Here is a 288,358-nt window from a genome sequence, read left to right on the forward strand (position 1 = left end):
ATTTAACGAGGGTTAGCGATGACACTTCTTTCATTCTTCTCCGACTCCACCAATCCCCTGGGTCCTGGGCAAGCGGGGCCATTGCTCCTAAACGGTGGTGTACGACTAGAAGACATGCCGACCGAAGCCAAAAGTCCATCACTCAAGCCAGCCCTCGGATGCACTGTTTACTTTGGCCAAACGATGAGCCGCGAGACCCGTGCTGGTCTGCTGCACGATGCACCTAAAATTAGACTAAACATTAGTTCGGTTTCTATAGCTTTTGCAAGTGCATCGATGGTCATCCCAGAGAATCGTCTCCATCCCCCAAACTCTATATGCAGTGTGTCACCGAAGATTAATATGATCCATCGGACGGTCAAGATTCGGTTGGCAAACGCACGCCGTCTGGCCCTGCACAATTTGGCTGCCGCGCGTACTTCCTTATCGTCGCGTCTAAACAGTACACGCAGCGGGACATGACGGCGCAAAGTGAATCCACTGTCTGCCGGCCGGCGGCTGAATCGAGCGCGGAAAGTGCCACCGAAGCGCAGCATTGAGACGGCCCGAGAACAGGTGGAAGACGACCCGTTCGGATGGAAGATTTATCTCTACACTTTGGGTGCACACCATGGGTTGCACATGCTCCTTTATTATTGCATTATTTGTGGCGCTTGTTAGATTTGCCAAAATAATGTGACATCTTGAAGTGCGCTATGGTTGAGATTTTGCACTTGCATAGACTAATGACGAGCGTTACACTGTAACGTAATGATAAAGGTGTTTCAAAATAGATCCACGATTTCTATGAAAATCTGTTCAACATAATTGTAATGAAGTAAACTGACCTTCAGTTATCAAATAAATATTCATCACGAACCAGCACGAACATAGATGATGAGATTTAGTTCGACGTGACGCTCCAACATCTGCTAATTTCTCATGAATTTTCCGCAGACATTTTCTTCGTAAGCCAAATGTGCCTATGCAAATTTAAGGACGTCAGTTTCGGTGTCAATGAAATCCAATACCTCACTCATAATCAGGCTGCTTTAAGAGCGTTGCAGGAAAGGTAGGTCTATTCCGAGTGAACAGCTGTTTCTCGCGAAAGCCTTCTCTGAATTATCGTTAGACCATTCCAACAGTTTACTCCCGTCACCTGATAGGTTTAAAACTGGGATCTTACAAAATTCATAGCCTGGTAATAATGACGCACCGCTGGCACCGCGTCCGTTAATTGAAACAAGGCCTTACGTCTTCCCGAGCCTGAGACCATTGGCTTTTCGACCACCTTCTCCAGCTGATACCCCGGAGCGGCTTAGTTTGATTTATACCAGCCTCCGGAGCGAGCGCCATTTAGGATAATCAGAGTAAAATCTGAGCCTCACCCATTTCAAGGCTCTTGTGCCAAAAGTGCACCACAAGTGTACCACAAACCTTGTTGCTTCAAAGTGTCAGACTCGGTGGAAAATACCACTCGGGAGATGGTTTACAGGTGCTTGCCGCCAGACCAGCTCGACAACACCCGGCACACACGAGCAGACATTGGGAGTTTTCCTTCTTATGGCGAACGCGGCTTACTTTCGCGTAATGAAACAGGTCGCATACCGTAGCAACTGGCGTGTACTTAGTGTTACACTAAGTACCGCCAAGAGGTCTCACCGCACACCCGACCGCCGTTGAGTACGCAAACTAGTCGACAACCGGGACGGATGAAGGTTGTCGGGAAAACTATCCACCTGGCCGCCTCGCTGGAAACCTCTTTGTGACAAAATTCTAAAAGCAACGGCAAGCGACGTAAGCGTCTTACAATTTCTTGAAAAAAGTATGTAATCTAATTAAAATTAATTGAAAAGTAATTAACATTTGCTTTGACAACGTCACATGTGGAAGGGTTCTCAAAACCCTTGCGACGAGATAAGTAAAATCTTTCCTTCGCGCAGAGTGGGAGAATGAAATAGGGTCGTATGCAAATATTAATTTTTTAGTTTAAATGTAAGCGAACATCGGGTGAATTAGGCCGAATGTCGCAAGGAGTGCAGAAATCGAATTTTACATTGCACAAAAACCTACCAACTCTTTAACCAAAAAAGAAAAACTTTGGAAGGGAAGTTATTTTGCAGGTTACACCGCATTCCGAAAACGCTTCGGCAACTTGCATACAGCGGGGTGAAAAAAAGACATTGTTAACAGTTTTTCCACTGCAATAAACTACTCCGCGATTTATGAACTACAGAACGCAAAGGATAAGCGAGCAGAAAGGGAATGGCATTTAAGGCGAAAAGGGAAACTGACCTGAAAAATAGCTTCCAAAACGGACTTCACCATGCCGGCAAGGCACGCCATTATGCCAGGGGACATCCAGCCGACCGTAAACGGAACAGACCGGCCGAGCCGCGCCGGTTTCACTTCATCAGCAACGGTCGATGGTTTTATGAGTAGCTTAGTTTTGCCTGCCTTTCTTTAGATCAGCCCGTTTTCCGCCCAGAGTGCCAGCAAAACATTCCTAAGCGGTTGTGTCGGTTCTTGTTTTCGTTTTTTTTTGCCGTCCCGTTTTCCCTTTGTAGTTTGATCCTAAGCGAAACAAAGAAAGGAAAAAAAAGGCAAGATCAACGACCACCAAACTCATCGGCCAACCGAACGATGGCCATTTATTTAAACAAAACCATTGCATCACCAGAAAACCGGTCGGAGCTGGCAAAGCGGTGTCCGGGGACGACGAAAAGGATACCCACCAGTGTACCCTTTTAGCCGGGTGTAATCCGCGGTCGGACGCTTGTTAGTTGGACATTTTGCAAAGGCAGGCAAGCCGTAGCCCAACGTCAGCATGTGGCAATAGGTTCCCCGGCACGGATATTCTCCCGTACGGAGCGCCAACGTCAGCTACTTGACTTTCGGTATAACGACCAGCTCCGGTAGTCCCTCCTCTGTCGATAGGGCAATGTCGGGGTAAAACGGTGGAATGTTAACACCCGCTTGTCCGGACGTGTGCTAGGGGTTCGCTGGTTCGCAGGAAACCGCTAACGTGACCTCAAGTTACTTAAACGTGCGGCCAGCGTGCTTACGGCAAACGCTGAAATCCCCTGTCGGGGGGAATTGTAACGGTCGATGTTGTCCAACCGACAACATACAACATGTGTAGGATGTGTTAGAAAGAAGCGGTTTGCTATTCGTCGTTAAATGCAAATAATATGATCCACAAACAATCGATCAAAGGCGAGTTTTTATTTCCACCACAATTCAATCGAACGTAAAAACGTGCAAAAGCACGTGACGTAAGTTCCGGTGATAATTTATTTCGAAATAGAATTTTACATTCAAATACACTCGACATGCATACGGACCGAAACGTTTTCCCCCAGGAACGGGGGGTTTGGTTTTCCCTGGACGTACGTACACAGTGTAAATCGTAAATGTTCACATCTTTACACTCCATATAGGACGTTCACCAACGGCCACAAAACTTCATTTAATGGCCCCGATTGCAACCGTTCCGTTGGACGAAAACGAGCTTAGTGAAAACTGCAGCGGCCCTTGACATTCACCAAAACGATCGTCCAAACGGTTCAGGCTTTCCCGCACTCCAGGGAGATCATTTTTGGTTTCATCGGCACTTTTCCTTCAACACGATAGAACCCACAGCAGTATGGTACGATACACACACACACAGGACGTCAATGGCGGCGAGTTGTTAAAACCCCCAGCAATATCACATGGGAGTGTGTGCACCTTGCTTTTGATGCAAACCTATTTACATAATTTCATTGCTCCGGTCTGGTGGACGGGCGGTCTCTGGATGCGATGCATTTTCCCGTCCCGATGATGATGACCGTTGGCGGAATACTAATCGGGGACCGACAACCCCGAGCTACGGGACGGAGGGTGTTCGTGAGCGAAATTCAAACCGGGTTTTTATGATACGCGAAATAAAACGCTAAATGATGTTTGATGGGGTAGGATTTTGGGGATGGTAGTGACCCAATAATTACACGAATTTTAACGTCTCGCACGAAACGCAACCAGCGATTGACTAAATTACAGGATAGCTTGATTGCAAAAACAGGGGAACAAGAAGAAATTTTATAACTTAACATTTATTATGGGTGCATTTGGGAGTTATTTTGTCTACTGTGTACTTTGAAATAGTTCCAAATTAAATTATTTTCATAAAGGAAGTACTTTAGGAACTCTTAAGGAAAAGAATATTATTGCAGGGAAATTTGTACCCAAGGCTGTTTAATTCCACATCACCGAGAAAAACCATTCACCCATCGGTGTGAGTCACCACAAGGTAAACCCATTTAACCAAATCCATTCCCAAGTCATTGCAATTTTCATTTCCTTTCCGCCTTACACCCACCGTGGTCGCCATCGTCTTGCCCTCGACGGGGTTCCAATATACCCAGAAGGAATGCGTCCAAGATCGGGCCGGAAAAATCGATTGAAAGTGAGTTCCAACGGCAACCATTTCCCTGTACCACCCCGTCGGTAGGAATGTGATCGGTGGAAACTGGAACTGCAACTATCCGAAGGCTTATCCGAATTGCTTTCCATTCCGTACCGGACCGCACGCCCCCCTCCGCTTTCCACATGCACTTGCACCGGACCACCGAGCCGTAAAGAATCGAATGTGTTTTTCCGGCGCAATCGGACGAACGGAGGGTTGTATGAGGTACGAAAAACAACAGAACCCGCTGAGGCCAAACGGGTTTTGGGAAAGTACTCGTGTCTGCCTGCCGTGCATTGCCGGTTTTGGGCCGACTTTGGTGTGTGCCTTATTTATAGCCTTCCCGTGCGCCCGTCAACGCCTTCGCACCGGCAGCCGGAGGGGGGAAGTTCGGGAGCGTTGGTTGGCCGGAACCAGGACGGAGGCTATCAGGATGTTGTTCCGGATGGGAGCAACATACCAGCACTCACACACAGCGAATAGCAAAAACGGCCCAAAAAAAAAGCAGGATCTATTTCCTCCACACGAAACACGCCGACGACCGGCCAGCCACCCCAAGGGAGCGCCAGGATTCGACATTCAATGGCGAGAAAACCGAGCCGATGTGCGCGTTTTTCGGTGAACACACTGCAACGCTGCAACGGCAGCGCCGCAAGGCCGGTGCCGTGGGAAATGAATTCATGACCAAGGAAACCCCCGGTCAGCTTGGAGCTATCTGCTAAGCACCCTCCAGGCAGGCAGGCAAACCGGCGACCACTGGAGTTGGCTTATGGTTGAGCGTATCCGAATGCAAAGAAGGAAGATTGAGAGGACGAATTTTGTGTCGTGTGTAAGAACAACGAAACCAAAAAAAAAAAAAAAACAAGACCCCGAGAGGACACAAGAAGCAACGCAACAAGGATCGATGGCCTTTGGCTTGCCGTTCATAACTCGCTGCAATGTGCGCGATTGAAAGTACAATGGTGGGCCGAATTGAAAATCGTGGAAAAAATATAGAACCAGAACTTTTGAAAATTAATAAAAACATGGGCTTGGAAGAAAAACAGTCCAAAACTATAACTTGACGAAGTAAAGCACTAGAAAAAAAGAAATTAAAAATTTGAATGAAAAAATAACGTCAAACAGTTAAAAAGAACACAATCCAAAAACCAATAGACAAACAAAATCTTCTTACACATAATCCAAATAAAATATTATGAAAAAAAAATTACAAAAACCCGAATAACATGTCATGAATACATTTGAAAGTAAACTTCATAGGTATAAAAAGGAAAATAAAAATAAAAATTTATGAAAAGAACGTTAAACAACATTCCAAATAACAATGGACAGCACTGTATCCGACGGATGCTACTTGCGGAAACGGATATATCCCCTGTACGCGCCCATGCGACGGACAAAAAAATTGCATTCTACTTCTGGTTTCCACCAGAGCACCGAGTTTACCACTGCCATCGATCACACTTCGAATGAATGGCGCAACTCGATACGACAGATGCGGAAGGCTGCAGGTTACCCTATCGAAACATATCTTCCGAGTCCATTGGTGGCCGGCGGGCGGTCGGATTTCCGTCGATTTTATGACTCCTGCCTACAAACACACACACAGATATACGGCGTCTGCAACCGTTTTGGCTTCTTCTGGTCGACTTTTGAGAACGCAAACGAACCGACTCGACACCACCGACTTCTACTTGAACTAAGCGTCCCAATCGGTTTCGCCGTGCACTTTGTAGTGTCTCCGGTGCCCGGTCTGCGCTCGCCGTCGGGAGTTGGCTCGGCGATGGCCAGTGCCGAACCCGGTATGCCATCGATACCGTACCGAAATCGATCCCGAAATTATCACCGACATGCCATTCTCATCGGCATTCATACCGGCGAGCGATCGAGAGCGTCTATTTTCGAGCCAATCATCGTAACTTCAACCCACCCACTCCCCATCCGATACCGGGGGGATGTGCCGCTCGAGCCGGAGTTCTTAAGCTTAAGCTTATGGGTGGATTTTCCTACCGCGTTTGATTTTCGAGATCCACTGGGAGAGTTTTGATTGCATGTTCACCATCTTTTCTGCCGCTTTTTGATCTATTCCTACGTAAGCCCCACGGCTAAAGCTGCTGGGAGCTAGAGGTTTTTTTTTCTGCGATGGACATTTCTTGGCATGATTGCTAACTTCTTACAGCAGTTTTCTGTGTTGTGTATGAAAACAATCTACTACCATTCCCTCTTCTCTACTTTATTGCCCTATTTTTATAGCCCCAACTACCTCCTATAAAAACCCATTAGTTAATGCACGCTTCGTACCAGATAAATCTTGGGGTTTTTTTGAGTTTACGATTCCGATTTTAATTTCGTTTCAATCATGCCAAATTCTTTTTTCAATTTTCAACGAAATTGTCTGATTAAAAGCCGCTGCTTACGTCACTGGAAAATGGATTGCCTTCAAACCTGTACCTCTCTAATTTCCTTTTAAAAATATTGCGATTGACGTCCTTTGGGAATCTAATATTAAATCATAAACCCTGCACTATCATGGAGGAGTAGATATGTACAATAATTGCCCATCACAATGAACAAAACATGCACATACTAATCATAAAATAACCCGGAAAATTAAAATAAAACTCCCTCCACATCAGTACCGTCTCCAAATAAGAAGTCGACAGTACAATAATTTTCCTAGCACATCTTGGCTAAACCCGTCCATTAGCCAACCTTAACGTTTAACAGGGCATTTCCGGAAAAATCACGTACCTCCCGAAACAATATACATTCGTTAGCCTACATTCATTTGCAAGACGCCATCGACGCCGGAGCCTTGCCGGCCGGCCGTGCTAACTGACGGAATGCCTATTTAAACATTATGGCACCGACCGGGACGCATTCGGCACGAAATGGATTCCGTTTAATTAGTCTCCATTTCTTAATTACACGTGCGGTTGACCCTCACGGAGCGCCACGGAAACGGAACCCCGGTCTGGTTTGTTTTTTATTTTTATTTACTTTCTTATGCTTCCACTTTTAAGGAGTTCAGGATAACACGTCGGAGAAAACTCCGGAAAAGTTACGCAGACGAACGCCCAAATTACAACCCCCACGCTCCCGGTGTTGTCCAACCGGGTGGGCAGCACCTACAAGCCCTGAACAATCTGAAATACCTGCAGCGTCACGCAATTCATCGAGGGTGCGCACGGTTTTTGTATCGGATCGGGATCGGATTTAAACGATCAATTAAATTAAGTTTCCCGACCGGTCGAAGGAGCCAGGACCAAGTCCCAAGAAGAAACGGGAAGAAGCAATCCATCCCGTCCAGTCCTAATGCAAAACCCCGTACCTACGATACCGAAGTCGTTTTGCAATCTTCCCACCTGGGGTCCGGTTGGACGGAGGGGGGGAAACCCCAGGCCGGAAGGTCGATGCCGATGTGAAATGTTTTCACTGAACCGTTCCTAATCAAATGCGGTTACCAGGAATCGACCCTCGGAGCACAGGACCACCTCTCTCCTAAGGAAATGAAACTTTCTTATTAAAACAATCTCAACGGCTTCGTATTCATTTCCCTTCTTCTTTCCTCCTCCGATGCAAACGACTTCAGAAACCACTTACATGCTTGGGCTACCGGTGAGTCTGGGAAGCATTAATCCACTTGAGAGACCACCCCCAACCCTCGGCAATGGAAAGATCCTTCCTCGTTTTGTTCGTCATCTAGCAATAGTTTTAGATAGACCAGGGAGATAGGTACACAATGTCTGGCAACTTCTACACCCAATACAATGTGATGTGACCTCTTCCACCTGGTATGTTGAATTCAGAAATCGTTCTCAAGATTCTTGCCTGCACAAGAATTTGTCTTGTGGTGGTAAACTTTTCGTCTGGTGTGTGGCCAGACATTTTAAGACGTGGCGTTGCCCGTTGCTATCCACCCGGAGGACCATACGTGCTGTGGACAATGAGCAATAAGACGGAGCAATATGGTGGCCCTTTCTGTAAAAACAAGCCTGGGAAGATGTAGATCAATTAAAAACTTTTCTTCACACACGAGACACGGGGATGGTTCATCCACTATTCCCAGTATTTATCAAGAAACTACGCACAGCAATGGTACCAGGGACCCCCTGTTGCCCTTGTCATTTATTTTTATTTCAATCTTCAACCGAATATTAGCCTCTCCCGCACCGACGTCGTCAACCAGCCGTACGGTTGAACTGTTTACGTCAATTTGGTTTTGTAATTAAAATCTTAATTATGCCACTTCACTCGATACCGGTAACCTCAACCATATTGCCCTAACTTTCAAGTGCCGCTCGACAATGTTACAGAAAACTGGTTCAACGAGCATATGTTGGGCCAGCACGCCTTATTTAACGGTTATCGTCTGCTTCTGCTGGTTGCATTGGGACGTAAATTGTTAAAGACATTCCGCTACCCATCGTTGCCTTTCTTACTATTTGTTCAAAATTTCGCACCGATCGAGATCTGAAACGGCCAAACTCGTGACATAAACCTAACCCTAATTTCAAGCAAACCCGATTGAGTTGAACTATTAAAATTAAAATGGACACGATCGACAAGAATTCCAGTACAATAATACCCTTCTTTCGTAAAAAACAATACATTTAAACAATTTCCAAAATATGTTTGTGTCCTTTACAATTGAATACTTTTTTACCCTTTCAATTCAAACTTCAGGTTTTATACAGATACTATTGTTTGTCTGTGAAATTATTTTATTTAATAACCCATGATTTGTTGATTGGGGTAAATTTATTGGGCAACATTAGCTTGTTAAACTCTTGCTCACAGCCAATAATATCTTATGTATAATGATGGTAAAAATTGGTATATTTGCAGTAAATCACCCCAAAAAAAAAATGATCGTATGAAACCAACGAAAATAGCCAGTCCTAATAGGGATCCTATCTATGATAGATCGCTTTTCTCCGAGGGCCACTAAGTGCGTGTATCAGCCGTTTTGATTTTCTTCGCTCTATCTAACCCCTTTTTACGGTAACAAGAAAGTTGGTTCATTAGATTAACCTTGGCTATTCTTCAAATGATAAAAGTATATCGGACTAGTTCACTCTTGCCCACACCGGTTTGTACGTAACAGAGAGCCTTTGAATCACAACTGGCCCGGATGACGGCTGGCGTCAACAACGATTCTAACGCCGAGCTTTTCAGCCAGCATCCATGTGGCACATACTTACGGGTTGGTTCACCGTTATCTGATGAAATGTGGGGTTCAAAGCTGTAAATTAATTGTAAACAATCCTGTCAGCAGATGCTGCTACAACCGGCAGACACCAACGTGCCGACAAGTCGGTATCCCGAAGTCTGCTCCGGATCAGCCGGACCGTGTTGCAAAACAATGGACCTGGTGGTAGACAGCACATCGACTGATGGTGCTAGACAGACTCGACCATAACTAGCCTCAACATAATGGTCTGTTCGGTAGTGTCCCGTTTGAATGGTGAGGCGAATGTTTGTACCGTCTGTGGTGTCAACGTTAAACCATCCGTTCCTCAACGGCTTAGAAAGGCAAACCATCATTAGAACTATGTATAATATCCATCCTTGCAAAGTGCCACGTTTTCATATCCTTGCCATGCCGATAACGAAATATTTTGTATTTTTTTTATACTGTGTTGCATACACAGCCAAATATTCCTCAATGAATCTGTCTAAAACGACGTATTTTAGGAAAAGATAAAATATGGAAAAAGTATTTTACAAAAACATAACAAAATTTTCAAATGCAACCTTCCCACTAACCTCTTCTTCCGTTAAAGGAACGAACTCTTCGAACCACACGACTTGCTCCTCCGCATTATCTTCCGGTGTGGGCTGCGGTGTGAAGCAGCGCTTCAGCACAACGATGTTTTCCTCGTCCACCGTCGTATAGTGGCCGTGTTGAGTTTGCACATTTCGTAAGCGCGGCTCCAAAACCTTCGGCCCGGCTTCCTCGCAAGGTACATCTTTCACTTCGATTTCCACTGCACTCATGTTGTCGTTTTGCACTACACTTTGCTTCACACTACACCAACGCGAACTCGTCGAACCGATAACCGAACGAAAAACCACAACGTATTTGCGAAAACCCTCAAACAGACGTAAGTAAACAGCTTATCGAATGGTTTGTTCACAGGTTTTTGCTAAACATTTGTGTTAAACGCGTTTTGGACACTGTTTTGGTAAACCGCACAACACATTGGTTTGTTTACAAACTTTGCGAGCCGGTTGCTTTGACGTTTGTAGAGAAGTGTTGCCAGTTCGTCCGGTAGCTATCCTTGAAACATTTCCGTGAAATGTTCAACCTGTAGAACCTTTCGCAAAAAAACTCGTCGGTGCAAGTACAAAAACCAATTACGAAAAAATTGTAATTCAGGAATACTTTCTCCTTCTACAGGTTCAGAAAACTAATTAACGAAGTAATATTCAGCATATGTACAAAATATATAGGTACTATGTTACTAACGAAGTGGAAAAATTTGTTCCAATAAGCATGGTCGAAGAAATTCATTGCATCAGTATAGTTTTACGTTCTACTTCCGTTTAACTAGAAGCAGAATCCTTTTCAGCGATAAATACCCTGCACTACTAGTAAATAAGGCTCCAGGAAAGTTTTTTCGTTCCCGATTTATCGTTCCACTCTAAGCCATAAATTCACCCGCTCAAACCGCCAAAACTCCATCAAGCACGTGTTTCCGTTGCATCAAACACGGCCTGTTTGTTTGGCCTGCCAGCCCTAGAGGTAGCCATCGCGTAACCGAAATGAGGAAATGTGCATCAATTTCATCCCGCTTTTCCACTTCCCGTTTTGTTTTGTTCGTTTGCACACCAATCACACGGATTTTATGGGGCACAAAGTAGCTTCCTGCATCAAATAAACACAAATCCCGAGAAGTTTGCCCAAAATACGGCTGTGTCATGGAGCCTTCCACAACAGAGCGGAAAGAATGATGGGGTTTGCGTATCAGGTGAAAAATTACCAACACGATAAGGTAAATTACACTAACAAGCTTCAGATTGGTTTAGTGTTCGATTTTTGGTAACCATAAATGAGACACAAACTCTTTTTTTAAGAGAAGAACAAAAGCAGACTTGTTTATAGTATAGAATTTACAGGAAAAGAAATTTTCTTTTTTTAAGCGCTTATATCTTTCAAAAGGCTCCACATGGGATTTCTTTATTGCAACATATTGATTCAGTTTATGGACACACAGATATCATAAATTAAACTATAGTAGATTATGGTGCAGGCCGTTTCGGGTTCGACCGCTAATAAGAGCAGCAACACTTGGTGCAAGATATCGGACCAATTGCCAGCCGGTTGTAAGTATCCCATACCATCCCCAAGGCATCGAATGGCAAAGTAGAAGATTTCTGGCCAACAACGACGACGACGACGACGAGACATCCGCTTTGGTCAGCGGGATCATCATCAATGCAGTTGGCCCTTCATGCATGCACGTGCTGATACTGCACCATGTGCATTATGTGCTTACTGGACGCTACATGCCAGAAAACAATTCGTCCTTTGTTTGCACTGTCCCGAGGGCTATCAAGCCGGATGCATCCGCTCTATGCGACCCGAACGCCATTCAGTAGCGGTCGGAAGCTAACCAACCATAGCGGCCCGGGATGGAGAGAGAAAAGGCACGTTCACTACTTTATGTAGATTAAGACAATTCATACGGGACGAGCGGGCTCGAGCGGTGAAGCGAAGATTCCTAAGACGCTGGCGTGGTGCATTTTCGTTGGTCTCGGCCTCCAAACGGCAAGCCATAGTGGAGTACCGACGAAATTTTCTATCCCCAGCGTCCCACTGCAACTTGGTATGCATTGGATCGAGCCGGCAACTAAAGCCGAAAGTGCACCGACGGGACACAAACGACTCCGGAAGATGGCAAACTGTTTGCCCTTCTGCACGCTGCCTTGTTTAATGAATATCTAAACACTGTTGACAATATGGTATGTGCGGTGCGAGCAGATAACATTAATTGATATGTGATTCAAATTAAATTATTTGTCCAACCATGGCAGTGCATTCTTCCCGGGAACAGTTTAAAAGGCGGTATGGTGAAATTGTGGTTTAGCTAGTTTCCACTACGACTGCCACAGTCCGAACCGTTGAACTATAATAAAATTTTAACTTTCAATTGCTGCAACTGAAACTGGAAGTATTCATACATTAACTATTTTCATTTCGGATGAAACATATTATATTTATTGTATTATACTTTTCATAGACGATCTTTCTTGTTTGTTCCCAGTGTAATTATGTTAAATTAATTATACAGCAATTCTTCACCATTTACTTTTACTTTCACTTTCACATTAAACATGCAAAAAGCACATGGATTCGGAAAACTAAAGGTTCAAAATAATCTTACTAAAATTGTGTTGGCTGTCATGGAATAATTGAATTTTCTTCTTGAAGTTCGGAATAAAGTGGACTTCTAATACTCATCGGCAAGACTTATCTATACTGAACACAACTTGAATTACAAAACAGTTATCAGTTGAAAAAATACACATATAGTAGCTTTACCCGCTGTAGGTTTCCTAATTCATATTTTTTTAAAGTCAGCCAAAATAGGTTATATAGCACTGTTAATTATTTATTAAACATATTTCAGAGATTAGATATTTCAAATGTAAAAATTATTTCAATAAAACCTAACACTCGCCTTCCTATTCATACAGAAGTGCTCTCTTCTGTCGATTTAAAAACGGCGTATTATCTAACCTCAAACGGTTCGGTTTGAAAAACAAACTTAAATTAGAACGATTATCAAGACACGTACACGCGCACCTGGATCGTGCACCTCAGCACAAAGCCGTCGCTTGGGTATCGGTTTACCCACGTACATCCATAAATCACGTAATACGCAATCCAAACTGACCACCGTCTTTCGATAATCACTGCGAAATCAGTTTCCATCGCCTTCCAATTGCTGCCGACCGAACGTCGCCGCACCAGGAAAACCCGGACCGACATCCGGGAAAGTCTGTGTGCCACGGTGCGGCTCACGAACAAAGAACGTACGCAACTGCGTCATCATTTGGTCCTTTCCCCTTGCTTAGCCAGTGGGCTCCTTCTGGTGCAATCGGTTCCGGGAGGATACGGAAGGCCTTAACCGCCCTGCTCGCCAGGTGTTTCCGGCCGAGTAGGCTGTGAGCACTAAAGCCATCGCAGGCAGTTCACGCATTAGAACGGCCGTGCACGCTTGGCCCGGAAGGTACATTTTATTGGATGTCATTGTAGCTAATTTTGCCCGAGCCTGCACACCGACCTACGAGCCTACGACCTGCAAAGACGCCAGAAGACGCCGCAGGACGTGCGTGGTGCTGTAGAACTGCAGAAGGATCTTATTATGTGCCCCAGCAGAGGATTGGCATCGTCTCATCGTGCTGCCGGGTTTCGAGCGGTTCCTTACTGCTAGATAGAAACACAGTGGTCCCCACTGGACGGACACTGCACACTGCCTTCCTACGAGCCTCCGCTTGTTCGAGGTGGAATACCCGTTTGGAATTCTGATTTATTGCACCGGTTGAGATAAATTAGCTCGGGGCAGATTAATGCACTTCCTGTTTGCAGATTTTCGCACGCATAAGCGTGCCCTGGCGCTAGTGCCAGGAAAAACTATGAACCGGAAAGAGTGTGGCCAGTGCGGCGTTGACCAACTGCTATCACCTTCCTACCCCGATCTTCAAACCCGTAAGAATAACAGATCGTTATCATGCCCGGCGTTGGTCGTCTGGAGCCGTGCACGACCGCCGTGCCGTGCTTCTAATTATCCTTTGCACGCGGTCCTGCAGGAGGCGAACGGCTTCCTGACGAATGCGGCATCGATCAGGGTTGCCGCCGGTGTTCCGCTTTTGCGGCATGACGTTGAGAGGCTCCGGACGCCGCAATGCACGGTGAAAATCGATGCCGCCTTCTCGGAGCACAAGAGGGTGGGATTTCCACGGCTCACACCACTGCCAATCTGCAAATGCGAGACTCCGCGTGGAAATAATTTTCCATTCTACGCACGCACACGCAGGTGGTAATACTTTCTGCGTACCGTGCCTTCAGGGTACGCCATCGTTAGCGGAGCACAATGCCTTAAGCTTTGCTTACGCTTCGGTACGGGGAAATACTTCGTCAAAGTTTTACATCCCACCACCATCGTTGGACCACTTCGACGGGTGTCAGAAGGTGTCAGACGTGAGGGTGAGTCCTTGCATGTGTGTGTGTGTCTCCGGCGCAAAGTTGTATAATATTTGGGTTAATGTTTCATCATCAGAATAAATTTGTACCAACTCTCAAGATCTCCACGCGCGATGTCCTTTCAAGCAGGCAGCCTTGAAGTGCTACCATTCCTGCACCGTCTCAGGTTTGCCTTACCCCGTTCTCAGTTTTCCATGCCATCGTACTTCCACATCCTTCCGCCTTATCACTCACCGTAAACGACCATGGGAAATTGTGGTGACGAAGTCGTGCACAATGAAGAGACGATCCGTGTCCTTGGCGGTAAGCGGGACCGCGAGGTAAACCGCCAAAAATCCGGCCCCACAACGAGGTGATTTTTCGGCAGACACAAACGGAATGCACAAATCGTCGCCTCGGAATGTTCCTCTTTATCTTCACGCAACTCGCGTGTAATCCCCGCGCTTCTCAATCCGTGTGGGAACTGGAGGGAAATATTAAACATTCAACTTTCGGCTCCATATACCTGCCGGCTCCCACGTGCTGCATACTACGCTACTTCGACCACTCTTGAAACCGGCTGTTGAAAAGTACGCGTGAGTTATGGGCACATGCTTAACCGTTAAACCGTTTCCGTTTGTCAGCGTTTTTGCGTTTAATGGAGCAATAAAAGTTGCTCTGGTGAGCAAATTAATTCATTAAAATAATGACTTCCTCCCAAATAATGTATATATTCACACACACACGTTTTGTTGCCAGAGGTTTTTGGCGGATTTCAGATGGCCGACACAAGACAAGGACAGGTAAAAGGTTACCTTTTTTATCGTCGGCGTTTTATGGTTTGTGAATGAGCAAAATTATAGTTATTTCTCTTTGTAACTCAAACAAATAAATAATTTCTTCATCATATTTGGATGACAAGCAAAAACGCTGAGCATTTCATTGAAGCTTTAACAATATTTTTCGTCTTCAGATTTGCTCACAATCCGATGCTTTTAGTGGTAGTAAACTGTGGTTATCAAACCCAACACACAATCTAAAATCTAGTTCTACTTTTGCTGGGAAAACAGATAAAAAAACGCTCCCCAAAATAAAAAAAGGCCCTATTTCCCAGAATCACTTCCCTGATCCATTACTTTATTTGCTTGGAAATTACTGGTGTTTAGAAAGCCTTCAAATTCATAATCAATGTCAGAACTTTTTGGTACAACTCTATCTTGACTTTGGCCGGGACATAAAAGTGACGCCCAATGTCAATTCAATAAATTACAAAGTTGTCCATTGCCGGTAGCCACGACTTGGCCCCACCAGACCAGTCATCTAGACAAATGTTTACCCTTGTCCTGGGAGTTGGTGAGAAAGTGAGTAAAACATTCCACTCCCTCACCCCCTCTCCCGGTGTACCAACGGGCCGCGACGCTAATCGACGTCTCCGGGGACCAACGGTTTCGTGACGGCGCTCGTCTCACGAACGACGGCGCCGGGATGGATGAGGTGATCGCCATAATATGTTGATTAAAAATACACCCTCCATCAGATAGCGGCGTCCATCCGCAGGGCGCTTAGGTGACATCGGCGAATTTGACGGAATTGTAAAAGACACAAAATGAACCAACAAAACAAGAGACAACCAGAAGGGGCAAACTTTTCCGGGAACTGCCGGTGAAAAAAGCAGTCCGAGTGTCGATTCGAACATTTGTTTGCCCTTGGGATCGGACCCGACACCGGACGTCATTGTTTGTCCGGGGGTGAGAAAAACTTTTTCGACGACCTTTGACGAATGGTGGTCCGAAAGTGAACGTAGTGATACCGAGTGTCCTTTCAGCTAGCTTTTATGTGACAGTATTTTTCTCAAGGTTCGTCTATCCGGCTTTATTTGATGATTATAGGCTCTCAGAAGGAGAGTATTAAATTTTCCATTACTTTAGATGATGTATAAGGCATGTACACGCCATTTCAACCGAACGAACAATTATCCAGGCCGGTCTAACGATGATCCAATTTATACTTAAAATATTTATTATGTTTTGAAAGAAAACTCTTCACTGTACTTTTGTAATTTTGTTTGTGTGGTTTTAAAGGTGAACAATATTTCGTTACATTTTTTTTTAAATAGTTAATCCGAATTTCTAACGTCTGTTCCCACAGTTTTCATCCATAATTATATTCATGAATCTGCAATCATCCCAAAATTGGATCGTATCGTTGGCCTTCACCATTGCGACCGGGCAACTGTCGCATCCTTTTACGATTGGAAACTTTTACTTCACCTCGAACTCTAATCTCGGATGCTACCGGAAGCCGCACGACAGATTAGCAAGCAATTTATAACCTTAATGATGATGATGATGCTTTCGTAGAAATTTGACATTATATCACACCGCCCACGACTGGCCATGGTGGATTTCGAGGGCTGCCAGTTAAGTGCTAAAGGATACGGTTTACGTGTGTATGCCGGGATCATTTCGGTCGCTTTCGGGTCAACCGCTTTGGGGCTAGATAAAAGATTAATAAATAACGTACAAAAAACCGAAAGGAGAGGAGAGGTGGAAAGTTTGCCCAACCCGAACCGGAACAAACTCAAACACCGGATGTCCGAAAGAGAGTGGGGAAGAAGGGGGGCCCAGAAACACCTCCAAGCAAGCCGTTTTCCACGCGCCACGATGTTTACGGAAGCGCAGCGGAACGAGCGAGGAATCCTTCGCAAACATCTCCTGATGAGAAAATGGGGAGGTTTTTTTTGCCACATGGTTTTATTTATTTATTTGGTTGTTTATTTGTTTCGTTGATGTTGGCTCCTTCCGAGCAGCGAATCCTTTTGGTTTATCTTCTTTCTTTAGCTATCGTAGGTCGCTTTTTGCGTCATCAAAAATCCCTGGACAGGCCTGATTGTTTCTTCGAAATCGGTGAGCCCCAACACCCCGGGAAAGCTGGGGAGAGGAAAAGTTTCGTGTCCTTTTTTGTGAGGGGGATTCGCTACGGTCCGTTAATTGTTGACACCGCACTTTCTTCGGGACAGTTTTGGTGGTTGGGCGTGCAATGATCAACTATTTATAGGAGCAAAAATTCTTTCGAAACCTGAGGCGCTATTTGAGTGTCCTCCATCTCGGTGGTGGTGAAGAGCAAATACTAGTTCGGAAAAGTTGCTAAAAGTTCTCGGTGGAAATCGAGATCAAAGTAAAGTGAAGCGTTTCGGAAGCGTAATGACCAGTTAATTAGTGCTTATTAATAATGCATAACACGAAATCAGTAAGAAGAGGCGCTTGTCGACATGCTAGATAACATGTTGTTAACACCGAGGAATGTACATAAATTTACCAAAAAATGCAACAAAACACATATTATCAACATTCTGCCTGTATCTCGCAAAATAAAAGCGTCTAGTATGAAAACGAAACTAGCCTTAGCTCTTTATTGTCCCAAAGTTTGCTGGAATTCCTCATCTCAAACAAACTGACAGCTAACACCTGGAAAACCTTTTTTCTGACTGTCAAAAAACTGGCGTTGCTGCCATTCGGAAAGGAAGTAACATATTTAGGTCAGGAACAATTCCCACTACACACCTAAACACACAATAGCGTGAGTTCATTGTGCTTATCCTGGGAAGCATTGCAGTATTTGGCGGATGATTGATACCACCCCTACCCCCCATGGCACAACCTTTCCCCCGCCGGTGATGATCCTTTGCGATTGTAATTCAAATTCCAAACACCCACCTTTTCCGCCCAAACATCTAGCCCGGGGGGGGGCAGAAAACCCAAACACCAAAGAAAACTATTGCTCCAACCTTTCCCATGATGACGCCCCGACACCGTGGCTAATGGCCCTTTCTTCCCGCGTTTCTTCCTAGGATCGTTAAAACGGTTTCCCCCCCACCCCGGGGTCCCTGAATGCTCCGGCATTGGACTGCTCAAATGTCAATTCGGCTATATATCCCTCGAGTATTTACACCCCGCACAGTGGAGCGTGTTTCATTTTCTGTGTCCTGTCGTGTATTCCTTTTCGTTTCTTTTGCTTCTTGCGAAAACGATATTCATTTCCAGCGTGACAGGATGTCTGCTGTGCCCGATCAGTCTTGCCAGACGTTTGTTGCATGCAGGACCCGGTGGAAAACCGTGCGGGCTTTTCCCACCGACCCGCACAGAGCACACACAAAGCTTTTGATGGAATCGAACGGTATGCCACCCCGACGGCTGAAGGGCTCGGTATTTATTTCTCCGGTGGCATTTGAGGCATCGAAATGACCCAGTTCCATTCACCTTTTCCAGCAGGTTTCCTTGTCGTATCCCCACGTAGCGTGTGAGTTCGGTCAGCGGTGATAAGTTTCCAGAACTATTGGAATGATAACAAAAGAGAAAAAAACTAAATTTAATTTAAATGTTCAGAATTTGAATAGAATATGTAGTAGCATGAAAGTTTAATGTAGTTGGAAAGAGGTTCGCCAATAAATACAATCCTTGAAGAACTGTTTCTTTTGTTCAGATAGTAATTTTCATGAAATAAATCTAGGTTCTCTCCCTTGAAACAATCGAGGGTTGTCTAACTTTTAACAAAGGTTATTTTTGTTTGTTTTGATGTTGAAAAATTAAAAAATATTGCTTAGTTCTCATAACATTTCAGCCAATAACACATGTTTGTCGCATCCTGTACCTTCGATGCAGAGGTGCCATATGATTGCGTGCCGACCAACGTCGACGTGTCAGCACGATCCGGGCGTTTGCATTGGACGAGCATTGGAGATCACGGCGGCGCCCTTGTATGCTTGTGTGTTGTGCGCCGTATTTTTACTCCTAACATGCTTTTGCAATATAAATCAAACATGCTCATAAATGGAGAACCATGCTGTTGACTGCGCCTGGTTTCGGTTTTGGCCAAGTGTTAGCCGGGGCGCTGTCTACTGTGGCAATCCCTCTCCCTGTTCGCCATCCACAGCGTTGAAAGCTCGATGGCCATCCCACCCCAGCATGACAACGGTCGGACGCGGAGGGCAAGGGTGATGATTACCAACAGGAGGACAGCCGGGGAAGTGGGCACCCCACCGTCCCCAACTGGAAGGGGAAACGTTACGCAGGATACGAGAAAATGCGTACACTAATCCGCAGCGCAGGAAATGTCGGTCGTTAGCGTCGAGCGAAAGTGAAAAATCATGAGTTCTGATATTTATTCGATATTATATTTCTTCCCACCGACCGCAAAACGCGGAAACAAACGCCAAGCGGCTAATGTTGCACGCCCCCGTTTTTGTGTGGTGAAATATTTTCCCGTGTGCTTTTGAATCATAACATCAATAAGAGATAGGGCGAAAAGATGGTTGTAAAACAATCCATGCTAATGTGTTTATTTTTATCAAAAACGATTAGTATTATAACAATCATAAATGCAATCAGTAGCTAGGATAATAAACGATGAGGCGATTGATGCATACGAAACCATTACGGCAAAAGCCATCAACGTTCAAATCAATTACTGCCGACCGTATTTCGATATCAACAAGCCTCAAGCACCCTTTCTATCCACTCGTCCGTACCCCGGTCCGTTAAAAGCCACTAAACACGACAGTAAATCCGTACAACTTAATTCCACTCGCCCGGTGTATTACATTACCAAGTGCCAACGAAGCCAGCGGGTCTCGAAGTTCGATGGGAAAAGTTGGGCGAGCAGTGCAAGTGGACATTCCAATTGATTCACCGGTCGGTGTCCATGACTAAGCTCCAGCAGTATAAAACCGAGAAAGCATAAAACCCCGGCACTGCTTCCGATGAGCCTCCGGGAGCTCGACAAGCCCGGCCACAGCTGCATCGGCAACCGTTCATGTTGTCCGTGTAGCTGCAGGTGGTTGATCTTAGTTCGGCCAGCTGCCGGCCGAACACTTCTGATCAATTGGTTTCCGTTGGAATTGATTTAAGTTGTAAAAGTCCTGCAGCATCCTGCCATGGTTGCGCTTTCGTCCCATCGACCAACCGACAGATGACGAGCGCTTGAGCCGATGACTTGAAGTGGTGTGTTCGCAAATTTCCACCGGCAGAAATGGCCATCGTACGCCTTGGTCAGTTGGACTGGAGTGGTGGAAATTGTCCATTAATTAGAACCTGCTCAAAAACACACGGAATTAACTTGGCAGGAAAATTCTTCCTTCGATCGTTTCAGAGGACGAGACCAGCACTACAGCGTTTAGTTCCAGTGCTTGAAACTCTACAGATCTCAAGTATTACTAAGCAGTAAATAAGGGAGGCATCTGATGAGTGGACACTGTGCTAGGAACGATGCCAGATACCAGCTTATGAAATGTTGAAGATAGAAAATTCAGGCATGAATATTCTGTGGAAGCATCTGCACTTGTTTAACCTCAAAGCTGAACATTTCTCGACTATCTTCCTAGAATTAACACAAGCCGTTCATTATTTGAATCAAATAACTTGAAATCAATCAGCGATGTCGTCCTATTGGCGATGTACTTATGCATTCTACTACAAAACCATAGGCAAACCATAATCAAGCCCATTGAAGCCATTTAAACATTATTTTACGTTAGCATTTTACATAGATAACATGTTTTGTTTTACAAAACTAAATGGATGGTTTGTTTGTTGTTTAAGTAAAAACTAAAGACAAAATGAATTTATATTAACCAACTTATTCACTCCACTTGAAAACTGTTATTTTTTATCAATTAATGTTGAAAAATTCTTCCGTACCATGTTGATTTTGCTTCTCTTCTTTTTGTTGTGGGACGTAAAATCCCTTTTGCAAGTTTCAGTTTTATCCTTTGCCCGGACGAAATGAACATCCGGTTCAAGAAATGAGGTCAAAGTGCGTGCGATTTACTCCCTGACCCGATTGGCGGGCTCCCCGCAAACGATCAACCATTATGGGGCCCATAGAGGCCGAGCCTGTTGAAGCGGGAGTCGATCGAAAATGGCCACATAACTGAACCCGATACGTGCGGTAAACCCTTTCCCCGTACGCTACCCCCCGGGTGGGCAGTTCACTTAATACCGATACGGTTCCGGTTGAATTATGACACCCAATAAAGTGCTGTTATCGAATGAAAAAAAGCATGCCAAAACCAAGAAAAATCGGCACCGGGGCTAAGCAATAAAACCAAATTATCCTCGTTTTTATCCATTTTTTTGTTCGGACATCACTACAAGCGAGCCTTGTTTCGGATGGAGATCGAAATGGGAGCACCGGAAAAGGTCAGGTTAAAGTGGGGTTTACCCCTTCATGGCTGGACAGGACAGGGAAAAGTGCAACGTTGTATGTGTGCATGTGTATGTGAGCCTGGCAGGATCGCAAACCCATCGTAGAACAATCTTTCAACCCAAATTGATTGGGATCATTTTATTTTTCTTTATATTTTGTATGAATCTTTCACATTCTGGACTAATAAAAACGAATAACCAAAGGTTCCGTAAAAGAGGCGTGAAGAGAAGGTCAGTGAAGAAGGATATGGTGAACGCTCAAGTAAATATGACTTGGAACAATCCAACCGTAATAGAAAATGGGTTTTTTACAAATCGGTATGAGCCATATTTTCAGTCATGAAGAACACAAGAAAAATATTTCTTTTTTAATAAAACGATGCATGCAGCATGTTTGAAAACCACTAACTTTCGTTGTCTTTTATGTGTGATGCTAAAGAACAAAAGATCTGCTGTTTAATATGAAAAATACACGGGAGTTAGGAATTTGTTGTTTTAAATACCATGTTAACGACTATTTCATTTTAAAACATTTTTAGATTACCATTTATTGCTCTTTTGGTATCTTTTTGAACCACTTTATTCTACTCCATCGTTCGTTCTCTTATATTGAAACGGCTTAAGAGAAAAAATATTATAACTTATGATCAACCTTTTAAACTCAAACGTTATTTTCGTAGCTAAACAACACTTATTTTAAGTGGCAATAAAGCTACATATTAACTTCTCCCGTACATAATACCACGCACTAATCAAAACAATTATGTTACGTATTCAAATGATCCCGTGTCACCAAACTTCGCTTCACGAAGCACTTATTTATAATTTCAATTAAACCATAATTTATACCATAACGGGTGTAGTTTAAACGTTCGCGTTTTAATGAGATGCACTCCGAGTTACCGTGGATCAGTTAGCTTTTTTTGCTGTCAATAGAAAAAAGGGTAACAATCTTGCAGTTATTACGATAGAAAAAAAATACTCCCGGGTGATGTTTGTGTTTGTTTTCATACGAGTAGCATCCATTTTGAAGCTCATAAATTCTACCATCCAGTGGTTGAATGTGTACATTGTCAATGCGGAATGTTTGCACAGGTCGTTCAAGTATGACTGCATTTAATTATTATAACATGTTACCTACCTGAATTGGGTTTCCTATAGAACAACACTCGAAAACTAAACAACGGTACATTAAAAAATGTAATAAGGGAAAAACTGACAGCAGACTAAAATGAAACAAATATTAACCTTGCCGAAAGCCTTATCAGTCCATAAATGGTACGAATGGTTGTGTAAAGCGGTTTTCACACCATTCGGTTTAAATACGTAATTGCACCCGCTAACTCGTCGGCACCCCTAAATTCTCTTTCACTGAACTGCAAGTGAACTTTCACTTACAGCGTGGTACAATCAAAACATTTAAATGTCGTACCCCTTCAACATTAAGCAAACCGCGCATAAAATGTAATAATTGATGAGGGCAAGATATGATCCTCTCTGCCATCGCCCGCGCCATTCTTGGGAAGACAAAAGCAGGGATAAAGCTGTGCAAGCAGGCAATTTCCACCCTTTCTAATGGCCCCATAAAATCCCAGCAAAAACGTGTGTTTATATTGCATTGCCACGGTGGCGAACCCTTTTCTTACTCGAAGTATCGTTTGCTTTTTGGCTTACAAATATTTTCCATGAAATAAGAGTAAAAAAGCCAACGTAATTGATCGTATTCATGTCAAACAAAAAACGAAATGCCAATTTACAAACAGCATCAGCCTTCGGATTGTCAAAATTATCAAAAGTATAAATTGCGCTAAATAAAACTTTTAATTAAACGTAACATGTTTTCTGGGAAGGGGAAAACATGGATGCTATCTGTAAGGTGGAACAATCTTTTCTTCGTACAAATGATTCGTTCAAGTTTATACTTCACTTTCAGAGAAAAATTTCTCCTATAGAGCCCCAATTAAAATGACGAGCAGAATGAATAATATCGAAATAAACAGTTGCAGTTCCCCGTGTTTCACTTTTTTGTTTTTCTTTGTTTTGAATCATTCCGAATTGTGTCACAATTCGTCCAAAGACACTCCTCGTTTTGCGATAGGCTTAGGGGTGATTCAATTAAAAATTTCCTTTTTTTGTCCATCCCCCAAAACAATCACAAACAGGAAAGAAAGAAATAAAACAAACGAAAACTAGGTTGGGAGGGAACAATTTAGGGTCGGTATAGGCTGCTAACAGGGGGTGAAGAAAAACGAATGGTTATCCATCTTCCGTTGGGCGCTAAAAATCCCGGAGGCCAATGTTTCGGACGTGAAGAATTTAAATCCATTTTTCTGCACTCAAGCGATGCAGCAGTTTTAATTGTTGCCTCCTGCCGCCGCGACCTTCTGCCGTCACTTTCCCCACGAGAGAGACCCATCAACGGCTGATGAAAACTGATGCCAAAGCACCATCCATTACATCATCACTCATTTTAATTCATTTTTCATTCATTCACCATCGGCGGGCGCCGGCCAGGGCTGAGCCGGAAGTTTGCATCTGTGCCGCCGGCATTCGGACAAGGCACCGAAAATGTGCTTCCTCGCAAAATCGCCAAACGGAACGCGGACATCCTCGCTTTGCATAACGAATGGGCGAACGAATTCCACGGATGGAATTGGGAAATGTATGAAGGCAAAACACACACACAAACACATACACATTTGTGGACTGACGGAATTCGTGTGCCAAATGTAGCACGGTTAAGTGGTGAAAAACAGGCGCATCAACAGTGGAGCAGATTGGAAAGCAGATTTATCTGGTGCATAAATTTTCACAACGGCTAGAAAATATTTCCCATTTCGAGAGTGCCTCGCAATGCAAGGCTTGGAATTTGGATTTTTTGTGCCTTCGGTGAAAAGGTAAAATCTGCTAGTTGGGTTTGATATTCCACAAGAAATAAAAAAGAATTTAATAAAATCATTGAAGAAGTAATTAAATATGCATCGACATGTTTTTTTTTTTAACTTCTGATTTAGTAAAATTAAGTTAGAATACACAAAGACTTGAGTCAACTACCGTTGAAAATTCAACTAATTTAACGGGGAAAGATGACATTTCGTAATTTATTGTTCCTCAATAGTATAGAACAGTATATTTACAGAACTCCATGACTAATATATTTCGTAGGAGATCATAAAAAAGTATGCTCTATTCAAATTCTTCATCGATAATACTTGTTCGTTTATAAACACTTTGGTGGTAGTGCAACAGTTTAATCAACACTATCCAAAAACATAATCAAACTCCACCGGAACACGGTTCCAAACGTGTCCCCAAGGAACTATTACCGGTTGGTGGAAATAACTTGTTAAGTGTGCACGGGAGGCTTTCATACAGCCCGTAGCTGCTGAATGGTCTGTTCCCCGAACCAAAGTATATTTGCGAACCTAACGAACGACTCGTAAAACATAATCTATCGGGATTTTGGAGGTGTTTCGTGTTTTTCCGTAGAACGAAAGACTAGTTCGTTCGATTCGCTCCCTAGCTCGGGTCGGTTTCATTCCCAGTATAGCGATTAGAATCTTCCTAATTGTGCGCGAAACGTGTGGTCCAAGTTTGGTGATCGGTACTCTCGGGAAAACGGGTAATTAAGGGCAATAAGAAACATGCTTAATGTACATCAAAGCGTTGGTGACATTACACTAAACCCCGATGGAAAATGTTACCCCGAACAGTTTACTGCAACTTGTTTCTTTGTTGTGTCCATTCTATTTATGTTGTCGTTTCACAAAGCCATAACACTATCCCAACAGGGCGGTTTGAGGATCCTGGATATCCCGTTCATGCACAATGGCTTGAAGTTTTATTGATTGAACACCTGTTTGAAACTGAACGCAGCTGGAACTGGCTTATATAGCACCTCCATTATTAATCGAGTCTGGAAAAACTCTCCTAAGTCCTAACGTATCCCTCGCACCGAAAGGATTTAGGCACGTAGGGAAGATTTTTAATCCCTTCCTTAGCATAGACTTTGCAGAAAGTCCACAGCACAGCTGGTACCATCACTCGCTTTACCCACGCCAGCTCCCCGGGCCCCGCTCCGTGCTCCCATCAACTCCATCAAATTTCATCATCTTTCCCGACGCAACTTTTCCCCATCAAAAAAGCCGCTCGCTCCATGGGGGCCAGCGTTCCATATGCACGTCCCGTTGCCGCCCGAAAGAAGGATTAAGTTTTCACACTTCCTGATGGACGGGTTGCAGTCAGCTGGCTGCAGTTTTATTCACGGTTCCGGGTTCTTCACTATGCTTTCACTGTCCACCCTCCCTCGCCTCTGTGGGCCCATTACTGCTGACCTTTCCCGTTTCCGTTCCATTTCCCTTTTCCCGCGGAGGAATCACCAAATCGAAAGCGGACGAAAAAAAGGCTCCACCATTTTTCCATCTGCTAGATTGCGCTTCAAAAATGAAGAGATTTTTATTGGAAGCGGAAAACGTGCGAATTTCACCAGCCGTTATCGGACGTCTGTTCCGCACCGTTTCCGCACTGGGTGGGCAAGTTTTTCCCTCGGTCTATTTTTGGCACGATCTCCCCCTCCTTCACTCCCTCGCTCTGCAACTCTAAGGATATATATTTTCACTGTTGAAATGAGTTTCTTTTATTCATTTCTCGCTGCAAACTGTTCTGAAGGTTTTCCCCCATTCACAAAATGTCCATCTTTTCCCGCATCAATTTCGTTGTTTCGTGCGTTTTCCGTTGCCCTACGGCGCAGCAACAACGTAGAATTTCTGTGTTCAGTCGAATGAAAGTTACTTCCGGTTTTCGTGCGATCATGCAACTGCGCTCTCGAGACAACATTTCACTTCATAAACTACGATCCCCCCCCCTCCGGCACGCTCGGGGGAAAAGGGCGACGCAAAACTTTGCACTAAATCTTTTTATTACACCCCGGATAATCCTTCGATCCTTTGTGTGCTGCTGTGTGCCGTCTCCTCCCTCGAACACGTAATATGCTAATCGTTTTCGTTTTCCCAGCTTGCCGTTACATCTTCCCAAGGCATGGACGTTGCTAGATGGTAGCGCATTCTAGGGAATGCACAAGTTCTCTGGTACTTCAACCCAACCACACTGACGGGCTTCGGTGTCGCTAATTCAATAGCTTCGGGAGTCTTACTGCATGTGCTATAGTTAAACGACCATGAACAATTTTATCGGCAGCTTATGCGAATGCTCGTTGTCGTGGTTGTCTCGCCCGACAGGCACACCAAGTAATAAAATTTCGATGAGGATTTATGGTAAACTTTCCATTCTGAACTCTTCCATGGGCATGTATGTTCACACCAATGAAATTTACTTTTTTGGTTCAGAACTTTTCAATCTGATTCGGCATGGTGAAATTCAACAAGTTATAAGCTTCAAGTATGCGTTACTTGCTAAACTTTAAAGTAATAGAAACCTATTCGAAAATAGGATAAAATAAGTTAAACATTCTCATTTGAAGAAATAATTATGCAATAAGTAAACTTCTCCTACTTTTCATTTGTATAGGAAACCTTTTATAAAACTGAAGGGATCTATATTTGAAATAACTTCAATAATTTTGTGTGGTTTGTAAAATATTCTTATCAAGAATAATAATTAATACATGTACCTGCCTTTCTTACCAAGTTTCTGTTTTTTAAGGTACAACTATTTATAAGTACGTACATTTATTGTTTCAGTGAATATTTGTAAACTCGATCTTTCGACATTATATAAAACATCATCCATCATTGTCACACGCTCATGAATTTTGCCACACTTCTGACCCGAACCGGATGAAAGATGAATTAAATCTGTGGCCAACAAAAACAACCCCCATTGGGAAAACTATGCTCCACCATCGTCATCATCAACTGCATCGCGATGACCAGCGCTCATGTGATATTGAACGCATAAAAGGGTGGCGTGAAGTAAGAGACGACCTTATTTCATTTAATATGTAAATATATCCGTTCGGACGATCCAACCCCCATTCCCAACCCGGTTGTTGCGAGGACCATACTCTAATGCACTTTTCGCACCAGTTGCAAAAGGCTCTCCCGGACGGGGAGCGATCGATGGTTGGCCGCTTTATGCGCGCGCTATACATAATCCTGCCAGCTTTTCCATTCGACCAGCATAAATCCACCGTCGGCTAAGCGCCGTGGGTTGGGTCGGTTTAGTGCGAACTCGTTGATGGTCAAATGCATTTTTCTTTTCAGCTTTACTTCTACAGCTTTCCACGTACATCCAGGAAAAATCAACATCAGCGATGGTTTGATGGGCGTTGTGCGATGGTTTCAATCCTCATTAATGATGCAAGTGCGTTGAAATTCAAATGACTAAACTTTTGATTGAATTTTTATAATTTTCCCTTTACGACGTCGCGGTAAAAGTCCTTTACGATCGAATTGCTTTGTGGTAATGGGTTAAATTCCCCGTAGTAGGTAGGCCATAGCTGATTGGAGTTGATAAAGCCATCACCTAAACAAAGGCAAGCTAACAAAACAATAAATCAATAAACCTTGCTTCATTCTCACATACAAAAGTGGCAGTTAATTGAAAGTAATAAATCCTCCACACACCGTGGAAATCCTTTTTTCACCACATTGAGAAATGTCTATCAGTAGTTTGTGACAAAACTTCATTCACGAGCGATTGAATAATTTATGACCGAACAAATCACACTGCATCACGTGCTCAATCACTTTGCTTACGGTTTCCAAACAATTACCTTCTTCGGGTCATCGTGCTCTTGTGGATCGTGGAAACAATTGCAATGCACACCTGACCCATTTTTCAAACAGTGGGTCTTTCAAGGATCCGATAATTGCATTAATTATGCACTTGGTGCGGCTCGGTTCATTAAGTGTACTTTCTTCCGAGGGGAATATTCCTTACGACATCCTATGTTACAGGTTCAAAGGTTACCAAATTGTCAACGATTATGAATAAGTTATGATTCAAGATGAATTCACATATTCTATTCACTTTCAAGTTGCACGTTATGAAGTTTAGGATAGGTATTTGTACATTTTAAAACTGCAAGAATACATTAAACAACGTGGATAATACATTAAACAAATAAAAATTTATACATATTTTCATGCATTGATTGCTTATAGCAAAAATACTAACTTTAGTCAACTTTATTGCTGGTTGTACAAGATCATGCAGTGTAACGCGCCTTTAAACATAATCGTGGTTGGGTACAAAACGTGATATCCTCAAAATAATTACCTAATAATCTGGATGAACAAGTGCAACCATTTTGCCCTCCTTTCGACATTAACTTGTCCGCATGCTCCAGGTACAACAAGCAATGCCCCATAACGCAATATTGTAATCTTTATCGTTCGCTCTCGATTACATAAAACAAAATCGTCTCAATTTCGCGCTCCCTTGACTTCAAGTATCCGGACAAGTATCCGGAGATGATCGTACAACTTCAACGGTGAAAAAAAAAACTACTCCACCGCGAAAATCCCACAAACACGCTGTTGATGCATTTGCAAATAGAGATCCAAACTTGGAAAAGTGCTAAGCTCGCTAGAAGTGGCAAGCGGGAAAATAAAAGGAAACCCCGAAACATAAAAGGACAACATTACAACGCCCAAGGCCACGGTGGGGAAAAACAAGGCAAAAGCATCGGGGAAGTTTTAAACCTCAGACGCGGTCGGGACACGAAACAAACAAAAAATCGGTCCACAGGCACATAAAATGGCCAGTAAAACTTTAATGCAAATTGAATTTTATGCCTCCCCTACTTCCCCAAGTTTTTTTTTTTTTTTGTAGTGGAGAAATTTATCTTCCGTCTACGGTTCGTTTGACGCGATCCAACGGAAGGATCTTTGGAACTTTGGCTGGTGTTTCTGTTTGCTTTCCCTCCGCAGTACTTCCGTCGGGGAATGTTGCACTTTTTCAGCATTCGTTTAAAATTCCTGCCCTTTTACACGGCTGTAAACATTTGTTACAGTTTTGCGAGCTGAAATGGCCGCAGGTAATGGAGGAAGAACTTTGTGTGTTTCGAAGAACGGATCACTTTCAAGGGTACCATATCCTAGTCTTACAAAGCAATAGTTTCACGATAGAAGTACTGAAAACATATAAAACCGTCCAATATACGTTAGAGAAGTAAAACTTTGTAGACTCTTCAATTTTGTTGAAAGGATCCATCATGATCGACGAAATGGTTCGAAACGTTCAGAAGGAAATTGACTATATTCGCTTTGAAAACTACTGAAATTCACTTCGTCATCATGTGCATCATATAAATATTTCAAAACAACACAATCAAAGGTGTACGATCATAAAGATACACCAGCGAAATTCAATTACATCGAATCAGCACAAATTGTGCAGTCATAAAACGCTTTCATTCTCATTCTCACTACATCGTTCGACTGTGTTCGACCGGTTACTCTACAATTTTCGCTGTGCCGCCCCAATGCAACCAAGGGAGTTTGAAGCCAAAATTTACGGTAAAGTAAATTTACATGTTTTACCCGATTTCAATTTGGTACTCCCTGAACCAGCATCGACGAGCAGCAATGCCGGACGCTGGATCTGCAGCAGATTGTGATAAATGGATCGGTAAAGGTTTGCGCTTTCTACATTTCCCGTAAAACCCGTAACCAAAACGAGAAAACCAAAGTAAGGCAATCCCGTCTGACGCACACGATGCTGACGGAGGCATCGTCCTTTATGTTGCATCGTATGTGGAAAAGGTGTGAGGCTAAGTCACGGGATTCGAAATCAATTCCATCCCAGCCCAAGCCGGCATAATCCACTGGGTTCGTTTTAAATATCCGAGCTAACAACGTCCGATCGTTAATGTCTCCAGTCGAACAATGGAGGTAAACGGTACCGAACGTTAGCGTGTATGGTTCTACACTTTTTAGTGAACACTTCCGTTCTGTACACCATAAAACTGTTGCTTACGTTGTTCTTTGTAACTGAACAACGGAGAATGGAGAAGAGTCTTTCCAACCTGCTTGATTGTGAGCACACAACCGATTTACAAACGCGAAAAGCTCAGCCTCCACTTCTATCATCGTTAAATCACAACGTTCTTCTACAAATACGAACCATTAAGAATAAGGGGTATGAGTTAAATAAATAAAAATAACATATTTTATTTATAGTGTGCTGCAAAACTAAAGTGATCTTGAATTTTTCAATAACTCGCAACACACCTATTCTTCTATTACTTACTGAAAAGCGATAAGTTGGTGGAATCAGAAATAGAGGTGAAATATATGTCTTTGCTTTTTGGAGCAATTGTTCATGCAAAACTGATACCAAGAATACGATACAGAAACATCCTGAACTATTCAAAAAACTTTTAATTATTTGTAACCTATTTCACTAGATTATGATTGGCTTAAGTTTATCTGTTAACATATTGTACGACGTGATCGATGAAAACCGCAAAGTTTTTAACAAAAAAAAAAACAGCTACCGAAAGGCAAAACCAGCATCATAAAAAATTAGCACCGTCCCAAAAATAGATTGCACAGAACGATGGGCTCTGGAATCAACGATGCGGCACACAAACGCCATGCGGATGTCCTTGAGGAAGAGTGTGCAAAGAGATAATGGAACAAATCACGGACGCGCATGGTAACCGGATCATTAGGAATCCCTCCTCCTCCAGCGGCCCGGATAGCTCAGTCGGTAGAGCGTTGGACTTTTAATCCAACGGTCTAGGGTTCAAGTCCCTATTCGGGCGGGTTGACATCATTTTTGTTTAGAATCGTATGATAGAGATGATAATTTGTTATGACAACAGCATTAGAATCTAGTTGTTGTTTGTGTATTGGTAGGTAGGAATGGACAAATTAACATCCAAGCTGTGTGGCTCACAGTCGTTTGTAAACGTTCTGCTGACGATTAGATGCTACGTACTTATCGCTGCAGTTTTTGGATTTATTACATTTTACTTACCTGTATTTTTACATTTTCATCCGTAGTTTACCCTAAGTTGGCTGTGATTTTTTTCGTGAGTCGATTGAAAGTCGTTATAAACATTTCATTTTATATTTCATTTATTTCACTTCCATAAAGTTTGACCACATTAGTTTATCCTAATTGTCTGACTTTGATTGGGCCCTAGAGTAACATTTTGCAATAAATAATGTGTTTAATCTTACGGTAGTAATATTTATGTGTACAACATTTCTTATCAATAGAAACGTTCTATGGTATCTTGTGTTCTGTTTATTTGTTATCCGACGGTATGTTTAACTAGCTGAGATAAATGTAGTCCATTGTTTTTTTATTGTGGATGGCAGAGTTGCTCGTCAAATTCATTTCTCTTTCATTCTTGCTCAATTTCCTCTTATTTTTACGTGCAAAGTTATGACCGGATGTTATAACGTTTGAAGTGCTATAGAAATGAAATGGTCGTTTTTTTTCGTTATTTGAGCAATCGTTATTAGTAATATTTATAACATTAATTTTGAGAAATCATCCGTATGATTGAAACTGGTCGAAAAGTGAAACCGGAAGCCCGGTTGTAATCCGGTCTGTGTCTTTTTTAAAGGTTTTCGCCAACAACATTAGTACAATGGAAAGCATTTTATGTTTGCTATGTACGTATGAGAGGAAGGCCAATTCATTCCGGTCCGAAGGCGGTGGTGTATGCTAACATGAAGTAATAAATTAATGTGTCAGAAAAGAAGCGTGAAGCGTCAAAGGAAAGGTTTCAAGGCAAGGGTGCGTTAGATGCAACATACAATGTTGCAATTTTTCTAAACGTACATGTTTAAGCTACTTTTATCAATCGTTAAGTAGTAGTAGAAACATTTCTGAAGGCAATAATTACAGCTGCTTGCTGCTGAAGAGAATACTGCTTAATAAGGCCATTTCTTTTTACCTGCCAATTTTAATTTTCCTGCTTTGTTATAATTTTTTAGAACGAAATATTCAATTGCACTTTAAGAATTTTAAAATTTTGTTTTACAATGTAATCGAAATCGATAGTGTTAAGGCTGTCATCTTATGCATAATTAGTAAATAACGGCACTTTTCCTCAGTTTGCGGTTGCTACTTAAAGACACTGATACATACAGCTGAACCTAAGGGTATTTCTTGCAAAGTTATTCCGCGTTTTACAGTATGTTTCAATTCCATGTACGCTCAAATTCAACGTCAACATCTTTGGTGTACAGTACGATCATTGTTTTTTTTTTATGAAAGAAACATATTGTATTAGAAGCCTCTCGATATAATTGCGAGTGTAAGAGTTCTACCGTTTAATATGTATCATCGACAAATGTGAACGTACACTCGTTTGAAACGAATTGCAAACGGGTTTCCTAACGCCCATGGGGTGAAACTTTTCTTTACATTAATTGTTGTAACATCAGTTCAGATTGTGAGTGTATGCATCGGTTTGAATATGATGGGTCTGATTTGCGGGTTGAAAATTGAGCCATGGATAGAATTCGACAGAAAATTTGTATAGCGTTAAGGTGTAAGAACATAAGAGAGGTATGTAGAGAAAGCATTTGCACTGCGCGTAAGAAAAGAACCTAAGTTTATACAATCTTCCACTTAAAAGTAAACTATCAACGCTAAACTAAACAAAAGAACGCCACCCAGCAATGCCGGGCAGTGCGCGGGGATAAACAAAAACAAATCATCACAGTCCGAAATTCGCTAACACATAGGTCTAAGCAATTTAATACACTAAAAACCCCCGTCTCCAACGGTGTGCGGGAAAGATGCATGATCGCGGTGGATCGCGGCCAAACAAAACAGAACAAATTATGCCAGTGCAACGGGGGGCAACGAAAACAACGCCCGATCATTGTTTTAGTGGGTCGCCAAACGTTTAGGACAATGGGAAAAAGGGACTTATTATATCACACCACTCAAACCACACCATGTCCACACATTGCCATCATTATTATCGTCTTATCAATTCTATAGGGTAGCAATCTTCTAGTAGCGTTGCCTTATGTCTTTCTCGAAAACCCAGTCGTTACCAATTCCCTAATCCCAAACACGGTTCAATCACAATTAAATGGCATCTGGCAAATGTGAACGTGCCGCTAATAAATCGTTTCAAACAACCGTCCGCAGTAGAGAACTTTTTTCGTTAACTTGCTTTTTGCAACCGTTTTAGAGAGATGTCCTTAACAAATGCACGGTAAACAGGTGAAAATTTGGAATTAATTTTAAAACGTGGAACCTGAATGTGTATCCTTGAAAAAATCTGGCCATCTAAATTGGGCATGGAAAATTTTATAATTAATCGGTTTTATCAGCAGCGCATTCCATCACTGTATTTTGTGGCACTTTCTTGTAATAAATTGCACTTTCAGCACAAACATAGGCACTTTACAAACATTAAGCGAGTAAAATCGAACTGTTCGTGAGCTGGTTCTGTGTTGTTTGGTGCTTTGTTAGAAAGAAAACGTATAAGCTTCCTGTACGTGATTGTGTGTTGCTGAGTATGGCTGTACCCCATAATGTGTGATCTATTTACAATCTCCTATGCGAAACATTAGAATAAAGGAACTTTTTTCATTCGGCTCCGTCTTGATAAGCAATAAAAGTAGAAAACAAACTGCACACCATTTTCTGAAAACACGGGCACACAACGTTCGCTTATCGGAACACCAAAACAGACACAGGCATAGGCGCTTATTGCGAGACTATTAGGGAAGGAACGTTTTTTGAAATAAATGTCTACACTCACGCGTTAAAACCTCAACACACTCTGTTGTGTTGCACACGCCTAAAATCTAACTACCAAACAAGCGTACGTAAACCCTACAGCTCCCTTCCACTGAAGGTCATATAAACATCAATCAACATGCCGTTCCGGAGAGGCATGCCTGTGGAATGATTGGATCGAAAGGTGGAAGAGAAGAGTTGCTATCGAAGAATGAGCTATTAGTAAGAGCGAACCGTCAGTGCGACAAAACCCTCCCCACTCAAAACCCATCGTCGCGATAATTGATCGTTTTGAGGGTAGCAGGCAAAGGGGTTGGCATTGGTTGAAGTCTACCAGTGTAGCCTATATTAGCGTAGATCTAAATAGTTTGTTTAGTAATCAGCAGAACCAGCTGCTGATAAAATCCGCCCCTTTGTGGGAACGAACAAAGCTGAATCTATTGGTGCTTGGTGACAAATCGCGTACCACGGTCTCGCTCTCGCTTCCTCTACCGGTTCACCTCCCGGCGGATGTCCGAGCCAATCGCTCGCGTCGCCGGTTTTACCCGGCCCCGACCGGACTCACCGTTCATCGTGCTACCATTACTGCTACTGCTGCCCGTATCGATGCCACTGCTACCGTCGGACGTTGCTACGCCGTCATCCGACTCACGGCACTGCTCCACCAGCGATTTGGTTCGGTATTTGGCCGGTTTTTCCACCAACCGGGGATTTTCCAGCAGCAGCTGATACAGCTGATTCACTTGTATCTGTTGCTGGTGCGGGACGGGAAGCTTCGGCGGGAGCACCGGATCGGCGGATGATTCCAGCGAGGAGGTGCGGTTCAGCGACGCGGATCCGGGTGGTCCCGATTGCGAGTGTGCGAAGGAGCTGGGGAAGGTTTGCGAATTTGGCATACGGGTGGCTACGAAGGCAGCCGGTGCGGGGATACGATCGTCTTTGCGGTGCGGGACGACCGGCGGGGAGGGTGGGATGGTTGACGAACCGACCATCAGCACGGCGGTCGTTGCGTTCACCGGTGGGATCGGTGGCGGTGGTTCGATCCGTGGATCCTCGTCCGGATCGTGCGGTTCCTGATGTGATCGCCGAGCCGGATGGTTGAACTGTGGCCGATCGTGCAGATCCAGATCGCTGGTGTGCTTGCGAGTGAGCGAGTGCAGCAGACACTTGAGATCCTCACGACTACCACGGTGAGCGGCATTGGTTGAACCGTTGGCCGACGCGCAGTCACCGCCGGTTCCGGAATCCTTCGACGAGAGATCATCATCCAGATCGTCCGAATCGAGCTCCGTCGAGCGGGTGGTGGGTTTGGTGTGTACCGCCGTGTAGTAGCAGGCGTCCCGTCCAATGGTCCGGCCATCGGCACTGTCGCCATCCTCGTCCACGTTCGTTGTGATCTCCCCATTGCGCACCATCGGAATCAGGTACTCAAAGTACCCAGCAGGAGTTGTCGAAGTTCCGACACCGCTTCGCACGATCAAATTAGGCTGATTAACCTCCATGCCGGTGGCCAGATCCAGTACCGTTTCTCCCCCACCCCGGCCAACACCTCCACGCATGCGCTTCTTAATGCGACTCATATAAACCCACCAACAGAGCGATGTCACCGCTACGCACATGAGCAGCACAAACATCACCGCCATCAGTGCGGTGTCGAATACCTGGGCCCGCTTTTCCTCCCCATCCACTGTGGGGACATCGCCCGGCACGGATTCATGCATATCCTCCACCTGCCCATCGATGACGGTCAGTCGCGTCGATCCACTGTCGCTTCCAAGATCGTTCTCGATCCGACACTCATACAACCCGGCATCGTCCAGCTCCGTGTCGACGATCACCAGCAGCTGCCCTTCGGCCGTAACAAAATGGCGCTCCGTTAGTCCCACCGGTTCGCCATCCTTCAACCAAAAGATGCTCGGTTTTGGCGTCCCGGTGATCTTGCACTCCAGCACGCTTGCCTTTCCGATCGGGATCTCCAGACTACTGACCGGCCGCAAGACCGAGGGACTTTCGAACACCACCACGGACGCATTCGCCCGGATGACGCCGGCAGCATTTTCCGCCGTGCAGCTGTACACTCCCATGTCGACCGGCTGCACGTTCAGTATCAGAAACGCATCCTCATTCGGCAGCACACGCATACGCCGCTCCTTCGCCGCCGGAAAATCGTTTCCACCGTCCTTTTCCCAGGAAATCTGCGGCATCGGGTCACCCATCGCGGCGCACTCCAGTCGGGCCACCTTGCCCGCCTGAACGCTTACATCCGAGGGCGTTTTGCTGAACTTCGGGTACGTGCCGACCGTCACCTTCACCTTCTGCGAGTACACCACGCCGTAGCTGTTCGTGATGATGCACTGGTACTTGCCGGCGCCCGGTTGCTGGATGTTCGGGATGGTAAGCTCCGTCGTGCCGATGGTTCCATTTTCGTTGTTCAACTGATCCACGGTGTACTGGGACGCTGGCAGCTCCAGATTGTCCTGCTTCCACTTGAACGTCATCGGATCGGCGGCGGTCGAGGTGGCCGTGCACACGAGCGTTAGGTCGGTCCCACGAATACCGAGCTGCGACTTTGGTTCATCAATCAGGTGAGGTTTCGGTGAGTCATCTAAAAGAACAACGGGCCATAACAGAGATTAGTTAGTATACGGAGATAGTTCCAAATGGAGAAACCCATATACTTACAGCAAGTAAAATTCGTGGGATGCAAGTTACGGATCAGCCGATTGCGCAACCACATTGGATAGATGCACTCGGCATCGATTTGGAATACTTCCTTCCGTTCCTTGATCCAGTGGTAGAACCAAACCAGGTTACAGTCGCATATCAGGTTGGTGGAGTTCATAATTAAACTCTGCAAAGGAAGCAAAGCGGTTAATTAAAATGGTTCTTGTTAGGTTATAGTGCGCTGCATTAACCTACCTTCAACCGGTTCGTATCCTTGAACGCATTGTTCTGTATCGACGAGATGTTGTTCTGACTCAGCTCGAGCACGGTCAACGATTTCAGCCCGAGGAACGCATTCCGGCTGACCGATTTGATTTCGTTCGCGTTCAGATACAGCCGCTCCAGCCGCCCGAGGCCCAGGAACGGCCCACGCATATCCTCGATCGTCCACGAGATGCGATTCTCGTTCAGATAGAGCGTTTCCAGCGATTTCGTCTCGTTGAACGTACCCTCGCCGATCGCCGAGATGCGGTTGCCCTGCAGGTTGAGGGTCTGCAGCGCCGACAGCTCCTCGAACGTGTAGCGATCGAGCGACTCGAGCCGGTTGTAGCCGAGGTCCAGGTTGATCAGCCGGGGCGTAAACTCCCACCCGGACTGCTCGATCTCGGCGATGCGGTTCCGCGCGAGGGCCAAGTTCGTCAGGCTGGTTAGATTGAAGAACCCACCCTTGCGTATGATGGTGATGCTGTTGTTGTTCAGCTCGAGCGTACCGATCGCGATCAGCCCGTGGAACACGCCGTCCATTAGGGCCGGAATGCGGTTGTTGTTCAGCTTGAGACTTTTCAGCTGGTTCAGATTTTGGAAGGTAAGACTTTGCACCTCCTCCAACGCGTTGCTGCTGATTTCTCTGCAAAAGCGAAACAAAGCGCATGTCAACACCTACACTAGACAAGTCCCTCTTATGACGCTCTTCCAAGTACTTACAATCGTTTCAGCGACTGCAAACGGTCAAACGTCCCCTTCGTCAGGAGCGTCAGCTTGTTGAAGTTCAGATTCACGTACTGCAGAATATTTTTCACCGGAAAGGATGTGTACTGCAACTCCCGGATCGCGTTTCGGGATAGATCGAGGAACTTGAGTCCCGGCAGTCCGGCCAACGCTTCCACGTCGATCGTTTCGATTTCATTGTTGTTCGCGAGCAGCTTCGTAAGATTTCGCAGACCACGCAGCACTGGCAACCGTTTAAGGCGGTTGTAATTCAAGCTCCTGCCGAGAAGAAGGGAATAAATAAATAGGTGGTTTAAATATAATCAAACAAAAATAAACCGAAGACAACAGACAGCAGGTCGCAACTCGCGGGAGATGCACCCCTTTTATCGCTGCCTTGCGTTAACAAAGTTTAATTTTTACTCACAACTCTTGTAGCTTGCGAAGGTCGGCTAATTGCGCAGAAATCGTGTCGTGGCTCAGACGATTGGACGCCAGGTCGCTAGTAAAAATAGAAACGAAAAAAAACACAGATTAGGATAGGGAAATAGAAAAAAAATGAGGAAAAAGATCGCACACAAGCATACCGAACATTAAAAAAAGAAACGCCCATACAATCGCACAAATCGTTCGCGATGATTATAAATCAATCAGGTTTCCCATTAAATTGCCCACGGCAAGGGCAGACACTGGGAAAATCGGCGGGTTATCGCCGCAACTCAACGGACCTGCGGACGTACCGTTTGTCGTCCCATCATGCGGCATGATCGTGCAAGCGTATTTTTAACCCGCGCAATTCATGTTGGACAATGATAAAGTAATTTCGTGCACTGGCGGGCTTGTCATTACTAGTTTAAAATGAAGTTGTAGGCAATCCTACTCTCTTCACCATATCACAACTAAACATTCGGGTCGACTCCCCAGGAGTCCATACATACACAAGCGTAGAGTGCAGAGTAAACAATCTTTAGTCTATTTAACCATCTGTAACAACGGGACAACCCTCACTCTTCACGAACAGATAAGATAAGGGCCCCCCAAAAAAAAAGGTGTGTACCTATTATTTTTTTATGATGGAACAAATCATACCTAGAGCTACATCGCAGAAAAAGCGTGCAAGCCCGGATTCGGGGGTATTTACTGGTTTGCAAAGGGCTTTCTGGTTGGTTCACAAGATAACCACCAAAGTCTGAGAAGCTTTAACGGTCGAGATAATTGAAAACAAAACAAAAAACAACCACCGCAAAGTAAGTACATAAAAAAGCACAATAAACCGGACTTGAACCTTGATGCGTTTTGTTTGTTTTTAATTGCATCGTAATCAACCACAAAACACGTGTTCATATGCGACCCATTTTGTGATAAAAAACTGTAGAAACCGGGCACAAAAAAAAAATGTGTCCACAATTACGTATGCTGTCGGGCGCATCATTATGTACTAGTTGCATCGCTATGATCACATTCTAATACCGCGCCATCATAATCTAATCATGATTGGTTGAGGCCGTTTTCCCCGAACGATTCCATTCCATGATTTATGGCCCTGGGAACGTGTCTCCCGGTCTGCCAGGGAAGACAGACAATTTTTTTACCAAAATAAAAACACTTGTCCAAGCAGACGCGCGTTTGAGGGGCACGAAACGTCGATGAAACCCCTTTTGTGCCCGTTGGAAGCAATCGAATGAAAATAAAAATGGAGGAAAGCAACATGCAACCCCAAAGGCGGTGACAACGGCGGGGTCTGCACTCGATGCGATAGTAAATTGAATTTAAAATCATCATCCATCGATCGGTTGGTCGCTTGCACAGAGTCGACAAGCGAGAAAAGGAGACAGAGTAGAATAGCGATAAATCAAATCAGCCCATTAATCATCATCTGCATCGTGCGGTGACGGGGGAGGAGGACCCGAGAACCCGGGTTCGTCTTTTTCCTGGGAAAATGCAAGTGTGCAACCGCACGTCCAAACAATCGGAGTGGCTCATTCGAATTAGTCTTATCACCCGAACGATACCGTCATCGTCGTCATCGTCATCGTCGTCATCGTCATCGTCATCATGATGCACTTTTTAATGCAATGGTTCGGGGTGACATTCAGTTTTTTTTTCGTATTGTCGCCCCCGACAAAAACTTGCCGCGCATTTGTCCTGTGCGACGGGGGGAAGGGAAATGGGAGATAAGTGTGCCATCAAGCGACTCGATGACTAGCGACGACGAACACACTTCGTGGCACCAAGCTGGCTGAGGTGTTCGCGGTTTCGCCATCGAAGGAAAACAAAAAGAAAACACGAGAATGTGTGTGCAACAAACTTGCATTTGCGGTGGATTAATTCACCCCCACCCAACACTCCCTCTCCCTGTTTCTCTCTTTCTCTCTCTCACACACACGTTCGCCCCGGAAACTATACAAGTTCCGTGTGGTGCGATTCATGAATGGGTCAGGTCCCCAGTGTAACCCGGCGGAACTAAAGCGCGCGCCAAACGGGTTTTAGCTGCAATCACGTCGTCGCGAAGGTGAGAAATGCACATGCGCGGGCGGACAATGCTCAATTTATGATGGGGACTCCCTACTCCATCATTAGATCGACCTAAAAAAAAAACAACCCAACGTCACCCACCGTTGTGCAATGTGTGCCATTTTTATTCTGCAAATTACATGTTACCGTGACCCAAGTGTACCATTGACGTGCGGTTGTCATGTTTGCTCTTCCCGTTTTACCCTGCGTCTGTTTTTCGAATCGATTGACTTTGGTTTATGTTTGTGTTATTCTTAGACAAATAAACCCGCGCAGCTAACACAAATGATAATGCTTATGCTACCAATAATTGCGCCCGCTAAAAATGCATGTCAATACCACGCCGAAGTTGCGAATTCATTTCAAGGGCACACAAACAACGTTTGACAAATGTTTTGCCTTTACATATTATCCAACGGGTATTCACGTCGAATGCAAAATATTTACTCAATGATTACTGCGCTGCACTTCCGATGAGTCATTGGTTCGTTGCTGGAACCGGTGCTGCACAAAATTCGCCAACGTTCGTACGTAAGTAAATTGGGAGTTGAAAGGGAAGAAGGAAAAAAAACACTCGTAAACAAATAAATATGCTGCTCGCTGCCCGGTTGATTTCCGCTGCGGCTTGCGTAAGAATAAATTTAAACATCCGCGACCCCCGCGTGACACATCCCCCCTACGGAACTCCGTGCTCCCGAAACAAGCCTGTTTTACCAGCAAAAAAAAAAAAAAAGAGCGTTACAATTTAAAAAGGGGAGACCTATGCATGCTCACGTTTGTTTGGGTGGCGAATTAAATAGGAGTTAAAGTGAGTGCGATCTGTCGCGTACAAAGATAACCGCGAAGATACTAGAAGGCAGACGATTTAACTGATAAAACAGACAGATATGGTTGGGTTTTGTGCAAACTTAAGAGTTGAAACTAAAGGGCAAACGTAATTGAATTCAGTGTAAATTGAACGATACTTTCGCTTAACTTCAAAATATTTCTATTGACCATTCCCTGCGTTCACTCCAACTCGAACACACCCACATTCCATTAGCATTTCCTCTACTTAATAGCGTTGCTGCAGTGTTGCTGCTGTTGTGCTGCCATTGTGGCTCGAATTACGAGCATTTACCGCTGACCACAATCGTTTGGGTGTGGTGTAAGATCAGTTCAAACGTCACAAACAACCACCCGACCAACCGGATTGGATTAGTCACCCACGGACCCCCGGCTCTACCTGAACGAGCGTTTCGATAGGCAGCACACACGGCTAAATGGTCAATTTGCTAGATCGCATCTTACGTGGGTCGATCGCGATTATTTTCTAACGTTTCTTTTTTTTTTTTTGAGCTCGATCGTTGCACAAAACTGCTGCAGCCCTTTTACCGCAGCTGCTGCTGCTGCTGTAGGGCCAGTTTGCCCGTGCGCCAACGACTTTACGTAATGTGTGTTAGTGCGTCTGGTGCGGCACATGGGGCGGATAAGCGTAAACCAGACCACCCGACGACGGTGAATGCAGCGATGCACTTTTTTGCATCGTTCAAAGTGCTGTTAGAAAAATCCAATAAAGCACTATGAAAGGGTAAAGAGAAATGATTAACAAACATATTTATAAAGTAATACAAGAGAAAAGAGAATGATGCGTTAATTTAACCATAAATATGAAAAATCAATGTTGAAATTAAATAACAACAGCACCAAGGATAGTTTTCACTATAGCTTTCCAGTTTCACACAGTATACGGACATGTTTTTATCCATTACAATATAACAACTATGTCTACCGTTATGCTTTGCAGTAAATATCCTGCCCCGCGCTGCTATCTGTGGTCGAATATGATGAATTGCTTGCGAAGTTGACATTGCGGTCGAAAGATAGATTATCTAAATCACCTCCAAGTTTCCGGAAATCGATCAAAACTAGCGTTCACAGAGTTTTAGAAGCCGAAGATAACGGAGCATGGTCGGGAGCTATATTTTGCAGAATGTGGAAAAACAAACAAACACAAAAAAAATACTGGTAATCCGCCGTGGCCATCACTTAATTTTGTGTGATGCATGTGTGTTTAGGGGATCTTTGTATGGGCAAAAACTAAACAAACTTTTCTGCTTCCATCATTGCGTTATGTTTATCTTTTACATTTTTCAACAAAGATTTGTTTACACGTTTACCAAAAGGAAAGAAGTTTGTTACCAGTGATTTCATAATGTGTAATTAACTTTCAATCACAGTTTAAACCAAAACAAAATATCCCAAAACTGCAGTGGTCACAAAAACCATAGAACGAAACGATCAAAACACCAGCGTTTAATGCTTAAAATAAATTTCACATAATTTTATGATACTATTTACTGTAACTTGTAAATGACTTTTGAAAAGTCGGAGGACCAAAATGTGCCATAAACAACCCCCCATAAGTGACACACAACTGATTGGCGGATGTTTCATGGCATTATCAACTTCGTTCTAGCGGATAACAGATAGCAAACGATCGTTCGGTAAAAAAAAGTCAAGCGAGCAATTTCTTGTTTACAAAAAGTGATGCATTTGCTTTTCGAACCTTTAGGAGAAACTCCAAACACGGCGTTCAAACACACGCCCGAGGGGAGGATCATTAGGAGACCATAATAAACTAGATTCTACCTTTGATGTTTTGCTTTCCGTTACTTAAAATTTACAACCAACACTGCGCCAATGGCCGTTATCGAACGAATATCGATAACTAACGAGGTGAGGGTTACCTCGGGAGTGGGGTAAAGGTGTTGCCTTGCGGTGTGGGGGGGTAGGTAGGTAGTAAAGTAAATAAATTGGATGCCGCCTATCTTATCGAACTTATCAAACCGACCGCCAATAGGGCGCGATAATGGACCGAGTCAATCGGATACTGTTCTTTCTTCTAGGAATCGTAAAAATATGTTACCCAACATAAAGATTGAGTGTTACAAATGGCATTATTATGCCAAAATGCTTACGGAAGAACAAAGTGAGTTTAAATAGCGTAAAGTTGTTCCTTAAGTTTGACGATCCTAAAGTTTGACGATCGAAGTATCAAAAATAGAATTAACCCTAACAACACTACACGTTTATCAGTAACCCTTCGCACCTAGGCAGCGTTTCAGCATTGTTTGTCCGTTGAATTGGACCTATTCAGTTGATTGTCATATATCTTTGGCAAACAATAGATAGGGAGACAGATAGTTAGCTGCTTCCAACATCGGTTCCATAGGTGGACAACTATCGCAGCACGCGTTTATCATGCACATGAGGATTCTTCTTATCACCGGCCGAAGAAAACTAAGCCCTTCGAGCCTTTTGAGGACGCACTATCGATCATCGCAACATAAACAGAGACGTTTCAAGAGCCATCCGAAGAGGGACAGTAAAAAAGCGTTCATAAGATATGTCAACAGAACCATCGATCGATTGGCAAGATTGTCCCCGAGGTTCTCCGGTGGATTCGGGTTTGGGGGTTAGGGGAGGAGGATGTAGGTCCTAGAAAACCGCCTGTTCAAACACGCTAGCGAAGCTGGTTGCTTCTTTAAGTGGTGCTTCATGTTTTGCCCTCGTCGATAGTGTTTTTCACATAAACGGTAACAATTGCAACCAAGAAAGTTGTGGAATAAGAGCAATTGCTAAGGTGTGAACACCTTTAGGGAACATTTAAGAGCATTTTGGTTGTGAAAAAACGTCCAAAATGTTAGTACATAACGTACTAAACGGCAATAATTGACATCCTAAGTATTTCATAATGTAACATCAAAGTAACGAAATAGGTTAGGTCAATAATATAGCACTCGAGGAAAAAAAGGCTGATATGAAAAGAACATGGATTCCACGTCCAAAATCGAACACACGTCCTCTGTCATCCAATCGTGGTGTTTAGAAGGAAAATCATGTCCAACCAATGACGGCAACAAACATCGGAACATGGCCTCAAAACCAAAACCGCCACAAATGGAAGCAAAAAGATCGCGTTCTGCCCTTATGCGATGCAATTGGCGCACATTGCGGATCGTACTTTTCTCGGAAATCAAGCACCGTTCCGTGGCCGCACGAGCACCGCCCGCCCGGACAACAACGGAACACAATTGCGCACTTCACGGCCGAGAGAAAACAAAAAGTGTTGGAAAATGTAATGTCAACAGGAAAGCCCCCCTCCGGTTGTTCCATCGATAGGAAATCGAAGCCGTACGAGTGGTTCTGGTCGCAACATTCAAACTTCGGTCGTTGGTGTTTCTTTTTCTCTTCACGCCTTCGCAGAAATCACTGGCGTGGCCTGTGTCACGTTTGCCGTATTATGGTGGGCGAGAACTCAATTGCAATTGGTAAGCAAAACAACTGCCGATAAGCTGCCCTACAATACTGTGGCAAGAGCAAACATGGTCTCTAATGGCTGGATGGTGTTTAAAAAAGTTGGACAATAACACTACGGTGCACATTTAGCAACTTATCGCAGCCCAGATCTACAACAAATTATCTTCACTGCAACAGTTGGGCCAAACACAAATGTACAAAAAGGGAAATTTCTTGGCCAATCTAAACCAACTCTGACTTCTTTCATTCATCGTGCCAGTTCGTTTGATTCAACAAAGAAACCATCTATAAAATAAACTGTTTTAGGAATGTATGAAGAAGGCCAAAACCAACATTCAAATCGCTCTCGAAACTAAATTCAATAAGATTAACATTCTTATTATAAACAACTCGCGATCAACAATTCGTGAATGTATCTAAAACAAACGTGTCCAAAAGTGGGATATAAAGTACGTCAAATTCAACAATGTGAAGGTGAACAGGAAGAAAATCTAAATACTAAATTGTTTACAATGAAACAAATGCAATACAAATTATTTACAACAATCTTGTATCTTACTGTATATGCAAAAGAACCAATCTTGTATCTTGTTTGATAGAACTTAATTAAACTTGTTTTGAAATAGCTCATCGAATATTGAAGCTCATTTAATTTTTAATATTTCAGACAAGAATGTATCAGGTTTTTGTAGAATTATTACTCACTTAATTTAAGTTCATGGTGATTTTTGTTCAAAAATGGGAATCTGTTTGAATTAGAATACTTTTTGTGAAATGAACCGTTCTTGTAAACCTCTATTGTATACCAAGAGTTTATTCTAGGATGTACATTCGTTTAGTTCGAACTGACGAAAGGGTTCGCCGGATGAAAACACTTCCCCTCTCCCCACCGAACGAAAAAAGGAAGAAACGGTGATCTTCCAGCGTCAATCAATCATCACCTTCGACTCTCACGAGACCTCCTCAGACGATCCGGAGCGGATCCGTTGGTGTCGATTGATCGCCTCTAACGATCACGACTGGGAACACGTGCCGGGATATCCCACGTAGGGAATGTGCCTGAGCTAGAATTTTATTTCTAGACCCTCCTATGGAGCCTTGCGGTCACGTATTTCACCACGACCGGACGTGAGAAAGTGTTAACGGGTAAGCGTAGGTGGTGATAGCATGCGGATATAGTGCTTTCTATCCTTGCTGGCTTAAAACAATGCCCGGTCTGAATTTTCCTCGCTCGATATGATTCATATAGTATCGATTATATCTTCGCATCGCAATGTGTGTACTTACACGCAAAGCCCTTAAGTCTGATGGGATTCTTTAGCACGTAAACTTCAAATCAGCACGTCTATCATATTTGATCAATTTCAGCTGTCAGAAGACTCTAATCATAGACCCATCCATCTATCCATCCTTCTATTGCCACCACGGGACGTTTTTGGCATCGCTCCAAATCATTGCCCTTTTCAGTATCAATTTACCACTTCCACTTCCCCCTCAGCCCTCACCACCATCGCATTTATTTTCCCATGCCGTGGCCGTTTGCAGTATCTCACCAAAAAGTTTCATCTAATACACACGAACACACACGCTTAGCATGAGAACCGTACCAATTTTGCAAGCGAACCGGAATCGATCAAACATTTCAAACGTCCATTTGCAGAAAGGGCGAAATTATTGCCAACCAGTGAATAAATTACGCGACCAGACTAGAAAACCGTGTCCGACCTCCGGGCCGTGTGTATGCAATTTCCTCACCATGTTCCTTCTCCTCGCTGTAGCTAGTTTTTCGTGACATTTTCCTTTCCATTTTTTCCGCCCTAATTTGGGAAAAGAACGTCCCAGAACAGGCCTGCCGTCAAGAGTGTTGGAAGTCAAAAATGGAAAACGAGCGGTCGAAGACCTTTAAATTAATGGGAAAGTGATCTTTTCCGTGGTCGATCGTGATTTTTCCGAAGCGAGGTTGGGATCCGCACCGGACGACCTTTGCATGCGCACGCCATAGAGCAAGTGCATTCGCGCCGTTCCCGGTATGATGGATTGCTGCCGTTGGCAAGATGGACAGCCGAGCCGGCAGTACCAGGATCTTCACGAACGATCCCCCCTTTCGCTGGTCAACGAGTATGACTTCTGCCGGAAATGTCACTACGCCCGGCTCGGGACCATTAATTTGCTCCCGTGTTCATGCGGTGTGGGGGAAATTATGCTACGCGTCTCGCTTTTTTGACGGTACGGCACACATCTTCCAAGTGCAAGCCCGCGCCGGGATGCTGCGTACCATCAGCGGCCATTTGGAGGAACGATCGGTAATGCGTGGCATAATGTGGCATGGCACGCAGATAGAGAGAAAGAGTGTATGGTGGTGTGTATTAATAAATCCAATCCTCCTCCGGACATCACCGTCAACGAGCGGCGTGTGGCGAGACGGTCCGCCTCGGCGAAGAATTCGCAACTAATGGAAGTTTAAAAAGGAACAACCGTTGGGTGGGAAAATGGGGAGGTCGTTGGTGGGGAAAAACATTTATGAAGGTGCCCGCACCCGGTAAATGGTACTTACAGATTATCCACCCAGTGCGGTATCGGGAACAGCGTCCGGAGGTTTTTCTTCGAGCAATCGATGGCATTTCCCAGGCAGGGACACTGCCGCTGGCAGAAGCTGCCACCGGATGCGTCCGGCACCGCGCCACCACCACCATTCTCGGCCCTCGCCCCCTCGGGCAAGCCGATCGCGACACCAGCGACAACGACGATGGTCGCAATTAATCGGAGCATTTTTATTTTTAATTCACCTCTCCTGCCCCGGTCGGCTCCTCTTCGATGGTCCACCGTCACTCGCGCCATCGAAATCGCGTGATCTTCCGCGGGTTCTTGCGCTTCGATCGATCGACACCCCTCGTTTAAATACCAACGGTTTTGTAATTTGTTTTTCCCTTTGTTTGCCAACCGATGCTATCTGCAACGCGAGCAATTTCTGGCGCAGACAAAACAATTGCAAGGCACGTCGTTTTCGCTTCGATCTTTCTCCCCTTCTTAGTTCAAGTCACACGGTAAACGAAACAATTTGACACTTTCCACACTCACACACACACACCGGGTGCCGCATTCTTTTCCCTCTTATGCTGCCGCCACACCGTTTCTTTTCTTTTCTGTCCGTTTTTACTCTCGCTTGCTCGTGTTTTCCTCCGCTTTTCAATTTGTCGCCACCGCCACAGCGTCGTTCGCCGTCATCGGTCCCCGAGCGGTGCTGGCGGCATGATGAGCATCATGGTTTTCACCGGTGTCTCGAGTTTCCCATCCATTTGCGGCCGATCGCAGTGTGCTGCGTACGCATCCCGCACCGTCCGACGGGTGCCGGGGAAAAGGAGGCTGGTACCGGCAAGCGGGGTTCATGATGTCTGCCCGAAACTGTCTCTAAACCGGCGCAAGAATCATAACTGTGACGCGAGGAGGGTAAACCTAATAATCTTTTAGCACGACGTTAAAATGGCGGCCTGCGGTTCATTTTCGCACTGGTCATTGAGATTTATTTTTAATGTTTACGCACGCACAGTCTATGTAACTGTGTACAGTGTGCGCTATTTAGAACCATTCGTTTGTTAGGTCAAACGAAGAACATCCAGTGGGTCGGATGGTAATCGGATACGTTCCTCGGTTTTCCCTACGTCGACCTCCACCGGACGTTAGATGCACTTTCGATCGTAAGCGCAACTGCAACCGCTGATTCCCGGAAAATGAGCCTCGGAAAAGCACCACCCGTTGGCACACGCTGAGTCTGGCAACGCAATCGTTACACCACGTTACCACGCACGGAAAATGGTGCGCGTATTTTCGACGTCTTTTAAACACACGCACTACGCGGTATTATTCCTTTCCCTTTTTTTATTATTTATCCACCCCGTTGGAACGACGGTGCAACCGAGAGGATTATCTCCGCTTTCGCTCTCCCCTTCTCGCCGCGGGACTTTAATTTTCTCGCATGAATTGTTTTTGTTTTGCTTCTGGCTGCACGCGGGGATGACGTTCTCGTGCGCCGCGACAGGAACCCAACTGTCTCGGCTGCTATTTTTCTAACCCCACGCTGCTGCCGGGGTTGGTGTTGTTGTTGCTGCTGCTGCTTTCTGCCTCACGTTCAACGACGAGGCCTACTTCGGTCGGGGAGGCACAGCTGCTTCCCAGCACCCACGCGCCCGCGTCTCCACGGGGGTAAAAGACGGAGTATGATTAAACTTTAAGATTTTGTTATTGTTGGCATATGGGCCAGGAGGCACAAACAACACTCTCAGCAGCAGTGTCCGGCAGTGGCGACCATCGTGCTGCGCGCCGTGTCTGTTTTCTTCGCTCTGAAGTGGACGATTATTTTCTACCGGTTATGGAAGCGCGAACACTAACTCCGGTTGTAACACCGTGGAAGGGTAAGGAAAGAAATCCCGCAACAACACCAAACGGTACAGATTTGTCCAGTTTTCCAACACTTCCCGGCGGCGCAGCGGGCTGCTGTCTGCACCGAAAGGGAATTTCCACCAGCACCAGTCGATCGTGACCCTTTGCCAGCCCGTGGGGCAACGATTTCGGGCCGAAAAATCAATCCAAAAAGTCACACTTTTCGCCCCAGCATCGCAGAGTTTAACACTTTTTCGCGGACCGAAAAACCAGTACAACACTCTCGTCGTCGCTCGCCTTTGCTGTCAATGTTGTTTGCCCGTGTATGTTTTTTTGTATGCTTCTCTTCTCGCGGTATCGTTGTCCCGCTCGCCCGCACGTGGATATCGCTACGTATCCTCACGTTTTCACACACAACACAAGTAGGCGAGCCGCGAAGCGCAAACGCGCCTGCGTCGTTTCCCGTCACTGTCTTATGAAATTCGAAAAAGGCACTGAACCACCAACACCACGACCACCACTACACCGGGAGCAGAGGGCAGCGCGTGCACATGGATATCCGCCCCGCGAGATGCGCGAGCTTTACGTGGAAAAACGCCGCCGAACCGTTCGACAGCAGCGCTCAGAACGTACTGAACGCTACATGCCCGACGCGGTCCGGGTGTTGTGTTGCCCGGCGACCATTCTCGGTGACGGTGTGTTTTCTTTTCTTCCGCACTTCGATATGCTCGAACGCGGGCGGGTGTGTGGTGGTGTTTGTGCGCGATTATCGGAAAAGAGATGTACAAGGGTGGAAGGAGGGGAGGGAAGCGAGCGGGCGGAGGCTGCGCGAGGTGACGAGAGAACAAGCGAATGCGCGTTTCTTTGGTTTCCTCCGCGTGCCTGCATCAGGGGTCGCCAATTGTGTTGCCTGTGAGGCCCAATTGGAGCATAGTTGTGAAATTATTTATGTTACGTTCTTCTATTTTGTTGTTTTGAAAGCCAACACATTTAATATAACGGGACGTTTTCAATTGACTTTATATAAGGTTTTGAAACTTAAGAAGTATGGACAGTAACTGCGAAAACATTTAACGTCAGTTATGTTAGTAATTTAGAAAGAATGCTATTTGGCATGGTCTTTACAACACTACTTCAAGTTAAGAGAAGACATAATCCTTGTTGTTGAGGACCCTTTGCTCCTTGAGATTAATGACTAAAGAATAAGCACCACGCAAATATTCCAAACAGTTAGCAATATGTAAAAATAAATTATGATCCCTCATTTTTCTAGATGCAGAAGAATTATGAAAAATAAATTGTTACTCATTTTTTACATTTCCACAACATTTATTTACATTTTTTGGTATCGTTCAATTTATTGTATCATCCAAAGATTGTGTAAAAGCGCCTACAGACTACGCCAATATTGGCGCCAAGTACTTACCGCCAATGCGCTACTCGCTAGCGATTCTACACTAGCGACTACTAGTGATGGCTAGCCCAACCAAAAGTTGCTCGTCGAGAAAATGTTGTCGCCAACACTTGACAACTTGTTCACGAAACAATCAAAGCAAACTGTTTTCTATGCGTGTGCATCAGAAATGGATGTGTCTACGAAAATAGTGCAGTGCTTTGTGTTGTGAAACGCTGTTTGTAGTGTAATTTTGTGTTATTTTGTGTCCTGGAACAGATTAGGCACTAAAGTCGTTCAACTATGAACGAATGAAAATGAATCAAATCGACTGTTCCGAAATCACCAACGGTTTCTCAGCAATTTCAAATCCAATGATTGCTGAGTATTACCGAGGGCTTTCACACACGGGCAAGACCAAGGCAAGATTTTTTGGCACTTGCTAGTAGCTTGTCAAGTGTTGCCTTGGTCTTGTCTTGGCAGGCCTTGGCGACAGTCTGTAGGTACTTTAAGAAATCTTTTTTAAATTCTATTCCACTTCTTTTGCCAACCCCTGCCTAACACCATGTGGATTTTTTTTCTTCTCTTCTTATGCTCACCCACTTCTACGCACACTACCGTACAACCGCCGAGTCTTCGCTTCTCTTCCGCTCGGCAGTCCCCTCCCGATCCTTCCGCTGCTTCTACGCCTGAGGAAGGCGTACCCCTTGTCTAGCTAACGACGAATTTCTAGACATCTTGGCACTGACTTTCTGGTCCGTCGTCGTCGTCGTCGTCGTTTCGAGGGGGAGAGGGTGTTCTGTACGGGTGGCAAGGGAGGGTACGGGAAGTCGATTGGATGCGTGTGGGAAGCGAGTACGTTGGTTGGGTTTTTTTTCCCTACTTCTATTCACAGACCAGTGGCACAGGGAAGGGGGTGGCCCGCAACAACACCAACGCATTAGGAAAACACCCCGCCTGTGCCTCCCCGTTCCGCTTCCATTTGGAAAGGAGGAAAAATTGACGTTTTCAAGCCGTGTCGTTCGAAGCGAAGACGTTTTGTCACCGACGTTCCCATCTTTCCGCTCGATGCCACGCTCAAAATGCTGTGTGGGAGGATGTGTTGCTTAATCTTCCTTTTTTTTTGTGTCTTTCTTCCGTTTCGCCCTCTCGATCGGTTTCTCTTTCTCACACCTACACACACGGTGTGTTCATTCTATCGGGTTACCTCGCGGCTTGATTTATTCGATAAAGCATAACTTCGCACCCGCGCTCTCTCTCTCTCTCTCTCTTTCCCACAGCCGCCGTTTGAATGGCTCGGATTCCCACTCACCCCCGGGATGCTGAATCTATCGCTCACCCCCAATGTCAACATGCCCGAGAGGAAGATGAGATTTCGGTTGCCCGGCGATATAGCACCATCAATTATGGGACTAACGGTGGACATTTGATATTACGATCACCGGCATATCGCGCGGTCAGCTTCGAATGGCGGATGATGTGATTCTATAAGATTCCCGTTTTGTAAAGAAAAAGAAACCCCACCGCCCATCCCCCTTGTGTCCGCTGGCTAGGGGTTGCTAGAGGTCGAGGGCGAGCCGGGTCATACGGGCAAAGGGGATTACGGGTTTTACGATGGGTAATACGATGTCTCCTTTCGGTCAATTCAATACTGAAATACTTTGCTTCGATACGAAAAGCCCCTCGAAATAAAACCACGCCACGGCCTTAAGGGAGTCGAAAGGGCTAATCCGATTTGGACGGAATGTGTGCGTATCATCTTCGGAATACATTTTCATAATTAAATCGATCATATTGCTGAGGGGAAGTATTTGGGAAACGAAATCTTATTAAATTGAAAGATTTAAATAAAAAGGTACTAAAACGACTGAGGCTGAGTTTAGGTCCATAAATATATAACGTATATATTTTAATCCATGATGATTGCAACCTTATGTATTTGAATTTATTCTACAAGATTCCACTGATTGTCTGTTATTGAATGAAAATAATCATTTCAACACCGAATGAGAAAAGAAAATCATCTTTTTTTTAAATCGATAAAAAACTGAAGAATTGAAATAGTGAAGGTAAAGTATGGATAGTGGAAGTAAAAAAAATATAATAGAAGAAAAATGCTATTGTTAAATGTTAAATCATGTGTCGATTAGACGCATCCTATTGATCAACAAATCCCACCAAATATTTTCAAGGAAATGCTCTCTTTAATAAACATATTGTAGTTTAAATCGATATCTCTTTTAAATTAAATGTTCTATGTGATATTTGAGAACCAATACTTCCACAGAGGAAACCCCGTCTTTCATGTTGTTATTTTTAAGAACCGTGAATTACCAAGAGAATCTTTCATTATAGAGTTTCAACAATAGTAACAAAACGTTTTCTGGAAAGCACATGTATCAAAAGACCCATCGAAAGATGATTTTCATTTCGAAATTTGTCCACAAAAGGACGTCCTGTTCAACGAATTTCACATTTAATTGTTGAGACAAAATCAATGAATCCCCACGAACCCGAAAAGCCAACAGCCACATGTGAACGTTGACATCCTTTTAACTTTTCGTCACATGTGACCACCATGTGTTCCGTGCACTCAAGGACATGAAAGGATTTTCCCGGCTGGAAAATAATTACGGCTCAAATCGTACGCAAACACCGAACCATAAATCACCGGACGCTCGACAAAGGAACTCGTCTTGGAAAAGACCTCGGATTCCCATTCCGGAGTCCAAGGGCAAAGGAAATTCCCTCGATCCGGACGATACAATTCTTTGCGAAGCTCTTTGAATCGCAAGATCGCAGCTCGTCCGGTGATTCCAAGGGATGCCAGGGTTAGGAGAATATGCTCACCAGCGCACACTTTTTGTCCGTTCTCTCTCCTTCCTCCGTTTCTTGGCGTGCTTTCTTCTTGCTAATCTTATCACGCGAACCGGCTACCGGAAGGCTGAGCAAGTGGGATGGCATATCACACCTTTTTCGGAATCTCTTTATTTTATCCTCCGCTTTTAACCGACCGTTTCTGACCGTCTTTCTTTTGGCCCTCTGTCCACCATCTTTCTTTCTTCACACTTTCGTGGTCCGTGAGCCGTTCTCAATCCGCTCCCTTCTGCTGGCCATATGTACGGCCATCTATCGATGGACAAGCGGGTGTCCACGTGTAAGTGTGTGTGTGTGTGTGTGCGAATGGTTTTTTTGCCTTCTGGAAGAGGCACAAAGGAAGCATAAATCTATGCCCTCGGGACGAAGGACAACCGGAGAAGAAGATGGAAAACGATCGTTTTACAACCAGCCTTGGGTGACGCTGAGAAACTGAGTCTTCCTCTTCGCCTTTTCAGTGGAATCGCTTCGCTTTTCTCCACACCCCGCACGTCATCCGGCCACCCGCATCCCTCACCTTCTTCGTAGCAATCCTTCCGCCGCGTTACGACTCATTTCGTTCCCGTTGTCCGCCGTTCTCGTGCTCTTTTCGTAATATTTTGTGTGGCTTCCTTTTTGACACTTGCTTCTACTTTTCCCTCGCCCGGTTTCGTCTTAGATGCTCGAGTGCATTGCGTGCGGAGTGTTTGAAGTTGGATGTTTTTCTTTAAGTTTTCTCTCCTCTTCGGTGCTGCATCGCCTCCCTTGCACGGGGATGCAGCCGTCCATGCAGCGCTCCATCTACATATCTACAATGTTTTGCTGCGACGGAGTGAAACCAATCGAGTGGAAAACGAAACGACTCGAACTGGCGAACGAATTGTGCAAACGGAACGGAAACGAGAGGATTTTTCAGCATCGTAACTGGAAGCGAAAACCATAAACAACGAAAAGCCATTCCGGGGACAATTTCCCGCTTGCTGCTGGAATACCATCGTGCAGGAATTGAGAATATTTCAAAGTGTGAGAATATATTGAACCGAACCTAAACGGAGCGGGATAACAAATTAAAGAAAAAATGTACATCTCGCCCGCCTGACAGTGCGAGAAGAATCGTTCGAAAAATGGATTGAACGATTTTTTCAAAACTTTGTTTCGGTTCAATAAAGCAAGGAAGAGGAAAGAAAAGCAAAGTCGTCTGGAAACTTGAAGCGGCGAAGGAACAGAAAAACCTTCCTCTTCAAACCAGTGACAGCAAAAGGGAAGGCAAATCTTCGAACACAACTGAATAGAGAATGAAATGCACACCCGTACCCGGGATTTGATGCAGTTTGGAGCGGAAAGCAAACAGCGTAGGAAAAGAACGACGAAGTGAAGCACGTTTCACTTTTCGAAAGTGACAAAAAGACAAATGTCTGCCAGGAATATGGACTGAAGGGAATTCCATCTTTTTCGGTTCCTCCGCTTGCTAGAGGATGGTTGAGTGTCGAGATGTTCTGGGAAGATGTTTTTCCGAGCGGTGTGCAAGTGTGCGTATTCCCCGCGTGGTTGTGTGGACACAGAAGGAACGGAAAAAGCGTGAGTAGGATTACAGTGAACTACGATTTTCCTCACGTCAGTTGCGTAAGAAGCCGTTCGAGTTTGAAGTCTCTATAATCCATAACCAACTTCAATAACTATCTCATTTATAATTAGTTTTAGTTATCATTAGTTTTTTTTTGGGTAATACAGAAAGTGTCATGACAAGATTGTAGATAAAAGGTAGAATTGTAAACGAATATAAATTGAAACATTAAATAGATTGAGCAAAATCAATTTAAAAAAAAGTTTTATCATTATCACTTCTTTTAGTATTATTGACTTTGTAAACAAGTTTGCAAAAACATCAATCTTAGCAAAATATAAAGACGTAAAACTGTTTAACAACGTGATTTAACATTTTTATATTGGTTCTTATTTTATTCATATTTGAAAAAACATTTTACTGAATTGAAAAATACCTTCAAATTGAATTAAATAAGAAATTTAGCTCTTCTTCAATCAGCAACGTCTAAATTGGTCGTGCAGTGTACTCTGAATACTTTGTGTTGGATGAATATGGGAGATGAGATAAGATGCGATGAGAATGATGCTGCCATCCCGCAGGGTTCAATCCATCACAAACCGAAACCGATCTTTCCCTCGTTCGTCGTAGGGCGAGAGGCACGGCGTTGGGGGAGCGGAGGCATAGACCGCGGGATCCGAACAGAAGGAAAGGAAATGGACGATCCGATGAACGTGCCATTGGGATTGGAAACTCAGATGGGTAATTATGTGATTACGGAGCGATAATTTCGGACGCGTTTTTGGAGAAACCCCTCTAATCAGCGCGTTTTGTTGTAGTAATTACGATTGCTGCGCACTGGCCTATGGCCGTCGTGAGTTCTCTGTGTGGGCCTGATTGGGCGTCGACCGTTTCTTGTTTCCGATTGTGAACGATCGATGGTGGCACGAGTTCTGACGATGGGTTGTTGGAAGCCTGCCCCAGAGGAAGCAATCATTTTGTAGCTTCCGAAAGAATCAGCCCACCGACGGCTAATGGTAGCCCATCGTTCGTTTGATGCTCTTAAAGGCTCGATTCGATTGTTTCCGGAACACATTACAATCAGACTGATCACTTACGCCTGCACAGGTGCGCGAGAGGCGAGCGGGAAACGGAAATATTAGAATTTTCCGCTACTAATTGATGGGTTTTGCGATACATTTACCAACACTTGGGTGCGGATCTATTCACGTGCAGATCTGTTCGAGGGATTGCATTACAAAATATACGTTAATGGTGGTACCAAAATAATGAGAATTCATTGCTCCCAATAAAAGTTTATTTATGAAAAAAGAAAATATTAGAAAAACGATAAATGTTTCCGGTACCTTGTTCTCTGTTTCTTAAACAATTCTCCGCAAATTGCACTGCTTTTTAATTTTGCACTTTGAAACTCCTTTTTTTTCGAGCATAGGAGATTTTTACTTATAATGAGCAACAAATGCAAAGTGCAAATGGAAGCGACTGTTGTTAAAAATGGCCCGGGCAGATGGTTTCTGCGAAAATGGACTTCATTTTAACACCACTAGCTGCCACAAAAATTATGCATGCATTGGACCGCTTCGAAAGCATAAAAACCGAAAGGCAATTTAGGGTTTCCGAGTGATGAATCTTTGAGTGAAGCACAGGAAGCTCATTTCCATCGCCGGCGAGAATGGGCATTCCCGCAGAATCCATCCATCGTGGAACGGGTGAGAGATTTTATTACCAGGCATGTTCGTTTTTCTGCTTCACCCATTTGCCCTTTTACTTGCGCGTTTGGCGTGTGGTGTAAAATAAGGAGCGAGCAAAAGCAGACGACGCGAAGGTGATACATCAACCGGATGACATCAGAATGGGCCGCCCTCCACCGGAACACCTTGGGCGTCGCGCAATGGTAATGCGCAACCACACCGACGCGGTTGGCGCATTTCTGAGTAAAAATGCGCCAATCGCTCCGGCGATCGATATTCATCGACTAGCAATTTTATGTGTTCGACCCGGCAGGATCGCGTCCCCTTTCGTGACCCCCCAAGGAAGGAGCAGGATGCCATCCCGTAAAAAGCAGCACCCGCCCGGAATGGACGAACGATGTTGTGTCCCCCCGTTCCAGAACGGCTCGGGACGGACGAGAGAATCCTTTTAAAGTGTGGCATGTATTGTGTGCCGTTGAAAAATGGTTCGCGTTCGCGTTCTTGGGAGAAATTGATCCGCATTCACGCCCAAACTGCACCACGAGGCCAGCAAAGGCCTTTTTCCATAAATTGGCACCGTTCGCCCCGCGAAAGGAATTGGCCCGACGCGGCCAAATACGGAATGCAGATGGCCGGAATCGGAATTGGTTTCGCAACAGCAACAAAAGTACGGCCTCCAAGAATCGAGACCGTAAAGAACACGCAAGGTCCATGGCTACTAGAGGCAGCAAATTAGCCCCCGTTGTCCCGGGCCACCATGAGCTCGTCCGAAGTCGGTGTGAAGTCGGCCATTTACGACCGTTTGGATGCCTTCCACCTTTCCACCTACCACCGCGCGATCGCAATCGAAATTGGACACGGCCCGGGCACGGTTTTTCGCTGGCATGATGATCGCGTTCCTTACCGCTACGGCGTGGCAAATATGGCGCGCCCGAGTTGAAGAAGCTGCGGAAAAGAGTTCAACGCGCGTTCGAGCGACGAACCTTTTGGGTAGTGGTAGTGGGGGGTTTTTCGCGCGCCACGAACGTCCCATGGCGCGGTACATGGGATATTTATGTAGAAGCAATGTTTTTTCCTCGTCCCTTCTTTCTAGCGTAACGTTCCCGGGATTGATCTCTGGTTGCACCTTTTCTTGGGGTTTGCTCATTCGCAGCTTCATTCCCCCGGGGAACTAATCAGATGTAAAAGCATTGGTTAAACGGAGAAACATAACATTGGATGCGTTTGCAGTAAAACATTGGACAAATATAATCACTTCAAACTAACATTCCTCTAATAATTTTTTAAATAATGGATTTTATTACGGGATTTACCAATTTTCATTTGTTTGTATAAGAGGATTATCAACTTCGGAAATCCTTTAACATAATATTTTTGTAACTAATTAAATTCATTTAATTTTGATTGCTTTTCACGCTTCATCTCATATCTTTCTCGACAAACAAAAACAATTATTGTAAGAATATTTAGTTTTTACTAATTTTTTTTTGAGGATTCACACGCCCATTGTGCAGTGGAGTCGCAAAGGTGTGATGGTCGCCAGCGAAAAACGATGTTAAAACGTGACCAACAACATCGGCTTTCGAACCGTCCGCTGGCCCGTGGGTCGCCGAGGCTGCATACCCTCCGACACACAATTGCAAACAATGGTACATACGTACATCGGTTCGAGCGTGTTGGCGTGGCCCTCGATCGGTTCCAGCGGGGTCCCGTCGAAGGGAGGTATCGACTTCAACGTTCGCACCGACGGGGAACGTGCGCCCGTGCTTCGAAAACGGGAAAACCGAAACTCCCCAAACACACACACATGCACGCGCGCGTGTTCAGAAAATCCCGCAGGAATGGACCATTCAACGGCGCGATCAATAAGATAAGACGCCCAAGATGGAGCGAGAACGAGGGTTAGCGCGCACGACGATGGACGACTCAGAAGGCAGGAGTCAGAATCCGAACGACGGAGCCCCAACGAGAACGGGGAGGACAACTGCAGGCGCGGAGAACCGTAGCGCGAAGAAAGAAAACCGGTTTCCTTTCATTTCACACCAGCTTTTATTCAATTTGGTTGAGGTGTCGTTTTTAACAGATTTCAAACGATTAATTCTCGCTCTCTTCCTCTTCACGCGATCGTGGGCTGGCGAGGATGCTGCTCCCACCCCAAGCAGTGTCGTTTTGCGAAAGTCCAAGTGGAAGCCCGTACGAGACGGTCCTGTCCCGACTCGGCGGCTCCAGCGATGTTCTGGACCTCTTTTCAAGATTCGTTCCGAGGCGATTGGTTTTGGGCCGGGATCCCGAGCTGCTCCAACGAGAACGCAAGCAATGCCTCTTTCCAATCGATGTTTTACCTTTTCATAAGTTAAGGTCTGCACAGGGTGATCTCGAGCTTCAGCTGATTTCCCATAACACCGATGGTTATATTTTTTATTCACTTAATTTATCAAAAAAAAAACGAACGTTTTAAACTTCCTCAAAAACAAAAAAAGTTGGATAAATCACTTAAATAATTAATGGTAATCATCTAAGTTTAAATATTGACTTCTAACTGGTTTAAAAAGTATTTCATACCTTTTTAAGTTCTAGAGTAGAATATAGTATCTTGAATTTTCTACAAGAAATGAATAATTTGACGCTTAAGAATTAAATTTTTCCGCATTGTAACGTTTCATTATCATCTTTAGTTTATTTTTGGGTTATAAATTTATCTGGAATCTATTATTTCTGTATTTTCTTAGTCCTTTTTATCTTTGCGATGGCAAAAGCTATCATGTTTTCAATATGTCTTTAGCTGAAAAAGATATTTAAAAAAAGTATTTTACTGAAAAACTAACTTCAAAACATTTTTAATCGTCGCCCTGTGCCGGTCGTGGTATCGTTTTAAAAAGAACGACTCAAACCGGGAATTCACCCCAAACCCGTGACCAACGCATGATTATTCACCTGGGCATCAGTTAAGCAGCATCATCGCGGGTCATTCCGGCTCGCCCGTCTTGCAAGACGATGGCCAACGGTCAACGCCAAGAACAACAAAACGCGCCCGCTCGGGAAAAATGAAGCAGGCGCGAAGAAGGCTCACGGGATAATTTATACAAAAAGAAATTAAATTTATCTTTGCGCTCACGCCACACCGCACGCACGCATGCACGCCCGCAAGTCGATCCCTCGGGCAGGCCCCTTTAACCGGGAGGATCGGAGGGCGGAGGACGGCTGTGTGGACGTTCTTTTCTCGACTCATTCTGCCGCCGTAGGACCCGGAGCTTCACGGGGCTGAGGTTCGTTCTTTTACAGTTCTTTTATATTTATGTGGTCTGTCGCTCAAACGGATTGGATTTTGAATTTGTAAAGGCAGACATTTATTTTTTTAACTACCCTCCCGGAGGACTTGAAGAAACCACGAAACTATTCAAATTTGTGGAGAATGGAGACAGGAAAAGCAGAATACGACGAAAAAAAAAAACACATCATCGTACGTTGGCCACGGACAGAGCGATCCCGGCTGAATGACAGGACAGCTCGTAAAAGGTGAGAAATGGTACGAATATGTGAAACCCAACGAATGCCGAATACCACGAATCACCATCATTTCTGTGGACAACTTTGGGCGGAACGTTGCATATCGGTGGACATCTAAGAGGGAATTGGGGTGGTTTAGTCACCCCGATTGCGGTCACCACGTACAATACGCTTGAAGACGATGATGGAGTCCCTAAAAAATCTTGTTAGAAAAAAGGTCAAATACCACCAAGCTGTGGTTGAGTGGTTTCGTTTTCATAACAATGTTCGGCACGGTAAGCTGTAGAATGGTTAATCCATCGCTTGGACTTCATCTGAAGGAGCAAGATCGGAGATGACGATGGGAGCCATCGCAAAGTGTCAGCTTTAATGATCGAGACGGATATCAGGGAACGGGCAGGATGACTTAATGCAGAATGTCGTCTCGGAATGATTCATCAAAAAGGGGGAGTTGATTAAAGAAAAGACCACAAATTATCTCACGATCAGTTTTTTCTGATATCCTTGTATTCAAATTGGATGTCGAATTTATCTAGCGGTTCAACCAGAGTCTGATATTCGAGAGACACGTCTATCATTTAAATATGAAGATATGCTCTATACAAGAGTATCACTAAAATTCTTGATGTTCTTGAGCTCCACGGGTGAATTTGACGTGCCGAGTGCTATTATGATCTCGATTAGGAATCATTGCTTCATAAACGATCGTTATATTTTTGGTTTTGAAATTCGAAAGTATCCAAAAAAAACTGCAACCACTTTTTTTCGTCCCTAATCTACATATTTATTCGAAATTGATCAGCGATCATCCGCTCAATCAACATCACGGCGGTAATTTATTGCCACCGGGGTGCCTATTTGTCTCATTTCACGCCCCAACTTGATGCTAATGAGCAAACCGTGCATCAAAGTGGCGAATAATGACACATTTAAATTTTCAAAACTGCCGCATTACCAACGCCGAAGCACGTCCATCAGCGCCGTTCACCGTTGAATTATGAATATGAATGTTTGCCAATTTCTATTTTCCTTTCCCAGCACAAACGCAACGCCCCGGGAGCGTCACAAGCGACGACAACCCGCTGTTCGGTGGAGACGTCACCAAATAAGGCGACACGCTGCCAGCAATTATGGAGACGATGGTGTTCTTTTTTTTTGTTTTATAAATATCTGGCATTTGTTTGATTTCATCCTCCCGTGCAGTTTTCATCCAGACGCGACCATAATTTTCGATCCGATCGATTCCGGAGGGTGCCTTTAATTTTTAACTCAACCCACACCAGACAAAACCATCCTTAGTAAATTACCAAAAATAATAGAAAACATCCGAGCGGTCGAGCCAAATTTCACGCTGTCAGCCATTCCATTTTTATTATTTCTTATTCTGAGCATTTCGATTCGGATTCCCCAATCCGGCACGGTTGCCTCCGCGATTGCCGCCGAAGGTGTTTCGGTTGTTGGCGTTCATATTATTTCGCCCACCACCGCCGCCGCCGCCTCCACCGGCACCACCGCCACCGCCACCACCGCCGCCACCACCACGACCCTGATTCTGGTTCCTTCCGCCTTTGTTCATTTCGGTCCGATTGCGTGACTTTGCCTGGACGTCCTCCTTCACCATGTCGATCACTTCGTCCGGTATGCGCAGATACTTGATCGTGCTGCCACGGATGTAGCATTCGGGCATACGCCAAAACTTATCACCATCCTGTGCGTGTGTGTGTTTGTGTGTGTTCGGGGAAAAATATATGGCTCCATTAGTAAACCACCCTGCACAATGCGGGACAGAACAACACCGGCACCGGTAAGCAACCGTGCTGAAAAGCTTACCTTAGAAGTGCAGATGACCTCCCGCAGATTAATATTCATCCAGGTGTCACAGCTCACCAGGTGTCCGTTGTATGTTTCGCCATTTTTCAGCTCCACCAACTGTGTGCCATGGCGGAGCGGAGAAAGAGGGAGTGGAGAAAAAGGAGCGTAATATAGTAAATTTATTGGCTATCGGTTGGTGGAATCGGGGTGTGAGTCAATCGGCGCATTAATGGAGATCTCTTCCAGGAAGGACCCCAGATTGCGAAATGATCGTCTTCAGGGAAACGGTCGAAAAATGGCTATTTTTCATTTCTTTATCGATCTCTGATTAAAGATAGATTCGAATTGATAAGATCCTACTTCGGAGAAATTTATGTTTATATTTAAAAATTACAATGACTGAGTTTAATCGAGTGTAGGACATTCTTTAGCCTGGTGTGACAAGACTGTAAAGAGTTGAATTTTAAATGAGAAACAAGATGACGACATGCTGCTTCGAATGCATTTGTTGAGGGAACCGTTTGTATCATTCAAAATATAAAGGTTTTGGGATGGAAGGAAGGGATGCTTTGGATTGGTGTTATGGAAAAAGGAAGATCCTTGGTGGAAAGGTGGGAACTAGTAAAACTAACTTTCTAACTGGAAGGTATAGATAACGGGTCACTTTTTCATTCAGCCGAGATTAACTGAAATCATTTGCTTTAACATTAAACAAAAGTTTTTAGAAACAGACCACGAACGTATTGGTCGTTCGAAGGAAGCCATTAGCACTTTGTAAACATTTCTTTGTTTTAATCAAAATCGCACTTCGAGGGTTAAGGATTAACAGAGTCTCAATGTTAAATACAACTATTTTGTACCGAAACACATTTTATAGTTTCCTTTCGGGCTCATATAGTGAAAGTTTCAATGTTTTGATTTACTTACCATCGGATGACTCTGGGCAGTCTTTAGTAGAGACAGCGGTAGCTAGAAATCAAAGAATGGTTTGTTACAAACTAATAGCTCTTTATGTTGATATGTTGGGTGATTTACAAATACGTACCATTTTAAATTATCTAGCTGAAGTAGATCGAATTGAGAAAAGATTGCAAAATCAACGCGGCAAACAAATCTTCATTTCCAATCAAAACAAATTGTACCTACTAGAGTTACACTTGCCGGAAATTTGACAGCACCAAATGGTTCCTGTTTTTGGATCGCAAAAGATGCCTAGGTTCAAATGTTGTCAGATATTCAATTTTATTGTTTGAACAATATCCTCAATAGTAGTTAATATAAATAAGCTTCAACATTGAGTAAAAAACTATGCAATCGTTGATCGGTTAAGTGACTTAATAAAGACAAAATTGCATCTTGCGGGACGGGTATGATCCGTTCCGTATAAAAAAAACTAGTTACAGTTCCTGGTTTATCCCACCACTACTTAGCTGTCATTTTGTCAAGGTGACTGAAGCTCTCGCAAGCAGAACTGCTTCGTTCTAGTTACCTTGCAGGGTTCAATGCTATCCTACTTGACGTGTCAGATACCGGTGCTATACAACCCTGCGTGTTGTTGATCTGAAAAGTTGCATTTTCGTGGTGCGTTATCAGTTGCATTACTTGACAAATCTTATCAGCGGTAAGTCGAAAGAGCGTGTGTAATCTGTTCCACAGCCATACAGATTTTGACCGGCACGATAGCAGTCCACAAGTTCTACTGCGACGTCCATTAAAAAGTGCAAATCTTTTTCACAGTCGTTTCGCCAGGTGAAAGCAGTGCAGGTTCTGGAAAAATGGCATGCTCGAAGGCACTCCAACGCAGCTCAGCTGTTCTGATGCGGAATGTTCTCCCCGTCCAAAGTCAGCTGGCGGTGCGCGCTAGGTAAGACAGTGTGGCTTTTATCCTGCCGTTAGTGAATTTGGTGCATCGGGATCGATTGCACACAGAGCCCTGAAAATGGTGACCTTCGGTACGCGTGCCAAGGTCGGATCGGTCAGTGAACGAAAACGTGACCGTTCCGTGATGACGTCGAAAGTATTTACGCTTGAACGATTATCTAACGGAGACTGGTCAAGATTCGTCCCGCGGTTGGGTGAAAAAGAGTGGTCTATAAATAACAGATGAAAGTGGCCGATCCACAGACAGATCCGTCCTGCTACTGCAACTTCCAAAGCGGATCAATAACCTTCACAAATGGTTAGCCTAACTTTAACATTGGTAATTATAGAATTACGGTGTATTTTTGTAACTTTTCAATATAAATGGGTAGATACTTATATGCTTAACTAATTTCCATTCAAATGTGTTAATTGATCTCAACCGCTTGTGGCTTCATGATCATGATCAGTAAAATCAAATAAGTAAACAGCCCTGTTCGATATAAGTTAGAGTGCAAATACGCCTTTCATGCAAACATGTTTTGATTCGCTAATAAATTATCCTTTTCTTCTTGTCTTCCGTTCAAGCTCCTGGTGGAGTGCCGTACAGATGGGACCCCCGGACGTCATTCTGGGCGTTACGGAGGCCTTCAAGCGCGACACCAATCCGAAAAAGATCAACCTCGGCGTAGGCGCCTACCGGGACGATAATGGCAAACCGTTCGTCCTGCCGAGCGTGAAAAAGGCCGAACAACGGCTAGCGAACAAGCAACTCGATCACGAATACTCGCCGATCGGCGGAACGGCCGAGTTCAGCAAGCAAAGCATTCTGTTGGCCCTCGGTGAGGATAGTCAGCACGTCGCCGATGGCCTGAATGCCACCGTACAGGGTATCAGTGGAACCGGTTCGCTGCGCATCGGTGGCGCGTTCCTGGCCAGCTTTTTCCCCGGCCCGAAAGATATCTACCTGCCGACGCCGTCCTGGGGTAACCATGGGCCCATCTTCCGGCACGCGGGACTGAACGTAAAGTCGTACCGCTACTACGATCCGTCGACGTGTGGATTCGACTTCAAGGGTGCCCTCGAGGATCTGTCGGTGAGTATGCCGGCGGCGCTTGTGACGATTATGTTTGTCCCACTTTTAAGAGGTGCCGAGTGACGCCACTCAGGCGTCGGGTCGAAGTAACCTACATCGATCATAAGAGACCGATGTCACGATTCTCTCCATTATCAGCTCGGTTGAATCTTAAGTAGGTAATGACCTCGCCGTAAAGTTGTTTGCTTGTGAGTTGTTTACAGATCCTCAAACAGTTGTTTTTGTGTCTGGGTTTACGGTTTACGCTCGAGTAAGAAAAACAATTGATGCTTCTTTGTGGTTGTTTATTATTTAATCCGTTGATGAATGATTCAACAGAATGAATTTCATATTATCCTATAGTCAAACTTTTTTATAAATTGCAATTCATTCTGAAGATAGCTGTACGCATAAAAAAGATATGGAAATTGTTTTTTTTATCATTTTAATATTGTAGTTTTTATTTAACTAATCGATTTTTTTTTACTATGATCGGTTTACAGAAAATCCCAGAAAAGTCGATAGTATTACTGCACGCCTGCGCACACAATCCGACCGGTGTCGATCCGAAGCCGGAACAGTGGGCCGAAATGTCGGCCGTCATCAAGAAGCGCAATCTGTTCCCGTTCTTCGACATGGCGTACCAGGGCTTCGCGAGCGGAGACGTCGCCAAGGATGCGTTCGCCGTGCGTTCCTTCCTCCGCGATGGCCACCAGATTGCGCTGGCCCAAAGCTTCGCCAAGAACATGGGCCTGTACGGTGAACGTGCCGGTGCGTTCTCGCTCGTCACCGGCAGCAAGGATGAGGCCGACCGGACGATGTCGCAGATCAAGATCATCATCCGACCGATGTACTCCAACCCACCGATCAACGGTGCCCGGCTGGTGGCCGAAATTCTGAGTGACAAGCAGCTGCGTCAGGAGTGGCTCGCCGACGTGAAGCTGATGGCTGACCGGATCATTTCCGTCCGCTCGAAGCTGCAGCAGAACCTGAAAGATTTGGGCTCGTCACGCAACTGGGCCCACATTACCGATCAGATTGGCATGTTCTGTTTCACCGGCATGAACCAGCAGCAGTGCGAGCGGCTGACGAAGGAGTTCAGCGTGTATCTGACGAAGGATGGGCGCATTTCGATGGCCGGCGTAACGTCAAAGAACGTCGGATACCTTGCGGAGGCCATTCATGCCGTTACGAAGTAAACACACACGTTCCTTCAACGCATTGGGACCCGGCCTGAAAGGCGCGCGTATGACTTTTGTTAGCCCAAATTGAATGCATTTAGAATGCATTTGACTCTACTGAACGATATACTGTGCTTTAAAGCGATCACAACCCAAAAGTTCACACCATGAGACACATTTAGGAGATGCATTTTTTTTTATTGCCTTACACAAAACCATCCCATTTTTGCCTTTACAACTTTGGACCGCATACGTATACCGGACCATCGGATCATATCAAACGGAAGCACTCGGAAGATGCACCGTCGAGCTTAGCTGTAGTCAATCTCTAATTGATAAAAAGTGACACAATTTTCATGCAAACAGCCGTTTTAAAGCAGGCGCTATTTTTTTATTTTTGTTAGGAAACTTAATCAAACAAACACGTGTGCAATTGGATTGCTCGTGTCCCATTGAGGCCCTTACATAATGATAACTTGTTTAGATAGTTGGTGAAGGATCGTTTGATATCTGCTGGCATTGATTGTGAAAGTGTTTTGCGAGAGATTAATATAGCATTATTTAAAGTGTAATAGATGGTAGTTTAAATTCCTGCATCACTGCCTTTTGGGAAAGGGACGTGTATGTGTTTTGTTACGCTAACAATATCACAATATAAATTGATTACTAAAAGGTTTAACAAGGTTGAAGGTTTGTTTTTTCTGCTATTGTAGAAAATTCTTATAATTAAATTAAACCATACCTACCGAATCAGATCCGCGTGCCGGTTCCGTAAATTACTGTCAACTTATTATTTTTCCACATGCTGATCTGTAGTGAATATGGAATTGGAAAGGAAACAAATCTGCCCCACGCACGGCCTGTTGCACGATGCACTGGAACGTGTTATGCAATTAAATAATAGATGCGATGATAATGAACGTCGGCGCGCTGCAATTACTATCTGCAGTTCATTTGTTAGATAATTTCTGACAATTGTTGATGATTCGAAATTGAATTAAATTGAGCTGCAGGTAATTGAATTCCAAGCCTGCATGCTTGCTACTCGTATTGTATGCCGCATAGTTTTCCTGATCGACGTCCGGAAGTGTTTCTGTCTGGAGATCGTACACAGATTTTTAGCTCGTGATAATCAGTGAAATGATTAATTGGAAATGCAACAACTTCCATAACGCTTTGTGTGGATTCTAAATTTTGTGCATGGCCTAAATCCGTGAAATTTGTCACGCTTCGCGACACGTTAATTGATCGATGATGCCGCTGGTAATGCGTTCGACTGATTAGCTCACATTTATTTTCTAACCGGTAATAAGCTTATCTGGCGGACGGTGATCGCTGGAGCATTAGCCCTGTGCGCTTTATCGATGACATTGATGAATGAAATTACAGTTTTTGAATGCATCAACATTGTGTCGCCATGGATGTTTCGGCCGTTGTCAGTAATTCAGGGCGAGAAAATCCATTTTGAAACTATTTTCCCGTTTGGAGATTTATCCTTTGAATTAGGTGAGTGGTTAAAGGACCATCACTTCGATTTTGAATTAAAGTGACAAAATAATGACTGAATGTTTTAAAAATGTATCATGAACATCATTGATTAACTAATTTAGGGAAGCGGAGTTTCAAGTATACAAATTAGGTTTAATTGTTTACTCATTGTTTGTTACTTGTTTACCATTAAAGGAAATGTTTTGGAGTCTCTCTCTAGCCGTGCAGCCGTGTTTGTGCTAATCCAGCTGTGGTTTCACTGTATACAGCCCACGTGGTAGGGCAAAACAATGCACACATCGATGCACGCACCACGGGAGCATATTTGCCGAAAAGCGCTTTCCATTCCCAGGCCAAACCGGGGCAACCGAAGGACACAAAGCTAACGGAACCGACTGTGGCGGTTAGAGATGGACAAGCTTTTCTCGTTCCAGTTTCCGGTTTCACCAACCAAGCCATTTTGACTACCGGGAAAAAGGTGAAGCGTAGCGTTTGGTGTGGCAAATGTGTGTGTGTGTGTGTGTGTGCGGGGTACAGTACACCCGACCGATCCCACATACCACAATCGAGCGTCACAAATAATGCATTTACACTGGCCACATGCACACGCACCGAGAATCCCGCCCAACCATCCGCTACGGCGCCGCATAGCATACCGTGGCCGTTGTGGGTTGCAATAATTAAATAGATGTGCATGAATGTAAACACAGTGTCCAAACTTCTGCGGCGGGATGGGGGGGGTTGCTTCCGGGCGGGATGGGATACTAGGGATACAGCAATTTGTACGGAAGCTGCGCCGGTAGGAAAAACTTTTGCGCCATGATGTTTGCGCTGGGTGTTTTGGGGAGGAGGAAATTGTTCACTCGGTATGCTCGGTTTCCCCTCGGTTGGGTTCTCCCATTACCCCGAGGTGGGCACGGGTGGCCCGCCCTAGGCAATCAAAATTCTCCGCTTGGCTCGTTTATGGTCATTTCCGAACGATTAGCGAAAAAGTCGCACCGTGCGTGGCAAGGAACTGGTTCGTATGGTGAAGCGTGAAAACATTCCGGGCGGTCAGTGGACAATGGAACGGAAATTTCGGAGCTGCATTTGTTTGATTTTACATTAAAACTTTCCCATGGTAACAATATGGTAATTAAAGGCATGAGAAGAAAAAACAGTAAAATATAGAACAAAACAATGGACAAAAGGAAGTCACAAATCATAACACCAGCACTGAAATGGTTGCTTTGTTTTGTTTTATTACTTCCAATCGTTTGTTTCTTTCATGTTTCCTTTTTTTCAAAGTTCATTGTTTTCCACAATTTTCGTTTACTTTAGTCACATAGTTTACGTGTGTCTTTTTTTTCCACCCCCTTCCCAACATTTCACTTGCTTGTTTTTTTTGTTGTTTTTTTTCCTTTCATTTGTTTTGTACAACAACATTACACTCGTTTGATTCATGTGTTTGTTTTTTTGCTAATGATTTATGCTTCCAACACCCAACGCGTGCGTCTGTCGTATCGCTCTTCTCGGGCTGTTCCACCAACGACTTCCTACAAATTGCAGTCCGCGGGAAAACATTTTTCAAACTTGGTTAATGTTAATGTCTCTGTTCGAATGCACTCTTCGCTTTTCGGTCGTTTCGGATTAAAACGTGTGAGTGTGTGATTTTTCCTTTTTTTCTTATGTACAAATACTTTCTACGACCGCTCACGTCGTGACTCAGGGGGGAAAACAGTTGGGAGGCGTTAATGGGGCCCTGGCGGAAAAGGTGATTATAAAATCTACCAACTCGGGTTTTCTTTATTCTGTAGGCAGTTGGGTCATATTCCTTCGCTTGCAAATTCTATTTTGTAAGAGGAGAATTTCCACCGACTGTAATGTTTCAAACAACCGCTCAAAGTTGTTTACTCGACCATGTGGTTCGTATATTTACATAAATCCTGCCTTGCAAGGGTGCATTTATTGATTTACTTCACGCTCGAAAAATTGAACTAGAATAATATGTACAATTATTAAATAAGAAACACCACCATAAAAACAGTCCCGCACTTGAAAATGATTATGTTCGATAAAACCGCCAACGGGTTTGGGGATATGCATGGGGTCGGGTTTCGTTCGTGGAGAAATAGAGGCAAAAGGGTAATTCAATACTGAACTGGTTTGCTGGATGTACCTAAAGTGTGGCGGGCGACTGTTCGAAACCAGACCGGATTATGTTGTGCGTCGGATGATATGTAGGAGATTGGGTTTTCACTCATATTGGCACAGAATAAAGATTCTAGGAAGTTTATATTTGGATCGGGCTGCGACCAAATCGGGCCCTTCGGCTTTGGCAGCCTGATTCAATTAATGTAGACTACCTAAAGAAAAGTGATTAAAAAAAGGAGTGTGAGTGACCATGCGCCTCCATCGAAAACCTAACAAACACGGATGTGGCGGGCACCCACACACATACACACACACACACATACACACACGGTGTTTCTGCAAATGACAAGGTTCATTCTAATTAAAAAGTTATTTCGCTATCCACGGCGTTCGATATACTCTATAACATTTACTTTAACATCAACTTTTCCACCCGCTAAAACTTATGTTTTTATCTGCTTTCAACAGACTTTATGGATGTTTTTTTTTTTTTTATACATCGTTCAAACGGATCTTTATTTAACTTTTCCTTCGCGTTTGCACGAAACGATGGCTTGTGCTTGTGGAACAAAAATGGGAAGATATAAAAACAGCACCGGAGCTGGTAGGGAATGTGTTTTATGAGACTCCAAAAAAACAAGCTCATTCCGTTGTGTACAACTTTAGATCGTTTCAAGGTTCTTTTTTCCTTAACTCTGAACAAAATAAAACAGATTCACCAGCGGTAATATTTTTTAAATGTTTCCTTCCCATTGGTTTGTTGTTCAACATTTATGTTGGATAATTGTTTGCACATTTCACAATGCTTCGTCGGCGTGTGAATGACTATTTTCTAACGCTTTGCACCGTTGCTCACTGAAGATAAAAATGTTGGCCAGTGCCAATTAGCGGAAGGTGTGCGCAAATGCACAAATGATTTCTTGGTAATGGTTTTTTATTCACCCATGAGACGTTGGTCACATCTGTACGCTGCGTTGGCTTGTATTTTCTTATTTTGTTTCCTATGATTTCTTGCCCGAGTTGAATGTTTTGTGTTTTGCCTTCACCATTCGTCCAATTATTTCCTAACAGTCATTAAATCTTCGCTTTTAACCTTCGATGGTCATTCGGCACTCTAAAATTAATAATTTTATTATTTGGATATGCATTTCGTTCAGTCAAAGAAATTATTGGTTTGTTTATGGTTTTTGATAGAAAAACCAAAATTGGTAACGTTCATAGATTACACTGCAGTAATCGTAAGTATAAAGTAAGTTGACGAAACCTTTTATAATTTTTGAAAGTTTTAGAAAAACTCGTTAACTTTGAAGTGGTTATAAGGATTGCCTAATGCACGGTTTAAAACAAGCATCTTTCCATAACCAACTGATGATCGGTTAAGCCTCGTGACAAGTTTTATAGATACCAACTTTTGGTGTTTTCTACAAAAAAAGGTATGATAAGATAAAGTATTTAACGAAGATAAACTAGAACACTCAAGAGTAGGAATCGGTTACTTTGCGTTGCTAAGTACATTTAGATGGAAGCAGTTTTTGGTTTTTAAATGATAACAATTTTAGAAATCAAAGAAAATGATAAAGAATAAAGCATGGTAGCCACCCCAATGAGAAATTAATAATAGAACTATGAAAAGATGGAGTTTTGAATGACCAATCATTTGAACTTGTAGGATTGGTGTGTGCCACAATATGATCTCATGGAAACCTATAAAAAAGTTATATTTTTCAGTCATAATTTTTGAGTAAAATTAATGTTACTGTACGGCATATAACAATCCAAGGCATTAACTTTAACCTCAAAATAATTCGTATCGGATGATGCGGGAAAACAAGCCACCTTTCAGCAGAATCGCAACGCCTCGAAGAAGTAAACAGTTATGCTTTGGATTTTGCAACGGAAGCGAAGGAAACCCGTTCGGCTGGAAGCTCCTTTCGGCATTCGGGAACAACCCCTCTCCCACCCAGTCTGCAAGAAGTTGGGGTAGGCTTTTCCTCGGACCATCGACCGCCATTCCCGGTGGACGCAACTAGACGCAGCTTTCGGGCACGCGGGTCGTCATTAGCATATTTTTGATGGTATGTACATTGATGTCATAATCGTTCGGATTAACTCCGGTGCCGGTGCCACCGTTTGGCAGCAGGGTTGATTGATGATGGCCAACTCCGCCACCACCACCACCACCACCACTGCCAGTGCTGCTGTACATCAGTGCGTTTCCTCCGATTCCGCCGTCCAAACCGCCACCGTCCAGTGGATGGGAGACCCCGGCAAGGTACGATCCACCCCCGAGCGGTGTCCCGGTCTGGCTGGCCGACACCGGCAGTCCTCCACCGCCCGGCCCTGTCAGCATACCGCCGGACGTGTAGTACGGACCTAATTTAATACTATCGCCCGGTTGATTAACATTCGGGTGTAATTGATTCGTGGCTCCCGCGGACGGTATCAGCAGCTCCGATGGTCGTATGTCATGGTTTGGGTATCTGTCATACTGCAAATAGAACGTCATACGAAGAGAGAGAGAGAGAGAGATAAAACGAGGAAGAAGCGGAGCGACATTTGCGTGCAGAGGGTTCGATTATTTAATTGATTTTAGATCTGGTAATTAATTTTCTGTAACGACAACAGCGACCCCGCCTCGACAAGCGCAGATGGTATGATGGCCTGGCCCGAGAGTGCGGTGCAATCTGTGCGCTCGAGGGAATTTTCATTAGCGGTTTCCAGCTTATTTATGTGTGCTCGGCAGCGTGGCCTTCGGCGGCGGGTTTTAAGTCACATCACTGGAGACTCGTACTTTAGTACTCCAAACGTTATGCTGGCAATGACATCGAGTGAAGTCACTCGCTTCGAACTGTTTGATAATTACTGTTCAAGATCAGCCTGGATAGTGCCGGGTTAGTTTGTTCAGCGAAAGCGAAAGATGCAGTTATTGATACCGTTCTGCGAATCTCCATATTGATTGATATTGCTGCTTTTGCTTGGAGGAGTTGAATCGGGCATTAAGTTTATATTAAACGGAAAGCAATAGGGAAGCGAAGTCGAAATATTTGATACACTGGTACCTTTCTGAACGAAAGGCTGTTCCAGTTACTGATTCATTCAATATTATTTTCAATTTATTCCTGCAATATTATTCCTGGTAAGCAAAATGTTGATACAGCTCAGAGGAAAGGAGCACTTAGAACATGACATGAAAAAGATTAAGTCTGTTTAAATCCAATCTCAAAACTGAATAATCTTTGTGAGAAAATGAAATAAAGATTACCGACTAATAAATTAGAATCTACAGTGAAACCCAATACATATTTAATGGTTTGTTATATTCTCAGGAGGAATGATCTTATATTGAAATCTGTTCTGCAATTTCATACAACAATGTGACCTATAATTTCTTGACACTTTTGGGCGAAAATAAAAAGAAACAAATGGCATAAAAATAACAACCATGCAGACCATGTGACAGCTAGGATAAACAACTATAACAACTTCTACCATTCCAACACCTGCCAAAGAAACATCCATCTATTCGTATCAATCTCATCTCATCTGCGATAAGGACGTGTCGAAATGACCTGATAACAAATGTCAAGCATATCAGGCATTGTATCCAACCGACAGCAGTTCGGAGAACAATGTACCCGATTCATAACGAACGCAGTAGAAAACCACTTCATCGGAGCACCGATCGGAAACTCCTTTTAATGGGAAATTGTTACGAAGACCAAAAAAAAAAAAAATGGTTGCGAGAAAGAATAAAAAAACACAGGACAATGCGTGAAGAAGTGGGCAGAATGGAACGATAATTGACACCGAGCGACATCACTTCACTTCTTGTGGCGCTCCCTCCCCTCCGGTTGACCGATGGGCGGCCGTCCTGGATGGGGCGTTTCCGGTCCGGAGCGTGCCAAACTAAATGAGCAAATGCTGCTGCTGCCGGGTTGGTGGAAAAATCGGACAGTGCAAGCGATTTCGGGGAAGGAAACTATTGTGGAGGCCCGGCCCCGGCAGCGGGGGGGTGGTGTTTACAGTTGTTTTTCCACAGATCTGCTAACAACTTGTTCTGGCACCTTGTTTTCCTGTTGCCGGTCCATTGTGTTGTGGTTCGGTTGTAGGCCGGGGGACGTGAAAAGTCGGTCGACTACAGCGACACGACGTTGTGTTATCGAGATCGTCACCCCCCCCCCCCCCCCCCCCCCCCCCCCGGCGGCTCCTCGGGCGCCGACAGACATTCTTAGCATGTAAAGCATCGATACGGTACATCGGGTGGTCGGGTGGTTTCTCTTCGCTCTTGGTTGGGGTGCGCTTTTCCCTACGCCATCGTACACGATATCTTTCAACAACGAGCGCCTTTCGACATCGAATGTTTTCGGATACACCGAACACGGCTGTCCATGGACTCTCCCGGACTGGGGCCCGTGTCCTGAGCGGAAATGCCGGGGGGAAGCGAATTTCAGCAATGTATTATTAATACATGAAATCGAGACGAACAGACCGTACCACACTCCGTACAGCCGTAAGGTACTTTTATCGGTTTTGTCTGCAAAACGAACGCCCTGGCCCGTTCGTCGCTTCGGAAAATGTGTGTACTCGCCACGGTTTGGAAAGCTGCTTGGGAAAATATGTATGTATGTTCTCCCTTCACCCGGGCGGAAGGCTTTAAAATTCTCTCCATGCAGTGTGGTAAACATTTTACCGAACGCCAAAAGGGCCTTGGTGTAGGCAAAACTGTTCCGCTCGCATCTCATGGCCACGGGGTTGAACGATTTATGCCGGAGAAGATTGCTTCCACGTAGCATACAAATATTGATGCATATTAAAATGGAACGTGTCGAACGCGGGGCACAGGGACGGACGCATGGATGGAAGGTCGAATGTGAGAACGCTATTAGGATAAGAGTTTTTGGTAGACGAATCTTGCCTAGAAGTTTGTGACAGCTTGAGTAGAAGACGAACCTTTTTCTTAAATAATGTCTTATCGATTCAACCATTCTAGAATGGTGATGGAGACTCCATATCGAGTTTCAATGGAAGCATACAACGATCCGGAACGTCGCATATGATGAGTATAGGCAAACATATTTAAAAATCAAACGGGAAGGAAGTATGACGTTATACTTGCCAATGCAATGATGATCGAAAATAACCAAGTTTTGCAAATTTAATGGTGCTAATTTCATACGAAAATTATATTATTTTTGATTATGCGACTAGTTAGACATCACATAATTATGAAATACACTTGATTCTTTCTCAGATTCTGATTTAAATCAAACAGTCAATCAAGCTTCAAAGACATAAAACAGCTTTCGAATTGGGGTTTATCCAAAAGAAACACGCTTAACTTATGGTAGCAATTTTCGAGTGCAAAAAAGGACACTAGAGTTTAATACTTACAAAGTTCCCGTTTGGCCACTTGGAGGAGTTGAAGCTCACACTTTCCGAATCATTGGAAACTGAAAAAAAAAACAGTAAGGAAAGGAAAGTTGTGGAATGATGAAGAAAGAAAAAAAGGAAAGTAAACCGAACCGTGGATTGATTTGGGGAAAACTTTTCAATGGCGTTGAATGGCGAACGGAACCCTGAATAGAAGGAAAATTTGTATTAATCGACTCTTACCGAACTGCGCCGGTATCACGTCCGGGTCCCGCTCGTCCTCCATCCCGTCCGGTGCGCCCAGCTTGTCGTCCCGCGTTCGCCCATCGACGATCAGTCCACATCCGGTTCCGGCACCGCCGTATCCACCGCCCGGCCCACTGTTGCCCTGCTGCCAGCGGGGGCTCTGCTTGGTGGCTTTCTGTAGCCGTCCGCGGTGGTTTGATAAATTGTGCAAATTTTCCGTCCAACGAACAGCGGCAGCGATCCGTTCGGCGTTTCGCGTGAAAATAGTGCAATAACAATAGAGTGAATGGTGGGCAAATTAAGAGTAAATAGTGGAAATCCGTCCGTCGGTAGACTTGATTGCAGCTGATTTTCCCGGTCGATTACCGCAGCCCTTGCAGAACACACAGGAAGCTAATTAAGCTTGAAAGAAAATTCCCGTCAATGGTTTTTTCCGAGATTTCTGTTCTTCGGGGAACAAAAACTAGTGATTTACAGGTATTGACTTTATTTAACTTTTCTTTTCTTCACGTGCTTTCTTTAAATCGTTGTATAACTGTCAAAGCTATGTAAACTAGTGTTGTGCTTAATGAATCTTTTGGCGAAATTCATTCATATGAATCTTTCACCTAAGATTCATTCAGATAGATTCATGAATCTTTGCGGATTCGAATCTTGAAAGCCTAATGAATCTTTCGAAACCTTACTGAACCTTCATGAATCTTTCATGGATCTGTCATGAATCTCCCCGATTCTTTCTCGATTTTGGCTGGTAACTTTTCGTCATTTGGTGTGTCTTTCGGATTCATTGTAAATCTTTAAGTGAAAATGAAAGTTTTGCGTGAGTCATAAATAAACTCTTATACTCAAGAAAAATCTTTCCTTCATTGAATACAACCTTATTTAATTTGCCAGACAAAGCTCAAAAAACTGCCAGCAAACGCTAGTTAAATTATTCATTTCCAACCTACAAACGGTTGGACATTTTCCAAACCTGTTTTTCGAACCAATTCGTAGAACTTTCCGTTGCCGCGTTTAAGTTTAACAAGCTCACGACAGGGCCGCTATTTTTAGGCAATTCATTGCTGTCAAGTCGTTCTAAAACTCTCATAAAACCCGACCCCGTAGTGACAGATTTACCATCTTTTTTTTCTCGCACCCGCAACCGGCAAGAGATTCTTCGGTGGATCAAGCCCGCCCGGAGAACATTCTAACTTTCATTTAAACATTAAGAAATTTGACATCGTTTCACGTCGGTCGTGCTCGGGTGAATACGGTAGACTTCTGCTCGAACGAGGAAAATAAATTTTCCTCGTGCGCGAAATGGCTTGTAGCGTTTGTCTTGTTGCTATTTTAATCGTCATTTCCGTTTTTTTTTGTCCTCGCCTCCATCTCTAAATCCGAACCATGTTTTACGCCTCCCAGAGTCGTAAAGTTTTTAACATGACTGCTCTCCACACCAGTGTCCGCTCTGTCCGTCGACATGGAATGTATGACGGACTGGCGGCGTGTCGTTTCCAACCACTCCACTTGCCTGGCAGTTGCACAACGGACCAGCTGTACTTCCATTGTTTAATGAACGGAACATCATTCAATTATAATGGGAAAAGCGTGAATTAACGCCTCGGACGGAAAATGAAAATGGGACCGCGGTTGCTTGGCCAGGGGGGTTTTTTGCTCCGAAAAGGCAACCAAAATGAACCCTCCGGCTGTGGACAGCGGAGCTTTCCTTTTTAGCACCTCACTTTTTCGCCTCGCCTTACAGAGTGTCACAACGGAGACGCGTTTTTTTTGTTGTTGTTCGGTTTTTGTTCTGCCTTAATTTTACGATCTAATCACCAAAACCGCGTGGCCAGTCACGGCCTCCTGGCGTAAATGTGTTTTAACAAAATCGAAAGCAAAAGGACGTTGGTTGACTTATTTTGTTATTTTACCAAGAGGAGATGAAATAAAACACCGAACTGCTGTTTCTGGACGTTCTTTCTTTTGGGGTTTTGGGATTATTCTCAGCAGACACACACACAGTTTTTTTTCATTCATTTATCGTATCGAAATCCAGTGGGTGGAGAGGGCCGGGGACGTGGTTCCGACAAGGCTAGATCCGTTGAGGTAGGTGACAGCGTGAAGTGAAAAACGAAGATTTAATTACGCCCAGAACACAATTGCGCGGGCTGGGGCAATTTTTCTTCACTCGCACATTTCAACGCCATTTCGTGGGGTGAATGTTTTCTTGCTTTTACCAATTTGTTTTTTTTTTGTTCACGGGGGTTTTTTTCCTGGTTTTGGTTTAGGGATGGTGCCCTGCCACAGACGGCCCGCGTTTCCGGGAAGGTTTGCTGGTTCTTTCCCGGTAGTTCTTTCCCGTTCTATTTCTCTATTTTCCTCCCCACGTTCCCGGCGTTGGTCTGTTGTTTTCCCGTTTACGAACACTGTCGGTAATGGATGCTGGAAAGTTGCCCCGCAAGGCAGGACCGGGCCCAAGCCAAGACAGTGCAGAGAAGTCAAGTTAAAATGTCAGTGCAGGGAAAACCCGGCGTGCGAAAACGCGGAAGGGCGTCGTTCCCCCTGTCCACAGGATGATGGTCGTGGGCGCTAATGGCGAGCGAAACAATGCCGAAATGGCTAAATTACGAGCACCAAGCGCGACGCGAGCGCTTTGACGGCGGATTTTAATTGCATTTAATCTAATTTTCACCCCGACGCCTCGAGGACACGGGCACGGTGGTGCCGCGCTTTTTTCCTCTACTCGGGGTATGCTACAAGGAAAACGAGCTTGCTTCCGCCATTCCTTGCGGGTGGAAATGGTACAGGTAACGGAAGGCGAGAAAAAGGAGAGTATGCTGAAGTCGGTTAGTAGTAAGCCCTCCGGTTAGGGAAAAGTTTATCCGGCGTGCAAACAGCGTCCGGTGGGGGAAAAGAGGGGCAAGAAGTGTAGATCATCACCGTCAGGATGCGACTTCGTATGCAACGGTGCAACCCGGGTAGGTGTGTGGTGCAATTGTGTGCGCGGGAGAAAGATGAAAAATTGTTTCTCATCCAATTAAGAACGAACCGTTAGCGTTCGTTACAAAGTTGCACCGGGAAAACCGTTGTGCAATTTAAAAAAAAAAGAAGGGTTGGAGAAAAACATGAAAACACCATCACTAATTCCTCGCCGTACGCGGATCCACTCTCCCTGCCTTCCATTCTATTCCGAGGCATGATGATTCTGTTCGTCCTTTCTGCTGGCAAACCAACATGGGATCTACTATTCCGGTCCCGCGGTGCACGAACGAACGCCCGGCGATCCGGAAAGGTGCAATAATGGAAACGATTGCCGTGCACTCGCCGATTGCCATTCAAAGAGTGTATTATCGGAGCTCACGCCCTCGCCTAACGAACCCGCCGAAGCGACTCCGCCGGTCGTCCGCCAGGACACTTTCCATCGACGGGAGAGAGAGGAGGGGGAATTTTATCGTTTGGACCGTTACTTTTGATCGAGTATTTAACTGCGGCAATTTGTTGGAGGTTTTGGTGCTGCTCAAATTTAGCATTAATTGAAATGATGATTGTTAATAGCCGCCGCTAAAGAGGCTAACGGGCACGACAACATTTGTTCGCATAGATAATGGACAAATGGGTTAAATGGGGCTTGTCGTGAGTGAGTTGTGTGTTTTTTGAAGAGCGCACAAGGGTTAATTCAATCAAACTAAATGTTATCAATGGAAATTTGAGTTGCATTAGCGTACCTGCCATGTGCCTAAAAAGCCCAAAAAAACAATCCAACCATCATCCAAACAAAACCAAAGTGAGTGTACTTGTGTTGTTATGTAGTGGTATTTTTTTTTTGCTAAATTGAAGCTGAAAGTGTTGATTTTTTTAACTCTGTACAACAGATTTAAACAGAGATATTTGGTTCGTACATGAACAGTTGAAAGCTGTAAATTTACATAAACTAAATCATTTGTTTTCTCAGAATTGAAGTATGGCTTTGAAAACATGACAAATAGAATTGAAAATATGACTCTGAAAACATAAGTCATCTCTTTTCTCGAATGGTTTTTTGTCCTTTATTACCTCATGGGAAGTTTGGAAGTTATTCATAAGCGTTTCACAATTACGAGTATGTGCTCGAACGATATTGTGAATGTTTCACAATGTGTTGAAAGAATTACAACATTGTTTGCAACATAATAAGCTCACACTCTTCAGGCAGTTTGTGCGAATCCAATCCACGAAGTTCTTTTTTATTTGACCAATATTTCATTCAAATTATGTAAAATATCAAATATTCGATTAGCTGAAGCACTTTTTGTATCATTGTGGTGATGAAATGAGAAGAATTTCGTGTACTTTAAAAAACATAGAACAATCAACGCATTGCATAAAATGACGGGCGTCATTGAAATAATTTAAAATGATGGTTTTAATCGATCCATGGATCATTTAAAATTATTTATAAAATACCTGTTTCACTCCACAAGCTATTTTTCCAACAATGTTACCCTTCGTGCCGTCACAAAAACTGGAAAATAACCAAAGAGCTGATAGAAGCTGATTTTTCGCGTCGTATCACGTTATTCAGTGATTTGTTGAAAAATCGCTTCAAATCGATACATCGCGTCAAACCGAATCAATGGCGTTTGTTTCGCCAGCTTCTATTGCGGCAGAGATTACACGTGACGTTGGACAAAGTGATACATACATCAATATGCTTTTGCACACCTATCGCACAAGTGGGAGGAGCGGGTGAGGTTTCTTTGTTCGCAGAACCGTGTCTGGAAATAAATAGGAAAAACAGGTCCGCAGGAAAGCGCAAGGTAGCAGCCATCTTTCCACCCTGGTACCGGTACCGGGAAACACAATCAGTCAGCTTTCGGTTCTTTGTCTACTGCCAGCAGTTTTCCCCGGGTTTTTCCTCCCGCAAGGCGTCTGTACTGGGAAGTGATTTGAAGATGTGCGAAACAAGATAGGAAATGACACAATCACATGAGTTTTGCAACTTGCCGGAAAGCTCGCACCATGCGAGCTGGTATCGTTTTTCCTTGCACGAGGTGGTGGTAATGGTGGTGTGATAAGAGAAATAGAGAGAGAGAGTCGTGAAATGATTGTTTGATGTTTTACATACGTTTGTTTTTTAACATCTTTTCAAAGCTGCTGTTGCATTGTGTGCCGATGACGACGTGTAAAAATATCTGTGTTTGATTGAAAAGTGTGTAAGAGGACTTTTTCGAACAAACAAAAATAAAGTTCTTGTTGAAAACATGGATAAATATTGGGAATTGAAAAATAAAAAAAATAAAAATTTAATGTAAAAAAATAAATTTGATGGAACAAATTGTTTATTTGAAATAAAATCGTCCGTATCAGGATGGAGTTTGTTCAGAACAAAATGAGTTTGCTATTAGATAAACACTATAATTTACGAAATAATTAACTTGAATGTTACCGAAAAGCAATAAGCATTGGTAAATGGTTTCTATTTCGAAGAACTTTTCAACCTCGTGCAGAGTAATAAAACATCCCGAGACGAAACAGCTTCGGAAACATTTGCAGGGGCGTACTCTAGTGTCTAGGAAAAAACAAAAATCACTGAAAACCAACCCGAATCGGTGTCACACCGGGCTGCGGTTGCCAGGTGCTGCAATCAGAGCCGAAAAATCCGACAACACCTCGAAGGTGGCATGCATCCCTTTCGGCGGGTGGAATGTCACATACACACCAGCACGCGGCGTACACCTACCTTGCCGAGGGTATCCTGTTTGCTGTTACCCTGCTTTGAATTACTAACTAAGTCATTACTGACGTTGGTGATGGTGGTCGTGGAGGTGGCGGTCGCTTTGATGTAGTACACCCGCACGAAGATGACGAAGCACAGGACCAGCAGCGTCAGCAGCACCCCGAACAGGATCGGCGAGACGCTGTCGAGCGAGCTGCTCGTTAGCACTGGAATCGTTGTTGTGGCACCAAAAACCGGAGGGAAAGAGCGGGAAAACACACCCAAACCAAACGGCCAAGTCAGTCAGGGGTGGAGGGAAAATCACTTTCCATCCGTCGGGGCTTCGACTTACCTGCGCGGTTTTCGACACTGCTCTCAAGATAGAAGTCCTTCACGACGACTCCTTGACTGCGGCCCTTCTGATTGACGGCGTAGATGATGGCTTTCAGTGGGTTGTCGTCGCCGACGTCGTCGTACGCGGCCCCGTAATGAATCAGGTTCTCGAGCGACTCCACCAGAAAGTACGGCTCGTCCGGATTGGTGAGGTTGTACCTGTTTGGAGGTTTTATTTTTGCGTGTTGTAGTTGGCGGTGGTTTAATGACACTGGGGACGATTATCGAATGCAATCAATGTGCGCCGTGCGGAACCGACACTGCATGTGCCTGCATGTGACGTGCGGCAAACACTTTGTCGCGGAATGCAATTGTGCACCGACGGGTCGGATGTTTATCGCACTCACGATGTCGACATTATCTCACATTATATCCAAGGATGCCGAGGAGTGGATGGGGGGATACGTAGACAAAGAACCCAAGAAAGGTAAAAGCCTCGGTCGGGGTTGTGGTGATTTGCTAAGAGTCGTTAGTGAGTGACAATCGGAAAGCGATTGGAAAGTACTCATCCGTTCTCATGAGATTTAACGTAGATAAATTAGGTAAATTTATTCCTGAATACGCTGTATGCTACCGATAAACGTGGTGTTATTTGGGCTATCAAATTCTTTTCAGTAGAAACACTTTTTTGTAAACTTTATAAAACAAACGATTTTTAACAATTAAAAAAAAATTATTATGAACAGTTTGTTCTCTAATTATGTAATCCACACCATTGGAAATAATGATGCTGTGATTGACATAAACGTTATCGATTGTTGTACAAATAAACGACATTTTGTAAAAACAAAACACAACAAATTAACGTACAACGAGACACTTTTCCTTACTGGCTTAATTTTTCTGGATTAGAATTCGCAAGTTAGTTAGAAAAGTTTTATGTCATGGAAGTGACATTGATTACCCACTTTATACAAACGAAATGTTTTAAAACAAATTTATTTTGGTTGATTTTTTCAGATTTTTTACTCAAGAGTATTTAAAATTTGGGCGATTTGGAAAATGAAAATTAATCCACCATATCCAGATCCATCCTGGATGAATGAATTGGAATTCTTTTTTTCGAATCAAGCTGTACACTAGTTGGTTTTGTTAGCGTAGTATTTTACCTACACAAGAAATTTCTCTTATGTCAATCAATTCAAGTACGTTGGAAAATTTATTAAAAAAACACCTAATTGTTAAATAATTCCCTGAGATAAAAGTAATCATGTTGTTTCTTGCAAATCTACATAACAATGAACCATTTGCTTCTGATGTTAGCAAAAGACCTTTTGATGTCATTTTGTAAGAAAAACCAACAAAACAAAAACATGGAGCAAACGGTGTCTTCACAGCGTATCAATTTTCCACAATCTCTGATCCTTTCGAGCTGCCACCTCGTAGGTGTCGTGAAAAATGACCGTGTGTGTGTGTGGGTGCTGCTCATGAAAATACGTTGCCGGGCGTCGGTGATTGGCATCGTGCAGGAACGGTTTGAACGCATTCTCCATGCACCTTACTTTCCCAGCGGTACGAAAACATCTTTTCGTTTGACATCGACAAAACACACACACACACATACATCGCTTGGAATCGAATGTGCTGTTGAGGTGCGGTTGTGTTTTCCACTTCGCTGGCAGCGCCGATGTTCCCCTCCATGGCCACGAACTCCGGCGGGGTTGCATTTCACCGCAGCGGTATTTGCAATTTCTCACTCAACTTTCGACCCACTGCTAGGGTGGGTGTAGGGTTACGTTCCCTTTGAACCTTCCAGCTTGTGGGTGGTGATTGGGGGGGGAGAAGGCCGGGTACCTGACGGGTGAGAGATAATGATGGAGTGTTTCCTATTGTTGGCAGGTGCGCACCGAAACGTTACACTGCAATTGATGGTGATTTGTTTGCCAAAGAGAGGGAGGGAGGGAAGGGTAGCTGAGGGGTGGATTTTTCCGAGGTGGATACGGATGTGTCACACGTCGAGTGGCACTTCAAACACTCTCCCGCACGCCAGGCGCACATCGATTGCACACATAAACACACAAACACGTTCAAGCTCCCGAGCACACAAAGTGTTGTGTTGTGCGTCCTGTGACTTACCGCACCCGGCCCGTCCGGCTGGAAATCACCTCGAGGATGAAGATTTGCGGTAAACCCCCGTCGTACCCGGGCAGACACTGCACCTCGACCGAGTGCTGCGTTTGATTGTTTATCGAGCAGTTTTTCACCGCCGACGGGAGCCCTGGAGGGACGGTTGAGTTGAGTTGTAATGAGAGCGCAATTTGCCACCCGGTCGAGCCAACTTACCCGCCAGGACGACCTGGAAGAAGCAGGGCCAGTCCTGCGTCCCGACCTCGTTCTGGCCCCAGCAGGTGAGCGTCCCGTAGTCCTGATCGCTCACCGGCATGTAGTTGAGCAGGCTGACCGAGCCGTTCTTCACGAAGCGCTCCTTGCCGATCTTGAGCGTTTCGCCCGAGTTGTTGAACTTCCAGTTGAACTGGCGAGGCGGCGGATCGGCCTGCACCTCGCACGGTATCTGCAACGACTCGCTCCGGAACGCACCGACGATGATGATCCGATCGGTCGCGCACACTGGCGCATCTGCGGGGAGGAAGGATGGTTAGCAGGCACTTGGTTGCATGTTAAGAGCGTTCCGAACATCACTTATTAGATGTTGCCAACACGAAAGCGAAACAGGTGACAATGGAAAGGGATTAAGAAGTTTGCTTCGACACATAATATATTTTATGAATGCTTTAAACATATGGTATGAATTCAGATTTTCTCATTTACCATCATTCAGTTTTGAATTTTTGTAGCAAATTTTGTAAGGTTCCCATTTAAACCCATGAAAGTTGTATCTAGATTACTGTAAGTAGAATTTAAGCATTGCCCTTTGTTTTCCAAAGTTCTGCAATCAATGTCATTGTGCTTAAATAATTATTAATAACCTTGTTTTAACAATTCTTTTCATATATCTGCTTTAACTGAAGGTGGTTAAGAATATTTTCAAACAGCTGTTTGTTTGGTTGTTTCTAGACCCTACAACTGTTTGGGGTTTTGTTTGTTTTTTTTTGCAAAGGAAAAACTTTCAACTTTTAACACGTCCACTGCAAAGTGTTTTTAGCACACTTGTTTGGTACAATTTTTTAAAATAAAATGTATTTATAAGATTTGTTAAATGGGCGGGTTTCGCAGACAAAACGAAGACTTAGCTTCCCAAAGAACTTGTTTTTAATAATACTATAGTTTTTATTTATAGGTCAAATACTATAGTTTATTTATAGGTCAAATACTTTTTAGAACTAGTTGCTGTTGTCACCCACTTTTGGCTGTTTTCAAACTTTGTGCCTTGTAATTTTAGTGTTTGAATGAAAATCAAAATTGAGAACTCATGTATACCTTTTTAAATGCGCTAGGTATTAATGTGGTTCAACTTTTCTTCTCCAATTCAATAGTATTTATCGCAAAGAAAAATACAGATGACGGATGATCGTTTTTAAATTTTAAATCTCTTTGTTAACCGATTTAAAAAGTGATACAGTCGATCGGAACCAATCGGTCAGCAGGAAATTGGGTTGTATAATTTCCTCCTCGCTTGGAGGGGAGGATCGGACTGGATTTGAATGAAGCAAAAAAAAAATGGGAACTTTACAACGGATGGGGTTAACCGCAGAAACCGGCAGCAAGGGGGAGTACACTTACACTTGACCCGCAGCGCGAGCTGATTGCTGACCGTTTCACCTTCGGCGTTGATTGCGCTGCACGAGTAATTTCCGGACGAGTTGCGGGTGACCTTCTGCAGCACCAGGCTCTGATTGGACCGTATCACCCGCGCGGACGCGTTGTGAGTTATCAGGACACCCTGCGGGAAGGCGGAAAGACGAAACGGTTCTGGGTGAGGGCTGAAAGCTTCGGAGCGCCCGGAGAGCGCTTATAAAAGTTTAATATCTCATTCGCCCATCGCTGATTATCCGTTCCGGTGCGGAGACTGGAAGCCATCCGCCGCGTGCCTCCGAATGCGGGTTGGAATTGAAAACATCTTTTACGATCATCGGTTCATGGTTTCCATTTCCACCCTGAGGGGGCGGGAAGAGTGCTGGGAAAAGGTGCTTGGCCGGGCGGACACAACAATACGACTCCCCCGAGGAAGCCGCAGGCCAAGTTCGACGGCGGATGTCTCGGGTCCGAAATCGCGCGCTGCGGATGTAAAAGAATTGACCATAAATAACACTTACGTCGTGCAGCCAGTGTAATTTTCTCCACGGAGGGTTCGCCTGCACGTGACACTCGAAGTAAACATCGTCGCCTTCCTTGATGTCGTCCGCCGATAGCGTGGAGCCGAGCCGCAGCGACACGATCGGAGGGTCTGTGCGAAAACCGGGGGAAGATCGGGTAAGTGAGATAGATGTGAACGGAAATGTGGTTAGTGTGACGCGGCGGGGGCGGCGCGAAAGGCGGAATCAAACCCGCAAGATGGCTGACAAATAGAAAATAAAAATCCTAAAGCCAATCCAAAGCGATCGGGCTCGTGTGTCAGGCGCCTTTTGGAACCGTTTTCTCCAACCATGCCGGAAAATCCTTGCCTCCGTGTGTATGTGTGTGTGTGTACGTGCCCTAGTTGCCAAGGGTTGGTATGCTTGGAAAGTTTCTCCGATGTGACATCTGCCACCCTATCACTCCCCCTTGCTCCCAGCCTCCGGTCCTACCCCAGACCTTTCATTCAGCTTAACAATAGCGAAACGCAAAAGAGATAAATCATTCGGACTAATCTTTTTTGTGCCTCCAAATCGATAAACCAGAATTCCACCGGTTTCGCCTGTTCGAACGGACAAAAAGGTCACACTTTCTGTGGACTTTCGCACTACACACACACACACATAGACGCAGACATTTATCCTTCCCTGCAGCACGGCATGGAAAGCGGTAGCTCCGGCGAACGTTCTTGAGATAATTTCTATCGGCAGCCTTTGGCCCTCGGGCTGCTTCGCTATTAACTGCTATCGGATCGAACCGGGCGGGGGGAGGTAAGTTCTAATAGAGAAAAAGGCATATTTATTGTAGCATTAACTCTGCCGAACCGTTCCTCGTTGGCGGGGCAAGGCGAAAAATTTGTAACTCCATTGTAATCAAGATATTAAGTAGCTTAAAAGGCGGGGCTTTCGCAGGGGAACCGGCCAACTTTGGGGCCATCGTTGGGGTGGCTAAGTCATTCTAGATGAGAAAAGTCTGTGCCGCTGTTGAGTGGCGTCAAACCCTGCCACATTGAAGCCTTCCTCCCGAGATTTCGTTGCATAATAATTTATTTTGAAGAAACTTTTCATTGAGAACCTACATTAAATTTTTGTCAAATAAATCCCAGCAAAACATAACTGAAAAAGGATCAACACAATAAAGACGTGTTATTTATTTTTATTTTTACATCCAGTGTACTTTAAACTGTAATTGCTTTACGTTAAAAATAGAATCCTTTTGCAGTTTGTGCATTTCTGCCAGCTTTAAATCGCTACAAGACCTATCGATTTCCATTTTCATCCGTTCCGTGGGCGAACGGAAAACTCCCATCGGTTGAGTGAACTTTCTCTACCATTCTCCGAACCGATCGATCTGACATTGTCAACCCAGCCCCGCGAACGTGTGGACAACCAGGAACATATTGGACCGAAGTATCTTCCGTAGGTTTTCATCCCATTTCCCATTTCCCAACCGACCGACCGAACCCGGGGTTGGCAGTGAAAAATGTATCCTTTTTAGCCCCGGCGAAAGACCGGCCGGGAACGAGACACCAGTTAGCGGTTAGTAATGCACTTTTCTCCGCACCGAGGGAGGGGACGGGGGTAAGCGGTCGTGTTCGTATCGAGAGTATAAGAACGTCACGTAAGGCCGGTTAGGTTTCGGTCTTTTCTTTTCTCCTCCGCACGAGCAAGATGGAAGGATTTCCACGAGGATGAAAAATTCAGCACTCTGCACTAATATCATAAATAAAATCTTGCATTTAGGTTAATCGATTGGATTTGGTGCTAAGATTCAGGGGAACCGGGGCCACCGAAGTGCAGTCTGGGTGGATTCGGAAACCAGCCGGCACGTTTCGGCATCTTCACGTGGATCGTACGGCTTTCGGGAAAGTATGCTCGAACACCGAAAAGCGGGAAGATAGCAGTTCGTTCTTCGGCTAGTTTACTGCCGTTACTCCCTCCTATCAGTGCCTCGTTCGGTGCCATTTCCGTACGTAAGCGCAATTGTTTCGTGCATCATCTGGTTCGCCCTGCGGTTCGAAGCATGTAATGGAACCCGGGTCTCGAGGCCCGGCTGAATGGAGCGGAAAATCGAATATTTAAAGTGCATCCCAGGGCGTTCTGTGGCTATCGATTCTTACCGGTGTGTGATGCACGGGTGACGATGAGATGCGAGATTAAGGACCGGGACCGGCTCGGTTTTGGTTCAGCACACGGAGTACCGTACACTTTGCCATTTGCAGCGGCTCGTGTGTGTGTGTGTGTGTTGACTAGTTGTTTACGGAGAGTTGCTTATCTGCATCAAAAAACTATTAGGGGGTTGTGCCAACCGACCGGTGAACAAATTTGAGCTCACCGAACCGGTTGGGTGGTGCGGTGCGGTGGGAGGATATACTTGAGAGCTAATACTATTACAAGATTAATGGTGAGGATGCTTTGCACGAGGCCTTGCAGTCGTTTATCGACGCGTGGTAGAGTTTTATGGTGAAACTGTTACATAAGGTGGATTATATGATTAAGAAACTGGTAAAATTATAACTGGTTACGTTAATCATAAGTAATGGTTTTTTCAAGCTCTTTGTTAAGGGTTCACATTATTGTAAGTTTTACTCACAGAAAAGTATCTAGGAAAAGTGTTGTATGGTTTAGAAAGGTGTTCGAAGAAGCTTGTTGTTTAAAGTAAATGAAGGTGGACTTATAAAAGAATACTTTTAATTATTATTTTTTACTAAAAAGAAATTAAATTCACGGAAAAAATCAATTTATTCAGTTTTCAAACTTTATTATCCTAGTTTGTTAAAACACCTAAGTTACGTCTAATCAGCATATGTTGTAGTCGATGAACTGCACTAGATTATACATTTTGCATTAACAAACATGACTCCAAATGAGTTCCAACTCGTTTAAAAATTTTAAAAGAAAAATATGGTTGTTTCAAGCCGATCGTTTAACCAGTAATTTTCTTAAAGCTGTTGTAAAACCGTTGCACATCAAACTGCCTTGCATTAAACATTCTAGTTCAAGTTCATAAGCGGAATGAAACCAAATGTAAGCATACTGAAATAAAGTTGGGAAAAATATGTTTAATCACTTTGAAACTAAACGACCACATAAAGGCCCACATAGTTTCCCAACTACCACCAATTGCTGCGCAGTCACACCGAACGGTACTTTCTCCCGACCAGTAATTGTTCGGAAGTGTCAGCCGTAACCGAAACTGCAACTCAGTTGGTCGATTTTAATCGAAAAAGCTTTGCGCACAAAATTTGAGCAGAAAACTTTTTAATTATCGCATCGAACAGACGGAACGGCCGGCCCCGACCCGCAGGACTCCTTTCCTCCACCGAGACCGAGGACGAAGGATGTTTGACGCCATATTACAACAAACCAGAAACGGAACGGCTTCGGTTTGGAATGCTTGCTCGTTGTGGAGGGATGGTGGTGGTGGTGTTTCAGATAAATTAGTTACCCTACCCCAAGGTCGGGCACGTTCACCAATTCCGGCCGCCTTGGAATCGTCCCCGGGAACCGTGACGCGCGAGGCCTAGGAACGCTCTCCGCGAAATTCTTCCACGAGGTTCACCGGGTTCGGCTGGCGTTTGTGGAACGTTTTGTCTTTTGCGCAATTTGGCGCAAACAGTTTCCGAAAATCTTGGCCACACCATCAACGCGTGGGTTTGGGGAGGGGGGGTGCGGGGGACTGCGGCCCACAATGATAAAGTTTTATCAAACATACCGAATCAAAAACCGCAATTAACTCGACAATAAAAAGCCGAATTGTATTTTCCTTACCCACCATTGGCCCAAGAATTCCGAACGTCCTTGTCTTGGGCGGAAAATTAAGGGACGCCGTCTTGGGCCACGGATGGGGCACCACCACCCGCGTCTCGGTGTTTGCGAGAACCTTCCTTTTCGACGATCGGCGGAAGGTTGGAGTTGATGGAAAACTTGAAAGCGCCCGAATTGCGCGCAGGCCGGCTCTTCTACCGCCAGCCAAAAACCGGAACTACGGCGCGCAAAAGTTCCCACAGGAAGCGCGAACCGCCTGCTACCCCCTCCGTCATTCGGCACGGCACTATAAACGCGAATACTTTTTTACGATTGTTGATTTGAATTTAATTTTAATTAATTTCTTCGCTTCCACGCTTCGATGCGCCGCGGCTACGGAGATCTTTTATGGGATCTCAGGCAATCCCGTCCCCTTCCGGGTATTCCCGCCCGGGCCAACCGGTCCCGCACGGTGGAACGCGACCGACTTCCGGTAAAGCGCAGTGAAGTTTTGAATTTATTCTTCCCGCAGAAATCCAAAGTTCTGTAAACTTGCCCTTGCCCGTGCCCAGCGTGCGCCACAAAGGCCTACCGTTTGTGGGCTGGTTCTGGGCCTTCGAGCTGAGCCCTTCCCGATGGTACATGGTAATGCTACTCACAGACAACTTCAATCTTCCAGGATGTTTCCAGAAACAGTCCGGTGACGTTCGGGTTCTCGGCACGGCACGTTATCAGCTTGCCATCGTCCTCCGTCGTCGGCACGAAGCTTAACTCCGACCGGGTCGTGTTGTTGAGTATTTCCTCCTGCGGGGTAAAGAGAAGCGAAGAAAAATGGCAGACAAATAATACCAAGGAAGGAAAACCATCACGAACGAGAAAGGACATAGACAGTGTGGAGGGTAATTTTATTGGAAGGAACCATTTTGCCACACACACACATTCATACTCATACACATACATAGCAGCGAGTGGAACGAGAATCGAGGGAACCACTCCGGATCGCAATCCCATCGTTTGACGGCAACTAAATGGAATGAAACACGAGGCACTTTTGAATATTAGAAATTGAAAATTGAGAGCCACTCGTGACCGGCGCTTGGGATAGTGCGGGGGGTTTGGGGCCAAGAAGTGGAGTCGTTTGATGTTAAACTTGATCCATAATGGCTGGTAAGTAGTCGGGCTCGTTATCGAAATGCAACGATTGAGACGCACGTAAACGGACAGTTTGTGGAGTTCCTCTTCCGTGGAGGTTAAAGTTCAAATAGGTTGCGTCGGCTTAAAGAATGAAAATAAAGTTAGTTAAATGTAAACAAAAATACTTCCAAGTCAATGGAGTTGTTAGTAAAGTTATTGAGTAATATATTTTAAATGATTTTGAAAAAACATATTGGCTTTCGTTGAATTATCTTAATCAAACACAATAAAGAAAAGTAAATGTGTACTTTCCGCATAATTGCACTCTACAAGGTAAGCACAACATTTCCATACATAGTTAATTCGATTTAATGATCGTAGGCGAAAAAAAAACACGGTTGGGAAAAGTTTCCCGATGTGTACCAAAGGGTGTGATAGGGGTGAAACAAATTATCACCTTTATCAAACGTCTCATTACATCGGGGCCTCATTATGATACGTGCACTGTTTCTTTTTTTTTTGCGGATGTATTCCGATGATCAAAAGCTTAAACTGCAATTTAAACGATAATCTTCTCGGTTCGTTGCCTTTTCACTCATTACAATTAAATGGTTAAAAACAGTGACACCGGAAAAGCAGGCTGAGATAACGTGATTACAGTTTTTTTTTATCAGATAAGAGGATAAAATCCGATTACGGCTTCGGGGCTGTTCGTTGTTGCAGAATGAGTCTGTTTTATTCATGTGACTTTTTCTTTCGTTTTTACTCAATTTGAATGGTCAATACATTACTACCACTACTATTTAGGTAGAAGGTTGATTTAGCTGTTTTGTAACTCTTGCTTCTAGTTGTTATTGTTTGTTAAGTTAGTATATCAGATGTAAAAAGCTACATTAGAACTATTTTGGATGCCTTGGATTTTTTTTTTCAATTTTACATATTTTGTTTGATTAAGGTCCTTGTTGTTTTATCATACCCAAAATTTCGTGGTGATGTTATATTTTCAGGACATTTAAATAATATTTAGAAAGTATCTAGAACATGTACCCACACATTGCAGAATTTGCTCGCCAATGTTGAGTTCTGCTTTGCCTTGAAACAAAACGTAAAAATCACACAAAACCTCTGAAATGCACTGCAAACGTTTGCACCGTAAATTGTGTCTTTGTCTACGCTGTGTCCCATTTCACGGTGATTATTTATTTACCATTCGACGAGCGATTATTTTCCCCCGCTTCGAAAAGAACAGTGAAGCAGCGGCTCCCGTCCGAATTGCAAATCAATTTGAATATTTAATTCGAAGCTTAAACTCTCGAGCTTTTCCGAGACTATCTGCGTTTTGCTGCGGTTCATTGCTCGGGCATTAGATCGGGCAGGAAAAGTGTTTGCATTCGTTTATCAAATCGTCTCGATAAGATTACTTTGTATTTATCCTCCGTTTTGCGCTGGTTTATTTTCAGTTCATCAATGGGGACTGAAATATTTTTTGTTTTCGTTTCTAGTTTTAAGAGTGCTTTCGTTCTAAATTGAAATTGGAAACACAATCGTTCAAGATGTGTCTAGTGTATTTTTTTACGCCGCTGCCATTCTCACACACTTTTGTTCTTCTCGCAAACTATGGTGGCCCTCGGAGTGAGCCTCGGAGAGGCAAGAACATTCGCGGGGAAAAAATCATTCCCGGCTGTGAATCACTTGAGGGCGAGCGACAAAAGGGGCGGAGGGGTGTGGGGGCTACGTTTGAAAAAAGGGCTTCACTAATTGAATGTCCGTTTAGTATTAATTGCTGCCCTGGGCCAGCTGGTGCGCTATTTCGCTAAGTGCAGTGTCGTGTTTGCGCTCGAGCTGCCCCTCGTGCGCCGATGTTAAATGTTTGAACACTTTTCCAAATTCTATTCCACGTCAAGAACGTACGCAAGCGAGCGATTGAGTGGCGCTCGGGCTTAGTTGTCCTACGCAAGCCGATGATAAAGTAATCAACCCGTAGTGCAGCCGAAGCGGCAGAGATATCGTATGCGCTTGGGTTGAATGATTGATGCTCGGTGGACAACGACGAACGCCGGGGGAAAATCGTGGGGATGAAGTTGGGAAAATTTCACACACTTCAAGCACATAAAAATGTAACTTTTAAGGTAGGTCATGCCGACGTAGCCTACCCCAAAAAAGACAAATATTTAAACAATTCGAGTAGCTTGCACTGTAAGTAGTGGCACACAGACATGTTAGGCTTTAAATAAATAAAACTGGAACGTTCCCGAGCGTTCCGTTGATTGACATTCTGAAACGTTTCAAAACATGCAACTGACATGCAACATAAACTGTACGTATCCCTTGCGCCGTGTCAATTAAAAAGCTTTTGCTTTCAACGGCTATGACTTTGGGCCAACACGAGCAAATCATGCCCAGAGTGTGTGACTTTGATGCAATAAACAAACAAAAGGGGGGGAAAACACAGCTTCTAGAGAATTTAAATTGCGTTTGCCGAATGGTTGTTTTGCCTTTCATCGCTCAGCCCACGATCGATGGGAATGACATCGAGAGTAATAAAACTGCCAATAAAACTTCAAATGAAAAACTAACACGATCAGTGTCTCCGGTGTTATCGCATTTTCTCGATCCCCCTTTCCTCATGCGCTCCGTTTTCCGCCGGGTTGCTTTCCGAACGGCAAAGCTAGCCCGAGCCAAACTCGGACCGATAAAGAATTGATGAAGTTTCGTCTTTTGTTTGCCTGGGAAAACTCTCGGACTGCCTGTGCGATGGTCTTGAATTTGATTTTGCCAAAGTGGTACTGTCCTGATAAGACGGTAGAATGTTCAGCCCAAAACGAAGTCAACACCAGCACATCGGTTGTGGTAGTTGTCATTCCCGGTGCCCGATGTTTGTGATACAATGTCGTACACTTTGATACGGGGAGCGTTAGAAAAACTGGCAGCATGGGGAGTGAAAATGACGAGCCTTTGCATAGTTTTGCGCATACCGAAAGGTGCATTTTTCCAATCGACCTTTAAACAGAAGGTGCATGCAGTTTACTTTCGGGATGCTTTAAAATGCCGCTCACGAAAGACAATCGATGCACTCACCGTGCATGTTGCATACCCATGTGCAGTATTCACAGACAAAGCAAAGTTTTGCCATAGTCAAACACCTCGTAGCGAAGCACCATAAAGTCCTGCTTTCCTCGAGGGAGTCGGGTGGGATCGTCCCCCCGAGGGAGGAGAAGAATGATTCCTTATTTATAGGTGCATATACTTGCTTCCCGCAAGCACACGCCAGACTCGTTCATTCCGAGTGCCCGTAGTGCCAGGAATTGGCAATGGTTTACGTCGTACATTCTGGGGCTTAGGCTCCGGTACGGAAATTCTATGCGGTGCTCTCTGGTCCATTTTCATAAATTCAATAAAACATTCCCCCTTCGCTCCGGTGCGGGTATTGTTTTTCTTTTCCTGCTGTCTTTGGCTTGCGTCTGGAACTCACATTTCACCGCATCCCGGGTGGACCGGCCAGGTTAGGGTAATGAATGGCGCTTGCGAAAGAAAAGGCTTGCTCAGGCTTGCACCACCGACTGTCCTGGTTTTCCTCCAGCGCTCCTGCTATTGACGGCGAATTGGACGAGTTTTCCCACCGTTGCCCCATAACTTACCCGTCCTCACCTGGTTTTCCACGGGGAAAATAAAGGGCATTTTTTTATGTCCACTCACCTTCGCACGGCGTAATTGTCGCTTTCCTTTGTACCAGGTTATAATCGCATTTGGCCTCGAACCGACGCTTTCGCAGGAGATTTCGTACCGCCGATCGGCTACTAATGGCGTCTGCGGGTTCATTATCTTCACACTCAATGGTTTCACTGCAGCGGCCGGACCCGGGGGGACGTTCGGTTGCGACGGCGGTGGGGTGGTGGGGTTGAAATATGAAATGAGAGAAAAAGATGGTTGGGCAATAGATGAAAGCAAAACGGAGACGGCAACCAAACGTCCAGTATTAACCTGTAAATGTGCCCGATTCCGAGAGCGACCGAGCGGGAAAAACGACTCCGGAGAAGGAAAATAACGAACCTGAAGGCGAACGGGGCCCGTGCCTTGAGGTTTCCAATCAAACCGTAATATTTGCTTGTCCTGTGTCCACTGGGACAATGGCCAAGGAAGCTGCGGAAGGATATACCATTTCCAGAAACCGTGACGAAGCAAAGTGATTGGTCGGGGAAAAGTATACAGCGGTAGGGAAGCAAGAGATATGGGCGGAAAATTTAGGTTCAATGAGACATGATATTTAGCGAAAAGGAATTGTATCTGTGACATGATTATTTTTATGCATCAAAGAAACAAGAGCGCGCGATCCGTGAATGAACGATATTGCTGAGGCATTCGAGATAATGGATATGTGTGTTTTCTAATACTGGGAAAAAAAGATTTGGTTTTCCTAAAGGTAAAATTTCTTTTAGTATATGGTTTTGCATTGGTCGAGGAAAGTTTCAATAGGAAAAACAACACCTGAAAAGAGGTGAAAACTGAGAAACACTCTTTCAAATGCAAAGGTAAAAGGAAAAGAAACCCGAAGCCTACAATTTCGGCGAACGACCAAACTCCGGAGGCAACCGTTCACTTTCCGGGGAAGAGGAAAAAAAAAAACTCCAGTGAATTATTATTTTCATCATTTTATCGATAACTCTTTCATCTTCCCTCCGCGGCCCCAGGGCGAGGACACTCGGTTACGCAAAACCGTTTTTCGCTTTCCGTTCGGAATCGGTCGATTTTCCGTTTTTTTGCCTCCATTTTCCACCCGGCCTTTCCACTCCCTAACGACTAACAACTCGAGAAGAGCTTCGCCGGATTGTCATTTGAGGATGTAAATTCGATGCTTTTCGTGCCCGGCTCGACGCTATCCGGTCTGGTCTGTTTTCTTTTATCTGCCGCAAATCCGTCATTTGGTGCGCCCTACATTCAAAGGAAGGTTCGGTTTTTCTTCGTAATTTTTTTTTTCTCGCTTTGGTTTGGTTTACCAGAATTGCCCATCCACCATGGGGCCTTATTGCGCAAGATGGATTGAAAAAGAACACCAGTCCCCGATGGAAGGGAGGGAATGGGATTTATTTCCCCGAACTCAAGCCCTCAAGAGTTCTGCTTTCAGTCCTTTCCGAATCAAATTGAACTCGACCGGTAGCACACTGTCCAGGTATTATCATTATTGTTTTTAGGTTTTCCTTGTGCAGTTGTCGGTTCTTTCTGGTTTAAGGGTCTCTTTTCGTGGAATCTAGCGTTTGATCGAGATATGGTTTCCCGAGCGATTGCTTGTTTCTCGTTAGAAACAAACCGTTTCGTATATCATTTCGTTTTTTGAATATACAATGTTAAATAAAGGGCAGTGCACGCTTATTTCTATCTTTCAAATGACTATGAGAGCATGAAACTTACATTCAACGTTAAATTTCACCAGTAAATAACATGTTTTACCTCTAAAGTACTTGACAAGTGCTACTAATTTTAAAGCTCCACAAAGGAATTGATCGATCGATCAGCTCGTTAGCAGCTTTAAATTTGGCAGGCATTCGTATGAAACACATTTATCACGCAATAAAAACCCCAAAAATAAATGCCACCGCGGAAACTTCCCAAGACAATGTTCCATACAGTGAGAAAATTTCCTGCGGATTCATTGTCGCCAGAAATGGCTCACTCCCAGGAGGATTGTGCGCTTGGCGTGGAGTAGTCGTCGAATAGAAAAAAAAAGGAAACGTTGCCACAAATCAATGGCTAGCAACGTGAAGAAGAATTTTAGAAAACCTTGCGGTGGTTTGGTGCCAGTGCCGAAGGGAGGGAGAAATACGATGACGTGCTCAATTTTGCAGCGCAGCAAACGTCTCGGTGGGCCCGCGGGGTCCGATGTTGCCGGTGGTGGACCGGTCGGCAAAGTAATGAGATTTTAATGAAATGAGAATTCGACAATCAGATGGATTCATCCCGTGGGGACTACCGGGTACCGGAAATCATAATCCCGGGGGAAAATCTTTTGCCCATTAGTTGGCACTTCTTCGTTGGATTGGGTCGGGATCGTCGGGGGGATCGTCTGGAAAATGTTTAAAATGGCGACAATGATTTGCAATGAGGCCGCGGTCGACCAAGAGAGAAAGCGGGGGAAGGGGGTGAGAGAGAGAGGAAAAAAGCAATCCGAGCTGGGGAAGGATACTTACGGTGTAAATCCAGCACGAAGCTGCTTTCCTTCGGCTCCACCAGCAGCGTGTTCGTTGCCTGGCAGGTGAAGATGGAATTCAGGTCGGAGCGCTGGATCGCCGGCCAGAGCAGCCGGTTTTCGATGACGTCGCCCGAGTTGTGCTCGTACTGCTCGTCCACCAGGATCCCGTTGATGAGCCACTTGACCGACGGCTGGGGGCGGCCTGTGGAGAAGTGAAACGGATTGGAGAGAGGGAACTGTTTAGTCCGTCGCTTTAGACAAACCGCTGAAGCTTCTATGGAGGGAGGAGGGTTTAGGGACTGGGGGTGTGTTTGTTTGCAGCGCAAGCGGAGATAGAGGGTAATTGGAGCATACTGCATATTAAACGATTCCCTCGAGTAGCATAATTTAGATGCAGTTCGATGGTAGATAGAGGATTTATGCATTTTTCTCATTTTTCCATTTCTCGTAAGCAGGTTTCGGGAGGGTTATATGGTGAGGCAGAGGTGGCGAACGAGAAGGGTGGATGCTTTGGTATGTATTTCGGTCTGGTTATAGCGGGATTCTTGGAGCTCCGAGGGGGTTATGCGATTGTTATGAAATATTTTACTGCAAATGAGGGCAGGCAAAATTGCATCGGCCTCGAAATACATATTTGATATGTTCAATATGAGGATTCTGTTTTCGATAATAAATATTGATGATGGTGACTGGATGAACAGTTTTCAACCGCTTGAAATAAGCAAAATCATAAGGTGCGGTTGAAAAGGAATGGGGAATGCATTCCATTATTAATTATTTAGTTCAAAATTTAGGTGGTGAAATATCACAAAAGATGCGTTTGCTTCATTAAATTTGCGTGGAATGTTTAGTCACAAAATGTTATAAATATTTAAATGAATTTTGTTTGCACTGAAGAGGCGAATAACAGATTTTAAAACTTTCATAGAATCCCATCAAACAGCTAACATACACAATAGTTCTGAAAATGACTGATTCTAATAGACTTCTAAACTGTATCCTGTAAAAAAGTTACTCTGCGTCGGACGTTGGTCGTTCCATCCTTCAAACGGTTCCATCGGCCAACGACAATGTTTGGAACGGAAGGATGGAACAAAAGCCGCCGTGCAGTTAGACACTTCCGCCCATCGGACTCATGCCGCCCCCCAAAAGCCTATTAAACAATCTATCGACTTTTTTGCTGTCCTGACATGGCGTACGCTCCACCCTTTCCGGTTAGTTTAATTATGAATCCACCCATTCCGTTCGGCGACCGGTCGCTGCCTGCTTTCCAATGCACATCTCGTCGTACCCGATCATCGTACTAACCGGGTGGGTGGCAAATGGTGCACCGGTGTGCAACAACAGTTTGCCGAAAGTGTAGCCATTCGATTAATTAAATCTGGTGGTCGAGCGATGAAACCACGTGGATGTAGATTAAAAATATAATTTATTACTCCGTGGTGGTTTGTTCTGCAATCAGCTGTACCCGGTGGTACGTACACCCTGGCTCGTCATTGCTCGGTAGCCATGTTGGTTGGGCGGAGTGTGAGTACGATAAAAACCCATTTGCCTTTTTTGCGGCGGTTTCCCGCAAAGCTGTGTGTAGAACTTTAAAGTAACGGAACCGGTGCCGCTTTTGTACTGCGCGCGGTGTAGGTTTTAATTTAATAAATTATGTCAACAAAACGGGTACAGTTCAATTAACTTTACTAAGAGCCATCAGAATGGACGATTTGTTCGAGTTAACCAAGGCGTGTACAATGGAATCGTTTGGTCTTTTCGTGTGCATTGTTCATGAAAATTAACATGGTTGTCCTAAACATGATGATGAAAAATAGCTCGGTAAACTGTAGGAAACTATAGAGCCTTTTCTCTTTTGAAGAATTTGTAAAGTTTTACAAACATCTTCAAACAATAAGCTAAGAATCTTTACTGTTACTTATTTCATTTTAAATTGAAAGTTTTCTGATCTTCTTCGTGTTTTTCAAATTTTTAAATTATTAATGTATCATCAATAAAACATCATAAATTTGTAGATTGATTTATCAATTCAGGAAACTAGTTCAAATAAATGCTTTTGTACAATTCTTGTACCCAGTATATAACTCTACAACATGCTTCGATGATTCCGTAAACTGTCATGCGAATGTTGTAAAGTAGTTCAAACATTGAACAGCTTCCAAATCATTAAGCTCTGATGGAACCGCAGTTGAGGGAACTTTTTACACGTTTTACGTTTACGCAACCAACAAGCAACCAACCGCAAAACATCATTAAAGTTCATGCAAGTCGTTCAAAATCTCATCGACGTCGATGGCTGTCAGTTTTCAATCCACCAAACCAGACCCATTCAAGCATGCGTGAGTTTCGCGGGAGTGTCATGCATGGAGAAAAGAATTCACTGCCATTTTTTCCCCCAACATTACACCATTCGTTCGACGCAACGATGAAAAGGGTGTGGGTTGTAAAAAAAAGGGCCACTCCTCTCTGAAGACACTCGTTGATCCTGAAAAGCATTCGCCCGCCAGCCGAGTCCTTCGTTCGTCGGTGGTGTGCAGTGGAAAGAAATTTTAAAATTGCAGACATCAACCACCCGTTCGGTAGCACATGTGCACGCCAACGGATTTTCGTCTGCACGCTCCGTTGAGTGGCAATTATTGGAAATCCCAGCGGTTCGATCGTCGGCGAGCAGCTCAATAAAAAGTATATAACCATTATCTGCGTCTGAAACAAATGCCTTTTCGACGGTTCGCGATATCTGGCATCGTTTGGTCGAACGGCATCAAACACCATCTTGGCTCGGTCTCGAGACGCGCTGATAGGAGTTAAATTTGATATTGATTCTACCACTAATCGATTTTGATTCACCCAACGTCTTGCGATTTCGCACTGGGGGGAAGATGGTTATTTGGCGCAGTTGAGCTACCCTTTGGGTGAAATACACAGACTGCATTTTTTTCAGTGTGGGATGTTGTCGAATTCTGGTAGCATTTTACAGTCCATCAGTTTCAGAGCGTTTTGTTTTTACGAAGCGATGCAAAAGAATTGTGCCAAACGTTTGTAATCCAAAGAAAAGTTTTACAAAAAACAAAAAAAAAAACGGTTATATCAACGACTTTTAATAGGTATAACTACAAACGGCATGACCTATTCTCTAAATTTTTCATTGAAAAGATATTCATAATTTAATCTCTAGGTTTGATAAATTTTGAAGAATAAAGAAAGCAATTGATAATAACTGATTACATGGCTTCTTCAAAAGGAAACTTTCCGTATCATCCACATCCAAATTACGCTTACCTAAAACGTAAATTATGACATGTCGTATTATTACTCTTTGCATATCCAAATGTATTTCTACCTTGAATTTCTATCATGCGTTCTAAAGTAGGACCAAAGTTGTAAGTAAAGTAGTCAAACCTTCATCGTTTTTCCTCGTTGGCATCGCTACAGGAATGTTTCCACGTAAAGCGGCGGCATGAGCTGGAACAGCCACACGGCACCTGACCTCACCCTTCAATTAATCCCAATAAAATTGCTGCCATAAAATCAATTCCTATCGCGTGAAAAAATGTAAGTGGGTGCTCGGCACGCAGAACACCTCCGTGTGGCATTGTAAAGGGAGCTTAAGCATGGAAATGTTTCTGGATGCTTGTACTATCCCTTCCAAAAGTAGCCGGTTGTGGTTAAGCCCGAACGAACGGAAGGCGGTGGGCGGCGATGGGAAAATAATGATAGAACGGGAAAAGGGTTAAGCGGGCAACTTCACCGCGTGTACAAAAATACAGCGCAACGAGTCCGAAAGTACTGCCGAACTTTGCCGTGTACAAATTGTTACCGGCACGACATAAAGCGATGTATGGAGGTACCCATCGTAAGGATGGGAGAACTCACGAACCGTGGGGACGTGGACCTCTTTTGCGGCCCGTTTTTTTTTTTTTTTGCAGGACTTTCCATTCCTTCCGATACAATGCGCTCTTGTTTCGCTGGACGAGTAGCACGTTTTCGAGGTCGGTTTTACCTGAGCGGTTGGATAGTTACGGGCGTTCAATGGTTTTTACCCGATTTTCCATCTTGCAGGAGGATTTTCGTCGATTCTCCGGCGATTCTTTTGCAACAAGGCCACAACTAAAACGCACGGAACCGTTGGGTTTGGGTTCGAAAATTATCGTTTTGGAATGCGATGTATTTGTGCTGCGGTTTACTCTTTCGAAGCGATTAAAAATCCACAATAAAACGTGCGGGATGTTTAAGTGTAGTAAGGTATGAAATGAGAATATAAAAGCAAAATTCGAAAAAGTTGCGCAAAAAGAGCTTCACTAAACATATCGATTTATAACATCTTGGAAGTTGATTAATTGTTCTTGTTTCGGCAACCTTGAAGGTCATTTGTTTTTGTAAATTATAAAATACAAGAGTAATTATAGCAAATTTGGTGGACAACACATATATTTTTACATACTTTTATCCATTAGACGGTCTTATAGATCCAGCAGTACATATTTTAGATCGAAACTTTAGATCGCTACGGTTGTTGAACGGTTAAATTCTTTCTCGTGTCACCAAAGAAGGGCAATTGCATTCCACGGTTGAAGCGTGCAAGTTCCTCTCCCCTACGTAAAAATGGCGCTGAAGAAGCGAACCGAGGTGCTTTCAGTGTGACAACGGTTTGCCACCCGTCTGTTATTCGATGGCTGGGAAAACCACGCTCATGGTAATGTAGCTCGCGAGCCACACCAGCTTTTCCCATGTACCAAGTGTAAGGGAACGGGTCCTTGTGAAACGAAGCGTGTTGTACATCAAGAAACCCCGATCGTAGGTGTGGGTAGGTGCTATTTATTTATATAAATAATTTACACTTATTTCCACATCCCATGCATTCGCAAACGCCATTACTGGCGTCGGTTTCCTTCCGTCGGCACTTCGGGCGCACTTCCGCACTCCCGAGCGGACGGTTTTGCGAGTCCTTGCACCGCAAGCGAGACGTGCGAGAAAATAGCGACGCGATGGAAAACCGCTGCCACCCACCCACTGCCGAGGCCCTTCCCGGGGCGGGCGGGCGGTATACTGCGTGTTCGACAACGACCGACCTTTCAGTGGCGAATGAATGATGGATGTCAGGGAAACCGTTTTGCAGTATCGATAACACATGTCCTTACGGATCTCGTTTCACTTTGGCTTGCGCTGCCATCGCCTGTGCCACCGACCGCAACAAAGCTTCCCTTTTCTTCCCTCCCCCTCTGATCCCCACCCATTTCATCTCCCTTCCGAAGCGGCTCCTTCCAATGCATCGGAATGGATTGCTTGTATCAGCAGATTCATTCCAAAACGCCACCCTCAGGCCCCCTACACACTTCCGGCTTTTGCATAACCGGATGCTGGAAGCTGGGGAATGTGATGAGAAATTTATTTTGGCTCGGATCAGGCGCACTGTTTTCCCGCTATATCCGTTTTTTCCCCCCCGGTTCAGCCCTCTCCACCTCCCGGCCTTGCTGACACTTTTATGTTGGCCTCCGGCCGCTCCGGCAGTAATCGATCGAATTTCGGAATTCATGCTGACAAAACGAAACGACATGCTCTTCGGTTTGCGATCGGTGGTGTACGGTAAAAGTGTGTGTATGTGTGCTTTGGGAAACGTTTTTGGGCATTATGAGTTGGAATTGTTTGGATGGAACCGGGGTCAGCCGGCGCGTCGGCCAGCCGGTGTCAGCCTTCCGGCAGATGAGGCGGCTGTGAAGGGCGGCCCGAATGTCCACATTGTGGTTCGATTTCGATGTACCACTCTAGTTGGTGCAATTTTGCTGACCTTCGCTACGTTGCGAAATGTAAAACATGGTTACCACGTATTACCATTCCTTCTACACGATTCCTCCGGAAGGGTGAAAGTTAATACAATTGGTTTCATTTTACCAAAATTTAGTAATCTACATCAGCCATGTCTTTTATTTATTGTAAAAAAGCATTGATTTAAAAGCAACATTTTTAACAAAAATCTGTTTAACATACCTTATTGTACAAAATAAACAAACTGTTCTCATTCTGCACAACTCATTAATGTATGCAAAGGGGCGAGCTTGAAGGTATTTTCTGCCGAACGCTTGTGGCACTTGCAAAGCAGTCGCACCGTAGAGCGGCCCTCGTAAATCAGCTTCCGATAAGTGTGGCCGACGTTTCACGTAAAACTCGAAATAAAACCCGATAACGAAGCTGTAGTACGATTTCAACGAGATTCGTTTTGTTTTACCAACGGGACAAACGGGCGCACAAATGTAACGCAAATGATGGGAAAGCGATAAATTTATGCTGAAATTATTCAATCCGCTGCCTTCGGTTGATTTTACGTGAGACTGCACCACAATGGCGGCTTGCGCGCCGAAACTGGCTGGGAGGTGAAATGAAAACACAAGCACACACAAATTTACATGAAGTGGGAAAAATGCAGCGCACCGAGGATGTGGACAGAATAAAGGCTCAGCTGTGTCGGAAACGAGCAAAAAAAAAGTGTATAAAATCCTTTGTAAACAGTTTCGGTAAAGCCTCGTGCCACGCTTGGTGAGCGATTGATAAAACCAATCTTTCATGGTGAATATATTTTATTATTATACCATCGGCTAAATTGAGCGCCTCCGCAAACTACTCCACGCACGTGGCAAGCGAACGAGGAACATGATAAAAAAAGCATCATCGCATCCCTCGATGGGAATAAGGACGAAGTAAAACGAAAGATGGATTGAGTTGGTCGACATGGAAAAAAACTTGTTCACGCAGACAGCCGTGGTAAGCCTCACTAGTAGTCGGAGTAGGCGTGTGGTCACAGGAGGCATATGTGACAGGAGTCTCCGGAGCTGTCACGTTTGACATGTGATTATCATGTCAATACCGACTCACCGGTGTGTATTACTCCGACAGTCATTTCCGTCCCGTCCCCTTCTTGTACCGAGTACATGCACCCAAAAAGTACCACAATTACTTTGTTTATCATCTAGCCCGTTTTCGTGCTTCCTCGGCCTCCTCCGCCCCACGGTCGTTACGCTTTTCGGAAAGCAATTTTTCGACAGCCTTTGTCGGGCGTATCCTGGCAATTTTCCTGCGCTGGCGGGAAGTGTGGCGGCAGGGTGGGATAGAATTTTCGATGGGATGGATTCCATCAACGCTATCGGGGAAATTTATTTGCACGAAATATGTAAATCTGTGACACTTTCGAGCCGCGTCGGACTCCCAGCCGAAAGGGGAGAAGGGGCCCCGGGCTAGCCTCCACCAGAGCGGTAGGGATTTGTCACAGGGGGAAAAACCTAGGGGGAAATTGCAACCGTTGCGGAGGAGGGGGGAGGGACGAAATCCGTGGATTGAGATATATGGGGCTCGTGAATGGGCACATTTTGTCACATAAATGTGCGATTCTTTTTCCCCCGCGAGCGAGCAATGGCTCGGCGTTACTAGCGTTACGGCGTCCGGTGCTTGAGCCGATTTTGCTGCTGATCCTTTGTGCATGCAATTTTTCGCAAGTGTGTGTGTGTGTGTGTGTGTGGTGTATGGCTGTCCAAAGGTACTATTTTTCATCCCTTCGCAACACGCTGCGAGTGGTCTTATCACGCTGTAAATCCGGGCACTTTAATACACGTTCCCAATGCTGCCGCATTTCTGGGGGGGGGAGGGTGCAATGCGGCGGGAGTTGCACTTAAATTATTGTTCACAGGATAGTCACAATATTCGCGTGCTATTTCGTGCACTACAGTACACCGAGCTTGCTTGGAAGTTTTGTTTTTCCTTTTTTTTATTACCGTTATCTGAGATGCCATTTTTCAGCATTATTGCATGAAGATAATATTTTCATATTATTAGCTTTCGCCTTCAAGTGGACTGTCCTTGTGGCGTTCAGGATGGTGCATTGCAACTGTCTCTCTCGCCGGTCGAGGAAACAAAAGTTCAAAGCGCATCGCTTACAAGTGAGAGAGATATCACGACTAATAGTACATCAAAAGGAATGTTCCTTGGTTATTTGAATTGGTTTCGTTAAAGCCATTGTATGATACATTGTAAGCTTACTGTCTCATCATGGAATTCGTATCAAGCTGGATGGTTTCGAGGGTTTCTTTTGGAATAAATAATATTTCCAGCACAGCTAGGAATTCTGTTGAGTATGACTTCGACATCTCGTGACCTTGTCTGTTTTGAGATAAAACGGAATGTTAATCAGCTTTCGCAATTTTCGTATAATGTGGCTGCGAATAAGCTGAGCTGAAAAGTATTTTGGAACTGTATGCAAAATGCATCAATTATTAATGCGAATATTCAAGCTTTTCAAACAATTGTTTTCGACAGGTTCGAAATACGTTTGCAAAATGGCTTGGTTAATGCTTTAACTTAGCACCTAAAATAATAATGTTACATTATTTTCGCTCAAGTAACCAAGCTACAACAACTCGATCCAAGTTTTACATTTGTCATATAACTGACGAAGAAATGGATAACCACACGTCGCAACCAGCGCAATGCCACGACCCGGTGCCAGTGAAGGAAACTAACCCTAATGGAGCCCGCCGAATTCCCTCGAGAATCTGCCATGATGGAAAATACATCTCCTCCGAGCGATGCCATCAAGGCACGTGCAACGCATGCATGGCCGGACCTCGAGACGGACCGAAACATGAGCTTTTCATTTTTTGTTTCATCGGCCATTTTCTTTCCGTGCCGTCGATGGGTTAACGGTCAACTAATGGGAAAGCAGGTTCCAGCTGGCATCGTCGGCGTCGAGAAACGGACGACGGGGTTTCGGGGTTTGCGTACGCTTCCGAAGCGAACCGAAACGTGACCACAAATGCTTTTAAATGGAACGTTCGATGCCCAAAAGCTGGGCCCGGTGTCTTTACTCGTTCGGTGAGGAGCGTTGGAAGCGAAAAAACGGGGTGGGATGACAGAGGAAGAAAGTTTTTCGGAAGCTTCGGATACCAAATATCCTACGGTCGGGGCGGCTACGGAGAAAACTGACGTCCTTCTTCTCAAACAGGCGTTGGAAGCAACCGGGTGGAAAGAATATCTGTGGGTAATACCAAAAGCCGACCGTTCGACGCAAAAGATCGAATGCTTCAACGACGCATGGGAAAAGCAAGAGAAAAGCATGAAAAAAAACATCACCATCACAACGATCGCAAGTGTAAGATCAAAGAAATGCTACCGAAAGAAATTAACGATTTTTCCACAGCGTGTCCAGTGTGCGTCCGGCCGAATGCCGAAACCGATAGGAAAACGAAACGTGAAGGAAAAAACTTAATCATTCCTCGGGGAATGCGTGTCATAAACCACTGAATCCAATCAAACGATTCACGATGCAGGACACGGAGCTCGCTGCTCGCCCATTCGGAAACCCGCAAGGACTCTGGTGACATTCTGCCGGTTGGGTGAATGTGTTATCACAAACCGACGCGGTGTGGTGCGGTTGGAGGGTTTTTATTTTCTTTCCCCCTGTCGGTTCATGTTCTTGCCTTCGTTCGGACACGCTCGCGTCTCGTACGTATGAACGGTTGTAAGAATGTTTGGGAAACGCTGAATGCGAGGAAAAAATTGCGTTCCGATTTTCCCCGCTTGTCTGCTGGTGTTTTCTCTTGTTTCCTCTTTCATTAGCCAACTCATCTGGCAGGTTGATGGATCAAATGGTGAATAGGATGGACAATTCTCTGGACCAACACTGACGCTAGACAGTGGAAGATTGACGGATTTACGAGATGTTTGATAATTTAGAACAAAATTTTGTTGTTTTTACTTGAATTTCTAGTAAAACCAGTTCAAACTATGAATAAATTACATGTTTGTAGTAAGTATTTCCTTTTTCTCTTCAATTTCAACAAACATCAAAGCCTCCAATGTGCCTGTTTAGTAAGGGTAGTATTTCTTAGAAACATTTTCCAACTACATTTCGACTGGATGTCATTTAAACTGTAGCTTTTTGTAGGAAAATGGAAGACTGTGCGTTTCCGGTTCTATCTCCGTTACGTCCTCCAGACCGTTACAGAACGGGTCAGCTTGATTGTAGACAGCATAGGCTATGTTGAGATGTCATCCATGCCACGGTCAGGCCAGCGTCAGGATCGATAATCACGTTGTCAAAGTCCGCAACACCGCAATGCCTGCCGAACCGGAAGAGGCCCTTCCGATGGGTGGCCCGGTATCGCATCGAATACTTTTAATTCCAATATTAGAAGGATAGATGAAAACCAATTTATTTCCAATTTACTTCCCAACCACACCGGATCGACGGTGGTGATGACGACGGACCCGATCCGCTGCCCTTAGCTGAACGTTTGTGCTTTCCACCCGCAAGCCGATGTTGCTGGACATCAGCTTTCCGGTACCTTTTGGATCCTCGGTAGGTCGTACTATTACATTTCGGTCTCGTTCTGCCTTGCGACTTGGTCGTCGTTCTCAACGTTAGCCGTATTTCTATTTTTGGTTCATTGACCGCGATTGACATATCAAACTGCGTTACTGTAGGCATATACAGTAGTTAACATTAGATTTGGCACAATCGATATACAGTGTTTGTAGAATAATTAATAAATAGATAATTTAAATTGAAAGAGTTCTCTTTGCACAGTGAGTATTAATACAAAAGAAAACTCAACAATAAGAATCACTTTTCTAGAATAAGTTCTAATAAAAAAAAGATCAGCCATCCGATAAAACTGTACCGTTCACAGTAGCTTCCGGATTAAACACAACCATTCGAGCACACGCACAAGAACAAGACTGAGGCACGCATCGGACGGCAACTCCCCGTGAAAGCCACGTGTAAACAGTTCCATTTTACGAAGCAGAGCTGCGGTTAGCGTATTCGATTATTGTTATTATGAAAATGATTGCCGCTGACACGGCCAGAGATTATGTTTTCCGGTGATACGTGATTCGGAAAAGGGACGAAAATGGACCTTCTTCGCGCCCGGGGGATGGACGCACACGTGGTGGGCTGAAGGGCTCCGAAGGGCGCAGGATTCCTTGTTCAAGCACTGGCCGTTTTTCCAGTGTCTCCTGCCACGCAGTGTTGCGTCGAGAGTGGGAATGGTAGACATTTCGCACCTAGAAAGCCCATTACACTTAGAACCACTTATGGTACATTATCACCACTTACGAGAAGTGATGGTTTTTCGTAACGTGGGAAAAGAAATAAAAAAGTTGGACACTTAATTTGACAATATGGACACGAAAATTGAGACAATGAGCTTTTGTGCTGCGCGCGGAGGAAGATGTGTTTATGCATTTCTTGGGTTCTTACTTTTCTTTTCTTTTCCTACAATATAAGTGAAGTTGATCTTTCCGTCCACCTTAAAGAACTTTAAGTTATTCAATCCAATCTGAATCAGTTTACCTTAAGTTCGTAATCTTTTCGGTTTTCATTGTTGAGTAGAAAAATCGCATTCAATTCTTTGTTTTGAAGAAATGAAACAAATCGAATCCTTTCGTGCAATTGGCGCACTCTGGTCTGCTACCTACCGGAGCCAGATGTGTCCAAAACTCGTCCGTAAAATCAAATTACTGTCAGCAGTACCGTACGACGATGGCGATGTTAACGTTGTTTGATTGGCGTTGGGTGATAAATTTCGACGAGGATTCACAGCAATCCGACAATCGGCATTAAACGTTATCCTTGGGAACGCACCTGGGAGTGCACAGTAGTTCAAACGTCCGTTGTTTTCGGCTATGGTGGTCACATGGTGGTGCAAAAATAGAGTTTAAGTTATTTAAGAAATGCTTAATAATTTGGTCACGTTAAGAAGAAGGCGTTATTCTGTGATAGGAAGTATTTTTTCTATTTAAAAATTAACTTCTTTGATGAGCTTTTCCGTTTGCTTCTACCCTGGTAAAATCTATTTAATGTTTCATTAACACTCCAAAGAACTCGGCGTCAATTTACTGAAGCAGCCGGTTGAGAGGACTTTGATTTGAGTACCGAGTATAATAAGTGCTGAACCAAATGAAACGAGGCCTGACCCAATGTGCACACGTGCTGTATTTAGAACAGCAGCTGTCGGTGCTTGTGACGCTGAAGAACACATGTGGAAAAACCCCTCCGCATTAGCTGCAGCCGGGTCCGGATGGATCATTAATTTCAATCGCCAAATCCGGCATCCGGCCGGGGAGCGGGGGACACATTCGGGCGGCAGGAACGCGGCATCCCGAGCGCACGGGATGGGTTTCGATGAGTGATGAGATTGTGATTGGCAGGCTAATTAAATTATTTACCGAGCAATCCGGTGACGGCTGCTTCGGACTCCGACGTTCGCTTGGCACGGGGACGTGGTGTGACCTGGACTTTGCTCACACCTCTGTGGTACCTGTGCCGAGGCTAGCCGGGTTGGAGATGTATGCCGTACGGAGGCTTAAGCCGATGACGAATTTCTGTCCATGGAACGAACGGTGCCATTGCCGAAAACGGAGGCGATTCGATGATGTTGATTGAACGGTGATAAATCGGTGAGTGCTGCCGATTTAATAAATCTTCAAATCAGGACACCAGGCCAGAACAACTAGCAGGAAGGTGGAGTAAGATCGCCCAAAGCTCCACCATCGGTTGGAATTTTAGGATGCTGTTGGAATTTCGGTCCGGCAGCAATGTCGACCGTTTGCATGCGTGTATCGAAGGGAAAGGTCGTGCGAAGTCGAATTCCGTACTGGACTGCCGTGGCCCAAGGGATCCTCCGGAAGGACAAGAAAACCCTGCCAAACCAACCAACCGTCGACGCCCGGGAAATGATTAATCGATGGAATGGTTAAGGGTTAGGTTCATAAATACCGTACCGCACGTCAGTGGCCGACAAATTCCGATCGGTGCGGTTTCGCCAATGGGCAAAACTCCACCAAGGAGCAGGGGCTGCGACAGAAACCGACCGTACTCATCAGTGGTTCGGGACCGGCCAATATCTTCATCATATTTACTGCCAATCCGCCTTGTGGCTCCGGAGCCACGCCGGCCGCGCGTTGATAACGTCCTAACGGAAGTCGACGCGTTCCGGGGCCCGGAACGCGATGATAAATGACATTCAACGCTTCGGGCAAGGCGTCCTCCCACCTGATCCTCTTCGCCCACTACTTTGGCCTAAAATCTCTAACGCCCCCGAACAGCCTACGCCATTCCGAGCTGATGCTCTTCCGTTTGATCATCGGCAAAAGAAAATATAAATAAATAAAACCATCCGAACTATTTATCAACCTTGCAAGAGGCTGCGATTTTGCCCGGCGAGTGATTGGAATGGAGTTTTTTCATCTTATTTTTTCCACCCTATCCCAATTGGGCTGTTTTTTGCTAGGGTACGGAATTGATTTTTCACACTGTTTACGGATTTTCCTCCGAACCTTCTAAGAGCCGGCCGCAACGCACATCATTTGTCTCTCGGTAAAAGGTAAATATCTTTATCTTATCGCGCGGCACACTAGTCACGTAGAGTGAAGAGATAATTATGTCGAAGGTTTTTCTTTTTTGTGAAATGGATGATTTTATGGCCTACAGCAAGGACTTGCATTTGCTGTAAAAACGCTAATATTTTAGCTTGTTTCGAAAGAAAACTGAAGAAGATTAATTTTGTTTCTGGGTTCGAAAGAGAGTAGGATTTTACTATTTGTTGAGATGTTTTTTTGAAAATTTTTTCTCAGATAGCAGTACCGATAAAATTGATGCGTAGGTTTCTGAGGTCCACCTGCAGGTCTAGAAACCTACAGGATTTATCTATCTTTTATTGGTTCTATCTATTTTCAAGAATCCAAAACATTTTGTATGAAATGGTAATGTTAAAAATGAAGAAAAAAATTGCAAAATTAAATAAGAATGATCATTTAACGATTGGAAAACTCATATTTTCCTACTCTCCGTTATGTGTGATCATACGCATTTTTTTTATTGTTCCTTGCAGACGCAAAACGGATAGCTTCTCGAGCATACTTCACTTGCCTCAGTGGGTCATAAAGTCTAACTCTACCGCTCCGATCAGGATTTATGATGCATAAATGGACCGAATGAAACTATTTCCGAACTGAAATAAATCCATTTCCTTCCGACACCTTGACGAACGTACGGGTCATGAAACTATCGCAAAACGAAGGGAAGCTGGCGGGGGTGAGGTTGAGAAAAATCCATACACCGTAGGATAAAGTTTCATAATGAAACAGTTTTCAATTTCATCTTGCAGGGTGCGCTTTGTTGGAATGGTCCCGTCGCCCGGTTGGAACCTGCAACTTGCTTTCAGCAGCGGAAATAACTCTCTCTGCTGCTCATTGCACTTCGACCCCGTTTCCGGGCGGTCTCGCCAGGGGTTTCGCAAGGTGACGAAAAGTAACGGAAACGCTCCGTTTAGCATACACGTACGGGTGCGTACCACTGCGATGGATGTGAGGTTACCTTTTTTGGGAGAGGGGGTTAAAGTTTTGCATAAACTGAACTATAACTTTTCAAGCACAACGTCAGCCGCTTTATTCCACAGTCGGTATACCTTAGCTTTCGCTTTTCGCCCTCGTAAGACCTCCCGGTTTTTCCGTGAGCCAACGACGGAACGAGGAGACGTCTAGGGTTTTCCTAGCCATGTCTTTAAGTGTGCTCCCGGTCCGGGGCCGCCGTGCCATGTGTGCTTTGCTTTGAAGAAGTTTTGTTTGCTGCACTTATCCTCTTATTTAAAATCCCTTCCATTGAGGAAGGGGGGCCTGTTCCTTCCGGGAGGAAAACTGTGCCGGTTTGTATTGCGGACAGGGAAAGCCACCGACGGCGGCGCTTTCGACCCGAAACTACCACCCGACTGGATCTAAGAGGGACGTTATCAACTGTTTGCATACAGGGAAAACTTGCACCGTACCCAGTTGTGTGCAAGCGCGTTCCCGATCCTTTCACGGAGGGTGGGAGAAAATTGAGGAATCATAAATACCGGTAAAATGTTCGTTTGGTTAGCGTCGAGCTGGCCGGGCTGGAAGCTTTTCAAGAAAAGCCAAAAAGTCAGTCGCATGAGTTTGGGATTTAGTTTTAAAATACTGTGCTGTTCCGGTAGCCTCCTGCATGTGAGGGATGCTTAAGATAAACATAACCACATACATTGGGTATTGTACGGAACGCGCACCTGGTAAGCGAATGCGTCACGAAAAAACAAGATTTTACCCCTTTGTCTTACTCGTTCCATAAATTTCTACACACAACCGCTTGGAAAATCAGAAAAACCCGCCGTCCTCCTCCTCGCCATCGTTCCGACCTTCAAAAACAAGGCCACCATAATGAGTTTACCCAGCGAGAAGTTTGTACCGCTCGCCAACCGTCGCTCTCGTGCGGGCAGAAGGCGGAAGATTAAACATGTATAACTGTAGCTGTTCGTTCGTAGTGAAATCTGCTAGCGTGTAAGAAAGAACTGCCATGGATGTGTTAACATTGGGTAATGGTTTGGTAAAAGGTATAATTTTAATTGCCAACCAAGGTGTCGGCGTTTGCCGAAATGACGTTGTTCTTCGGTAATGTTTAGGGTTTGGTGTGGCGCGTTATAATTGAGTGCCGAATGGAACGGTACGGTTCAGCCTTCCAGCTGCTCGAACTTTAACAGCAAAATGAACAATGTTACATAAATTATTGAGTGCTATTTTTGTTGCATTTGATTTTCTCATAGTTTAATGCAAAACATCCGTGAAAATAAAAACTTTGCAATAGTAATAGTTTGAAAATTTACAATATGGTTGCAAAGCCTTGCCAATATGAGAGATATCTTTTCGCAAAGATGTGCAATCTGTGGTTCCATTTATAATTACTTTTAAATTGTTTTTAATCAACTTTGGTGCATAAGAATAAAACATTAATGTGTGTTAAAACAACAACAGTTGAAAAAACACTGTATTTTTATATCTTCACCAAGTTCTTGTAGTAGTTACTTCAAAACAGTTCGTTATCACTAGGTGTCGGTTTGAAACAGTCATCTAGGAACCTGCACGATTAATCGAGACTGTCCAGACCGAAAAACGATTATAACGCTCGAAATGATGAACGTAACGTAAACATTGCGAAGACAATCACAACAGATTAACCATTTCATGTAGTCTATGCATTACGGGACTTATATGAACAAAAACCAATAAAATTATTCATAAAATTTACGTTGTTAAAATACACTTTGAATAAAGAAGACAATGCATTACAAGTAAACGTGGGTTAAACATGTTTATTGATTTATTTGCAAGAGAAAATCGAATTAGATACAAGGTTGCCATGTTGCATCTTTCTACACTTGAAGTTCACTTCAATTCCGATGAAAGAGGTTTAATTGAAGTTCACTAACGGTCGCAAGTATTCGATCTGAAAGTACTCCTTCTTATACTTAAAAAGAAAAAGGAAACTTTTCGCTGAATATGTAATTCGGAAATTTAGTACTAGAAATTATTTTTATAACAAATAACTAACAATAATAAACTAAAAATCAATTTCCTTTGCTGTCTGAATTTATTTGAATGGATCCCAAGAGGATCCTCGTTGGCCAGAAAATTCCCACAGAGTTTGAAGTAGAATTTGAAATACCATGAGACAGCCATACTCTCAATCGTTCCAGTGCAGTGATGTGATTCGAATCGTCAAAGGAAAAGCGTCCACACGCCAGCCTATAAAAGCCCCCAGGTCCTTTTTGTGGGCCACAATGAATGTTATTATTATTCATTATTAAGTTGGATGGATTGAAAATTATTATTTACTCCCTTCTAGTGCCTCTGGCGGGTGAGTTAGCTATGGTCGGAATCGTCAACGAGCGCACGCAATTGCTCTGGTCACGGCTCACCTGTGCGGCGCACCAGTTTTTGCAAATGACAATCACTTCTGATTCCCAGCGGACGAGGACAACACTCGTATGACGGTATGCTACCACCGATCTGTTGTGTAGGCTGTTTGGGAGTTTGAGATTCTATTTGCCGGTTTTTCCCAGACCCGGAAGCGTCCGCCCAGCGACGTCGATGGACCTTATGTAAAACGGCACCTGCACTTCCAGGCACCTGCGGCTCCGAAGCTCAAAGTGGTGCTGGTGCTGCTGTTTGTCGTTTGATTCCATGTGGCCACAAGCCCGACAAAATGAAGCATCCTACAGGGAGCATCATGCCGGCACCTTGAACTGCTACCAACTGTCCCATCGTGCGTATCGTCCGAAGGCACGTCGACAAAGCACCGAATGGATCTTGCCTTAAGCCGGCACTCGGGTAAGCCAAGAAACAGCCGATCCCGTACGGCTGAGGTTGAGTTCTGCGTTTCCGGCTGTGTAAGTCTTGCATACTAATGAATCAATTAAACTTCTGTCATTATCAGTGTAAAATGTGCGCTCTTCCGTCGGTGCCGGCAGGTCGGGTTTTCGGTTGGCCCAAGCGTTCGTCTGGAAATTATGTGCGGAGATCTTCCCTGGCGGAGGGAGAAAATCGGACGACGATTTGTAGCACACCGCCCCATGCTCCACGCCGTGCCGGTTCCCGAAGGAGTGGAATTCTTGGTCTAATTGAGGTTAGGAGTTGCTCCTCGAGCTGACTTGCTCGTGGGAGGGAACGTCTTCTGTCTTCGGGGCTGTCGTTGTGAAGTTACTGCCAATAATTGCATTAGGCGAATGGACTCTGGTGCGCCGGTGAAGAGTTTGGGCTGCACTGTCTTAAAATTGAATCCGAACTACTTCCAGTCAGTAACGGTCACTGGAATTGCGGTCGTTTCTATGGTGCTTGGCTTCATATCGCTACGCCAAGGTTGACTGAACTTTGTGGACAATGGCCAATCTACGCGGATGAGATTGCCAAACGGGAATTCTATTCGGTACGGTGAAATTTTCCGAGGAAACATAAATAAATTCCTGGGACGGGAATTCCACAGTTAAAACTGTGACCCACTCTATGTAGGATTTAATTTTAGCCAAAACATTCAGTGATAGACTAATTGAATATGGTTGCTACAGAATGGAATGTTAGCTGGCTGTTTTTTGTTTTGTAAAGTATGAAAAATTTTCATAAAAAAATATGAATTTATTTTTCAAAAACCAACCGGATGATAACGAAACCAAGAGTTTTCATAATTAACAAATTTCAGTCAACAACTCACAATTAATTAACACATTTGTCTGATATGTGGTAGGTATGCAGTAGATAAATTATGTGTTTTTTAAATTACTTAGAAAAAAAAACTCACAACCAACATTTAATGCTGCATAACCAATATAGGTAAGTGTAAATCGAGAGGTGTGAGCCAATTTAATTTCAATCACCGGGCAATCGATGGGTGGAAACAATCCGTAAGGAAGGGCTGAATTACTGCACCCTTCTGCCACCAAATCGCGTATTGGAAGGGAAAAAACTTTTCTAATTATAGCCTTGCCCATCGGATAACCCCAAGTGGCTCGATTGATGTTGGCAGTTTATCCGCACACTGTAAATCGTTTCCGGTTTGGCTTGAGGTTTTTCATTTCGGTTTGTAAAACGTGTCCATCCAAGGTGAAGTTGGTTGAGGTTTAGTATGTTTCACCAATCAAATTATCGTCTTTTTGATAAAATTAGTTTGCTAAAAAACGAATATTCTGTTTGATGGGAGCATTGAGCGGATTAAAGGACTTGTACATTTTGATTTTCGTAGTTAGCTTCATAAACTTATTAATCTTGTTCAAATAAACACTTACCTCCAACAACCCGGCAAGTGAGCACGATATCGTCACCTTCCTCCTTTGGTCCTAGTTTGGAGCTGTTCAGCTGTTGACCCCATTGGCTGAGCACTACCGGATGCTCAGGAAGTACTGTGGAAGAGGTATAGAATTATTAACCAGTTTACTTGATTGTCGTTTAATGCTCTCTTCATACATTTCTCCAAAATATAGGTAATGAAAAATCGTCTGTCAATGTCTTAAAAGAATATTTTGTGGCATTTATTTCATATAACATTATATTTTTCTTTATATAGACAGAATCAAAGAAGAAAGTTTCCATAAAATGAGTGTTCTTGATCTATAATTACAATAATGATGTCATTGCGTCATTTAAATACAGCTTGACTAGTGAAGGCCGCTAAATACCTTCGAATTCATTCGTCTGCAATACTTTAAATACCTAGGTTGGGTAACTAGTGTGCGAACAAACGATTTAAACGGTTTGTTGTTACACCGATTTTGTGGTTTTTAAATACTAAACAAATGTCTAAACTTCCCGCATAGTAAATCACCCATATAACGCTTGTTTTCGCATCCATTCCAACCGGCTGGCAGTTTAGAGTAAATAAATAAAACCTTCTCGTTGGAGAGTCCATCTGAGCGAATCGCGTATGGCGCAGTAACAGTTTATTTTATGCATTACAGGAAACTATCTCCAAACTCACGCAAAAAGGCAAGTTGTTGTTCGCGGGTGCACTGTGGGAAGTAATCCGCCCGGTGTAATGTTGATGGGAAAATAAAATCTCAGTCGATCTCGCCGTTGGAAACGATGAAGTTCGTACGCCAAAGCAGGCTTGGCTCGTACCGAACGCTACCTCCGAGTCAGGGGAAAGTGAGGGCACACAAAAAAAGGCTCACTCCCATACGCTACCTTCGGCAGGATGCGGCATTGGCAGTGCAATTGGCTTTAGTTATCCGGCCCAGTGCCCACAACACCACCACGTTTCGCTCCCCCCCCCCCCCCCTCTTTCCCAAAGTTCACCACCATTCCCAAATGGCACAAAACTTTTATGTCGGGATTTTATTGCAGTTGCCGAGCCTGCGCTCCCGATGAAGAGTATCGAGCGTTACAGCGGAAAACACTAGTACCGGTGGCATGTAATTGAATTTCCGAAACCTAAATTAATGGGAAAAGTTTTGCCCGTGCCGCCAGGTGATTTATCCCGGGAAACACGTACCTCTCCACCCCAAACGGGCGTTGTCCACCGGTAGCAAGATGCACAAGAAGGTCGGCACTGCGCACCGAGATTCTTTCGGGGGATCTGATTTCCGAGTAGTTTACCGGTGAGCAGAAGAAGAAAAAAACAACAGGAAACTACTTCCCCTCTCCGTTTATGCATTCACTAAGAAAAGATCCTCGGAGGACATCAGTCATGTTGGATTTCCACACCGGATTATCGCAACTAACTGACAAAATAGAGCAGTTGGCAAATAAATCCCCTACTCGGTCGGTTTTCATCTTAACTTCCTCGGAGAGGCGGGAGGGGTGCTTTAGATGAGCTTTGCACATAAATCATGTCGCTTTTTCGTCACCCCCCACCCGTGGATGACGGAGACGTGTTTGCGCATATGACCGGGGCTCGAATTCAATTTCTCAATTTGGCCACACAAATTGATTCGATAACTTCTGTTCAAACAGTTCATTCAAACGTTGGTTTCGGCTTTGGTTCGGCTGCAATGTTTGCAGCCGGCCATAGATTGCATCAACGCTGGATTATCTCCCGGTCCGGCGCCGTGCGGATTGGTCAGAAGGAGCCGGTGTCTCTAAACGAGATAAGCCACTGTTCCAACACGGGTTGCACTTTGGAGATGCGAAAACTGGCCTGGACTGCAAGGGGCGAGGCAAATCATCTGCTATCGTACCAACTCCCGGCATCCAGCAGGCATCCGGGTAGTCCGGTCCCATTGAAAAAGCGAACCAATTTAAGCTCATTGAAAGTGTCACCAACAGATATGAGAGGGGAGGGAGGGAGGGAGAAAAAAACTGAATCGTTCAGAGTTCGAGAGATGGTTCGCATGAGCAAAGGTGCGGTGGAATTTTAAATCAATAAACAAAACGAAGATGCAAGCGACTATTTGTTCGGCTGCTTGTTTGCCCATTCATTATCATATCTCCTGTAAATCTCTATATTCGATTCGATCGTGCCTCTCGAAGTGTATTGCATGGTACTCCGTTGCACTGTGGGAGTTTTTCACTAAGTTTCAAGGATAATATGACAGTCCCTGGGGCACTCTGATGTACTATATTGTATTTTCAGCATTTTTGTGCTTAAAAGTTTATTATAAGGCAAGTGATTGTGTTGTCACCAGAAGTAAATTGATTAATTTTAGAATTTCCCAGACTAACTGGTGCTATCAGTAATAACAAGAAATGTTTTATATTATCTATTCAATCAGTGTCAATTGCTGTAAAAAATTGATGTCAATGTTTACGTTTCGATAAGAAAAATGTTCTAGGAGTTTATCAAAGTAAAAAAAGAATGCTCCAGTTGTTGGGAATGTTACCGAACTTAAGCATCCTTTCGATTCCGAAAATTCATTTTGTCCACCTAATCTGACCACCTTGCACACGGTGCCCCCGTCGGTGGTGGTCACATAAACGAATCACCACCGGAGACCATCCCGAGGCACAAAGGACATTTTGATTTCGTCCCCCAGCGAAGAATATGCTCCGGCGCAATATATATGGCTCGTTGGCAAGTGGATGGATTTGCATAACCGATGCAAGTCGAAGAAGCGAAACCCAGGATCGAACTATTTGTGTGTACAAGCGAAGGAACAAGTTTATTGGCTGGGATCGTGTTTACTCCACTCCGTCCGGAGGTTGGTTGCGAGGAGTCAAATATCGGATAGGATATTGTGTATCTGCAGCCCGGAACCGCTGGTCTCTCCCACCGCCTTGTGGGAGGTTGCTTCAAGGAAAGCGCCAGCAGCTGCCGTTGAAGGGTGTGATCCAGTACGCTCCGGTGGATATGGATTTCCCCTTGTGTAGCGTGTAGCAAACTATCATCCGGTCGGAATGCCACAGCACCGACATCGGCGAATTGATTCCTTGTCCTTTTTTTTGCTGAACCTCAGTCCATCCGCTTCCCGGATGCTTCCTTTTTTTGTGTTGTAAATAGTTCGCCACGATTTGGGGTACGATGGGCAAATTCTCCTTCGGGGTACCTTTTCCGCACACGAATTCCGGGACGCGAACGAAATAAGTTTCGAGCTTCGAGCTCGATTGAATCTTGTACGTGGACGAACTTTCCCCGAATGGGGAATTGAAACTAGATCATACGTCGTTGACTCAATTGCTGTTAAACCATATGACGTCTGGTTTCGGGAGAAGAAAATGGCTCTTTTGTGCGATTGATGAAGAACAAGTTGGGTTGTATTTTCGACCAAATAATGTTCGTTTAAAATATTGTTTTTACCGCAAAACATTTTATTTTAAAATTGAAAGGTTTTTAAATCTATTTGCCACTTTTTTAGCTCCATTGGTAATTTAAGTCAGATGCAAAAAGGTTCGTTCTAAAAGTTTATTCCTTGAATATACTTCTAGGAATTTACCCGTAATTGCTCTGATCCGTAGCGCGCGCTGCCGGATCGAATATGTTTCCGACGATTACCTCCACGTGAACTGAAAATAAGCTTTATTGACAGCATTCAAAACCTGATGGCTAATACACGTTCACCCGGCATTGATCGATCGTAGCCGAAACCGCAATGGGGTCACTAATCCGACCCCACCACCTCGGGCTACTGGGTATATTGGGTTTCCTCTTTTTTTAAAATAAAAACAACATCCTGCCGTACATTCTGCCACCGGTAAGCGCACAAACAAAAACCCGGTACAAAGCACACAAACACTAACGGCCAGCAGCCTCCATCGGATCGCAGAATTTAGCAGCGCTTTGCATGTGCCACTGCTCGTCGGCACTGGATCGTTGGCAGAACATCGTTTTTCAACTAACGCTCGCTGCATTTTCCAGCGCAGCATCGGTGCGAGTTAAAAGATGCTGCTGTTTGCTTTAAAAATTTATTCTCCCGTCACAACACGGCCCAGCACCGAACGGCTTCAACGCTCGCCGGTATGCAGGAACGCCAGCAGCAGCCATCGCCTCTCTTACGTCCGTGTCCGGGCAGAGCTTTACCCGGGGCTCGATGTCGGAACGGGTGTCGGTGCGGTTGCCGATATGTTTAGTCCCAGGTATTAGATGGTGCTTTCTCGGGTGGCATGAATTTTGCATACGACAAGCAAAACTGCATCGATTGAGTCCAGGGGGAAAGTTGGGAGATTTGTGTTGGCCAATTCTTGCTTAATACTTGTGGTAGCAGAGTAAGCTTATTTTGCATCCAACAGGTTTAAGTTTCACTTATTTTACAGTATGCACAACCAAAGGAACCTAAAAAGCTCTAAAACACATTGTAGTGTTGCAAGAAAAGAAGAAAAAATCTTCAACCAATTCAATATCATTTGTTTGCAGCCCAGAGGTGTGAGTTTAACTTGTTTTACGGAAAGAACGAATAGGAAAAAGATAAAAGACTTTAAACTATATTACATTTTTGCAGCGTATAACAAAATCTCCTTCCGTTTAACACATATACAGAAGAGAGATAGATAAATAATACATGAATGTATATGAAAATTCCCTGATTATGCTTGAGGTGTGGCGCAATAATTTAATATCATAACAAATTAAGAAGCTGCACGCAATTTGATACATGATGAAAAAAAGAATACATATGGGTTGAATGACGCAAATTTCCTTCAATAATATTCCTTGAAAGATATTTATGTAAATATTTAATTAAAGTATATTTATTTTTTTAATACAATCACACTGTTATAATGTCTTCAAGAAAGATATTGAATCGTCTTACAATATCCTGGCAACATAAACTCTTTTGAAGATCTTAAAGCTGAGTTTAGAGATGATAGAGGTAAAAAGTTCATTGATTATGTATCTTTACAGATGGCATAAAAATCGTCAATCTTTGGAATGTCCCTGTTTTGCAATTCAAAACATCTAATTTAAGTGGTATTAAGTAATACAGTTTGCATGTGTATGTGTTAACTTATGTTTTTCTTGTTTTTTTTTTCAGTTGACCTATTGTGTTTAAAAAATTTTCTAGTAAAATTCTTAGCGAACTTTTTTTAATTGAAACTATTTTGATGTTTTATGATTACTTCACAGTTGATCTTCGATTTGCATTTTCTGTATAGAATGGAACGATTCATGAGAGAAATAAAACCGGTTCGATTCTTTCGGATGCTTGAACAGGAACTGAAACAGTTGGCCGCTTCTTCAAGCCTGCTTAAATATCATGCAATCTTGGTGGAGATCGGTTTGGTCGAACTCCGGCACCAAAGTCATAATCATGGCGAAGGCCAACATCCACCGGTTCCAAAACGGGTTTGCGATTGTTGCCGATAGCAGCCGGGAAGCACCGGGCCTCACCACCATTATCACGGCGTTATGCTGCGGGCTCGCCGAACAGCTGAGAGTACGACTGAAATCAAGTTTTTTAATCCACACTTGTGCGCTGGCCGTTCCATTCCGGTTCCCTTGGAAAGAAGACGATGCTGTTTCGATTTCAAATGGTAACGGGGCGGTTGGTTCGGTGTCGTGAATGTGTTGTTGTGTTGTATTGCTCTTCCGCTGTTTATTTTCATTTTTGTATGCCCTCGGGCAGGAGGTTGTCTACGGTCAGACGCATTTCACGTCGCAGTGTAAAAAGGTTCGTTGCTTAGAACAGTCCCTCTTACATCGTGGTCATCGAAGCTTCGTCAAACCGGTCACTCCCATAGTTGGCCGGCACGGGTGTCGTTCAACGAACTCCGCGGAGTTTGTTGTTAGTCAAAGAAAGTGACTGGTTGTGGCGCGACCTAAACCTACGAAAGTGGAGCAATAAGACTCACCAGCCTAGCGATGGCAAAAGCGGTGGTGAAAGCATCCAGTGATGACGATCGCTCCATACCCCTGCGGGTGGGTGACATGTTTCGCAAAGTGCGACATTATATCACGATCGAGCCGGTGATCGTTTTCTACATCTTTGGCGTCGTCTGTGGGACCGCGTTTAAGGTGTTTGAGTACGAAAAGGTACGTGGGCGGTCGATCGGCGTGGAACCACTGACCCGAAAAAATTCGCTAAACCTGTCCGTCGTCCACCAATGTAGGCCTGTGCCGCGAAGCTCGGTTATGATCTGCAAGTTTGTGAGTATTTTGCCCAGCTAGAAGATGACGACATTTGCGCCGAGCCGGATGATTCCAACCGGACCCTGCCGGGGGTCGAAAACTTCACCGAGTTTCGAAGTTTGGTGTGCGGCGCGCAACAGGAGTCTACTGATGCGGTGGTGTTCTTGAACTCGTACCGGAGCATCTTCGGTACGGCTTGATGAGTGCTTAATGCTGGTGATTTATGATCTAATGATTGATGAGCCTCTTTTGTGCGTTTCTTTACCCACTTGTTTGCTCAACAGTCGGTATCGTGCAGGCAGTGGTGCTTCTCTTCGCGGGCAGTTGGAGTGATCGTGTTGGGCTACGGAAACCATGCATACTGGTGCCGATCGCGGCCGACATAGTGGCATTTATCGGTAAGCCATCGCGTGTGTGTGCTCTTTTGCATTTTTTTTTGTTAAACTTCAACGTCAGTTCAACGCGATAATGAGACAAGATTGGATGGGAGGTGATGGAAGAATCATTTATAATTATTACACGTCTATAAAGCGTGCCCAGTTTTAGCTACGCTAATCAATGTTGTTATTGTACCGTTTGAGGTTCGAAACAAAACAAATCTTACTTCACATTCCTCCATAAATTTCTTTGCAGTGTACATCGTAAGTGCGATTTTTATGCGGGAAATCCCCCTGGAAGTGGCGGGAATCGTTCCCAACATTATCACCGCGTTCAGCGGTGGGATTCCGCTGGTGATCACGGGCATCTACAGCTATTTGACGGTTTGCACCGAAGAAAAGGATCGAACGTTTCGGTTTGCCTGCACGGCCGTGGTGTACGCCACCGTTCCTATAGTGGCCAACTTTTTCAGTGGCCATCTTTTTAAATATTTCGGTTTCATCAGTGAGTACCGTTCGGTGAATGAAGAACCGAGAAGCTTGCCCAAGAATTAATGGCACTTCGCATTTGTATCGTTCTAGAGCTATGTGTGCTTTGTATCGTGACGGACAGCATAGGACTTTTGTACGGTTTGTACATACTGAAAGAACCAACCGAGTTGAATAAGGAGGAAAACGCACAGAATGATGATGCGCCGAAGAAACTGTCCTCCGCCAACTTGCGCCAATTGTTTGACATAAGTCTCGTGACGGACTGCGTCAAGGTGCTAGTGAAGAAGCGTGATTTCAACTGTCGAAAAATTCTCTACCTGACCGTGCTGGTCTACTTCATCAACTATGGCGCACTGGGGGACGCGGAATCGGCCGCCATTTTGGCGTACGTCGAGTTCAACTGGATAACGAACCTGGGCACTTGGATATCGTACGATCTGCTGACGACCATGATGGGCACGCTGCTGGCGATGGGCGTTCTGAGCAAGCGGCTGGGAGTTTCCGATGCGATGGTTTGTGTGTTTTCGGTTTGCTTTTCGATGGTTGGAAAGCCGATCATGGTAAGTAATCGTTCAAAATAATAATAATTGTGGAATTGTCTTTAAGCTTTCAGTTTATGACAAACTAACATTTTGGCCCTGTTTGACAATTGTATTTACTTTCCTCAGGCAATAGCGGTGGCAACCGTTAAACCTTATCTTTACTACGTCGCCACATCGATCGACTTATTTGAAGGAAGCAAAATTATTGCAATTCGTAGTATCGTGTCAAAGTTGGTTGGAGAGGACGAAATAGGTATGCTATAACTTACTTTGTCATATTTTATTCGAATGAGCTAAAATGTTCACCAAATCGAGCAGGTTTTCGGCTCACAAAAGGCATCGCCTTTTCATTCATGTTTCCTCTCATTTATTTTAAGTTAAAACAATCAGACGATACATATCTTCACCACGGCTAGAAGCCTTTTATTGCATATTCAACTAAAAGTTGAACCAAAAACCTGTTAGGCAGACATATGCGGATCTGATCCCCATTTTATGTTCTTAGTTTCTGCAGACCGGTTTTTAAAACTATTCTTCAATATGGGAGTCTTTGAATTTTGGATTCTTCTACGCCTCACGCATATCATTATTGTCGCATATCATTGTGATACGATAGAAGACACACAGCAAACAACCTGTGCGTATTCCCTCCAAACTGGGAACAAGGCTCTAGGACTGTTTTGTAAAACAGTTTTTGTTTTTCGTTTGCCTTATCGTCCAACCATAGCAAAAGCAGTGGAATGCAAATTTAAAAACGAGCAATAACAGATTGTTCTGCTGAAGAAACTTGTCTCTGGCAGGATGTCCACAAACGCTTTTAGCTTAAGAATTTTCGCTTAAATGCCAGCAGTTCATTATATTCCCGTTTTAGCATAAGCTTGATCAAACGTGGACAACAGCATTATACTAAGAAGATTGCACGAACATTTTGCAAATCTTACATTCAGCCACTTAGAAAACCTAACGTTTTGATGTTGCTTAGACTTTTAATTTTCCTGCCAGACATAAAAAATTGAAATTAATAAGAATGATAAACGTCGGACACAGTTTTCTTCGATTTGCCTCCATTCAAGTTGGCGCGCATAAATCAAGATCTTTAAAAAAGGATGATTGAGTGATTTGCATCTTGTATATAGCATTGCTATTTACTCATTTTTAAATGACGATTGATGTAATGCATGTGAGCCGTTTCAATTGAAATGGAACTTATACTCTTCTTATCGTTATTCGCAAATAGGGAAAATTATAGCCATTCTCGGAATCATGGACTCTGCGCAAGTTGCTATCTATCCAACGATTTACAGCACGGTTTACCTCAAGAGCCAAGAGTTCTTCATCGGTACAGTGTTCCTGCTCAGTGAAGCATTTCTACTCGTCTCGTTGGGAATGTACATGTAAGTATTATGAGAATCGTTTATTAAGGAAACCTCGGTTCCAGAGTGCGTAAATGTTGATGATACGGTTGTTTCAGCGTGCTGTTCCTGATGACCAAACGATCGAACCGCGATAGAGCCGCGGCTCAATCGTCCGATAAACGGGGTATTGACAATCCAGCTGTGGATATTACTGCACTTTGATGTTCAATTCGTTTTAAAAACGGTCTAAAATCGTACTCTTGTACATTTTTGTACAGTTTATTGAATAAACATATTACACTTAAAAGCAAGTCTGTAAAACTTCGTACCAACATTATTCGAATCACGCATGTTCAAAAGTCGTCGCATTCCTAGTCTCCCCGGGCAAATGATGTTCAAGGTTCTTCCTTGGCGAAGTGGTGACGATCGTTTTACCACATGTTATCCCACTTTCTTCTATTTTTACCACCAAGACCGGTTAGATACTAAAACAAGTTTATCCCACAAACACTTTGACAACGCTATGCTACGATCTGCAATGTTTTTGGAATTCCCAAAACTACAACTATGTTTTGGTCAATCCGGTTCTGAAAAAGATGCTTTTGGTTACGAAGAGCGAAAATTCGCAGTAAATTTCAAGACAGGATTTTTTATTGCGGTTCATTTTTGGTTTTCGTTGGTGGTGGCATCTTCCAGCGACCGGTTTCTGGTCGCTGTGTTGCTGCTGTGTAGCTTATAAGAGTGGCTTGTACATTCTCCATGCTTTACTGATTTTTGGAACCACACGGCAACTGGTCGCAATTTGGCAGCGGTCGTCAAATAAATTAAACAGTTATATTTTTTTAAGTGACGAACTAGGGTGTGTGCCAGGCCCAGCAAGTAACCAAAGTAGCTATGGCAAGCGACGAGCAGTCTGTGAAGCGTGAAGGTTTTATTGAAAGTTGGCGGAACTTAAGAAACTCTATCACCGTTGAACCACTGGCAATTCTTTTCAGTTTGGAAGGTATCGGATCTACCGCAATTAATTGGTTTTATTTAGAAAAGGTACAAGTAATATAATCGTATTTGTCAGATAATCAGTAACGATGATTTTGCATCGTTTCAGGCTTGTGCCGCGACTTTTGGCTACAGTGACCAAGTTTGTGGTTTTTTTGAACAATTGGAGGATATCCCCATTTGTGCAGAGGGCAATAACATTACCTCAATAGCAGGAGTAGAAAACTTTAATGTGTTTAAAAATGAAACTTGTACTGCGCAGCCTAATTCTACCGATGCCGTGACAAAGATGGAATCGGTCGCTACACCCGTCGGTACGATGTGATAAGTGTTTAAATTCTGTTAGTTTTGGTCTTATGTTTGATGTGATGTATATTTTTCTGCCTGTAAATTACATTTATAGTTGGTGTTGTGCAGATACTTGTGTTACTTTTCGTTGGAACTTGGAGTGATCGCGTTAAGTTGTACAAGCCATGCCTTGTTTTGCCCCTCTTAGCCAACATGCTGACCTACGTAGGTAAGTGCTGATCCGTGGTATGATGAATTTTCAGAGTGCATACAATTAAAAGTGATATTTATGTAGCATTTGGGGGTCCGCGACAGCCGAGCGGTAGCGCCGGTTAGAAAATCGGCCCATGAGCTCCGAGGCTCACCACCTCGACGGCGAGGGCTGACTATCCACGTACAACAGGGAAACAAGTCTCGTAAGCTCTTAATGGGCAGGCATGACCAAGAGGTCGTTACACCAAGAAGAAGAAGAAGATGTAACATTTGTATAATGCTATACATTTTATTTAACTATGGTAATTGAGTTCAAGTAATATTTTATATAGGGCCCATAGATTTGCTTTTTCAAGACTAATGTATATAATTCTATACTTCGCATGCTAAAACAATTTAAGTCAGCTAAAATTTATGCGCTTCGCACAGAAGTAAAGACACAGAATCTTGCTTTAGGTGTGAAGTATAAAAGTCAGTCCACACTTACAGTGGATGTGGATGAGTGGTGGTTTCTAGAAATCGTGGGGTAATTATCATACTAGCTTAATCGTATGCGTGTCTCGGACCCCAAAACATTTTATTGTATTCACCTCGGCGAATTTCTCATTTTAGGATTAAAGCATCGAAACAGCTTTGTAAATAAATTTCTATTAGTTGAATGATTATCTGATTCAAGCATTGAGATAATGTTTGTCCTCTGAGATAGAATGACATTTTTGTTTTTTTTTTAAATTTAATTTCAGTTCTTATCATATGCAAAATTTTTATGCGAGAAATTCCTCTGCTAGTGACCGGAATAGTCCCAAATGTAATCTTATGCCTGTCTGGCGGTAGTGGAGTGTTCTACGCGGGCCTGTTTAGCTTTTTGACGATAGGTGTTGAAGAAAAGGATCGTACGTTTAGGTTTGGCTTCGTACAATTCCTGATGCTCATAACAACCGTTGTTGTGACCTCCTTGAGTGGTCCAATCTTCAAATTATTAGGTTTTATGAGTACGTATCTAATGTTAAAATAATCGGCGGATGATGTAAGTAATTAATTAAAAATCATTCATTGTTTTCAGGCGTGATGATAATTTGTGCTATAACACAAATAGTTGCCGTTATTTTCTGTTTGTTTGTTTTGAAAGAGCCCAAAGAAAATGAAAAATCTGATACAGCTAATAATGTCGATAGTTCCAAGAAAGTATACATAAATTCTTTGCGGAAATTGTTTGATGTTACTAGTGCAAAGGACTTGTGGCAGATGTTGATAAGAAAACGAGAGTTTAATGTACGGAATATTATCTTTTTCACCTTGTTGGTGTATTTTATCAACTACGGTTCAGTTTATGACGGATTAGCTACTAGAAATTTAATGAATAAAAACCATTGGGTTTCCACCGCTGGCTACTACATATCTTACGAAACATTGACGACGGCTTTAGGAACTCTACTGGTTGCAAACATTTTGAGCCAACGCCTACAAGTTCCTGACCAACTGCTCTGTGTGTTTTCTGCTGTTTGCACGCTCATTGGAAAATGTATCTTGGTAATGAATACTAAATAATTCATGTTGTGTCCCGATTTGTTTTCTTACGTAACGAAACATATACTATTACTATTTCTTTTAGGCAACTGCTGCTTCTGTAGGAATTATAAATCTTTTATTTGCAGCTACTACGATTGATCTGTTTGAAGATAGTCGAGAAATTTTAATTCGGAGCATATTATCAAAGTTAGTTGCAGAAGATGAAATCGGTAAGTTTTGAGTTTTAGATGACATTTTCATTGAAGTAAATGAGCCCATTTTGTGTGAAACAGAGAGAATGAGATAAGTTCCTTCACAGCGGTTATGTACGAAAATAATGAAACAATCAAGTTTTTGGTTTTGCCCTCAGTTTCATGATTCTACCGAAAACTTGTTATGAAATTTAAAATCTGCTTAAATTTATCTTTTAAATAGTATGCTTGTTTTAATTTTCAAGGAAATAAAATATAAGTATTTATTAATTTATTTATTTATTTATTATTGTATAACGGACGTTGATAAAATATAGGTATATACTGTTTCTTTTTATTCATAGCAAAAATAAACTGCGTATTGGGTATTTTATCTGCAGTCGCTGGTGCCAGTTATGTACCGCTGTACAATGTAATTTTTGAGATGACCAAAGAAAATATCATCAGCACCGTATATTTCCTCAGCGCTGGATTTTTAATCGTGTCAATAGGGTGTTACATGTAAGGATATTTTATTTTGAAACTTTACTACAATATTTTCTTCTGGTGGCGGTTTGACCAGAACTTCCCGTATCAGAGGGTTTTCAAGTGCCACGGATAAGCTTAATGCAGCTGATGATGATGGCTGGTTTTCCATTTACCTCCGTTCCAGAATGTTGTTCCTGATGTCACGTCACTCGAACCGCGATAAAGCCGAAGCTCAAACTTCCGCCAAGCAAGGGATCGATAATCCTGCAGTGGATATGACTGCAGTTTGATGAATTTATCTGCAATCAGCTAAAAAGGATCGGTGGAGCTTCCTGAATTTGTGGCCTTCGCCTTGTTGCGCAGCGCTGACAAGTGCGTGCTGGGACTCGAAGTCAACTAGCCGGACCCAAGTTGGGGCAAGCCAATTGCAGGATGCATGCAGCTGATTGGACGAGAAATTACTTCTATCCTCCAGCACAGTGGCGCAATCAAAGTAAAACCATGAAAAAATGATAAAATTGCCAGCCCTTGATGTAAATTTGAACAAATCTAAGTTTTATTAATTTCGAACCTATATCGTTCTAATACTCAATAAATTAAAGAATAAACGATTCAATTTTGACTATTTTAATTTTTTACATCGCTTTCAGGCCCTTCTAGGGACATGCAACCGAAAAATAGATGTGATTATTTTATTAAATATTATTTACAAACATAATTTTATAAATAATTTTCCAACGCTCCCGTTAAGTTACTTGTTCTTTAAACTGTTCGTTGAACAAGACAATAACATTTAGATTTGTTACCAAATGTGACAAACTTGTCGATTCAAGACGGGAAAACGTAGCGCATTTTCATTACAGTAGATTTAATTGCACCGAAACAATCTTCCGACCAAACGGCCTTGAGATCTCAACGAACTTGCAGTCCGTTGGAAATGAAGAGATCTACTAGGCTCACGGCAGTCTGTTATCGTGACTGCATTAGCCTATCTAAATTATAACATGAGGAAGCACTAAAACTTTTACGATGCCATTAGAACGGAAGATTCAATCTTATTTTCTATGCGGACGGAGGAAGAGGACTAAAACCGGGCTCGTAATTCGCAGACAGGGACAACGGAATTTTACATCGAACCCGGTATCAGGCGAGGGTGAGTCAATCTTGAAGTCTGTCCGTCTGAGACTGAGTCTTTTGGCACGACATGTTCCGAGTTTGCGTTTGAGCGTCTTCGGGAAGATGCTTGGAATGGAGCATGAAAATTATTATCTTCTCGAAGGACGACGACGAATGCCATTCTAACCGAACCGGCACCGAAGTGACGAGTTGTGTGTGTGTAGTAAAAGAGGCCCTTCTTTGGACTGCTTCTTCCCGACAGGTTTGCTTGTTTCTGAGGGCTCTTTGCATAAGGCCCACCGACACGCACGGGCAGCTATGGCCGACAGCTCGTGTGTTTCACTCGTGTGGCGAAGCGTGGAAAACTTTTAGCGCAAGTCAACGACATCCTTTCGTCCACTCGAGATGGAATATTTAATTGAAGGCAAGAGTCATAGAAATAATTACACCGCCGGGGCATCCGCGGGACAAAGTGGTTCCTCCTAAGGAAAGAGACGTATCTCTGAAGGGAAAGCCAGAGCTTTTAAGTTTCCAATGAAACGGAACGGCGTCGAGTAAGTGCGAATAAGAGGGCTCTACGGCCACGTCTCGCCAAACACGTGAACCTCTACTAAGGGCATTCGGGCATCCTTGAGGGGTTTTTCCCGACGGTCTCAGACGCCACCCCGAGTGTGAGTGACTTTTCGCTTGTCCTTTATGCTCCATACTCACCTGCGCTACTTGGCGGCGTTTTATGGGAGCCATGATGGGAGTTAATAAAAAATTACGATATTAGAACGCCGGGCAGGATGAAGTAAGGGTGGAAAAGAAAAACTCCTGCCCGCGCTTTATTTGCAGCCGGTAGCGTCGCTTCGCCAAAGTTATGCCATATTCTAACATCTCTTGGCGCTGGGTTTTGCTCCTCCGGTGAAGGGCCAGGAGGGGGTCGTTCGCAAAGTTTTCCTACTTCATCGGTCGTCCAGAATGGTGTACTATTTTGGGTTCCGCTTATGATTAGCGCCATTAAGCGCGTGAACCTTGCTTCTTAACTGTTATTTGCGCGCGAGACTGCTGGAAAACTTGGACTAGCACCGGTTGCGGTGGTTTCTGCCGAGGACCGGCGAGTGTCAGTGACCGTTGGCCAAGTTTATGGTCCAGATGATTACGCGGATGAGAATAATGTGCATAAGTCTTTGAAGGGCATCGTTTTTAGCATTCTGTTTTGAACGAGTTTTCTTGAAGATTAAGTTGACTCATCAATGGCAAGAAGGTAACACTTTCGGGAAAAACAAGACTTAGATCGCCATAGAATTAAATCAGATTTTGGAGCTTTTTGTTAAAAAGTTAAATTCACAAGCGTTTGGACGATATTAGGGTACCTCATTGCTAGATAATTAATGGCCCTTAACTCTCCTCAACTATCCACTTCCGATGACTAATAGTTGTTTTGCCTCCAGAATAAAGTCATAAGCATAGAATTGCGCTTGCAATGCTCCAAGGATTTGCCCAATCCATTTGAATGTTTTAATGTCTCAAGGCGCGCTCAAAATAGTTCTGCGTTCCATTGTGTCTGCTGTTTAGTTGTAGAGTCTTTCGACCGACGAAGCCATCGCCTCAAAATCATGGCGTAGGTCGGAAATTACGCGTAGACACCAGGACAGCTTGACGAGGCCACACTCTGGCAAAACTAGGTGCTGAAGAGCAGAACGGAACTAATTAGCGGCGGAATGGAACCGGAAGTGGCTTAATTAAGAAAAATGATACCATATTCGCTGGTACGGATATTCCCGCTATATTCTGTCCGTCTGCGCTTGAACGCATCAACTCGACTGAGGGTGGTGTCGAGCTGAATTAGCTTAAGAACTTTGAAGCTGGTAGAAAAATAGTTCGCCCCGCTATCGCATTACTTAGAGTCGCAGTTTTTTTCCGTCGTTGAGAAAACGTTGGCTCAATCTATGTTTATTCATCAGTCTTCCGTTAAGCGATGGTAAAGTATTGTTTCCTCCCGAAAGCCGTTGCATGAGCGGAATATTTTCCCTTAAGTTGACGGTGTTGAAAGGGATTGGTTTTTGGAAACACGGGATAACAAATGGGAAGAAACAATTCACTCAACGTTAAAGTACCAATCTGTTTCATTATGGAAACAGTACAACAAAAATCGACTGGTGATGGACATTAGCGATAGAAAATATGTTATTTTGAGTGTAATCTTTAATGCTAGGCATTGCATTACCTTGGCTTTTCGATAACTTTCGATTGACAAATTGGAATGACCTCGGAAATATTTTGGGCCTAGATTGCCTAAAACAACCATTGCTTAAAATAATATGAAGTACTTTCTCATGGTAATCCTGCCAGTCAATCATGCTTGCTTATAAGATAGTCTCCTTTGCTAGATAAAAACATGTGTTTTGGTAAAATATTCGCGTCATTGTGAGTATGGAAATGTGATCCTTGGAATGAAATTCCGAACCTGCCTACAGCCCGTTTCTATTACAGCTTTGCTGGATTTCCAAAAGATGTTTATCTACAAAATAAGCAAGTGACATATATGCAATGGTTAAGCGAATCAGCATACCTCACGCAGAAAAGCTTTCCACGAGGCGTGCTCTTGCTTCGAAGGTTTCGATACTTGGCTTTAATCAGGCTGATTGTGTTGCATACAAATTTCTGCATAAAACACAACTTCTCAGGCTAGCTCGGTGGGCCTTTGGCGTCTGTTCATTGCTAAAGCTTGTACCCCGATAGTGTTCTGGCGGCTTCGAATCCTTAAAAGCTTCTGACAGATCCTGCCATCGAAGGTGCGTTATGAATTTTTCATGCCCTGTTGATTGATGCCTCACGGTGGAAGGCACTCGCCCTGAGACCGGCTCCGATGCGCTCGAACTCCATTCTCAGCCCGTTCCAAAGACGCTAATGCACCTTCGGGAATGCGAGCAGGTGCGATGGGTTAGCGATGGTCCCATCAGCGATATGCTAATCATTTTCTCGCGGACGAGAAAAGCCTCGAACGAAAGTGTATCGTAAGACGGTTGGAGTTTCGGGGCCAATGACATTCCCAAGATAACGTCCTCGGCGTGTCGTCGATTTGGCAACAATGGCTCGGGGAAAGAACTATCAAACAATCGTCACCATCAGTCCACCAAAGGAGCGGCTGTGAGTTCATTAATTTTCCTTTTTCTCAGAATCGATGGCACCCTCAGGGTCGGAAAGGAAAACTGTGAATTCAATTCAGCAAAAATCAAGTAAAATTTAATTCCGAACGTTTCCTCCCACCGCCTGTTACGTTCGCGGTGGGCAAACACAAACATTTACTTATGCAAATGCGTGCTCGTCGCGTGCGCAGCCCCCCGAAAGCGCCCGCGAGGCAAGCTGTAGCCTGAGAGACAACATCCGTTTGTGCATACCGCGATGACAAATCAATATTTGGCGAAGCGTAAAAATCCGATTGTGTTGGAACGAACGGAATAATTTCACCTTCCTGGAACGCGGGAAAGTGAGGGAGACGGTGGGCCGGTGGCCGCAATTGCCGTAAGATGCTAGTGAGAGTTTCGCCGCGAAGACGTTGATTTTGCATTAGCGTTCCAGAGCTTGTTTGCAAAGTGTTGGCGCGCGGTGACAAGTTAGTCAGCCCGACGGTTGTGTTCTTTTGATTATCATTCTTCGCGAAACAAAGTGATGTTTCGATAATTGAAAGTGTTTGTGCGCTGTTTGCACAAAACTTCGCTCGATTAATGAAGCTCGCTCGTGCAGCTGGGGGAAATTGTTGGTTTAATTTTGGATTTGACAAAACCAACCGATTTGTTTCTTATTGTTTTTTCCAAACTGTTGTCTGAAGTAAACGAAGGATTCTTACTATCCGTGGAATCCTTTTATCATTTCTCAAGTGAATTACCTTAAATTTAAACTAAACTACTCTCTTATTTGCACACTTTACACTTTACTCAATATTTTGATTAGTGTTTGGATGTTAAATCATACTAGATGTATTTCTCTATTACTTCTCTCTCTATTACTTTAAAGTTCCACAGCGAGAAAAATGTGATCGAATTTCCTTGCACAGAAAATTCTCCTGAACAACTCCTAACGGTGCCGTACAACAAATTCCTTTTCACTATGATGCAAATAGTTTCCCACGTAGGCGTAAACTATTTCCCACGATTGTTCCAAACCCAGTTATTAAAACAAAACTCCCGCTGAACGTGCGGGCTTTGATTAATTTATGCTCGTCCCCATGTCCCGCTGTCTTCCACCGGCTTTGGTGGCATGGATTCGGTAATGTAAGTTTATCATGTTGCCGCTACATTTTTCGCCCTCGGAAATTCATCAAACGGAATAATTGATGAATGCTGCTGGCTTTAATTTGACACCCGGTGCTTTGGCGCATTCAGCAAGGTCAGCTCGCGTCCGATGGGTTTGGCAGGTCGACGGTTCCATCGATCCTTTTGTACTTCACATCAAAGCAGAAACAGGAGAAAGGGAATAAATTATCAACCAGCAACCGGGCAGGGACCCACCGTGGGCACGTCGGGACACCCGCGACGGTTCGCTCGCTGGATTATGGCGTAGAGCGCCGCGGAGGTGTGGAAAACAAGTTTCCATCGTGTCCAGGGTGAGGGTATTATGCTTCTCGCTCGGTCTAACCCGACAATGGGTGCTTACTCACGGTGGGGGATCTCATTTTTCCCGCCCCGGTACGAGGCCCCCCGGCATGGCGGTCCGCGAAAGTGACAAATTTTCACCGTCAACGTCACCGACAAAGTCCAGCAAGGATATCCGGCGGAAGAACCCGTAGTTTGAGCGTGCTATCCTTGTCGTGCAGTACTCTTTTGATAGTGAGTTGGACGAGGAGGTAAAAAAGAAACGTGGAACTGAGAGCATGGTAAATGTTCACCTCGATACGGGAATGATTCATACTGCGGTAAAAATAGTTTCGCGCCAGGAAGGTGGTTGAAAAATTAGTCTAATTAATAAGTGGGAGTTCCTCAAGAAGTAAGTGACCGTTCGTGTCGTACGAATCCGGTTTGGCGGAAAACTTTGTGGTTTCTAACGAAACTACATTTAAGAACATTTTCTACAAGAAAATCGACCCCTAAAATTTCTTCACATAAAAGTAACACCTTCCTTTCCGGCAAACCAGAAAATGTACGATCCCTTGAAGTAACCTGTGACCTTGGGCGGTGGTCACGTGGGCCTCGTAAAACGCACACCGGAAGGCGAGGGAACGACGCAAAGAACGGCATCAACTATATCGTAGGTGCGTCGGGTCAAGTAAGCAAAAATAAAATACAACCCGACAGTGCAAAATTTATGACTTCAACCCGGACGAACCATCCGCCGATCTGGGTGGATCTCGAGCCTTTCGTGCGCCATCTTAGTTCGGTTTGTTTTTGGCCAGCACTTTCGAGGGGGGGGGGGGGGGGTTTCCAGCCAGCATACGATGTACCAAAAGCGAGGCAACGGTCATAAATAACCTTCGAGTTGGCGCCCGGGATGGGATGGTTGGATCCTGTCTCGGGGAGAGGGTAAAGTTGGTAAAGACAAAAGTTGGGAAGGAAGACGTAAAAGAATTGAACCTCCTAAAATAAACGCGTTTTGAAAAGAAAAACACGAAATGTAGACCTTCGACGCAGATAGAGGTTGAAAATCTTTCACAACCCACTTGACAACAACCGCTCCGTGTTGATCCGTGTTCGAATTTCGAGGCCATTTCGGGGTTCGGTGGTGCCATTTACATCACTTGCGAATTGCGAAACGGGCTGTGGAAAGTGTGATAAATGGTGTACGAGGTTCCGCCAGGGTGCAATGGGTACAAATATGTGTGTGAGAGTGTGGCTCCTTCATCTTCAATTCCCTTTCCATCCTCCCAGGCCCCGCTGGTGCCACAGGGAGAGGAACCTTAATCTGCAATGGTTTGTTGGAGGCTCAATCAACCGGAACTGATGTGTTCCGAAATTCCGTAAGAAAACCCCACGATTGGGCGCACGGTTTCTTCCCCTCGGCCGTCGCCTCCGCCCCGGACAATAGACATTGATCGATCACGGATCGCTGAGCGCCAGCGTCCTTGTCGTCGTGGCCACACGCGCTACATTCGACGGCATTCCGTGCGTTCCTATCGCCAGCCACTCTCCCGCTCACCCGTTCGACCCCTTGGTCCCTCTTCCAGCAGGCAATTTATTGTGTGCCAAAAGCCTTCGCCCGATTGTGCCGACCGGTGGTGATCCCGGCGAGAGGCCTATTTTCCTCGAAGGAGCAATATCTGTGCCAGAAACCGAATGCGAATCGTATTCCTCCTTGATGTTGGCTGGTTTTGGGGAAGTAGTGAACGTGCAACAGTGTGTGCCTTACTGCCAACACCATTGCCAATCGGAGCGGGCCATTCGAGGGACCACAAAACACCATAACGTCCATAAAAGGATATGGTTACTCGTTTGCACCTCTACGGTAGGGCGTTTATTATGTTACCTCGTAATCTTCTTCTGGTTGTGGTGGCGTGAAGAATGAGGCAGAATTGTGTTGTTCGTTGGTGTAGCTTCAATCTCGATCCGGCAGGGGAAGCTCAGTTTAGCTCAGTGAGTTATTTTAATTTGAACTGATCCTTTTAACGCTCGATCGGGCAATAAATTGATGGTATTCTTCTCAATTGGTTAAAATTTCTTATAACCGTCAGAGGTTTAGCAAAATTTTCTCACAAAGTGGTTTAAAACGCTGTGACAAGCAACTAACCTTAGGGATCATGGTTAAATCATGCGTCAACTTTTATCGTATAATCATCAAAAAAGTATCAGGTTGTTAGTTTTCATGAAACCTTTTCACTGACAACTCACCTGTGCCGATGTAAGGGTTCCATTTTGAGGTCAAACGCTAAGTCGCTTATTTTCCGAGCCCGAAGGCAACCCGATTGTGCTGGTAAAAAGAGCTCAATTCAAAGGTGTCACAGGTTGATTAGCTATAATAACTGGTCTTTGTGGTTCGGTGGTGATCACTACATGCCGCAATTTGTGTACTGGCATAATTTGCTACGTTCGTGTTGGCGTTCGCTCACGGAACATGAACCTCCCGTGACTGCTGCGCCACTGCGGTGGTACGTGAACTTGAAGAACTTTTCCGTGTAGCTCTATATATATATAGGGTAGGTTTTTTACTGTATTCATAATGAAATCGTACCGAAACCGCAACGGAGCGGTATTCTCACGAATACAAAACCGCACGACTCTTTATCACAACCGAATGCGATTGCTGGTCCCCGTGCGGCCCACGCCCGGTATGAAGTTGAGTAAAATTGAATTAAATTGCTTATAATTTGACAGTGCCATAAAGTGACACGAGCATCCTTCGCCATCGCTGGTTGTGGCTTGATTTCGAGCAAGCGGGTGGTTGTAATTTTTCGGTCGCTGAGCTCGCATGTTTCAGGGGCAGTAATTGTGGTGCAAAGCATTTTCTACCATGGAACGGTGAAATTTTCAGTTGTTCAAAGCTGGGTTTAAGTGGAAAACGTAAATTTGTAGTCATGGAACTATTTTTGTAGCTGTGTTCAATACATGGAGTATGCTGACGAATAGGCTGCCTGATTTTAAATTATTTTTTGTTGCATTCTGGACGAATTTAGCTGAAATGCGGTCCAAATCAAATATTTTCCTGGCTCGTTCGGGGAATTTATTTGAAATTGTAAATAATCTCACAGAAAAATTGATTTTTTGATGACCAGAATATGAGCAGATGGTTTGCAATTTGGAGGAAAATTATTTCACTCGAATGACCAACTGAGTTGCCGATTAATTTTTGATAGCTTTTTACACTTTTATATATTTATTTTCAAGTATTTATTTTCATCAACAAGTTGGCAAACCAAATCACTTTATTATTCAAATGGGATTGCCGAAAGGTAAAATAAATTACAGCGAAGGGAATGTTTCCTGTGAAATAAAATTCATTTGGAAAATTAATCCACAAATAGAATGCATCGGACCAAAAGTTTTCGCTTTTACAGATGACAAAGGGTTAAGTTCGTTTGCCATTGCGCGATGGTGTTTAAAGAATGTGTAATCCCAAAAGTAGGTTTTACCTTTTTCGAAAATTTCCGATGTCACGTATTGCTGTGAGGGGTTTGGTATAAAATATGCAGCAATGTAAAATGTCAAATTTAGCAAAGATTACGACAGGCGCCAGTATGTGTACGCGGGCAGAGATGAATGAGTGTACGAGTTTACTTTGTCGAATGGTCGTCGTGTGGCGGAAAATAAGGGTAGAAAAGGGGAGCAACAGACGCTCCGAAGCGAGGAGAAGGGAAAGAAACATTGCAAATCATCTATTTATGCTGGCTGGGTTTGTACTTACTGATGATGCTGAGATTATATCGAAAGCTCTGTGTTTGACTGGTACGAAAGTCAACCCGACAGCGGTAGACACCCTCGTCATGGCGCCGGACGTCCTAAGCAAATATTTGGCCCCATCAGTACCCGAGCGTTGTTCCGCCACCGCACCAGGCCACCGGATGCAGCGCGATGATGCCGATGTGTGAGGGCGACAGAGGGGAGAAAGAAAGTGTGGGAAAAAATGGAAACGATCAAAATCAAAGTCAGCTGAAGATGTTGATGTTTAGGCGAGTGGGGTGAAAACCCTTTTCGGGAGTTTTGTAACTTTCTTTTTTCCAACGTAAACATGGAATCGGATCGTTCACTCGGTGGCAAACATTACCTGGGTAAAAAGGGTGATTGTCGGGAAGGATGGTGGAACAATGTTTTGGGAAAAGTTACCAAAAGATATACCCTGCCGTAAGACTGGATGGAGTTGGTGGGAGCGTGTACCAGGTGAGGGAAAAAGGAAATCGGAAAAACTCGCGGATTGTACAACGTTCAACCCAACGTACCTGTATATCGAGCGTGGCCGGATCCGTATCGGTATTAAAGTGGGCTCGTGGACCGAAGATCTCCGGCGCTGACCAATGGCGTGCTTGCTGTAAGGGTTTCCCCCGTACGTCAAAACTGCAATGAAAAGAAAAAATCAGAAAGCAATAAATTTTTAAATATTTTCTATAGTACCATTGTTGTAATATAACTTCAATAATAAATTGTATTGACCAATGCAAAAAGGTAAGAAAAAGATACTTCTGAATATTCATCAGTTCCTGGATATACAGGTTCAGCTACTGATGGACTAATTTTGGAGGATTGAATCGAACTCCAAAAACTCAGTTATATTTTAAAGACGCTATCAAAGCATACAATATTTTTTCATAAATGTTACTTACCAGAAGAAAATTAATTCATGATATTTACTGGGAGACTGCTGGTTCAAACTTGTTAGACAAATTATTTAGATTTCTTCTTCCGCTCCTCAGACCATTGCAAGACAACACAACCACAAGCCAGAATGTGTCAACCGCGCGATTCATGTACTCTTTCCTCAACCGATAGCAACCTGTTTGTTATCAACCGCTTTGGATGGGTTTAGAGAAAGTTGACCCCCTCGTCGTTGTCGGTTCCATCCGACCAAGCCATCTTACCCCCTCGTAGCCAACAATTTCCACAGTTTAACCCCGACTTGGGCATTATCACAACGCCATCCACGCCTGCTAGCCGTCGTTGTCGTCGTCGTCGTCGTCGTCGGGGAAAATTCCCGCACGTAAACGAGAGTGGCATCATTATGCCAACCCAAAACGCCAGGGTCCCCCCTCCCTTCCCGGATGGTGCGGGCTAAGGCAGTCTAGATGCTTTGGCTCCGATGCTCGTTAGAAAACGATGGCTTAATGGTGGAGCAATTAAGAAACGTGTGTATGAGAATGGCTTCGCTTTGATGACACTAATTGCTAAATAAATTTATTAAAACTTTATCGTCTCCGACAGTACACGAGTATCGAAGGCCGGCGCCCGGACGGTGGTAGTGTCGCCGGCTGTCTGCGGCTGGGGCTTTGTTTTCTTAACCTTTGGCGTTGCGGATCGCGTCGGTAGGTCATGGAGAAGTTAAGCAAGTGTGGGTGTAAAAGTATCGGCCGGAACAGTTTTAAGTAACCTATCAATTTTGACAAAGCTACTTAGTGCGGTGAGGAGGAAGGTTAGAATTATTTTTGGGCTCTAGATTGTATACTTCAACGCACTTCATTACAGCAAAAGGACACAATCACTGAAGCAAGCTGATTAAGAAATCGTCTTATCAAATAATGCGACACGTACCATCGTCGATCGTGGAAAATCCAAATAGATAACTAATGCTTTCCGGTAAACAATTCACTTCTAAACGAGGCGAAGCACCGCCATTCCGGGAAGGAACTTATAGAATCGAATCGTTTTCCGTCGCTTCCTCGACCGTCGTTGTGAATTTTAATTTTACTACCGGGGCCAATTTCCTATTTTACAACCCTCGGGTACACACGAGATATACCCGTGTGTGTGCGATCCTTTACACCACGTAATCACTTCACGCCCTCGGTTGGTGTCGCTGCAAAATGTGCGATGTAGGGAAATTAATTTATTGAAGCCTTCAATCTAGCAATTAAAAGAAGGTTCTTTGTTCTCGCACCGAATAGAGACGGAAAAAGGAAGAAATTTGAACATGAACCCTGCACAAATTTCATCTGCACCAATGGAGGCGCATGGTGGTGCTTTCGGTGGAGGCGCATGGTGGTACTTACGGTGGGGCCGCATGGTGGTGCTTACAGTGGAGGCGCATGGTGGTTCGTAAAATAAATTTTCTGCGAAGAAAAGCAATCGCGCCACCGAAAAATATCGAAGTAGGTCGTTCATTTCACGCGCGCACCGACATCAAAACGCGGAAGAAAATGCGTTAACTAATGTCGGCAGGCAGCAAACGAACCGAGTAGGCTGAATTGCTGGTGAAGCATATCAACGCGCTCGCTGACTTTTATCTAAACTTTTCGACGGCACCCTTCACCCGTGGCAGGCGAACGACGTACGACAGCCGTGGCAGGTGGATGGCACGACGTTTCCTAATGATTCCTGGGTGCTTCCACTTGACGCGCGTACGACACATAACGTGTGACACATATTAACGCGTTTCGCGTTCGCCTTTTTGAAAAGAGTTTGTTGTTATCAGTTTGGCCCCGGTTTGCTGGTGGGTTGGTGAAAAACGCCACCGAAACGCTCAAAGACAGTTGATGACATTTATTAAATGATTTATGTTGTACAGGAGATGTTTACGCAGTGCTGGTGCGTATGCGTATGTGTGTCTGGTGTGCTTTTGTGTGTTCGTTCACTCTCGTATAAAAACACGAATAAACAAGATGCAAAAGAGAAAAGATGTCCGTCCGCTTTGTCCGCACTTTTGAGGCCGTGTGAGGGAATGGCAGCCGATGAGTGGGTGATTTGTTTTCCTTCTCCACCCCATACGGCCCCGTTCCGCCCATTATGGAACAGTCGGTGAGTTGTGAACAAGTCGACAAGCCGCGCGGGAAAGAAAGAATGATGGATGGGTGCACCAGTGTGGTGTAAGTTTCGTTCTCACGTGACGCATGAGGTGAGGGTGCGATTCTGTTGTCTTGACGGGCCTTGTCGCTCTGGACACCTGCAAGATGGCATCGGCAGCGAAACATTGGCAAAATCGGAATACACTTTTCAGCCTGAGCACCCGTCCGGAGGAACCAGTGATTGATGGATGCAATAAGCACCAGAAGGTGCGCTTTCGGCGGAGTTGTAGGAAAAATGAGAAATTTTACAAAGTAAGACTACCGAACGAGCAGTGAGGCTCACGTGAAATGGTTTTTTATCCTTTGATTCCATACAAACTTGCAACAATGGCTTTGAATGAAAAAATCAATTTAAAGATGTTTTTCTACCAGCTTATAGATATCGAATCCTTAAAGAATCTAGAGAAAAGCGATCTTGCACGAGACAAATGAAAATGTAGAAGCGCTTCAAACAAAATAAATCTAGAATTTCACTGGAACCTTTCTATAGCATACCTTTTGGAGTAATGTTAGCTGAATTTAGAAATTGGCTGTGTTAAATGTATTATTGGCTGTTTTAAATGTTTTTATCGAATGGTACTTTATTTTTCTTTGTTTTTACATATTTGAATAACCATGTAAAAAGTTGTGATAAATGTTTCCATTTATTTACTTGTTGTGAAAATATCTGAAACAATTTGTAACGCTGCAAGTTATGCCTGCTGGTTATTGTTGAAACTCTAAAAATAAAAACCAATAATTTTTAATAATTCTGATTACGTAGCACAACACATCCTGTTACTTTCCTTAGTATTACGTATTGAAAATTGGGGCATGGCGCTTGTGGAATGAGAAAATTAAATTTACTTCTGTTAACGATCGCGTCGTTTGGAAAGCTATCTCAGTTCTGGCCGAATGTGGATTGAAAACGGAAGATAAAATATTTTCCAAAAGCACGTGGCTACCGGCAGCTGAATTCAACCGATTTCATAATTCGCCTCGACTCAGCACGCTCGCTCGGATGACCATTCTTGCTTTATCCCCAATTTTCCATCTCTTCGGACGCTCGGACGGACCGGTTTTCGCAGATGCGCAGCTGAGAAGCTGCTAAAATGATCAACATAGCAAAAAAAGCACCCTCACACATACACAAAAAAACACTTAAAACTGTGTAGTCCGGAATGTTACGGAAATTGGGCCAGCTAAAGCGGCCATAAAAAAAGCAACAAGCTATTTTCCATAACCGTTACCATTCGGTAGCCGTTTGCTTCGGCATCATGCTTAGAATTTCGAACCAATTTGGAGTGGTACATTCTTTCGCTGCCGCCCCAGCGCTCAGTTCGTCGTGCACGTCCCATGGAAAGCTCATTACGTGGAAAATGGGGAAAATGGAATGTTGAACAGGTTCGCCGGCTGAGGCGCGGTCTGTAGCCGGCCCCGACGAGGGACCGTCCGAAACGCAGCAGTTTGCCGTGCATTTGAAACGAAGCAATCAAAGCTCACGTGGGGCAGAGAATGGCCTCGGTTATGGTTCAGCGTTCCCCAAATCGGTCGATCGTCTTGATGAACCGAAAGTCCGGTAGTGACCCGTGGCCCTGGCCAGTAGGTTGAAATTCTTAAGAGTGGAAATAAAAATTACCAAACATACCAAGCTCTGCAAAAACGATGGCAGACTTTGCTGTAACTTGCTTTAACAGTTTCGACTAAGTTTGTACAGCCATAAAGCTTTTTTACCATTCTTTGTTCGTAGAAAATTATTCCTTGGCATTTCCGCTTTTCTTCGAAAATGCTACACGATTCTTCACCTTCAAAAATAGCTGCGATAAGGGTTTTCGCGATGAACAAAATTAATTGTGCTTCCACACGTAAACCTTCCCCCAAACAAAACAGTACGACCGGAGGTTAAGGAGGGTTTCGCAAGAGTACAGTACACTTTAACTTAAAGAAGGAATTAAATACATAATATCGTCGGCATTAGAATAACTCTTTGATGGGTGCCGGGTACCTAATTGTGAGTAGTAACGGACCCGCCAACTACTATCGCAAAATCAGCCCATCAAGCATCGTGTGGTCTTGACTTATCCTTGAGTCGGGAGGCAAGTAAACAATGCTTTAATGGAAGGTCTAACCAGTAATGATTAACCACAAGTCGTTGTAGAATGCGTGACGATACAGATAAACGTTACAAACAAGTTTTGCTGTGAAAGTAGGTCAGGAAATGCTTAGAGTTTGTCTTTGGTACATGCAATGTCAGGCTGAAGAGTCTTGAAATAGTTTCGGTTTATTTAGCAATATTTCAAATGCTCTCTAGAGTTTTTATCTTCTCTTTTAGTTGCTGGTCGCTTGAGTCCACAACAATTAACAATTATTTGTCCCAGTAATGTTTCTTGGATTTCACGTTTTTCGTTGACTGCATTTCAACAAGTTTCAAGAAAATTACGATGCACGTTCCATGAATGAATGATCGTCAGACTGTGTCAGCTGAGTTTGCGATTTCTTGAACCCGTTTAGATAAACACGAAATTGAAGAAAACCTTCACCGAACCAAAAACTGTCAGCCAGAGGCCAAAACAGGAGTCCCGGCAGGCGCAAACAGTCGTAGATGGTACGACCTAAGGTCGTGGCTTTAGAACGCGCCCACCCAAGCAATTGCACCGAACCCGTCAACCGTGGTTACAGAGTTTCGCGTTTTGTTATGTTTTAATTATGTAAATGTACAATAATCTCCTGCAGAGCAAGGATTATAGCGTCGACTTTGTCCCCTGCCGCACTCGGTCGCCCGGTCGCCAAAGTATGGCGCAGAAACAGCGTGGGTTAACCGAGGGAACCGTTTCTTCTGGAAGAAAGCAGACAAACGTTCGACAGGAGCATCGAGTGGCAAATGCTCCAGTTACTGCTACCACGCTGGTGATAAACCGCAGCTGGAGAAAACAAGAAGAGGCTCGCCAGGGACGAGGAGAGCCATACAATTACACCAGGTGGCGCAGAGGGAAGCCTCGCCGAGGCGGGAAGGTGTGGTTTCCAGACAAGAGAATGAATAAAAAAATTAAATCGTCAACGTAGCAGGCGAGCGAGTCAAGAACCGGATCGGTTGTGTTAAACCAACCGAATTACAACTACTCTGTGGTATTACTTTCCCTGTTATGAGGGGGTGGAGGGGGTGGGGGCTGGAGGGAGGATGGGCAGCGATCGATTTTTGGTTGTCAACATGTTGATCCGGGGCCGCCGAGTTGATAGTTATCGTTAGCTGGTGGCAGCGAGAACATCGGCTTAGCTCCGCCAATCCCTTGTTCTGGGACTCAGTGTTGGCGACATTTAAATCCTTCCATTTTACACCGACCTTCGAGGTACGCTAATGCGCATTCAGGCTAATTTGGCGCTTCTCATGGTTAGATGATGATTGATCCTTTTCTTTGGATGGAAGAATTGTTTATGGAAGGGTATCGTTTGAGTGGGCCGCATTTCAGAAGAGTTTTTTTTTCGTAATAGTCTTCCGGGATTGAATCAATTTATATATTAATTTAACGTTTTTTCTATATTGTTGAAACAATTAAAATTTAAGAAGTTGGAGCTTAATGTTGAACGAAATCGAGAACGCATTTTTTTTTTCTTCTAACTCTGTGAACATATTTACGCAAAGTCTAAAGTCTTTTATGCCTTAAATGTTCAATGTGATTTCAAAATAGACAATATGCCAAATGCAGTAGGGTTTTTGAATAAGGCATAAACTAGTATTGCTTGTTATAACACTTAGAAATGCACTGAGACATATTGTGTGTTCAATAGCAATCCAAACCAATCTCTTCCCAGGTTCATCTCAAAGCGGTAAGAGTTTATGTTGATAAAAAAGAAGCCGTTGTTCACGATTACATACAAAGAAGCTCTTCCAAGCACTTCTCCGAATGGATGTGTTCTAAAGTATCATCGCTTGTAAAACGTGCACCTAATGTTCGTTTTATTGAGTTAAAGCCCCTCCCTACGTCCTTCCGGCACCGTTTTGCGGCAGTTGCGATTCATTAAACGCTAAATTCATTTTATGCTATTAAACCAATCTTTTAATGTTATTTCCCTTTCCCCATGCTTGTCTCGGGAAACCGCACGGTCCAAGAAAGAAGGCGGCTGAAAAGGTAGGCGTCTGACACGAGGTATCGCGGGCTGCGGTTGTGAGCCATCCACGCGCATTAGTATTGACATGCACGCGTACCGCTTAAACCAACAGGACACGTACGGCACGACCTCGCTATTCTCGAGTATTCCGCGTCCACCCGAAGGGGCCCCCCCGGAATGAGATAATCGTCTGGCGAAAGAAGAAAAAAGGCCAGGTGAATGAGAACCGGCTCACCGGCTCACCGGCACGGCCGAAGTGGAAAGCATCAGGTTCCTGCACCGTCATCCGGGATGACGCCTTTCACTCAATTCGGCGTTCGGCATCTTGAAGTGCTCCATCTACTTCGCTCCTAACCGGGCACATCTTCATAGAACGTGCCAGCCGTCATATTTCTCCACCTCATCCGCATCCCCATCGTCAGAGAGTAAGGGCTTTGTGTGCGGACGACGTCATTCTGAAACGACCGCTTAAAGAACCATCATCAGCCTTTTCAGCAGCTTTTTACCGCCCGGTACGGTTTGGGTAAGGCGAGGGTTGCCCTTAAAGTGAGGAAAGTGACACTCGCTAGCTTTCGGAGTTGCGCTTTTCCTTGGCCCTTCTGCTTATGTGTGTTGATTTTCATCGATAGGCGGACGGGATGGGGGTTGCCGTTGCGTGCGGTGGACCCCCAAACGGGCTGAGTCCTTTCACGTTGGCTCCCCGCTGGGGAAAACGAAAGACATTAATGGAGCAATGTGACATACCCTTCAGACACGATGATGTACACATGCTTACACAGCATCAGCTTCGTCGGTCGATGTTGATGGGACGGAGATGTGAGAATGCTTTGAATGGGGGAAAAGGGAACCTCCTTCACTGACGCCGCCAAAACGCTTCCTCAAACAGAATTTCCGGTGCGGTATCGAGCGCTCACGGTTTCCGGTTCTGGATGCTCCCGGCTGGTAAACACCACGCCGCTGCGTTCACACCGCTCGGGCGAGATAAAAATACACACTCAAGCAAGGAAAAAAAGGCCGCTTTCTCACCAGAACCGAACACAGAGTACTCGACTTTCCGAAGCGTTCTCGGGACGACTAGAAACGACTCGTCCCCACCATTAGAGGTGGGGACGTTTTCAAATTTGCATAAATATTTATTTACACTACACACCAGTACACCAGTACATAATTTAATCCCCATTTCAACGGTTTATTGCATCCCGGGCGCTTGAGGATGCTAAATTAGGACCAGCTTGCGAGCGACCGAGGGAGGGAGGGCGATGGCACGGTTGGGCTAAATGGAGTGTTTCTTTGAAAAAGATAGCCATGCATGGAAGGGAAAAACAACCCCACCCCACGGCAGATGGGATGATGAAAAGATACGAAACTGGGAGTGGGGAGATAGAATAAAAATCAAAATCGTAAACGAGAAAATGGTTACCTGCTTCACGCGCACCTTCGCTCGGGATGTGAGATGCTAACGCCCGAGGACCTGCCTTGAGGGGGGGGGGGGGCGTCTGTTTGTTTGTGGATGTTATCGGAAGAAATTATCCCATCTACCGGTGGGTTTCCTATTTCCGGCAGCATCTTAAAAACCACCTGCCAAGCTGCACGACGATGGTCGAAGTGCGCGCACGCGTTCCGACAAACTCGATTGCTCCCTTCTCGGGAGGACTCGAGTGTGCCTATCTCGGCCGACTTTGATCCATGCGGACGCGGGTTTGAGGTGTTTTTGGCAGTTTTCAATACGACGTTTTGTGCGATGGATGAAGATATTCAATTATGATTACACAATCTGGGGCATGAATAAAATTAAGATACCGTAGATCGGGTATCGTGGGTGCAGGCACGTGGCCATTTGAAGGAGGTTCTTTTGGAATTGGATTTAAAAACAGTTTGCCTCGGTGGGACATGGTCATTAGGTGGAATATTGATCTAAAAAGTAAACGGTGGCACAAACTACATTTCAACTATTTTAGAGATGACTTAGTTTGAGGCAAATTATTGAATACATCAATATATTTAAACGCTTATAAACGTTAAGATTCTTTGATGGTAGAAATACTTCCTGAGAACTTAATACTGAACAATATTGAAACAAATATTACAAGCATAAGAATATTCAGCCCATCGGTTTGATCTCTCAAAGAGAATTAATGAAGTTAAAAATAAACATAGATTCTCAGCATCTTTTTTCTTCAATAACGTACTTCCATGCTTTCACTCTTCTTGTATTCTGTTTTGGCCGCTCATTCATTGGCATTGACAAACGTTGCTATTTCCATCGAAACGGGCTGCAGAGGGTTAAGGGCGGCCGAAAGGTCGACTCTTTTATGCCTCCGGTCATCGCCGACCTTCGTGTTTCGAGGGTGTATTAACGAAGCAACACAAGCACATCGGCTCGAAAATAGACCCGGACAGTGCAGTGCGTGCAAAATCCGACCGAGGACCTTCCGTGGCCCGCACTGGAAGTCCGCTTGAATGGGCCCGAGGGTTCCGCCCTAAGGAGCGATTTGTCGTTCCAAGGATCCCGCACCGTTGGATGTTTCGGGAGGGGGGGCAAAATTGATAAACATGTGAGCGTCTGTTGATAGGCAGGAAACATCCATTCTGTGTGTGCTTTTTTCTCACCGCACCCAGCTGTGTGTGTGTGTGTGTGTTTGGGTGCGTGTGAACCGTCCGGAACGGATCGATAACCGGATCCTCATTGACCATCGGCTGTGGCGATGCGGGAAGCCCAGGACAGGAAGCAAACACTTTAGGGAAAGTGAGTGTGCCTTCGATCCCGGGCGTCTCTCGACCCTCGAAACCAAAAAAAAAAAGGGTCTAATATGGGAGCCTGCGAATCGGAAACGCATTGGAGCGGTCAAAAGCTATGAATAAATGTATTGTCGGCAAATCGGTTCACCGGGTGGCCTCCAATCAGTCCACAGTTTGGTGGTGATTTGCGTTCCCGGTCTCCCTCCAAACCCCCGAAAACCGAGTTCATCTTGCCCCTTCCGGGGTTGCCCAACGAACCGTGCGGTCCGACACACTTTCCAGGCCGTCCGAGACGCCTTTCGAGGCGGTATTCTCGGGCAGAAAGTGAGAAGCAATTTTGCAACCGTAAGCGTATTATCGTGTCTTTCAGATGAAACTTTTTGGACACGGTTTAAATTCTAACACAAACCTTTCTACAACCGGTGCCCGGTGGAAGGCCACCAGGAATGTTTCGCTTCCTGCGAAGTAGCTTTCGTTTGAGTGAAATATTGCGGACCCATGAACCCATTTCTTCGGTGGGAATCATCTGGCGAGGAAAGGTGCGTCGGCCTCGTTATTCAAATTACCTTACGGTGTAGTTTTGCTTCCCGGCGTTGTTTCCTCTTTTCCGATATTCGTTAGTGTCGAGATGAACATTCTCCATTTTCATTCCGGTTCCGAGAAATGGATGCGAAAAACAAAAGCATCACCATTTCTCTTGGAAACGAAGGTTGGATAGGTTCGAAACCTATTAAAAATGGTTCACGTGCATTAGAAAGGTCGAAAATCAATCAGGGCGATTGATGTGGTGGTGTTTTCGGGTGAAAACGAAGGAAGCGGGTTGTTTTTAGAATTGTGAAAAGGTCGAATAAGTAATTTGGAAGATTTGTTTACCATGATTTGAATGCAGTGGGAGATGAGAGGCGTTAGATATTTTTATTCAACTACAACTGGTTCGTAGGAAGTAAAACTAAAATGCTTTCATAAAACATCAGGCAAATAAAGGATTTTAATGAAGCCAACCTGAATTACTTACGATGACTTTCATTTACCTTAATTGGATATTGATTCTTGTCATTGTGAGTGGATTTTATACGGTTTAAAATTTTGCCACCCTAACGATCCCACTTGGCCTCGATGCAATTCGCTCGGAAGCCAACTGCAATCTGACTTAATGCAAACATTTGTGCAAAGAATATGATTGAAGTTGCTCGGCTCTCGGAGTCGATGCTGGAATTTCGCACGATCACACGTTAAGCCGCTTCAGTTTGCATTCGTTCTCGACTGTTACTTCGGGTTCGCAATGGCATTTTTACATCACCAGAGTGCTTTCTTCTCGTTCTCCCTTTCAACATGGTTCCGTTTCGGTGACGTCTTCAACATGCGCTCGCAGTGAACCACTCGCTTTCAATACATTCAGCTTAGGGAATGATTTTTATGTGAAATATGCAAAATATTCATTGGAGGCACTTTTTTATGGCCTTTCCAAACCAGCACTTGCCAACGCGCCACCGTGCTCTGGTTCCTGCCGGCCGGAAGTGAATCGTAGGTGGATGGAATCGTCGTTCATTCGTTAGGTCGTTCGCTTCGGAGGATCGCAACATTTCTTGCGTTCTGCTTCGTCATATTTCAAACGGTGCAAATCCTTTGTGACCCACGCCGTCCCTCGGCCAACTCGTCGCCAACTCCGCCAACGGTTCGGAAAACCCGTCCTTCATCGGGGCAACGGAATCGGCTTTGGGGGTTTTGTCACTTCTGCCAGCCAGCCCCGCAAAGGCGGCTTTATTGCGCAAGATCACTGCGCCCGGGCAGGGGATCATGAAAATAAAATTGAAAAATTTAAGAAGCCACAATGAATTTATGAATAAATCCAACGAATGGCAAGCGAGCACGGCGAGGGAATGGTCGTTAGTGGTGGCCAGGAAGAGTTTCGCCAGCCGGAACCCATCTCCCGTGGGCAGGCCTGGTCCGTGTTCGTGGAACCGCAGCTTGAGTGAAACTCAGTCCGAAGGTATTTGCATCGATGCAGTAGAGCATAAATTTGCGAAGCTCCTTCCACTATGCACGGTTTGCAGACAAAAACGACGAAAAAAGTAGTCATCCACCATTTTCAATGGCCAGAATTCGATTCAAATTTATATTCTTCCCTTCGTCATCAAAAACGGCTTTGAGCGTCATGAAATTCGCCATACTTTCATCACTCAAATGGAACTCTGCATCATGAATGAGTTAATCTGGAGAATGGAAAACCAATTTTATTTGGCAAAGTTAAATTAGACGATCCAAAGCAGGCTACAATGTTTTTTTTTGAAATATTTGTGTACAAAACATGATTTTTCCCATTTTCTGAAACTCTTAAAAATATTTTTTTTTACATATGACATTTTATATTTCCCACTAATGAAGGTGTGAAGCAACCGCTACTTAATTCCATTGAGGTGAAAGCTTTTCATCACCTCGCCTGTGAGAACTGACGCTACTCGGTGACTAATTGAATATAATTATTACTTTCCCGTCCGCGAGAAAGCGGGTCTTATTGTCGCCGCTTCTCGACTGCCAGCGCCTGGCTTGGTGACGATAAGGACAATAATTGCAGTATCATGGGTAATGAGCCTCGGTGGAAACGGTGGGTACAATTTATGAAAGTAATGGACCACTCAGCTGCGGCTTTGCGTGAGGAGAGTAAAAAAAGTGCACTCATCTCGTACCGGTTGCGGTTTGGGTGCTCCTTGAAGGTCCTGAATGTCCAGAAGTGTTTTTAAATTGACTAAAGAGATTTCATCTTAGAGTGGTACTTGCACGTAAGAAAAATAATGTAAGAAAATACATAACGATTGAAAATATTATGTTCAACAAGTAGCTTTCCAAAAATCTCTTCGGTGCAGAAATGCTTTAATTTGCATGAGTCAATCTTGTCAAGCGTTGTTAGACAACGAAATTTGTTTTTGTTTCAACCAACCACTTATAAATAACTTGTCGTTACTTTAAATTTACGGTATATATCTATTGTTTCGGCTAGTTTTCCAAGAACTGTAGCAGAGGCCATTCCACCAGAATTAGTGGCGAAAAATATCATTGCATTGGATGTTTAAATTCCTTCAAATATTACTTCGAATATATTCGAATAATTATTTAAAAGTATGTAAAAAGAAATAACCAGTATGAACCCAAACAGGAAATGCGAGACAAAATATTGTCACGCAGTGCAGGGCTAAAGAAAAACTTCTGCTTTCCCCTTCCCCCGCCGGAACCCTTTCAAACCCATTCGTTTTCCCATCCATCCGTCCCTTCTCGCCATTGTTGCAAAAACCATCGACTCACGGTGACGACGTTCTGGGTGCATCGGCGGACTAGATGCTTAATTTCTCGTGAAATAGAAACCGTTCCGTGGGCACGGCTCGCGAAACTTCGGCGCGCTAATTACCGCCAAATGAATCGACGAAATCGTTTGCCACGCCGGTACTAATTGCTACTAAATGGCAATTAGCGCGCGCGCTCTTCCCGGCTCGATGGACTCAAATTTCGTTTTTCGCCGGCGCCATTTCGCCAACCTTCACCACCACCACCAAGAACTTTCCACCGTGCCCAACCGAGGGCCGGGGGTCCATTGTGCAGGGACGATATTTTCCGGTTAAATATTTGTCAAAAACCCGGTGGCAAATAAGCTCCGCCGGTCCGTTATTACTTCCGGGGTGGCGCGAAGGCTGGACGTGTCGTGGGGTCAAGTGGCTCATTTATGCGGGCCCAGCATTTGCCCTCCCAAACGCCCCGTACCTTTCCCTTTACGTTAAGATGGACTTATGATATTAGTGGCTTGCGGCTGGCAGGGAAAAAAGAATACTGCCAACCAACGGAAGTAAGGATGATGGAGACCATGTTGATGATGATGATGATGATGATGATTATGATGATGAAATTTCGTGTCGGACAAGTGCGATAAGTATGTGTAAGTGTGGGCATGTTTCGAGATGAAGTAGATGATATGTGTTCTTCTGCTCTTGTCGCCACTTGACAAGTTACATAAATCCTTAACAAGCAACCTGTTGCCAGCGAATTGAATGAATGGAATTGGCATGTGGTTTGGTTGTCTTGCTTGTTATCACTAACGACACTTCCGCTCGAGATGATCTTGTCTGCCATTTGCAGCTCTCGTAGGCTTAGATCCTGGTAACTCTTTCTCTGGCACAAAAGTGTTCTCTTATCGAATAGTCTTTGCAAAGGAACTGTCAGTCTCTTTGATCACTTATCCGGTCGATTTATAGCATTCCGATTTTCCGATAGTGTGCTTGTAGTGCAAAATGTGGAAGATAATAAAATTGGAGGCTAAAAGATTTTGTTTTTCCATTACAAACATTAAAGCAGAGGACTAACTAGGCATATCTAATAACCAATAGTTCGAAGGTCATTTAATGTTTCACATTCATCTTTTTGTTGAGTAAATAAACTAACAAAATAGTGCATCTTACGTTCGGTTTCTTTTCTATCGGCATAGCTTTACGTCTTGGTGAACTCTAGATGCAAACCAAGTGTCTTTGATACACGTCAAAACTCGGACTCCAAGACGACGGTGGGTTGGCATGCTTACAGCACCACGCACAGCACGTTGGCGCTGGCAAATACTTTAATTCCATTAGCACACCTTTGCAGTGTGGATCTTCGGTTTCGGTTACGGGCATAACCTACGTCGTGGGAGAATGGTTTAAGCGGTTTCATGCTCGGGGATTTCCCAATCCTCACGCAAGGCGTGGGATGTGAAATGAGATCTAAATTATGAAGCATCAGCCACCCATGCAAACGGATGCGCATACATGCTGGGGCTTTCGAAGGAAAATATTTTGAAATGTGCTTTGGAAGACATTGCCTACGGAAAAATTAATTTCTACGAAAACTCTTGATATGAAATACCTTCTAAATGTTTGATCGAGTTGTGAGCCTTTTTCTTATGTTTTATTTTGACCAAACTTTTCAATGTTTGTAAAATTGCCATGGTATGACAATTATTTAACGTTACAGGATTTCAACCTTTTAGTACATCACCACACATTAAAGCTTTTGAGTTCAGAAAGCAGAACAGTTTAAACTAGTTTTTCGTAATAGGGCTTTGCGTTGAAATCAGCTGCAACCATGAATATATATTCTACGGTTTGGTTAATTCAAAGCATTTTATTGTTACTGTTTTATTAGCTAAAGTAGTTATCTTTAAATCCTTATTTCATTGATTTGATCTTAAAAGTCGAAGAATAGTTTATGATTTTGTCTTGAGACTAGCAAGTCCCACTTTTTTTCTTTGTGTACGTGGGTCGTCAGCTCTCTCGTACGGGGGCTGATGGTCCGGTGTTGGTTGGGGTTTGAACCCACGCCGTTGAGGCAGTGCACTTCAGCATTCGTGGGCCGATTTTCCAACCGGCGTAACCGCTTCCCACGGGCTGCTCTTTATATTCTCTACGATGATAGTTTTCTGACAGGTGAAATTTATAATTTTCGTAAAATATATATCCATTCAGCAGTTTCTAGCAAGTCCATTTAAGTAGAAAAAGCCCTTTTTCGAACTAAAGTAAATAATCCGGACGGTACGAGCAATTATCAATTTGTTGAATTTTGATACCATATGCCCTTGAAAACGTTACTTATTTTGCTGGAAAAATCATTTCAAATATTGATTTGGGACAAAACAACTGCCCACACCCAGACTGACAAATGTCTCGAACGTGCTGCGAATGGTTAGTATGTCACCGGCAGTCCGCGGATTCTACACGATCAGGTTCAATCGCTTCAAACAGTTAAGCGTACACTCGATAGGCACGTTTCAAATAATCCCTTTAGGGTAATGGTTGAATTATGTCACCTCAATGGTATCGCCCGAGAGGGGGGTTTGCCCACCCAACGACACCGAAAGGGGCGCATTTTGGGAGAAAAATTGAAATAAATGTACCCAGCGCATGTGGTGTGTCGGAACAGTTGAAAACAATCCCTACTCGGACGCGCCCCAGGTAGGTGCCTCTCGCCTACGTACATGGGCGTTCTGTGTCGACAAGCAACAGCTACGTGAGCGGGCGCCACTTTCAAGTGGTTTGCCTTATATTGTGAATTGTTTTCAAAAAAGGAAAAAAGAAAACCTGGCGCCCACCCGAAATCTCACATGATATCGCGAAGACATAAATTATTTGTGGTACTCGGGAGATTTGAGTGAAGAGAAATTACATTACCCGTAGCACATTATCGGTGTGCTCCGGGGCCATAAAAGTGTCTTTAAGCGATATTTTGCGTGCGGTGATATTTTTAACGGTTCTCCACCGTGGATGGGTCTTTTTTGGGGCGCGCTTCCCACTTGGAAGTGGTGTGCATTTTTATTATGTCTGGCCAGGTGGTGGCTACGAGGTCAGAAATCAAAGCTGACACAGGTTTTTCATGCCACCACCTCCCCGCGAAACCCCCTTTGGGGTGGTCCCAACTCGATCCATTTGTGTCGAACATAAAATTTGCGAATAATCTCAGCAATGTTCGCGGAATGACCGGGATTCCGCTGATGGGAATCACCCCGTTCGCATTGATCACGAGCCCGGATTAGATTCGATTAGCTAAATAAATGTTTACGTCCGCACTGCTTTTTTCTTTCTGCTTTATAGCACACCGATAATATGAAAATGAACGTCCCTCTGACCTGCCCCGGCGCCCTTCGACAATTTTGGGTCAAAGGTTAATTCATAAATCAACCCAAACCGCGCCCCATCTTCTTGCCCGAGCAACTCTGCGCCTCCCCTTCTGCTCCAGATGGCCGTTTTCTGTGCATACCTTTCCGCAAACCGCAGGCGCATTTTTCCCCAACCACCCATCGAGGGGGGGAAATGTTTTCGGGTTTTCGGGTTTTCTTTCGCGTGTTCGCCTGCCCGAAAAAAAAACGCGCCCCATGGGTAATTAAATGGTTATCAAGGAAACACTATCAAGGTGTAGTGTGAAAACGTTGAAACATGAACACGTTGGCAAATGCGATAAAAACGTCGTACATTCGTATGTTGGGTCGGAGTGTGTTTGGACTGTTTGCTGTTTTTTTCTAGTTTGGTGTTTTTTTTGTTTGGTGGTTTTTTGTCCATTTTCGTGTGCGCCATCGTTGAATGACGTGATGGTTTTCGAACAGCCACATCAAAAACGTGAATGAAAAGGACGAAAAAAGCAAAACACAACGGTAGCGAACGGTTTCGCGTGCCTAATTCCAGTCCATTATGTGGCGCATAATTGTTTTTGGGCTGTGATTTTGCAGAAAGTTCGTCGAAAGTCATTAAACGTGTGTTTCCTATCGGTCGGTGTTCATCGGCCATCAAAAGCAATCGGTTGATTGGATGACGAGCGGCGGACGGAGCCGGTTGGGGTTGGAGGCGGTGTGTGAACATTGATTAAATGTCCAATGGTGGAGGTTGATGTTTGCCTAAACCATTTACATCCGAATGTCAATTATCATCCGAATGACTTTATTAGACACAGCCGTCGGAAAATCGGATGGATTAGTATAGATTTTGTTCATAAAACACACACTCACTTCGATGGAGGCTTCCTGCGGGGTTGTTATTGGTATTAATTGCCCGTCATTAACATCTGGGTTAGGGATTATATGAACGAGGCTATGTTTGCAGCATCAGGTAGTCTTTGCAGAGCAAGCTTGCCACATTAGTGAAATGAGGTGCAACTTCATCTAACTTTATTTAAGTATACCAGGTCACTCATTTTGTTGAGACTTCAAGAATCCATCCAACACTAGAAGTCCCTACTCTCTTGTAGTCTGTGTATCTCCTTGGAATTCAAGAAACAAGAAAAGAAATGTTAGCGTAAGGTAAGATCTTTTACGAATCTCGATCTTATTTCTATCGATGTTTCGATGGATTTGGCAAAGCTCATGAAAATTCCAATCGAATTTTACCTCCGCAAAACTTTCGAAAATTTAAGCTGTTTGCTTTTGCTTTGGCCCCGCAAACGATTCTTCCAACATTCCAGGGGTGTCGTGTATCATAACATAAGTGGGCCAGCTCTCCTCGCCTTTAACCTCATTCTACTGTACTGGCATTCTATTTCTCCCTTATCTCTTTTTCCCTTCCCTTGCCAAAGTTCTGCCACCTTTAAAGGTCCGAGATGTAAAGTAGCTTACCTGTACAAAGGAATGCCAGCGTCGTCCTTGAACCACAGGACCATGTACACTTTATCCCTGGACGGTGCTGATAAAGGGCATGGCAGCGAGATCTTGCGGCCTTCCACTGCCTGAATTTCGGACGATTTCACTGTGAAAGATAGATGGAAAAGTAAATTAGATAGTGATATATTGGCACAGCTACAGCCCTCTGTTGAATTAAACCATTTTTGGCGCTATATTTTCGCTGGAATGATTTGCATTCGGAAAAGCTTTCAACTGGATATGGTCTGAAAATTATGTATCAGCATCACGATCGCTTTGTAAGTTTCATGCCTATTAAGATTTCATAATTTCCTTAATTTAGATAATTTTTTAATTTAGAGATTTTTATTAAATTAATTGCGCCGTTTGTTCGAATTCATACCTATACAGTAACTAAAATTCGATAGAATACCGAAATTATAGCCTCACACATAATTTTGACAAAAAAGTGCTTTAGTATCTCTTTAATTTTTACTGTAAATGCTTTGTAGACTTGGTAGTAACAAGCCGTTCTAATTTGAAACTGCGATAATTAAAGTTGTCAAAAAAGTTCCCACATTATCAGCTACTCGTGGTCACGAAATGATAAGAATTAAAACTTCCGAACGCCTCGTTAGGGAGCCTGGGACATGAACATCTAACCACAGCCAACGGGACACAGCTGGCCAGCGTGAATTCGCATGCTTCGGGTGCGAATAGTTTTCATTGTGACGATAACATATATGCTGTGCGAAATGCGCCATGGAAGCTGCCATTTCGACCGAACTCTTTCGTGTCCTTTTTTCCTACCTCTCTCTTCATTTCTGTTTCACCCTTCTGCGCTACCGACAACGGCGTGAAAAGGCGAGAAGATATCGGTGTCGGATAGCGATGGCACCAAGACGGTCGTTACGAGCTTCCTAGAATGGGCCAGAAATGGGGAATTTTTCCACACGTCAGCAAAAACATGCTGCGGCTCGTTTTCATTTTTTTTTTTATATGTGTGCGAGTGTCCCAGGCCTCCAGCGAGGCATGAGCGCCAGAAATGGAGCGACGAAGTGTTGAAATTATGAATGTTTTTACAGAGTGTCGGACACAAGAGATGGTCCCTTCCGCCTAACGGGTGCCGGCCTCAGAATGGATCTGCTGATGGGCCTGGATTTTCGTGGAGCTATATATATATATAGGACCATTCCGAGGGAAACTGTCTGGGTTGGTGTTGTATTTTTTCAATTTCGCTGCCTCCAAACGACCGGTAGGATTTTCGCACCGAAAAGCAGGTGGGATAAAGTCGTACCGCAGGTAAAGCAAATGAACTTGAAGGAGGTGACAAAATCTTTCAACTATGGCGTCATTTCGGAGCATGGAACGGTGGACGTGAGCCGTGAAACGTGGAAGAACCCCTTTTTCTCGAGTGACGTGTTAATGTGAGCCCTGCAGAGTGAAGACTTTAATCCGAAATGATGTTGATTTATGCAGGGAAACGGAACTACGTGAAGCGACACTATCTGGGGAGTCTCCGGGTTGTGCCATTAGCACGGGAAAAGGGTTCTTCAGCAGAATGAGGGTGTTTTGACAGAGTGCTGTCGTTACCCATCCAGAAAACATAGCTTCAATTTCACTGTGAAATGAAGTAAGGTTGTACTAATTTTCCTTGAATAAATACAAACCCAAAATAAAGCTTTCCTTGTAAAACACTGTCAATAAATTGTGTATTAAATTTTTTTTATGGCACAACAGTACTGAGTGACAACGTAAAAGGCCTGTCAACGCTATGCCAACGGAGCAATCTGCATGGCTTGACACTTCGGCGACGTTTGCTCTCAATCCAACGCCACCCTCCGTCGCTTCTCGCCAACGGATTGATGCGTTTCTTGAGTGACAAAGATTAAGTGTATGATTAATGGAGAATCATATGTACATGCCAGTTTGTCCAGCACGGTCCCAGACACCCCATTCACATCCGGGGGGTGTGATCCCGAACCAGCTCACGGCTTCGTCGCCTTTGACGGGGTTGATGAATAAACTTATGGCCTTCACAAAACGGGGCTCTCCGCAAAGGAAATGATGGATGGAGCAGCGCCACGGACGGAACCGGATCGTGTTCGGCAATGAACAGCCCCGAGGCAGAAGGAAGACGATGGGCCGGCACCTTTCCTTTTATGCCGCACAGAACGGTTTCCGGTTCCGTTGACAAATAGAGACGTGAATGGAAATCGTTCCGACCAACCGTTGGGAGTTGGGTGCGGCCAAGGTATTATCTGTTGATATATGATCGGTCATCGTTATCGGACGCGGCAGGATTAGACGGCTGGAGGACATATTTCCGATTCCACAACACCGGGCGCCCGACCCGGAAAGGCAAACCAACACACACACCCGCTCGGGGAGAAAGGAAAAAAAGGCTTACAATCCCTTTAGACCAACTCCCATCCGGTCGGACAACGGGATGAGGAGGGATTGCGTTCGATAGGGCTTAGCTAAGCGGAAATCAACTATAAATACATATTAACCATTTGATCCGCTTACGGTCGATCAATCACGTGCAGCGGCACGTGAGGGGATGAGCTCGGTTAAATCATGTCGAACAATATAGTTCCCAGCAAGCGATTGCTGGATATTTTAATATAGCACTGTATGCAAACTCACATTCTATAGGATTTGTGTGGGGGAATATTTATTTGTTTGTGGTAAAGAATTCTGCAGAACACTCGGTATTATCACGGAAGTTAGTCATTTGAATGCTGTCGACAATACTGTTGGTGGATGAAATTGTTATTTTTGAAATATATATATTTATTCTACGGTGAGCTTCATTGGTTCATTTGTATTTGGTCGAGTTGTAATGCCGTTAAATGAAATACATTTATTTATGAAGAGAAATATTGGCGAACAAACAAGGGTGGATCATTGATACCAGAATGATACAATACAGCATGATACTCAGAAAAATGCGTGAGAGTAAATGTTTTGGCAGGAAATGAACAGGAAAATATTTAACCAATGCTATTTAATCAGCAAATAGGATGCTGCTGTGAGTTACGTTGTGTTCAAACAATTGTTTCAATGAAAATGTTAAGTTTAAATTAATATTTGATTTTATAGGCATAATTGGCATTCATTGTTCCGTTCGAAAACAATTGGATTTCACAGAAGAAATGTAATACTAACCCGACGCAATCGTTGGTGACATCGGATTCAAATGTAAAACAAGATGTAATCTGTCATTTTGCGGCACTTGGTGGAGGAATAGTGGACAAGCGGCCGGACAAACGGCCACCACCCTAAGCCTGAGACAAACTCGATTTAGCAAAACGAACCAGGAAACCGTGCCGTTTCCGTTCCGACGGAGTGGGCTTAAGTCGGGCTTCTCGGTACGTGCGGCTGTACCGCTTTCGTTTCTTCCCATTCGCCAGCCCGGAAGTGTCCTTGAGGTGGCCAAGCGTATCACTGCTGTCCGGTGCAGGGTCGTAGTGGGATAGTTCCTTCGTTGCACGGGACCCTAGCTACGCGGATGGGAATTATGGCTATAATAAGAGATAATGCCTTCAAGCACGGAGCCGTGAGTGTTTTGACGTCGGTCGGGAACACGTCGGGTAGCGGTACTCGTGGTAAATCCCGTGTTGACTCGGTTGAATCGCCACCGGGACCCAAACGAACAACAAACGAGTTGGAATCCAACTGACCGCACGGAGCACAGATTGGATTTCCAGCTCTCCAGCTGGGTTTCAGATCAACATGTGCGCGTCTGCCACGTTCCCCTTCCCGATCGACGAGTGCGGGAAATCTCGAGCAGCAAACGGGGTCACCGAGATCGTCTTAATCTCTTCGGGAGCAGCTGACTTCTCTTACGGTATCGGATTTCGGTTACACGTGAGACCGTATGTGCCAGGCCGTATGTGGCCTCATCAGCGCGGACCTCGGTGGTTGTGCACCGATGGAAGCTACTTTCACGCCCGGCTGAACCCACGCCTTAGGGTGGAGGTGGAAAAGTACGGAAGGGCGTGCATTAGTCAGCGCAAATCCGGTGCGAAATGGGGAAGAACTCGACCGCTCCGTAGATACTTTGCGAAGAAACAGCGAACGCAAACGAACACGCAAAGTCATCAGATTACGTATTTCATTAAACAAATTACCGACTAAACAACGTCGAGTGTAGCATCGCCAGGACTTCCACTTCCAGCTCCCTAAGGCAGGGACTTGTTTGTGGGTCTTAATTTGTGAAAGCCACAGTCGATACGTCACACATCCGAATGGCGTTCACGTTGCAGCGGGGAGTTGAGTGACGCTGTCGGTGGTTAGGTTAATTCACGTTGGCCTAGTCCTCGTCGCTAACGCCGTGGTGACTCTGACAGTGCGAACAGGAAAAACCTTTGCCTTTCAACGATGGCGGAAGATTAAGCTGTCGAGAAGTCGCTGCCAGTTGCAGGTTGCCATGGCAGGTAATCTGTAGGATGGTCGTTGCTAGAACTCGCCTCATCACCGTCGAGGAGTAGGGGTGGTGAGAGTAATTAATTTCATTTTGCCTCAAAAACGTGACTGAGATTTTTTTTCTGGTACGAAGAGGTTGCATATTCTGTAGATGGATGTAAGTGATGTGGTTTCTTGACTATCATGTTAACCAGTTGTATTGGTTCAATTATAACATGAAGGGGAGATATGTTCTCATATGAGAAAAAGTATCCAATCAGATAGAAATGCTAGTTTTCATAACGTAGTAACAGTTAAGGTTTTTTTTAACAAAAAAAAACTGTAGGTAAAGAACATGATCAGACCCTGGGAAATAAATATTTCGATTGACTCAAATTGTTGGTTTACATAAGAAATATTAAGTCCACTCTAATTACACTCTTTACGGAATGAAAAGACTAAGTAGTACACGTATGTGAGGTGAAAAGGTCTAGTACGTTTTAAATGAATAGGCATCACCGGAGACGGTTGTTATGCCACCAAAAAGAAAAGATTATATTCTGGTATGAGGTAATGAGTTAACGAGTCACCAAAACAGTTCTCGTGTCAGAGACAAATAATAACAATAATAAAAAACTTGAACTTCTCAAATATTCAACAAATTTGTCTCCTCGCGTCTAAAACAAGTTCATCAGTCGCCTTTATCTTGCGCTGGCGTGACTATTGCAGAAGCATGAGCCCCACGCTGGTCCCGTTTCACGCCTGTCAAACTTTGCCAATTAATATGCATATAATTCCTTACGCCGGGTCGTTTTTCCACCAAAATACTCGACACCATGGTCAGTGCGAAGAAAATGTGCAAAGTGCTGCTCACCCCAATCGCCTGGCCCAGCCCCGAAACAGCCCAGCGCTAAGCATGCTAGCTTATCTCGGGAGTCCGTTCAGCGCGGTGTTCGTGAAGCCGTCCGTACTGCTTCAAGGTGGCAGTTGGGGAAGAGGAAGGATTTCGTGAAAATTCCTTCCCACCCACCGAACACCCACCAGTTGAATCGGGCGCGCAGGACGCAAAGCTGTACACCGGGCCTGCCGTAGGGAGTTGGCCAAGCTCCGGTTTAGAGGATAAACGGCGAGTTTTCACTAGACAAACAGTTTCCGGCTCGTGATGGGATTTCTTAATTTGTGCGTAAAAATAACTCAATTACGGTGAATGCAACGCTGAGTGGAATATTTTCTTTTTGGAGGAACAAAAAAAGAAGCGCGAGGCGTTGGAAGAAATTATCACCATGGGAGCTTTAGCTTCCTAAGAGGTTGGAATACATAAACGCTAAGGTTAGCAAGGGACCGGACGGTTCTGGGAAAATGATTTCATGCGAAAATGTTGTCGTGAAGTTCGGGGATCAGTGTACCGGCACTAGGAACCAATAAAAAGATAATGCATCATAGGATGTTTAGTAAGATATAATAAATTGAGAAATTTATGGTTTTTAAAGCAGGATTTATTCCACCAAGCATAACCAGCGATGTTGATATATTCATAGTGCTGTATCATATCAGGGCCATATTTTTGCAGCAAACACGTCGTGTTCTTTCAAGTAGTAAGGTTATACCTGTAAAAACACAACGTATGAAACAGGCTCGACTTTTAGCATTCGAACCACAAGAACGAAGAGGGAAGCACAAGGCGGGTACAGAGATACAACAAACTGCGAAGACAACTAAAGACACATGCAGCAAATCTCCACCCGGTGCCATCGTGGCACGCACTCAGGGGGGAGGATAAAGTTTGTCGTTCCTTAACCATGTCATGTTAGCACAGTGCGAGTTGTGAACATTTTCCGCTATCGTCGTGCACATTGCAAGCGCTGTTCGCAGAAAACCGGCAGAGTGTCCCGGGAGGGTCACCCGGAAGAACATGCTGCAAGTGTCTGTGTCCTGCATGGTGAACACGGGCTCTCCACGACACTTCACCCTGCTTTGGGGGCTCTCCAGGCAAAGCAGATTCATGACCTCGTACCATTCGGTGTCGGAACGGCCTCGTGACAACAGCGCTTCTTCCGTAGAAACATAATTAACGATCTGTTGCGAAAGCGGAGTGCGACGAAGCGTCGGTCGGAGGAAACTACGCCGTATCACATCACATGTTTGCCAATGCTCACGTACACAACGGCATGGGGACGGACACAATGAGACAAGCCAGCCACGGGCAACCAGGCGCCTCCATTATGAACATTTCGACAACAGTCGGACTCGGACTTCTCGGTTCCCGGTGACGCAATTGTTCGTAAATTATTGTAGTAACATGGTGTGCGTTAAAATTTTTATGAAACTTTGCACAACTCCTCGCAAACCGAGGGGGTAAGTTAACAAAGCAAGCGACGATGGTTTGATGGGATGTTTTCTTTTCTTTATGTAAAGCACGCTATCTCTGCGCGTCACGATGGCGCTCGGCGGAAACCCCTAAAAACAATGCGAGCGTACCGTTGTTGGCCGTTTCTCTTTTATCAACCCTTACACCTACCTGCACTTAACCTACCCGCACCTTCCGTCACCGAGCATGCCGTTTGACTCCGACGGTGGCCGCCATTCGCTCTTATCTACGAAATGTTGCTGCTTTTGTTGAGGTTTAATTTCCACCAGCTTCTTGTTACGGTTTCGTACGGATTCATTTCTTGCTTTCTTCTGCTGTTCTGTTTGTTCGTTTGTTTGCGTCCCGGTTGGCATTCATTATCTGTGTGTTGTTTTTTTTCCAAAGGGCGTGCGCCTTGGAAAACACCCTCTCCACGAACGCTACCTGTCGGTTTTGGGTTTCAGTTGTTTTGTTTCAGGGGAGGTAAAAATGAAACATTTCCACAAGGGGGTTTTCCTTTTTTCCTTTCTTTCCTCGCCATTAAACCACCTGCCACCGGAGGGCACGATGTTCGATGGTAGCGAGCGAAATCAAAAGTAAACGACGTGTTGTTTTTGCCATTCCACCACCACAACAATGGCTTGACAAGACCGGGTTTCAAAAGATTGTCATTGTTGCTTCATTCGGTAGCTCGGTCTGAACTTTTAATGGAGATATCTGCCAAAGTATCTCCGTTCAGATGAGTAGCGTTTCCCTCTCTCACATCCCTAAACTTTGCCGGAACAGACCAAAGTAAAAGAAAGCCTGATGAACTCCTGCACCACGCAGCCCGGTGAAAAACGTTAAGCACACGTCGCACGGAATTTCGGATTTTCGCACTAAAACTGGGGACAAATACATCGGCAACACTATGCCAGTAAAAACCCTCGTGCCGCGTGGTCGCGCACAAACTTTCCACCTTGTGCTTAACCTTCCAACTCGTGGCTCGTAATGAGCGCTCATGTTTGTTTCATGCTGCTCCATTGAAAAGTTTACGAGCCGAAACTTTACGGGCGCCCCGGGCGTCCGATCCCAGGATGGATGTTTTTCATCAGCCCATCATTGCGTCAATGCGGCAGTTACTTGTGATGTTTGTTGCAAACATAGCCCGGGTGGTATTCTGATGACGCTACTGAAGGACTGGGAGATTCGGTGGCCAAATGCTACAATGAAAAGGCACACTAGCACTAAAGAGACTAACCTAATGCTAGTTGGAGTTTATCTGGAATAGGTGCAAAGGGATATGTGTGCTTCAACAGGAAGTAATTTTTACGAACTCCATATCATAATGTATGAAAATGGTTGTTTTGCCACTCATCCTTTGAATGCAGTAAAGACCTATCACACTTCTTGTAAATTAAACGCATATGTCGATTTTTAACAAAAATGCTCAAGGCTTATGTAAAATGAATATATCATGCTAACAGTGTTTTAAATTTGTGAAGATTCAATGACCTATTTAAAACAGATTGTCAATATTTAGTAAGTAGCAAAGACAATCCTAAATTGTAGTCGACCATTGAGAAACCCCTCTTTAATTATGTCACATTCACACCTTTTCTTGTATTATATTTTCTGGCAAAAGTAAAAATGTTCAAGAGTAAAAACGAATCGTCAGCGCAATCTCTAAGAATTCATTTCCAGCACAAAAGACACTACACTCTACCGTTGCAAGATGGCAATGCACTTCACTGATTTGGCCACCATTTCGCTTGCGTTTGCCTCGAGTGTCAAGAAGCAGCCTCGCATTTTTATTCTTTTTGTTACTATACCCTGGTTGGTTCGCCTTAGGCAAACGCGTAGCTTTGTTTCCGTGGATGTGAAAATTGGATTTTTTGTTCGTATCCTTTGTCTATGCTCTTTTCCCATCGGGATTTCACTCGAAGCCTTCAATACACAGTCTTGAGCCAATCCATCGGTTCACTGCTGTGCACCAGCGGATTTCGCCATCGGCGAAGGGAGCTTCCTTCGGTACGCACAGCAAGTGCTATCAACCGAGGCAAAAAAAAAAACTGCACACAAAAATAGGAAACTCCGAAACGGGGGAAATGAAAAACTCGCACACGCCTGCTGCCAGCACGCGGATTGAAATGTTTCCGGGAAATTTATGATTATTAGTTTTACCCATTCGAACAGCGTGTGCTGCAGCGGAATGGGTGCTCTCGGGTCTTTCGGTATCCCGCACTGGGAAAAAAGGGTACCACGAGTGAAATGCGGCGCCTGGGGGAAACCTACCCAGCGGCATATTCATAATCTTGGGCCCCAATCTAGCTTTTCGGATGCCTCGGGGCTGGCACTTTTCACCAACTACGCCAGCACGGACCAACGCGCACCATCTGCGGCGTTGCGCGGTGGTAGGAATGCAAAGTACAACGGGTTCATTTTGTTGCTAGCAACGTTCGGAAAATGCTACCGGTTGCGATTGCGTAAGCTCTCACCGGTTGCTTGTTGTGCCGGTAGAATATTTCTTGATGAAGCTACAAATTCGAACGGTAAAGGGTAGTTATGGAAAATCAATCCAGGAATCGGCACGATCCTCCATCATCTGGAGCCCTGTTGAATCGGGGTTCGGTTCCAAACACCCACGCCGGCGATGGTCGTTCAGCCAGCAAACGGGCAGGTTCGGTCAATGGTCCGCAAAAGTCCCCGCCATCGGGTTGCGCACATTATTTTCATCCGTACCCATTAGATTTTCATCTAGAAAGTTTATTATGCCCTTCAATTTCGATTTCGCAAGAGGTTTCCCGGTAAACTCGATCATATGGAAGGGTGTATAGTGATGAATTCCAAACCATCCATCCACCGTTCAATGCAAACGCACTTTTTGCCCCCAAGTTCAGTGGCTCACTCAGCCGTGCTACGGCACGGGGGAAAACCCCTTTTCCACCCACGGGCAAGAGGGTAAAAACTAAACCCCACTCGAAATCCGCTCGCTATTGGTTCGGCAGCAACCCGGTGGTGGGTTTCACCAATCCGGGGGCCCTAAAATGCTCGAAAAACCACCGGCTTTTCCAATTTTCACCCGGCAGCGGAATTGCCCGCCGTAATCCGCGTTAATGAAGTTGGCAAATTTATTGGGAGAAACCTAAACTTGAGCGCAATATTGCCGACACTTGTGCCGCGCCAAATTGGCAAAAGGTTTCGGTGAAGTTCTAGGTAATCATGGGCGCACTATGAATCGCAGAAATATTCGGAAGGGCGTATTGAGCGGGTTTAGTGGTTGGGTGGTGGTGGGATGGGGTTTGTATTGGATGCATTGTAAACAATTTTTTAATGCGAAAATTTGAATTTAGCGAACGGTGAAAGGATTTGCATGAAAACTGAAAAAATAATATACTTTTTAATTTATTTAATTGAGTTCGTCCCAACCTTTCAGATAGCCCTTAAATGGTACTGTTTGTTCTTTCATTTGTGAATGATTTCTTACCAAACGAAATTCCCTTAGTTTTTAGTGTGTATAGTATTCTCTAGTGACAATTATTTCACTTGATGAACATCGACTGAAGAATCTTTTAAGAAACTATCATTCTCAAGCATGCTCATTGTCCTGATATTTTTATTTTCCATTCGAAAGGTCAATGTTAGGACAAAAAAAAAGACAAGATATCCATTACAAGAAGTGCTGAGTACACAGAGGACATACAGCATCGCACCTGTTCGGCCCATCCAATACTGTTAATGTGACCAAACGTACACGGGCTTATCGGCATAGCTTCCATTACGGTGCAAGGGCGTGCGGCCGAACGTGCTCAGTGACCAAGTGGCCCACATGGGTCCGGTTTTCCAGTTGCCCAAAGCCGCCTTTTCCCAGAAAAGGTGCCACAGGACATTCGAAAGGTGGCGCACCGTTTCGTACACCCAGGCTGAACTGGCTAGGTTGGACGTTTTACACCTTCGTAGTGCGGTTGGATCGATTTTGGATCTCGGAAAAAGTAAACGTCGTTCCCAAAAAAAAGGACCCCCTTACTCAGACAGCACTAAGCACCCATTCGCGGTTACGATCGTCCTGTTCGGAGGCGTCATCGGGCAAGGTAAGTCTGCGAACGTTCCGAGAAACAAGTGTGTGTGGGTGTATGTTTGTCCTCGAAGAAGCTTTTTCCGGTGAATGTTTTGCTTTGGTTGTTTTGTGTTCATCAGGGAAACCTCGACCGCGAGGGGGTAGGTTGGAGGGGAAAGGATTGAAAAAGGATCCACCACTGATAGTCCTCGAAACCGCCGGCCTCCGGACGCGTGTTTCTCCATTACGGCGATGAGAACGTCGACACCGTTCAGCGGTCGACCGCCACAAAAGAGCGAAAACTGCTCCTCGAAGAAGCGTTCGACGCGGTCGGAAAAACAGCCCACCGGAAACGGCATGAGCTTCCACTTTACACTCGTGTTTTATTCATCACCGCGGTGGCTGCGTGCTGAATAATTCCACCCTTCGAGCTTTTATCTTTCAGCGGCAAACCGGCGCTGGATGCACCGGAGTGATCGGCTTTCTGGTGGCGTTCCGTTGAAATGAGTGATTGAGTAAATGGGAATGATGTACGTGGGGATGACGCTATGGAAAGTGGGCGTCGCAATGTCGTGGGGGTTGTTCAGGCGGTAAGCTCACGCTTGGTAAGCTTTGTTTCGCTCGGCACTTCAAGGCATGAAGTATGTCCTTGAATTTTGAAAGCAAACGTGAAACATTTAGTTGAACAATAAGCATTTTAAACGGGATGGCTTGAATTTACAATCACTGGTTGGTTTTTGTTACCAAGCTTGAATTTGGCGAAGGTTTTTGAAAAATGGACTTCTATTACTTTTTATTACTACCATATAAACTGTTCAGTTCTAATTAAGAAAACTTATCATCAACGAAAATATATATCCAATTTTTTTCTCATTAGGGATCCAACGATATTGACCATTTTTCGAAATTTTCGATACCTGTAATTATGTAAAATTAGCTTGACGTCCCACCAATGATAGGTAAATAAGGAGTTGAAAAAATGATTGTGATTGTAACTCTTAACTTGGGAGATATGTTTTAATTCAATAGTTACAAATACGGTATATTTAAAATGATTGATATTTCATCGATTTCCCCGTGTTGTATAAACCATGTTGTATAAGTTTGGTGGATACACCTTGAAATATGTAACAAACATACTTGTTTTGTTTGTGTTAGTAAAACTGAGTTTCAATTGTAAAATGTAGATGATTTTATCAAAAAATAATGATCAAACATATCTTCAACTACATCAGCAGTACTTAAAATTAATGTTGGGAATGTTTCAGAATCGATGGTTCAGTATTGGTCTACTTTTTAGTGTAGAAAAAACTCCATACAGGAAAAAGCTAAAATATTTAATTGATTTCAACACCTTTGAAATTGCTGATTTATTTTATGTCAATATAATTTTTGTAATTCAAAAACATTAACATATATGAGAAAGGTAATATTCAAATGATGTTAGATGCTACTTAACAAAAAAATTACTAATCATGGAAAAATGTTTCCAACAAACAAAAAGTTGGATACAAATTAATAAATATAAAGCTTGCATCAATGTTCAACATTGCCAGCGCCTGATGCTTAAGCAAATTGAGCATCAGACCATATTTCAAGCTGGCCCTCCGACTATCGAGTTTCTCAAAATAGTCCACACCTCAGCAGATCTTCATTCAGCCATCCATCCATCCATCCACCGAACCCGTTCATCGAACCGTTCATCTATTCATCGATCGACCGATTCACCATTTTGCACCCCGTTGCTTCTTGCCATCACACCTTTCCCCGCCGCTCGATGCAGCCGTGCCACCCGATTCGCCCGCCGGTTCTCGGGCCGCCAGCAATTGCTAACCTTTGCAGAAATTAATCCTTTTACACGCCATTCATCACGCCGATATCAGCGTCGTTACGACTGGTTGCACCGCGTGGCTTAATCGACCCCAGTCCGACCTACCCACCCCGATCCCCTCAGCCCCCACAGCGACCCGTTTCCATTATTATTGATCCGCTTCCGGGTGACGGTATGAGGGCGGTTTTATTACCACGCTAGACGAAGCGCTTTCACCACCACCACCACCACCACCGCTACAGGATTTTCGGATGAAACCATGGCTGCCGTGCACCGAGCATCCAACCAATGGGGAAGCTGCTGGCCTTGGAAGTTCGTGCGCCAAAATGCTGCGACTGCCATTCTGCGGACGCTTTCGGGCTGCTGGCAATCGACCAAGCGCTCGCTATTCTCTCGGGGGGGCCCTTTTGTTAGATTTATAGACGCTTAAATGAAGCGATACCATGACAAGGTAGAGTTATACGTAATTTCCTCAATGTTTTATGAATTTATTATGTGCCGGCGCACATATCCTGGCCACGGCACCTTAAACGTCCGCCCCGACGCGATCGATGGAGCTTCGCGTGGTCGAGCGGTGTGTCTTAATCGGGCCCACCCCGCGTCTCGCTAATGGAACGGATCGGGCCAGTTCCGGGTTTGGGTGGGTGGCGATTTGAAGGGTGTAAATTTCATAACTTCAACTTACAGACCGTTAAGTCGATAGGGGATCGTGAAGAAAATTGATAACCACCCGGCTGAGCCCGGTGATGGAAGGGATTTGGCACAAGAAAGATGAATGCAGCTCGGTGATATTCATAAAGGATGTAATGCAACTAAACGATATGTGAGGAAATATAAAGAGCCTTGACCCGAATAAATCGAGGATTTTAAATGCTGTTATATACTTTAAATATTTCAGTGTCATACACTCCATTTCATAGAAAGTACAAATTACAATTGTAAATGAAAATTGTGTATCGTAGGTTTAAGAAAACTTAATTTAACGAAATTTAAAGGACTTAAAGATGATGGCGCATTGATTAATGGTATCAAAAAGAATTTATGACTGCTTAGAAGAAATAACCGAGGAATAAAATAAATAATTTTAGTATTTTCGGCATACAAAAGAGGGGAAGTCAAAAAAGTAAAAAGTTTGTCTCATATAAGTGCGCTTACAGAACGAATTAGGAATGGTTTACTAGTACCAGCTAATTAGAGCAGTTCATACCATTCCTGTAGTGGTACTTTTTTTAAAACAAGACTTACAGCGGGGAAATGAGTTAGATTAGATTAACATTAACATCGTTTGAAGCGTACCTGTAACGATAGGAAAAGAGAAAGAAATAGTATCAACCAAACAGTGACACGATGAAAAAGGTGCCTAGGGTGAAATTAGACCTTCCGGAAATAACATCACCAAGCGTTAGTCAGACAGTTCCGAGAATGTTCGAAAGTGTGGTGGAAATGGTTGAAAAACGGAAACATCACCATTAGACAAATAGAAGGAGTTACGTCGACGACGCCGGTGTCGTCAAATTAGAGCTGATTTGCTGCTGATTAGAAGCAATGGTACTTCGAATTGCAGTGGCGAGCGGTTACGGTTCAGGCTGGCAGGATCCACTGTTCCGTGCATGTACCGTCGAGCAGGATGCTTCAAGAGGTCATTTGCGTCCCTTTTGATGCGGCCCCGGGGGAACGGGAAGGCGAGATCAAAAGATCAATTAGTGTGTGATGAGTGGTTGATGAGTTCATGTGCATCGAAAGGCGGTCCATGCCGTCATCGCACCGTCCGATAAGAAGCTCTTGGTTCTTGTCCTCCCTGCACAAACGACATGCCTCCGAACCCCGTCCGTGACCAGGTCGGGGGAATGTTGTTCGTGTGCAATCTGATTAGAGTGTGATTTGACTCGGCGCTACGAGTTGTCCCGCAATGTCATACAAATGTCATCAGGACGTCCATTATTAATTCAACGAAGCTACCCGCCTCAACTCACGTGTGGAGAGGCAGTATCGGATTTGCTAGGGTCAAGCCGATTGTGGGCGAATTATTTTTGATCGGGTCAAGACGGACACCGACGGATGCGGATGTGATGTGTTTGACAGGTGCGATTGCCGACGTAATTGTGCAATAATCTAAATCTATTGAAGGGCGCTGAAGTGGCGCACTCTTGCAGATTTGCCAATGGCTCTTATCGTCCATCGGTCACAATAGTGCGCCGTGTTGTCACACAAAAGCTGACATGTGTTCTTCAGCGCTTGAGAGATGTTAGTGGGATCTTGTTCATCAAGATTGGACCTACGGACGATTTGACAAAAGCCGATCAAACGATATCATCTTTTCTACTTAGTTCATGTGCGCTTTTCGTTATGAAAATGTGCTCAAGTATTGCTGTTTGAAAACAATAGTTAGTTTCAACATCTTGTACATAGACTTTACAACCACACGCTTGAAGCAGTTGGGGAATCTTAGTAAAACTTGTCATGCTCGAGAAAAGATTTGTCCCCAATTATAACATCTTCTAAAACCAGCGACACACTCCTACCAGAGCTATAATTTCTTTTATGCACACTTATGCTTCGCCGGTTCCGGTACCACCGATGGTTCGGTCAGCCATTTGCTTCAGCGCTATAGCGAACCGGTGAACCCTTTTCCGACCCAGGATTTGCCAAGGTTCCGTCCCACCGTCTCCATCCGAGATCAACTCTCACGCCGTGCAACAATACACCCGAGAAGATTATATTTGCACCCGCTCTGCACGACATCACGTCGGGCTCGGACCAACGCCCCCCCCCCGTGTCATCCATGTACAACCGCCCAGCCCCCGAAAGCCTCGACCGAAATGAGTGAGCACCATTTAAATGAAACGGAAACCATTATTTTCACGGACAATCGTGATTTTCGGCGAAAGCTCCGGTTGAGTCGGTGAGTTGGCGAGGAAGGAGGGGTAGCGCCCTAAGCGGGGAGAAGCTTAGTTCGTCCAGTTGCCCATATGCGGGCCCCATGGCGTGGGGGTTGCGCCTTTTGGGAAAAGACATGACAAAGCCTTTGCCGCCGGCGAGGCACCGTAGGGATTAGTTTCTGTTTGTCTATGAGCACAAGAAGAACTCTGTTGATATGTATTTCTATGGGTGTGTGTGTGTGGGGGGTTTGGTGTCCCGTGTGTGACCAAACCAACCCCACGTCCCAGGGAAGTGTGTCCTTTCCCCGAGCGGAGCGAACCGACATGCATACGCAAAAAGGTCCCTTTCCTTCTTGTTAATGCCACTTTTGTTACACATTGTTTGTCGTTGTGCGCGTGCTATTTCGGGCCGTTTTCGGACCGGCGATGGTCAGCATGCCTCCTGCACAACAACTGAATAAATCCTTTAATCTGATTTTTAGAATCCTACCCCGTCCCAGCGTTCGAAGGAGGGGACCCCAGAGTTTGCCGCTGGGGTTCCGGTTTTCCCGTCGGCTCTATTTTCGGTGCTTTCTCGAAACAATGCGCCTTGTTTCTTCATGCAAACATTTCACTCCCACACTCACACACCCACACGCAGTGTTTGTTCTAATCCTTTGTCCTGTACTTTCGACGGGTGATACAAATTTTGCAGCCCCACAAGGGGAAACTTTTCCGTTCGAGCCTGGTCGAGAGCCCCGATCGAGCGCTGAGTCTCACGCGCCCGGAAAATCTTGCTTGACCGCTTCGACCGGGGAAAAAAAGGATCAACCCACGGGTAGATTGTTTGTCCCCGCATGCAAACACGCACGATTATGAGAAGTCCTTCGGCCGGACCAGAACAAGATTATTAAGAGCAAACCACTGTAACGGCCATTGAGATGGCCATTTTGTGGGTTGGCTCAGGTTTGCCGGATCGCTCATTCGCACGGAGAAAAAAGGAAAGCGGCAAATTACCGAAACAATATCACACCGAACCTAATTTTTGACATGTGATGCGTGCCAAGGATTAACGTGACGCCGTACAAAACGAGAACAACGAAACACAATCCATCCGGTAAAACATTTTTCGCGTTTACGATTCGGCCCGAATCGGCGATTTGTCCCGACGGGCGGCCGAGTGATGACTCGATTCGCTTTTTTCACCGGAGGATTTACAAACATTTTTTAACGCTCTTCATCCCGTTTCCCTCGCCCCCTTCGTGGTTCTAATGGATTTTTTGCGTTCCGCGCCAGGTTGATGAGCCTATGAGTGTCGTTTCGCTCCAGTCGCGTCAGGTGATCGAACGATAAAAGCTCCACCGAAGGGTGAAAGCATAAAGCCCACGAATATGAGTTTAATTAAAAACTCCCCCATCTCGACCGCGACAGGTTGGGCTCGGGCTCGCGGTGGGACAATTTCACCATCAGGGAAAAACAGAACCCATTTTGCGATGGCATAGTTTTTGTCCCAGGATCCCACTTTGTTTCCTTTTTTCGAACCGGGCCCATATGACCGATTAGCCTAACGAAAAATGGTTCCTCTTGGCGCTGGAAAACCACGATGCATCCTTTTTTTTATTCTTACAACTACATACACCAGTTTCGGTCGTAAAGAATCGAACGTTTTGGGAAAACCCACCAGTTATCCACCGATATGGTGCCCATCGCAGGCGCTCGCTGAATATTGACTATTTTTTATCGTTGACTTTTGTTACGGAATGGGTAGTTAGCAGTTCAGTCAGGGTGGATGAACAAATTTTCGTGTTTTTTTTCATTTTTCACCAGTCAGCTGGTGCGTTTACTATCAACTTTTGGTGGCCAGAGCATTGTTTCGTGTTTTTTACTGAATCCTCGTTCTATCCCTGTGAAATCCAACGTTTGAGGTGTGTTTGCGTTTATTTCCGGATGATTTTTAAATCGGTTATCTCGTGGCCTGGCACTCGTTTGTGCGTTTTGCAGAGATTTTGGTTTACGTTGTATAATCAGTCTCACAATCGATCACCGTTCTTGGGTGTTTATGCTTGTGTGAATGGAAAAGTTTCAAGTTATAATAACTGAAAGATACAAATGATACAAATAATAATTCAATGCGAAACATACAATGCTATTTAGATATCACCTCCCCTTGGTTTTCCCTAAAAGCGACTGTGCAGTCTTTAAAAGGTTTCATCTACGATTCAATTAATCTTGATTAATATTTAACCCTTCCCCAACCATTAAGTCGATTCCAATATCAACTATGCATTAATTTAAAACTTCATCATCGTCATCATTATCATCGTTTTGTGCGATCATACCTTGATACTAGAGTCGCCTTCCTCCCAACGGCTCCAACCGCTAGCCGCTTTCTCGCGTTCCGCATTAAGTTTTCCATATTGCCGAAAGCATATGCGGTTTCGTGGTTTTGCGTTCCGTGGTCGGCCCACATCAGCCGTCGTCTTCGCTTGCCGGGAGAAATCTTGGAAAGACCACCTTGGCCCACCTTGGCCCAGATTGCACTCATCCTTCCTCTCCTCAGCCGGAGCAGCCCAATCAACGTGGCCTGTGAATCGCTAATGTGGGCGACGGCATAATTCATAACCGACTTTATTCACCGGGATCGTTGCTTCTTGCGTACCGGTTCTGCTTCCTGAATGTGGCCCGATTTCCTCGTGCCTGATCTTCCCTTCCCCAAGAGAGAAGCTGCTCCAACGTAGACGGTTACCATCGGTGACTCAAGAACGAACCATTTCATATTCAATTAGTCTCCCCCGAGGCTCCCAAACGGGACTTTTGTTTCCAGCGAATATAGGGGGGAAAATTGGATGCATTTGCTTTTTGCTTGTTGAAGGTTGAACAATTCATACGAATCAAATATAGTTCAAAACAGAAAACATATACCGAACAACAAACGAATATTAAAGACATTTTATACTATTACAAATTGCTACATCACTATCTTTTACTACGTTTTCAGAAAAATTTGGAAACTTTTTTGATGAAAATTGAATTACAAAACTTCACTTTTAAATTCTCATGTACAAGATATTTTCAATCAATCTATGGTATTGTTTCCTAAAGTTAAAGCGTTGCTATTTGGGATTTCATAAAAATAAATTGCTTGAAGTTGTTTTAGGGAATCGCACAAGGAGGATTTAATCAGAAAAACCCACAACAAATCAGGGTGTTGGTATCAGAAAACAATACTAGCTAGTATGATGATTGGACTACATTTTGATAAAAATACTGTGAGGAAAACTTTAAAAGACAAATTCGAATAATTGTGAACATACTTTTCCTAACCTTTTCCAATCCCATTTGACCAAGTTGACATTATTGTATACAATTTCATTATTTTAAAGCTACCGGGTTAGCGATGGCTGAATGTTTTAGCATCGCAAAGAGAGTACTTTAAGCTCTCTTTTGTTTTGTAATTCAAGCCATCATCTGGCAAGATGGAAAGCACATTAATATACACAGAAAACCTTTTTTCCCAACCACGCCTCGTTTTCCTGAATGTTGCGAACTTCCGGATGGCGGGATGAATACCTAAGAGAATGCTTCGCCCAGGACGATGGAATGTGCTGTAAAACGATATCCACCTGCATGGCTTCCATTTCAGAGACGGCGACTGCAGTTTGTAATTTGTTGTGCATCAGCAGTACCAAGTCCTCTCGCACACATATACACACTATACCGACAAAGTCCATGTTTTGATGATGCTGACGAGCTCTGCTTTGGTGTTGATGAAAAACTTTCTCACCAAACTCGAGAGGAGCATCGAGGAGGGAGGGTGTGCAAGTGCTAGTTTCCATCCTGTTGGCATCCTCCGCACATTCACCGAAAGTTTTTCACCAAACCCATTCCCGGGGCACTGTTTAGCGCTCGCTGGCGGAAAAGATTCCTTAACGGCGCTTTAATTATTACCACATTAGCATAAATAAAAACTTTTCTCGCACCCTCACGCGGTGCTCGCGGAAAGAGGAGCGAAGCGCACGGCGCAGGGGGGCCGGCAAAATATAATGCACATTTTTTAATCTGTCTCCTCTCCGGTGGTTCGCGTCTGCACTGCCGGTGATAGTGTCAACGCATCGCCACGACACGGCACGAAAGTTTCGATAATGAGGATATTTTTATTTTTCTTTTGCGTGAAAAGCGGATTTTTTTCCAGCTTACCACCGCCCTTCAACACATCATGCTGTGCTGATTAATATGGTGATTAATATGATAGTTTTCCACCCCGGAAAGCTCCGCGGGGTACAACAATGGACGTATTCAGGAAAACTTCCTGAAATTATCGTGCCCTGATCTGTAGGGGAGTTGAGGAAAAGTTGAAGAAAAAAACGACAACGAGTCCCCCGCGAAGCACCGGTAGCGCATTTACAGCATGCCCTGATCTTTGACGTACCGAAACTTGAAACTTTTCCCTCCAGCGTGATCAGAGCAGGCAGGCCGTGCCCGAACATCATCGCCTTCTGGCGGTGCGAACGGCTCCGAACGCTCCTTCGATGATGTCTCTCAGCGGGGATATTCGTGTACCTTTCGGATTCAATTTGCATAGAAAGTTGCATCAAAGTTTGCTTCATTTTCGTCGACAACTTTAGTCATAATTTTTAAGTTTTTCCGCCATTTGTCTACCCGCTCCGACGGTCCGGAACATCGCCCTTGCGCTCGCCTCCCGATGGGGCTGCTTCCTGCAGGGCAGTCCGATGCCTGACGGTCGCTGCATTCGGCCTGTGCCATCGCTACGGTACGTTCCGGAAAATGTTAAGAGATGTTAATGGCCATGATAATCCCCAGGCCGGGCTCCAGCGCCCCCTCCGCGGGGAAACCCGGGGGGGAGCAACAGCAACAGCGTGAAAATGCGGCAAACTTGTCGACATCGTCGCTGACTGATAGGCCTCCGAAAACCGGCGCGAGGACGCTACCGGGATAGAGTGCCGGAGCGCATCCTTGACTGAACCGGACTGGGGAGTAAAAAACGAACTAACCTTAAGTTGAGCACACGCGAGAAGGAAACAAAGCTGAAGAAAGGAGCATCGAAATTATTCCTCAACTGTTTGGCGTTGTTTTGAGCCGAGAAATGAGGCAAACGAAGGAAGTAGAAAAACCGAAAAAGCGGAACGAAACTTAAACACGTGAAATTTAGCAACAACATGCAAACCCTTCGCGCCGAAACTGTGGGAACGACAACAGTGCAAAAAGGTTAAAATTATAACATGGCAAAATATTTCCTTCTCCGATGCCGGCCCTTTCTTACCCTCCCGAAACGGATATGCCGGTGTCGGAAACGTTTGCTCATTAAAATATGCTAACCGTTCCCAGCCACCTCCAAACCAAACGCCCTCCCTCTGCCAGGGCGCACTTCGTACTCAACACGCAACCCATGAAAAGGCACGTCGCTGTAGGAATGTATCGGCCGGCAAAAATTACCATTTGCGAAACTTTCATTTCGGGGAGTACTTTTTGTGCCTTTTCTTTTTTCTATTTTCTTGGCGAGCTTCGACTCATTCACCCGACACTGTTTCTGTTTAGCGCGTTCGAAAGAAAGCCGTTAGCCGGGGTCTCCCAAGGCAGGGGTCCGTTTTTCTCGCGGCTATCCGTCCCAAAGCACATCCTCCGTGGCGTGGCGTGGCGTGGAACAGATTGAACGATACGTACAATTTAGTGAATCGTATAATTAAGCCAAATTTATATTCAAATCAAAACTGCTTAACATTTATACGACTTCTTACTTTCGACTCCAGGAGAGAAATGAAACGAAAAAAAAATCACAAGAAATGGAAAACCCCGTACAGAAACAACCAAGGACGTGAGGAGTTTCCGGATCCACCGGAACGTTTTCGCGCCGTGTAGCTGTGTTCTGCCATTTGCACCTGTTCCGGTGTGACCTTCTCTGGGCAGTATGTGTTTGTCGGGTGAAGGTATGTGTGGTGATTCAGCCGAAAAGTTTCATTTCCATTCGATACGGTTCGCCGCACAACCGAAACGCGGGATACGGGTTTAAAATGCAAAATTGTCACCGAACACCGAATGGAAAATCACCTTTTGTGGCTTACGGTAGGTCAAGGCGAGACTCTGCGTCGTGCGTTTTATTGATCGGGCCTTGATCCGAGGGAATCTGCGCTTTTCTTGGAGTGGCTTGCTTTTAAAGAAGACTTCGAGTTTAAAGTGTATTCTGTTTTTTAAAACAGATGTACATCACAAGAGAAACTGAAAGTATTTTTGTCTGTTTCGATGAAAACAGCTAGAGTTTTCAAATTAGTTTAAGGTTGTTATATTTGAAAGAAGTTAGTTTTATGAAAAATGTTATCTCTTGCGCTACTAACAGTACTAGAAACCTGTTTTTTTGAGCTTAAAATATTTCAGATTTACAATTCCCCAGTAGATCAATTACTTACCAGAAGACACACAAATAAACACACAAACACAGAAAAGTAATTAATTTAACCTTGAATTTAATCGATTTGGTTTACGCATCCGGTTGGACTGTAAATCGATGAAAACAACTAGTCAGCTTGTTTCTGTTGAGACTTTCACCTCTTTATCATTCGATGTGAAATCCACATTCGCTGCGAAGACACACTCTATTATGAAAGTTGTCAAAAACCTCCCCATCCTGCTCGACCCGGAAGAGGCGAATAAAACTTGCAATGAAACACGCCTTCCTTTAAGCGATCCTCTCCGTTCCCAGCCCGTCCCGCTTTCCGGTAGTGCCGTGGTGGGCATGGCCTCCAACTGTATCCCGATAGATATGTAGATTAAATTACCGCCGAGCTTTGGTAATGTTTCAATTTGGATAATTTTATTCCCCCAACTCGGCTCCGCACTCCCGCTTCGTATTCGTGGTGCTTGTTTTCGCGCCGCGGGAGGGGAAAGGGGGGTTGGGGGCTAGGAAAGGTTCAATGGGTGGCTTCGGGTTGAGTTTTCCCACCAACCGTGGGAACCCTCGCTTTGGGCTGTTGTACAACGATAGTGGCGGAAATATAATTTATTAGAGCGTTTCGCGCCCGACGATCGTATTTTCGGTTTGCGAGCGAATCCCACTTTTGGCCGGGGGGATGGCTTGGCTCGGGCGGATCGAGCCGGAAAACGGGGCGGACATTTCAATTACGATAAAATCGTGCGAATCATAGTGCGGGCGCGAAGAACCCTGTAAGCATCCGGGAACCTGTCCGGGACGTTTTTGACTGGTCCAAATTCAATGTTTTCCCCGTTTCCTCGCGGGTGTCGCTGAAAAGCTTGTTTAAGGCATGATAAGAAGCTGAAATTGATGAGCGAAGGATGTGTTGAAGATACACCGGCTCGTAAAGAAAGGGAACAGTGTGGGTAATTAATTGGGTAGATGATTTGCTAATCGATTCTGGTGACTACTTCATGTCAATATTTTTGTTCTATGTCTTGAAATTATTTTAAATGTTTCAATCGCTATGAAATAAAAATAAATAAATCCCTTAAATTCTCCAAGGACCACCTTGCTTGTTGACGTCACAAGCAGCAACGTGTGAAATAAAAATAGAAAAATACCATCACTTCAATCGATAAACAGCATATAATAATAAAATCAAATAAAAAACGGTTTCGCTACAGCCGTAATTTTGAACCGTGCGGAAACAAACGACGCTCGTTAGCCACGTGTGCACTGTATTTATCTCAACGTGGCTCGAATCTACGATTGGGCATCTGGGAGGGGAGTGCGGTCAAATAGGTGGGGGGGGGGGGGAATGCCAAGGATCAAGAGATCGTTAGGCTTCGTTGCCCGAGAAGTCAAATAATTTGATGGGTGTGGTGAAAAGTTCTTATCTTTTGGGTGCACGGGACCGTTGTCGAAATTATTGCTTCGTGAAGCAATGAGGGAAGGCTCAACGGGGATGAGGCCCCCCCCCCCCAATCCCGGTTTGGGGTGACGAAATTTTCACACGACAAAGTTTTAGCCCAAGACCTAGAGTTCCGTTTCGGTACGCGCCGTGCTGCTGGGAAGTGTTTCGATGTTCGGTGTGCTGGAACTGGTCTGTTTGTTTTTATGTACGAAAACTCGGCACCAGAATCGTCGTTCGAATGCGAGCATAGGTTAGTTTATGTTGTTTTCATTAGAGTGTGGGGACGCGTGTGTGAGTGTGTACGTCTGTGTGTTGGCATTCCGTTGGGGAAGCAAACGGAACAGCCAACGAAACCTAAAACGCTCGGCAGACGCAGAGAATGGTACTAAATAAAGCCCTAATAACAGTGCCTGCAAAGGGAAAACACATAAATACATCACAAATTAAGTTCATTTCTTCCTGCCCTTCCCATCTTCCTCACTCACGGTCACACCGATTCGGTTTTGGGGCATCCGAAGTTGGTGGGTTCTGTTTCGCTCGAAACGGAAGGACGAACAAATCCTTCCGTTTCAACACGAAACCATCCAACACTTGGATGCAATCGAGCTGGATTGTGCGGCGATGTTCGGACGCCTATGCCTATGGGTGGATAGGTACAAAATCCTGAATCCCGGAACGTTCCATTCCTGTGCATGTATCGGCAACCGATTTCAAAACGACAAAAAGGTAAAATACATTTCTAGAAAGTCGACGGTCTTGCAATAAACGTTCTGGAAGTTCAACCGTGGAATGAATACGAAGCTACTAGATCCGAACAACCTTTGCCATGGTTACCACACCCCATGATGGTGATGCTACCTTTGATTTGTTTCGACACTCATCGGGGTGTGGAATATTGAAAACATGAACATGCATGAAAAACGCAACCAAAACTTCTCCTTATCCAATTACGTACCTTCCAGTAGACACTACCGACGAAGTAAACATTCCGGATGCTCGCTTAATGTACTCTCCAACTGATGTAGAGCTTTCGTCCAATGACACCTTTGAAGGATGCAACGGGTTCCAATTCTACATTTTATCAATTTACCATCCGAAGAAGAAGTAAGAGCATCCCCGAGCGGCTGCGTTGCAGCTGACAGGGGTTGGTGTGAAATCAATTCATAAGCATAATCGGTTCGGTAAGCCAATGAGTGTTTCTTGGAAATTTGATACAAACCCCAGCTACCCTTTAGCACCCTTCGAGCTCCATTTTCTATCATCCACTTCTCCGCTCGCCCGGCTTACATCGTGGAGAAAGCTTTATCTTGCCGTCCAGGGGCCACGCTGGCAATGGTAATCTACGATCAATTGGGATGTGTTTCCACTTCCAACCATCTGCCCCCCCACTTCAGATGGTGTTGGGTTGGTGTCGCTCTTTTTCAACCGCATCCTTAAGTGCGTGTGCTTGCACTGCAGGGGATTGAAGACGAAGAAGATTGAATCAATAAATTTGGGCTAAATTGAGAAAGTAAAAGGATTACGAAACCCGAAACGTAATTTCCCATCGGCTTTCCTTGGCCTGGAAGGTGGATGGGCCGGTTGCGTATGGGCAAACGAGACGAATCTTGATTCTCGGAGAGATTGTTGTGGTTGTGCTTGTGTGTGTGTTTGTCTGGGTGTGAGTGTTGGCAAAAGTGGCCGGTTAGGGACACACTTCCGCTTCTTGATACGTCCAATTCGTTAAATTGATTTCGAAAGGATTAATCCACAACCAGGAGGTGGCAAGAGTCCATAGATATGTGACCTCATCCTCAGCACCTCGGACTAATTATAACTTCTCGCCTCAACCCCCTTCCGCACACCCGGTGCGCTCGGGTGGAAAGAAACCCATACAACAGACGGTCTGCCTCACGTCTCGACCACGGTGATCCTTTGCCGGACTTTTAATTTCGACTCGCCGACTCGAGCTGACGGTCGGGCGAAGACGGCAAGGACGCTGTACCCGGGTGGAAGGTATTTCAACATGCCCCACTAATTTGGGCCCATGATTTGGGATCGACCCCAGGGGACCAGTTTTTATCAGTTAGTGCGGCGGGCGCCACTCGGCGAGGAAGCGCCAGTGCCGAACGTCGACAACACGTCGTTTTGGGGACGACTTTTTCGGTCTTGCCGGTGGCCAATTAACAATTATATAATTTAATCAAGATCTGCTGGTTTGTATCCAGTTTCGGGGCAATTTTAATCAATTCGCCATCTTATTGGGTGAATCGTCCATCCACAAACAAACTTTCGGGGTGAGCACTGTTGAAAATTAAAAAGTCAATGATGTTATTTCTGGTTTTTGGAGTGGAGCTTTAATTTTATCTGTCGTTCATATTTTACTGCTGGACTTTACAAAAACATATAAACAGTTCAGTGCAGATTTTCATGAGCTACTGTCGTACATTAAAGCGGAAGAAAAACATTTCTATTGTTGTGTTCTATTCTCCTGTTTATTCCCTATCAATTGATGCTTAAAACATGAAGATACCATAGGGTAAAAAAAAAAATAAACAGTATGAAGACTGTATAAATATAAACTAGTTTTCAGGTTTTGTAAAGTTTTATAAATTTGATTCCGATTTGAATTCCGAAATCATTTATTTTGAATTGGAAAACAAATGCTCAATAAAGAAATCCACCGTCCGCATTAAAACTCTTTTTCAATTGAAGGAAAAATAATCGTATTCATTTGAACGTACCCAAACCTCGCTCGTTCAATTGTGCATTGCAAACCACATTTTTGGAATACAATTTGAAATCGGTACGATTTCTCCCATGGGACAATCATCGGGCAGTTCCATGTGGGGCACGTACGGACCCTTTTCCATATTTTTGGCCCCATCCTTTTCCCTGGTACCTCCCAGCTACCAATATACGGGCCATATTATGGTTTTGTTATTTCACTCGGAAGAGGCCTCCCTCGAAGATAGTGGAGCGGAAAAAGGATCACGCCGAGTCACTTACTGTCGCATTAGCTGGCAAATGTTTTTCCACGGGAAAGCGGCTCTCTCTCTCTCCTCGAAGAATATGGTCGATCACGAAAAACCCGTTGGGTAGCGCCGTGGAAAACAAAGGTACTTTGGTATGGCGGGGCAAAAGAAGCCGTCGAAGCGCTGGCAGCAATCGTCCGCAGTTATGTTGGTGCTGCTGCTGCTGCTGCTGCTACTATTATTCTATTTCACACCTTACGATGGCGCACACTTTTCCGACCACCGGGTCACATTCTTCCGGGCACACCTGCTGCGTCCGCAATAACAATTCGTGCTTCGTTTGTGCCCCGGCCCGCCCGCGGGGCCGCTCTGATAGTTTCGTTCGTCCGGTTCGTTTTCTTTTATTATTTTCATGTTGGCTTCCCGCGCCACTGTCGGAAGTTTTGCGCCCGGCCGAAAAATATCTTCAGAATTCCAGAGGCCAGCCCCAACGCCACCACTATTCGCCCACGTGGGAGAGGCTTTAATTTTTACCTTTATACCCCGACTCGTTATCTTAACGGCTTCATAGTGGCGTCCCCGAATGGCGTAGTTCGCCCAACCTTTGAACGAACGAAGCCGAGGCTTTGAATCGTTCCAAAACAGGCTTAGCAGAAGCCCGGACCGGAAGGATGGGAAGATCTTTTCCGGGTTTGGCACGCCGACTACCGGTCCGGTTGTTTGTGTGCGAAAACAATGGTGAAAGGAAAGAGGATAAATTAAATGAATTTATTATACAGAACACAGGATCTGGCTGCCAAAGCTCGGGCATGGTTTGGTTTGGTTTGGGTTACGGAAAAGACGTAGAAAACTACCGACCCCGGTACAGAGGCTCGTGTGTCTCGTTTCGGTAAAACGGAGCGGATTCGAATCCTAGTTTTAGCACTGGCCGATCCCGGGGCCGGCTACTTTCATGAGCGCTAGACGAGGGACACATTTTTCACTGCATAAACTGTTTGGAAAAGTTTGTCATTTTCCGGGAAAGTTTGTAGCTAAAAGAGGATCAAATAAATTCATGTCCAATTCCGGCTCCGGAGCGCCAGGCTCTGGTCGGTACCGGCGTTAAGTTGGGAAAGTAATGTAGAACACATGGACGTACATCCTGCCGGTGCTACTGCTGCTTCTGCTACCAAGTTTGCGGTCGCCAAATGTTACCAGAAAACTTTTCGCTATTGCCATTACATTGAGTGAAAAAGAAGCAACATAATGTGAGCCTCCAAAAACGGGGCGCAAAGGCATTCGGGAGTGAGCATTACAGGTTCGCGGAGCCTTCGCTTGCCACCGCACACGCCTACACTCCGGAATGCTACTCGCCGTCCGAGTAGCTCATTTCGGCAGCGTACGTACGGGCACCGCAAATGAATATCGAATTCCTCCAGAGCCCACGGAAACATCGCTTCACACACCCACCGTAAGGCCGTTATTTTTCAGCCCACCTCCGCTCGTTCCCTGCCTCCACACATTCCGTCACGTCCACTCCATGGTCGTGAGTCCTTGACTGGCCCTTGACCGGCCACTCCGATACCGGCCCTTCAGCGAGCCGAATAAATTAACCATCCACTCACGTTGTCCGGCCGAAGGTGAGGATGGACCCGAATGTCCTACCACCCGCTCGAGAGGCCCCCCCCCCCCCGCCCTTCCGCGATCCCGTTTCGCTCCGTCACGCAGCACGGTAATGAGCCCGAACCGGCATACCGCAAGGATAAGCGCTGCCAAAATGGCGAAAGAAAAATTAGGCAAACGGAAATGTTAACCTCAATGACACCCGGGGAGGCCTACCTTTCGGTGACAGTGAGAAGGGAGAGGAGGGGGAGGGGGGATGACACACGTGACACGATTCGCTAATGAACGACGCAAATGGACAAATTGAAATAATGATGTTCCGGCTCGGATGTTGATCGAAAATCACGCCCGGGGATGGAGGGATGGATGAAAGTGGAGAGTGTCGTGGGACGGGTAGTAAGGAAAGAAATGCCGACCCAAAATTGTTGTTTGGGGACCGTTTTTTTCCTTCTCGTACGAGAAAACCAGGAGCAAAATAGAAAGTAACGCCTGAACGGAAACAGATTTTCCCCGAGTGATGACGTGCGAGTTTTCCAGGTGCAAAGAATGATGACGATGCTTGGCCTACTTTAATCGAGCCTTTGACTTTAAATCTTGAGTATCTTATTTTTCTTCTACATGGAATCCATCCTTATTTTAATGGAGTAGTTACTTTACATTCAAAACATATTTGATAGAATATTCAGTCACTTAAGACAACTATTCCTCGACTTTCTAAGAACTTTATTTTAACAAACAATAATATTTGTAAAATAAAACTCTGTTCCGAAATGTATTTAAATTCCCGACTTAAATATTAAGTGATTAATGATTCCAATTTAGATGAACATTTAAAATATTTATCAACAAATTAGAGCTAATTTCACAAAAGTCTTTAACGTACGATAAAGTACGAGCACTTCCACTCGAGGAGAAATGAACAAACGGACAAATTTAATTCCATTACGACTCCACCACACCTGAACCAACCGTTGAATTGATCGTTGATCGTGCTCTGTTCGTTTCGTTTTGCGTTTCCACCGTACTTAATACGCTCTACGTGACTGCTGTTGGGCTTCCCGAGGGGGAGGGCAGGACTACATTTTATGCTCCAATCGTCAACGGGCTTCCGAACATCGCCAATGTCTGCGCACGACCTTCCGGGGCCATCAGCAACAGCAACAGCACCGGGCAGCACGGTACCATCGTCTCGCAGCGCGGACGCAGCGCTGGCCAGCGGATGCTGGTTAAGATTTTAATAGGATTTACTGGATGAGTAAGTAGTCTTCCATTTCCCGGTGGCCCCGAAGGAGGCGGCGGGAGATCATTGCGGACACGGACCGACGGTGTGGTTTTAGCGCGACCCCGATTTGCACCCAGCACACTTGGCGCTTCGATCGGTTCGGGCTCCCGGAATGGTGGTGCGAAGCCATTAATGCCCGGGCGAAAATCGAACCGTTTGCGTTGTCGGTGCGAATGCAACATTTCAAGATTTAATGGGATAATGGAAACCATTTCCAGCAGCTTCCGAAACGATGCCAAAAACCGTTCCACGGCTCCCTTTTTGGGGTGGACATGGAAAGGGCTTGTGGAGGGTGTTTTTCGGGCCCGCGCTGTCGGGATGTGAGAGTGCACAAATATAATGCACTACATCACCGGCGGCCATCGGGAGGATCATCAGTTATTCATATCTCTATTAAGCCGGAGAAAGCAATGGATATAATAATCGTAAACGTTTCGAAACAAAACCATAAACATTTCGCCTCCGAAGTGGGTCCGCGCCGGGGATCGGTCACATGATGGCACAATCTGGGACCGGGGATGGGCGTGCAGCAATCCCAGTGCGTCCCATTTACTTGCCGTTGGCCTGGGCTTTCTCCTGGCAGTGATGTTACGCCTGGTCGAGGAGTGGAGAATCGATAAAATTTGAGAACAACTTCACGGGGGGTTCACGATATGCAAACACATCTCCCCAACCCCGAATCGCTAAAAGTTTCAGCTCCTTTTGGTTCAATTAAATTCTACATTGCATACTCAGATATAGTACAAAAATATTTTAACAAAGATTGTGCTTTTTTTAAATACATTTGGAAAAAATAGCATTAGTAAAGTGAAAAGTAATGAGATAAGTGAAAATCAATATTTGCATTGGAGAAATAACATTTGCGCAATTGTAATGAATGCTATTTAAAGTGAAAGAAACAGTGGAGAGTGGAAAAAGAATTAAAAATTGTAAAAAGATATTCTCTATATAGGATCAGAACACAACGGATTTAACTGGTTCTTTACTCAATTCGCTTCATTGAACCCCTCGTTGAGCGAAATATTTATAGAAGAGATAATGAACAATTTCCCAAACACGCGCATCATCGGATAGCAAACCTCATTGGTTAGGTTCTCGACCATAAGCTGGCAACAAAATGCGTCCAACTTCCACGGCACGGCCTGGCGATGAATTTTCAAATTAACACCAATTTATGGTGACGAACAAAAACGCTCATTTCGGTCGATGCCATAAACAATTGCTAGTCCGTTCAGTGGATAGGCTTTCTTCGGGAAGAGTCGGTAGTTCTTTGGATCCTGAATGTCCAAAAATATCCCCTTTCAGAGCATGTTCCCGTTCGAGAGCTTCACTTGCGTCAAGCGACCGTACGACCGTAAAAGGGTTCCGGTTGGTTTGGCCTGCGTCACGTTAAGCTTGGCTTCGTAAATACCTCAAAAGCCACTGAGATGTACCGGTTGCCTGACGGGTGTCGGTATTTGTAGTGACGGCCTCCGACGGTTTTCCGCGAACGCACAATGCGTGCAACTGTCCGGAGGGTGGCCTTGGGCGGCTTCCACATGTTCCCCGTACGCAGCATCGGAACGCGGAAGTCTGTTGGTTTAAAATTATGAACGAATTTGTGTCTCAATCAGTGCTTGCATTGTGCGCTTCCGGGAAAAGCGGTGGCGTTCGGGGCCGGACAAAGGCGTCGCAGTCTTCCCTCGGCTCGTGGTTTTCGCAGCATCACTCGATTTTATGCTTCACATCCAGCGCAATCCCTGCGTCGTCGGTGCGTGTGCGGCCTCCGCAAGGGATGTTTACCCACAAAACCGACCCCGCCCGAACGCACGGTCCGTGATCGGCTTCGGGTTTCGGTGAACCATTAACATACCGGGATCGTTCAATGCCTCAAACCACGCCTGGGGGGGGTGTGGCCCGGAGGATGGCCCGGGGGTCACCATTGTTGATGGTAATGATTTTAGTGTTGACTTTAAGCAAACACCGAACCACCGGTGCGTCTGGATGCAAACGCTTGCAATTCGGGCGAAAATTCCTTCCGAACGCCACCGCAACCGACGGCCGGGTACGTATAAAGCACGCAATTCCGATGGTTAGCGCAAAACGGCGCGTGATATGCGATGAACGTCGGTTTCGGCGAAGTGCATCACGAGCGTCGACTGTAATTGATTACAGTTTAGCATCCGGCTTAACGGTTGGCAGGAGCAAACTGAGCAGCGAAATTTATTGAGTTCAATATCCCGACAGCCTTGCGAGACGACGCTATCCTGATGGCGCATAATATGCTCCTAGACAAGAACCGGTATGAGAATTTGAGTCACAACTTGAGCATTATTTAGCAACTACAAGTGAGTAAATATATTTACTTTTTATTCAACAACAGATTTTAACTGCATTTTTTAGGTTACTTTGAAACTTTACCTGCTTAATTTGAAGCAATTCGTTACTAATGATGATGAAATAATCAATTACAACCAATTGAAGATCTTTTAGTCTTGCAGAGTATGTGCAATTTGGCGGTATATTTTAAGTAGTAAAACCAAATTTAGCAAATTCTGGAGTTAGAATTGTTCTTGAGAAATAGGAGATTTTTCCTTTATCAATATTTTCTATTTTTCTGAAATATGTTTATACTATTCTTTTTGTGAGGTCTCTGTAAAAGCAAACAGCCCAAACCGTTTGCCTTATTCTCTTTTACTGTGAAAAAAAAAGTTCAACGATTCTCCTGGAACCAACAAAAACAATAAAAAATGGTATTGTTGAAAAATCCTGTACCGGATCGTTTGTTTGGGGTTGGCAAGTAAATAAACCCTTCAACTTCACCCTAGCCTTGCTGGGGGCGAAAAAAGCCACGCAGCATAAAAAAAAACATCGACCATTGGACACGGACGAAGGAAATGGGGCACTGCTGAACAACGGCAGCCAAGAATGGTAAAAGCAAGCAAGGCGTCTTGGTGAGGAGTTCGTTACTAATGCTCGCCGGAAAGAGGACGACTGACTGGCCCGTGGAACGGTCCGAAGGAAAGTAAATAAATTTCACCCAATCACTCACAGATTGTTTTTATTGAATCGAAACAACAAAATTGTATTCTATAAACACACTTCACACCGTCCGAACCTTGTCCGGGTACTCTCGAGCACCCCGTGACGACGGTGACGGTGCTTCTGCTTCGAAGAAATGGCGTAGATTTGCTCTCTAATTTTTTCGCCACTTCACAAGCTCTCATCAGCCAATTTCAACCGGGTGGTACGCAGCACAAAGCGTTGCCCTTGATTGCAGACTCGACAAGTGGGGTCTCTGGCCTACGCCGGATGGGGCCACGCTGCCGTCAGCAGCCAGAAGGCGGCAAGGATATTTGGCGAGAGGGCCAAACTTCAGCCACTTACCAGCCAGGCGTGGTGTTGTGCCGTTTCAGCAAAACGGCCAAACTGACCATTTACTGGCAGCCGTATCAAACATCGGTGAAACGTGCTCCCATGACTGCTGATGGAAATGTAATCTAATAAACGGCAACGGCGGCCATTGCCCGCCATTTGCGCAGCACGCAACGCTCAAGGCGAGAGTGATTTATTTGTACCGAAATGCTCAAACATTTCGGGAGGGGAACAAGGAGTCCAACCGACAGGAATTGAACATGCTCTGCCACCGACAGGAAAAGAATAATAATGCTTTAAGGTGACCGTGGCGTTTTTCGGGGTTGAAACGGTTTTTATTCGAGCGTAAACAGATGAAATCAAATACCAGCTTTTTTTTATAGCGCATACTTTTACGATTCAAACAACGGTGAAACATTAAAAGATCCATTTTGGGTAGGGCGAACAATAAACAAGTATGTAAATTATGAAATGTAAGATGGAATTTAATACACTTTTGTGTTTGATTTTTAGTGTGCAAAGATCGTATTGGTCAGATAAATTTCTTTTGATTTAACTGACCTTTACCTTCATTGTAGAAAAACCTCAATGTCGTAGAACGAGAGCCTCACCTAACAGTGTTGGAAGAAAATACCTTTCAAGATTACCTTTTGAAGGCGCAGAAGTGTTTATCATTAAAAATAAATTAAAACATATGGAGTGTTGTTGCTGTCGTCCTTCTAATTGCACTGCTTCACAATAATTAATTGCCTGTTTCCGATCCATAAAACAATGTCCAGCAAAAAAGCGATACTACATCTTTTTTGCTTCGCATGGATGCTTTTTTAATAGGACCAACCCCGAGCCAAGGAATCATTTTCAACCGAACCGCAACCACGGCCTAAGAGACCCGCCTGGAAGGTACGACACCATCGCCCATAACTTGTGCCTCATAATCGAACACAATAAAAACATCCTTTTTACATGAGAAATGATTATCATGAACACGAACCCTCGCCGCCCCCTCATCGATCCTGTCCGTATCGTCCAGCCGGTCGATCGAGACCGGAACATTAACAACAGCCGATGGAAGAACGGAACACGGTAGCCGGCATGAGGGTGGCGGTCACGGTCGGTAGAGGGTGGTTTCCGGGCGAGACCGACACCCAGCACTTAGCACCCCCTCCGAACGAGGAGAAACACCACCGAAGACACCCTCGGGCCGGTTCGGTTCGAGCCGGTAATCGGCCCTGAAGTGGGGCCGTTATTATATTCCAATATTTATTTTTCAATAACGATCGACAATTTATGATTATGGCCTTATCGAGGGCGGCCTCCCGCCCGAGAGTCGCTCCGGACCCGGTTCGTGGCTTCCTTCGGAAGGGAAAACAGAAGAGCTCACGTTATTTGCAACCGCAGTTCCCGGCCGAATTTCTGTTATTTCCTCCCCGACTGTTCGCCAAAGACATTCAGCTTTTTCCTCACAATCGTTTTCGGTAGAATGCGGGACGAAAAAAGTATCGGCCGGAAGAAGGAAGTGTTTCTGGCTTCCTTCCCTCGCCGGCTGGAGCACGGCACATCTTAGTCAGCGAAGCACTTCCGGACACTTCCTTTCGGCGGTTTGCTGCCACCGGCGAGGGAGTGATTGTTATTGTTATTGCCGTGTCGATGTTCGGAATGTGGGCAAGCGGATGGATTCATGAAAGCATTCACCATCATCGCCATCCCTTGGCCGCGTATGCTCAATGGTTGGAAAAAAAATAACCAACACAACAACCTTCGTTTCCCATATGAAGGTCCATCAACGCCAGGCAACGACGCAACACTGCTGCCCGCTGCAGACAAAAGCGTACAACAGGCGGCTCCTCCTTTGGTTGGTTGATGTTTTCCCATATCGGGCGAGTCTGCATCGGATTGTTTTTGGCCATTTCGGAGCCCTCCGGAGAGGGGAGGTGGCTTGTTTTGGAAAACACTTCAGCGCATCGTATATCTCTCGAATTGCCGCCGGAAACGGGAGTGCATTGCCACTGCGGGCCGCAACCTGAAACCACTCGGACCACTTCAGGGGCCACTTTGAAGCGGCGTTTATTTGTTGTAAAACACGTGATCCAAGTCCGAGACCCTTGAAGGAGTCAAAGCGGTGGTGGGGGTAATCATGCTTTAAGGATATCGCGCGCAAACCGTCTTTTGGAGAGTTTTGTTTTGCCCGGTGTACGGTAAAATGTCCCATGAGCACCCTTGTAGGACATAGCTTCCCAGGAAGCGGTCGTATATGGTTCTGACACGGAATGGTTGTTTCGTTTTTCTACGTGCAGCACCCGAAAGACGGAAACCACTCCAACGGTCAACGAATCGATAATGGCAGATTGTTATCCTCGTGACTCACGCAAACAACCGGGCTTTGTTTGCTTCTTCACATCCATAATTGATGCGTAGAGAAATGTCATAACTGTTAACCAAAAATAAATGGAAATAAAAGTTTGAGATGGAAGGAATGAAGTAGCTGTTTTTGTACAATAGTTTATGTAAAAACTAAACTAAAAGCTACTGACATCTTCACAAAAAATTAATAGTAGGAAACTTGTTTGTTTCATTATCTAGGAATAAATAATCCTAATCAATACCTTTCTGACAAATACGATTAATAAAACTCCGATTACTATTATTTGAACCGTTTTGATTTCATTACCGTTATTTTCTTGTTTTGGTCCTCGCCATTAAAATAAAAGTACAATGTTCATACAAAACTGACATGAAATAGAAACAATTTGTCAGAGCTTTCGCATATACTTATTCTTTAATAAAATATTCTAAAATTCTTGATCCGATAATAGACAAAACCATAACCTACAAATCTCATCTACCAGCCTAAATTTAGAAATTGCTTGAATAATTTACAAATTTAAATTGGGAACAGAATTGTCGTTTGCAAGTAAATGACCAGAAAGTAAAAAAATACCAAAACTACCATCGCTGGTAATGGTAATGTGAAAAATACGGTTAATGTAAAGGGGACCGATAATTTCGTTTTGATATTCTTTCATTTCCTAATTTTCCTTCAGATGAAGCCAATAAGAAAGAAAAGGTTAAGTTCATAGGTCTACAATGACACGAACCGGAAATTATTACCAATTCAAAGCCAAACAAAACATGCGTCCAAAGTGTATTTTCCTACCGGCACCGGAGATGGAATATCACGGCCGCGCGGAAAAGATGGGCCAAACTTTTAGCTTAACTTTTAATTAAACGGACAATTTATTGTCATCATTCCGAGCGGATCTTAATGCGCAATCAGAACCAATTATGGCTTTATTAATTATCATTACGCTTAACGGCCAGCTCTCGACCGCACACCATCTTGTACGGCGCCGCACGGTGGCTGTGTGCGGCCGCTCGCTGTGAGAGATTAACTTCAGATTTGCTGCTACATTTTGCCGAGCGCTCCGCCTTTCCACTTCCACCACGGTTGATGACCGGCACGTATGCGCCACGCTACGAACAGCGGGGGAGATAATTTTTCTCTGGCCCTCCGAGCCGAGGGCGAGAAATTAACCAGCAACAAAGAAAAAAAACACCAAAAAGTGCCATCTTCAATAATCATTAGCATCAAAGTGGTGCGGATGAATCACCTTCGGATCTTTTCCGTCCGACAGCGATGCGCCACTTCGGTGTGGATAAGAATCATAAGTGCTGCCGTGGGGGACGCTCGAAATCAGGCCTTGTGGGGATGTAAAGTTCGACACGAGTCCTTCAGATATTCCCTTTTTTTTCCTCCACTCTCGCGAAAAAGGCTTCACGGCACGCTCCGGCACTCGTGATGGAACAATGTGTAGCTCCACTTTCATTAAATTTTAATCCCCATTCTATTAAGCATCATTAAATTTAATAGTGCTTGGCACGTAAGCCACCGTAAGCGCAATAGTTCCGCGGCCGGAGTTTTTGAAGCGTTTTGAGGGACGGAAGAGGGAGGGAGAGAGAGAGCTGAGCCACAGCAAAAGGATACTACTTTGGTTCCGGGAAGGAAAGGACAGCAAAAACCGAACCGGCGCCCGGAGGCACGGTTTGGGATTTTTGCTTCGTTTCATGGTTCATTGAACGATCGAAACATGCACATATATTTGAGCTTCCCTCCTCCCGCTCAAACCCCAACGCTTAAACGGCCGAAAAAGGACGCGCGTGAAGTTCCATCTTCAGGTTCCGGATGCTATCGCCGTCGGGCTAGCGAAAAAGGTTACGTCTGCTTCCGACCGAACTCATTTGCCCATACTTTGCCATGCATTCGTGGCCCGCGGGTGAACGGATCGAAAATGTGAGATAGAGGGCGACGGTCCCCCGTCCATACACGATCATAAACCTTAAGGCCAACCCGTTAAAAGTCAGCGACCTAAATGAACTTAAGAAAACCTGCTTTGGCAGTCGGCACTACCGGAGCCGAAAAGCAAACGAGCATGGAATAAATAAAGGAAACTTTTTATTCGTTAAGATTATCCTTTCCCCCGGCGCCGGGCTAGGGTCCTTTTAGTCGGCACGGAACGGCTGGATTTGGCTTGCGGCCCTCGAGGGGGGTTGCGCTAAGTATCCCGTCGGCTGCAGCGGGGGAAAGAGTTGTCCGAAGCGGCGGTTGGATTTCGGCAACTGACTCCAGATTTTTCCGCTTCGAGACCGGCTCGTCAGCATGCCGCCGGTTACGCTTGGTGCCAGTTCAAATAAGCATAAATATGATGCCGGAACGCTTTGGAAACAAATCTCTGCCCCGGTAAGGGTGAAAAAAAACATCTACATGGAAAGGCAAAAACCCGATACATATCCGTGATGCGAATCGAATCGCATCGAACGGTCCGAAAGCCGGGCATTTTTTTTCCCCCAAGCCGCCCGAAGATAAATCCCTCCGTCGAGTGGATCGTGGAAGAGCGGGTCAAGTTAAAGAAAAAGAAGCAGTCGCAAACGGTATTCGACTGCCAAAGGACATTCGTTTGCTTTTGCCGTCGGCGACGGGGTATCCGGATTGGGATGGGGATCCCACGGAGACCGGGTGTCCGGCGCAGTGGTGGTGTATTATTGTTGTGAATATGATTTCCCTTTATTTACTCAACATCGGTTCGGTCAAAAGGGCATCCCGCTGGGGCTTGTGGTGGAGGGTATGGGATGAGAATACGATGGCATTGGGATTGAATGATCTTAAAAGAAGCATAGTTCCGATCAGAAGACATTTCGCTTCTCTTTACCTTTTGCTCTTGTGATAATCGTCTGTTGTTTGCTCCGAAAAAACAGAATTGTTTAGCAGGTTTGAAGTGTTGCGAAGAGCTGGATCAAAAAGGCGATCCGAAAATTAGTGAATATTGCAATTACATTTTATAGAGAGCTCTTTTATTCGTAATGCGATTCACGATAACTTTTTTTTAAGATTGTTTGAACTTTTATTAAAAATCTATATACTATTACAGACAAATCAAAGTTTCGATTACTTTATTGTCTCATACTACTCAATTCATAGAACTTTGTTGGACATTGATTTAGTGTTGGTACTGTTCAAAGAACTGTTATAAAATTTAGTTCATGACATCATCGGCAATGTTCAACAATCAGGCATTTTTTGTTAAGCCTTCCTCGGCAACCCAACTCCGCTAACAAATATCGGCTTGTTAGCGCTCAGTGCCTTTCCACAGCATCGCTCACAATCAGACCATGAAATGAATGAATGGTTAACAACATTATGGCCCATAACATCTGTCCCCTTAAAGGCAAGACAATTTCAGCAAAATTATGTTTATTCGACCGACCGGAAAACTGCATTGTCTGCAGGTCACTGAATACGGGCCAAGCGGCAGCGTCATAGTTCCGTCCTGGAAAGTGGAAAACCACCCACACACGTACACACGCACAGCACTAGCCATCGGATCTCGGCTATGCTGGTGCTGTGGTATAATTAATTAGATGCCATTAATTCGAAACTGACCATTAAATATAAATATTGATTATCAAAGTAATGAATCTTTATTAAGAATCCAAATTGTGCCGCCAAAACTGGCCGCATTCATCGGCAGCCCGGCCGGTACGGTTTCGATGAGGAAACTTTGAAAAGATGGTTGTTTGTCAATTTCCGCCGTCGGGCCCATTGTTTTGCTCGAGTGGACATGCCGGTGGGGGGACATCTGGTAGGGGGCTGCTAATGGATATTGATCCAGAATGTGCGACCATGACGAACGCGCGTCGAAGAATCACTCAAATTATCGAGGAACTTTTTAAGAAAATTATTACAAATGTTCATCAAATTGCATGATTAGTAAATTGTCTGGATAATTTATGACGTGTTTTAAACGGAAAAATATGTATTTTTCATGATTAATGAACGTCAAGTGCATGAGAAGAAACTGGAATGTAAGCTTGTTATCGGTTGAAACCGTGTAGTTAATGATTCGTGAACGTGATGTTGATTGCACTTACACTTCAATTGGAGAACTCTGAAAATCTCCCTTCAATTCGATTATAATTTTATCGAATGAATGAGTGTAACAATTAAAATTGGAAAAAAGCTGGTTAAACCTAATTGAAGCTCAAACCACAAAAGACTGTTGAAATACCAGCTTCTCAATTACTGAACATTTTCACTCCAGCAAATGACTATAAATTACCTGGAATGACGAATTCGATCGGATGATTCAACCCACAATTATAAAATCCCCATAAAGCAATCCTTTTCGCGCGAATTAAAGCAACAATTTGAGCACATCGAGTGAAAAAAGGAAAAGAATATACAAATTCACCGAATGTGACAGAGAATGAGATATCTATCGGTAATATTCGTTCCGGGCAGCTTACTGTTCACTGTCGATGGAAAACGAAAATGGTTCCATCACTAGTGTCACCCCGATGCTCCCATCCGAAACCAATTTAATCACTGTTCATTAATCAAAACCGGTCTGATTCGGCATAATTGTAATGAATAATTTTACCGCGTCCCACCAACAGCTCCAGCTTCCCGTCCCGGAAGGGAGGTTATTTGTGTGGCAGGTCCAAGGACCAACGGGTGGAATGTCTGCCCAGGACGTTGATGGCATATTTGATAGATCTCGAGCATTGAAACACTATCATTGTGCACCGTAATGGAATGTTGTGGCAAATGCTCGTATTTACGAGCAAATTGTAAGAATATAATTGGTTGATGTAACGTGCCATGGAATCTTTATCGTGAAGAATGATAGCAGTCTCGTGGAGCAACATTTGTCAGCAATTACTTTTGTGACCAGATATGCTTCACAACAAGCAATAAAGGATTTTAAAAGGCTTAGAAGATATTTCTGAGCTTTTGTTTCTATTAGATGATTGAGTAGAACGATTTATAAATATTCTTAAGTTTCGTTGGAAAAATTCTAACCTTTTTTTTACCGTACCCTACTTTCAATACAAAACCTGTAATGTGGAATAGGAGAACGTATCAGGAAAAAACACTCCTCTGGAGATTTTCACGATTCTTTCTAAACTCTAAACAAGTTACTCCAAACTCGAGCAAAAACCATGTAAAGCTCTCGCAGTAACCAAAGAACTGCGGACGTGGAAATTACTACCAAGCAAAGTCGATGGAAATTGTACGCATTAGGAATTAGAATTCCGAAACACCAGAGTGGCTCACATTGGAACACACCCAAAAAAAAAAGCCAGTCTTCACCAGCGTGAGCTCCGAGAACTTCAAAGTTCCGTACGAGAAAAGAACACCCCGAACGCAAAAGGCCGTATCTGATGATCATTTGCTTGCCAACAACTGATGAACTAGCGAAACCGACAGCCACCCGCTCGCACTTGCTTCCTCCCCTCACCCACTGACCGTCGGGGCCAAACCGGTCGTCCAGTTCTTCACCATAGCCTTAATCATTGGTCAGTTTTCTTTCATTCTTTTCAATGGACCGGATCGTTTGCAGGAGTAGTAGAAGTTGGAGTTCCCCATCGACCCCAACCCCGGTCCCTCTTCCGGCAGTTAGCTGCTCCGCTCCACCGTTTTTCGGGCCTTGCGGGAAGATTAATTTGCTCCCGGCCATGCACTCACTTCAATTTGGGTGAAAGTTATCTTTTAATTATTTTCTTCTGTGTCTTCCGTTGTGCTGACTGGAAGATTTTGCCGCTCTCTGGTGATTCGTTGCCCGGCTCACTATCTGCTCCCTCGGATTACGGCAGCAGCATCGAAGGGCGGACAATGGACTGAAAAGCGGTCGACGGAAAAGCGGAAGTGCGAGCAAAGATGAACTCCGGGTGTGCCGCCGTAGTGTGCTACTTACAGTGCCTCAAGGCACTGGCATGAAGCGCACGGAAGCGCACTCGTGCCATCCAAATAAATTTGGAGCGAATTGTACAAGATAAGCCCGTATGCTGGTGTTCGTACGTTGCCCGGAGGATTAGACGGTGGCAAACGGTACCGATAGTGACTGGATGCCGGGCTCAACTGGGGCTGGCAGCTGACGAAGGGATTGAAACAGTGGCATAATTTGAGCTGGTTAAACTGACTAGAGACTGGAATGGCAGCCGGTGCCACAGTGTCCGTATCTCGGCTGATTGACGCCTGTGGCTTTAATCAGGAAGTGTTGAAGATCAACTTGCAAAGAAGTTGATTTTATTCCTTCCGACCGGTCCGATGCCGATGTCCTGTACCCGAACTCCCAGGGACTAGCGACGGAGCAGCATTGGCTTGCTGGAAGCGACCAATGTGGTGCTGATAAAAGAATGCCGTATTTGATTGGATTACGCTAGTGTTAGCTGGGGAACCTAGGGACGGTTGCGCTGGAGTGAGTCAATGCATAATTGAAACACGATTCACCTGAAACAGTGTTCGAACTTGTGTCGAATCCAATCATCTGAGTTCCAATTGGACTTCAAAAAAGGTTCGTTTCTTTTAAAATCGTCACAAACAAATTTAAAGATGTTATCTTCAAATGGTTTGTCAATCAACGTAAATGACATAGCCTCGAAGAAGGTATTTTCTAGATACACTTAAGCTCAACATGGGTTCAATCAAATGGATATGTATTAGAATTCTCTAATACAAGAAACAATCAGATTTTTGGAAACAATCTAATATATCGAAGCGGAAAAGACCAGATATTTCCGATTGGTTTAAGCAAGAATATCCCTTGGAACATACATAGGACTCTGGACAATCAAGGACCCAATGATCCGGTACAATTCAATCTTTACGACCAGTCCCCGTTTGCATCTGTACAGCAAGCATTCCTCAACCGATTCGGAGCATGTTCCACCATTGCACTCACTGCGACATCTAGACATCTTCGGCCCGAAATGTTTGTCCCCTTCATCCAGACCCGTAACCAGCTGTCCGATATTCGATTGATGATCATAATCATGTACGACACTGTCACGATGGCACCGGCACCGTTTCGATGAACCGTTTTCCTTTCGACGCCACTGGCCGTAAACCTATCCCGATGAAGTATCGTAACCCGATGCAGGCGAAGATGCTCGAGAGCCGCATACTCGACGGTAGCACACTGACGGTGCCCTCCGCTCGTGGCCAGAGGGGTTCGGGTGGCGCTACGTCAAAAAGCGTAAAAGCATCGTCAATCATTTGCGCCTCGGTGGCTGCCGGCTTTTTTGGCTGCAGGCATCGCAGTCAGGCCATGGGGCTGCGACTGAAACCTTCCACTGTGAGGCCAAAACCTTCCCATGCCCGATGGAGTGAGTGGCGTTGGAAGTTTCGTAAAATATTCCACCATTTCTTCAACCTGACAAGTACAAAGCGAACGTTTTATCAGCCAAAACGGTAAGAGAACGGGAGAAGCTGAGACCCAAGAGTCCTTCGGCACTCGCTCATATATAAATATATAAACTACGTTACGCTTTTTTCCATCCACCGCCAATCGAGTGGCAACTCTTCTGTTAGCGTAGTTTTCACACACTTGCCGAATAAAAGGATTCTTTTTTAACCGTAGCAGATGTGAACATTTCTGAAGGATGCTCTTGTCACACACGACGTATATTTTGAATAAATGAAACTATGAGAAAACGGATGGCATCAGAGTTCAAAACATGAAATCGTTTTGACTAAGCGTCGATCAATCCCCAGGAGTGGATGATGATGAGATTTGAATGCAAGGCTTTTCTGGTTTTATAGTTTCATTGCTTTGCTCGATAATTTTTATTTGAGGAATCGCTCGACTAAATTTGAAGTGGAAATACTTAAATCCTTCAGTGCAAATCACCAAACGAAGCGAAGCGTTTATGCATCCACCAAAAAATCCCAAATATTAAAATGCAGCTCAGTGTGCAGCGCACAAACAATGCAATGATGCGGTTTGTCATGAAAACCGCTTGGCACCCGGCTCAAGTTGGCATCGTTAAGTGGTACTTTTTCCTCGCATCGTTGTTACACTCGACGGGAGTCACGCCGTCAACGAGATGACATTCCGTCTTCTGCACGGCGAGACGTTCCACTGCCGTGACAGACAACTGGCGCTGGTGGTGGTCGGTTTGCTCAATCGAGGGTGAAATCATATTTGCTAAACTTTGTCCTGCAACGAGGCGATGAATTTCCACGCCATCCACATCGGGACCGCCAGCACCACCGTAGCGGCACAAAACGCAGATCATTTCGTTCGTTCGGTTGCGACGAAAAAGGATCCCCGCTTGCGCCATTTCGGATTCGGGATGGCGAAGTAAACTAAAAACACAACCAGAAAAAAACACTCTTGTGTGACTCGCTTGCTTGGAACGTTTGTAAAAGTTTTCTCATATCGTTTTCCACCAGCAAACACGATAGAACGGGTGTGGGTGGGAAGAGACACAACGAAAAACTAAATAAAGCCGCACACGTTCAACGGTTTCCCCCAAACGGTGCATTCTCGAGCGTGTCCCATGTCTCAGTCCCTCCCGATCGAAGTAACTTTTAGGCTGCCCGCGATCTTCCGCCTCTTTTCGTCCGCTGTAGCTCTAGGCACCGAATCTAGGCACCAAGAGATTGGCAAACCATTACCCCCGGGGACCAGCTGCAACAAACCCGGCGAGCATTCGCACGGTTCAATTTTCAAACGGCAGTGGGCCATCGATTTTAAGTTGAATGTTAACGAAATTTTCACAAGCGTGATAATCACACCTGAACGGAGACCACCGGTCCGTGTCCAGCTGATGCACGAATGGAGCCAATTGACTTTTCCAGCACGGGAAGTTGTTTGCCATAAAACTGGATGTTGTCGAGGGTTTGGAGCTCCGTTTTTTTTTTTTGTTTAGTTGGTTTCCACTTTACGTCGAAGAGTAGATTGAATTTGGTGCTCATCTTTATGGTTTGCATTGTTCTGGCTCCGATGAAAGCGTGAACTATCCGGATCGATTTTAATTAAAGAAGTTTTTCTAATAGACCGGTTTCGAAAAGGCATTCCTATTTTAGGATTGCTGACGTGGAAACAGTTTTGCAAAACGAAGGCCAAACATTTAGCTTATTTCATCCCAGCTAGCTCTTAGTAACATAAGCTTTAAACTGTGCACTTCAATGTGCTTATGAATTTTAAACTATTTTTGGACCCAACGAAAATTCTTACAAACGCATAACATCAAGTACAAGTTGCTCCTAAACCATACTAACGGTCATAATTCCACTGAATAGTTCTTTCTCAAAAATTCGGTACTCATAAAATGATAAACTACCCAAGAAAATGAGGATACAGACTACACTTCAGCACGAAAAGCACTTCACCAGCTTTTCGCCTTTCGAATGAAAACAGCCAGCTTAAAAAAAAATATCGCTGTTAGTAAAAGCACGACTCATTATTCTAACGACTTCGATTACGCTTCAATCGATGGTGTTAGACGGGAAGCCTCTTCATGATTGCCCGTGAAGTCTGTGCCTCAAAACGTTGCCCTTAGGTGCCGTCGTTTCAATGGGCACTCACGGCGTTAATCCACTCCAAGAAGCCAGCACGCTTATTTGTTCGGAACCAGAATTTATTGAAACTTAATGAACGAATTAATTTTGAGCCTCACCGTTACGACAAGCCAACGATTTAATGCCACGAAGCATAAGCTACCGAGGTGGAACGGTTACCATTTGTAAAGCAAGTGCTTCAACTTGCCACGGGATTGAAAAAGAACTGGAACCAGCTAGGGATTGAATGAATTACTCCAACGAGCGAAAGCCGATTATGGTTCAATGGCTTCGGAAATTATGCTTCTTTATCGCCACAATCCACGCAGGACCGTGGCGTTCGTTGGCTCGCTTGAAACTCGTTGATTTTTTGGAAGAAAATTTAGCGTCCCGGCGGCTGTTGAACGACCAGTTTTTGGTGTAATCTTTCCCAGTGCCATCCGGTAATCCGTGGAAACCCGCTCACGCTCCGATCGCCCGGTCGTCAAGCGAATCAGTAATGCTATGGCCGACGGTGAGGAAGCAAAACGCAAATGTAAAGCAAAAATCAAAACAACCTAAAACCATCTGCTGACATAAACGAAGGATAATTCCAGCGGAGGTGTAGCACGTGAACAGATTCACCGTGTCTGGTCTGGGTTGCTGCAATCGGTACACGAACAGGGATGCATAATCTGACGGATGCGAGGAAACCAGGGTTGCGGAGCCAGAAAAGACAAAGAAAAGCTTCTGCCGGCTGCGGCTGCAAACACCGCGCGGCATTAGGCATGCAGACCGTTATGCAGGCAGGATGCAACTTTCTTCCGCCGTTACGATGCGCTATGACTTTTATGAATTTTAAATTAGCTTGATAATCTGGCATTTGTCGGCTTACGGTTCTGCTCCCTCCGGCGCAGAGAGGTTGGAGAGCTTCAAGAAAGAAATGAGAAAAGAAACCTTCTGGAAAAAATCTTTTTGATGGCACAGTAAGCAATGCAATTCGAAAGAAAACCAACTCCCGGCCTGCAACCACTCCGAGGGACTTTCTTCATGCAGGGTGGGGTACTTTTGTGTGAAACTTTTCTGAAGAGTAGACTAGCTGCTCCAACTATGGCGGAAGATGTCTCGGACGAGAAGTTTCTCCCGTCACCCGCAACCGGTTGTGTTGTCGTTCGTTTGGCTCTTACCCGAGCAGATTTTCGTAAAGTAGCACACGCTTTCGTTGACGCTCAACGCCATGTGAGCTTCTTCAGCGCAGCTTCGTTAGAAACACACTGAATGAAACGCGTCAAATTACTCTCTTTGGATTGTTTTCCTTTACAAATTCGTTTTAAAATCGTTAGAAGCTGCCTTTAACTATTTTCTTCCCGCTTACACTTCACTTCGGCTAAACGCATACTGCTTCAGCCTTCGGTTGTCGCCGCCTGCTGAACCGCGCGGCTTCACCGCACACTAAGAAAGCTGTCTTCCATTGCAAACGCTTTGAAGAACAATCTTTTTACTTTCTGAACAATGCGTCCACGCCGGGGAAGCTAGGGCGAGTGCTTTGCAACCACTTCCCTTTTGCAGCTGCAGTGCATTAAAGCCGAAATGTCACCGACAGGAAAACGAACAAACACACACACGCGCACAAACTGCCACACAGCCGGTTTCTGATGTGCAGCCTTGCGCAACCGAGTGCATCCGACTGCCAAGGACCCATATGCTGCCGGAATGGGTTTTGGCGAGAGACTTGTCCCGAACCGCAGCGGAAGTTATATTGTGCCAATCTCAGCAAATCACACCGAATCTTGGTAAACCGGCTGTCACGCTGTGCCCGAGGAAATCTCCTGAGAGTGTTTCCGGTTTGCTTTGAGAAAAAACACTTAAGAGTGTGAAGGTTTGCCACCAGCTTGAGATTACTTTACGTTAAGGTGTTTGTCAGTGGCCAACAGTTTGGAAAATTGGTCAATGAAAATTATTAACAAAACCATAACCAGCCGTGAGTGATTTGAAACTAGCTTAGTTGTGCTTTTAAATTAAATTTTAAATTAAACTTCTTAAACTCAACACGTGCTTTAGTATAGCCACCATTCAGCTGAAAGCAGTTTATTAGCTTCATTTCTTTCTTTCCATCCGAATGAAAGAATCACTTTTCTCAATTTTCGAACACACTTTCATTTCCGCCTGTCCGGTGCAATAGCGGCATGCTAACGTTTCTATTCCAAAACCATTCCGACTGCAGCATGAATGGCTTCAAACGTTCAAAATGTGACCAAAGGAAAAAAAAAAGAAACATCAAAACGAATGAACGAATGCCAGCACGAATTCACAAAACCGACGCTGTTTCTTCACTCAGAACTGAATTTCCGCTTACGTCCGTAGGATTGTAGTTAGGTCGCCCAATTGCATTTCAAGTATGAGATCTTTTTTCGTCACTCGTCGGACGGTGTGAAAATAAACTGTTTCACATCATGAAGGACGAAGCAATGGATAAAAAACGTTCCTTGTTCTTGAATGTTTCTCATTCTTACACAAATATGTTTTTAGACAAAAGTGTCGAGAAGGATAAAATTTCTTCAAGCTGCATGCTGCTATTTAAAAAATGTGTTATTATAATGTTAAGTGTAGCGGATGTTCAACACTTACGTCAAACATATAAAACTTTTCTGTACAATGATGCTTTTCCGCATTAAACGGTAGAGGCACGAAGGAAAAATCCATCTGTGAGTGTTGTCCTACAGTCTAGCAAATAATTGACTTCCAACACATGCACACAGCCCACGGGTAATTCATAATAATGAATGTATTCACAATCAAATTAACGGTTCCTTTTGAGATTCAATTACTTAAAATATTACCATTTCATTGCAGCGCTGTGCTTAAGATTTCCCCGACTCCGTGCTTCCATCATTAAATCCATGAGAGAAAAGAGTAATTACAGCAGCTCCAACGGACAAAAGTTGCCCCACGCCGAACACGGGCGCACCACGGTTCTCGCACCCTTAATGAGCTTCTTTTTTCCCACATCTTTTCCCCCCGTTCGTGCCGGGGTGCCTTTGGTGATTTCATTAATTCATTACACCGCACCGCAGCACGAACGATCCGCCAGACGGAATCGGGCGGTCCAACGATGCTGGATTTCGATGTTCCGTCAACGAAAACGAGCTCATGTTGGCGCCCGGCATCCCACTGGCTGGTTGGAGCTGTTGAAAGTAGGATTCACCAAACCGGAGAGCTTACCCCCGGGGTCTTCAGGCCAACCCTGAAGTGATGGTGCTCTTGCGGGGACTCATGTTTCGAGGCCATTCTCCCTCAGTGGATGTAAGTGAGGCAAAGCTTCGGTGATGCTCTTTTGTCGGCACCACTCTTCTCGGGAAAATCTTTTGGCCCTTTTTAGCCCATTTTGGTACTTATTTCGGCAGAACAAATTACTTAAATGCAGTTATAAAAAATACATAGGACTCACTTTAAACTTAACGCCTCCGCATAGACGCCACGAGATGGCGGCCATCCGATTCTTTACCGCCCTCATTCGGGGCTCGCAAACTGTCGTTCGCGCAAAGTGGCGCAATGACGCATCCGAGCAGAAGGTTCCCTCGTAAACTGTGCATGTAGTTCGCTGCCCTACGGACACCGTGCGACAACGGCTCGCCGACACTTTAAGGATCGCCCGCAAACGCGGCTCCCTTTTTTTCATTGCTCGCGAAGCGAGTTTGGAGCGGTCCTGACATTTTTTCCCGAACACTTTTCAACCTCACCCAACCCAACGGTGGTGGACCATGACCGTCTAGCGTCGGAGCTCGCGGCCAGCGATTGGGTGTGACCTTTACGAGTATACTTTCGGCGCCTTTCTGTCCTGTTCGTGTGGCTGGAGGGTGCTTGTGTCCTCCCGGTTTTGAACCACAATGCAACTGACGTCATGTGGAAACGGTGGGTTCTTTTCACGCTTTCGCCATTCATTCCTGGTTCGTGCTCGAATCGTTTTCTTCATTTCATAAAACCGACGAAAAGAAAATGAATCAGGAAAAGAACACCGTGCCACTTTTGGCGCTTTTCTTCGGGGGGAAAAAGGCTAGAAACCCACCGTTCGAAGACGCGATTCTTCCGGGGGCCAGCAATTTTTCGCTCCCAGCAAATTATCTTTAATTACAGTTTTCGGAACAGATGACAGACGTTCATTAAACGAGCCCTCGTCAGCCGACACCAACCAACACCACACCCACTGTCCGGAGCGGGGACTGGTCCACTGGTGAAAAAAGTTTATAGCGCAAGTGTCCCGGAAGACCTCGATTTCAGTTGAAAACTAACTGTGCAGTAAAGTGAAGCGGATGGTTCCGGAAGCGGAGTTGGATGATGTTGATGAAGTGACCTAGAGTGACATTAATAAATGAATATCCTGTTTTTCCAACCCGGTGCGTCAAAATATGAAAACTCTTTGCTTGGTTTTGGAAAAATGAGATACCAATGTTTCTCCCCTTGGTTATAATGGTGAGAATGAAAATATGTACTGGCAAAACTAGAACCGACTGGTTTTGCAACGAAATCTCTCTGGACCAAACCGAACCAGTAGCAAATGTGGTGCTAGTCATAATTTTTAAAAATCGATAAAACAAGGCAATGTCGGCCTTCGACGTGCCACAACGCCGCGAGCAAATTAAATGAACCGCTCGATAATATGAATAATTTTTCCGTTCCCAACGGGCGAACGCGCTCGTTGTAGCTTGCAGTTCATCGCATAAAACCATCCCGGCTACCGCCAAATGATTTCAAATGACCCAGAATCGGCATCAATGTGTGACGGTGAGCTAGCAGTCCATATGAAAAAAAAAAAACAATCGAAATTTTCATCATGTTCCCCACTATTTTCTCCTTGTTTTTCGTGTTAACTGGTATTGCAGAATGATTCGGTTTTTTGTATGCTCTGGGCTCGCAGGCTCGATACCGCAACGAAGAAAGATTAAAATTGGTAATTTAATTATGACGAATTTTTAGTTATTCCGAGCCCCTTCCACCAACCCAATTTGCTTTTGCCCGTTCGTGCTCTAATAATACGGTTCGATGTGTGGCAATTGATTGCTACACTCGGATAAATGCTCAAATCGCATGCTACACGCCCGACACCCGACCCGGTACCCATAAACCACTAGCGCAAAGGGTATGGAAGTAGGAAACGTTCATTTTTATTATCATAAAAAGCGGAGGGCGAAAAAGTTCCACCCGACGGCACACTCGTTTATGCACAGTTTTGCACCGGGTTTATTGTGATGGAAAATTTAATCGATTATCGATTGCTCGGGAAGGCGGCAAATTGGATTAATGGGCATTGTACGGTCATTGAAAAATGGTGATGGAAGCGATAAAACGTCGGCTTGGCAGCCTCGATATGTGCTGCGACTGAGGCAGGATGCACTGGTTAACCCTTTTTGCTGGCAAGCCGGAAGTTTGCGTGACGAATGCGTGCACTCACCTGAAATGAGATGCAGAAAATGTATAAGCATAAGTACGAGTCATAGGAAGTTGGTTAGGAATTTATCAAATGTTTACGTATATTTAGTTGTGTGTGAAGTTGTACTTACACATCATTCAGTAAATTAATTGAAACAATAGTACGTTGAAGAATGGTTTCACATGCATTTGTGGCAGGAAACCAAAATCTATAATATTATTCTCATCTAAATACAATGTTACAAAGCAATAACTCTCGAAATGTGTTATGTTAATGCCTGAGAATTTGGCCATTTGTATTCGAAATCAATTGTTTTATAAACCAAAATTGTTTTATAAACCGCGATGTTTTCTTACGTCGAGTATTATTTTCCTTTCTTATTTCATCCAGTGAATATTTTATTTCCATCAAATTGTTTTTCACGATTTAGGGATATTTTGAAAAAAAGGGTCTACGTTCAACTAAACTAACCAGCCTGAACTTCAACTTCGTCGCTGTTTTAGGATTTTCCCTTTCGCCTGCCAAAGCAATTAGAATAATTTCGCAACCCCAATCCATCACGCTGCCCCCCCCCCCCCCCCCCCTCTCCCTTCGAGCACGTTCGTATGTTTTTATTTGCTTAAAATTTCATCTCATTCAAAAAGTGCCCACTTTTCGTTCGTTGTGTTTAAATGTCCACCCCTCCCTCCCTTCTTCGCGGGCCATGGCTGACGTTGTGTTTGTATTTCTCAACCCGCACACCCCCGACCCGGTTGCAGCGAGCGGCGAGTAAATTTTCCCGAACCCCACCACATAAATCTCCCCCGGCTAAAAGGACTCGAAGGGTTTAGCACCTGTTCGGATCCCGAGGACGGTCCGAGCGCGAAAAATCCAAGCTTGCTGAAAAGGTTTATCAACAACCGGCAGCAACCATCCACCATCCTTTTCAAAATAATCTTTCCCCTTCCGCGCTCGAATGCGGCACAAAGCCCACCCGGGTTGCCGTCGTTCCGTCTTGCCACCCCTGTCCGGCAACGTCCGGTACGGAGGATGTGGGCAAAGGCAAACTTTTCTAACCTCATAAAATTTATCAACTCCAAGCAAACCCGTTTGCCAACGGATTCGTCTTCGTTGGCGTTGACTTATTTTTTTGTTTTTGGTTTTCGTTTTGTATGGTATCCACCAACGCCTACTCTTTATGTGGCTCCCAAATAAACCCATTGCACTGATTGTGGCAGTATATCTAACAATTAGATGGTCCCCGGGCCGCACGTTGGCGGGCAAACGGGACGCGCTTTCGAAATTTATTGCCAGGGCAAGGCGCATTCGGTGCCTGCGCAACGTATTGCCAAGAAAAGCAATTATAGGAGAAAAAAAGAGACGATTAAAACTTCCTTTAAAATCCACAACAAGCGGCCGGTTTCGCTTGAAACAAAGCTAAAATCAACCGAACGAAAGCTTATTAGAAGGACCACAGGGTCACAAACTTTACAATGGTTTTGAAGTGTTGAGTGAAGGCAATATGGTGGAAAATATATATAAATAAATAATATTAAGGACAACATTTATTCTAAAAACTTCTATTGCTTTATATTGCATTCAAAAGTTGAAGTTGTTTAAAATGTTTAACGTTTCACCCAGCAAACATTTAAGCTTTACGCCAAGCTAACGATGGTCAACCCGATGATTTGTTGATCCCTGCAAACTACTCCAAGCATAATGTGTCCTCTCGTTATCAGTTTAGCGCTGTAATAAATTCCATTCATGACGACCCAAACATGATTGATAGTTTGTAAATAAAATCGTTCGCACGTATGGCTCCCCCTCGCCGGGGTGTGCCGATCGTTCACCGGAAGTGCCGCACTTAGGACCGGCGTCCCTATGGTGCAAAGTAACATAAAAAGGATAATTTATTAATATTCCACCGGTTTTCGCTTCGATCGCCTTCTGGAGCTATCGCTTTCCGGAGCGTGGCGCAAAAAGAAAACACGTCGACCCAGCGGAATACCAATCGGTACTTGGTACACGTTTTTGCCCTTCAGCATTGTGGCCATCCGCCATCCAATATGCATAAGATGGATGACTTAACGGTTGGTGCGAACATGAAGCAATAATACCCGTTCCGTTGCTTTGAGCTTCCCGGGGGCGAATGGTGTAGAAGACGACGACGAGGAGTGAAATAAAATGCGAACCGGCAAACGCTACACGAATAAACAGATGACGGGATCATGCCTTCGGATGGACTGTACAACGAAGCAAATAGAAAAAAAACGACACAAGTTCGAGATGGATTGCTCTAGTCGATTGAAAAGACCTGCCACCGGCCGGGAATGGCTTCCAGCTCGGGTCCAAGTTGATGGACAAAACGCCCACCCCGTTCCCGTTCGACGCGGGACGCGGACAATGCGATTCCAGCCACATTCCATTTCCGCTCGTAGCCATCCGGGTCCGTTTGCTCGTCGATTTCGGGGAGGGAAAAAATCTCCAGTTTCTATCTCGCAATCGGACATGCCACCAGTTATGGTGGCAACAGCCGACACCCCGGCTTTAAGAGACTGTTGCGGCATCCTTGGCCAATGCCCCGTGGGCAGAGTATCGGTGGACGGATGTCGGCGGGTTTCAGCGATAGATTCGCTGGAACGCCGTTGGGGGGAAAATAAATTGAAAACCGTATAATCCGAAATTAGATCCAGATAGATGGTCTAGAATAACAGCACATATTTCTTTCTCTGTTTATTATCCTGCCGAACGAATGAAGGACCGGCTGAGACCGACTTTCCAACGCCGTGGTTCGTCATCCCACTCTGCATACGGTGCCAACGCCGGGGACGCAGAGCCTTCGAGATTGGTTTTCGTGTCCTATCAGATTCTATGTTTGAAGAGTTTTCCTCTCGGCTCCGGCCGAAAAAAGAAGCAGAACTTCACTAAATGACCGAGGGAGTCTTACTTCTCGTGGCCTTTTTTCGTCGTTCCATTTTAAAATGCTTGTCCTGAGTTAACTTTTCTGTCACCCGTGTAGATCTGTTATGAAATATTTCAGGGTTTCAAACTATAAGGACAGGAATTCAAATGAAACAATGAGCTAAACCAAACAACTATTTTAATTTATCAACGTTAAAACTAAATAAAACGAAAACGAAGCAAGGAAACAATAAACTTTTTGGTTTTCCATGTCCTTCATCTATAATAAACATGGTGGCGAAAAATATAATAATCCTCGAATCCTACAGGAGCTTCTCAAACTGCTCCTTATGTTAGAAGCTTTTGTGTACAATGGACGATTAACACTTCCGATCCAACTATCAAATGTTTTGATTTATTAAACACTGTTTGAATTTTGAAACGTTTTCTATTACATTTATTCCAAGCTATGTTTTGACATCCTTACAACAAAATAAACATCACAAGTCCTGTGTATACAGCAAAAGGTTGGAAAGCATTGTTATGAGAAGGCATTCTGAAGTGTAAAGAAAGTAGTTCAAGATTCCGGCATTATTTTTTGGCTCAATAAGAGAATTGTTTCCTTTAATTTCAGTATTTTTCGAAATCGTTAGATTTTTGTTTTTCAAAGACAAGTAAATTATAACACCGATTTACGAAATAACACTTAAACTTTCACTAACGCATTAGTGAAATAGTTACTTCACGAGCGACCAACGGATGTTCGTAAAGGACCGACAACTTGACGACGGAGGGGTTTATAGCCCCAGGTGCGGTTGCGTCAATAAATTAATATGCAACTAACAGCAGTTGTTTATGTGCGTTGGCGAATAGACGTCATTACTTAAGCCAACACCACTTGGCCATTTTCCACTTGGCATTCCTTCGGCTGGTCAGGTGACCTATGAGGGCGCCGTCGAGACCGGGGCGAGACCGCAAGGAAGCTGCACATAGTTTCCACACATATGCACGCAACCGCAACGGGCGCGAACATGTCGTCCGTCCTGTGGTCGCGGGCCATCTTGGTGGCATGTTGCTCAGCATCCTGCCAGCCCGCCGGGTTCCCGAAGCCAAGCGAGGCGGTTAATAATTGAAACAGTCTTGTTAACAACACTCATCCGCACGAGAAACAACCTGTTTGTTTCAGGGTGCAAGTCGTGCGACGCGCCGTGGTATGTCGAGCAGTCGGGCTGACGTTGACCTGACTCAAGACGTCACACTACGCGAAAGGCGTTTACATGCCCGGCATGCCCGGAAGCTCGCTGGTGGAGCTCGCGTTGCAAAATTCAAATCAATTAACCCAGTGTAAATATGCTCTCGCAGAATGGGATGTAATTTTCTCATGCATAATGAATAGCCTCTCGATGGCGAAGACGACGACGCGCGATGACGGCCGGGGTGGGGCTGGTTCGGAATGAAAACCATGGCATGTCAACTATGGCAGTCCCTCTTTCAGACATAGGGTAAGTTTTGGTGATCTCGTATGGAAAGGTGAAGCATAATTTCAATGGCGTAACGGTTTCAGCGAACAAAGACAAAGGATACAATAGAGCAAATATAATTATACCAGAAAGGGAATTTCTAAAATAGTTTTGGTCCCATTTATTTCCGTTGGGTAAACACAACATAATACAATGCCGCTAGATCCCATTTCTTGAAAGTGCTGCACAAGTAGAAGGCAAAACAATAACAAAATATTGGTTCAATGTTTATATTATTTAAGTTTTCCATCTACACCTCTGTTAAAAACATTCAAAAGCATTGGCTTGATATTCAGTTTTTTCTCTCTATTACCCCCTTCCTATCAGTAACTTTCCCGCTGTCAGCCTTCAATCAATCCTTTCCCGTTGCGCATAACTCCATGGTGACAGGTTGACGGTTTCTTTCTGCAGCCTCATTTATTATGAACACTTTCCCGGTGGTCGTTTTCGGACCCTGCACCGAGAACGCACTCCGGCTCGCTGGCTGCATTACATTGTAACCGTCCCACGCCGGCGAGTCCTGGCTTCGCTTGATGGTGCAATGATGAATGATACCACTTCTCACACCGCTGGCCGGTGGAAATGCAAAACTGTGGTTCCTGGTACCCACCGAGGAGCGGGCTAGCTCCAACGGACAACCGGATGGATATAAACTTCATCCAACTTCCTGCACAATGGCGATCAAGCCGGGCGGTGCAGAAGGGTTTCCACCACGATTAGCTTAAAAAACCGGCGGAATGGGACCGAGTTTTCCGATGAATTATGAAACCTGCTAAGCAGCGGTGGAAGGTGAAGTGTGTGTGTGTGGTGCCTTTTTATCCTACCTTCCCTTAAGCTCTCACTAACCGAGAAACCCGACCCCATCCGAGCAGTCCCCGTGGCAGACAGTTTGATACAGAAGACGAGCCCGGAAACATCTGGGTTCACGGTCTTAGATGAACCTGTGGCTTTCGGCGAACATCCCAACGGCGCGTCGTGACCCTCCGACCGTACCAGCGGAGCAAGTGGCGTGAGGAGTGTGCATGCAAAAGGATATATATTGTGACAGGTGAAGAATCATCACCATCACTCCTGCTTGCTGCTACTCACTCGAAGGATGACACTTTTTCGTGTCCGTCCGCCACGTGTTCCCTGCGCTTCCGGGTCCGGGGGTAAATCGGTGGATACAATATTTTCCAACTCCTCTCAGCGGCATTCCGGAAGGGAAAGTTTCTCCCAGGATGAATGACATGCACCAGTTCCCCGGTCAACAGGTCGGACGAGTTTCCCGCGTGTTCACGTACTTGTTCATCCGGGATTCTTGGAAGCTTCCTTTCGTTCCGTCAGGAATACTTTTGCACGATTGACATACTCGGTGAAACTTTTGCGAAAACAGTGAAGTGGCTTTTTTCTTTCGTATCAGACATCATTTCGTTTTGATTATTATGCGAAAGTTATATTCAACTTGGTTCTCTCTTCAGAGAATGTTTATTAAACATGTTTTGATAAGTTTTCGGTAGTATTATGTAATAAAGTGTAATGTGAATGTAGCTCAATGTTTCAATCATTTTGTTTTCATTTTACTTGCCGATCAAATAAATTGTAGTTTGAATATAGTTAAACAGTTTTTATAGAAACTTGAAATTTTAGAAGCCATATGACACTAAATCTATTGTTTTAGTAGGATTAGAATATTACAAGTACAGTAAATCGAGTTCTTTTAATAAAACAATTGATAGTTTTACCAAGTATTTCGCTAAAGTCTACTCATACAGTATTAGTAGATATGTTTTAACTCAACAATTTACAGTAATTTATCCAGGCATAATATGACACACTCTATCTTTAACGCATGTGATACGATTCGATACATTATCTTCTCCTTTTTTCTCCCCTACTACTGCAATCTTGTAGAATGTGGTGCCACGGTAAAGCCAATTAAAAGCAGTTTTCCTCACCAAACACTTTCTAAGCAGCGCACCAAAAGGATTAAATCAATTGCTAATTTAAATCCGTTTCTTCATCGATGCACAGCGGCTAAGCATTCCGTTCCATCCCGGTACGCCCCTGATTCGTGGAAAGCACTTGTCCGACTACCCACACACACACACACACACCAGGTGGTAATGTTGTGCCCTAACACAAAACACTTACAAAAGCTTAACAGGTTCGAGGACGGGCACGGTCAAAGTGGTCCTCGTATTCCTCCTCTGGAACCAGAACCTGGTTCTTTTTGAGCCGAGTGGAGGGGCTGGGAGCGGTATGCCAATTAAATGAAGCTATCACCGTAACGCTCCCGTAAACCTATTAGCCCAAGGGAGCCTCAAGGTGCTTGGTTCACTTAACAAAGACAAAAAACCACGGGATACAAAGCAGCAAGCAAGCGCTAAAGTGTATTAAACAGTGACAAAAAACTTTAAACCCTGCTCTCCCCTTCACGAACAGGCGTCGTGTGTGTTTTTGGCCGGAAAAGCGTTCCACAACCCACGGTTTTGTGCCGGAGTAATCCTCCTTTACTCCATTTTCCCACCCGACCCAGCCTCGCACTTCGATCTAACGAACGGTCGATGATGGTCGATGGACTGTGAACAGGACGGGATGGATATGAATGGCTAGTTCTATGTTCTTTCCCCCTTCTTTTTCTTCGTTTGCCTTCGCTCTCAAAGTCCTTGTTTGCAGATCATTCTGGGCAACTAATTGGCTTCATGACCATCGTAGTGATTATGTGACGGTGTAGACACCCAAACACACACAAAAAAACTGGACCGTCCCGTAACACAAACTTAACCGAGCCGACCGGGATGTGTGGCCCGAGCTGGGCTAATGAAGCTCCGAAAGGTAGGATTATGAGATAGTTTAAACTGCTTTGGTTGATTGAGAAAGTTTTTATCCAATTTTCCAGTGCCATTTGAAGATGGAAAAACGGCTTACGGAGGAGCTAATAGGGGTCGTAGGACCTTTTGAACTTCCTTTAAATCGACCATCAACAAAACCACGTATCACAATCAGGTTGAAGTTTTGCTTTGTGATAAGTGTAACGTCTACTTAAAAGCACACAAAATGATGCACAAAATTATTCTTTTTGATGAAATTTGTTCTGAACCATAAGTTATATGTGTTACTAAGTGTGAAAAATTGTTTTCGGAAAATTTAAGCTCTAACAAAAGCGATCATGTTTATAATAATTTTCTTCGATTTAATTCAAAGTGAACCATTTTCCTAGTACAAAAAACGAACTTAAGAAACCTGTCAAAACAGGGGCCAGAAACAGAAAGAAGGAGTCCTCCGAAACAACAGAAAACCCCGTTGCAAAAACGGTGCTAATATTACCTGCTTTTTGCTTCAGTTAACCCTTCCACCTTTCGGTAAATAAAAGGTAGCAATAGAGCGGAGGATAATTTCGGGTGCAACGATTTGTCGTGCGAAAATCCGTGTCCTTCCACCCAATCAACGAGATTTCCAGCGTGTAGGCGTTAAACCCGCTTCAACCATCCTTGGCACGTTACGTAGATCCGCCTGACAGTTGGGGTGCTCTTTCTTGGAAAATTACCTTCGCCCGAAACCGCCCCGCGATACGAACAGGTAGGCAAGTGGAGTGTAGTAGCAATTTGGTACAACACCTCCTTCCTTCCGCCGGCTCCCCGACCGGTAACGTACCGTTAAAAGTGCGTAAATATAAATTGTCCAGATTAACTTTCCCATTGCCCTCGTTGGCGCCCGTTATCGTCCTGGCAGCGATTAGCCGGAAGAAGAAATTATGGTACTCGGTTGCAAATGATGGCAGCGGAAGACGTGAAACTGGAAGAAGGCAAGAAGGTTTCCACCGGGCAGCCCCGGGGTCTACTTATAAACCGGAAAAAGGGTTCTTCTTATTTCTTTTCTTCCTCTCGGTCGCGCGTTTGGGGTCGGAATTGGGCAATCGTAAAAATTTAAACACCCGCGTTTGGTCTCTCTACATCTTCCGGCGCTTGATCGAGCCGATCTACCCCGAGAGCGGTTTTTGACTGCTTCTTCAAGCAATTGTTCGAAACGTAGAATATTTCTTTGCCAATTTGCGGTCCCACCTCCGGCTGCCACTGCACTGACCTTCAGGCCGGCCAGTCAACTTCCTACTTGAGAACCTTTCCCGGTTCGATACCCGAGACGGTTGGGGAATGGAAATGATTTTACCGGCTCCCATCCGCTGCATAATTAACCCGTAAATGTGTTCCCCGCCCGCGATAATTTGATTTCACAATTTGCCAATGTCGCACGTGCTGAACTTTTGCTACAATCTTGAGTTATCCTTTTCATTTGGGTCGCTTTGAAGGGTACACAAAAAATCATCCAAAGAGTGGACCCGGGATCCTTCAGAAGAAACAATGCTGTCCAAAACCGGGTACCCAAACCATTATCAGGGAAATCAAAAAGGGGATTGGCACTTTTTAACTTACAGTTGGTTCTCCTTTTCGTTGTCTCAATGGATTTTGAAGTACAGCCAGTATGTTTTGTGTACATTTTCTTAATTTATCTTAATGAAAGAACCAAAATGACACATTTTCTTCATTTTTACGCTCACCGCTTTTAGAGTGGTACCTTTACAAATAAGATAAAAGCAATGGAACCGCGATGCAGTAAAAGCAACGAGAAACGTAATTCTAATTAACACAAAGTGCATTGAGAGTGAGTCTTTTTGGTGGATGACTTTCTATGCAGCCACTAGTGAGCTGCTTCTAAAAAGCATTCAACGGCAGCTGCGCAACTTTGTCACAGACAAACGACTCTTTCATGAAACCTCTTGATGAGTAAGATTCTAATAAAACATGCTTGGTAAACACTAGTCTACCGTAAAGTGGGTTTAGAAACAAGAATAAATGGATGAGAAAATAGGCTTAAGCACAAAGTGGCAGAATCTAATGTTTGAGCAAAAAAGCACTCTTTGAATTGGGCAAATGCACAGATGAAAATGTATTTCTTTTCATGATTAGGTTTGCATTAGTCATTACAATTTAGAAATGCGTCCCACGGCAAATATAAATGCCATGTGGATATTTGCGATGGATCTAAATTTTTAATCAAACTCCATTTCGATGATGTAAGCAAAGTGTAGCAAAGTGAGCATCAGTAATTATTCTAAGAAAATCACATCTCAAACCTGGCATGGATTTGCGAAAACATTTCCGATGAACGCACATCTCAGCTATAAATATATCAAAAATTGTACAGTACAAATTTACTGCCTGACATCAATAAATGCACCGTTGCTGCCAGAGGTCGCTGGAAAGTGGATACACTCCACTAATTGTCAATTACAGCGATGGGAACACTCGAGGGAAAACCTCGCCCGTTGCTGGTTTATCAGATTTCACAACAAACCTCCCGGTCGGAACTCACACGGCTCGGTTGTTTTCATGTTGTTTTCTCAGCCTCTCGTTCCCGGGAATATGATTCGCCAGCAGCCGTTTCTAACAGCACACTATATTATCGGGGTCATGAAAATTTCACCTCCAAGTTCACCCGAACCCGGGGGCGTGGGCTCCAAAGGACACGATGCCCTTTTCGACGGGACTCCAATAAGAACGCGCACAAAACCCTTCTCGGCGCCCGGTGGCTCGAATTGCTATGAAGTGGCTGGTACTGGGGCGAAGTGGAAAAAAAGGGCGAGGATCTTTACAATGACATGCCAGTGCTATATGTGTGTACGTATGAATCAAATGTGTCTCGTTACATCATATTTCTTCGTTAGCGTCGAGGTAATGCTCGAGATATTACGTTACCGCCCGGCGGTTGACGGTATCTTTTGAGGGAAAACTAGTAACCCAGAGCAAAAGCTTGTAGCGCTAGAAGCACTGGCGTTGCCTTCAGCGAAGCCAGATTTCTTGTTGCCTCCTCCCGGAGGACGGTACTTCACAGCACCCGGTGGCTTTAAATCAATGTCGAAGAAAATGTAATGGAAGTGGATGGGAGAAGATTTTTCCCACACTCTCAAGTAGTGTGCACATGTATGCGGGTTCGGTTCACATGCCCGAGGATTGAATCGAAGACGGGAGTTGCTTTGGTTTCTTCTGGTTGTGATATGTTCTGTTTGTTCGATGGCGTAAGACAGTTGTGAGTGTTTCGAAAAGCTAAAAAATTATATCTGTTCAGATCTGATGTTTTGATTTTACAAATACTATTCTCAATCACAGATATAATTGCAGGACGGTAACAATTCAGCAACAATTTTTAAAACCCCAAACATCTCAGCAAAACCTTTCAAGGTAAGTAAAATTGGAGTGACGTAGGATGTTTTCAGTTTTATCTACTCCCATTTTGGAGAAAGCAAAATAATAAGAAATGCCTACCAATACATATCATGCGGGAAACATAACATCATATCATGCCTGAAACATTCGAAAACACCGAGCAGCATGAAGAAATCCAGAGCACTAAAGGTTGTTGCGCTTCACAATCTCTTTTTCCACATTCGTTTTCTTGCGTTTATTTCCACGAGGAGGTTTTCACTCCGTTTTACTTGCAGAAATTCTTCGTTGGGTAAAGGCATTTGACTAGCTGAAATTGACTTTTAATCCTTATATCCCACGCGTCTGCATTCTACTCCACAGGGCCTTTAACCGTATATTCTTGCCTTCTGTCTCGCTTTCCTCGGCCATATGACATCGAATCGACAAGTCTCGTTTCTTGTGTGCTGTCCCACGCCTTCAACTGCTATATAGATTCCACCTCTGCGAGCTTTCATCCACCATCTGTAGCCCCGAAAAGCTCGTGCACACTTTCTGCTTGCAATTTAGAATAAATATCGTTTATTTTCTCGACATTGCTTCTTTGTTTTTTCCGTCGAAATACCCGGTGACAGTTGAGCACAACGGCAAAAACACTCCCTACCACCATACTGTACTGTTAACCTTACTCAACCCATTTGTGATCAGTCACTTTAATCTAAACCATTCGAGCGCATCATTTCATCGCGGAGGTCCGTTGGCTGTTGGTGCGAAGAGGCGAAAACAATACTGGAAGGACATCGTACTACGTGCGGAGCAACAAAAGAATCATAGACAGACATTGCTTTCCTGGAAAAGCGTTTCATATCGTCGCTGTTTCCCGGGCAGCAAGAAGTCCCCATTCCACGCGTGGTTGAATTGTATTGATCAATGGAGGCGCCTGGTGCTTTACGTTGACACGATGTTATTTGCCCGTAACGAATCGTTCCTGCTAGCAACAAGGGCTGCGCATTGATTCTCGACATTTTGAGAAGTGAGCAAAAAGTAGAATGCATGTTTGGGATACATTTAATGCGCTTTCTGTAGAGCGTGTGCGTTTTCTCCGATCGATGAAGAAGAGGTATAAAAAACTACCAATGGTTGAACATCAATAATGTTTCTCATAATTTACTGCCATTCATTCATTCATTTTAAAAATAATTTGTTTTAAAACAATTGAAATTCTCCATAATCATTTCGTTTGTTCAATAAGTTACATGAAATACGGTAATGGAGGTGCCCAGTAGTTGATAAATAAATGGAGGCGCCCAGTACTTGTTAAATAAATGGAGACGCCCAGTGATTATCGAGACATTATCGGATAAATGTAACATCACCTTTACTTTTTCAAAGTTGAATACAAAAGAAAAGAATATAACAGTTTTTCATTCATAAAGGCAGTCAAAGCATAAAAAAACAATGTTGAATGAACTCTTTAAAATTTGCTTCTTGAAAATTCGCTGGGATGATTTTAAATTTCATCCCCATTAAAATTTATAAAATATATTTGATTTCAATTTTTCTACGAAACTATACTAACAAAACGTAGAAAAGTAAACTCACTGAATGGAACGCGTCACTTAAAATAACGTCTTAAGACGTCAGCGGACAGTCATAACAATTTGAAACCGTTCATCATCAACCAACCACGGCGCTGCCGGTGAGAAAAGTCACCTAATCCCTTCCAATTCCAGTTCGCTCGCAATGAGGCCACTCGTTTGCACTAAGTCCGATGGGATTTCGTTTCCATTTCGAGCGGTTTCACTTTCCAATCAATCTTATCACAGCTCATTTTTCTTCGTTTTGCACATCTTTAATACTTTAAAAGGGCGCCATACCCCCCCTGAGTCCTTGTACTGAGTGCCGTCTGTCCAATGTGCTAGAGGGTGCTGCCTTACCTTAACCAGGGCTTCAAATCTGAAATTCTGACGAATCCAGGTGCGAAGACGCTGCGAACGTAACGAAATGATTTACCTTGCAGACGTTCTCTCTCGCCCCGAAACCCGGTACAACACAAGATTCACGCTGTTATTTTGGCCGCAAATAGAGACTCGGGATGGACGGATCGGCATTGGACGATGGAGGAACGCGCTGGGAAACGTCAACAAGTTCTCAATCAATCATTGTAGCCCAAGTGTGTGATAAGCTTTTTTTCGTTCAATGTCGTCGGTGTGGAGCGGTGACGACACTCGGCGTTAGCATCCACTTCACTCAACACGTTTCGTTGATTCATTCATCAAACACAAGGCAACCGACTGACAAACGACCGGTGAGCAAACGAACGAAGCACGAAAGAACGCAACATCCTAGCTGGGCAAACGGTTGATACTTTGCGCCTGCTGTAGGATGTACGGTGGTATTTGATTGTGGTATCCCCATCACAACCAGCATGACTTTAATAAGAATCGACAAAAGAAATCTGCCAGATTTCAACGCTCAAATGATACTGCCCGAAGTGTTGATTCACTCGAGGAAATAATATATTATTGATTTACTAATAGGAAGAATAAATCAGCAAAAAACTGATCGTTCAACTATCCACCAAGATCAAAACTACCTGGTGCGATTTCTTAGAGGGATTTATTGAGTAGTAACTTCAAGCTGCAAAATCAGCTTTAATCTCTGTTATCGTGCAAAACCATGCTAAAAAACATTTTCAACCCTCAATTTGAAACTGCTGCAGGAGCACGAAAATTCAACAGGAAAATTAAGTTTTCCTCTTTTATTGTGTCACTCGTAAGATGTCTTCGACCCGGAGGCAAGGTGGTCGTCGAGTATTTCTTCTGTGTCTTTACTTGGTGGCAAAACATTGCTTCCTTTTTTATACCCTCGCCCTAGACCAGATGCGACCCAGTTGTTTTTCGACGAGCCTCTGCAAAAACAGAAGTCACCGAAACGGGTTAGCGACGAAACCATCGCTTCGGGCGCCGGATGTTGTCCGGTCCGGTCGACATGGCATGGCACTGGCATACGGTTTCGCGGTTTGGCTTCACTGTAGCGAAACAATAAACAGACAACGTACAGTAAGTAAGTGAACCGAACGTTGCCGAGCCTTCCGGGAAGCGTCGTCCCAAAACCCGATGGCCACCGAGCGCCTTGCGACAAGAAAATATTTATCAACCGGACGTTTTCCGGGTGAAGGTTTTGCATTGTTTCGGTTGGAAGAAAAAGCTTCACAAACACAAAAAAAACACAACACAACACGAATCGAGTTGACAGGAATCATCGGAAGGTTGCGACAAATTTCTTCCGCGTCGCCCAACCCGCGACAGCTATGTACAGTTGCTTTTTTAAACGGAAGATTGTTTGTTTTGTTTTACAACCGCTTCTGGCAAAAGACGCTTTGAAAATTCATTTGCGATTTTTTTTTTTGTTTTTAATAAGACATCTTTCTTGCAACGGTGAATCGAAAAATTAATTTTGCAACAGTCAATTAACTTTTTCTCAATATTGATCGATTCAATTTACGAAATGTTTTTGTTTAAAGGATTTGGTACCATTTGGTGTCAACCTACAAAATGTTTGAAATAATTTAATATTAGATATTGATCCATCGTTTGAAACTCACCATGTTTCTCCTTATCGACCGCCGTTTGCTGAAGCCCGACCGTACACTGCACGATGATGATATTGATAAAGATGATATTGAACACTCGATTGAACCTGATCGCGATGTTGTGCCTCATTTTTCGTCGCATTTTCACCAGCCAGATCATCGGGTCAACGCATCAATTTCAGCTGAACTGCACCCGAGGTTCAAGTACGAAACGTTACTCGCATCCCGAGCTTCACTTAATTAGAAGAGCACACGAATTTCAAGCTTCACATTATCTGACACGGAAAAAAATAACTACAGGACACATTACTATTTTTGCACTCCCTTCGGAAAGTTTTCATCAACACTATCGATCTACGCTAGAGAGATTCGATTCATTTCACAAGTAATCACAGACTTGTTTTTACCACTATTTATCTGCAACGAATCGACGTCTTTCACCAGATTCAATGATTCTGCAAATAAAGTAAAAGAAATACAGTAACATTTGCGCAAAGCCTGCTTTTCGGGAAAGTAATGGTTATCCTTTTCCCGACCGGAAGCGGCGGGACTTTTTGTCTACCGGGATAATGTTTTTGCTGCGGCTAACGAGTTAATTACGTTTTACTTTCGACTTTCGCCCACCGTCCTACAAAGCCCTTCAATGGCGGCGGTGCACATATTTCACCGAACACTGCTGACACTACTGTCCCGGGGTATTTCCGTTCGGCCATGAATTGTAAGCCCGATTCGATGGTTCTGCAGCATGTTCTCGCGTTATCACCACCGCACATTACGGGCACGACCTTACGACGACGACGTCTACGGTAAGCGGGCGGCTTTCGATTGGATAAATTATGACTCCCTCGCGCAGCTCACCGAATCTCCGGTCACGATCTGGAACGAAAGCGAAAGAACAAAGACAGTGGGGGATACGTTAAAATAACGGACGGGAAAAATTGAAACTTGAATTATGACCCGTTTTCGGGGCGGGCCTGAAGAAGACATCTCTCGGCCACGGGGCCTAAAACTCGGAAATCGGAAGAGCAACGGAGTGGGGCGGTTGTTTTGTACCGCGAAGAAAGTTAAATTATGACATTGTCCATAAACCGTGGTAAGGATTAAGTGTCGTGAAATACGAGACAAACAATAACGTAGCGCGCTGGCTGCGCTTTTTATGGAGCGTTTTACGAACCTCGTACTCTCTGTCTCTTTCCTTTGGAGTCATGTGGCCGATAGGCAAACATGAAGGCGAACATGGTATTGTCGGGCCATTTCGGGCTGTAGAAAGTATACTTTCCAAAGAACGTAAACTGGAAAGTGTCCTAGCGATTAAATTGTTTGGTGATCGCACCGAAGAAGTAAGGGACAGCGTTTTATTTATGCTGTACGTGAAGATTTTTATGTTCAAACCAGTTTGAAAAGCTACAAATATATTTCTCTTGCTTGTTTCGCGTTTTGTAGTTGTCGTTTATTTTACCATAATTACTTAACCACCGTTAAATGAACAGCCAAGGTTGAATGAGCAACATTGTATTTCATGAAAACTGTTGCACGGTGTGATCAACATTTAGCTGACACATTTAAAATCAATTTAACTCATCTCCCCAAATTACCGAGGAACGATATGGGGAGCCAAAAATTGCTTCCAGCATTTAAACTTGCCCCGCGAAAATGCCGAAGCGACAAACCGAACTGGTGAAACATTTTCCGACATGAACTTTCCCAACCGCCATCCAACATCGGACCCGATGAACAAAGTACGCTCTAACAAACTGCAGCAACCAAAAAAAGTGCAACATTTCTGAGCAACATAATCGCTCTAATTAGTTGGGAATGGCCACTAAACTGCTTCCCAGTCCGGTGGATGGCACAGCGTGGACTAGTTTAGCACGGAATGGATTTTGAATTTTTTTTTGTTCTCGCCAGCGCAATGTGGCTACTGCTCCTGTGAAAAGTCCTCGCCTCCCTGCCCGACCCGAAAGTTTTTCCTGTTTTACGCCATTCGATACGAAACCACCCCGAGATGATCTATGGTGCTCGGGATAACTTTTTTCCCAATTTCCTGTTTAAACTTTCACCACCCTTACCATCGGCGTGGGGGAGGGGAGCGTGTGGGTGGGAGTTTATTTCGATGGCATCCCGATATCGATGGAAAATTGCTTTTCTATTTTCCGGTGTCCCGGTGTAGTAATAGAACCCCATCCCGTGCCCTCTCCAACGCACCCCGCACAATGGTTCGGCTAATGGGTGGATTGGGTGGAAACAGCATGCGGAAAAGTTTTCCCCCGCAGCGCCACCATAATGTCCGTGTGTGAGACCAAATGCAAAGAAGAAGGTTAACGTGAAAAAAAAAACGCCCACCAGGAAAGACTCCATCATCCACCGCAGACGGAACACCCAATGGGGCGGGAAGGGGATACGGAAGGGTTTGCAGGAATGTAGCTAACTTTTGGCAACGACGATCGTCAACGCAGCGGAACAAGGGCACACGGGGAGGTCACAGGAGCAAACCGCTACACACAGGAACACGTCCCCGGGAAATAGCAATAGGGGGAGGGATTTAAATTTGTGTGTTTGTTGGTCCCGCAGCAATAGCATGAAGTTACCAAAGTTTTCTCCCTTCTGGTGAAGGCGGAAATAGAATTTTACTATTCCTATTTATGCGTCCTCGTAGATCGGTGTGTATGTGTGCACGAGTGCGCGGGCGTATTTCTATGGCAACGCTGCCGACTCCGTTGATTTCTGCGTTTTCCCTTTTTCCACTCCAAGGGTGGCTTATTTCGATCAACCATTTTATTATTTGCAAGCTCCATTTTTATCAAACAATTCACGTGCCGCAGTTGCTCCTGTTTCAAGGACTTTCTCTCCGTTCCCTTCGTTTTTTATTTATTTTTGCTTTCACCCGAGTCACTTGATCCCTGGGTTTTCTTCCGGGAACGGAACCCTTCAACAAAACCTCGGTACTGTGTGATCCGGGGCGGAAAAGTTTCTTTTATCGCGCCGCAAAAGAACGTCTCGTAACCGGGAAACGATCCATGCGGAACAACTGTGCCACTTCCAATGGATTGCTATGAAACTTCCCGGGGACTAGCCGAATCCGATAGAGGCTCGCAGGCCAACGGTGGTAGGAAAATGCGTACGGCCGAAATAAAAGTTGCGCCAATTTCAGCCACTGCGGCACCGTTTGCTGGATTGTTTCGGCAAAAGGGTCCGCGAGTAATCGATCAAAGTTCGACGACGGGAGGGAAGTGTTTCGAAACTACACGCAGTACGTGTTGGATGATTTTCTTCCGGTCGGCGCACTAATCGATGGCGTTCCAATCCCGCCGACCTGTTGGAATAGTTTGAATGGTTCTCAAGCCCTCCAGGGTGTTTCGAGAGTTCAATCAAGTATCTCATGCAGCGCAGCTTTTCTTTATCCTTATGTACGAAAGTTGGCAGATAAAAATGGTTCTTTTCCGAGAATATCCCAGCGACGGAGCGAAATGCCAAAGTAGGTCGCACGATATCACCGTAAAAGGGAAATCGATCGTAGTGCGCTGGAAAAGCGGTTCACTCCGTTTGCAATCCGTTCCGTACGCCGGGCGACCCATCGCAATTCAAATTCACCATCAAACTCACCACCGGCCACCCAGTAACCCACGCCAGCACTCGCTACCGATGCTGGATGGAGCTCATACATATTTATCAACTAACATCATTAGCAGTAATCATTCCGTTTCGTCCGGATCGTCACCCGGTCTACGGTCCCTGCGCAGCAATCTCGGAGCCGCATTTCGATATCCGATTGACTTTCGATTCAGTCCGTACTTTTCGGGAGCCGGTTCGACGGTCGGGTTGATTCCGGTTTCGCTGTTTTTTTTCTCGCCGACAAAACGTCTCGCTCAACCGGCCATGTTTACTCACGTGTCCACCGTGATACAATATCGTGACCGGAAATTGCCACGTGTTTAGGCCAGAAAGGCGGGCTGAAACAGGGTTGGAAGAGCTTTTTCTCCCTCCCAATAATCGCTCCAACCCCCTCGCAAACCCAACACTCGTACGTTATTATGCCGTTTGTTGCAGGAGTCGATTGGAAATGAATATAGAATTTTGGCCCCATCATGCCCTTGCATGCGAGAAGAGGAAGGAACTGATTCAAGAGGTCAAACCGGGACAGGCCGGGTGGTAGGTCAAATAGTGGCAGCCTGTACTGTTTGTCGTCAAACAAAAGGTGAAGAATATGTTTGTCATGCCGGGGGGGAGGGCTGTCGCCATGCCTCGGGCGTAAGAGTTCGGAGGTGAATACCTTCATTAGATTCCGTACGTGGCTGGACGTGGTTGTCGCAGCGACTCCCCCGCCTTAGGGGGTCCGTCGGATGAGGAGTAGTATCGATGCGGTACTGCACGTGTCGGACGCACGGGAAGGATATCATCATGACACCCGCACATTATCTACGGATGAATTGAATGGTTTGATCCTGATTGATTTCCCTTCCCGACGGGAATACACGATGAGCCCGTGATGAATGGAATGCGGATATTCTCGGCTTTGTTTGAGAAAAGGTATTTATAGTTACTCGCGAATTGGTAGCATTCCGTCGGGTAAACAACTTAAAGAGGATCTTAGCGCGTGAGCGAAAAGAAGGAGTAGTTTATTTATGGTACTGATAAACAGATGAACGTTACTGTCATTTACTGACAAAACTAAGTAGAGTTAAAATAATAAATATTAGAATAGAAATGCCAATCATGAACGTAAAATAATGATGAAAAAAAAATAAAATAATTAATAATAAAAATAAGAATAAAAAAGTCTTAATTATAGATATTTACAAACCACTTTCTATATTTTATATTTCCAAAGTTCCATTTCAAATGGGTATTAAATACATATTCTTTAAAGATCAAAGTCCAGCAACCGAAAACACCTCAAAAGGAGACAAGCACATCACCGTAGCAAATCAGCACACACGGCAAGTCCATCGTTTTCCACCGAAGCGGAACATAAAATCAATTTGGCAAATGGAATCAAATCAAAACCAGACAAACTAACCTGTCCCGTTGTTCATTCTTCGGGCAAACATTTAAAGTAACGACAGCGCATCCTGTCTCCAAGATGCTATTTCACAGAAGCGAAAATGAACGACGTAAGAGAATGGATGTGCTGATGTTCCGGGACCGGAATTTATACCAGGAAAACTTTTTATATTCTACCATTTCCCACCGAGTACACATTCCTTCCGTGGACGGTTTCGAATGGATTGAAAAGTTTGCTCTCCAACGATTGCCCTCCCCTGGGAGCGGCAGTGAAACGGATTTACTTCCTAACTCGCAGTGACAAACGATTGGAATGTTTCCCTCGCACCGCCCACGTCCACATTCGCCAGCATTATCGAAGGAAAACCGAGTCCCTTCGATGTCCGAGCCAGCGTCGAGGTTGGGACTTTTCAGTTACAGTCGAGTCCATTGGTGATTTGAAAGGTTTTCAGGGTGTCCTAATCTTGGTGCCCTCGCCTCGCCGCTTTTACCGCACTCGCTGCCGTCGCAGGGTCGTAATGATTGTCACCGTTGACCGGAACCATCTGGAGAATGGTTCGATTGGCAGAATCCGTGCCATCGGCATCTTTGTTTGACCGATTTGGCGCTCCGGACCCTGGATTCACTCAGGGGAACCTTTCAAGGATCTGAAATCTAATTTTCTAGATTTACACTTTTGATAAGCCACCGGTTCTGCTTGTCCACCGAGTGCTTACAGGTGCCTCGGGGCCACCGCAGTTTGTTTTCTCCCTGGTAAAGATCGACCTTGTAAAGTGAAAGACAAAATGTGTCTTCAAAGCGGTTGCTCCAATTCGACGAACTTTGCTGTGTTGTATTTTTTAACCATTTTCTAGCTTTCTAAAACAAATGGGACGACGTTAGCTTCTGCAGTTGTAATCTTGTAAGAAAAGACTAAATGGGTGTTGTTGAATTTCTATAAAGCAAATAATAAAATTGAAAAATCATCTAGTCACATGAAATTGATATTATTATCGTAATGATGAGTAGTTCTTAACCTTTTCGAGCATCTGTAACTAAAATAGCTTGAAATAGTAGTTTTTTTTTTATAGCTAGCTTCATTATTTAAACTATTTTTGAGCCAGCTTTTCAAATTATTTTTTAGCAATCATTTCTAACGGATGAATCAATTATACTGTCAGTCAAGTCAAATAAAAGATTCATATTTGCCCTACCCAAAAGTTCACTTCCATGTTCTGAAGTCCATTAAGCGTGCTAGGAACAATTATAATTGTCTAAATAACATCAACAATGCAACATGTATTCCATTCAAACACACTTATCTTCCATGTTTGTCTCGTTAATCCTGTACGGGTTTCCCTGCTGCAGGCAACACACTAGGGTAGAAGGAAAGTAAAAATAAACGTAAAATAAACAAGAACAAACCCACACGGGACCGCTCAAGCACGGTAGAAGAATGGCAAGTGTTGGCGAATCCTCGGCACTCGCTGTTTGTGGGGTAATTTATTCATAACCATACAATCGGTGAGCGATAATGTGGCTGCTCTGCGCTGGAGCGTGGCGTTGTGCCGGGCGAGAAAACCAATGCCCCCCGAAATCCATCCACCCACATGCATGATGCCATAAACAATTCAACCAACTTTTCCTTTCCGATGAACCCGTCTTCCATGGGCATCGTTTGTTTCGAACCACGCGGCCCGCGATAACCTGCGCGATGGAGGGAAATAAATGAAGTGGAAAACGAAACTTTTCCACCTTTCGAACACCCATACACACAAGCCCAAAAATATACATTTGTTCCACTCAACTCAAATCCTACGATTCTTTTTCAACCATACTTCTCTTTCATTTTCCATTGTACTGGGAAAACTGGGGATCTATCCTGAACCGAGCGACGCCGGGCAGGGTGGAAATGATTTATTCAGAAAATATAGCACATAAGAACGAATTATCTTTATAAGGAATGATTGATTTTGACTTTTTTATTTTCCGCATCCTTACGCCCTACTGCACCGGCGAGAGCGATGCCATTGAGATTTCCCATTTACAATTCGATTCTTTTCGGCTGCGACCGACACCGGCCCCAAGCCTTTTCTGCAACCAATCGAAGCTCGTGTGAAGCGATCGCACACCGTGCTGCCATTTTTGCACATTCACCGGCAAAAGCAAGCAACGAAAGAAGGCACGGAACGTATCCGTCGAAGTGTTTCCCGGCCGGAAACTCGCTCGCGCGTGTTGGCGTGCAAGTGAAGAAAATCAAATTGGACGTAAGATAATTTAATCCGGCGCGGATAAGTTACCGGGCGGAGCTGGGATGGGCTTGAATGGAAATAGCTTATCAATAAGCGATGACTTTCGGTGCGGGGTTTGCAGCGGATACGAAAAACTCGAAGGCGAACCTGATCGAACAGGTGTATGAGAAAGTGTAAGGAGCATTTCTCAAGGCAAAGATAAGACAGGAAAAATTGGTGCAGGTTAAAAAAGGGATTCAGTTGCGGGTTTAGAAAACACCAAGAAAAATGAATGTTGCGAAAATGAGAAGGCTCCTATGCCACATCAACCTATAAAACTTGTTATGATATCTCCTATCAAAATGCTCAAAAAATTTCTCTCTAAGTTGAAGGCAGATGGAAAATAAATTTGGTGCAAAACAAATTCACCGAATCGCACCTTGTTTCGCTACAGTTTTAACACATACAGAGTATTCACTCGCTGGTATCAATTATTCTTTCGCATCATTGCACCATTAGCGAGGGAAACGCAAATAAAACATCGGTACGATGCAGTTTTGGAATAACAAATCAAATGCATAAAACATGGCCATCTATCAAACTGGTGTTTGCGTTACCATTTCTTCTAGGATCTATTTTTTGTTATTTTCCCGTTATTCACCCTATTGAGCAAACGCAGCACCAGAGCCGATGGTTGGTAATAATTTTTATTTTCTACCGGTTGAATACAATTTATGCCAGAACCACAATTTACTGCACGCCGAAAAATGATTTTTCGAACCTATTTCCGGGAACCGATTTCACGCAACTGAAAGCAAAGCGAAGCGTGTTTGTATATGTGTGTCCTTTTGTGGATGAAAAATAAATTCATCTCCAAAGCCGAAAAGTCACTGGCGCTATTTATACCATGCACAAGATATGCGTAACGTGCACACTGCACCAAAAATTCATCGCCAGCTTCGAAAAGGCCAACAATAACAAAAAAAAGAGCGAAAGCTTACTGGAAGTATCGTCCGTTTGTTTTGCATGCTCGTTTTATTTGGCAGCATCCATTGGCACTCGGTTCGAATATCAATTCGTTTTGCGGCTCACCGGACGCACTGGAAATTTCCCCTCCTTCCCCTTCACTTCTCTACTTCTTTCAGTTGCATTTCACACACGGATTAATGCACTCGAGCATAAGTAACAGTCACTCATTGCCGGATCAATCAAATTTATTGGTACTTTTATCGGATTTTTTTTCAAACGTTCAGTTGAGGTTCCACCGAACGCACCGCGTCAAAAGGATAGTGCTATTTATTTTCATCCCCCTTTTCAGCGGCTTCAACCGGGCGTAGTTGTATTAACCATTTTTGTTAGGCTTTTTGTTGCCCCTCAAGCAGACGCAATCTCTTACGTTCGCTCTAGTGGCCCTATTTTTGACCCCTAGAACTGTGTTTGGAGTGCTATGAATTTCACAGCAGAAGCAAAAGGTGGAAAGCAGAAATTCATTTCGCACTCCGTTGGTTCCCGGTAGAACTACGGATGTATATCTGTTTATTTGTTATATTTTAATTTTTGAAAAGAAATAAAATTTTGCAGTACGCTTCTGAAAATTCACATGAATTGGTTAATATCCTACATACTTGCTTAACTGTAACAATTCGATGAATAAATAACATACAGCAATATACTAAAGATAAATACATTTTCAGCTGCTCCTTATTCAAAATCAAATTATTCGATTTAAGGCACACGTGTTACCGCTTCACTTCATGTTTGATGTATGAAAAAGCCCATGATTTAAACACATACAAAAAAATCTCATTGTCTATCATTTTCCATTTCGAGTCGCCCACCCGGGCACAGCGGGAGCATCCTAAGTGACCCGAAGGGGGCGATTTTTGATCTATCCCTACGTGCCCGGAATGGAAAGTGACCCATTTTCTTTCCGGTCGCTACCGAAACTTGGGCACCGTTGGGCTCCTGCTTTGATGAAGTGTCCGTATGCTAGAGAAACGCTCATTGTGTGAGCTTTCTGACGTGGTTTGGCCCAAGGTTTTCCCCGTGTTGCCTGTGGAACCAGCAAGAGAAAAAAATAAAACACCTTCCAGGCCGCTCGGAAGGTGGTCTATTCTCCGGAAATCGGTTTATGCTGCGGTTTGCCGACGGTTCATGATTCGTTCGTTTATAATTCATCCGCTGTCTGGGGGTGTGAGATTATTTTCTGCACAAGTAACTAGCGCCCCTGTTCGCCAATGTCCCGAGCAATGTGAAGCTTTGTCATAAGCAACATGTTCGTTGCATCCGCGTGACCTCCCTCTGTTCTCAGTCCACACTGCTTTGGCACGATGTTTTATGTTTTATTTGTCTATCCCCATCCACACCATCATCTTCCTCGCTTTATCCAACGCTTCACGCCATGTCTCATAACCATGTTTTCCTTAATTCCCACATGGCAAATTCGTCATCTCGTTACTTGCACGGGCAAATCTTCGCCACATTTTTCGGTGCTTAGTATTCATCACCTTACCTGGCCAGATGGCAAGGGATGGAGTGTCGAAGGCATGGTGCACATCAGCTCCACCATTTTCTTCTCGCTGCACCCGCTGTTTGGTTTATAAAACACTTAAACATTCTCGCCTATGATGTGCGGAATTATGTGACACTGTCGAGAAGCAAATCGTGCACTTTTTCAAGCGGATTTTCTTCTCGTCCCGTCGCACCAAGAAAGAAACCGAACGAAAAATCCGTTTTATTTTCAAAGTGCGTGTCTTACGCACGCCAACATCCCCCGGACAGGAAAACGCGAGTTGGTTGGCACGTTTTCTAGCTGCTCGTTAAGCATAAGGTGAGCGTGAGAATTTCAATAACGGCCGTTGAATAAACAATTGATGGAAAAGCGGACGCATGTACGCTTTATATCTCTCCATTTGAAGGATTTTTCCATACTGTTTTATTTTCCTCTCGCCGGCATACGTGACCAAAATGTTTGGGACACTATAAAACCTCAGATATTTCAAATCATAATAATTGTATTTGATGATCGTTACATTTTAATTCAATTGAATAAAATGTCTTGTACTTTTAATGATATTTTTTAAAACATGATCCAGTTATTGACGATTGCATAAAAATTATTCTACAAATGATATTTTCACATTTTAATCAACTATTTCAAATTATTCATTCGTCAATAACTGGAACTCGCAACATTTAAGAACATTGAAATTCATTGCCATACTTCAAACCACGCACAAACTTGCACATGGCGATGCGATACAAATTCACGTTCAATTTATTCCTGATCCTCCCTCCGAACGGGCTTGCATTTCAACGGCACGTTGCGTGAAAGAGATTTCCAAATTTAATTATTGTCAATTTCATCAAACGACGCCCTGACAGTCGGTTGTCTCCTATTGCGATGAATTCGCTAATTTGCATTGATTTGCTTTGCATCGAGAGTCAAATCGAACACACGGTGCCTATTCGCGTTTCATCCGCATCCATTTGCCAACAACCGAACGAAACGAACCAAACGGGCGTTCGATCCGATGAATAAAGATGTCTGTACGTTGTTTCGATGTCACTCTGCTCGGGAGTGTTGATGTGGTTCTCTGGTTCATGCGTAACAGTGGTTTAAAAGTGTTTTCGATTTTAGTGTTTTTGCGTAGATGAAATTTAACGCTGTTTGTTCAAGCATTCGATTTAAACTTTGCATCGCAATTTCATTTGTTAAATATTTCAACCATTTAAAATCAACTGTTGTTTAAAGGAGCTTGAACTCTCAAGTTCAACTTCCGAAAAAAAGTTATAATTAACACTCAATACATAATTGACTGATTTAATTTATCAACTCAGAAAAAAATCATCGTAGAAGTCACATCGAAACTTGTCGAAACTCAAGACCTAATTAATATAAATATAAAAAAAAAACTAAGCATGAAAGCAGAGGCCATTAGAATTCCGACTCTAGCTTGGAACGAATTTTCCGTACACTGTAATTAGCAGCTCATTTTAGATAGTCTTCACCGGCTGCCAGAACTCGCTGCAGAAGTTCAATAAGGCAAAAATGGGTACTTCAAAGGAAAAGTAAACAACATCACAGTTCTTCTCCAGCGAACTATCATGTTTCGTCCGTTCAAACACGTGCCGAAGCGTTTGGCGGGTGCACACGGTCAACCATCCACTCTCCCACCGTTTGGCCGAACCCCTAGCCCACAGTGAATCAATAACTTTAATTAATTAGCAGTTGCGAAACATTTCACCAGCACTACCAACCGGGCACATTTTGTGGGGTGGGAAATGCTCGCCATAAACTTACACCGTGGTTCATGTTAAAAGAAGTTTAAGTGCCATTATGTTTGCTCGATAGACTTGCACTCCCCGCCACTGCGTCACCGCACGAAGTGCAGCTCCGCCCGCCCGGAAAACTTTGATCGGTCACCGTGTCTAGTTTGCGTTCGGTGCGGTGGAAAATCGACGATGATGCACGAAATGCCGTTGAACCAACCCGTCCCCCCGGTCGAGGTTATTGGTTTAAGCATGAACTGTTTTTCCACTTTTCCACAAAACACACACACACATACACCAACCCCATGTGATGGCACATGTTGTAGGGAAAAGAAGTTGCGCAATGTGAAAAGCAAACAGGACGGTACGTACGTACGTACGAGCCAGGCAAATCAGTTCGCATGCCTCGTGTCGTGTGCTTTTCTTTCAGTCAATTTATTTAGCTGTCGAAAGTTGTGTTTTTTTACACCACCACCCTTTCCCGTTCCCATGCGCGCGGGATTTGACACAGCTATGAACCCGCGCATCGGGGGAAACCCCTTGGGCTCGATTCTGAAGAGCATGCACTTTTCCGTTCGATTCGGTTTTGGATGTTTGGTTGTTCTGATTCGGTGATATGTTTTTTTTTTTAATTTCTTCCATTCCTCCAAACTAACACTTTCCACTCCCATATCGGGCAACATGCCAAAAGCACGCTCCATCAAAAGACTCCCGAGTTTGACCGGTGACGGTATTATTTTTCTTACGCTCTGCCCTTCGAGTAACCTGTGGTTTGAAGTCGTCCACTACGACCCAATTCCAACATGACAGTCACACGTGGGCTTCAGCAGGGAGACCCCGGGGGGGTGCGTTGGGGTCATCCGTAAATCAATTGCAATTCGAGTTCGCTCAAAGCATTCCCAGCAACCACCGTTTTCCAGATTGGTTAGAGTTACGAACGATTTCATACGTTCCCAGTCTGGTTGACAGGTGTGGAAATGAAATTGCGCTTATGTTTATGCAGCCGGCCCCTCGTACGGCCTAGCAAACAAACAAAACCACACACAAACACACTCACACCCGCACTAGCACAAACAATGGGATGCAAAGGAATCCTTTTGGAACGGAAAAGTGGTGCTACTCGACTGCAGTTTTCGATAGGAAACGACACAGCACCTCGAGTTTCTCGGGGAAAACGATCGAGGGAAAAGCGGGGAAAAAAGGGCAACTGCGACTGACAAGCAAACAATTTTATTGAAAAACAAATGCCTGCTGTTGCTCTCGTGCGTGAGGCAAGACTCCGATAAATTACTATCACGGAGGGGCGGCCTTTGGTTGCACGCGATCGGAAAAGCACGCGGCGTACGGAGAGTGTCCCTTTAAAGTGGAAAACAAAGGTGATTTGAAATGTGTTTTTGCTAGGACGGCAGATAAAAGGAAGGATGTGGGTGACGTATGGGTGTAACCATAGGTTGGGGAGAGGTTAAAAGTCTTTATTGTTATTTATGAAACTCGAATGTCGGTCGCATGTTTGCCTACTTTAAACGATAATCTTCAATGAATTTTCTCTAAAAAAAATCAAGAGTATGTAAAATATTCAAATGATTTGCTTAATAAGTTGGCATGCACACATAAAACATAATACTGATTTTTTCAAAACCTGATTAATGGAAATTGAACATTTGAACAGGTTTCAATTTCAACCCCCATCGAAACCTTTACGCAGAAGGGTAATTTACAGCTCGAGTGATTGATAGTGTCATCGAGTGTGAAAGAAAGCTATTTAAAATGCGTTCCCTGTGCCTAACTTCAAAGGCCTACACCGGAAGGGATTTTTTCCTGAAAAGGATCGGCACCCGGAAAAACTGCCATCGCCGGTCACGATCGACTTAAACACCTTTACCGACGCTCCATATATCTTGGAAATCTTTCCACCTTTACAATACTTTTCAATCAAGCTAAACGACCGAAGGTAGGATCGTTGCCTATTTTTTGGGATTTTTTCATCCATGAAAATCGTCTCCGTACAACGTCTTAGAAAGGCAGCGCTTCGATTTCGGGACCTCCGAAGCAACGGCAGCTTCGGGGAAAAAGAAAACAACTGCCGAAAAGATGAAACGCGATCCGAAGGGATCCATGGGGCTCGTTTGACGCGAGTTCAATAAAAGAGGAACCGGTGGATTTCAATTTCAACGAGCTTTTTTCTTCTTTCCCAGCTCCACACACGATCCAAGCACACCTAGCACACACGTTCCTAACATTCCTTTGCTTTTTGTTGTTCCACCAAGGCCTCTAAAATGTCCTCCCGGCGATCGGAAATTCAAATCTCTTTCAATGTCTGTTTTTTGTTGCCCGGGAAACCAACGAATCCATCACACTTCGCGCCACTATGCCGGGGCGATAATTCCGAGCGAAGGTTCGCTCTCACTGATCTCATGGGATGAAATGATAAATTCTTGTTTGGGAAAAGGTGTAAGTGGATACACAGCGTTGGAAAAGCTCCTTTTAGTCGAAATGGGACGGTAGTGATCGTAAATTCATGCAAAGTTATGTGGCGAAAGTGTAACAGAATAGAAAGCTGCTGTTTGAAGAATAGCTTATTTCGTAACATTGCGACGAAAACAGCTTCCAAAAAGTTATCTTTCCTTTTGTCGGAAATTTAAAACCCAAATATTGGGATTTAAAATACTGTAAATATTATTTGAGCTATAATTTTGACCATTTTCCAAACTTAGAAAAGAATATATTAAATAAAAATTGAACTCAAAGGAAACCCGGAAGAAACCCTGAACTAAAGCCGTCTGTTAACCACCCCAATTGGGGATCAATGGATCATTTCACTCTTTCTCTGCTCAGCCCCATTAAGGGATAAGTGCTAAACTTGTACCATTTTCTGCTGACCGATGCAGCAATAAAATATTAAATTCCTACCATCCCTTGAACATGGACCAAATGTTTAATGGGACTCGCCGTTCGCTGCCAGAAGTTCGACATCCCTTCGGGGCACGCAACAAGACACGCTTTTTTCCCAGGAACGCGTCCCTGTTCATTTCCGATGAACCTTATTTCTCTTCATCAAACGCAATAAGCATGAAAATAAAATGTGGGCCCATAAATTCTTCTACTTGCAGTAATAACTGTCACGGAATAAACACTTTCCCCTCGGGCGCCGAAAAGAAGCAAAGCCGTCGGGTATGCCTGGTGGCGTGGCAGGAAGCAACGAACCGAGGAATGGCAAAGGAAAGTGATGCCACTGTTACCACGCACGCCAACCCAGTCCCCATCGGCTTCCCAACACCAAGCCGGTCGGTCTTTGTTGAGCATGGAGTGTCTTCTAGCCGTACACGCCTCGTTTGGAGGCGGAAGGAAGACTCAAGTTTTCCTAGTTTTTCCCCCCCCGTTTTCATCATGAGCCTGGGGGAGGGGAGGAGTTTATGAGCGCTTCTCCATGCATTCCAATGACAGGAACACGGTATGCCTTACACCGGGCGGGATTCCCAGCGGTGACACGATTTTCCGATTACTTACGTCGTCAATGCTTCGTTTCCACATGTGAATTTTCCGACCCGGTGTCAGTTTCGCTGCCGGAACCGAATGGTGAAGAATATGCGCCAAGAAGCAGAAGCCTACCAGGAAGTGAGTCACGAAAATGGGCGATAAAATTCGTAAGACTCGTCTCCATTCTCAGCTATTCCCGAGCCGGAGAAGATGAAGTACGCTTTTCCCAGAATTTCCCAAGTATTCGAAGCCGGTAGCGAAGGTTCTTCGGGGGAAGAATGCACGGAATAAAATAAGTTTGCCCGAGCGCAGGTTGCCGGAGAGGGCGCCAACCGCATTTTTTGGTAAATAGAAGTACAGGGCATAATTTTATACCTGCTATTTTTCTTGCCCTTCCCCGCCAGCAGCCCCTTCGTGCGGAACATTTCTCAGATTGAGGTAGGAAGGTAAGAGAAAAATGGAATGAAATATGAAAAGCAGTTCGTGCAAAGTTCATGATCAATGGCGGTGGCATGGTTGGGTCACGGATTTTTATTTTCTCCCTTTTGTCGCGCCCAGTGCCGCTCGGTGGCATTCGGTAAGAAAAACCTTCCCCACGCAAAGACACCGACTGAGGGCTAAATAATCGCAACTTCTTGTCAGGAAATATCACTCTCGTCCCGCTCGGTTCACAGCACGGCAGACGACGTAACTTTAGTTTATGAAAGAGAAAAGTTGTTCAATTAGTGGAGAAATTACGGAAAAATATGGCTGCCATGCGGGTCGGTGGAAAAATAAAGCACCAAACCGTTGTTCAATTTCCGCGAAACATTGGCATTGGTTGCAGTCGGTAATGGAAGCGGGAGGGGGGGGGGGGGGGAAAGCACGCTCTTCGGTTCGCCTTTCGATGAGGTAAAACAAAAAGGACGACGAGTTTGAGGGAGCGAAAACTAAAATAAAAATGAACAGCCCACGAAAAACATAGTCAAACCATTAGTGGTGCCAAGGGTGTGCCACCGATTTACGACTCCGATTGTTTATGGGCGAGGACTTTCCCTCCTCATCGGGCAGGAGGTTGGTTGTGGCAGCGTCGCGGGTGTTTAGCAAATGCCTTCCATCGGGGTAAACTGCCAGTACACCGTTTATGATTTTCTTTGTGCTTATCGTATTACGCCGGTAGTGATGGCGAAAACACTCACTCCATTCGTATGGAGTTTGAATTGTTCAGGGAAAGTGAATAATAATTTACTGAACTATTTTTCCAGGTAGCTTTTGTTAAGGAGAATGTATAAAAAATGTTTGTTATTAGTTTATACCATATTACAAATCAGGGATTTAAGAAAAGAATAAGCAGCATCAAAAATTAATTATATATTTTTCAGTCAAAAAGAAAGGTATTAAATAGCTAAACTTAATTCAAATGTGTTATGGCAGTTGAAAAAAGCAGCAAAATGCACTTCTGTTTCTATGTTTACGAAGGAACATAAGCATTTGTTATTATTCCGTCACGATAGATCAGATAGATTCCCACAACAAGGTAATCATTAATCTACTTTCCCTTCCCAAACACGGATGAAAACTCTATTTCCGGGTGAGGGGAAAAATCACGCGCTGCAATCACGAAACACATTGCCAAAACTTACGACGTAACGATGCAAACCGTGTTCCGGATAATTGCAACTGTTTGTTCGCCAAATTGCACAGCCGAATCGCTACTCGGCTGGATTGACCGCAATTCACTTAGCGCTACAAATCCATTCCATCATCATTACCACCAATCACCAGCACCATCATCGGGACGATGATCATCTGGTGGGTTCTGGTCGGATGCGAAGTCACCAGGCTGCGATCGTAATCGTGATTCATTTCATTTCGGAAATTGCCTCCAATCGTCAACAGGCCTTCCTTTTCTTAGGGCCAAAAAAACAGCCACGAAATTGGCTTCGCCGTAAAGAAAAATGGCTCTGATTGAAGGGAAAAACACTCGACACGGACGAAAAGAGAAGAGTACGTAAGGGTGATACTTTTTTTCTTTCTACGTTCTACGTGTTGGAAAATTGGGTATCCTTTTTTTCACCCCCGAACAAGGTTTTCGTTTTTTTTTCGACTTGCTTTCTTTGAAGAGTTGAAGAAAGCCAGACGCAACTATGGACTCAATCTTTCACCATGGGTTTTGGGAGTGGAACGTGAGAATAAGGGTGCGCGTGGCAATCCCTAAATTTTGTTTTTACTGTTCACTGCCGGTCCGCCTACAAATGCTCAATTTTCCTCCACCCAGTGTCGGGAAGCCCGGGTGGTGGCTTCTGTTTGAATTGCGTTAGTTGGAAAGTCTCCTTCCGGAATGCAGGAATAAAATAAGAAAACACAGGAAAAAAGAAACCAACTGCTTCGCAAAAGTGGGAAAACACTCAAAAAATCATCGAAAGTTTGAACAGAGGGCGCGACGGGACAAATAAAAAGAAAAAAGAAAAGAAAAGAAGGAGGAGAGCCTCCATCCGGCCATAAGCCAGCCCGGAGCTGGTGTAGCAAATTTTAGAAGTCAGAAGATAAGCCCAAACAAACCCCGAGAAGCCATCAAACCCGACACGGCGAAAGTTGGCGCAGAGAAACAAATAAAGCCTTTATGATTTCACTTTACCGAAAACGCAGGAAAACTTTGCGCCGCTCGGGCGGGGAAAACTGGGCCGGCTGTGTTTTTTTTAGGGAACCGGTGGGCTCTACGCACGAGGTCAAGTGCAACGGGGACCGGGAAAGGGAGCGCCCGCTAAAGAACCTTCCGCTGAAGTAAACCTTAACCGGAAAAGCGAGAAAAGCGCATAAAAGTTGATCCAAAAGGAATTTTATTCGTTCCCCGTACGGCGCCCGTGTTCCCCTTTTTCCTTCATTTTCCTCCCAGTCGATGATGAGCGTATTTGTCGGAAGCAAGAAAAGAAAAAAAAGAGTAGAAAGAAAAGTAAACTCGACAACGATGTTCATCTTTTCTCTTCTAGCTGCTTCTAGCCCCCCCAGCCAAGAACAACCCCTAGAAATCGAAAGGACATATTTCGGGGATATCACTTCCGAGCCCGAAATTCGAAACTTTACTTTCAAGCTCAATTTAGAGGGCTCCCGTTCTGCCGTCCGTACCGGGGGTTTCGGGTTTCCGGGTGTGCTCACGCTGGTGAGAACCCAAATCAATAAATTTTCCCTTTCGTCATCAAACTAATTGACCCTAATCAGATGGGACAATGAAGAGCCCGGGGAAAAATGAGCCCAGCCAAGCACCGAGAAGGTTCCCGATGGGGAAAAGCACGCGCGCGCGACTTTAGCTCTAATGGAATTAAAAACTTTTCCCCAAAAACCTCAAACAAATGATTGTTCGGGTGAAAATGTTGTCGACTTCTCTCTCTCTACGGTCCAAGCATTAGCGCAAACATCATTCAAAGTCATGAAAGATTCAGTCCGGTCCGCAAACGGGGAAATGTGGCTAATCGAACGAATTTTGGGGTTTTCTTGGGCGAGGAACGGGTCAACCTTAAGCCAGCCACGCTCGGTTGTCATCAGTTTAACGAGTAGCTAAACTGATTCTTCACATCTAAGGTACATCTGTCAATAATAATAATATTAAGATAAGATACACCAAAAGCCATATTTAAAGTTTCTTAGAAGGATAAACAACGGCTTTCTATCAAAATTAAGGTTTACAATCTTAATTTTCAACCAGGTTTGGTAAATATAGTCATCTAATGGAAGGCAACTAAACTGGAACTAAGATCGAAATTGATTATAACTTTGTTTAAAGACGCCCTTAAGCTGTTGTTGTACAGTCAATGTTTAAATCAGGCTTTTCAACCACTACGCTTCAGGAGAAGTATGAAAGATTATCAGGAAAACAATTCTATTTGTAAACCAGAGCTCTTTTAAAGAAAGTTGAGTAGACTTTTATGGCATAAGATGTCATTTCTTGCCAATTAATGATGCAAGCTAAAAGATGTTCATTGTTGTCTAAGTATAATAATATCTCCTACTTTAAAACCCATTTTTCGTTCTTTACACGTATCTTGTCATTTTGCTTAATACAAAAAGAAGCAAGTTCAGCTTTTAATTAAATAAAAATGGTGTACGATGATTGAAACAGACTCCACAGTTCGGCCTGTTTAGTGTCATTTCAAAGAAGCATTCGCTTAGCAGAGTCGAACAAAACAAATATTCCGATTATCTCAAGCATTTCCCAAAAACAGCGACGGTTTTCTCAATTAAATACCACCTCATAGGAAGAGACACCGAACAAAAGCCTCTAGCAGCAGCTCAATAAGAGTTTCATTGGAAATTAGATTAGAGTAAAATTGTTGGGCTGAAATTAGCCCATCCGGTCTGCCCCACCGGAGATAAGAGTTACTTGTGCGAAAACAATGTCGAAGGCCATCGACGAGGGCGCTTCGAGATGTGATCGGGCTATTTAAAACCCATCTTGACCTGCAACCTCTACCGCGATCGGGTGGCTTTTTCCGGTTTCCCAAATCGACGCAACAACAACAACAACATCGGAAAAAACACCACGGACAAAATTGCCCAAACCTTCCGGAGCTGGCGGTGTCCACCGGGGTGAGCTTGAAGCAACAATATTGAACCTTCTTCGAGCCTTGGATCGAGTTTTAATTAATTTCGAGCTCATATTGTTTCCAACCATTCGGGCAACTGAGGGCAAGGAGTTTTTTTTTTTTTTGTGCTCTCTATCATAGCGACCGTGCCCAACGCTTGTTTTTCTTCCGATCTCCAGTTTTGGGGCTCATTTTAGCGTTGCCGAATGAAATCGATACGTGGCTCAGGGAGCTCGTGTTACGGCCGTTCGTTCGTTCTTTGGGTCATTTTCCATCGCTTCCCCGTAGCTACCGGAAGGCCCTACATTTGAACCCATTTATGTGTGACCATCCTTAGCGCAACACCTCTCGTCGTTCCATAGTTCCGAACCGGCGAAAAAAAAAACGAAACGAACGATAAAAGGATCAATGAACTAAATGAACGCTCGCACGCAAAAAACCCTCCGGACGGCAGGGAACTGGCTACTCGCTGGCCGTATCGACGAAATCAACAAGGTCACCTCGCGCGGCCAAGCCCTTCCGGTTTTTGTTTGCATGTCCGCCCGGGCAGCCCGGGTGGAAAAACCTCATCGGGCCCGTCGAAATCATAGGAAAATGCGCACCCTCGCGCACAAGTGTGTGAGCACTACGCGGACGGTAGCAGGTGTCCAGTCACGGAGGGCCTTGGAGGTGGGCTATTTGCGAATTGGTTCAAATATTTGTTTTTGCTTGACCTTTTTCCGATGCCAGCTTTCTTGCGACTTCCGTCTGCTGCTGCAGCGTTCGGTGCGGAATCGGAAGGAACCCGGGTTCGATTTTCCACGAACTTTCCGAACGCGCCTATGTTAAAGCATACAAAACCGAGTGGCAACACAAAATGGAGCAGACCACCGCCGGTAAGCGCACAGATGTTGAAAGGGGCCCGAAAGAGGCAGACAAAATGGCAAACCCCACACTCGTGCCGCGCACATCCGGCGTTTGGGTTTCTTAGCGAAAAGTTTCGCTCGAAAAATTGCGTGACTCGCATTCGGCGATGAGCAATATTTGGTAAAAAATTTCAATTAAAATTTGAACCCGGTCTAGACCGGTGGAAAAAGGCCTCCTTACGGTTGAGCCTGAGATGCAGGAAAAAAGGAAAAACCAAAAACCAAATTGGAAATACTGAAGGAATGTGGGGTGTTATTTATAAATTCGTCTTCCCCGTCGGCCCCCGTTCCGCGGGTGCTTTGGCCGCTGGAGATTTTGAAATGAATTGTCGAGAGGGAAAAAGAACGACAGAAAAGAAAACATTTTAGCTGTAGAGGAAAAAAAAGACTCCCAACAAAAAGCGGATCAGTACGGTGGATGATGTTTCACGCGGAAATTGGAATTTGCACGCAACGTTCTTGCCCGGCTCGCTCCCAGGGGTTGGAAACGATACGCCAAGTGCGTCAGAAGGCCGATGATAGAAGTTTGATAGAAAATCTCCGCCCGGCCAATCTGTTCGCTGAACAATTTATCTTAAATGAAAAATGGATCAATATTATTCCACGACACGAATCGCCTCCCCTCCTTCGTTGGCGCAACTCCAGCCCGAGCCCGGGCAGAGCTTATGAGTCTGAGTCATTTTTATTTGTTTTTCGCTCACTTTTTTTGGTGTATTGCTTCCACCGCGATCCGTGCGATTTATGCTATGGAAAGATTTTTCATTCCGCTTGAAGTGGCTCTAAGTGCTTTGCAAAAGGTGGTCCTTTGTTAGAATGGCAGCCCAAACGAAAACACCCGTTTCAATCGACCGGGCTTATCCATGAAAACAATTCGAAGAATATGGTTTTCTTATATCAATACGAACTAAACGGAACAGAAAGACTGAAGAATCAATGTACAAAACATAATTTTTGTTCTAACGGAGGAAAGATGTTGGATCTCACATAAGTAACCAGTAATATAATCCGAAATCCTTGGGTATCTTACATTGTTTTATTAACTAAAATATTTCCCAGTTTCATATAATCGATCCTCATATTCATATAATCGAACCTGTTATTGTTTTAATTGCTGGATTTTGTTGTCATTTGTACAAGGTTTGGAGAGGCTATATGTTATGCTTATTTGTTAGAAATATTCTAACAATGACAAATAAAAATTGACAATTCTAAACACGGTTCACCAAACGTAACATGTATTGACGATAAAAAAAAACACTAAGATTTTGTGGTCAGAGGCTATAAAGTTATGCTGTCAAACATCATTAATATTGTTTCTTAGTGTTAAGTTTAATGTCATCAAAAACACATGTATTTGCCACAACCAGCTTTTCAATAATCGATAGAATTGCGTTATGGTTGCAAACCAAACTGTAATATAATTGAATTGAGCACACCTATCTGCTCGTAGAACAATCGATTCCCCATGGATGGCTCACACATTTAATTGATTAGTGAAAATCAATCATAACGTGAAATTGCACACATGATTTACTACCGGTGCGTTTTGTTCGACAATACCAATCAGTCGATCAAACAAAGTTGCAAAGAAATGATTGCGTAACGTTGCTCGAATGCTAAGCAAAACTTCACTCAATCCCGGTGCAAATCACCAACCATTGGTCCTGGCTGGTCCCCAGGAGATCTTCACAAACGATTGATTCCGGTACATGCAATAAAAATGAATTATTGAACAGTGCAGGAAACCGTTTGCCATTATAACAAGTAATGCCATTAACTCTCCAGCTCCGGCTAAGCGAGCAGTTGCTGAGCTCGGATGGACGATTTATCACTCCGACCAGTGGAGGACACATCAGAGCTGCACCATAGAGACATCATTCGTACAAGTGCATTAAAAGTGTTATGTTATGTCAAACAGGTCCTCCCGTCCACCCGTGAGGCGGGCCCTATTCTCTCCGGTCTGGCCGGGATGCAACCGTACGGTAATCGGCCCTAACCCGAGAGACCGTCCCCGAAAAGGACCAACGTCCGGCGGCTCAGACACTCAGTCAATCCGTGGACCCGGTCGGCGTGTAGACACACGCTCGGATTCGCAAGTGTCATACATCAACAATCCGGGTTTGCTCCGTTGTTTGACTTATGTGTTCAACTATTGAATTAATGCTGTCTTTCCGTCCTTGAAAACGCTCGCCAGGGCTCCGGCCGGCCGAAGAACAGCGGCCAGTATCCCGATGGGCCCGCACTTGGCATGCACTTTAGCGTCCGCTTCGGCACGCCCGGCCGACTTCCGGACGGACTGTGTTTGTTTGCACAAACAAAAATAATGCCCCGATATATTTGTCCACCCACTCCGACCATCCCACGATGGTCACTCACCGTTACGAGACATGTCGTGTTTGACTTTGGTTCCGTGCGGCAATCCTTTCCATTTCCCTTTTTCCCAACCCATGGGGCACCTCCCTCCCGGTGAATGGACACGGTGTTGGTTGTGTATCTTTGCATTTTCTCGTCAAGCTCTGCTGGGACCGTCCGGAGCTGAACGACGCTCCGTACCGGCTCGGTAGGGCTGCGGTCCGTTGGGGGTCGGACATCGTCGTACATTTGAAATATCCTTCCCGGATTGTGTCACCCCGGTGACCGATCGGGTGAACGAGCAGAGAAAATAAAAGGTGAAAAACGTCCGCAAGCGCAATCGGTCTGTGACGGTTGCCGCTGGTTACACTTGAAGTGGCCCGGGTCTAATCCCAAGTTTATGAGTGTTTGTGAGAATAAGGGACTGTGTTTTAACTTTGTAACGTGTATCAAAATTTATTCATAGGGAAAATTCATTTCAAAACCCATTCGTTGGAATACGTTTCGTATTTAATTGCCAGACAGAGCTTCGAAGAATTATTGTAGGGAATACGCAAAAATTGTTGTAACATTTGTGGAAATTCAGCTGATAAGTTATTTTTGAAGGTATATAATATATGGACCCAGATAATTGGAAACTATTTGAGAGATAGCTCCATTTGGTATAAACATTTTAAAATTCTGCTTCTAGAGAAACTGTCGGTTTGAATAAGTGCATAGATTATCGTTGGTTTTTATCTTTGCTAATCCGACGAGTAATTGCTAACTTCGTTTTAAGCCCTTTTATACCACAATTAACAAATGTTTAGTTTTTTTTTTTGCAAAACAGCATCTTACGTCGCCACAAGGAATATTGATAAAATCCTTCAGTCTATCAACAAATTCCACCACAAGACCACATTTTTATAAGCTGATATCCACAAAGCTATGCCAAATGAAATCAGTTGCGGATTTATCTCACCTGCCGAGCCGGACGATTCATGTGCGCCTCGTGCAAAACTCTGGGCACGAATCGGGAAAAGAATCGCACCAATCTTGCGAAAACCGCAAAGCAACGCAATCGGTGCGATCCCTTCCCTGCCCGTAACTTTTCCAGCTGCGTGTCTCGGGGTTTTCTCGTCGTAAATGGGTCAGCTACCGCAGTCGGTTTCCTCCACGGACGCACACGTACACTTGGAATGTTCGCAAAATACAATCCACTCGAGTCCTGAATCCTGATGGAAAGCCCCCGCCGACGCGTGCATGACGGGAAAGAGGAAAGTGTTAACGTGTGTGTGGGTTTGGGAAGGCCAGCAGCAGCATTCCACCGATACAAATCATGGGTGGTAATAATAATTACAACACGAATCCCGTTATAAATATCAATTAGCTAGCAGCTGTACTTTATTTTCATTTCCTGTCGAGCGGCGCTGCCAGTGGAAAGGATTGTTGAGAAAATTATCGTTCCATATCACTGATCGGTGGGTGGGGAGAGGCGGAACGGGGTGGCCATGGGGGGGATTGAGGTAAAGCCGCATTAGCTCTATCAAACCCCCTCGGAGGGCGAATGGGGAAAACCTAGGAGGACGTGGAAGTGTGAAGCCTGGAGCCAAAGAGGCAGCATAAAACATGAAATACAACCTTTGGCGCGGCTTTACGGGGTGAAACAATGGGGAGGAGGGTTTGCGAGCAGGAAGGGAGACGAAGGCAGCCATTCTTCTTTGGCTGCGGTTCAGGAGGACGGTTGTTTACTAAGACGTGTGCCCCCTGGGAGGCAGCATGGTGGACGCGCTTGGGAAGAAGTTTTATGTTGACTAGGGTTTGCTGTACTTCTGCAGCCCAGCAGAAGAAATAACTCATTTCATTTTTAGTGCCGTTCCTCTTCACCCTCTCCAGCTCCCTCCCCTTCCCTCGACCGGGCAGTTCTTTCCTTGTGGGCAATTCTGTTGATTCTGTTTTTGCCGTGCATATACCGTTTGCTAGCTTGTTACTTTCTTCGGGTACTATGCGGCACGGAAAGCGCTTTGTGTACAATTTTGCTCGGACACACACTTAAACAGTTGGATGCTACTCATCATCCACCTTAATCATACACGCGAGGGTCTGCCGAAAGTGCCTGCAAGAACAAAAGTGGAAAAACGAAAGAAAAAAACATAGGAATCCCACACACACACATAGAAGATTAATAGTAATTGAACCGCAAGAAAAATGCAGTCACACAAAATATGCAAATTATGATGCCGGTAATTTGTGGAGCGTTTTAATCACGACACTCTAGCGTTTTTCATTTTTTATAATAATTTATTATCATGTTCTTTTTCAAACACGCAAAACGTGACATTCAGATAATAGACCTTACGGACCATAGAAGAAACCGAACAATACATTTCAATGCATAAATGAAATTTTGAAGGCAGAATGAAAATATAATTTAACAAATAAAATTGTTTTACCTCACCAGTACTCAAATGTATACAAACTGCATATTTTTAACAAATGTAATATACACTTCTATTGTCTTCTTATTTCGAGACTTTTTGCACAATATTATTTTCCATAAATTCTTATCTTCGGGATATTTTTCACTATTTCTACTGTTCGTTTCACCCATTCGAGTGGCGAAACTCAGCAGCGAGATTCCACCCGGAGGACCTTGAGTTGCAACAATTCCGCTTCCTTTTTTCACTTCCGGCACGGGTTTGCCTGCGCTCCCCCGCTCCGAAGACACTGCGATGGACGCCTGGACACAAAACGACGCAGCATAACTTCAGCATAACAAGCGGTTCCATTCGTACACTGCGAATAAAATGTTATTCATCTTCAACCCGTTTGCCAGCCCCCCCCCCCCCTCCCCCCTCCCTCGGCCCACCCACGTCGAGTGCCTATAAACCGCCCAGGGCGATCACATATACTTTTTTGCCTTCCATCTTTCCACCCGCCACTCACTACACCTTACCTTCGAACGGCTCCGAACGGCGCTGTTCGACAGCGCAGCGAAATGTTTACGAGGAAAAACATTAAACTCTTAACTCACGTCCCAGCGGCGGTTTTCGTTTGTTCGTCTTCTTTTTCTTTTTGTGGGATGGGGTTTCTTTCTTTTTCCTTGCGCTTCCTCACAATCGGAAATATAGAGTAGCGGGTAGTGCAGCCAGTGCGATGCCGGGGCCGGCACTAATGGCGAATGTACCAGCGAACGAAACCGGATAAAAATGAGCCAAATGTAATCTTTTATCCTTTCGCATTATGAATGTGTATTCGTTGTGCTATATTTTTCCCAAACTCCCTGGAAAACCCACCACGCTCGGCGCGGTGCGAACCACGGTGGGAACACTCGATTCCGGCCCCGGACGCAATAGCATTTGCACCGATGGGAAAGCATTTGAGAGCGTTCGTCCTGTGCGCTCGGAGTTTCCCCTCAGTGCACGAGTTCTCAGTTCCGCGGAATGGGTTTCCTCCCGGTTCGCGTTTGACGATAGTGATTCGCATTTTCAAGTCTGCTCATTCTTTTTTAGTGCATCCGCCGAGCATGCAAAATACTTGCCTCTACTTGAATCTTCCGCATTTGCTGCTGTTTTCGATGCTGTTCTAAGCACTCTTGAACATATGGGCTTGTTTTTGTAGCTTTTTGCTATGTCGATTCCCATTCACGGTGCATTATCTCGGAGTACAAAATCAGAATTAAAGTGAAGGACAACGAAAAAGTGCTTCTGAGGGGGGGGGGGGCGGATGAAATGGATTAATCAGTTGAGTGAAATGTTAACAAATATCACTCGGTAGCGCATTAGACGAGGCTACACTACCAAGCACTGCAAAGTATAAATTTCCTGGAACTCGTCTAAACATATAAAGGTAAAGGAAATATCTTTTTTATCACAAACACAGCTATATTTTGGAATGGAATCCCAATACCGTGAATGAATGTAAATGGCAGTAACGAGTAAAACCGCAATCATATTTTGAAATGTAATATCTTTTCGAACAAAAATATTCCTACCAAGAAGAAAAACTGTTAGTCCTTTCATCCGTTATGGATTACATTTTTTCAAGAGTTCATGTATTTATTCCTACACTACTTGTGGAGTTTAGGTCAGTAGTTTAGTGTAATGCAAAAATAATTCAAATTCATTCAAATCCCATATCATTTTTAAAGCATGTTGCAAATGTGAATGTTTTGTATCAGGAAGTCCTGTAAACCCGTACTAGAAATTCATCTTTCAAAGCTAATGTCATAACATAAAAGACTGATATTTTGAATAATCTGTTCCTTCAACATTATATTATAAAATTTAAAACTTAAAGATCTTAAAATGGACCAATCAACGAAGATTTAGGCTTCATTTTAGGGTAAAAATAAAACGCAATCCAAAAAAAAAGTCTTAATTTCTCGCCTTACCATTACTAAACGATAAAAGCACCCCCTGCACCAACTGCAGCTCAAAGTTACGGCTCCACTTTAGCTAAACCGTTGCAATTGCTGCGAACACAAGCGATTCTACAAGCCTTCTTTTGTCCGTTGCTGCGGGCAGGGATTTCGTGATTCGAGGAATTTCCTTAGCACGATCCTTCAGAGAAAGTGCCCGACCGTTTCTCGCGAAACAAAACAAAAACAACCCCTGCACATTCATCATAGCCGGAAACGGATGATCCAAAATTTACTTTACCTTATCCCGCGTTCTATTCGGCTGTTGCTCCGTTCTACACGGTTGTCCATCTTGCGCGCTGGATGGGAGAGGCAAAAACTACAAAAGGAAACCTTTTCTGCCCGTTCGGGCGAGAACGGGTCAGTGTTGGGCCGCGCGGACACGGCGCATCGTGGTCGAAGTTGTTCGCCCGGCGTTAGGTTTATTTACTCCTTTTCAGCGCCACGGCGCTGCTGCCGTCGTCCTTTGCGAAAATATTCATTTCCCAGCTGAGACGTTTATGCCGCCCGGGATTATTCCTTTCGCGGAGGCGTGGGCAAAAACTCTCAGGAAAAACAGCACCGTGTGGTTTGTTTTCCGTGGCCTGATTGCTGTGCGGTACCCGGCAGAAGAGTAATGCTTCGCAGCTGGCCGGCAGCGTGGTGAGATAATTTATGACAGCAGAAATGAGGTTAATTCGCTCACTGGTTTAACACGGTGGCACCAGATGGCACCGATGGGAGTTTGGCCAAGGTACACCATAATACGGGCAATTGTACTGCCACTTGGCACACATTTTATGGGAGTAAACTCGGGGGGGGGCGATGTGGTAGCAGCGGAAAAAGAAAACCATTGCCTTCCGAAACAAAGACCATCGTCTAAAGTCCTGCCGGCCATTACGGGCCAGCGGCGCGTGAGGGCAAGGTGCTGGAAATAGTATTTGAAGCAGCAGAAGAGAGGAAAAAAAACACAACCTACGACCACTATTTCGCATCTACGACTTCCGTCTTTCATCGCCTCGCCAGCAGGTGCTAGTAAGGAGGAAGGCGTTTCTTTTCCAGTTTTGGGAAACGATTGCACCCGAGCAAGGTACAAGATATTTCACCGAAATGAGCGCTCGTTAAACGCAAACCGTGGTGAAACATTCGGATAACATCCATCGAGCAAAACCCGACAAGCTCATAAAACATTATGTACCCATTTTTGAATTCCGTCGAGATGCTCCCGAGCTGTGAGGCTTCAGATGCGCTAACAAGGATGCTTGTTGGCATAAATCAAAGTGTTCGTCAGGCAAAATGGTGGCCGTGTGTTGGCAGATGTATTTTAAATTATTTAATTGAAGAAAAAGGTAAGCAGCGCACTAAAAGTCATTAAGATAAATGGTTAGGGCGGAGGCAGTATCTACCTTAGCGTTTCTTTAAAAAGAGATTGTGAATTCTTAGAAAATTAAGCATTTTAGAGTTTTTCACAATACTTAATTTTAAAATTTTTGTGGATGGAAAATTATTTACGTTATCCGGTTTTATATTTCCCTACATTTCCGAATACCGAGTTTTAAATTTAAAAATTCAAATCAGCTTAAAAATAAGGTTAAAGAGTGCTTCAACCAATTGAATCGTTTTGTAAAAGAATTTGGAAGGGCTCGTTCCCGGATGATCACTACTGGTTAGGTTAATTACCTATTGGGCACTTCCAAAAGTCCAAACACACAAAAACAGCACTCGCATTGTCCAAAAGCAATAAGCATAATGCTTAATAGAATCGTTCCTAGCTAAAGCTGGCAACTTAACAATCAGCCCACCCATCGGCATCCGGAGTGATTGTTGAATCCTAGCAACGGATGATTCAATTTAACGCCGAACCCACAACGCTCAACGCAAACTAATCCCGGACGTCAAACAAACAAAACCAAACCGGCCACCAATAAACCCGGTTTAGCTAACTAGTGAAAGGGCGGGCGAACAGCGAAAAAACAAGGCCCGTAGGTATATTTAATACCATCGCCGTGGGTTACCTGAGCTGCCGAGCCATGACAAACACCCGATGGCGACGGCGAGTACTTGGTGGAATTAGACGAAAACGCCGGAAAAAAAGGGCATCGGCTCACAACGGCTGGAGCCTGTGCTTTGTTTATCCGCCGGTTTTATGGCTACTAACACATCAACCGCCTTCGGACGCGGCCACCTTGCGATCAGGTTCTCCAGTTTGGGCCCCCCCGGAAATGACCACCGGACCCCAGGAAATGGGTCTCCTCCACGGGAGGGCAGCAAAGCTCGATCACGAATCATTAGCCCCAGAGTCCACGGGTTCTGGGGGATGTGCTCTGTCGTTTTTTCCCTGGGCGCCATTTGGACCGTTCGGCCAACCGTACCCTCGGGGATGGAGCAAAGTTTGCGGCAGTACCATAAAAACGGCTCCATCAAACTCCACTCGGCGCCATTCAAATGCCATAAAAATCTCATTAAACCAGCGACAAATCGGTAAAAACGAACTCCATTATTGCACCGCATCCATTGCCGAAGGGATTTGCCGTTCGGTTTGCCGTTGACCCGGACGATCCTGCGTTGGCCATTTCATTCGCCTTTTCATTAGCACTAACTAAAGGCTTAGTAAAAACAAACCAACATGCACAAAAAAAAGACAAGAATACTATCACACACGATGAAGGGAGAAAAAAGCCATACAGGAAAAGATTATGTGTCGAAAACAAGAAAAACCCGACCATCCTTAAAGTCGATTTGATCATCTTCCGAAGCAGGTTTTTCCCGACGACCAAAATAACGTGAAAATTGTTGATAAAAACCAACCTGCCCACCAACCAACCGGCATCATCATCACCCCCTCGGGGGTAAGTGCGTCCGTGGTAATGACTACCGAATTCCGTTGGACACGCCGAGCACGAAGCACGAAGGGTTTATCTGACCGACGGAGATGAAGCATTTATTTTTCCATTCAGGTTACGTTTGCCGGTTTTTGTTTGCCTCGTTTTTTTTTTCTCTCTGGAGGTGTGATGTTGATGACTCCTTTTCGCACGCACTTCACGCATCCATCATCGGGCGGGCGGGCGCCTTAGCCAAGACGTGGTCAACCCCAGAGGCCGCACAACGTTCCGCAAAAGAAGCGTAAAACTCCAACCGAAGGCAAGGAAACCGCAAGGATTACCGTGATGGCAACCACGGTCACGGATAAAAACCACATTAATTTCCCGCACGTTCGGCAAACTTCATTCAAATACTACATTTTCCGAAATGGCTCGCCCGTTCATTTGTTGGGTAATATGTTCATGTCGGTGGATGTTCAACGTGGTACGTTGCATGAAAAATAAGTCTAAACCATCATGGATGTGCGGAGAACGGAGCTTTCTTTTAAATGAATCAACAATATGATTTTCTTCGATTATCTTCATTCAGTTGAGGTTTTTCCTAATAACAAACCTGATTGACTTTCGAGAGAAATCGTACTTCACTTGACACAAAACGAATTGTGTTTGCTTACGATTTCCTCGGGAACTTAATTTTTTCATGTATTCCTCCTTTGAGGTTTTTTCATTCAATTTCATCAGAAACTAAAAGATCAAATTCTGATGTCAATATTAGTTCTTAATAGAATCCGTACCAAATCAAAGCGATATAATGATCCTTTTTAGTTTTTCTCCAATACTTCATTATACCGTACGACCATCATTGAATTCAGCGGTATTTTTCTACCAAATTATTTCTCCTTTTTTCTCGTTTATTACACATTTCAATGCACATCCCATTCGTTCATCGGTTCTGGAAAGGGAAACAATACTTGTAAAATCGAACTTTTTCTGGCTTCCAAGCCATGCGAGAAAGTTCTCGAATTGGTTTCTGCAATCGGGCAACAAAACGAAGCGCAAACGATGATTACCTTCCGCCAACTCGCTAATGAAGTTCACGTGCGGCCATAGCTGGAAAGAAAAATTGGACTAATATTAGCATGGTCTGAGAAGCTCACTTTATTCCCAGGAAAAAGTAATTTGGTATAACAATTTCACAACTCGAGAGCGTTCCGATGCAAAAAAAAATAAAATCTTCCCTCAACAGACAGAAAAAAGTACGAATCAACATTCCGAGCGGCGTGGGTCTTCTAAGTCGCATAACTACGTCGCACATTTAAACGGAACTTGAAAGGATCCTATTTTGCCAATCACAGCCAGAAACACGTCTTACCGTTTTACCTTCCTCGTTTTTTCCCCCCCTCGTCACACATTGGGTCAACCGTTTAAAGAGAATAAAATGCAGCATCATCGGAAGAAACTGTATATAGTTTCACCTAGTGCAGGGAAAAACGAAACACGGTACCATTCTTCTGGTGTTCGTTTTCATTTTTATTGGCTCACTTCTTCCGTCCGACTTTTATTCGATTTTCGTTTTATATTTATGTGCCGTGCCTCCTTTGGCGGCCCTTTTTGTGGCTCCCCCGCTGGTACTCAACAACAGCAGCAACAACAACAACAACTAGCCGCATTTATTTTGTCCTGTTTGCGTTTTCCGACCCAAGCCCCGGGCTAGGCATCAGCCAACTCCTTCGGGCACCGGCTTCCCGCACCCGTGTTTGTCAACTGGCCATAACAATTTTATTATGATCACAACCCACCAGCGTACCGTAAAAATGTTTCCTCGCCGAACCATATTTTCCTCTTCATTACGGTTAACGGATCGAGCGCTGAATGCAACAACCCCGGGCGCTTCGGGGCCGGCAAGACAAAAGAATGTGCCTGCAACGAGGAAACGAAGCAATGGTTTCCATCCGAAGCCTTACCGGGGTCACTTAGGTTAAAGTTGAATAGGACAGGATCTCATGCGTCAAACATTTACTTCCTTTCACCGGTGAACCACTCGGGGTGAGAACTATTATTCTTTGTTCTCTTTTGGTGAATTTATTTTCCTCAAAAACCGGCTGCTTTTGTACACCCTACATCTCTGCTAATATTACGCAAACTAGCGTTAAACGTTCACTTTATGGTTTCGTCCTAGCCAAACATATTTCTCCACCTAACTAACAGCCACCGTCGTGCATCGATAAGTTAACTTGCCCTTTATTTCTTTTAACGATTGAAATCATTCTCCCTTCTCCAAATAACGCTAAAACCCCTGGCTGGAGGCCTAGCTTCTATCACATCTCCAAACTGTTGGATTAAGGATCGACCCCCGGCCGGTACGATGATGTAACAATTTATTATTTTACGATTGGTCATAAACTTAAGATTCGATGTTACACGTATTAGGTTCGGTTTTAACGATAATCAATAAAAAAATGTATATATCGCACCCCAGTACGTCCCGCTCCGTCTCAGCTGCGAGCGATGGCCAACTCATGGGTTGGGACTTTTATAAACATGTCCATGCGACCATGTTGCGGACTTTGGTGGCGTTAGAAAAAGAACCGAACGAACATAGACACAAAATCTTAAATTACGATCGTTTGATGAAGGTTTCCGTTCCGGTCCGTGAAGCCGAGGCGGATGTGTTTATGGCTGATCAAAGACGGGAAAGTGTTTTCCGGATGAGAACACATCCGCCGCCGGCAGGCACCGTTGCCTAGAGGGCACGCTCGGGCGCGGTGTGTGTTCGGGACATTGGGTGGCACACAGCCGACGATGCCATTGCCGATGGGAACGTCGGGCAATCTCCATCGTGGAGCTCCGGATTTAACGACAGCCAGCCTGCCTAATGGGTTGCTGCAAATTGAGTGATAACAGGAAACTGAGGAGATGGGTTTCGTTAATTGCCCTTGCGCGTTCGATCACTTCCGACACAAAGCGAAATGATATGCTACCGAAAGCAGTGTCCCACGTGACAACTGCTAAACGGCGGCCATTTACGGGAGGGGTTTTCCAAGTCAGTTGTATAAGCCAATGGCCGACACAGATTTTCGATGAAATCAAGACAATTGATTTCAGCATACAACACCCCCTCAAAAGTCATAACATCTCTCGATGTTAACAACGATGTCTGAGGTTTATCTAGTTGCAAGTAGAAACACATGTTTGACATCCCTCAAAGCGATCGGTATCAGACTCGGCGTAAGAAACAATAACATGTTTATTTTTCGAATACCATTAGGGCAGAAAGGAGGCGTAAAGCTATCGTGTATCGGATTTAGCCCCAACAGTTCCTGATGCGTTTGCATAATTTACATCGATCGGTTCGGACGTTTAACAGCAGAGCTCCATTCGTTTTTACACTGACCCACGTGCAGGTCATAAATTACGTTCTCGTAACGGGCTCGTATGCTAAATAACCTACCAACCGGAGCCGGACACAATGCTTTCCCATTTTCCTTCCATTCTTTTCGGTCCCACCGTCGTCAATTTCGTATGCCGAGGGCGTCAAGTAATGCATAATTGAGACGTAATTCGCCTCCACCCTACTCGGTTCGGTAGGACTAATTGCAAACAACTACTGGAAACGCCGCACCCTTTTTTCCCCCCGGGTCGTGGGATCGAGAATCAAGTGCACCGGAAATGACGTCTACAATCGCCATCAGCAATGAAAACATACTCCTCCGGCGTTGGACTCCTCCAGGTGCAGAGGTCCCGTGTGAGGGCCAACCGACGAGTCAACTTTCCTTGTCACGAATCAGAACCGCACGCAGAGCGCGCAACCAATTTCCTGAGTCGCGTTCCAATGCTCGAGCAAAGCAAGCAGCGATCCTGAACGTTCCCGGAGAAGGAAAGAAATAAACGCCACTAACCTATCCCGCTCCTGCCATTGTTATCCGAGGCTCGAGGTCAGCGCACATACGTGGAGCGTTCCGTTTCCCGAGGACCTTTCGCTCCGGAGACTTTCCAATTAATTCCTCGGCTTCGCACGGGTGCCTCGGGGTGGCGTAGCGGGCCATAAACATATCAGTAGGCGTAATGAAAAACATCCGACAGAAACATTATCGTATCACATTTCTTCCATCTCGGTGAACTCTGAGAAGCACGCCGGTTGTGATGGGGTGGTCCTTTTGGCCGGGTGGAAATCCTACCTAGTGGGGCGGGTTAAATACTCCAGTCTCGTTGCTACTCTGACGGTGCGTCAGTTGAGACGGCCACGTCGAGTCGGTTTTTGTATTCATGTAAGAGCAACCGCTAAACAACTTATTCTTAGATTTTTCTAGCCGTTCCAGCTCACATCATTAAAGGTGAATTTCTGAATGGTTTATGATAGATTATCTGAAATTCAGAAACACTGTTTTTGAGCCATAACTTCCAGTACTTCAGTTGTTTTACTTGATAGAAAAATTAAAGCAATTTTTGTAGATTAAAGACGCATGTTTTACTCAGTTTTTTTCATCTTTTGTCAATTAAGCCTATTAGTATTGACTGTTGACTTTGATTCGAAAATACTTTTCTGAATTCCATAGAATTTTAACTGTAAATTAAGTTTCACAAAGTTCGTTCCTTCTAGAGAAAATTACTATCGCATACTTTCTCTTTTCGTTAGAATTCAAGAGTGAAAATTACAACAACAAATAACCATCAAGGGTAAATTGTTGGGCGCTCTTCTATTTGTCCAATCTCGATTAATTAATTGAATTCTCTCTTCGGAACAGAACGGCATTTCAATACACTTCAAGTGCGAAAACTAATATCAACACACTGATGGAAATGGTTTCAGGCAAGTAATTTCATACATAGAAATTCTTTTGAAATGTTTCAGATTCTCCGGACATTCAGCAGAGCAATAAATTTAAAATTAAGCATCACCAAGTGGTACGTTTCTTTTGTGTTGACCAAACATTTGGATTTGATTAAACATCGCCCTAATTGTATTAAAACTCACGGGAAACTGAGGATTTTCATGAAAAATTGAAATAGTTTAATGAGATTCTTTTAGTCCGGGAAGCAGGAAGAGTTAGGTATTGTGAACGAAAAAGAAGGCAAACCTACACAAGAACAAGTCGCACTCGAATCTACTCGCGTTCCCTTTGCCCAAGGCAAAACAAGACTTTCCTTCTTATTGTGGGTCAAAAGCTCGGTTGAAAATGCCACCCTACCATACGTCAGCAACCGTCATCCATCGCCTGCCATTGAAAGGAAAACCACCCTCCCTTTTTCCCTCCCGGTAGCTTGCCGCCCGGTCTTCGAGGGGAGACCTTTTCGATTCCTTCACATGCAGTGAGTGCAGGAAATCGTCGCCGCGAGTAAGCCACAAATCGTGAACCACGCCAAAGTGAGCACAAAACCAAGGAAGTGTGCTGTAGTGTTTTGCGCTTTTTCCTTTTTTCCTCCTCCTGGAAAAACAAGCTTCCTGCTTCGGGGCATGGCTTTGGGGTGGTGGCAAACGCACGGCACACGACGATCGGAATCGGTGGTACACGTTGTACCCGGAGGAAGTTTTTCCCAGGACCCGGGGGAAAGAGGGTGGTGGAAATGGGTTGCGGTACGACTCTGACAGCTGGCGGCAGCAAAGTCGTACGACAAAGTAACAACCTTTGACCGGGAACGATTTCAAGCAGCAAGAATAGGTCGTAACAGTTGCTGTTGTTATTGGTAGTTTGTACCGATGGTGTTCCGCCCCATGCCTGGCACCCCCCCCCCTCTCTCCACAAAAGGTCGGGAAAAGTTCGCCCACTCAAGTTTCCCCCCGCACGCATCATTCCGCAGCGCGATGACGAACGGTTTGGTCGTCGTTCGGTGGCGCAGCCGAAAATTTCCATCGATAAGCAAATCCGCACGATAGTTGGCCCCGTTTCCTGTGCAGGTGCCGTTTGTTAGCCAAACGCTCTCTCGAACTTTCCCCGGCTCTTCCGACTCGTTTCAGCCCCTTTCCAGTGGCGGAAGGTACACAAAAGACTACGCCGTCGTGTTTTCCCGTCCCCTACCGGAATAGGTAACACGCCCGATCCGAGGGACCGTTGTTCAGCCATTCGCCATTTGCCCTTCGCCAGCAGAGTGGACTTTTGTCGTGTTTCACTGGCAGGATTTTCAATTAGATAACAGTTGCGCGCCACTATCGGGCTCAACGCAGCGTAAAGTGCACCTACACCAGCTGCAAGCTTACGCTACCATCAACATTCTTCGTTCGCGGCGAAGACGACGACGACGACGACGACGACGACTTCCAGAATGAGAACGACTTTGGAGATGTTGTCTCTGATTTGGTGGAATAGAGTGAACAAGGAGGGAAAACCTCACCGGAAATGGAACATATTTTTGTTGAAGATTGAAAAGTTACGAAAGCATTCTGCACTCAACAGTTGATCGAGTTCACTTTCGAGGATGTTTTACCGATTCAAGCGTTCAACATCGCTTTGGAATGATTAAAACTGGAAGAAGGATGTTGGATGAAACTAAATGGCGATAGTTCAGAACTCTTCAAAACTACGATATTGAAGCGAAGAGTTATTGCATTCTTCGACAATTAAACGGATTTTTATCATGGACCAGATTCGATTGAAATTTGGTACCACTGAAATTTGTTTGTTTAAGAATTTAGTATTTTTAGTTTGTTGTTGAAATAGTTAAAATTGTGTCGTTTTGTTTTGATTGTTTTCCATTGCATTATCCAGACACGATCACTATTAAATGAATTTAAAAACAATTTCGAAATGTGATCAAGACAAGACCTGCTATAACATTTATTTAATTTAATTTTTTTAAATTTTCATTTAAAACTACATTATTTAAAAAATAATTTTCTTCTACATTAAAAAAAAAATAATTATATTGAACCATTTTGTTTAGCAATAAATAGGACATATAAAATTGTTTAACCTTGCATCGGGTCTAGCGACCGTAAAACCAATCGTTGAATACAAAAAAAGGTATAATTGCACAGATAAGCTTCTGGTGCAAGACGTTCTAAAGAATTTAAAACGAAGATCCCACGATCTTCACTTTCTCGCTTGTTCTTGTTTATCGATCGAAAAACTTTCATTAGCTGCTTGAATTTTAGATGGACTTTTCTCCCATCTGCATCAAATGCCGCTCGGTTTGCGTGTCCAACTTCATGTGTTTGTGTGAATGTCATTGTCTCTTCGGTCTAGTCCTTCTTCATGTCCCCTAGCATCCTCCTTTTGCTTCCGGATGAATCCTCACCGAACGATCGAAAAACACACAACCGGATGGAACGCGAAAAAACAACTTCCCTGGCACTGAGCTACAACAAAAACAAAAAGCATATAAGAAGGAAATGCTTTCTGCACTCCATTTCCCGCCCAGCAGCCCGCCACCCCGACTTCCAGCCAACATGCGTCGCATGGAATAACTTTCGCGGCCATGATGGCGGTAGCAGTGCACGAGCCGGAAGTTACTTCCAACTAGCATCGCCGGCACACCGGCGAAGGTTCGTGAAAGCTCCCGATAGAAGCAGTGAAAAATTGGATTATCGTGAAACTTTTGAAACGCGACTGCTGCCAGCCTTCCCTCGCCCACTTCGCCGGCGCGTAACCATCTTGTACGTTCCACCACATTTTCCTGCGTCTTCAAGCGCTCTGGTGGCTTTTCCCCCCGCGTTCTGCTGCCCAGCATGCTTGAAGATTGTTCACACCGTGTGCCTTCGCTCGCAGGATCCAAGGGAAAGCGGTAATACGGCTTTAAGAAACACTCGCTGCTACCTTCTACCATCAGAATGCACCAGGCTGTGTGCATCCGCACGTAGGGAACGTTTTTCTTGTGTTGTTCCATCGCATGCACACATGCCGTGACGTGCCGTTCCGTACCGGGTGTATGTGTGTGTGTGTGTGTGTGTGTGTGTGTGTGTGTGTGTGTGTGTGTGTGTGTGTGTGTGTGTGGAGTGTTTTCCCGGATCTCTCGATTGTTACTCCCGAAGCCCGGTACGTGCTAGGCGCGCACGACCCTAAACTGTATCATGGGAAAGTTTTAACTTTAAATGAATCTCGGCGCTAGTTAACTCCGGCAAACTACTGCTCCGTTGCCTTCCATTTTCCTTCCGCCCAGGCAAGCGACCCGGGTAAGCCGAATGCCTCCCCCACTACGGTCCCGGTTTCTTGCGGAAAAGTTTCCAATTGTTGCACTCCTTTCGCATCCCTTCGCCTTCTCAGCGGCCCCTTTCCGGGACGCCATGGATGCACTCACCCCCCCCCCCCCCCCCCCCCCCCCGAAAGACCCCACGTGCGAAGTGTTCGTCCACATCAAACGTGGGAAGACGCGAGCGTGCGCTTCGGCCGGCGCTTGTGCAGTTTTACCTTGTTTGAAAAATTACAGTTAAATAGTTTCTGGATTGTTAATGAAATATTTTCCACACCACCACCTACGAGGTAGGCAGCCCCCGTTTCGCTGGCGGATAACCGTCGGCAAGTTGTTGGAAGAATGCTCGTAATAGGCACATTTTGTGTTGTGCAAAGAATTTGAAGAATGCTTGTTAGAGATAGCACACCACCACCATCATGCAGGGAGCCTTTGTAGCCGTCGTCACCGAACTTCGAAAGGTAAACTTTCATGCGTGCCAAACCCGATTCTTCCCAACACCAACGGCCCGTGGGAGGGGCGGTGGAAGATGGTTACGCTAGGAGTACTAAATTGGCCAACCCCCTGCCAGCTGCAGGATCATGAAACGAGACATTTCCGCCGTGCTTCCGATTTGATTGGGAATTAGTTGGAAATTAATTTAAAACTTTTTTAACTTCATTTCTTCGCCCGGAGTTTATCTGGGCGATCAATAACTGTTTATACGTAGTGGCCGAACTAATTGGCTACCGTGGAATTGGTATTTGAACAAGAAAATTGGCTCCCTCTATCCATCGGGGTTGCTCTGTGCAAACCACAAGATTGTTGGTAAATTGAAATGGGTGATCTAGGTAAGTATGAGATTTAACTAATTCTTCATTGTTTTAGGTCGACTGCACTTCTAAATGTTACAAATGTGTTTATTCGATGTAGAAATTATCGATTCTAAATGAATTTTGAAAATCTTGGAGAAGACAAACATTAGCACAACTAACTTTGGTATTACAGTCTGAAGAATGCAAAGAAGATATACTGCATGTAGCGAATCACATGTGACTATGCTTTTTATGGTTTTTGAGCTCTTTTGCCCAGTCAAGACCAGTAGAGTGGTTTCTAGAAAAATGTAATAAATTTATTATATTTATTTTTGTTATACAAATAAAAAAGTTTTCCAACCTTTCACTTCTAGAAAATCCAAATGTTTTGCAAGAACAAACTTTCAATCACAAACCATTTCCTAAAATAAAAAGCATATGACATATGAAAAATGCAAAAAGGTTTTTCTGCTTATAAAACGTTTCCAATTATGCTTGATTCTGAGAACACTTTACCTCGCAGGAAGCTCATTCGAGAGCAACAATGTTACAGCTCAATTGGTTCCTTCCAAGGAAAGATAATTTCATTCTACGCAGTAGAAGCAACAAGAACAACCGCTTTCCAGCGACCGAATCGATTCTTATCCACTACACAAAGTCCTTCGAGCACCGGAGCATCGTTTCCATTTTTTTATTTCTTTTAAACATCAACGGCGCCTACCGATGCTTTCTCGAGGAGCTTTACGGGTCCCTCGTCGGCTTACTGACTGTCACGTGTGCAGACACCTGACAACCACGCCATTTGCCATCGGTCCCCGGGGCTAACGGTTTTTGTCTGTTTTCGCTTTCCGTTCGTCTCCTTTCGGGCACATGACACTCGGCGGCTGAAGGAAAGCTTCGATTCTTCAAACAACGACCGGGACAAGTCCCTCAGGATTCCAGCCTAGCAATGATAAACCGTGAGCATTGGGCAGCGGGGCAAGCAACGAAACGACAAAACAAAACACATTTCTACTCCTAAATCCGATTCCCGTCTCCAAAACCCTCGCTTGCTGGCAATCCTTTCCGGGGCCGTTTTCCTAGACAACGTTTTGCGACCGAAGAACTGTCCCAGCGCGTCGTGATTGCTGTCGAATCTGATCGATGGTTGCGCGTCCTTCGCCTGGCTGGCACTACGAGCAACAAACGCATCCTTTTCCGTTAGTTAACCGAGTACGTACCATTTTGGGTTTTTCTCTTTTTTCTCTCTGTGCCTTCCGAAAGGTCTCCTCCCAAAGGATAACGCAGCAAAGTAGCAGTGAAACTTAAAGACTGCTCAACGCAGTCGAACAAGCTACTTTCCTACTATTTCCCATCCTTCGCTTGATGCTCGCTGGGTCGCTTAAGGTACGCTCCAGGGATCAAGGTTTAAATAAAACAGAAAAGAACACGCTCTGCCCTAGGCACAAAACACACCAACGACCATCGAAACAAACAATTGTGCCACGCATGCAGGGAACGCAGATGTGAGCGAGCAAGAACGAGGAAAAAAAACCTAAGCCGAAGAAAACAACTTCCTTTCGCAAAACGACCAAGGACCTCCTCGGAAACAAGGAAGGCGTAAGAAGACATTCGTAGAACATCAAACATCAAACCCCGTAACGGTTCGGCCGTATGGGGACCATTTGGGCAAAGTTGGACAGCATCGTAAGGCCTATGGCCCCGGTGTCCCTTGTGCATGGGGAAAAAGAAAAAGACCATTTGCTTCTTTTTTTCCTTAAATCGATCGTCCTTGCAAGAGAAGGGCGAGCCGGATCAACGGGGAAGGATGAGAAATGGGCATAAATAAAATCACCTAAAAACTTTATCGCACGGTACAAGTTGTGACATGGGTTTGGCCTTGCTTTTCTTCAATTGTTGGTATTTTTTTTTATTCGTCCGGGGTCTTGAAAGTTAGTTTTCGTTGTGTCGTTGTTTTTTTTATGAAATACTTAGCTACTAATATAATAATATAAAGAAAAATATAAATTAAGGTTTATATGCAACCAACAAGTTAAAAAAATTTAAAAAGTCCCTATGTAAACACATTTTTTTATAAGTACGCACTTTTAGTTAGCAGAAAGAAGAAGGACATTTTCAATGTCGATTGTTTCTTGCTTAAAATAGACATATAAACAACATGAAACGGGTGATTTAAAATGAAAATGTAATAAAAACAGACGGCCCTCTACCACCTGGATCGGAAAGTATCGCAAACGAAAGGGAGAAAGTCGGTGAACGCATAAATAAAAATAAATATCAATCCATTCATCAAACGCCACTTCCTCGAGCTTTTCTCTCAGTGCTCCCTGCTGTCCGGGAAGTTTCATCACACCGGGCCGCGAGGGTTTGTCACGAGCGATCGCGAAACGCGAAACCAATCGCGAAAGCATCGAAATGGCTCGAGGCCCACGAAAACACGCCGTCGAAAAACTCCAACGAGGAAGGGGACGGGCGTCCGTTCAGGAAGGAAGCATTCACGCATTTTGTTATTTATTTTTCTTTTGCTTTCCAGTTTTTCCTCCGCTTGGTGCGCTCGACGAAGGGCGTCTGTACACACAACCGAGTGGCTGAAAAGCCGGATTGGAAATGATGTGGGTTATTCGTTATTTGCACATGTACTTTATTTTTCAGCTTTTACCTTTTTTTCCCCTGTTTTGTTGCCTTCCACCAAGACGAGCCGCGAGAAGCTGAATCCTGACAGAACGGCGATACGATCTCGTGCGAAAGCGATGAAAAGCGGGACATCGTTCGCGTATTTTCGACTTTCGCATCTAGAGCGTGTGTTGTCTGGTTTTTTTTTATTCCACTGGGTTCTTTCTCCGCGACACGACTTGCGGCTTTTGGCGCGGATTTTTGATACGCACTCTTGGCGGCCTTAGGACTCCACTTGGAAAACCCCCCAGAAAAGCTCTCCGTTATGAGTGGTATAATATCTTTCAACGGCTCGTTTTCATTGTGTGGATATTTTTATTCTTTTCCCATTCTGCTGCGGCTTCATTTGAAGGGCACTTTTTTGCACCTCCAACCACTCACTATCGTGGGCCGACGAAAGGAGGCACTTATTTACATCTGACATGAGGTATGTATTTATTTCGCTTTTTACTTTACACGGCTGTAACGCATCAAGCATTCTTTCGGGCATTCTTCGTGACAGACAATGGAAATTGGAGCGTGTGTGTGGCACCGTCCGCGTCTTATAAGCCGATATGATACAGCTGTACCAACGTTTGATATGCCTCCGTCGCTGAACTGACTAGGTGGAATCGAAACATATCTTAGCTGGGCATATTTTGTTTGTCCTTCGAAGGAAAACATTCAGCACGCATGGAAAAATAAACTAAAAACTTAAACACACTACACGCATTCGTGTAAAAAAATAGCAGGCGTAAAGATGTGCTGTGTTGTGACAGAAGAAGCCTGGCCAACGATCTTCGTGAGACATTTTTATGCTTATTTTATGCTGCGTGCAACCTGACTTGAACAAGTTCGCATAAATTGTTTTATGTGTGTTTACGATTTTACGATCCGAACGATTCTCGATTCACTAAAGTGGGACATGTTATATGCTAAGTACAGTTACATATATGATAAACAACTGTTTTTGCAAAACCTGACGTGAGCAATTATGGATTCATACATCACTAACCACTAAAAGTATATTATTATTTCTTGTGTTTTATGTTTCACTATAACAGTTTTGAAAATCATTATTCAAATATCATCATAATAGTACAATTACTTCACTACTTATTGTTCCACTTTAGAAACCCAACCGGTGTGTTCGCCACATTTCCTACTTCCTTTAACGCCAATAAATTCTATTGCTAAGTAAATAAATAATTAGTGGACTGCATCGAGAAAATTATTAATTACCTCTACCCATCCTACACAACGCTTTACCGTGTGTTTTCGCAATCCTTAAGTAATTAGAAGATCTCTCCTGACTCCTGATGTGTACGGGGTGTATTTTTAATTCCATTTGTAGATCTACACCAGAAGCATCAGTTTATTCTCTTCGAGTGCTATTTTTAGGTAGGATAAGCAATTTGTTGTCTTTTAAAACCAGGCGTCGGTTTACTCACATCCCGGCAGCCCTCATAGTCTGGGAATCGCTAATGGTGCACCAAGAAACTTTTCCTCGCCCCTTGGGAAAGATAAATTGAACATCATACTCTGGCATTGAAATAATGGCAGAAAATTGTTACCGCAACCTACCTTTATTCCTCTATCAAAAGTATGTTTCCCTACATCACAGCCCGCTGTGGAGTTAGAGGTTGAAAGTGAAGAAAACTCCGTACCATACATTCTTGTACGATTTCCAGGTATTGCAAAAAGAAACCAAAATATGTACTGATCAAACCAATGCAAAATTTGTTAGAAAAACAGATTTGTTATAAAATTCTATGTACAGTTTCTCAAACAAAACTCTCCTCCCATACATTCAATGCCAGTTTAAGGCGTGTTAAAGATCATGAAAAATGTTTTCCACAACATCACAAACAGAACAGTCAATTGCTAATAGACGCTTCTTGACAGTTAAACCCTACCAGACGGTTTAATGAGCGTAGTTTGCCGTCAGAGGCCGCGGTAAGTTTAAGTTCCACTTGCCCGGCTGACACGGCCAGGCCAAGGCCTAAGTTTAGCGTGCTCAATCATCCAACTCGGGACAGTAAATTGATGGAGCTGTGTATGAACAGGCACGTGTCTTGCAGCAACGGAACGATGAGCCACGAGGTACTGGTCGACTTTCTGCTAAGGACGGCAGAACTTGTGCCCGGTTCTGGCAAACAATCGACCACGGGAGGAGGAGTGCAAGAAAAATCGGAAAATTCCGTCCCTTGCGGTACAACTCACTCCACGAGCGAAGGACCAGCTGAACACTACCGATTACCAGTGCTCACATTTATGCCCGTCCGTGGCAATGGTTCCGTCCGTGCGGTTCGCTGTTTGCGAATTATAGTTCGCTTGAATGGGGCTTTCGCAAACGGACCACAGTGGGCATGTTTGCGTCCATCGGGCAAATGATAAAAGTTCAAACAATAATGCCTTGCCGGTCGTCTCGGTCGCCATGGTCGCTCGGGAAAACCTCGCTCCTACCTTCGAATGCAAAGCATTCAGTATTTTCCGAATGGAACTGTGCGAGTGCACCGGTTTGCGAGGTCGCAGTATTCAGTTGCTGGTACCTCCCACGGCGCCCAGAACTTGGTCGCAAAAGACCGTAAAACTCGACCGGTAAGCACTGACGTTGATGGTGATTATGGCGGTAGGGCAGTAAGCATTTTGCGAACAGGTCAATGTAACCAATGGCTTCTGGAAGTGGAGTTCATCATTAGACGACCATTCGAGGGTAAGTTGGAAGTTGATAGTTAGTTCATTCCTGTTCCTGCTGGCTGATCGGGGGTTTTGATTGTTCGGATACCCGGAATGTACTGATGAGGCACATAAGAAATTACTGTGATTTACCAGCGATGTACCATGAGAGTTTAAAGAGAGAAGTTGGAATTGTTGACTTTATTTTTGACATTTTGAAGAATCTTTTTCTCAAGTGAAATTTACTAATTAATAGACTAGGAATTACAATTCACTTTAAGGGGCGCCATTACGAGGACAATGAAAGAAAAACTCACAATTCTTAAACATCCGCCTTAAATTAACTTCAACGTTTGATAGCAAACAAGCAACCAATTTTCTAGGTCGCCAGTGTAAGCCGGTGAAATATTCAAAAACTTGTACCATTACCGTGACCCAAACACTAATTCCTTCCTCATTCTCCGTCCAGCCCGAGGAAGAGGAGAGGCGAAAATCACGGCATACAGAGCCAGTGGCAGCAAACCAAGCTGCCGAGACACGCTCGCCAAACATAAGCATGAGGAGGTTGACACGACGCCACCCGGCGCTGAGCTTCCCACCCGAAACCCATCACGACCTATCGCGTTATCGCAAACGGCCATCGACAAATTTTCCACAACATATAATTCTTGAAAATTTAATTCCCGCTCCAAAAGGGCCACCCAAGCACCAAGCACCAACCGACCTTCCGTGGCCAACTTCTTGACCTGAGTCGCGATTCAAGGGCGGTGCAAACGAAGCAAAATTCGAGCATCCGACCGGGGGCGCCTTAAATGCCACGGTCATGATTCGCCCCGGAGGGTATCGCCAGTGTCGCAATGGCGTGGACCAGGTCCTCACACACACACACACAAACGAAAAAAAATACCGTAAAACGTTAACGATCGCCCTATCCTGCTTCGGCGGCATCTCTAATGCTGTTCTTGGCGTGTCCACACTGGGATCGTCTTCTGCCAGCTAGATCCGTCTTTCCCCAAGGGCGGAACGGTGGAGTTCCAGACACCTTAAAATAACAATAATAATAACAATAATAGCAAAAAGTCACCCATCCCACCCATCGCCCCACCCCACCTTAGCTAACGAGCCACCCGGGGGGTGTTCGTGGGGGCCAACAAGAAAGCCAACTTATCGCAATCAATTTATCTGGACCGTACTGGAAGTTTTTGATTCTTTTCACTGCTTTCCATTTTTTCGCTCTTTGGTGAATTTCTGGATTTGCCTCCCCACCTCCTCCACTGTTCGTGCTCGGTTTGAGCATTACCTGGGCATTCTAGAGCATTTTCCCGGCGAGCCAGCGGGGGAATGTCTCCAAAATGCATACCGACACGAGAAGTGGCAACGACCGAACGAGGACGAAAAACGCAGGCGAGAGATCTCGAGCCAAAATACTAAACTTTTCTAGGCCACTTCTACAGTACAATTTGGAGCGCGTATTGGCCCCGATGCATTATCCACAGTACATAAACCGGCTGTGAGGCGGCGACGGGGGGGGCTCGCAGTCAATGTGGGGTCACTCCGGTCAAACGGTGTGACGGCGTGAACGCCTGGAATACTGGCCTCCTCGTGGCGCCACTGGACCCCCTGGAGACAGGGGTGACGAACAGAGATCTGGGTGGGAGGGATATCCGCCCTCCCGTGCACTATCAGGGTGATGACCCCGTTGGGCCGGGGTTATGGTAGTGTGCCGCAGACGGAACGGGCCTTGTAAGGTGTCTCTAATCCTGGTTTTAGATACCTAGCCCTCTGGTCTGATTAGCCTCTCCGAGTGAGGGAGGTTAGGATGGACCCTATGTCAGCGGACAGGACCGCGAAGACATAGGGAGTGTTTCGGAAGGGATTCACTCTCCTGGAAGTTTCACGAAAAGTCGCAAAGGTCGAAGTCCAGATGTGCTCTGTCGCCTCCCGGGGCGCAGGACTGAGACCGATGCGCAGGCCGCGAGTGGACGTTCGGATACGAAGGAGTTGGTGGTGCTTCTCCTGGGGTTGCTGGCGGGCGAGTATGATGGGATGGTCACATCGAAAGCCATGACCAGCAGCAGAACGGACGACGCTCGCGGCACAGGCGGGCACATTAGTGCAGGCGCGAAAGCGCACAGTGTGGAGTGAGGGCAGGACAGGCTATGGGGCGACTTGGGATTTGTCGGTAAGGGATCCATCGGTAAAGGGCCGCCGGTGATAACTATGCGATAATGACCAAGTCAATCCAGAAACCTGAACTGTCAAGGGCCTGGCACAACATCGGCCAGGCCAAGTGGACGAGGGCAAGTCCGACATAGACGCGACAAAGGATTGGTTGACGTAGGGCGCCGAGGATTGCCGACCAAGGCAACCAAGTCTTCCATGACTAAGTCAAGTCAGACGTTGGACGACCTCAGGGTGAAGGGAACAAGACTGGATACTTAAGGTTTGTGATGCTTTGGGGAGGGATGCACCGGGGGTTACAGCTGATACCCGCCAATCGCGGTACCGAACCATCGCTGAACAACCTCTAGGACACCAGTCGAGTTCAGGGCCTTGTACATACCAAACAGGCCACAGGGGACGGCACGTAGACTGAGCAGGAGCTTGGTTTTGCGGGCCAGCATGAGTAACATCAAGAAGTGTCAGATATCGGAGACCCAGCACGTAGACGAGGCAGGAGCCTAGTTTTGCGGGCTGACGCATCCGCATGATATTTGAACCTTAGTGCAAGTCCCATTTACGGGTTTTTAGGAGGTAGTGGTGTCATGTAAGTCAGCTGTCGGATCGATCTTCTGAGCCGCTTAAGTTGCATTGCGCCGAGTCCGTCGCCTTAGGCTTGGGAAATAGCCCCTGGTAGTCAGGGTAGTACCTGTTAGACCTTTGGAGACACGCGCTTTCACCCTTCAGGAGTTAGTTGCGTGCCACAGCGTCCGTAAACTGAGATTTTAACCTAGGGACAGATGCCTCTTCCGTCATCGCTTCTACCGTGTAGGTGCATAGCGTGACGGAAGGTGAAAGGCTCAGAGGAGCGAGTAATGTTGGTCATGGTCCCTCGGGGCCAAGGCCAATGTGAACCCTCGTCCAAAAAAAAAAGGAGGCGACGGGGGGGGCGTTTGGCGTTTTCGTGGAAAATCACCCCAGAGGTGAGATAGATGGATCGTCTTGATAGAAGAGCTGATGCAAGAACGAAAGCAGAAAGTTTGCCTTCACTCCTAGAACAGCACACACACACACACCCACAAACAGAGGCGAACACAAAACGAAAAGGAATGTTCCCACTTAATACTGGAATGGATGTTTGGTACTTTCCGTGCTCTCGCACAGACCAACCCCAGCTGAGCTGATAAATCATTTGGCAATGCTTTTAATGCTAATCTCGCTCCCGGGGGCTTATTACCTAGCCAGCCAGCAGCTTCGGGCTGGCAGCTTTCACTCGTCGCTGATCCCTTATTGCCGGAGTGCCCGAAATGTTCCACCCAGTGTGCAGGATTTCATAATTTTCTGGTCTTTCTGGAGCCGAGATAAACTGCACAACTTTTTCCGCAAATTGCGCGGATTGGAGAAGCAAACAAGAGCCAGCGAACAAATTTTAATGGATAAGTCTGCGAGGGCCGAAGGGCAAAGGGAAGAAGATGGAAAGCGTAATGTACTCCTTAATCAGACACGCTTTTGAAGGTGTTATGGAGTCTATTTTAAAAGTCCTAGAGTCAGCCAATAGTTACACGAATGGTAGGATTATTTAAGTTTTTAATGAATCTTCGATACGAACGAGGATTATTTTCTAGTAATTTATTCTGAGAATGGATACATTTTTGGGTCGAACTCACCAAGAAATTGACAGCCAGAACTTATGAATATTCCTATCTTTAGGAAGTTAAGGGATTTATTTTACAAAAAAGGTTATTAGTTTAGAAATAAGGTTTGGTTGATTGGTAATGCTTGATTTCTCCTTTTGAAACCAGAGTAACTAATGTAGACATACAATTAATTCACAAGTCTTTATTCAGTTTCTCTTGGTACATCTATAAAACCCGCTTTCCTCAAACGGTGTTGATGGAAACCTTAAATCTTCACCGATTGGACTTAGTTTTTATTTCACGCTCTTCTGCTTGAACGAGTAAAAGATTATCTCCGTTCATCATTTACTTCCATCGTTACCCCGTGGGATGCAAACGGTTCGCTGGTTGCTAGGTTGATCCCGGCAGCTTTTGGGTCGCGGAGCGGCTCATAACCATAACTCGCTTCGATTAGATCGGGATGCTGTTTTTCACTTCACCAACCTTTTCGTCACGCACCGAGCACCACGTTCCACTAGGGATGGGTCGAGGAAAAAAAAGGAAAACCCTAGATCAACCTACGAGAGGTATGAAAAACAATCGTGCTCCAATCCATGCCGCACAGCGTCTCTTATCAGCTATCAACACAATTGGATCGGCGAAGCCTGAACTACCGACCGAATGGAAAGACAAACGACAAAATGAACCATGGTCCTTCGACTTCCGTACCGCCCAATGGGCTGGATTGCTACCATCCGAAAAGGAGGCGAAAGAAGAACACGAAGGAGGGACACAAGAAATCGTTATTTCCTTTTTTATGATTATTATTGACGATGTGATGATAACAGCCTATAATTCATGACGCCTTTCCGGGCGAACGGACCTCCCCCACTCGTGCGGAGGAAGTAAAAGAGGGAAAAAACACAAGAATTTCATGCTGGGAATCCCCTATACACCGCCCACCCGGTCACAGCCTCTCCCCCATCGAAGGATCTAAGCGTGAGAAAACCGGATGTGAACGATCGATGTATTTTCGATGATACGCCAGCGGATATTGCCTCCTCCGTGCACCTCGGAACACATTTCCGGTCTTTGATTTTTCGCTCGACGAAATTCGCTCGGGAAAATTCATGTTGTGCGGCACGCTTCGTTTGCTTCTCCACAGTTTTCCATCACAACTGCAGCATTTGCTTTGCTCGTGCTTACACACCCACACGCATACACACCACACTGGGGCATACGGAAAGGGAAATTAGATAACAATATTTCTTCCCAATTCGATTCGCTTCGTTCCGGTTTCCCGTTTCGATCCCGTTCGCGTTGCCTGTAGCTGCCGCCCTTCATTAGCAACGATTTGGCGTTTGGGAGGTTTTTCACCGAACGGAAACCTATTACACGGCGATGGAGGCGTATCCTTCGGCCACAAACCAGCAATGGGTAAATTCAACGAGATTTAATTTGGTGCGATTTCCAACCGGTTAGCAATCTTTATGCATACGGCGGGGGAATGGAAATTGTTCTTCCATTTGCAGCACAGTATCAAACAATGCATTAATGACGCTAATTGTTCACAGAGTTTACAAACAATCTAAGAGGTGGATTGTTCGTGATCAAAGTTTTCTTTTCATTACATTTATTTATATTAGAGTACCTCTATGGTTTTGGGCAGAGTATACCAAATGTCAATTTGATAGTTCGTGCACATGATGAGTTTCTTTAAAATAAATACAAGAAATAATGTTTGCATACACTTAGCAAGTTTATAAGTTCACCTCGTTAAAGTGAAAAGTGCTCCATTTTAAGGAGCACAAAGTAATTTTATGGAGAGATTTCTCTAGTTAGACCAGAAGTCTTAAACAGCATTATGGCTTCTATTATTGTTACGAAAATATAGCTTCCTTTGCTTGCGTTGAAATCGTAACCACTACGTTTCAAAAGAACAGGAGCCTATTACAACAGGATAATTATTGATACAGAAAACAGCCCTCCTAGCGATTCGATATCATCTACCGAACTCAGATCTCATATCAAACAGTGTATAGCATACAAATCAACGATGCTAACGAACTTATTTCGCCGAAAGACGCTTACCTTATCTTCTGCCTGATCGCTGCAGGTGTTGAAGTGCTAACAGGACCTTGACGGTGTTCCGTTTCTTTCGCACCTTATCCAAACCCAGGCGCTGCCCCCGGGGCGCTAATCCGTTTTCCACCCGAGGCGAACCACCCCCAACGTCACCTCAACACGTTCGAACAATCAGCACTTGTATTAATTAAATTGCTTTCCTCGGAAAGTGAGAACAAACCGACCGCGGCTGAGCGAGCCGTGAGTAAAAAGGAAACCTTCACCACACACCGCACACTTCCACGAAAGCGCTAGATTTGACGCTAATTTCCTTCGGTTTTCTTTTTTTCGGGTTTGGATTGTAATGGCTACCGCGACGTTGGGAATGGATTACTTCACGTTTTGCTGGCTCGTTTTTCGTGGCTTTGGGTTTTCACCTGCCTCCTTTCGGCTTCGGTTTCCTCCTCCGTGTATCCATGTTTTTCAGTCCAATTCTCGCTAAAGTGGGCTTACGGATGAGACGGAACGGATCGGATACGCACTACATTTATTCGTCACAATGGCTCACGTACGGTTAATAGACTTTACGGGAAAATCCATCCGAACCCGGGGCGGACGGTGGAAGCCGACACCTTCCACGCCCAACACAGGTAAAAGCGCACGTGCACCATACGAAGTACTTTCAGGAAAAAAGAAAACCAAAACACCACTCGCCCCCGGACGTCCCTTCCGCCGTCTGGCTCGAAGCGAACGGAAAGCACGGAGCGAAACAATTTCCCAAGGTTCCCGGTGGGGCCGGAAAAGTCTGTCCCGGATGGTAGCGGACGTGGAAAGGGCGGCTAAACGCCGCGGTTCGTAACCGTCATTTGGTTGGACCGGTTTTTGTGACAGTGTTTCTTTTTTTTTGCCGTTGTTTACTTTGTTTGCACGACATTTGCACGACGACATCAGCCACATGAAAATGGCGCGCGGCGGTAAAGGCTATCCCTTGGAGCGCGCACAGCAGATTAGTGTTGTTTAATGAATTTAATTAATCCCTTTCTACTTCAGCTTCAACCTTCTTGGAGCTAAAAAGTAGAAAAAGTGACACAAAACAAATGCCGATGCGCTCCGGGCTCTCTCGCTGCCGGCGTCACATCCGAACGGTCCGTCCGGTTCTAAGTATCCCTTTTTAAGCTGTCACTTTTTTGCACTGATTGTCGATTTAATGTCAATCTGGACTTTAGCGACGCGATTTACGCCAACTGCTACGATCACATCCACGGGCGGAGTGAAATAAATAGAAAAGCTTAAAATCTTCCTCCACATAGAAACCAGTCGGTTTGCAGATTATGTTGTAACTAGGTGGGATTTTTTTTCCGGCGTTCTTTTCCATCGTGGAAAACAATTGCGGGGATGCTTATTCTTTTTATCCTGCCTCCAACGTGTTCCCTACGTTGGTCTATTTCCATCACAAACGAAACAGGAGCGAAAAAACGTCGTTGGCAAACAGCAAACTGGAAGCAACGGGAGCGCTGGAAAACCGGGAAAAAGTTACCAGAAAAAAAGTCGACTGTTGTATAACAATCAGCGAAAGAATGGTGGAAAAGAATAATATTGCAAATTTTCCGCTGCCTTGAAGCGTTCGGAACATTTTTCCCTGTACATTTGTGTCTGTGTGCCTGTGCTCGAGCCCGTGCCCACCCCGTGCCGTCAATTAATCAGATTTAATTTGACGAGATTATTCTTTCTTGGTTTTGACTTTCTTTTCCTTTTGTTTTTCTCATCTTCCCGCCCCCATGCTTCACCATTCGTTACGCTCCCAACGTTCCCCGAGGCACGTTTGAAAATCCTTCAACGTTTGAACTGCTCAAAATCCAGCCCGAGGGTTCGCCAGAGCTGCCTACTTTGATGGGATTCAGCTCCATCCAGGTCCCGGCTCGACTCGATATATTCGTCGGAAAATCCCTCCCAAAAGCCACCCACGGAAACACCGCACTCCGGAACGGAAAAAGCGAAAGCGAACTCGAGCCGGTGGAAAAATGTTTCTCCCATACCAACCGCGCACCACACGCGGGTTTGCGTGAGTGCCCGGAGGGGTCGAACATTTCGGAAGGCCGAAAATCTTCACTTCCCACGGCAACACCGGAAAAGTCGTTTGAAGATCTTCGATACCTTCCGACGTTCACTTGGCTTCGATATTCCATCCTTGCCGAGCGCTACCACAGGCAATCAGACTTGCGGCTACACGTTGGTTTGGGCTCGGTAAAAGTTTTATCAGGTTCAGCCTACAGCGGTACACAAGGTTGGTGCGCTCATCGAACGTAATTAAAGGTAACGGATCGGTGGGTATCGCCCTGAGCGGCTAAGAAATGATTTTATGCGTTCAAAGTTCACCACCCGATATTGCTTGCGAGCGGATCAATTAACGTCACCAGCAAACATCACTCATGTCGAAGCTGTCGAACGAAGGCTGGCTTTCCTGCTTGACGATCCACGCTCGTTTCATGAAGCTGCACCTGTTTTATCATTTCTCTTGATTGGAATCCCGAAGCGTTTTTGTTTTGAATGATTGCTTATCTCTTTTCCACGATATGCTGAGATTAAACAAACAACCGGAAAACACATATCGTTATCGGTCCGATCACAAACAACACCACCGAATCGTAATGGCTGCAACAAAAAAACGGTCACTAGAGGAGAAAGGATAACGCGCTCAACCACGCCACGCAGGGATATATATTCTCCTTTCGCACCTGCACGCCACAGAGGGGAACCACTTCACCGAAAGTCCCAACGGGGGACCATGGGACACGATCCAGCACGCACCTTCACGGGAAAACCATTCGGGACGCGTAAAACAGCAACGCAACCGGACGTCCGTCAAACGTCAAACCACCCGCGTACGCACGTGTGCGGATCACATCCGAGCAGTGACAAATTGATACTGAGGCCAAAATCTGACTCGCTTCGGCATTCCCCGAGCGAACAGAGTCCGTGAGAAAGCAGCGCCGCGTTACGCGAACACGCCAGGTCCCGTTGGCGGGAGGGATAGGGAGGAGGATCGATGAGGGAAAGAAAAACCCCACGAGTGGGTGGGTTGATTCTTCGGGAAAAAGTCGGAAGTAGCGGCGAATCCTGCGCTGGTCGAACCCAGCGAAGGCGATTTCGGTTCCAAGTTGGTGTCGAAGGACCTGCCTTGAACGAGAGAGAGCGATCGGGAAGAAGTTACTTTTGGAACGTTTGAAAGTTTGCGAGAGGACGAAAGAGCGTGAGCGCGATGTAAACATCTGACAGAAGCATGGGAGTCGGTGAATAGAGGTTTTTACAAACAAAACCCAACTCACGGCACATTCCCTGTTCACGATGCACTGTAAAATGTTCTTGGTACAATTCCATATAGCTGAAATGAACAACTGCACTGTTAAATAAACTGGTCCCTTTGAAATGGTCCTTGTGCGCATGCGCATGCAATCGTAGCAAGGATCTTTCTACAGCTATAGGAAAATGTTTCTGGAAGGGATATGAAACACGTACGAATGAAGCAAATGCGGTGTGAATGAATCGTCACCAACGCATGAACAGCCCTAGACATTCGCTCGTTGCAAGGATGTTGCGTTGGGTTGTAGAAGAAATCTTAGTGGAGGGGATGACTCATCGTCCTGAATGAACCCTTTTCGTAAGGAATGAACACAAAACCCGGTGTGTTGCAAGGATGTTGCGCCCCGCGGTATAGGAAATTTCGGTGGTGGGGATGGAAAACCGGTCCCGCGTGAACCATTTTATGGTGGAAATGAATCTAACTGCCACAAGAGCGCAAGGAAAACTCAATGGAAATGTTTCAAACCAAGACCGAACCGTAGAGTGATTTTTGAGTTTTGTATTCATCCATCCCTTCTCTTTTTAAATGTTATAGGAATGAAATGCGATATGTTTCTCGCCAAACCAAATATTTTCTGATAGAATTCAGCTGTTATGGAAGTATAGTGTATTTGTTAGAAGTTTAATAGTTAGTTCACTTTGTTATGCTACTTCGTTAATTCCTTTTACTTTCGAGACTCTTTTCCCAGCAATATGATCAATAAGTTTTCGGAAAAAAAGATAAGCTCGTTTAAATTGTCATACTTTATTAGTGTTCAATCAATCAATAAAAAAACTAAATGAAAAGAACTAAAACACTTATTTTTTATGCAAATCAATTGTCAAGAACATAATCTTCATAAATTTATTTTAAAGCCCTTCATAAAACCAATGCAACGTATGTATAAAGTGAAATAGACACAAAGTTACATCTGTTCTCGTTAATTACATTGCTAAACACCTTTTATTATATGGCTCAACATAATTAAATAATCTTTAAATCACTTCATTTAAAAGAGCTTGAATTTCCAAATCATTTCCGTTGCTGTATCTCTTCCGGATGAAATCCACAAACGCATCATTGACTTTTCCCTTGCTACCCCCCGATGGTTCCCGTTCCGATGCCAAGCAAACCCAATCATCAAACGACGTCACTCTTGGTGGAAAAAGGTGTATGCCCTCTTGCAGCAATTGATACAAATCAAAAGACATCCGCCAGCGACAATCGTGACCGGAAGGGAACAAGAAAAAGAGCCCAAAACAGAAACGACTCACTACTAGGCTGAGCTGGGAGGGGACGGTTGACCGAAAGGCAGCTGGAGAATTAAATTTAAATGCCTCTTCTTTCACCCGAAAAGATCAAGTGCTGCTGATAAAACGGTGATCCTACTCTACGCCAGCTTCCGGAGCCGCAACCGGAGGATGCAGCAAGGCCCAGCAAGAAAGATCCGGTAACGAAGCGGACAGAACAATTTGAAAAATCGTTCCACCATTGGAACGGCTCCAGCCGTCACGTTGGTCGCGGGTTTTTCTCTCCAAGGTGGCGGCATATTTTCACACGAACTACCAAATACGGCCCGTCTGCCGCCCGGGCAGGTTGAGACTTGCCATTTTATATTTGTTTCTACTCACTTTCCACGCGATCTACAACTAGATGAAAGGAGAAGTGTGATGTGAAGCGAAAAGTTCCGCTTAAAAAATGATTATAGCCCACTTTCGGCCATTAATAGAATCCCTTGGAGAGGGTAGAGAAATAGCGGAAAACCCATGAGGAAGAAATGGGGTAAACTTTGCGTTCTTAACGGAATCGGCACTAGGTCGGAATCAACTGGTAGGGATTTCCGCGGGAGCAGCTTGCTTTTTCCACCGATCCCAAACGCCTACCATTCCTACGGTGCACTCAATCGTGTCTTCATCCCGCTGGACAACCGTTTCCAGCACCACTTTCTTACGTTTAGGCCTTTAGGCTTCTTTTCCGCTAGTATTCTTCTTCCGGTTCCAGAAAAGTTTGCGTAAAAAATATTCCTACAATTTAAATGAAAATTACTGTAAAACAAAAAGGAAAACCCCAGGGCAGAGTACCACGCGGCAAGACATCGACAGGATTCCAAACATAAAACAAGAATCCTGCCTTGAAAATTTCTCCATTTTGGGAGATTTTGCCACCCGGAGAAAATAAGAAATATTAGCCACTTGGTATCCGCTGGTGTCATTCCAGAGCAGTGCACCAGTTCCTGGCGGAAAATATAAGAAAACTCCGCTCCGCTTTGTTTCAGCGATTTTATTTTACTCCCCGCCCCTTTCGGTGGACCATATTCAAATGGACCATATTCCTTTCGCGGCGCAAGAAATAGTTTCGTACTTCTACCGACGCGTTGACGCGCATAATTCGCCCTGCATCGTTCTTCCTTCGCTAGCGAGCCCGAGTTGCTTGAAGGCAGGCGAACAACCAACGGTACAATATGACCAATGCTTTGCCAAAATTCCACAGCATCTTTATCTCCAAACAAATGCTGCGAAGGAAGCCCAAAGGCAAGTGCAAACAAACTATTCTGGCAATCCTACCAAATGCCGTTCGGATGTGTTTTCCTCCTTTTTCTTTCTTCAATTATATTTGGGGCTTCCCAAATGGGAGAACGCGCCCTCGCTTATGCTAATGGTGGCACATGGTGTTGGTGTGTATAATTCTGACAAGCTGACGGTTTATTAGATAGTTCCATTAAACCCGAGCGTGGATGTACTTTTTTTTTATAAAGAAAAGCATAAACTACCTTCTCCTACCTCCTTCATAGTCAAACTCGTCCAACTCGAAGTATGCGGAAGGGACAAGCGGAAGTGTAAGAAAGTTGATCATCAACAACAAACTGGCAACCATAACAAACTACCACATGACAATGTGGAACGCAAATTAAGAATGTTAAGCGAGGCTGAAGGAAAAGTTTTTTGTGAAACCGGAAAAATCATGTGAAAAGTAGTGACGAACTGTGCCAGTTTTGAAATCTTCAGATTAAAGGAAAATTAAATGGGTAAAAGAGGAGTGACTGAGGATGCATAAAATGTTTAACCCGTCTGCTTATGCGGGTTTGCAACTGGAGCCCATTTTCAGCCTCAAAGCTATGTTTATATGCATCGAAGTAAAACCAATGACTCAGATTACAAACAAGACATATTATTACCACACAAGAAAGCCAAAGCTGTAATTAGACGTCATGGAAATCCTTTGTAAAATGATCTCATGTCAGTCTTAGAAGCTGCATCTTTGATGGCTAGTCAGTGTATCAAATTAATTTTACGTCAAATGATCGTCTAATTATCATACATTTCCTAATTATTAGTAGATAAAGAACCTCTCATATTCATGCATATAATTTTGATTTGCATGTAATGATTCCTCTATAATCTGTTACCAATCCTTTTAAGGATATTATGTAAGTGCTGTTGCTAGTTCAAGTGTGATTTATTCACTGTGTAATGAATTAAACAAGAAGTATAGTTATTTTAAACTCATATTTAATTGACAAAAATTCGTTTAAACTGGAAAGTTTATTAAAAATTATTATTTCAAATAATATCTTACATAATGCTTTTTTTATTGCCCAAACGATGAGAAAGAAGTCCAACAGAAGCCCTTGTTTTAATCAAAACTTTTGACAACGGAATATGATTGATACAACGCCGCTGAAAGATCGTGGGCCTATTTAAATATAATTTAGAAAAAATAACAAAACTCTTTAAGGGTGAAGAAAACTTCTTATAAAAATGCATCGTAGCGTAGCCTTGAGCCTCTAGTTTCTATTTCAGCCTTTTGGAATACGCGCTATTCACCCGAAAGGCTTGCTCGGTCTCCGACGCCCGCGAACATTTTCCGTGACAATGAACCGTGCCCTGGAAAGGGCGTCCTCCATCAATCGTTCATCATCGACCTCAAGCCGTGCGCCGTGTTATGGTTGTGTTTTGCTCTAATCATTGTCCCGTGCTCCTTTTTTCCCCGGCGGTCCCCCCTCTACTTACCAACGTGCTCTGATTATCCTCATTTACCGGGGCTCCCATTGTTGCCCACCCGTCTCCAAACTTTCCGCCTTTGCACCGTTTGCCCAAACTCGGCCAAGGACAGACGACGAAAACCCGACCGGCGGAGACGACGCGGGCAAATAATTCAATACGTCAACTTGAGCGACGAAATCGAAGCCTACAGCATAAATCATTAATCTTTTCCTCCATGTCCTTTTTTTCTTGTTGGTGCTTCGAGCTCCCTCCTCCTTTCTCATTTGCCCGACGACGACGACGACGACGGCGGTGGGAAATTGTGTGGGTCTTTCTTGTCCGGATTTGAATGTCGTTTATTTTGGCTAAACTTATCGTTAATCACACAGCGATCTCGTGAAGGGCGGGTGGCGGCCGGGCAGCACGAAAGGGCGAGGACGAAATGTATTTCGCGGATCGCGCTGCGGTCGCGTACCTTCCTACCTACCGGTGGGGGTGCTTGATTAAGCGGGAATGATTTTTCTCATCCGCGTGGGATAGCATTCTTTGCCCGATGATGGGCTCATTTTACATCAGCCATCGCTCATGATTTGCCGCAGCATTACGCGGCCGCGGATTGAACCTGCCATACCCATGTCGGGCGTGCACAACTCATTAAAAATAATTGAAAATCAAGCGCTGGTGAGCGCTTCGGGAACGGGTTTGGAAATATGCGTCGTAAAGCTGTGGTAGTAAATATTCACTCTCTCGGGAAGATCAGTACTTCAACTTTGTCGTGATTTTTACAGATAGTTTCCGAGGTATTCTACAAATTGGGATTTGGAAGATAGATTTCTTTCCCTGATTTTAATTCAACGATTAAAAAAAACGATTAAAATTAAATTAAAAATAAAATTTCGTTCTTCTTGTTCTTGCACTCTCGTTACTAGAAGATATGTTTCAGAACTTTTAGTTTGAAATTCTTCACCATAGAACCATTGATAACGGTACTAACGCTGTAGATTACTTCTTGGAAATTATTAAACAGTTGCTTTTCAACCAAAACCAGCTCAACTGAAACAGCGATGTTTTAAAGAGCCTAATCTCACAGTTCATTTTAAAAGACCTTCGTACAGCAAATGTTTCCACACTCACTTCAAATAACTCAAGACTTCATCGCGGTCAAGCCATCCTGCTAGTAAAACACCCTTAAAAATGTTCACGCCTCGTCCCAAATGGCCTTGCGATATGCGTATATGAACATTCGGGTAATCTCAAATCCGGCAGGCTTTCTAAATCGTTTTTCCTGAGCCTTAAATCACGTTAATCCAATTCTCGTTGCGCCACATTCCGGGTAATTCTTTTACGTTAACGTACCACCCGGACCCGACCGGCAGGCGGATTGTCTGTCACCTCGACGAAACCTCACAGGCCACCCCGCAACCCCCGTCGGTTGATAACACGGATGATACGCAAATGAGTGCCAAGCTAGAATCCGCACGTCAAGGTTGAGTGTTAAATTATGATAAACTTTTCCTTCTTTTCCGTCCTGACACTTCGGGAGGGCAGCCAAACAAACCACCCTCTCGTGCCTCTCGCTCTCCCCCCCTCCATCTCACCCGCCGTCTCGCTGGTGTCCTGACTTTGCTACAATGGGAAAAATTTGAATAAATTAAGCGCAATAAGTGGAAAGCATAGCTGACCCGGGTGATAATTCATTTTCATTATTAATCATTAGGAAGAGCATTTTTTCCCCCTAAAAAAGATGTCGCTTCTCAAGACCACCATGCTGAGCAACACTTGAGAGGACGAGCGTGAAGTCTGCCCTACCAAGTGGATGTTTGAAAGTGCAAGCGCGCGTTTCTCGCTTCCATGGCGCCGGGAAGATGTGAGCACGACGAGCATAAGAAGTGTTGCGAGAAACCAAAGGAGAAGTCAAGGATCTGTTCCATTTTAATTATTTTATAATGACACTTAGACTAACCATACCGTAGAAGACGGTTGCACTTGGTTGTTGTTGCTGTTTTTCAATTATTTATTTATAACTTTGCACAATTCTGATGATTTTTAATAAATACCCTAGGTTCCAGTATCGTGGTGTTTCGCTCATGATGAGATTTTTTTTCTTTTTCTTTTTTTTTATAAGTAATTCACCCTTTTTCTATCGTGTGTAATCCATGAATTATGTTATTCAAACTCTAAGATGTTAATGTTAGATTTAGACAATTTAAAACTTAAAGCAAACTGTAAGTTTTACAAATTCTATCCATTTCCAAAAATACTGACGCTGTTTTAGCAAGAACAATTGTCATTGCCCAAGCAAACTTTCTTTAAAATGTTTATTTGCAACCCCCTCATTGCAAGTGTGTAAATCTTGTAATCCCTCGCAAGATGCCAAAGATATGAAACACAACCAATTCCGCTACTTAAATGTAGCACATTTTCCAACATGCAGAGAATCTCATTTTCCCACCTGGCCTTCGTTAACCCCCCAATCGTTCGGCCCGCTCCCGTTGCATTCATCATGTGCGCTAGTAATTTGCTACCGGCAAGAGAAACTTTTCCAATCCCTGCTACGCATCGATTCATCCATGCTCGCTCAAATGCATTTCCCAAAAATACACCTCTCCGTTGGCAAAAGGGAGGTACGAGCCGCCCGATCTCATCATCCTCGTGACCAGCAGCATCCGTTCTTTATTTGGAGCAAATTGAATAATCCAATTAATCAACACCGGGGTGTGTGCTGAGTGCACGACTTTCCAGTGTTACATGTGTGAGTGTGTGTGTGTGGCCACAAAAGTTAAATTATTACCAACAGCGCTGGGAGTCAAGGGTTCGCCGGTGGCATGAGCTCGTTTGACCTGGTTCTGGAAGTGGCTGCTGCGGTAAGTGAAGACACCACGATCCGAAGAATAAGATAGTGGCACACGGGAGCAATAGTAATTTCCATATCAATCGTGGTAAACCTGTGCCAGGGAAGGTTCCCTGCATCCCCAGTAATCATGCACTAGGTGCACGAAGTCGTACATTCGGTATCGAATGTGTTGATAGGTTAGGTTAGAACACCTTGGGAAAGGTGTTTGCTTGCTCGAAGAGAACACTCTGCCTCGAGTTTTTCCATTCATTTCGTAGAACTTAAACCCTCTTGAGTTTACGAGCCAAACATCACAAGAACCGCCACATGACTCGTACTAAGCTTGCCGGTGAGTGAGTAAATGCATGCTATGCGCTTCAAAGAACAGCTAAATTAAAAGTATTCATCTTGTTCTTCGGATGGTTGCTCCACTTGGAGGGACTTGGGCTGTTTGTAAACCCTTGTTAGCAGCAAACTCCACCGGTGAGCTCCCGTTTCTCGAGCCATCTTCATTTCATGCCAGGTCTGCTGATAATTGATTCAAATTTACTGCTTAGCATGTAATAAATAACCTTTCCCTCGCCCTCCTTTCCTTCATCGTCGTCATCGTCCTTGTCGATGTCGGCGAACGATGCCCTTGAACGATGCAACCACACGAGTCCTCTTCGGACGCTTTACAACCCTGCGGTGGAAGACGCGGGCAGGTGCGCGGGTAGTGGCAGTTTAAAAAATAAACCAGATGTGCTAATTTATGTACATCTATGCACCGGAAGACGATCCTCGAACAATAACCGGAAAGAACCGGTTCCCCAGAACAAATAACAATCGGTAGATTTATTGCCTGCTGTTGTGTTTTTCCGCTCCGGGTTTTCCGAAGGCAAACCAGCCCCCGTTCTGGGGGGAGGGGTGGGAGTGTCCGGAAACCGAGAAACCTCCGGCATCACGGTTCCGTTTTCGGCGTTCACCGTGCACCGTACGGTTTCCGAGACCCCCCCCCCTGCCCCGCTGACGAATGAAGGGGAAATGATTAGAACGGTGAAGCGGTTCTAAACCCGGACCCGACAGGACAATAGATCTTCTGTGGTGGGAAAACGCAAGCAATGACCCAGGCGAGAGCGGCCCACCGTGAGCTGTCTTGCGAACGTATCGAACATCTTCAACAAGCGACGAAGGAAACCTGCCATCACCGGCCAGAAAGTTCACCGTTTCCAGGCCGCCATCGGTTTGACTTACCCGAAGGTGCACGATGCTAACGGTGCTGGTTTGTAAAACACGGTCCCCTCCTCTTCCTCCTCCTCCCCACGGTATCAGGTGCATTTGGCCAAGGCACTGCACAAAAAGGTGACCCACGGGCGCAATGCATTCCCTTGCACAGGGAGAAAGCACTTTAGTTCACGCTTTCGCTCCGGTTACACCGGGTTCCAGGCCAGGTAACGCTCCTCGGGAACGTTTTTCCCAACCAGGTTCGTGGAATTGGGTTGTTTTGAAGTTATGTTTTTACACTCGGCAAACGTTTCCCTCGGGTGGGTTGGACGATTAGACGTCAGCATGTTTTCTTTTTCACCACCACAGCGCACAGAACAGGCAAAGGAAGCGCTTCGGTGAACCCGACGGGTAATGCCCGTACTAATTGGGGCTTAAATTTCTTATCGTGCTGCTTTATGCCAAAAACTTGCCAAACCAACCGTAACGAGCAAAGATTCGGGGAGCATAGTTTTTCGCCTCACGTTACATCTTGGACATTCCGCACGCGCAAGCCCTCCCAACTGTGGGCGCTGAACGTTGTTTTGTTTCTCATTGTAATCCTTTAGGTGTTCTAATCTTTGTGGAACAGTGTAAAAATGATTTCTTTTAAATGCACCCAACTGAGGGTGTAACGATATGTCGAATTGTTTTGAAGCAGAGATTTATCATTAGTAACAGTATCTAGAAAAATAACGGTGGGTTTTAATAAAATAAAGAATATTTAACTCTACTTTCACTGATGTGAAAGTGGGTTATGGAGTTATTGTTTGTGAGATGAAGTTTTCTCCTCTTAATTTATTTTTCTTCACTTTACATTTTCAATACGGTTGCTCACTAACAATTGAATAAAATAAAAAGAAGATTATTTGATCAAAAAACAACTTAGAGCATTACTTTATATATTCTCCATTAGGGCTAAATCCCATGCCCATAATTTTTTAAATACAAGAAATACTTGTCGAATATAAAAGCTTATTTCAAATTGAATGTCACATCAAACTGAATTAGTACGGATCTAAAAAAGCTCAAATTTTGATAAGGCAATAAAAGCTAGTGTGTAAAAACAGCATTTCAATGGCTCAAACTACTATAAGACGAGGGACATTTGATGTGTTGATATCCCTGATAGTGCTGGCAGTCAGCCAAGCCCGGGCAAAATATATAACCATCCGATAAGGACCGCATCAAATGACGCTCTTCCAAAGACCATCGCACCATCTCAGAAGCCCGCATAACTTTTGCTCATTAAAAGTTCCACATGCACGCCGTTTCGGCTTGACTTCTGCGCCCACCCAACGCCATCGACAAACCCCCATTAGCATCACCAATCATAGGCCAGATAAGAACTCCGGTTAAAACAAATAACACCATAAACGGAATCGCTCGGTGCTCTTCAAAGACTCTGACCGGGCTGCCTGGGACCGGGGCGTGTCTGCAACGTGGCGTTGGTGTGCGCGATACAACCACGTACCAGGCGCCTCCATCGGCCTCGACCAGGGCCGGAACGCAAATAAAGTGCCCTCTGTCCTCTAATGCACTCGCAAACGAAAGATACATAAAATGAAAAATATTGTACCTGGTAGAGGTGCTTTTCCTTCCCTCGCTTCCCCGGTTGGTTGCCTGTAAGATTGACACTCACGCGCCGCCAGGAGGTCATCCCTGGGCCGTCTTGAAGAAGGGGGAAATGAAACCGGAAAGCAATAAGCAGAGAAGGTACGAGGCCCATTCACGTGCAGCAAAGGCATCGCATGTAATCACCTTTGAGGTTACGCAACGTGTACGGTGCAACTGGCCGCAATTCCGCCTTTTCCCGAAAACCGCAGCGACCGTTTACTTTAAGCAACGGCCGTCCGCCATTGGCAGCCCGGAACGACGTCAAACACAAAGACGGAACCGGCTGGAACGAGTCGGAGCGGTCCAGCTTCCATTCTGTCAAATCTTAAGCCTTATGGCAAGCGAGCGCACCCGCCCCAAGTCCCGGATGTTGGCGTGTGTGTGTGTGTGTGTGTGTGTGGGTACACTGCATGCCGTCCGGAATCTAAATCTCTCGTGTCTGAATTAACCCACTTGGCAACTATTTTTTCCTCCCGGGAGTTCTTTCCTTTTCCGCCACACGCGTACCTCATTTTCTATCTCGCTCCTGTTTGCTTAGTTTTAACCAGGCTATTCATGGAGCAAACGACGGTCTTTGGCAACCCACGTCCGGTTGCCTCATCAACCTCACCGTCATCGTCGTCATCATCAGCATCATCCTAAGCATCATCGCTCGTGAAAATGATGCCCGGTTTCCTCGCGTCCGCCTCGAAGCGAAATGGGCCGCAATGTGCATAATAACGGCTTCGTTTCGCCATAGGAGGCGTAATCAGATGGTTCAGCAAAATTTACTCCCTTCTTCCCGTATCCCTCTACTTCACTCCCTCCCCGAGACCGGGTCTCTCTGGTGACGTGCAGTTGGAAAATGCAAATGCGACTGAATACGAAAAACCCCCGGCACCCCCCTTTCGTGCGCTTCCAGGAACGGCCGTTTCGGAGAATGCATCCCATGCAATGCAACGAAACAAGAAGGCAAACCCTGGCCATCCTCACAAGACAACCAACCGGACGACCAACGGAGCGAGCAAACCGACCCGGGTGCCTTGGGCGATGCGAACTCTTCCGGTCTCTCACCCGCCACCCTTGGCCGTCCAAAACCCGGCAGGAGACAGTCTCCGCAATCATCGCCAACCGAGCGTCAATGTCGCTTGTTAGGTGTCTTGTAAAAGGCACTCGTACCCACAACAGGCCGTACCGGGCCAGCCGTCCGAGGTGCCGTTCGTCGGTGCCAAAGTTGCGCTGCGATTTTCATAACTTTTCTAAATAAATTTATTCCACAGTTTGTATTCATGCCTGGTGCTGGGAAGCACGTGAGCAGGGAAGGAGTGGACAGCGACACCTTCGCCTCCGAGGGACAGGGCCGAAATTACGACCATACAGACCAGAGCGCACCGGGTTGCACCTTCTTCTGGGAGATCCGGCCGTCAGTTACAGATACTTCGGGGTCCCGACCGTGCTCCACTGAGGGCTGAGGGAGAACAGTTTTGTGATCCAGGAACTGCGCCAGAGTCATTTACAAAACAGAATGCAGTTAAATGCGCATTCAAATTGATTGCGTTGATCATAATCAGGGATGGGAAGTTATTTAGAAATAAGTGCAAGTTTATAAAATAACCCCTCGCACTTGACGTGCTGACATGGGATGGCTTTTATTCGAATGTTTGATGGTTGGGATGGAATGAATTGACCGTCAAGGACCCAATTTAGTGAATGCTGGCAATAGATGATTTTTAAAAATGTCAAAGGGGAAAACTAAAATAAACAAAATTGGTTCTATGTTTTGGGAATATTTTTTACCGATTAAAAGCGAACATCTATCAAATTTGAAATGAATGTAAAGAACTAATTATAGTTAATGCATGACTGTTTTTTATTTACCTGGTTCACTAGCAATATGTTAGCAACAAATAGGAATACTAAACATTGTTGCTTGACAACTAGAAACGTCCAACCAGCAAACCATCGTGGTACCGAACGGAAAGGTAATTTAATTTCATCCTCTCAAGCATTGCCTCGCTTCAAGACGGCCGACATCGACTCGTTTAAGTATTTGTTTTACAGTTTACTTACACCGCGCGTCCAGCGGATGTGTCTCGCATTGGCGCAAGCGACATCATCTTCGTACGGACTTGACGTGGCGCTTCCACTTGTCGTAGTTTTCTTGTTTCGTTTTATTTGCTTCAGTGTTTCTCCGCGGCACATTTTCCACGGCAAACTGGGAACCTTAACGCACATCGGGGAAACCAGGCTGACTGACAGGGAACAAACAACCGTAACATCGGTGCGGGGCGTGTTCGTCGGTACGTCCCGTTGTGCAACGCAGCACATTTTTACGCTCAACGAACCGCAAGCGCTGTTAGTTAACTTTTACAACGCCAAGAAGCATGTTGGTCGCTTCCTGGAAAATGGGAAAAATTCATACCATCTGCACAGGCAAGGTAAACAACTTAAGTACCTCTCGGGCGTGTTTGCTCAGCACTAGGTCAGCATATGGATGGAACAAAAAAAAAAAAGTGTGCGGAAACCCTACTTTCAACCGGAGTGGAATGAAGCTGGTGGACTTCTAGGGTTCTTTTTTGTGATGTAAAAAGAATTCACAATGAAAACTATCACTTGATTGGTTTCATTAGTTTTTTTTATGCCAATGATTACTACATCGCCTTGGATACAGGCTCTCTGTGCATTGCACATTGAATTTGAATGGCATACTTCATTGATGTTCATTGTGTATTAAACATTTTTAAACGCACTTTTATGATTTTTGTTAATTTTATTGTATTTAACATTATATGGAAAGCCTTTAACGACTGACCAGCAGGAATCATAAGACCTATAAATGTATATTTCAAGCACAAAGGTGTTTTTATCAACTAACACTTAACAACTATTAAATAAAACACTACAATTGCATTTATATTTTTAAATTACACCCTTGACATTCTAAAAAAGCCTTGGAATGAATTTGAAAATGATTTTTAGATGACTAAATAACTTGTGGAATACAAATTAGGCAAAGTGCAATCAATCCTATCTTCGAAGCACAAAAGCTCAAACATATTTATTTTTAACCTGTAACCTTAGTATAGGTTAGTAATATGGTTCGTTTTCTCAAAGATAATTAAATAAAGAGCAAGATTGCTGATACTTTTCTTCATTTCTCTCTTTTTTTATAAAAAGGGGTGTAATTGTTTGTTTTTATCCATTTGATTTTTAAGGGAATGAGCATTTCCACAAAACAAAGCTACGAACATGGTGAAATCAAATTTACTTCGCTTAGACCCAGTAATCAGTTGCCCAAAACGCCAGATGCATGAAATGTGCATAGTGGCAAGTGATCTCCGGACCGAAACCTCCTTCCGGATGGAAAGAAGTATTTAATGACTCTCGCAAAACCAACACAAACGTCCGCCCCAAACGGGCGCTGCTAATATTAGCGTCCGAGGATAAGTAAAATGTACGATCTTCACGGAAATGATAAGCCTCAGCCAACCGACCGCCCCGTTACCTCTCATTAAGCCAACAACCGAACCAGCAGCCAAACTTAGATCAACGAATAAATACTCCGCCAACTCAGCCTCCTCCAGTGGTTTGGGTCCAGTTGAAGTGTCTTCTCCGGGCACGACGCACGATGTACGATATCTTGGCACCATGTTAATAACATCTCCACCGGACCGCACGGCCATAAATGTGTTTTGCCTTGTTTGCTGGCGGCTTGGTGCACATCCCGCCTTCTGATCCGTCGACGCAGCGAGTGAGTGTCGGTTGCGGTGGGCGCGTACCGAGAACCATCCCAGAACCATCCCGACGTACGTCCTGCCATTTATTTATGGTAATGAGTAAGTGTATGAATAAATAAATTCAACTTAGATTCGTTGGCCAGTTCGGTTTTTGCAGAGCGGGGTTTTTTTAAATTAAACAAAGAAATCAGCAAACCAAGCGGGTGTCCCTCCGACCGAAAACGGGCCCGGTTGTTGCCGGGCGACGTGATCTTCCCTCGTCAAGCGCGCTCTGATCTCTGAGGTTCCGGGAGCCGCAGCCAGCGCTCCGGATACCTCCGGGCCACTTAAAGCGCTCCGGATGGGTGGCCACTGAAACAGAAACCAAAGCGTGAAGCCTCATCTTTATGCTGGCCGAGTATGCGGCAACGATAAACTATACGTGCTCAGCATGTGTGCGTCAGTTGAGCTCGTGTGTGTGTGTGTTGGTTGGCTGTATATTCGGAGTGCAGCTCATAGCGTCCAGGGTCCATCCGGTCAATGGTCCACCCGTGCCTTTCGCCCCAAAACCAGATCCACCAGATATGGACGGTTACACTTCCATCTCGAGTGCTAGGCGGTGTCCGTCCTTTTGCTTTCCGGGGGGGTTTTTCCCCAAACACCAAACAACTTCCGGACCCCGGCCTCCGCTGCGGAGCCGGCGGCGGTCTGGTGTGAGCCATTCTTGTTATTACCGTTGTTATTGGAGGACTACGATTGCCCCCGCGTCGGTCCGCAGCACGATTACGGCGAGCGCAACGATGACGACGACGACGACGTCTGGCAAGGGGCCGGACCTGGGCAGAAGCAGAACCGTCGGTCGGCACCGAAACGCCAAACCGGAACGCCAGTGCAAAATAAGTGTTTTACTGTATCGCTTGTGGCAACAATGGGGAAACCGGGAATAAACGGCCCATGCACCACGTCGTAAACGTAACGGCTCTGCATAAGGATAAGCCCGACTGTGCACGGGATCTGCGTCCTGGTTCCGTGGCTCTATCTCATACCCTCCTCTCTTTCACTCTCTTTCTCTCCACTTCATTTTGTGCACTTCAGCTACTGCGTTTTGTTTTTGGTACGCCTTTTGTTTTTATCTACCCATCACACCCCCCCTAGGATCCCGGGGGCAAGTTGCGGCAATTCCTTGCACACTGCTCCAGATGATGGATGCGTTTACAGCTTCACCGGAGAAGAAGTATCCCATCGCCTTCCGGAACAGGGGTTGCTTTGCCCGAGTGTCACGCCTCGGGAGTGGCCCGGGACAGTCAGCGCCTTTCCCTGGATAGATAGCGAAATCTGAGGGGGAAGGGAAGAGAGGGGGGTTTATAGAGATCATAACTTGCGTGCCCACCGACGTTCGAATATCTCCACTCGAACGATCGGTTCGGTGAGGTGCATTAAATAAATGTTCTCACGTTTTACCAGGTAATAATGCTCGCGTTGAAAAAAATAGAGGATGTGGACGTTTTTAAGACTTTAATAAGTTCCCTCAAGCAGCGTTATTAAATTTAGTCTGAAAAGCATTACCAAGTACTATCGATAGTTGTAATGGTTTCCTAACACGGTTTAACTTAGCAAAGGCTGTCCGTTGCTAATGAAGCATACAACGTTCTTATATTAGGAGCTCAATATTTTATGAAAAAGTTTACACATATAAATATTTTTCAAACCCCGATCCGATGGTTGAACTTTGATTCAGAACGTATCTATTATCACCATACTGGAAACAATGGATTTAATATGAAAATATGCTCAACTAACAATACTATTCGAAGCGTACGAAAGTTAAAATAGTGAATAACTTAGAACTCACAACTATTTTTTTTTTGTATGAGTTAAAAAAAGTGAGAATTACATGAAGAGCATAACATGAAGACTTTCTAAAGTTATCGATTCAACACACATTTAAATACAAAGTGAACTAAGGTATTAAAATTTAAAAACCAATCCTGTTCAACAAAATATAATCCAAACTAGAT

The 288,358-nt window shown here is 44.6% G+C and overlaps 4 protein-coding genes and 1 non-coding gene across 5 annotated transcripts; 2 read left to right on the top strand and 3 right to left on the bottom strand.

Annotated features, from left to right (window-relative positions):
• Nucleotides 1-31,477: 31,477 nt before the first annotated feature.
• Trnak-uuu (transfer RNA lysine (anticodon UUU)) lies at nucleotides 31,478-31,550 on the top strand. Its single transcript has one exon. It is a non-coding gene; the product is annotated as a tRNA-Lys (tRNA).
• Nucleotides 31,551-34,992: 3,442 nt separating this feature from the next.
• LOC131262318 (leucine-rich repeats and immunoglobulin-like domains protein 3) lies at nucleotides 34,993-47,740 on the bottom strand. The gene is made up of 6 exons (XM_058264293.1): nucleotides 47,526-47,740; nucleotides 38,583-38,657; nucleotides 38,153-38,434; nucleotides 37,424-38,075; nucleotides 37,187-37,355; nucleotides 34,993-37,109 (listed from the first exon to the last, which is right to left on the bottom strand). Exons 1-6 carry the CDS (start codon nucleotides 47,738-47,740, stop codon nucleotides 34,993-34,995), a joined length of 3,510 nt encoding a protein of 1,169 aa, XP_058120276.1.
• A 13,963-nt stretch (nucleotides 47,741-61,703) lies between these two features.
• On the bottom strand, nucleotides 61,704-63,327 carry LOC131263962 (U6 snRNA-associated Sm-like protein LSm4). Its single transcript, XM_058266251.1, has 4 exons — nucleotides 63,217-63,327; nucleotides 63,099-63,140; nucleotides 62,190-62,288; nucleotides 61,704-62,067 (listed from the first exon to the last, which is right to left on the bottom strand). The coding sequence occupies exons 1-4, from the start codon at nucleotides 63,217-63,219 to the stop codon at nucleotides 61,732-61,734; spliced, it is 480 nt and encodes a 159-aa protein (XP_058122234.1). The 5' UTR covers nucleotides 63,220-63,327; the 3' UTR covers nucleotides 61,704-61,731.
• Nucleotides 63,328-63,723: 396 nt separating this feature from the next.
• Nucleotides 63,724-66,883, top strand: LOC131267507 (aspartate aminotransferase, mitochondrial). Its single transcript, XM_058270400.1, has 4 exons — nucleotides 63,724-63,792; nucleotides 63,909-64,035; nucleotides 64,620-65,127; nucleotides 65,610-66,883. The coding sequence occupies exons 2-4, from the start codon at nucleotides 63,947-63,949 to the stop codon at nucleotides 66,303-66,305; spliced, it is 1,293 nt and encodes a 430-aa protein (XP_058126383.1). The 5' UTR covers nucleotides 63,724-63,792; nucleotides 63,909-63,946; the 3' UTR covers nucleotides 66,306-66,883.
• A 5,034-nt stretch (nucleotides 66,884-71,917) lies between these two features.
• On the bottom strand, nucleotides 71,918-219,725 carry LOC131262322 (CD166 antigen-like). Its single transcript, XM_058264299.1, has 17 exons — nucleotides 219,578-219,725; nucleotides 155,628-155,757; nucleotides 138,134-138,248; nucleotides 137,602-137,695; nucleotides 115,509-115,622; nucleotides 96,890-97,093; nucleotides 94,404-94,549; nucleotides 90,233-90,377; nucleotides 85,809-85,939; nucleotides 85,276-85,435; nucleotides 83,878-84,171; nucleotides 83,671-83,812; nucleotides 81,554-81,753; nucleotides 81,226-81,428; nucleotides 75,522-75,699; nucleotides 75,300-75,358; nucleotides 71,918-72,396 (listed from the first exon to the last, which is right to left on the bottom strand). Exons 1-17 carry the CDS (start codon nucleotides 219,723-219,725, stop codon nucleotides 71,935-71,937), a joined length of 2,925 nt encoding a protein of 974 aa, XP_058120282.1. The 3' UTR covers nucleotides 71,918-71,934.
• Between the last annotated feature and the right edge of the window lie 68,633 nt (nucleotides 219,726-288,358).

Source organism: Anopheles coustani, chromosome 2, assembly GCF_943734705.1.
Source record: "Anopheles coustani chromosome 2, idAnoCousDA_361_x.2, whole genome shotgun sequence".
Classification (NCBI taxonomy): Eukaryota; Metazoa; Arthropoda; class Insecta; order Diptera; family Culicidae; genus Anopheles; species Anopheles coustani.

Coding starts and splice junctions, on each gene's coding strand:
- LOC131262318 (XM_058264293.1), bottom strand. CDS start 47,740: ATGCTCCGATTAATTGCGACCATCGTCGTTGTCGCTGGTGTCGCGATC. Junction 38,658..47,525: donor CCGCACTGGGTGGATAATCT/GTAAGTACCATT, acceptor TATTTTTACTAG/CGACCTGGCGTCCAATCGTC. Junction 38,076..38,152: donor TTGCAGTCGCTGAAACGATT/GTAAGTACTTGG, acceptor TCGCTTTTGCAG/AGAAATCAGCAGCAACGCGT.
- LOC131263962 (XM_058266251.1), bottom strand. Junction 62,289..63,098: donor CTGCCCAGAGTCATCCGATG/GTAAGTAAATCA, acceptor CATGGCACACAG/TTGGTGGAGCTGAAAAATGG. Junction 62,068..62,189: donor AGGTCATCTGCACTTCTAAG/GTAAGCTTTTCA, acceptor ACACACGCACAG/GATGGTGATAAGTTTTGGCG.
- LOC131267507 (XM_058270400.1), top strand. CDS start 63,947: ATGGCATGCTCGAAGGCACTCCAACGCAGCTCAGCTGTTCTGATGCGG. Junction 64,036..64,619: donor CAGCTGGCGGTGCGCGCTAG/GTAAGACAGTGT, acceptor CTTCCGTTCAAG/CTCCTGGTGGAGTGCCGTAC. Junction 65,128..65,609: donor GTGCCCTCGAGGATCTGTCG/GTGAGTATGCCG, acceptor ATCGGTTTACAG/AAAATCCCAGAAAAGTCGAT.
- LOC131262322 (XM_058264299.1), bottom strand. CDS start 219,725: ATGATCTGGCTGGTGAAAATGCGACGAAAAATGAGGCACAACATCGCG. Junction 138,249..155,627: donor GCTGGCATTCCTTTGTACAG/GTAAGCTACTTT, acceptor TTTTCATTGCAG/TTTTGACGTACGGGGGAAAC. Junction 94,550..96,889: donor CTTCGTGCTGGATTTACACC/GTAAGTATCCTT, acceptor CGGCCGCTGCAG/TGAAACCATTGAGTGTGAAG.